Below are 288,358 nucleotides of genomic sequence, written 5' to 3'. Positions count from 1 at the left end.
ACCAAATAATCCTGCATAGGAGACCACAAATAGGTTAAACTCTATGGACAAATTGTCTATTTTTTCAACCTTAGATACTATGTTACTATGTAATTTGGACGTGATCGTAGCAGCAAATTTGTTAGCTAATGAGTAAAACCATGTGCACCGCAGGTAGGACAGATATAACATGTGCAGAGAGAGTTAGATTTGGGTGGGTTATATTGTTTCTGTGCAGGGTAAATACTGGCTGCTTTTACACTGCAATTTACATTTCACCACACCCAAATCTAACTCTCTCTGCACATCTTATATCTGCCACTCATGCACTGCACATGGAGGGTCATTTAGATGTGATCGCTAGGCAGTGATTTTTGCTGTCCTGCATTCAGGACACAGGTGGAGTATTTTCGCTGTGCAAGTGTGCGATTGTATGTGTAGCAGAGCTGTACAAACTGATTTTGTGCAGTCTCGGCACAGCCCAGGACTTAGCCGCTGCGATAACATCAGCCTGTTCGGGATCGGATTTGATGTCAGACACCTGCCCTAAAAACGCTTGATCCCGAAAACGGTCAGTTGCCACCCACAAACGCCTTCTTCCTGTCAATCTCCTTGGGAACGCCCGTGCAAATTGATCCTTCGCACAATCCCATCGCGGGCCGGCGATCCCCGTTGCAGCAGTCCGTTGCGCATGCGCATTGTGGTGCATACTCGTGCAGTTCGGATCTGATCGCCCACTGTGCGAAATCGCATAGCAGTGATCAGATCTGAATCTCCTCAATGGTTTTGCCCATTTCCTAACAAATTTGCTGCTGCGATCAGGTCTGAATTAGTCCCTCTATCCTTTTATGGATCCCCATTGAATAGCTGACACAGTTGTCTCTGGCTGGCTTGAGAGGAGTGTGGCATCTGCGAAGGTCAGTCATCCACTGGTATTACTAATTTCACCAAGTAATTGCATCTAGTGGATGTTATGTTTGGAGTTCTAGGAATCCTCATACTCGTGACTTTACCTGCCTGTCAGCCGCACATGGGGGGTCATTCCGAGTTGTTCGCTCGTTGACGATTTTCGCTATACTGCGATTAGTCGCTTACTGCGCAAGGTTCGCAGAGCAGTTATTTGACACAAAAGTTAGGTATTTTACTCATGGCATAACGAAGCTTTTTCATCGCTGTGCTGATCGTAGTGTGATTGACAGGAAGTGGGTGTTTCTGGGCGGAAACTGGCCGTTTTATGGGAGTGTGCGGAAAAACGCAGGCGTTCGAGTTGCAAAACGCAGGAGTGGCTGGAGAAACTGGGAAGTGGTTGGGTAAACGCTGGGTGTGTTTGTGACGTCAAACCAGGAACGAAAAGGACTGAGCTGGTCGCAATGGCTGAGTAAGTCTGGAGCTACTCAGAAACTGCTAAGAAATTTCTATTCGCAATTCTGCTAATCTTTCGTTCGCACTTCTGCTAAGCTAAGATACACTCCCAGAGGGCGGTGGCTTAGCGTGTGCAATGCTGCTAAAAGCAGCTAGCGAGCGAACAACTCGGAATCACCCCCATGGGTGAGTATCTAGGATCCACTTTATCTTAGTCTCTTCCTCCGTGTTACAGAATAAGTAAAAGCATAAAATTTATTACAGATTCTGATCACGCCCTTATATTGGTAACTCCCATGGATCCTAGCTCTGATGGCTCTTATAGGCATATTGTGACATATTATATGTCTTTAATAACCAAGACTATGGATGATCCTCTCTTCTATTAGCAAACTGCTTTGGCAGTCCTCCGAGATCAGATCATCTCTCATGCTGCTCACTTTAACATATATCCCAAATCAGACATGGCTAAAGCATTTCAAGATCTAACTTTGTGTACAACTAATAAATGCAGGGTCCTGCACATACAATTCCAATGTAATTCTGTAGTGCCACAGATGACGGAGTAGTGTCTACTAAGGTTACATTTTACAGGTTTGACAATAAACCAGCATGACTGCTATCTAACCTGCTGCGGACTGATGGTGCTCCCATTATTGGGGGTAATTCCAAGTTGATAGCAGCAGGAAATTTTTTAGCAGTTGGGCAAAACCATGTGCACTGCAGGGGGAGCAGATATAACATTTGCAGAGAGAGTTAGATTTGGGTGGGTTATTTTGTTTCTGTGCAGGGTACATACTGGCTGCTTTATTTTTACACTGCAATTTAGATTGCAGATTGAACTCACCACACCCAAATCTAACTCTCTCTGCACATGTTATATCTGCCTCCCCTGCAGTGCACATGGTTTTGCCCAACTGCTAACAAAGTTCCTGCTGCGATCAACTCAGAATTACCCCCATTATCTCATAGCTATGTGATACCCAGGCTCCTTTACTCCACGATGGGGAAGGTATTCTGAATATTTGACGGAAATTCTACACAAACCTTTACTCCCACAATAAAATTAATTTGCGTAATAAGCACCATTTTTGGTGTAATGTACAATTTTCTTATAGTACTCCTGCGCAAGCAGACTCTCTTACCGCACTGATTGCTAAAAAGGGAGAAATATAATGTACTTGAAACCTTGCAAGGCTCTGGAGCCAGGTAGACAGAGTGGAAAATTACAAAAATAAACCTTTATCCAAAATTGCTAATAACAACTGACGAGACCCTGCCTCAATTTAATTTGTCCATAATCAAGATGCTACCTGAAGTTGCCAGACTTCTACCTGCCAATCTCCTTATTAAATATTAATTATAAAATTCTCATTAAGATTTTGGCCAAAGGTAAGCTTATTTTATCATCAATAATACACGTTGATTAGACAGGTTTTATCTGGGCTCACCATCCTGTTACTAATGTCTGTACAATTCTGACTGTTGTGCAACATCTGGAGTCTGAGATACTTTTATCCCTAGAGGCTGAAAAAACATTTGCCATGGTGACATGGAGCCATTTTCATGTATATACATCAGAATGTCACACTGTGCAACACAATTATATTTACACATGGTTCTTATATCAAATATCATGCACCTGATGAAAAGGCCAGCAGGCCTTGAAATGTTGTGAACAAACAGCACAGCTTGGATTTTTATGTACAAAACCGAAGGAGTGCCGCCTTTTCCTTACTACTTGGGGATATCTGCATTCTACATTATCTTACAGAGAAGGCACGCCAGCATTACCTACCATCCCGGAGAGCCCTCTTACACGTGTGTGTGTGTGTGTGTGTGTGTGTGTGTGTGTGTGTGTGTGTGTGTGTGTGTGTGTGTGTGTGTGTGTGTGTGTGTGTGTGTGTGTGAGAGAGAGACTCCAATGAGCCTTTATTTACTCACATCACCAGTGCCGACATACAGGTCGACGTTTCAGTTGCTAAACACAGCCTTCTTGTTGTCTCTGTCTCTCCTACTGGTGTGATGTCTTGAAGAAGGCTGTGTTTAGCAGCAGAAATGTCTGCACTGGTGATGTGAGTAAATAAAGGCTCATTGGAGTTACTCTTTAAGAAAATATCCTGGTGAGTGCACCTTACTGGAATGGATATTATTTGTACTGCTCAAGGAAGAGTACTGGGATTGCACCCTGGGCAGCTGTGATTAATGAAGGTGTGTGTGCCAACCATATTCTGGAATATACACTGCTCAAAAAAAATAAAGGGAACACTAAAATAACACATCCTAGATCTGAATGAATGAAATATTCTTATTAAATACTTTGTTCTTTACATAGTTGAATGTGCTGACAACAAAATCACACATAAATTATCAATGGAAATCAAATTTATTAACCCATGGAGGTCTGGATTTGGAGTCACACTCAAAATTAAAGTGGAAAAACACACTACAGGCTGATCCAACTTTGATGTAATGTCCTTAAAACAAGTCAAAATGAGGCTCAGTAGTGTGTGTGGCCTCCACGTGCCTGTATGACCTCCCTACAATGCCTGGGCATGCTCCTGATGAGGTGGCGGCTGGTCTCCTGAGGGATCTCCTCCCAGACCTGGACTAAAGCATCCGCCAACTCCTGGACAGTCTGTGGTGCAACGTTGCGTTGGTGGATGGAGCGAGACATGATGTCCCAGATGTGCTCAATTGGATTCAGGTCTGGGGAACGGGCGGGCCAGTCCATAGCATCAATGCCTTCTTCTTGCAGGAACTGCTGACACACTCCAGCCACATGAGGTCTAGCATTGTCTTGCATTAGGAGGAACCCAGGGCCAACCGCACCAGCATATGGTCTCACAAGAGGTCTGAGGATCTCATCTCGGTACCTAATGGCAGTCAGGCTACCTCTGGCGAGCACAAGGAGGGCTGTGCGGCCCCCCAAAGAAATGCCACCCCACACCATTACTGACCCACTGCCAAACCGGACATGCTGGAGGATGTTGCAGGCAGCAGAACGTTCTCCTTGGCGTCTCCAGACTCTGTCACGTCTGTCACCTGTGCTCAGTGAGAACCTGCCTTCATCTGTGAAGAGCACAGGGCGCCAGTGGCGAATTTGCCAATCTTGGTGATCTCTGGCAAATGCCAAATGTCCTGCACAGTGTGGGCTGTAAGCACAACCCCCACCTGTGGACGTCGGGCCCTCATACCACCCTCATGGAGTCTGTTTCTGATCGTTTGAGTAGACACATGCACATTTGTGGCTTGCTGGAGGTCATTTTGCAGGGCTCTGGCAGTGCTCCTCCTGTTCCTCCTTGCACAAAGGCGGAGGTAGCGGTCCTGCTGCTAGGTTGTTGCCCTTCTACGGCCTCCTCCACGTCTCCTGATGTACTGGCCTGTCTCCTGGTAGCGCCTCCATGCTCTGGACACTACGCTGACAGACACAGCAAACCTTCTTGCCACAGCTTGCATTGATGTGCCATCCTGGATGAGCTGCACTACCTGAGCCACTTGTGTGGGTTGTAGACTCCGTCTCATGCTACCACTAGAGTGAAAGCACCGCCAGCTTTCAAAAGTGACCAAAACATCAGCCAGAAAGCATAGGAGCTGAGAAGTGGTCTGTGGTCACCACCTGCAGAACAACTCCTTTATTGGGGGTGTCTTGCTAATTGCCTATAATTTCCACCTGTTGTCTATTCCATTTGCACAACAGCATGTGAAATTGATTGTCAATCAGTGTTGCTTCCTAAGTGGACAGTTTGATTTTACAGAAGTGTGATTGACTTGGAGTTATATTGTGTTGTTTAAGTGTTCCCTTTATTTTTTTGATTAGTGTATGTATATATATATATATATGTATATATATATATATATATATATATATATATATATAATTATATACATACACTTACAGTACTGTGCAAAAGTTTTAGGTGTTGAGAAAATGCTACAAAGAGTGCTTTCTCAAGTAGAAGTGTTAATAGTTTATTTTTATCCATTAACAAAATGAATGAACAGAAGGGAAATCTAAAAAATCTACATCAAATCAATATTTGGTGTGACCACAATTTGCCTTCAAAACAGCATCAATTCTTCTAAGTACACTAGCACACAGTTTTTGAAGGAACTTGGCAGGCAGGTTCCAAACATCTTGGAGAACTAAACGCAGATCTTCTGTGGATGTAGGCTTGCTTAAATCCTTCTCTTCAGGTAGTCCCAGACGATCGATGATGTTAAGATGAGGGCTCTGTTGGGGCCATATCATCACTTCCAGGACTCCTTGTTCTTCTTTATGCTGAAGATAGTTCTTAATGACATTGGCTGTATGTTTGGAGTCATTGTCCTGCTGCAGAATAAATTTAGAGCCATTCAGATGTCTCCCTGATGGTATTTTGCATGATGGCTAAGTACCTGCCTGTATTTCTCAGCTTTGAGGACACCATTAATCCTGACCAAATTCTCCATTTGTTAAAATGCAGCCTCAAACCTGCAAGGAACCTCCACCATGCTTTACTGTTGCCTGCAAACACTCATTATTGTATCTCTCCAACCCTTCAGTGAACAAACTGCATTCTGTTCCAGCCAAATATTTAAAATTTGACTCATCAGTCCAGAGCACCTGCTGCCATTGTTCTTATGCATTGTGCCTATGTTTTTGTGCATAGTTAAGTTGACACAAGGCCAAGCGGCTCAACTATGCACAAAAACATAGGATCTGGGGTGCAGGAGTCTGATTGACAGGGGTGGTGCTGGACAGCATTCTCCAAAATGGGGGAGTGTTGTCCCCATTTTCGGGGAATGCCGAGGCCAGAGTCTGTATCTTTCTACGGCCACCTTGCGTAACTGTTATGCACACCAGTGCCTGCAGGAAAGTATTGGTGTCAGAACTGTTATGCACTCCAGTGTCTGCAGGAATGTACTGGTGTTTGAACTGTTATGCAAAACAAATGGACTCACAGACAAACTGGGGAATATGACATAACGTACACAGAAGGTGATAGGGTAACAAAATACACACAAAGTGAACAGAGAAGCCCAGAGGCTAAGGAACTGGGTATCTCCCTTGTATTAGAACTGCTCAGATAGAAAAAGCAAGATGTTGTGTTTTAATACGTAAAGAACCCGAAATGCTGTTGCTAAGGGCAACAGCAAAACCCTAAAGGGTTACCAACGGGTGTGGCAGTAAACTCCTTGGTCAGAGATGGAATGATAGACACAAGGAGATTCTCCACAATCCTAATTCTCACTTGCAGTGCACAGGTTTTAGCTTACTGCCACTAAACTGACCCCTGACACCTAGCACAGTGAGACAGGATTAGACAGGCAAGTCTTAGAATACAGCCGCAAACTTGCTAAGTTCACAGAGTAGTAACAGAACCCCAGCAAGCTAAACGACTGACTCCAGTCTTACTGCTAGGTCTGGATTGGCAGAGTGTAATACCAAATCCCCAGGCCTATTTGCAGTAAGCAACAAACAAATACAAAGCTACACAGTACTGGCTAACTTTCATGAACTGACTAACCAACAAAGATTCAGCAGCATCTGCTTACTCTGAAAAGAGGCCTTATAAAGCAGGTGCTGTCCACGCCCCACTCAGACCTCACAGACTGTGAGCACAAAAACCAGCACCGGATCCCCTGCCGTGCACAGAGCCTATAACCACTGCACAGCAAAAGACCCGAACCGGAGTATCAGCTGCGCTCAGGTTACTCCACTAGCACTTGTCTCCCGGTTGCCATGACGACGTGGCAGCACAGGGCAGGAGACCCTAACAGTACCCCCCCTCTGACGAGGGGTCAAAGAACCCCTACCACCGGGTTTATCGGGGAACTGCGAGAAGAAAGAGCGTATCAGTCTGGGGGCATGAAGATCACAACTGCGCACCCACGACCGCTCCTCCGGGCCATACCCCTTCCAGTGCACCAAAAATGACAGCCGACCCCGAACCACCTTGGAGTCAAGAATCCTTTCAACAACAAACTCCCTCTGGCCACGTATCAGAAGAGGGGAAGGTCTTCCACTGGAAGAAGGATTACTAATCGCCCGTTTTAAAAGGGAACAATTAAATGTTTTATTGATACCCAAAGAACGGGGCAGATCTAACTGAAATGCCACCGGATTGATAACCCTGGTGATCTTATAAGGGCCGATGAACCGGGGGCCTAACTTATGAGATGGCTGTCTCAACTTCAAATTCTTGGTAGACAACCAGACGAAGTCTCCTAATTTGAAGCTGCAGGGTCTTTTCCGCTTATCAAAAACCCTTTTGGTCACTAATGACACAGACACAAGGGCTTTCTTCACTTTCCGCCAAATACCTCTAAGGACCGAAACCACAGAGGAACCACCAGGCGTGGAGTCCAGGGGGTCAAAAGAATTGGCCTTAGGATGATGCCCATACACACAAAGGAAGGGAGAGATCCCTGTAGCAGAGTGAGCCGCGTTGTTATAGGCAAACTCCGCCATGGACAGATGAGCAACCCAGTCAGTCTGACACTTGGAGACATAACACCTGAGGAACTGCTCCAAGGACTGGTTCACCCTTTCAGTCTGCCCATTAGACTGCGGATGGTAGCCTGACGACAAGCTGACAGAAATCTGGAGATCGGAACAAAATGCCCTCCAGAATTTGGCCACAAACTGGGATCCGCGGTCAGAGACCACATCAAGTGGCAACCCGTGGAGACGCACAACATGCAGCATAAATAATTCAGACAGGCGTCTGGCTGATGGCAGCCCAACCAGTGGAACGAAGTGCGCCATCTTCGAAAACCTGTCAACGACAACCCAGATGGCTGTCATCCCCGAGGATTTGGGCAAGTCCACCACAAAATCCATTGAAATGTGGGTCCATGGCTTAGATGGAATAGAGAGTGGATGTAATGGGCCAACAGGAACCCCTCTAGGAGTCTTATTTCGGGCACAGATGTCACATGCCCGAACCCACTGATCCACATCCTTAGCCACCGAGGGCCACCACACCGCCCTAGATAGCAACTCCCGAGTTCTGGCAATACCCGGGTGACCTGCCGACTTCTTGGCATGGAATTCCAGGAACACTCGCTGTCTTAACCTAGGAGGCACAAACAAAAGACCTACCGGAAGGTCTGGAGGAGCCTGCTCCTGTGCTCTAAGGACTAATGATAAGAGGTCCTGGGTAATGCCCACTTTAATACATGATGGGGAAACAATGGGCAACGGCTCCTCGGTGGTCTCCTGGATTGGAGCAAAACTCCGCGAGAGCGCATCAGCCTTGATGTTTTTTGACCCAGGGCGATATGTTATCAAAAAATTAAAGCGAGCAAAAAACAAAGCCCATCGTGCCTGCCTGGCATTGAGACGCTTCGCTGACTCTAAATATGCCAGATTCTTATGGTCAGTGAGAATTGAGACCACAAACTTAGCCCCCTCAAGCCAGTGTCTCCACTCCTCGAGTGCATCCTTAATAGCCAACAATTCCCGGTTACCCACGTCATAATTCATCTCGGCAGGCGAAAATTTACGGGAAAAGTAAGCACAGGGATGAAGGCGATTATCAGACACTCCCATCTGAGAAAGCACTGCCCCAATACCCATCTCAGAGGCATCCACCTCCACCACAAAAGGACGCTCTGGATCTGGGTGTCGCAGCACCTTGGCCGAAACAAATGCCCTTTTGAGACGGGCAAAAGCCGCTTTAGCCTCACAAGACCAGTGAGCAACATCCGCCCCTTTCTTAGTGAGTGCCACCAAGGGCGCCACTATAGACGAAAATCCAGCGATAAATCGTCTATAAAAATTCGCAAAGCCCAGGAAACGCTGAAGCGCCTTCAAACTAGTGGGCTGCACCCAATCCTGGACTGCCTGTACCTTGGAACCCTCCATTTGGAAACCTTCTGGGGAGATAATATATCCTAGAAATGCGATTTGCTGAACTTCAAATTCGCACTTCTCCAGCTTCGCCCCAAGCCGGTGGTCTCTGAGTTTCTGGAGGACTAAGCGTACATGCTTCCGATGTTCCTCCAGGGAATGGGAGAAGATTAGGATGTCATCTAAGTATACAACTAAGAATCTATCCAAATATTCCCTGAGCACATCATTCATGAAATCCTGGAAGACTGCCGGGGCATTACAGAGCCCAAAAGGCATCACCAAATATTCATAATGCCCTGAGTGGGTATTAAAGGCAGTCTTCCATTCATCCCCCTCTCTTATTCGGATTAGATTGTACGCACCGCGTAGGTCAATCTTAGAAAAAATGGTGGCAGTACGAAGCTGGTCAAACAAGACCGAAATGAGAGGCAGTGGGTATGAGTTTTTAATCGTGATACGGTTCAATTCCCTGAAGTCGATGCAGGGTCGCAACGAACCGTCCTTTTTATCCACGAAGAAGAACCCCGACCCAACTGGAGACTGTGAAGGTCTGATAAATCCCTTAGCCAAGTTCTCCTGAATGTACTCTGCCATAGCCTGAGTCTCAGGACGTGACAGGGAGTACAACCTGCTCTTGGGAAGCTTAGCATTTGGCAACAAATCAATGGCACAGTCATAGGGGCGATGGGGAGGTAGTACCTCTGCAACTTTTTTGGAGAACACGTCCGCAAAATCTGCATAACACCCTGGCAATCCTGGCAAACTTAGCTGCGAGAGCCTGACTGGAAGGCTCAAGCAACTCCTGAAACAATCAGTACCCCAACTAAGAATCTCCCCAGAGACCCAGTCAAATTGAGGATTGTGGGCCCTTAACCAGGGTAACCCCAACACCAATGGGGCAAAAGTACAGACAGTCACATAAAAGGACAATTTTTCAGAGTGTGTGGCTCCAATAAACAAAGAAATCTGGCTAGTGCAAGAGGTAATTTTACCTTGGGATAATGGTTCCCCGTTTAACCCACAAATCTCAATTTCCGATGCCAAGGGTACTAAGGGAACAGAGTGTTTCAGGGCGAATTGGCGGTCCATAAAAACCCCGTCGGCCCCACTGTCCACAAAGGCCTCAGTCTTGACAGTTTGACCGAGGATCTTCAAGGTCACCGGAATGATAAAAGTCTTCTTGGGAAATTCTGACTTCTGGCCTGACAGGATATTTCCCATCACCCTCAGGCCCTGAAGTTTTCCGGCTTTTCTGGGCATGATACTACCACATGACCTTTATTCCCACAGTACAAACACAACCCCTGCTGTCTCCTCCGCGTCTTCTCACGCGAGGAGAGGCGGGTAGCCCCAATCTGCATAGGCTCCTCAGAAAATTCCTCAGAGTCTGAGGTTCCCTTGGGAAGGAAGGAAATCTCAGTCTCCCTTTCAAGCCTACGCTCTCTCAGCCGTCTATCCACCCGGATGGATAACTGCATGAGCTGATCCAAGCTATCAGGCAAGGGATATTGTACCAGTTGGTCCTTTATCTGGTTAGAAAGACCTCTTCGGTACTGGTGTCTCAGGGCTGGGTCATTCCACTGGGTATCATGGGCCAACCTCCGAAACTCCGTACAGTAAACCTCAACTGGCCTTCGCCCTTGCTTAAGGATCTAAATCTGAGCCTCGGCTGAGGCCGTCTTGTCAGGGTCATCATACAACATGCCCAGTGCCGTAAAAAAAGCATCAACACTTTTAAGCGACGGACAGTCAGGCTGCAACCCATATGCCCAGACCTGTGGGTCTCCTTGTAGCAAGGAAATCACTATGCCCACCCGCTGAATCTCCGACCCAGAAGACTGAGGCCTAAGCCGGAAGTATAGCTTGCAGCTCTCCTTGAAACAAAAGAACTGCGAGCGATCTCCAGAAAAACGATCCGGGAGATTTACTTTCGGCTCCTTAACCCCTGCAGGTGCTGCTGCTGCGGGAGCTCCGCCAGCAGCCTGGGAGGTGTGCATTTTAATGGACAAATCATTAAATTGTCGAGTCAGGACCTGCACCTGATCGACCACCTGTTGCAACGTATTTTGAGGGGTATGCTCCATATTCCCACAAAATTTCAACAGGAGTATTGGGCTGCTGAATATGTTATGCACACCAGTGCCTGCAGGAAAGTATTGGTGTCAGAACTGTTATGCACTCCAGTGTCTGCAGGAATGTACTGGTGTTTGAACTGTTATGCAAAACAAATGGACTCACAGACAAACTGGGGAATATGACATAACGTACACAGAAGGTGATAGGGTAACAAAATACACACAAAGTGAACAGAGAAGCCCAGAGGCTAAGGAACTGGGTATCTCCCTTGTATTAGAACTGCTCAGATAGAAAAAAGCAAGATGTTGTGTTTTAATACGTAAAGAACCCGAAATGCTGTTGCTAAGGGCAACAGCAAAACCCTAAAGGGTTACCAACGGGTGTGGCAGTAAACTCCTTGGTCAGAGATGGAATGATAGACACAAGGAGATTCTCCACAATCCTAATTCTCACTTGCAGTGCACAGGTTTTAGCTTACTGCCACTAAACTGACCCCTGACACCTAGCACAGTGAGACAGGATTAGACAGGCAAGTCTTAGAATACAGCCGCAAACTTGCTAAGTTCACAGAGTAGTAACAGAACCCCAGCAAGCTAAACGACTGACTCCAGTCTTACTGCTAGGTCTGGATTGGCAGAGTGTAATACCAAATCCCCAGGCCTATTTGCAGTAAGCAACAAACAAATACAAAGCTACACAGTACTGGCTAACTTTCATGAACTGACTAACCAACAAAGATTCAGCAGCATCTGCTTACTCTGAAAAGAGGCCTTATAAAGCAGGTGCTGTCCACGCCCCACTCAGACCTCACAGACTGTGAGCACAAAAACCAGCACCGGATCCCCTGCCGTGCACAGAGCCTATAACCACTGCACAGCAAAAGACCCGAACCGGAGTATCAGCTGCGCTCAGGTTACTCCACTAGCACTTGTCTCCCGGTTGCCATGACGACGTGGCAGCACAGGGCAGGAGACCCTAACAGTAACTCTCATGCAGCAGCAAATCACAAGCATGTAGAAGGCATCTATTTACACAAGCGCTGACACACTACACAATATTAAAATACACCGCAACAGTTACTATTATAAAGTTACTTATTATATTTTGCTGCCATCCAAACATCTGGCTGTATTAAGTGCACTAATTCTGCTGTATAAATTTATTACATATATTTTTGGCCAAAATCTATAGTGTTGTGATTATAGGGAACTCATTTGTCTATTTACTGTTAGGGATTGATCAGGATTACTATAGTAATATAGTGTTTAGAGGTAGTCTAGGAACAGTCCATATGTATTTTACATATTTTAATAAAAAGTAAGTGTATTTTAATATTGTGTAGTGTGTCAGCGCTTTCTTAGTTGTTTTTCTTTGTATTTCTATACCTGTGGAGGGCGTGGTGGTCCCTCTAATTTAAGAGAGCTGCAGACATACTGTTTTTAAATTACTGAGCATTTAAAATTGGCGCCAGGAGGTACTAAGTGCCAACTTCTTTTTCTTTTGTATTTACACAAGCCACCTGCTGCTGCTGCTGCATTAGAATATTACCACACAGCAGCTGCCTCCATCTTTGAATCAGACCCTAAGAACCTCATTATTATTGTATAAGTCACTTTATAAAATCTATAGGTCAACAGCTATTTTATTATTGTTTTAGTGCCGAACATGGGCACCTGCGTCTTGGTTTGTGTGTTGTAATTTCAGCTACAGCTTTGTGAGCTCTGACATCAGGGCTATACAGTATTCAAAAATACAAATCATATAATTGTCATCTCCAAAATGATGTCCAAATGTTGTGTTACTCTGTAAATAGTTTGGCAGTAATGAAAACTGCATGGGCACAGATTTCCTTTCATTCAAATGCCCGCATTCAATTCTAACAGAGTTAAGAGTTCATCTTTGGAAATAACATAGAAATGTATGGGATCATTTATTCTGGTGCGTGGACATGCGTAAAACACAGTGGCGCACACAGGGGGGGTTTCCGAGCACCCAGACACACACACCCCTCCACCAAAAAAAATAAATATATATATATATATTTTTTTTTTTATTTTTTTTGCTGCATGAGTATTATTAAGCGTCCTCTGCAGCCTGCTGTCTTCCTGGTGGCACTTGTGTTTAATAAAAGTTTATTTTAATTATAGTACATATATATCCATGTGCATACATATATACACATGTATATATATATATATATATAGCAGAACTGGCAGGCTCGGCACTCACTGTTGGGGCTGATTACTTGCTGTGGTGCCTTCCGCGAATGTTGCCATCCCAATGTAGTTTCAAAGAAAAGCAGCGGCACTCAGCAGACTGATTTGCAGAAAAAAAGCCGTTTATTCCGGTCCTACGCCGTTTCGGGGGTGTACCCCGTCTTCAGGGACAATACAGAACAAATACCGTGCTAACATGCTCAACCTTATATACCCTTTAAACAAGTGCTCATGAATAATTAGTGTACAATGTCACTCACCTGTCCAGCGCCGACGATTCCCGCCGCGTCTAGCCGCTGTGTGTACAGGACTCACAATAATGACGTCGGCGGTCAGCGCCAGACAGGGAGCTCCAATCAGAAACTAAGTGTGAGTGTTAGTGTTGCTAAGCAACCACTGTCCAGTGTTGATGTTCACCGCCGCGTCTGGCCGCTGTATTGACAGGACCCAGATAAGTGACGTCAGCGGACCACGTTAGACAGGGAGCTCCAATCAAAACATAAGTGTCAGTGTTGCTAAGCAACCGCTGTGAATGAAAAACACAATAACGTTATAAATAATCACATGTGGGTTAAAAATGGTGCTTGTCAGGGATTACCCAAAGCATATCACTAACTCACACCTACTATAGACTACCTATTTAAAAAACTACATTAAAAACAAAAGGAAAAACATTCCTGCCGGAGGTAAGATTTAGTTATATATATATCATCTATTTGAGCAGAAGCTAAACATGTAGCTATACTAACCGGACCTCTACGACTGAATATGTGGCTAAATGTAGCTCTCTACTTCTCTAGTACAAGGCATAATATTAATATCAATATCAACATAGAAAATATAACGTCCTAAATCACTTACTTAATAGATACACCAGACCAACTACAATCTACTTATATGTCATAAAAAGCATTGCAAACCTAGTGTCTCATTTAGACCACCGGGGGATATAGTATTTAAGGAATGAATCCATCTACTTTCCTTTTGCATCAATATTTTGTTGCGATCCCCTCCTCGGTGTAATGGGGGTACATGGTCTATGATTATTGCACGTATGCTTGCTATGTTATGTTTGGCTGTCAAGCAATGTCGGGCCACCGGTTGTTCACTCGTCCCTTTTTCAATAGCCTGTTTTATGGCACTTCTATGCAACGCCATCCTTTCACGGAATTGGCGTTGCGTCTTACCAATGTAAGCCAAACCGCATGGGCATTTCAACATATATATGACATGAGTTGTTGTGCATGTCACCCTGTGTAGAATTTTAAACGATCTACCTGTATGAGGATGTGAAAAATGTGAGCCAGTGATCAACGTATTACATGTTGAACACCCTAGGCAGCGGAAACATCCACTCTTAGGGCGTAAAAAGTGTGTTTGCAACTGCTTGGTAAGCGGGAATACATCAAGTTTTACTACTCTGTCACCTATACTAGAGCCCCTTTTGTAACTGGGTAATACCCTAGAGTCCAGCAGTGCCGGTAGGGCTTTATCCGTATTTATAATAGGCCACAGTTTTTTAACCCGTTGTGTAATACCTGGGGTCGCTGCTGTAAATTTATTGACCCATGGTATTTTCTGCACTTGTTTGATTTCTCCAGGGTCACGTTTGTGTAACAATGAGTTTCTGGAGAGATTCAGAACTTTGTTCCTACTACTTAATAAATCCTCTTTTGGGTATCCCCTTTGTTCAAATTTTTGGACCCCCCCGAAACGGCGTAGGACCGGAATAAACGGCTTTTTTTCTGCAAATCAGTCTGCTGAGTGCCGCTGCTTTTCTTTGAAACTATATATATATATACATACATATAAACACACACACACATATATGATATATATATACATGTGTATATATACATATGTATGTATGCATGTTTAATATGCTATGTATATATATGTATGTATGTATATATATATATATATATATATATATATATAGGTGTATATATATATATATGTGTAGATATATATATATATATATATATATATATATATATACACACAGACACACTAGTTTTACGGACCCAGCATATACTGGGTCACCTCAGTCCCCACCCCCGTGATTGGCTCCACCCAGTTCTGGAAACGCCCCCATGCAAATCCTGCATTTGCCACTGAAACTCACTGGTTTCTAACGAATATTCAGTATCTGAAACCAGTAGAAACATTATTGCTGATATCCAGATGTATATTAACTAAATAAATCTTTCAGAAGTCAATCGGACAAATTGCTTATTTCTGTGATTTTGTGATGACTGGCAGATTCTTTTCATTGATTTGTAGAACTGGTGAGTTATAGGCCTGTTCCCCAAATGACTCAACGATTAGGAAATCATTGAAAAAAAAAGTGATATTTATTAAACTTTCTACAAAGTGACTCTTAATATATAACCACATTACACTGCAGTAGATGATGGCTGGTGGTGATGTCACAGCCAGTAAGTCTGCACATTATGACATCACACACACTATATACTGAGCTGCTGCCTTGGAATCCTCACTTCTCAGTATGAGTTGCATATTGAAGGTAGGTTTTGTTTGAGGCTCTAATACTAACCTTTATTATTGTCTGTTATCTATCTCCAAACTTCATCCTCACTTAGGCCTATATTTTCACTACTTTTCCTTTATGAAAACAATATTTGTGCAAGCTCAGCCCTTACTTTCCATCATTCTTTAATAATATTAGCAAAACTATTACTTTTTCCAGATGGCTTAACTAGGAAAATCCTTAAATGATGGCTTGCTGTAGGAAGTAGTATGGGAAATGTTCTATTTTCTTGCATTTCTCTGTTAAAAGATGCTTATTGCTCTATATTTTATAAAATTTCACTGAATATTTTAACTATGAGATCAAGAGACTGGAAATCATGTCTGATATTGTGATTTGTGGCTGGAAATATAGTTTCTCTTACGTCCTAGAGGATACTGGGGTCCACATTAGTACCATGGGGTATAGATGGGTCCACTAGGAGCCTTGGGCACTTTGAGAAATCAATAGTGTGCGCTGGCTCCTCCCTCCAGTGCCGTAACTAGCTATGTGCGCTGTGTGCCTTGCACACAGCGCAGGATGACCTGGGGCGCAATCTGCTGGCAGCACAATATACACAGGTAATGAGTACCTGTCAGCTCCGCCTCCCCCCGCCCCAAAGCCGAAGCTATCAATACTAACTGCTGCTGCTGCGGGGTTCCTCTCCTCCAGGGGCAGTAATAAAACAGAAGGGGGCGGGCCAGGCCCTCCACTCACATTTCCTCCCCTTCCTCTTACCGCCTTTACGTCACGATGTAGTGACTGGCCTTGGCGCAAGGATCCGTTGCTGCTGCTGGCGCCAATGACAGGGGGATCCGCGGCGCTGCTGCCAGCGCCAATGACAGGGGGATCCGCTGCTGCCGAATGAAGGTACACAGTGCCGTCTGTATGGGGGTGGGGGGGGGGGGGATAGAGCAAGGAGGAACACAGTGCCGCCTGTACAGAGGAGAAGAAGTACACAGTGATGCCTGTACTGGTGGGTGGAATGTCTGTCTCAATCCTTGGTCCACCCTCTCTCTCAGTCTCCCACCCTTCTCTCTGTCTGCTTCCCCCCTTCTCATTCTTTCTGTCTGTCTCATCCTACTCTCTCCCCTTTTCTCCTCTCTCTTTTCTTCTTTCCCCTCCCTATCTGTCTCCTCTTCTCTCTCTCTTACCCTTATCTCTGTACACCAAAGTACACTTCACTACACTACACTCTAAGGGTAGGGGGTGTAAGGGGGACTCTGCCTTCCGTAATGTGTAAAAAAGGGGGACGCTGTCTGCCGTAATGTGTAAAAAAAGGGGGACGCTGTCTGCCGTAATGTGTAAAAAAGGGGACGCTGTCTGCCGTAATGTGTAAAAAAGGGGACGCTGGCTGCCGTAATGTGTAAAAAAGGGGAAGCTGTCCGCCGTAATGTGTAAAAAAGGGGAAGCTGTCCGCCATAATGTGTAAAAAAGGGGACGCTGTCTGCCGTAATGTGTAAAAAAGGGGAAGCTGTGCGCCGTAATGTGTAAAAAGGGGACGCTGTCTGCCGTAATGTGTAAAGAGGGGGCTCAGTCTGCCGCAATGTGTAAAAAGGGGGACGCTGTCTGCCGTAATGTGTAAAAAGGGGACGCTGTCTGCCATAATGTGTAAAAAGGGGCTCTACCTGGTGTAGTGTCGCTACTGTGCGGCGTAAGTTGAATAATGGAGACTACTGTGCACCATTATATGAATTGGTATTATTTTGTGGCCACGCCCCTATATTTATTGCACGCGCCTGCGGCGCTCACTGCCGCCGGTTTATGTTAAGGGGGGGGGGGGATGCCGTTTCTTGCAGACAGCGTTAAAATGTCTAGTTACGGCACTGCCTCCCTCTATGCCCCTCCTACCAGATTCAGTTTAGAAAATGTGCCCGGAGGAGCCGGTCACGCTTAGGAAAGCTCCTGAAGAGTTTTCTGCATTTATTTTCTGTTTGTTTTCAGACAGGGCTGCTTGGCACCAGCCTGTCTGCTTCATGGGACTTAGGGGGGGAATGGCCCAACCTCCTATAGGGCAGGACACTGAGCTCCTGAGGGTCCTATTCGCAAGCCCTACCACGACGAGCATACAGTCCCGCAGCACGCCGCCACCCCTAACAGCCAGAAGTTAGAAGAGTGGTGAGTAGGTGGCCGGCCTCCCGGTTAGCGGGTCGCCGGTTGTAATGGCGGCTTCAGGATATGGAGTACAGCACTGAAATGCAGGCTCAGTACAACATACTGTATGTGTCTGTGTTTCCGCTGTGAGGTGCGAACTGAGCTTTTTAACATTACCCTACACTGGCAAACAACTTACAGGGGTTCTAACCCACTGTTAAGCTTCTTGGACACCTCAGCCAGAATAATAAAACTGGGAAGACCGCGCGCCATTACAGGGGCGGGGCTTCACTATGAGCGGATCCAGCAGCTCACCCGCACCATTTTCCCTCTGCAGCTCACACTGACTGGACTTGCAGGGAAGCGCAGCGCCTCCACAAAGACTCCAAATTTCCTCAGTGGTACCAGGGGGTCACAGTAAGGGGGGGAAAGCGGTGTTGGAATACAAAGCCCTATTAAGGAACTTAGCTTGCGACCCAGCTGAGCTTGGCTTTAGCATAAAGGGCGCGGTGTGGCTGGCTCCATCTTCACTTTGTCTCCCTGCGGGCTCTGTGTGGGTTAACTGTGCTTTCACCTTTACTGTGTGTGAGTGTGTGTGTGTCCCTTCACATTACTATGTCAAGGGAGTGTGTTTCCTGCACAGCAGAGTGTTTGTCTTCCCCGGGGGATTCACTACAGTGTACCCAGGATAGTACACATTCTCAGGCTAGTGGGTCTGAACCCGCATGGTTGGATTCCCTTAAACGGATGATCTCACATATTTCTAATAAATTATTGACTAAATGAGAAAGAGACGCAATACTTAAGACTGTGGAGGACCTGATGACTAGAGATTCACTTCCCATACCAGCATCTCAGACCCCTGCCATTTGTCCACAAAAGCATACTCTGGCCCAATCCTGCAGGCTGACACTGATGATGATGTATCAGACGTGGGGTGGACTCCTGTGGGGGGGATGCAGCCTGTCACAAGGAATACAGGCCCTGATAGAAGCTATTAGAGAAGTCCTGCACATTCCTCACAAGGTGGCAGAGGTGGATGAGGAATCTTATTTTAATGTAAAAAAGAAATCCTCTGCTGCTTTCCCTGCTTCAAAGGAGTTAAATTCTCTGTTTGAAGAAACTTGGGTTAATCCGGACAAGAAGTTTCAGATCCCTAAAAGGTTACTCACATCCTTCCCGTTTCCTCTGGATGATAGGAAAAAGTAGGAAAATCCACCAATTGTTGACGCATCGGTATCTAGGTTGTCATGTAAAATAGTCTTACCTGTCCCTGGGGCAGTCTCCTTAAAGGACACCAACTTAATTTCACCACACAGTGATGAATAAAAAGAAAGAAAATACCATTTACAAGTATCATGAGTAGCAGATGGTGTTCCAGTGGTTCCTTCTGATAGAACCTGTAACAAACTGTGACCCCTTCATACATAACACAGAGCTAATTTAGCTCATAAAGGGGTACACAAAAAAGAATACCATAGTGCAAATTATCATTTTTCAAACACATGGATTTAATAATACATCACACTTACAAACAAAGTAGATAAAAGCGCATAGAAAAAATCCCCTTCAGGCATACCCTGGTGGATCTGGGTTTTGCTTGATAATCAGGTTCCGGAACCGGACTCCAGTTAGTACAGGACCTTTGAAGTAGCAGCGGCCTCTCAGCGGGATGGTACAAACGGGAGAGCAGTACACTTGACGCATTTCAGACGTGTCCTTCGTCTGAAACACGTTAAGCGGTGTCAGCACACAGGGGCTTGTGGCTACGCCAGTGGACTGCGGATGCGGATTCCAGGAAAGGCGTGGAAAGCCTTCCATTCACAGGTGAAGCCCTTTTTGGAGATGAACTGGATACGTGAATATCAAAGGCTACGGCGGGTAAGTCTACATACCTTCCTTCTGCAGCAACCCCAGCTAGGAAAACCTACTCTGCTCCAACTTTGCAGTCCTTTCGGACAGCGAAATTTAAAAGTAAATCCAAAGGTTCTTCTACAGCCTTCAAAGGCAATAGAGGTAAACCCAGAAAACCTGCAACTGCAGTTTCACAGGAACAGACCTCCGGTTCTGCTTCCTCAAATCCTTCAGCATGACGGTGGACCACACTGCCTGGAAGACAGGTAGGTGGGAGCCCGATTAAGATATTTCAGTCACATATGGGCAACATCATGCCTGGATCCATGGGTCAAAGATCTTATCGCCCAGGGTTACAGACTGGAGTTTCAGGAACTCCCACCTCACAGATTCTTCAAATCAGGCTTACCAGCTTCTCAAAAAGCAATCATGACTTTACATGCAGCAATTCAAAAACTGGTAAAGACTCAGGTCATTGTTCCAGTCCCACTTCAACTGCAAAACAAGGGTTATTATTCCAACCTGTTTGTGGTACCGAAACTGGACGGTTCGGTAAGGCCCATTTTAAATCTCAAGTCACTGAACCCGTACTTACAGGTGTTCAAATTCAAGATGGAGTCTCTGAGAGAGGTGATCTCAGGTCTGAAGGAGGGGGAATTCCTGGTGTGTCTGGATATCAAGGATGCATACCTTCATATTCCGATTTGGCCGCCTCAGCAGGCTTATCTAAGGTTTGCATTATAGGACTGTCACTACCAGTTCCTGGCCCTGCCATTTGGCCTCTCCACGGCACCGAGGGTGTTCACCAAGGTAATGGCAGAGATGATGTTTCTCCTCCGCAAGCAAGGAGTGAACATAATACTGTACCTGGACAATCTGCTAATAAAAGCACCATCCAGGGAGAAGTTGTTAGACAACATTGCCCTCTCAACACGACTACTCCAGGATCACGGGTGGATTCTGAGCCTGCCAAAATCTCACCTGGAACCAACACAGAGGCTTCCGTTCGTGGGGATGATACTGGATACATAGGCACAGAAGGTATTCCTTCCATTGGAAAAGGCATTGGTAATTCAGTCGATGGTGTGGGAAGTTCTAAGACCGACCCGAATATCAGTGCATCTATGCATATGCCTCCTTGGGAAGATGGTAGCCTCTTATGAGGCACTGCAGTATGGAAGGTTTCACGCAAGGACCTTCCAGCTGGATCTGTTGGACAAATGGTCCGGATTGCATCTTCACATGCACCAGAGGATACGTCTGTTGCCAAAAGCCAGGATTTCTCTTCTGTGGTGGCTTCAGACTTCTCACCTGACCGAGGGTCGAAGGTTCGGGATTCAAAATTGGATTCTGCTAACCACAGATGCAAGCCTAAAAGGTTGGGGAGCAGTCACCCAAGGGGAACAGTTCCAAGGAAAATGGTCAAGTCGGGAAACCATTCTTCTGATCAACATTCTGGAACTAAGGGCCATATACAACGCCCTTCTACAGGCATCACATCTTCTTCAGGATCATGCCATTCAGGTTCAGTCGGACAATGTGATGGCGGTAACGTACATAGGCCCTCATTCCGAGTCGTTCGCTCGGTATATTTCATCGCATCGCAGTGAAATTCCGCTTAGTACGCATGCGCAATATTCGCACTGCGACTGCGCCAAGTAATTTAACAATGAAGATAGTATTTTTACTCACGGCTTTTTCTTCGCTCCGGCGATCGTAATGTGATTGACAGGAAATGGGTGTTACTGGGCGGAAACACGGCGTTTCAGGGGCGTGTGGTTAAAAACGCTACCGTTTCCGGAAAAAACGCAGGAGTGGCCGGAGAAACGGAGGAGTGTCTGGGCGAACGCTGGGTGTGTTTATGACGTCAAACCAGGAACGACAAGCACTGAACTGATCGCAGATGCCGAGTAAGTCTGAAGCTACTCTGAAACTGCTAAGTAGTTTGTAATCGCAATATTGCGAATACATCGGTCGCAATTTTAAGAAGCTAAGATTCACTCCCAGTAGGCGGCGGCTTAGCGTGTGTAACTCTGCTAAAATCGCCTTGCGAGCGATCAACTCGGAATGAGGGCCATAAACCGACAGGGCGGAACGAAGAGCAGAGCAGCAATGTCAGAGGTAACAAGGATTTTCCTCTGGGCAGAACAGCATGCCGTGGCATTGTCGGCAGTCTTCATTCCGGGAGTGGACAACTGGGAAGCAGACTTCCTCAGCAGACACGACCTCCACCCAGGGGAGTGGGGCCTTCACCCGGAGATTTTCGTGTACTTGATACGTCGGTGGGGAATTCCACAAATCGACATGTTGGCCTCTCGTCTCAAAAAGAAACTCAAGCGGTATTGTTCCAGGTCGAGAGACCCACAAGCAGTGGCGGTGGATGCTCTGGTGACTCCATAGGACTACCATGTGGTGTACGTGTTTCCACCACTTCCATTGATCCCAAGAATTCTCAAAAGAATAAAAAGGGAAAAGGTTCAAGCTATTCTCATTGCTCTGGACTGGCCAAGAAGGGCTTGGTACGCGGATCTACTGGAGATGCTCCTACAGGACCCGTGGCCTCTACCTCTTCGCAAGGATCTTCTACAACATGGGCCGTTAGTCTATCACGACTTACTGCGGCTACGTTTGGCGGCATGGAGGTTGAGCATCAAATTCTAGCCCGGAAAGGGATCCTGGACAGGCTTATTCCAACCTTGATCCAAGCCAGAAAGGGGGTAACGTGTAAACATTACCACCGTATTTGGAAAAAATACGTTCTTGGTGTGAGAACAGGAAATTTCCTGTGGTGGAATGTCAACTAGGATGTTTTCTCCTTTTTCTGCAGTCAGGAGTGGATGTGGGCCTACGTTTTGGCTCCTTAAAAGTCCACATTTCGGCCTTATCCATTTTCTTCCAGAAACAATTGGCTTCTCTCCCGGAGGTTCAGACATTTTTGAAGGGTGCTCTGCTCATCCAACCGCACTTTGTGTTTCCTACGGCACCTTGGGATCTCAACGTGGTGTTGCAGTTCCTGCAATTGGAATGGTTTGAGCATCTACAGGACCTTGACGTCAAGTTTCTTACATGGAAGGCCGTCACACTGTTGGCCTTGGCTTCAGCAAGGCGTGTGTCGGGCATTGTCTCACAAAAGCCCCTATTTGATTTTTCATGAAGATAGCGCTGAACTCAGAACTCGTCAGCAATTTCTTCCAAAGGTGGTGTCTGCGTTTCACATCAACCAACCTATTGTGGTTCCGGTGGTTACCAACACCTCTGCTACTTCAAAGTCCTTGGATGTTGTGAGGGCTTTGGAGATCTATGTGTAGCGGACAGCTCGTCACAGAAAATCGGACTCGCTGTTTGTTCTCTATGATCCCAATAAAATTGGGTGTCCTGCTTCGAAGCAGTCTATTGCTCGCTGGAGCAGGCTTACTATCCAGCATGCTTATTCTACAGCAGGTTTGCCGGTTCCAAGAACTGTACAGGCCCACTCTACTAGGTCGGTGGGTTCTTCCTGGGTGGCTGGCTGGGGTGTCTCAGCTTTACAGCTCTTCCGAGCAGCTACTTGGTCAGGTTCGAACACGTTTGCTAAGTTCTACAAGTTCGATACTTTGGCCTCTGAGGACCCTTCAGTTTGGTAAATCTGTTCTGCAGGAACCTCAGCAATCTCCCACCTGGTTTGGGAGCTTTGGTACATCCCCACGGTACTAATGTGGACCCCAGTATCCTGTAGGACGTAAGAGAAAATAGGATTTTAATTACCTACCGGTAAATCCTTTTCTCGTAGTCCGTAGAGCAGTGGTTTCCAAACTTTTTTGAATCACGGCGCCCTAGAATATCAGAATTTTTTTCACGGCACCCCTAGGCCAAAAAATTCTTATTGAGAAATTTAGAAAGTAATATTACATTAAGTAGATCGCGTTTATATGTCATCCTTAGGGTCAATTGTGTGGTGAGGGACAAGATTTTCTTTTGTTTGGCCACATATTGTATGACTGGCAGCCACCAGCACTGGTTTTGCCTATTATATTGACCATGAATAATTTGAATTGGTCCTGGACCACCAACCCAGGGCACCCCTGCAAGTGTCCCGAGGCACCCCAGGGAGCCACGGCACACAGTTTGGGAACCTCTGCCGTAGAGGATACTGGGCGTCCACCCAGTGCTTCGTGTTTTCCTGCAATGTTACTTGGTTCAGTATTGTTGGTTCAGCTGTTGCTGTTCCTGTTCAAGTTTGGTTAGCATGGCTTTCCTCTTGTTTGTGTGTGCTGGTTAGAATCTCACCACTTCTTTTAAATCCTTCTCTCAAAGTATGTCCGTATCCTCGGGCACAGTTACTAGACTGAGTCTGGTAGGAGGGACATAGAGGGAAGAGCCAGCACACACTATTGATTTCTTAAAGTGCCCAAGGCTCCTAGTGGACCCATCTATACCCCATGGTACTAATGTGGACCCCAGTATCCCCTACAGACTACGAGAAAAGGATTTACCGGTAGGTAATTAAAATCCTGTTTTTATACAAGTTATATTTTATGGTATATTAAACTTCTATTTGTAAATATCCTATTTATATTTAGCAAGTTGTTATAATACACCTGGCATGTTTTAGAAATCCAGATTTAATTTATTTACTGGATCTAGGGAACATCTGTATATCTGGACTACTATGTTCTGGTAGGTAATTTGTCATGTTGTATCTGTCTTAGACCTTGTAAAACCTAGAAAGAAAATCCTCTCAGGCAACAATCTTGTTTTAATGTAAAAGATGAGACTTCACTGACAGTAACTTTATATTTAAAGTAATACACTTTATTTTAACCTGTCCTCTTACCCCATCCACCCCATAACTTAGCATAAAAAATGTGTGCCTTGTGCTTTGCTGTATTTCTATATTTATAAGTGCAGGACAGTCATTGCTTTTGGGCTGTCTCCACTCTGCACATGCATGATCAGTATTGGCAATGACAGCCTGACGCCGATCGGTGAATCGGTGGGGAAGCATAAAAGAGAGAGCCACCGGGGAAGTAGAGATGACGGAGACAGCCGGGGCAGCAGAGGAAAGCAAGAAGAGAACACCTCTTACCTGCTTTTCTCCATTTGTGCTGGCAAGGAAGCACATAACACCATCTAGTGATGAGAGAGGCTTTGTTCTCCTGTCTATATAAATACCATTCATGACAGCCCCCATTATATCGAAAGTGGGCAGCAGCAATGTGTAAGGAGGAATGAAAGGGCGGAAACATCAGTGATTGCTGTCATCTCCCCCCTAATAAGCAATGGGAGAGGGGGCACAATTCTCAAGAAGGGGGTACTACTTATAAGTAGATAAGGGGCAACATCTTGGTTTTCATGGCTTTAAATGCAATGTGGCACAGAATCACTGAAACTAAAGATTCTTACTGACCTCACTGTTTATAGGACTTTACACTCCAGATACATACAGTAACTGATCCTACTGTAGCTTACATACATTGTCCCTTTAAATCCTAGTTCCTTTAGTTCTAGTGTGGAGATGTGCCCTGTATCACAGCTCACAGGGCACATCAGAGCAGCGGCGGAGTGCAGGGGATCTGCGTCCCCTGCAAGGTGCGGCGGTGGCTGGCGCTGGGGCAGTGTGTCTGTCCCCAGTGCCGGTCAAAGTACGGCGATAGACAGCGCTGCAGCAGCGGCGCTTCAAACTTGGCACCACTTTGGCAGCCAATAGGAAGTGCCGCCAGCGGCATTTCAAACTTGGCGCCCTCCGTGAGCCAATCGCGGCTCGTGGAGCACCGGCCAATCATGGGCGGCCACGGTGAGCCAATCTGCGCTCGCCGCGTCATAGGTCCCGCCCCCGACGAGTGACTCCAGACGCCGCCGGGACGAGGAGAAGACGGGAGGCCGCGCCGAAGAGCGGTGAACAGTTCCTGAGGCCGCGGAAGAGGCCAGAAGATGCTGCGGTCGAGGAAGAAGATGTCCAGGGGCAGCTGGACGCTGAGAAGCGGCGGCGCTGGCCAGGACGGGCCAGCGGCCGAAGACTGAGGCGCGGACTGGAGAGGCCACCAGGGGGTAGGAAGAAAAGAGCTGACAAAGCTCCCCCCCTGGTGCCTCTCCCACCGGGTCAGGTAGGCCCTTTTAAGGTGCCTCCTGTTACCCTCCTCTCCTCCCTAGACCATCAGCGATCGGGCATTAGGCCCGTGGGGGACAGTCAGGCCACAGGCCTGTGGCGCACGGTAGGTGGGCATTAGGCCCGTGGGCAAGTTCAGGCAATAGGCCTGTGGGGATAGTAAGAGGGCAATAGGCCCAGTTAATAAGTGTTTAATAAGTGAATAAGGGTGGTACTGGGCACCAGGCCCAGGCCACCCCAACGTGCCCAAAGTAGGCAGGCTTGTAAGCCTGAGCCCCACTGTATAAAAGTGATCTGGGCACTAGGCCCAGGTCACTCCAACCGACCCCTCGATAGGCGGGCGCTAGGCCCGGGGGCAAAGTCAGGCCTTCGGCCTGTGTGCATTTAGGGGGGGCAGTAGGCCCAAGTGAGTGTGTGGGGAGGAGGGCAGGCTGTGATACGCCCACTCCCCAGTAATTCTAAAGTATGTTTTCCCCTGTGTAGAGGAGCGGTCCAGTTCCACACTCAGCCACAATAGTATTCAGGGACAAGGAAGGGCTGGCCAGCGGTAGGTAGGGATTTAAAGGGACAGCACTGTCCAATGTTGTACGGTGATATTGTGATGTGTGTTGTTACCGTGCAGGGCAAAGTGTTTCTTTTAAAGTTTGTGCATAGAGTTTGTGTTGCACCACCCACACCCGAGCTAGTTTGAGGGCTCTGTTCATGTAGCTAGTGTAGCGGACGCACTAGGGCCCCCTTCCCTTTGTAACTAGTTCTTGGCCCTGCACGGCTGTTTTCTTTTTGCCTTCTTCTTACAGGGACCTGTAAGCGTAGAAGATCGGATTACAAGATTTGTGATGGTGAGAAACATCTCTGTCCGTGTGTCCCTTTCTGTGTGTGTCTGTCCCTCTGTCTTTCTGTCCCCTGAGAGCCGGTTCGGTGGACCTTGCACTGTATTAAGTCTCAAGCAGAGTAGCACCTCATTTCCTAATTATGATGTGCAAATTAGGGCCCTCTTCCCTTTGTAACTGATTCTATGTATTTATACATATTTCTGAAGGTAGGAGACACCTTCAGCCTAATTTAGCACCCTGGCCTGCAAATGTGGAGTGAGCACACTGAGATAAGACTCCTACATTTTGTTTACTATGGCAGTCAATATTGGGGGGATTCTCTGGGGCACGGGGTTCCCTGGACCTGCCGTGGATGGGCACCCCCTGGGGAAGAGCAATCTAACATTTATTTCAATACACTATGGCACTTATAGTTTGTTTTAGATATATGTAACTTTCACACAAATTTCTTTCACTCTTCACATTACTCACACATGCAGCAGTAGCTGCTCTTACCCACTTAACTCTTTGTTTGTATCACTCTTGCGGTGCCCTGGGGTTGTCTGGCTGGGTGGCTTTGGGGTGTCCTGCCCCCCGGACCTGAACCCCTGTATTTAGTGTTAGGGACTTACCCAATGAGAGGCTACCTTGGTGCGGTGGGTAAGCTCATAGCCCTGGCCAGGAATATGCTAAATGCCTTTGGTTATCACAGATTGAGCTAGTGTGAGATAGTGCACCTGCTACTTTTTCCCTCTGTACACTGTATTAAGGCCCTCATTCCGAGTTGTTCGCTCGCAAGGCGATTTTAGCAGTATTGCACACGCTAAGCCGCCGCCTACTGGGAGTGAATCTTAGCTTGTTAAAATTGCGAACGATGTATTCGCAATATTGCGATTACATACTTCTTAGCAGTTTCAGAGTAGCTTCAGACTTACTCGGCATCTGCGATCAGTTCAGTGCTTGTCGTTCCTGGTTTGACGTCACAAACATACCCAGCGTTCGCCCAGACACTCCTCCGTTTCTCCAGCCACTCCCGCGTTTTTTCCGGAAACGGTAGCGTTTTTTCCCACACGCCCTTTAAACGGCCTGTTTCCGCCCAGTAACACCCATTTCCTGTCAATCACATTACGATCGCCTGAGCGAAGAAAAAGCCGTGAGTAAAAATCCTAACTTCATAGCAAATTTACTTGGCGCAGTCGCAGTGCGGACATTGCGCATGCGCACTAAGCGGAAAATCGCTGCGATGCGATGAAATTTACCGAGCGAACAACTCGGAATGACCCCCTAAGTCTCAAGCAGAGTAGCACCTTATTACCTAATTATGGTGTGCAAATTAGGGCCCCCTTCCCTTTGTAACTAGTTCTTGGCCCTGCACGGCTGTTTTCTTTTTGCCTCCTTACAGAGACCTGTAAGCGTAGAAGATCGGAGTACAAGATTTGTGACGGTGAGAAACATCTCTGTCCGTGTGTCCCTTTCTGTGTGTGTCTGTCCCTCTGTCTGTCCCCTGAGCACCGGCTCGGTAGACCTTGCACGGCCGTGCGAGGTCCAGAGTACACCTCAGCATGAGAGCGCTGTTTGGTGAAAATTGGGTGGCTGAGGCTTTGTGCCAATGATGATTTTCACCTAACCGGTGAAGGTCGCCGCAACCCTGGAAGTATCCTCTTTTCCTTTGGAAAAGAGTTGATACTCCTTAATTGGTTCACGTTTCTTCCTAGTTCACCCGTAATCTACATCTGGAAGGGGATCGCTGTGTCCGGGTCCAGGTGCAGTTTCCAGGTCCGTTGAAGATTCCGTGACCTGAAGGTGAGAGAGTGCGGCGCCTAGTAAGTAGTGAGTCTACACCTGCACAGCAGCAGGCACTACACCGCACCGCCACCCTCACACTAGTATGTTACTTGTCCCTGAGCCACCTACTTCTCTGCCACCCTAATTCACCCTCTATTACCCCTATATCCCTTATATACCCACATCATCTCATTATTTGCACCTAGTAGCATCTAAGGTCCAGGCACCTTGTTTCTCACTAGTTGGCCACTCCTCATGATGTGTTGGGTATGAAACAACGGCAGTCGGGATCCTGACACTTCCTAGTAAGTATTTCTAACCTACCTCTAACCCTAACCTCCCACACCCCCGTATCTAAACCTTAACCCCGGTACTTACCTCTGGGATGTGTTGGGATACTGGCCGTTGGGATCCCAACTGTCGGTATTTTAACTGCATCCCCTCCTACCATACAGTAGATCTAGTATTTCATTTGCTTGGGCTATTGGGATTATAGATTCTATACTGCTGTGCACAATCTTGGTAAGTTTATTACCTAAATATAAATGTACTTTAACTAATCCTGTCTATTGCAGACTTACCTTTACTATAATTTTTATGCATCTATTGTTAATTTTTTTGTATATAAATGTAATGTTAATGGCTTGTATAATACAGGTCCGCCATGTAAATAAACTTGCTCATTGTTTTCTTAAAATCCACTTCTTAATGTAAAAATTCCTTTGCGAAATGTATTTTTTATTCTAAACACAATATTAGTGAATTAAGACGCAAGATTCAGGAAACAGTATGTAATGTACGTAAAAAGGCAGCAGACAGAGGTCCTATACGAATAACTCGCGCCATGTATCCGTCAGTATATTCTGTAGGAAAAATGTGTTTTCAAGCTGTATGACAAATGGCTAGTTTGTAATTAACTGGCCAGTGTTTACTCTGAAACACCAGGCCTGGATCTGTTTGTAAAGAGGTCTGTATACTACATAGCAGGGGGTCATGCATACAGGCCAAAAACATTAAAAGGGGCCTACACACTGGGCAATATATTTGAAAGAGATGAACAAAAAATTGTTCATATCTTTGTGTGGATGCTTCAACGATGAACGATGCGCGTGCCTGCAATTGTTCATCGTTGAACAATCGTATACACATGCCAGTCTATTTGGACGATATAGATGTATGTACTCTCATATCGTTCAAACCGACCATCAATATCGTCCAGTGTGTAGTAAAAATCGACCAGTGATAATATCGTTGGTCGATAATATCGATTGTTGAAAACATTGCCAAGTGTGTAGGCCCCTTAAGTCTAAGGTGTCCAATATCTTTCTTCTGCGCTACTCCATGGCAACCATTACTCTGGGATTACATCCCTTTTCCCTAGGTCTAGACAGGAATTTCATAGCAGGTCCCACCCACTCTGGGTATATAAGTCCATACCCCTATAGCCTCCTCAGTCTTTATTCGGTCTCCTAAGGCAGGACAGAGTAGCAGTTTGTTCTTTTTTAAACATGAGGCTTACCTATGTATTCCCATCCTAATGCGCCTCTGTGTAGCCGCAGTTCTGCAAGGGGTAGCGCAGAGGGAGAAGTGCTGCGTAACCACCACTGGAGGTTTAAAGTTGCTGCCTGAGGCTACATTATTCAGCCCGCTTGCCGCTGTCAGCGACGCTCATTACCACCGCTCTTTACCGCTGGAACGGGCATTACAGAGCTGGAAGGAGGAAGTAAGATGGTTGGTGGCGGGCGGAAGTGACGCGACCAATCCCAGGATGCTTTGCGGGACGGTCTGCACATGTGCCGCCCGGCCAAGAGGTCAAAGGGGATAAAAATGGCGCTGTACACTGCTGGGCATGGATGTTTCACTCCTGTTGGATTCTGCTTACCTTTCTGTATCCAGCCTGCATTATGGGTAAAGAGCCTTCTTCCCTTAAGCCTGTTTGTGCCCAGGAGAGGTAAGTCCTCATTTAGGGCATGTGTTTTGCTGCATATAGTTAGGGTAGTTAGTGATAGGTGTTTATCTGCTTACAGTGCATCTGAATCAGGAGCAAAAAAGAAGACATGTAAAAAGAAACATCTATCAAACTGTGTTACTTGTGATAAAGTGTTTTCTGGAGAAAAAAATGATAAGCTCTGCTCCGAAAATTATATATCCTCTGGACAGTCTAAACAGATACAAGATCTTATGGACTTGATGAAGAGATCTTTTGTGACTAAAGAGGAATTAAGGGATTTACAAGGATCTAAAAGGTCCAGATCCCAAACAAGTCTTGATGCTGAATATGATGCAGTTTCTCAAGATTTGTTGTTGGAGGATTATACTGAGTATTTCCAGTGCAGAGTCGGTAGAAATCCAGGAAACTGATAGAACGTTTAATCTGGATATTGTGGATAATTTGTTAAAAAATACATATATAAATCCATAAATCTTAAAGAAACTCCTCAAACTGACACTAATCAGGATTCATTGTTTGAGGATAGAATAAAGAAGAATAGATTCTTCCCGGTGCACAAGGTGTTAAAGGATATTATGTCTTTACAATGGCAGAATGTGGATAAGCGAATAAGTACTTTTAAAAGGATGGACTGCATGTTTCCTGTAGAGGATGAAGACATTTTTAAATGGTGTTCTATACCAAAGATAGATGCAGCAGATTCAGAAGTTGTCTCTAAAACCACTATTTTACTGGAAGACAGGGCAATACTGAAGGAAAGCATGGATAAAAAACTGAATTATACACTTTTTTTAAAGAGCTTTCCATCAGCAGTGTCACTTAAAGCTGGGGTGGCTATGGCTTCAGCGGCCAGAACACTAAGATTATGGGGATCAAGTCTAGGTAATGACATAGTAGAACAAATTTTCAGACAGTATCTACAGAAAAATTTGGCTGTTATGATGAAAGCTATAAAATACATCTGTGAGGCCTCTCTTGATGTGGTAGAACATGCAGCAAAATCCATGTCGGCAGGAATTTCTGCAAGAAGGGCGTTATGGTTACGTGCCTGGACGGCAGATGTCCATTCAAAGACTAGATTGGTATCCGTTCCGTATGAAGGTTCTCTATTGTTTGGCAACAAATTAGAATCTATAATCAATAGAATGTCGGGAGGTAAATCTGCAAAGTTGCCACAAGACAAGAAATCAAGACACAGAGCATTTTCCTCCAAGTAACAATTTAGAGAAGCTAGATCATACAGGCATGGCAGGCAATATGGAAGATACTCTTCTGGGACAACAAGGCAATCCTTTCGTCAGCCTTCAGGAGACTGCGCCAGTAGGAGGAAGATTAATGAAGTTCACGGATCAGTGGCAGGCGTCAATTCAGGACAATTGGGTGCTGAAGATAATATCTCAAGGTTATCGGATAGAATTCATGAAGAAACCAGCAAGACATACTGTAGATTTCTAAAATCAAATGTCTCACATAAAGAGGAAGAAATCAGGGCCTTAGAAGATATTGATCAAGAACTTATTAACTCAAAGGCAGTAAAGCAAGTTCCGACATCAGAAAGAAGAGAAGGATTTTATTCCAGAATGTTCTTGGTTCAAAAACCATCAAAAGGATTCAGAGCGATCCTAGATCTGAGATAATAAAACTAATTGGTCATAATAAAAAAGTTTCATATGGAGACATTAAAAACTATATTACTGGGAATAAAAGAACAGGACTTCATGGCCTCAATAGACCTGAAAGATGCTTATTTCCATGTACCAGTACACAAAAAAGACAGAAAGTATCTAAGGTTTCACGTGTTAGGGGCCCATCTACAGTTCACCTGTCTTCCTTTTGGCCTGTCCATGTCTCTGAGGGTCTTCACAAAGGTTCTTCTGCCATTAGTGGCATATATAAGAATGAAAGGTATAACCATCTGGCCTTATCTAGATTATCTGCGGAAACTCAGAAGCAACACTGAAGGAAGCAGTAGAAGGGACCCTTCAGATCCACTAATCACACACATGGTTGGTATATTGGAAGAAAAGTCAAACAGAACCAAGACAGGATATCCAGTTCTTAGGGGTTCAGATAAATACAAAGAAGTTCGAGATTGCATTATTAGAGGAAAGATGCAAAAAGATCAGGGATCTGGCATCATTGATACAAGCAGAAGACAAGATATCACTCCACCTTGGACTCCACCTTCTGGGGATGTTATCCTGTACGATAGATATTGTACCCTGGGCAAGGTGGAAAATGAGAACATTTCAGTGGAATATACTCAAGTTTGTAAAATGGGGTACAGCATTGGATTACAGCATAAGGTTGAATCAAGTGACAAAAGAATCTCTGAACTGGTGGATAGACCCAAAGTTACAACAAAGAACTACATCACTGGTCCAGCATCAATTATCGATGCAAGTGCTACAGGCTGGGGGGCCATTTGTCAGGAAAGACCTGTCAGCGTATGTGGTCCAGTTGAGAGAGAGTGATGTCCTCAAATATGAGGGAAATGAGGGCAGTATGGAATTCGATTATCTACTTCCAAGTCCAATTAAAAGATCTACACGTGAAAGTGCTTACAGACAATGTGACAGTGGTAGCATACCTAAGCCGTCAGGGAGGCACCAAAAGTCGGGCCCTCTGGGAAGAAGTGGCAAGAATCTTAAGCTGGGCGGAACAAAACCCAAGTTCCATATCAGCACTCCATGTTCCAGGGGAAAACAACACAGTAGCAGACTATCTCAATAGACACAAAGTGTTACCCGGAGAATGGGAACTGGACGATTAGGTCTTTTAGCAAATACAGGTTGAGTATCCCATATCCAAATATTCCGAAATACGGAATATTCCGAAATACAGACTTTTTTGAGTGAGACTGAGATAGTGAAACCTTTGTTTTTTGATGGCTCAATGTACATAAACTTTGTTTAATACTCAAAGTTATTAAAAATATTGTATTAAATGACCTTCAGGCTGTGTGTATAAAGTGCATATGAAACATAAATGAATTGTGTGAATGTACACACGCTTTGTTTAATGCACAAAGTTATAAAAAATATTGTCTAAAATTACCTTCCGGCTGTGTGTATAAGGTGTATATGTAACATAAATGCATTCTGTGCTTAGATTTAGGTCCCATCACCATAATATCTCATTATGGTATGCAATTATTCCAAAATACGGAAAAATCCGATATCCAAAATTCCTCTGGTCCCAAGCATTTTGGATAAGGGAGACTCAACCTGTAGTAGCAAAATCAGCCTCAGATAGATCTAATGGCCACGCATCGAAATACAAAGACAAAATGTTTATTTTCAAGATACCAGATTCCAAGTTCAAGCAGGATAGATGCATTCTCCCAGGTGTGGAACTTCGGTCTGGGTTGTGTTTCCACCAATACCGATGATTGCTCGTGTTCTGAAGAAAATCAGAGGGGAAAAAGCAATGGTAATAATAGTCCTACCCTTTTGGCCAAAGAGGGCATGGTTTCCCAACTGTACTGAGGATGGCAATTCAGGATCCTTGGACGTTACCAATAATACTGGGGTTACTGCACCAGGGCCCGATATATTACCAGACGTTTCAAAGTCTTCATTTAACAGTGTGGAAATTGAGCGGTCGATTCTAAAGGGTAAAGTGATCCACTTGCTCATGAAGGCAAGAAAGGTGGTTTCCTCAAATACATATTATAGGGTATGGAATAAGTTTATCACATAGTCTGGAGATGATTTTGATATCTCGAAGATTGAAATTCCTCAAATACAGGTTGAGTATTCCTTATCCAAAATGCTTGGGACCAGTAGTATTTTGGATATCGGATTTTTTCGTATTTTGGAATAATTGCATACCATAATGATATATCATGTCGATGGGACCTAAGTCTAAGCACAGAATGTATTTATGTTACATATACACCTTATACACACAGCCTGAAGGTAATTTTAGCCAATATTTTTAATAATTTTGTGAATTAAACAAAGTGTGTGTACATTCACACAATTCATTTATGTTTCATATACACCTTATACACACAACTTGACAGTAATTTAATACAATATTTTTAATAGCTTCGTGTATTAAACAAAGTTTGTGTACATTGAGCCATCAGTAAACAAAGGTTTAATTATCTCATTCTCACTCAACAAATTCCGTATTTTGGAATATTTGGATATGGGATACTCAACCTGTACTACAGTTTTCAAGTGATGGGTTTTAAAAAGCCTAGCAGTTTCTACATTCAAGGTACACATATCAGCTCTTAGTGTTCTTATGGATAAGAAGTTGTCGGAGGACGACCTCATTAAAATGTTTTGTCAGGCTATTAAGAGAGAATGACCCAAAATTAGAGCAACACTAGCACCATGGGATTTGATCTGATTCTCAATGCATTAATGGTGCCTCCATTTGAAACTCTACAGGATATTCCATTAAAATGTCTAACCTGGAAAGTGATTTTCCTAACGGCTATAAATTCTGCAGAAAGAGTCGGTGATCTACAAGCTTTGTGGGCAGAAGAGCCCTATTTAAATATCATGCCGGATAAAGCAGTTCTAAGAAAGAATCCGGGGTTTCTAACAAAAGTAGTTTCATCATTTCACATGAACCAAGAAATTATTTTACCATCTTTCCACACCCCAAAAATGATGATGAGGAAAGTTACACATGCTGGATGTATTGCGGGCAGTTTCCATATACTTCGATAGAGTTAAGGATATCCGCAAGGCGAAAAAACTATTTATTCTGCTTTCCGGAATAAGGAAGGGCGAAGTGCCGTCCAAAGTAACTATCTCAAGAATGGATTAGAGAAATGATTTAATTCATCTATGAAGAGAGCGGTCGGGCGGTTGCTGAAAAACTTAAGGAATACTCAACTAGGACTTGTCACAACTGAGGGCCTGAGCTGACGGAAGGCAGCCTCAGTTGTAGGGGCTGAGATGTACCGGAACCTGGGAGGTTGTATCAGACCCCTGGACATGTAAGTAACATGAAGAGAAACCGCCCGAAGGCGTGACCACGACAACTTGAGTAAAAGTCAATGATATTTATTTATGACAAACTCCATGCATCACAGTAGCAGTAAAAAGTAACATAAAAATCAGCAGAGAAATAATAATAATACAGTTCCTGGGTACTACAGGGTGGCAGGAGCCACAGAGCTCTGGTGGTATGAGACAGTTCTTATTATCTGCAAGTTGGAAAGTCCTTACCAGGCTCAACTGTAGCAATGAGGAAAGCCCAGGGTCGTACCAGCTGGTGTTCCAGGGAAAGCTGGACTGCTGTAGATAAAATGCTGCTGTGGGTACTGGTTAGAACCAGACAGGTGTTGGCACGGAGTGGATACTGGCTGGAACCAGTTAAATAATAAATAAAGCTTGAGAGCGATGCAATATAGATGAAATGTAGAATTTGAGAGCGGAGAAATAATAATACCGGTGGAGAGTGGTAAACTGCAGAAAGGACACCGGCCCTTTAAGAGAAGCTGTACACTGCTGGAAGCTGAGCTGGAAGCAGGTGATGTTGTAGCTGGAAACAGGTGAGTCCAGAATGGATCGGAGAGTCAGGCTACACCGCAGATGGAATGCTGGTGCTGGTCTCTATAGCAGAAGTCTGGAGACAGGAGCTGGAACCTGGAAGACAATCACAGTAAAGAGACAAACTGGAACTAGGTTTGACAACCAAAGCACTGACGCCTTCCTTGCTCAGGCACAACCTATTTATACCTGCAGCAAGGAAGGCATTGGCTAGGCAATTATGCAAATTAATAATACTGACAACGGATTGGTAGGAAAGATCAGCTGACAGAATCCAAGATGGCTGCGCCCATGCAGACACTTGGAGGGAAGTTTGGATTGTAATCCATGTGGTCTGGAAAACAGTAATGGCGGCGCCGGCCACCGGAGACAGGAGACGCCAGGCTGACAGATGCACATCCGACCACGCGGACACAGCGGAGGCCGCGGCTGACGTAATCGCCACTCTGAATGCAGAAGCTCAGGGACGGCGGCGGAGGCCGCGGGAGACGCCATGCCAGATGTATAAGGCGTTACTGTGACTGCGTCCAGAGAGACAGGAGAGGATGCGGGAATGTGCACATCAGGATAACAGATGGGATCCGGTCCTGGAGCGCTGAGCCAGCCTTAGGAGGCATCTGATAGGTAAGAAATGGCGTCCAGATACCCGGATCGTGACAGGACTGTTACATCTTGGGCAAGGAAGGCTCAAGTGTCAGTAAAGGATATATGTGCAGCAGCTACATGGTCATCCATTCATGCATTTTTTCAGACATTATGCTTTGGATGTTTCCGATGCCCACTTTGACAAAGCTGTACTTGAACAAGCAGTGTTATAAACTATTTCTATAAACATAAATCAGTTCTTGTCTGTTGTTTATTTCCCAGCCAATGTGGATGCTTTGGTATATCCCAGAGTAATGGCTGCCATGGAGTAGCACAGAAGAAAGTTGCAAATTATACTTACCGATAATTTTGTTTCTTCAAGATACCCCTTGGCAGCCTACAGTTTTCCTCCCTCAGTATGTGTTTTTCATAGGATTTGGATTAGGAGACACTCAAAGACTGAGGAGGCTATGGGTGTATGGATTTATAGTGGGCGGCACCTGCTATGAAAAAACTTCCTGTCTAGACCTAGGGGAATGGGATGTAATCCCAGAGTAATGGCTGCCATGGAGTATCTTGAAGAACCAAAATTATCGGTAAGTATAATTTGCAACTTTCCTGACAAAATCCATAAAGCTGCCCAACATATTGACAAATCTCTCAGGTCCTTAGGCTTCAAACAGAATGAAGTTGATAATTGGGGGAAGCCCTGCTTTACAAGCCCACAAAAAAATTTATTCTGGAATTGGAAGGTTAAATCCCAGAGGTAAGGGGTGTGACAAGGAGCAATTTATTGGAAGGAATAAAGGGGGTAATTCCAAGTTGATCGCAGCAGGAACTTTGTTAGCAGTTGGGCAAAACCATGTGCACTGCAGGGGGGGCAGATATAACATGTGCAGAGAGAGTTAGATTTGGGTGGGTTATTTTGTTTCTGTGCAGGGTAAATACTGGCTGCTTAATTTTTACACTGCAATTTAGATTGCAGATTTAACTCACCACACCCAAATCTAACTCTCTCTGCACATGTTATATCTGCCTCCCCTGCAGTGTACATGGTTTTGCCCAACTGCTAAAAAAATTCCTGCTGCGATCAACTTGGAATTACCTAAATTTGTTACATAGTATTTGAGGTTGAAAAGAGGCAAAATGCCCATCGTGTTCAACCTGTATTCTGTATCAAGTTGAGTTGATTTTACTGTACCTGCTGAAGAATGTTTTTATGACTAGTTAATAACTATAAGTCATGTTACACCCGGATTAATAACATCAATATTTTAATTGTTGTAACCGTGGATATAATTTTCAGTCGGAAATTCATCCAATCCTTTTTTAAATGCATTTACAGAGTCCGCCATTACCACTTTCTCTGACGTCCTAGTGGATGCTGGGGACTCCGTAAGGACCATGGGGAATAGACGGCTCCGCAGGAGACTGGGCACATCTAAAGAAAGCTTTAGGACTATCTGGTGTGCACTGGCTCCTCCCCCTATGACCCTCCTCCAAGCCTCAGTTAGATTTCTGTGTCCGGCTGAGCTGGATGCACACTAGGGGCTCTCCTGAGCTCCTAGGAAGAAAGTACATGTTAGGTTTTTTATTTTCAGTGAGACCTGCTGGCAACAGGCTCACTGCACCGAGGGACTAAGGGGAGAAGAAGCGAACCTACCTAAGTGGTGGTAGCTTGGGCTTCTTAGGCTACTGGACACCATTAGCTCCAGAGGGATCGAACACAGGACCCGACCTCGTCGTCCGTTCCCGGAGCCGCGCCGCCGTCCCCCTTACAGAGCCAGAAGCAAGAAGGTGGTCCGGAAAATCGGCGGCTGAAGACTTCTGTCTTCTCCAAGGTAGCGCACAGCACTGCAGCTGTGCGCCATTGCTCCTCATGCACACCACACACTGCGGTCACTGATGGGTGCAGGGCGCTGGGGGGGGGGGGCGCCCTGAGCAGCAATATTAACACCTTGGCTGGCGAACTGACGCCATATATAGCCCCAGGGGCTATATAGGTGTTTATTAACCCCTGCCAGAACTTTTACAATAGCGGGAGAAAGCCCGCCGAAAAAGGGGCGGAGCCATCTCCCTCAGCACACTGGCGCCATTTTCCCTCACAGCTCTGCTGGAGGGATCGCTCCCTGGCTCTCCCCTGCAGTCCTGCACTACAGAAAAGGGTAAAAAAGAGAGGGGGGGGGCACAAATTAGGCGCAGTATATATATATATATATATATATATATATATTATGCAGCTATAAGGGAAAACACTCTCTATAGGTGATATCCCTGTGATATATAGCGCTCTGGTGTGTGCTGGCATACTCTCCCTCTGTCTCTCCAAAGGGCTTTGTGGGGTCCTGTCCTCTGTCAGAGCATTCCCTGTGTGTGTGCTGTGTGTCGGTACTGCTGTGTCGACATGTATGATGAGGATAATGATGTGGAGGCGGAGCAAATGCCTGTGAATGGGATGTCACCCCCTGCGGGGTCGACACCGGTGTGGATGGACTTATGGAAGGAATTACGTGACAGTGTCAACTCCTTACATAAAAGGTTTGACGACATAGGACAGCCGGCTGCTCAGCTTGTGCCTGTCCAAGCGTCTCACATGTTATCAGGGGCTCTAAAACGCCCGCTACCTCAGATGGCAGACACAGATGTTGACACGGATACCGACTCCAGTGTCGACGACGATGAGACTAGTGTACCTTCCAATAGGGCCACCCGTTACATGATTGAGGCAATTAAAAATGTATTACACATTTCTGATAATACCCCAGATACCACAAAAAAGGGTATTATGTTTGGTGACAGAAAACTACCAGTAGTTTTCCTGCATCTGAGGAATTGATATGAGGTGTGTGAGGAAGCGTGGACTTCCCCCGATAAGAAATTGATAATTTCTAAGCAGCGTACCCTTTTCCGCCAGAGGATAGGTCACGTTGGGAAATAACCCCTAGGGTAGATAAAGCGGTTACACGCTTATTAAAAAAGGTGGCACTACCGTCACGGATACGGCCGCCCTGAAGGACCTGCTGATAGAAAGCAGAAAACTACCCTTAAAGCTATATACACACACACGAGCATTATATTGAGACCTGCTATTGCCTCGGCATGGATGTGCAGTGCGGCAGCTGCGTGGTCAGATTCCCTGTCGGATAATATTTATACTATAGATAGGGACAATATTTTGCTGAAAATAGAGCATATAAAAGACGCTGTCTTATACATGCGTGATGCACAGAGGGATATTTGCCGACTGGCATCACTAATAAGCGCTATGTAAAACCATTGCCGCCAGACGGGGGTTATGGACTCGGCAATGGTCGGGCGATGCCGATTCAAAACGGCACATGGAAGTTTGCCCTAGAAGGTGGTGGAACTGTTTGGGGATGGTCTTTCAGACCTCGTTTCCACAGCTACGGCTGGGAAATCAAAACTTTTGCCACAAGCTACCCCACAGCAAAAGTAAGCACTGTATTATCAGGTACAGTCCCTTCGGCCCCAGAAAAGTAGAGGGCTAGAGGCTCATCTTTTCTGCCAAGAGGAAAAGGTAGAGGGAAAAAGCTGCAGCACACAGCTAGATCCCGGGAGCAGAAGTCCTCCCCTGCGTCCGGTAAGTCCACAGCATGACGCTGGGGCTGCTCAGGCGGACCCGGGTACGGTGGGGGCCCGTCTCAGAAATTTCAGCGCACAGTGGGCTCTCTCACAGGTGGATCCCTGGGTTCTTCAAACAGTATCTCAGAGGTACAGGCTGGAATTCGAGACGTCTCCCCCCCCGCCGTTTCCTAAAATCTGCCTTACCGGCAACTCCCTCTGCCAGGGAGGCAGTGTTGGTGGCTATCCAAAAAACTGTATTCACAGCAAGTGATTATCAAGGTACCCCTCCTTCAACAGGAAAAGGGTTACTTTTCCACAATGTTTGTGGTACTGAAACCGGACGGTTCGGTGAGACCCATCTTAAATTTAAAATCCTTGAACACATAACAAAAGATTCAAGTTCAAGATGGAATCGCTCAGGGCGATTATTGCGATCCTGGACGAGGGGGATTACAGGGTCTCTCTGGACATCAAGGATACTTACCTGCATGTCCCCATTTACCCTCCTCACCAGGAGTACCTCAAGATTGTGGTACCGGACTGTCACTATCAGTTCCAGACGTTGCCGTTTGGATTATCCACGGCACCGAGGGTCTTTACCATGGGTAATGACCGAAATGATGATACTCCTTCGCAAGAAGGGAGTTTTAATTATCCCGTACTTCGACGATCTCCTGATAAAGGCGAGGTCCAAGGAACAGTTGGTAAGGGGGTAGCACTTTCTCGGGAAGTGCTGCAACAGCAGGACTGGATTCTCAATTCCAAAGTCACAGCTGGTCCCGACGACACGTCTTCTGTTCCTGGGAATGATTCTGGAAACAGACCAGAAAAAAGTGTTTCTTCCAATGGAAAAAGCAGAGGAGTTGTCATCTCTAGTCAGAAACCTCCTAAGACCGGGACAGGTGTCGGTACATCAATGCACACGAGTCCTGGGAAAAATGGTAGCTTCGTACGAAGCAATTCCATTCGGAAAGTTCCACGCAAGGATTTTCCAGTGGGACCTGTTGGACAAATGGTCCGGGTCCCATCTCCAGATACAGTAGCGGATAACCTGGTCGGCAAGAACCAGGGTGTCGCTGCGGTGGTGGCTGCAGAGGGTTCATCTACTAGAGGGCCGCAGATTCGGAATACAGGACTGGGTCCTGGGGACCACGGATGCCAGCCTTCGGGGCTGGGGTGCAGTCACACAGGGAATAAAATCCCAAGGACTATGGTCCAAAACAGGAGTTTTCACTTAACATAAATTTTCTGGAGATAAGAGCCATTTACAAGGCCCTAAGCAAAACAAGGCCCCTGCTTCACCAGCCGTACTGATCCAATTAGACAACATCACGGCGCTCGCCCATGTAAACAGGCAGGGCGGCACAAGAAGCAGGAGGGCGATGGCAGAAGCCACAAGGATTCCCCGTTGGGCGGAAAATCATGTGGTAGCACTGGCAGCAGTGTTCATTCCGGGAGTGGACAACTGGGAAGCAGACTTCCGCAGCAGACTCCACCCGGGAGAATAGGAACTTCATCCAGAAGTCTTCCAAATGCTGGTAAACCGTTGGGAAAGACCACAGGTGGACATGATGGCGTCCCGCCTCAATAAAAAAGATATTGCGCCAGGTCAAGGGAACCTCAGGCGATCGCTGTGGACGCTCTAGTGACACCGCGGGTGTACCAGTCGGTTTATGTGTTCCCTCCTCTCCCTCTCATACCCGAGGTACTGAGGATAATAAGGAAAAGAGGAGTAAGAACTATACTCATGGTTCCGGATTGGCCAAGAAGGGCTTGGTACCTGGAACTTCAGGAGTTGATCTCAGAGGACCCATGGCCTCTGCCACTCAGACAGGATCTGCTGCAGCAGGGGCCCTGTCTGTTCAAAGACTTACCGCGGCTGCATTGACGGCATGGCGGTTGAACACCGGATCCTGAGTGAAAAAGGCATTCCGGAGGAAGTCATTCTTATCCTGATCAATGCCAGGAAGGATGTCAGCCTGAAGTGCAGACGTTGTAAGGGAGTGCTGCATATTCAGCCCCTTTTTTGTGCCCCAGTGGCACCTTGGGATCTCAATGTGGTTTTGAAGTTCCTGGAATCACATTAGTTTGAGCCACTTAAAACCGTGGATTTGAAATATCTCACATGAAAAGTGGTCATGTGTTGGCTCTGGCTTCGGCCAGGCATGTGTCAGAATTGGCGGCTTTGTCATAAAAAAGCCCTTACCTGACTTTCCATATGGATAGGGCAGAGTTGAGGATTCGTCCTCACTTTCTCCCGAAGGTGGTATCAGGTTTTCACTTGTACCAACCTATTGGGGTGCCTGCGGCTACTAGGGACCTGGAGAATTCCAAGTTACTGGACGTAGTCAGGGCCCTGAAAAATTATATTTCCAGGACGGCTGGAGTCAGGAAAACTGACTCGCTGTTTATCCTAGATGCACCCAACATGCTGGGTGCTCCTGCTTCTAAGCAGACTATAGCGCGCTGGATTTGTAGCACTATTCAGCTTGCGCATTCTGCGGTGGGACTACCGCAGCCTAAATCTGTAAAAGCCCATTCCACATGGAAGGGGGCACATCTTGGGCGGCTGCCCGAGGGGTCTCGGCTTTACAACTTGGCCGAGCTGCTACTTGGTCAGGGGAAAACACGTTGCAAAATTCTACAAAATTTGATACCCTGGCTGAGAAGGACCTTGAGTTCTCTCATTCGGTGCTGCAGAGTCATCCGCACTCTCCCGCCCGTTTGGGAGCTTTGGTATAATCCCCATGGTCCTTACGGAGTCCCCAGCATCCACTAGGACGTCAAGAGAAAATAAAATTTTACTCACCGGTAAATCTATTTCTCGTAGTCCGTAGTGGATGCTGGGCGCCCATCCCTAGTGCGGATTGTCTGCAATACTTGTAAATAGTTATTGTTACACAAATCGGGTTGTTATTGCGAACCATCTATTCAGAGGTTCCATTGTTATCATACTGTTAACCGGGGTTCCTATCACGTGTTATATGGTGTGATTGGTGTGGCTGGTATGAGTCTTACCCGGGATTCAAAATCCTTCCTTATTGTGTCAGCTCTTCCGGGCACAGTGTCCTAACTGAGGCTTGGAGGAGGGTCATAGGGGGAGGAGCCAGTGCACACCAGATAGTCCTAAAGCTTTCTTTAGATGTGCCCAGTCTCCTGCGGAGCCATCTATTCCCCATGGTCCTTACGGAGTCCCCAGCATCCACTACGGACTATGAGAAATAGATTTACCGGTGAGTAAAATCTTATTTTCTCTGGCAAGGAATTCCAAATCCTGATTGCCCTAACAGTAAAGAACCCTTTCCCCCATTGTGTACGGATTTTTTTCCCCTCCAGCCTCAACGAGTGCCCACGTGTCTTAAACAGAGTTCTTTTAATAAATCTACCACTACCTGGAAAGGAATCCTAAGACAAAGACGCACATATATTCTGTAACCTTTGCCAATGTTATATTTGCCTCCCCTGCAGTGCACATCGGGCCTAATTCGGAGTTGATCGCAGCAGCAATTTTGTTAGCAGTTGGGCAAAACCATGTGCACTGCCGGGGGGGGACGGGACGGAGATGTAACATGTGCAGAGAGAGTTAGATTTGGGTGAGGTGTGTTCAAACTGAAATCTAAATTGCAGTGTAAAAATAAAGCAGCCAGTATTTACCCTGCACAGAAACAAAATAACCCACCCAAATCTAACGCTCTCTGCATATGTTACATCTGCCTCCCCTGCAGTGCACATGGTTTTGCCCAACTGCTAAAAATGCTCCTGCTGCGATCAACTTGGAATTACCCCCATGGTTTTGCCCATCTGCTAACAAATTTACTGCTACAATTAGGTCTGAATTAGGCCCTGTGTCTCATAAGTAAGCAATCCAAAACCTTGTTTATGTGTTATATCCTTTTTGTTATTTTCTTGGAAATTGTCAATAATCTGTGTGTATTTTTGATAATTCCAAATAATCTTTATATCTCTTTTTGTAACTGTAAACACTGAAGTTATTCTTAAAACCCAGTTTCTCTTACGTCCTAGAGGATGCTGGGGACTCCGTAAGTGGGGACCATGGGGTATAGACGGGCTCCGCAGGTGACATGGGCACTACAAAGAACTTTAGATGGGTGTGCACTGGCTCCTCCCTCTATGCCCCTCCTCCAGACCTCAGTTAGATCCTGTGCCCAGAGGAGACTGGCTGCATTACAGGGGAGCTCTCCTGAGTTTCTCTGAAAAAGAATTTTGTTAGGTTTTTTATTTTCAGGGAGCACTGCTGGCAACAGGCTCCCTGCATCGTGGGACTGAGGGGAGAGAAGCAGTCCTACTTAAATGATAGGCTCTGCTTCTTAAAATGATAGGCTACTTAAATGATAGGCTCTGCAGACATACTTAAATGATAGGCTCTGCTTCTTCTCTCACCCTCGCCGTTCATCCCGGAGCCGCGCCGCCGTCCTCCTCACAGAGCCGGAAGATAGAAGCCGGGTGAGTAGAAGAAGAAAGAAGACTTCACAGGCGGCAGAAGACTTCAGATCTTCTCTGAGGTAACACTGCGCGCCATTGCTCCCACACACAACACACACAGCGGGCACTGATGGGTGCAGGGGGGGCGCCCTGGGCAGCAATATAAAACCTCTAGGGACTGGCTACCATGTATATAGGCTGCGGAGGCAGTATATATTATAATCCCCCGCCAGTATTGTAATTTTGAGCGGGACCGAAGCCCGCCGCTGAGGGGGTGGAGCTTGATCCTCCAGCACTAACCAGCGCCATTTTCTCCACAGCACACTGCAGAGAAGCTGGCTCCCCAGACTCTCCCATGCTGAACACGGTGACAGAAGGCAAAAAAGAGGGGGGGGGGGGCACTTTTAATTGGCGCAGTGAGTGTATGGATATATTTTTATATAAAAAGCGCTGTTTATCTGGGAAGTTTGTTTCCAGTGTCAGTTGGCGCTGGGTGTATGCTGGCATACTCTCTCTCTGTCTCTCCAAGGGGCCTTATTGGGGAACTGTCTCCATATATATATGTATATCCCAGAGTGTGTGGGGGTGTCGGTACGCGTGTGTCGGCATGTCTGAAGCGGAAGGCTCATCTAGAGAGGAGGTGGAGCAGATGATTGTGGTGTCTTCGTCGGCAACGCCGACACCTGATTGGTTGGACATGTGGAATGTTTTAAATGCAAATGTGACTTTATTACATAAGAGATTGGACAAAACAGAGTCCAGGGATAATACAGGGAGTCAATCAATGGCTTTGATGGTGTCACAGGGCCCTTCAGGGTCTCAAAAACGTCCCCTATCCCAAATAGCAGACACTGATACCGACACGGATTCTGACTCCAGTGTCGAATACGAGGATGCGAGGTTACACCCAAGGGTGGCCAAAAGTATTAATTATATGATTATTGCAATAAAAGATGTTTTTCATATCACGGATGACCCATCTGTCCCTGACAAGAGGGTACACATGTTTAAAGAAAAGAAACCTGAGGTAACCTTTCCCCCATCTCATGAGCTGAACGAGTTATTTGAAAAGGCTTGGGAAACTCCAGACAAGAAACTGCAGATTCCCAAAAGAATTCTTATGGCGTATCCTTTCCCTGCGCAGGACAGGTTACGGTGGGAATCCTCGCCCAGAGTGGACAAGGCGTTAACGCGCTTGTCAAAAAAGGTGGCGCTACCGTCTCCAGACACAGCAGCCCTCAAGGATCCTGTTGATCGCAGACCGGAAACTACCTTAAAATCAACTTATACACATACGGGTGCTTTGCTCAGACCGGCAATAGCATCGGCTTGGGTTTGTAGTGCGGTAGCAGTTTGGGCAGATACCTTGTCAGCTGACATTGATACCCTAGATAGGGATACCATTTTATTGACCTTAGGTCATATTAAAGACGCAGTCTTATATATGAGAGACGCTCAGAGAGACGTTGGTCTGCTAGGTTCAAGAGCCAACGCCATGGCGATTTCGGCTAGGCGAGCTCTGTGGACCCGCCAATGGACGGGTGATGCCGACTCAAAGAAACATATGGAAGTTTTACCTTACAAAGGTGAGGATTTATTTGGGGAAGGTCTCGCAGATCTAGTTTCCACAGCTACCGCGGGTAAATCTACCTTTTTACCTTATGTTTCTCCACAGCAAAAGAAAACGCCGCAATATCAGATGCAGTCCTTTCGGTCGCATAAGTCCAGAAGAGGTCGGGCTCTTCCTTCCTCGCCAGAGGTAAGGGTAGAGGGAAAAAACTGCCTGCTACGGCTAGTTCCCAGGAGCAGAAGTCCTCCCCGGCTTCTACTAAATCCACCGCATGACGCTGGGGCTCCACTGAGGGAGTCCGCGCCGGTGGGGGCATGTCTTCGACTCTTCAGCCACGTCTAGGTTCCGTCAGACGTGGATCCTTGGGCAATGGAAATTGTATCCCAGGGTTACAAGCTGGAATTCGAAGATGTGCCTCCTCGCCGGTTTTTCAAATCGGCCTTACCAGCTTCGTCCCCAGAAAGGGGGATAGTTTTAGCTGCAATTTAAAAACTGTGTCAACAACAAGTGGTTGTCGAGGTTCCCCTAGGTCAACAGGGGAAGGGGTACTATTCAACCCTATTTGTTTCATCCCGAAACTGGATGGCTCGGTCAGACCCATTCTAAATTTAAAATCCCTAAACCTGTACTTGAAAAGGTTCAAATTCAAGATGAAATCGCTCAGGGCGGTTATCTCCAGCTTGGAAGGGGGGGATTTTATGGTGTCACTAGACAAAGGATGCATACCTTCATGTCCCCATATAGCCCCCTCATCAGGCGTACCTGAGATTCGCTGTACAGGACTGTCATTACCAGTTTCAGACGTTGCCGTTTGGGCTTTCCACGGCCCCGAGGATTTTCACCAAGGTAATGGCGGAAATTATGGTGCTCCAGTCACAATTATCCCGTACTTGGACGATCTCCTGATAAAAGCGAGATCGAGAGATCAATTGCTGAAAAGCGTGTCGCTCTCCCTGAGAGTGCTGCAGCAACATGGCTGGATTCTAAATCTACCAAAGTCACAGTTGGTTCCAACGACTCGGCTATCTTTCTTAGGCATGATTCTGGACACGGAACAAAAGAGGGTTTTTCTCCCAATGGAAAAAGCCCAGGAACTCCAGAACATGGTCAGAGACCTGTTGAAACCGAAAAGAGTGTCAGTCCATCAATGCACTCGAGTACTGGGGAAAATGGTGGCGACCTACGAGGCCATCCCCTTCGGCAGGTTTCATGTGAGGACGTCTCAGTGGGACCTTCTGGACAAGTGGTCCGAGTCCCATCTTCAAATTCATCAGAAAATAAGCCTGTCCCCCAGGGCCAGGGTGTCTCTCTTGTGGTGGCTGCAGAGTGCTCACCTTCTAGAGGGTCGCAGGTTCGGCATTCAAGACTGGGTTCTGGTGACCACGGACGCGAGCCTCCGAGGATGGGGAGCAGTCACACAAGGAAGAAACTTTCAGGGGATATGGTCAAGCCAGGAGGCTTGTCTACACATCAACGTACTGGAATTGAGGGCCATATACAACGGTGTACGTCAAGCGGAGAATCTTCTTCGCGACCTACCGGTTCTGATTCAATCAGACAACGTCACAGCCGTGGCTCATGTAAACTGCCAAGGCGGGACAAGGAGCAGAGTGGCAATGGCGGAAGCCATCAGGATTCTTCGCTGGGCGGAAAATCACATAAGCGCTTTGGCAGCAGTCTTCATTCCGGGAGTGGACAACTGGGAAGCAGACTTCCTCAGCAGACACGATCTCTATCCAGGAGAGTGGGGACTTCATCAAGAAGTTTTTGCAGAGATAACAAGTCGTTGGGGACTTCCTCAAATAGACATGATGGCGTCACGCCTCAACAAGAAGCTTCGGAGGTATTGTGCCAGGTCAAGGGACCCTCAGGCAGGAGCAGTGGACACCTTGGTGACACCGTGGGTGTTTCAGTCGGTCTATGTGTTCCCTCCTCTTCCACTCACCTCAAAAATATTGAAAATCATAAGACGAAAAAGAGTGCAGACAATACTCATTGTTCCAGATTGGCCTCGAAGGGCCTGGTATTCAGATCTTCAGGAAATGCTCAAAGAAGATCCGTGGTCTCTTCCTCTTAGAGAGGACCTGTTGCTACAGGGGCCATGCGTGTTCCAAGACTTACCACGGTTACGTTTGACGGCATGGCGGTTGAACACCGAATCCTAGCTGGGAAAGGCATTCCGGAAGAAGTCATCCCTACTCTGATGAAGGCTAGGAAGGAAGTCACGGCGAAACATTATCACCGTATCTGGAGAATGTATGTATCTTGGTGTGAATCTAAGAATAGTCCTACGGAAGATTTCCATCTGGGACGTTTTCTCCACTTTCTGCAGACAGGAGTGGATATGGGCCTTAAATTAGGCTCCATTAAGGTACAGATTTCGGCCTCGTCAATTTTCTTTCAGAAGGAATTGGCTTCTCTCCCAGAAGTCCAGACTTTTGTAAAGGGAGTGCTGCACATACAGCCTCCTTTTGTGCCTCCAGTGGCACCATGGGACCTTAACGTGGTGTTACAGTTCCTGAAATCTCACTGGTTTGAGCCCCTTCAAACAGTGGAATTAAAATTTCTCACTTGGAAGGTGGTCATGTTGTTGGCCTTGACATCTGCAAGGCGGGTGTCTGAATTGGCGGCTTTGTCTCACAAAAGCCCCTATCTGATTTTCCATGTTTCCAAGTCCCTGGATGTAGTCAGGGCCTTAAAAATTTATGTAGCCAGGACGGCTCGGGTTAGGAAAACAGAGGCACTGTTTGTCCTGTATGCAGCCAAGAAGGTTGGTGCTCCTGCTTCTAAGCAAACTATTGCTCGCTGGATATATAACACGATTCAGCAGGCTCATTCTACGGCTGGATTGCCGTTACCAAATTCGGTAAAGGCCCATTCCACTAGTAAGGTGGGCTCTTCTTGGGCGGCTGCCCGAGGCGTCTCGGCACTACAGCTTTGCCGAGCGGCAACTTGGTCGGGTTCAAACACTTTTGCAAAATTCTACAAGTTTGATACCCTGGCTGATGAGGACCTCATGTTTGCTCAATCGGTGCTGCAGAGTCATCCGCACTCTCCTGCCCGGTCTGGAGCTTTGGTATAATCCCCATGGTCCTTACGGAGTCCCCAGCATCCTCTAGGACGTAAGAGAAAATAAGATTTTAAACCTACCAGTTAATCTTTTTCTCCTAGTCCGTAGAGGATGCTGGGCGCCCGTCCCAGTGCAGACATATTTATGCAAGACTTGTATATAGTTGTTGCTTACATAAGGGTTATGTTACAGTTAAGATCAGTTTTTAGCTGATGCTGTTTTGTTCATACTGTGAACTGGTTGCGTATATTCCAGGTTATACGGTGTGGATGGTGTGGGCTGGTATGAATCTTGCCCTTAGATTAACAAAATCCTTTCCTCGTACTGTCCGTCTCCTCTGGGCACAGTTTCTCTAACTGAGGTCTGGAGGAGGGGCATAGAGGGAGGAGCCAGTGCACACCTGTCTCCTGCGGAGCCCGTCTATACCCCATGGTCCTTTCGGAGTCCCCAGCATCCTCTACGGACTAGGAGAAAAAGATTTACCGGTAGGTTTAAAATCTTATTTTCTCATTCGGATATTCTGTGTTCTTAACCTACCTACAACCTTGTGAGGCACAAGCTACTGATTATTAAAATAAGAATTTACTCACCGGTAATTCTATTTCTCGTAGTCCGTAGTGGATGCTGGGAACTCCGTAAGGACCATGGGGAATAGCGGGCTCCGAAGGAGGCTGGGCACTCTAGAAAGATTTATGACTACCTGGTGTGCACTGGCTCCTCCCACTATGACCCTCCTCCAAGCCTCAGTTAGGACACTGTGCCCGGACGAGCTGACATAATAAGGAAGGATTTAGAATCCCGGGTAAGACTCTTACCAGCCACACCAATCACACCGTACAACTCGTGATACTATATCCAGTTTGACAGTATGAAAACAACTGAGCCTCTCAACAGATGGCTCAACAATAACCCTTTAGTTAACAATAACTATTTACAAGTATTGCAGACAATCCGCACTTGAGATGGGCGCCCAGCATCCACTACGGACTACGAGAAATAGAATTACCGGTGAGTAAATTCTTATTTTCTCTGACGTCCTAGTGGATGCTGGGAACTCCGTAAGGACCATGGGGATTATACCAAAGCTCCCAAACGGGCGGGAGAGTGCGGATGACTCTGCAGCACCGAATGAGAGAACTCCAGGTCCTCCTCAGCCAGGGTATCAAATTTGTAGAATTTTGCAAACGTGTTTGCCCCTGACCAAGTAGCTGCTCGGCAAAGTTGTAAAGCCGAGACCCCTCGGGCAGCCGCCCAAGTTGAGCCCACCTTCCTTGTGGAATGGGCATTCACAGATTTTGGCTGTGGCAGGCCTGCCACAGAATGTGCAAGCTGAATTGTACTACAAATCCAGCGAGCAATAGACTGCTTAGAAGCAGGAGCACCCAGCTTGTTGGGTGCATACAGGATAAACAGCGAGTCAGATTTTCTGACTCCAGCCGTCCTGGAAACATATATTTTCAGGGCCCTGACAACGTCTAGCAACTTGGAGTCCTCCAAATCCTTAGTAGCCACAGGCACCACAATAGGCTGGTTCAGGTGAAACGCTGACACCACCTTAGGGAGAAATTGGGGACGACTCCTCAATTCTGCCCTATCCATATGGAAAATCAGATAAGGGCTTTTACATGATAAAGCCGCCAATTCTGACACTCGCCTGGCTGAAGCCAAGGCCAATAACATGACCACTTTCCACGTGAGATATTTCAGATCCACGGTTTTTAGTGGCTCAAACCAATGTGATTTTAAGAAACTCAACATCACGTTGAGATCCCAAGGTGCCACAGGAGGCACAAATGGGGGCTGAATATGCAGCACTCCTTTCACAAATGTCTGAACTTCAGGTACTGAAGCTAGTTCTTTTTGAAAGAAAATCGACAGAGCCGAGATCTGTACTTTAATGGAGCCTAGTTTTAGGCCCATATTCATTCCTGCTTGCAGGAAATGCAGAAATCGACCTAGTTGAAATTCCTCTGTTGGGGCCTTTTTGGCCTCGCACCATGCAACATATTTCCGCCATATGCGGTGATAATGCTTTGCCGTAACATCTTTCCTGGCCTTAATAAGCGTAGGAATGACTTCTTCCGGAATACCCTTTTCCTTTAGGATCCGGTGTTCAACCGCCATGCCGTCAAACGCAGCCGCGGTAAGTCTTGGAACAGACAGGGCCCCTGCTGTAGCAGGTCCTGTCTGAGCGGTAGAGGCCACGGGTCCTCTGAGAGCATCTCTTGAAGTTCCGGGTACCACGCTCGTCTTGGCCAATCCGGAACCACGAGAATGGTGTTTACTCCTCGCTTTCTTATTATTCTCAATACCTTTGGTATGAGAGGCAGAGGAGGGAACACATAAACCGACTGGTACACCCACGGTGTCACTAGAGCGTCCACAGCTACCGCCTGAGGGTCCCTTGACCTGGCGCAATATCTTTTTAACTTTTTGTTGAGGCGGGACGCCATCATGTCCACCTGTGGTTTTTCCCAACGGTTTACCAGCATCTGGAAGACTTCTGGATGAAGTCCCCACTCTCCCGGGTGGAGGTCGTGTCTGCTGAGGAAGTCTGCTTCCCAGTTGTCCACTCCCGGAATGAACACTGCTGACAGTGCTAGTACATGATTCTCCGCCCATCGGAGAATTCTTGTGGCTTCTGCCATCGCCATCCTGCTTCTTGTGCCGCCCTGTCGATTTACATGGGCGACTGCCGTGATGTTGTCTGACTGGATCAGCACCGGCTGGTGTAGGAGCAGGGATTTTGCTTGACTTAGGGCATTGTAGATGGCCCTTAGTTCCAGAATATTTATGTGAAGGGAAGTCTCCTGACTCGACCATAGTCCTTGGAAGTTTCTTCCCTGTGTGACTGCCCCCCCAGCCTCGAAGGCTGGCATCCGTGGTCACCAGGACCCAGTCCTGTATGCTGAACCTGCGGCCCTCTAGAAGATGGGCACTCTGCAGCCACCACAGTAGAGACACCCTGGTTCTTGGAGACAGGGTTATCAAGCGATGCATCTGAAGATGCGATCCGGACCACTGGTCCAACAGGTCCCACTGAAAGATTCTGGCATGGAACCTGCCGAAGGGAATTGCTTCGTAAGAAGCCACCATCTTTCCCAGGACCCGCGTGCAGCGATGCACTGATACCTGTTTTGGTTTCAGGAGGTCTCTGACTAGAGATGACAACTCCCTGGCTTTCTCCTCCGGGAGAAACACTTTTTTCTGGACTGTATCCAGAATCATACCCAGGAACAGTAGCCGTGTCGTCGGAACCAGCTGTGACTTCGGGATATTCAGAATCCAGCCGTGCTGGTGCAGCACCTCCTGAGATAGTGCTACTCCCACCAACAACTGTTCCTTGGACCTCGCTTTTATTAGGAGATCGTCCAAGTACGGGATAATTAAAACTCCCTTTTTTCGAAGGAGTATCATCATTTCCGCCATCACCTTGGTAAACACCCTCGGTGCCGTGGACAGTCCAAACGGCAGCGTCTGGAATTGGTAATGGCAATCCCGTACCACAAATCTGAGGTACTCCTGGTGAGGATGGTAAATGGGGACATGCAAGTAAGCATCCTTGATGTCCAGGGATACCATGTAATCCCCCTCTTCCAGGCTCGCAATAACCGCCCTGAGCGATTCCATCTTGAACTTGAATTTTTTTATGTATGTGTTCAAGGATTTCAAATTTAAAATGGGTCTCACCGAACCGTCCGGTTTCGGTACCACAAATAGTGTGGAATAGTAACCCCGGCCTTGTTGAAGTAGGGGTACCTTGATTATCACCTGCTGGGAATACAGCTTGTGAATTGCCGCTAGCACCGCCTCCCTGTCTGAGGGAGCAATCGGCAAGGCAGATTTTAGGAACCGGTGGGGTGGAGACGCCTCGAATTCCAGTTTGTACCCCTGAGATACTATTTGAAGGATCCAGGGATCCACCTGTGAGCGAGCCCACTGATCGCTGAAATTCTTGAGGCGGCCCCCCACCGTACCAGGCTCCGCCTGTGGAGCCCCACCGTCATGCGGCGGACTTGGCAGAAGAAGCGGGGGAGGACTTTTGCTCCTGGGAACCTGCTGTTTGTTGCAGCCTTTTTCCCCTACCTCTGCATAGAAAAGACCCGCCTTTTCCACACCTGTTTTTCTGGGTCCGAAAGGACTGAACCTGATAAAACGGCGCCTTCTTAGGCTGTGAGGGGACATGGGGTAAAAATGCTGACTTCCCAGACGTTGCTGTGGAAACTAGGTCCGAGAGACCATCCCCAAATAATTCCTCACCTTTATATGGCAACACTTCCATGTGCCTTTTAGAATCTGCATCTCCTGTCCACTGGCGAGTCCATAAGCCTCTCCTAGCAGAAATGGACAATGCACTAACTTTAGATGCCAGTCGGCAGATTTCCCTCTGTGCATCTCTCATATATAAGACTGAGTCTTTTATATGGTCTATGGTTAACAGGATCGTGTCTCTGTCTAATGTGTCAATATTTTCTGACAGTTTATCTGACCACGCAGCGGCAGCACTGCACATCCAAGCTGACGCAATAGCTGGCCTAAGTATAATGCCTGAGTGTGTATATACAGACTTCAGGATCGCCTCCTGCTTTCTATCAGCAGGTTCCTTGAGGGCGGCCGTATCCGGAGACGGTAGTGCCACCTTTTTTGACAAACGTGTGAGCGCTTTATCCACCCTAGGAGGTGTTTCCCAACGTGACCTATCCTCTGGTGGGAAAGGGAACGCCATTAGTACCTTCTTAGGAATTACCAATTTTTTATCAGGGAAAGCCCACGCTTCTTCACACACTTCATTTAATTCATCTGATGGGGGAAAAACTACGGGTAGTTTTTTCTCCCCAAACATAATACCCTTTTTAGTGGTACCTGTATTTATATCAGAAATGTGTAACACCTCTTTCATTGCCTCAATCATGCAGTGAATGGCCTTAGTGGGCATCAGATTAGACTCATCGTCGTCGACACTGGTGTCAGTATCAGTGTCGACATCTGGGTCTGCGGTCTGAGGTAGCGGGCGTTTTAGAGCCCCTGATGACCTGTGCGACGCCTGGACAGGCACGAGCTGAGAAGTCGGCTGTCCCACATTTGGCATGTCGTCAAATTTCTTATGTAAGGAGTCTATACGTGCACTCATTTCTTTCCATAAGCTCAACCATTCAGGTGTCTGCCCCGCAGGGGGTGACATCCCTTCTAAAGGCATCTGCTCCGTCTCCACATCATTATCCTCATCAAACATGTCGACACAGCCGTACCGACATACCGCACACACACAAGGAATGCTCCAACAAAGGACAGGACCCACAAAAGCCCTTTGGGGGGACAGAGTGAGAGTATGCCAGCACACACCAGAGCGCTATATAATGCAGGGACTAACTGAGTTATGTCCCCTATAGCTGCTTTTTCTATATAATTTATACAGCGCCTAAATTTAGTGCCCCCCCTCTCTTTTTTTTACCCTTTTCTGTAGTGTAGACTGCAGGGGAGAGCCAGGGAGCTTCCTTCCAGTGGATCTGTGAAGGAGAAATGGCGCCAGTGTGCTGCAGGAGATAGCTCCGCCCCTTTTCCGCGGCCTATTCTCCCGCTTTTTTCTGGATTCTGGCAGGGGTATTTTCCACATATATAGCCTCTAGGGCTATATATTGTGGTATTTTTGCCAGCCAAGGTGTTATAATTGCTTCTCAGGGCGCCCCCCCCCCCCCCCAGCGCCCTGCACCCTCAGTGACCGGAGTGTGAAGTATGTGTGAGGAGCAATGGCGCACAGCTGCAGCGCTGTGCGCTACCTTGGAGAAGACTGATGTCTTCTGCCGCCGATTTTCCGGACCTCTTCTTGCTTCTGGCTCTGTAAGGGGGACGGCGGCGCGGCTCCGGGACCGAACACCAAGGACTGGGCCTGCGGTCGATCCCTCTGGAGCTAATGGTGTCCAGTAGCCTAAGAAGCCCAATCCGGCTGCAAGCAGGCGAGTTCGCTTCTTCTCCCCTTAGTCCCTCGCTGCAGTGAGCCTGTTGCCAGCAGGTCTCACTGAAAATAAAAAACCTAAGTCTATCTTTCTTTCTAAGAGCTCAGGAGAGCCCCTAGTGTGCATCCAACCTCGGCCGGGCACAAAATCGAACTCAGGCTTGGAGGAGGGTCATAGTGGGAGGAGCCAGCGCACACCAGGTAGTCATAAATCTTTCTAGAGTGCCCAGCCTCCTTCAGAGCCCGCTATTCCCCATGGTCCTTACGGAGTTCCCAGCATCCACTAGGACGTCAGAGAAAGTGTATTTACTGTGAGCATAACCGAAGAGGCCACTGTGGGAGGAGCCCTGAAGCCTTTGGTGGTAGTAGACTGATATATTTTATTGTTAGGATAATTGGCATAACACCAAGTTACGACCATCCGATGCGGAAGGAGTTCTGAGAGTGCGGGTGCGACTGTGACACTACCCCATCAGACAGACATCAGATAATTGGTCTGTCTGTCTGACAGTGAGTTTTATCTCAATCTATGGCCAGCATTGTATCCCTTTTCCACTGAAATCCCAGGTCCAACCAGGGTTTTGGAACATGGTTCCAGCCCTAGTCAGGCGTCGTTCACACCACAGTGGCGATCAGAGTTATTCCCGGGTCGGCATCATTTACACTGCACATGGGTGCAACCTTTCTGTTCTGCCAGTGCTTGGAGATGACGTCCTCTCCAAGTGCCGGTGATCCGGCTCTCCCTATGCTTTTAATGGAACCCAGGTCGGATGACCCCGGTCACCCATTTACACTGCCTTGTTACCCAAGTCCTTCCAGGGTCCAACCCTGTCACTGGACCTAGGTTATATTTTTGGGACCCTTATCCTCTGGGCCGTGACCCGACTTTGCCTCCATAACTAGGGTTATTGCCAGGTTGGGTGAAAGGGGTGTCACCCACAAAAGCCTATTTTCTTTGAATGAAAATACTAGTTGTATAAAAAAAAAACCTTTCCCATTGGTCCAGAACCATAAACCCAGCCTTATGTACCAACACTGTGCTTTCTTATTATCTGGACAAAGCACCAAAAACAAACTGTTTAAGGTGCTACGAGATATACTGAGCAGATTACCTTAGATGCAGGCAATTGTGCCTTATACAAAATGATTAAAATATACTGTATCAAACTATTATATACACCAGGGGTGGTGAACCTCAGGCCCGAGGGCCGTATAAGGCCCGCAGAGGCACTTGATCCAGCCTGGCCAGGCTCACCTAGCCGGGCGCCCGCTGAGATTTTGTTACTAGTGGCCGCCTGGCTTCTTACCCTCAGTAGCAGCCGGAGGCAGGAGCTCACTCCTGAGCTCCGGCTTCCGGCTCTGGCAGTGTGCATGTGCTGTTGAGCGGTGTTATGGGAGAGATGTCATGACTTCTCTCCCATAGTTCTGAGGAGCGAGCAGCCAGGCAGAGGGCAACGGTCCGGAAGCAGGAGCGGGGCTGGTGAGTATTGTGTTTTTTTTTTCTTTTAATGTGTGTGTGTAAGCGTCGATACTAGGGGGCATATCTAATGGGGCATAACAAGTGACGGGGCATATCTAATGGGGGCATAACTACTGACTGGAGGCATATCTACTGGGGGCAAGCTCATTTTTAAGTTGATGATTTTTGTATGGCCCCCGAAGAATTTTATAAATATCCAAATGGCCTTTGGTAGAAAAAAGGTTCCCCACCCCTGATATACACAATTATAATAAATGGTTTTCAGTGGTTAAGACATATTTGGGGAAATGTTATAGGATCCAATTTTGCAAAAGCTCCACTTTCCTGTGATTATTTGCTACAGGATTTAAATAAAATGGTTTTTTTTTTAGCCAAAACCAGGGACATTTTCTTGTTGAAAAATCTAATCCTTTAACATTTCGCCCATCAGGTTTCCTTTCTAATAATGTGTAAGCAGCCTTGTTATCACCCTAAACAGACCATTTCATGTTAACTATATGCTGAAAAATTCAGTATAGAAATAAACAGATTTATATTATAAATCAAAGCATATTGATGATTTGTACATTGATTTAATCAGCAGCTAGTTAGTTCCCCCAGGATTACTTTGGGGTGTATACAGAAGCCATGTCATCTTCGTTGGTAAAGCTCGTACCAATATTTATTATAAACTAACTTAAAATGGCATAAGGCCTCTTATCTGGCATTTCTTAAATGTGTAATCGATATTTTGATTCATTTTTTTATGACACAATTTAAGGGAAATCGAGTAGGAACTATACCTCCACAGAAAATAGGATTTTAATACCTACTGGTAAATCCTTTTCTCTTAGTCCGTAGAGGATGCTGGGGTCACATCAAGAACCATGGGGTATAGACGGGATCCACAGCAGACAGACACTTTAAGACTTTCAAAGGGGTGTGAACTGGCTCCTCCCTCTATGCCCCTCCTCCAGACTCCAGTTATAGGAACTGTGCCCAGGGAGACGGACATTTCGAGGAAAAGGATTTATTGTTAAACTAAGGTGAGATACATACCAGCTCACACTTCAAGCACGCCGTACAACATGGCATTTAACACAACGTTAGTCAACGGCATGAACATTATCAGCAACAGGCTGACTATAAACGTAACACAACATGTGTGTAACCACAACTAATAACTGCAGATACAGTACGCACTGGTATAAATACTGAAATATATATAAAAGAGTGCGCTATCAACGGCAGCCTGTATTGGGAAGGTCAATTCCCTGGGTAATTACAGAAAATAAAAAAGAGGTGTGTATACTGGCGCCGGCTGTAAATCAAATAATGATAGACATAATACAAATAAAAATATATAACCACTATTTTATTTGAACAATCTTAACAGATGTGAATTATTAAAATATTGTAGCAATTGCTAAGAATAGTAGATAAAAGATTGAGATTATAAGGTACCACTGGTTATGTGCTTTAGGGTGAGATGTCCCAAATTTCTGACTAGGACTCTATTCCACTTAAGCTCACAAGTTCAATTGGTGAAATATATTATTACCAGACTTGCTTCCGGAGAAAGGTCCCCCTAGGAATCTCATACATGAAGATCCAAATTGGCAAACAGGGATATATCCGGGTCTGTAAGTGACTTGTGCTGGGATTTTATCCGGTGGATGCAAAAGAGTTCCTGAGGAAGCTGGCAGTTACAAGACCAGCGAAACGTGTTGAGCTATCCATTTAAGGACCACAAGGTGTTTCTCCTACAACAATTCTGACGGTATGGACTCTTTTGCATCCACCGGATAAAATCCCAGCACAAGTCACTTACAGACCCGGATATATCCCTGTTTGCCAATTTGGATCTTCATGTATGAGATTCCTAGGGGGACCTTTCTCCGGAAGCAAGTCTGGTAATAATATATTTCACCAATTGAACTTGTGAGCTTAAGTGGAATAGAGTCCTAGTCAGAAATTTGGGACATCTCACCCTAAAGGACATAACCAGTGGTACCTTATAATCTCAATCTTTTATCTACTATTCTTAGCAATTGCTATAATATTTTAATAATTCACATCTGTTAAGATTGTTCAAATAAAATAGTGGTTATATATTTTAATTTGTATTATGTCTATCATTATTTGATTTACAGCCGGCGCCAGTATACACACCTCTTTTTATTTACAGTACGCACTGGGACGGGCGCCCAGCATCCTCTACGGACTAAGATAAAAGGATTTACTGGCAGGTATTAAAATCCTATTTTCTCATATGTCCTAGAGGATGCTGGGGTCACATCAAGAACCATGGGGTTATACCAAAGCTCTAGAACGGGCAGGAGAGTGCGGATAACTCTGCAGCACAGATTGACCAAACATCAGGTCCTCACTAGCCAGGGTATCAAACTTGTAGAACTTCGCAAAGGTGTTTGAACCCGACCAAGTAACCGATCGGCAAAGTTGTAATGCCGAGACCCCCCCGGGCAGCCGCCCAGGATGAGCCCACCTTTCTGGTAGAATGGGCCTTCACCGATTTCGGTAACGGCAATCCAGCCGTAGAATGAGCCTGCTGAATCGTATGACAGATCCAGCGCGCAATAGTCTCCTTGGAAGCAGGAGCCCCAATTTTATTGTGAGCATACAGGACAAACAGAGCCTCTGTTTTCCTAAACTGAGCCGTTCTGGCGACATAAATTTCAAAGCTCTTACTACATCGAGAAACTTCGATTCCAGCAAGGCGTCAGTAGCCACTGGCACCACAATAGGTTGGTTCAAGTGGAACGACGAAACCACTTTTGGCAGAAACTGCTGACGAGTCCTCAACTCTGCTCTATCTTCATGGAAGATCAAATAAGGGCTCTTGTGAGACAAGGCCGCCAATTCAGACACCCGCCTTGCGGATGCCAAGGCCAACAGCATGACCACTTTCCAAGTAAGGAATTTCAACTCTACCTTCTGTAAAGGTTCAAATCAATGAGATTGAAGGAATTGCAACACCACGTTAAGATTCCATGGTGCCACAGGGGGCACAAAGGGAGGTTGGATGTGCAACACGCCTTTCACGAAGGTCTGAACTTCTGGAAGGGAGGCCAATTGTTTTTGGAAAAAAAAACGATAAAGCTGAAATTTGAACTTTAATTGAGCCCAACTTTAGGCCCGCATCCACACCGGCTTGTAGAAAATGGAGAAAACATCCTAACTGAAATTCTTCCATAGGAGCCTTCTTGGATCCACACCAAGACATGTATTTTCTCCAAATACGGTGGTAATGTGTAGACGTTACTCCTTTCCTGGCCTGAATAAGAGTGGGGATGACTTCCTTGGGAATACCCTTTCGGGCTAGGATCCGGCGTTCCACCTCTAAGCCGTCAAACGAAGTCGCGTTAAGTCTTGGAACACGCACGGCCCCTGCTGTAACAGATCCTCCCTCAGAGGAAGAGGCCAGGGATCTCCTACGAGTAATTCCTGAAGATCTGGATACCAAGCCCTTCTTGGCCAGTCTGGAACAATGAGGATTGCTCGAACCTTTGTTCTTCTTATGATCTTAATCACTTTTGGAATGAGTGGAAGCGGAGGAAACACGTACACCGACTGAAACACCCACTGTGTCACTAGGGCATCCACTGCTATTGCTTGAGGGTCTCTTGACCTGGAACAATATCTCTGAAGTTTCTTGTTGAGGCGAGATGCCATCATGTCTATTTGAGGAATTCCCCAAAGACTTGTCACTTCTGCAAAGACCTCTTGATGAAGACCCCTCTCTTCTGGATGGAGATCGTGTCTGCTGAGGAAGTCTGCTTCCCAGTTGTCCACTCCTGGAATGAAAATTGCTGACAGAGCGCTTGTATGCCTTTCCGCCCAACGGAGCACCTTTTTGGCCTCTGCCATTGCCGCTCTGCTCTTTGTTCCGCCCTGGCGGTTTATGTACGCTACTGCAGTTATGTTGTCCGACTGAATCAAGACGGGCCGATTGCGAAGATGTTCCCCTTGCAGAAGGCCATTGTGAATGGCCCTTAACTCCAGAATGTTTATGTGTAGACACATTTCCTGGCTTGACCATCTTCCCTGGAAGCTTTCCCCCTGCGTGACTGCTCCCCAGCCTCGGAGTCTCGCATCCGTGGTCACTAAGATCCAGTCCTGGATCCCGAACTTGCGTCCCTCTAAAAGGTGAGAGTTATGCAGCCACCACAGGAGTGAGATTCTGGTCTTGGAAGGCAGGGTTATCCTTCGGTGCATGTGCAGATGGGATCCGGACCACTTGTCCAACAGGTCCCACTGAAACACTCTGGCATGGAATCTGCCAAACTGAATGGCCTCGTAGGCCGCCGCCATCTTTCCCAGCAACCGAGTGCATTGATGGATCGATACTCTTGCTGGTTTCAGCATTTGTTTGACCAGGTTCTGAATTTCCAGAGCCTTTTCCACTGGAAGAAAGACTCTGTAATTCTGTGTCCAGAATCATTCCCAAAAACGCCAGCCGTCTCGTCGGAACCAACTGTGATTTTGGCAAGTTTAGGAGCCAACCATGTTGCTGCAGAATTGTCAGGGAGAGCGTAATATTCTGCATCAATTGGTCCCAGGATCTCGCCTTTATCAGGAGATCGTCCAAGTACGGGATAATCGTGACTCCTTGTTTGCGTAGGAGAACCATAATTTCGGCCATTACTTTGGTGAAAACCCTCAGAGCCGTGGACAGATCAAACGGCAACGTCTGAAATTGGTAATGACAATCCTGAACTGCAAACCTCAGGTAAGCCTGATGTGGGGGATAAATGGGAACATGCAAGTAGGCATCCTTTATGTCTACAGACACCATAAAATCCCCCTCCTCCAGACTGGAGATCACTGCCCGGAGAGATTCCATCTTGAATTTGAATTTTTTTTCAGGTAGAAATTGAGGGATTTGAGGTTCAGGATTGGTCTGACTGAGCAGTCTGGCTTCGGGACCACGAACAGGCTCGAATAAAAGCCTTCTCCCTGTTGTGACGGGGGAACCCTGACAATGACTTGATTGTGACACAATTTTTGTATTGCGGTGCATACCACCTCCCTGTTTGGAAGAGAAGCTGGTAAGGCCGATTTGAAAAATCGGTGAGGGGGGATGTCTTGAAACTCCAGTTTGTACCCTTGGGACACTACTTCTAAAACCCATGGGTCCAGGGCCGAACGAGCCCAGAACTGACTGAAGAGCACGAGACGTGCCCCCACCGGTGCGGACTCCCGCAGAGGAGCCCCAGCGTCATGCGGTGGACTTGGCAGAAGCCGGGGAGGACTTCTGCTCCTGGGAACCGGCCACGGCCGGTTATCGTTTACCTTTTCCCTTTCCTCTCGTAGCAAGGAAGGAAGACCCTCGGCCCCTTCTGTATTTATTGGGCCAAAAGGACTGCATCTGATAGTGGTGTGCTTTCTTTTGTGGTGCAGGCACATAAAATAAAAAATAAGAATTTACTCGCCGGTAATTCTATTTCTTGTAGTCTGTAGTGGATGCTGGGGCCTCCGTAAGGACCATGGGGAATAGCGGCTCCGCAGGAGACTGGGCACAACTAAGAAAGATTTAGGACTACCTGGTGTGCACTGGCTCCTCCCTCTATGCCCCTCCTCCAGATCTCAGTTAGGAAACTGTGCCTGGAAGAGCCGACACAATAAGGAAAGGATTTGGAATCCCGGGTAAGACTCATACCAGCCACACCAATCACACCGTACAACTCGTGATACTATATCCAGTGAACAGTATGAATAACAACTGAGCCTCTCAAACAGATGGCTCCAAACAGTAACCCTTTAGTTAGGCAATAACTATATACAAGTATTGCAGACAATCCGCACTTGGGATGGGCGCCCAGCATCCACTACGGACTACGAGAAATAGAATTACCGGCGAGTAAATTCTTATTTTCTCTGACGTCCTAGTGGATGCTGGGGACTCCGTAAGGACCATGGGGATTATACCAAAGCTCCCAAACGGGCGGGAGAGTGCGGATGACTCTGCAGCACCGAATGAGCAAACTCAAGGTCCTCCTCAGCCATTGTATCAAACTTGTAGAATTTAGCAAATGTGTTTGAACCCGACCAAGTAGCAGCTCGGCAAAGATGTAAAGCCGAGACCCCTCAGGCAGCCGCCCAAGAAGAGCCCACTTTCCTCGTGGAATGGGCTTTTACAGATTTAGGATGCGGCAGTCCAGCCGCAGAATGTGCAAGTTGAATCGTACTACAGATCCAGCGAGCAATAGCCTGCTTTGAAGCAGGAGCACCCAGCTTGTTGGGCGCATACAGGATAAATAGCGAGTCAGTTTTCCTGACTCCAGCCGTCCTGGAAACATAGATTTTCAGGGCCCTGACTACGTCCAGCAACTTGGAATCCTCCAAGTCCTTAGTAGCCGCAGGCACCACATTAGGTTGGTTCAAATGAAAAGCTGATACCACCTTAGGAAGAAATTGGGGACGAGTCCTCAATTCCGCCCTATCCATATGGAAAATCAGATAAGGGCTTTTACATGACAAAGCCGCCAATTCTGACACACGCCTGGCCGAAGCCAAGGCCAACAGCATGACCACTTTCCACGTGAGATATTTTAGTTCCACGGTTTTAAGTGGCTCAAACCAATGTGACTTAAGGAAATCCAACACCACGTTGAGATCCCAAGGTGCCACTGGGGGCACAAAAGGGGGCTGAATATGCAGCACTCCTTTAACAAACGTCTGAACTTCAGGCAGTGAAGCCAGTTCTTTTTGGAAGAAAATCGACAGAGCCGAAATCTGGACCTTAATGGAACCTAATTTGAGGCCCATAGTCACCCCTAACTGTAGGAAGTGCAGAAATCAACCCAGCTGAAATTCCTCCGTTGGGGCCCTTCTGGCCTCACACCATGCAACATATTTTCGCCATATGCGGTGATAATGGTTTGCGGTCACCTCCTTCCTAGCTTTAATCAGCGTAGGGATGACTTCCTCCGGAATGCCCTTTTCCTTCAGGATCCGGCGTTCAACCGCCATGCCGTCAAACGCAGTCGCGGTAAGTCTTGGAACAGACAGGGTCCCTGCTGCAGCAGGTCCTGTCTGAGCGGCAGAGGCCATGGTTCCTCTGATATCATTTCTTGAAGTTCTGGGTACCAAGCTCTTCTTGGCCAATCCGGAACAATGATTATAGTTCTTACTCTTCTCCTTCTTATTATCCTCAGTACCTTGGGTATGAGAGGAAGAGGAGGGAACACATAAACCGACTGGTACACCCACGGTGTCACTAAAGCGTCCACAGCTATCGCCTGAGGGTCCCTTGACCTGACGCAATATCTTTTTAGCTTTTTGTTGAGGCGGGACGCCATCATGTCCACCTGTGGCCTTTCCCACCGGTGTACAACCATTTGGAAGACTTCTGGATGAAGTCCCCACTCTCCCGGGTGGAGGTCGTGTCTGCTGAGAAAGTCTGCTTCCCAGTTGTCCACTCCGGGAATGAACACTGCTGACAGTGCTAACACAATTTTCCGCCCATCGGAGAATCCTTGTGGCTTCTGCCATCGCCATCCTGCTTCTTGTGCCGCCCTGTCGGTTTACATGGGCGACCGCCGTGATGTTGTCTGACTGGATCAGCACCGGCCGGTGTTGAAGCAGGGGTCTTGCCTGACTTAGGGCATTGTAAATGGCCCTTCGTTCCAGAATATTTATGTGTAGGGAAGTCTCCTGACTCGACCATTGTCCCTGGAAGTTTCTTCCCAGTGTGACTGCCCCCCAACCTCGAAGGCTGGCATCCGTGGTCACCAGGATCCAGTCCTGTATGCCGAATCTGCAGCCCTCTAGAAGATGAGCACTCTGCAGCCACCACAGCAGCGACACCCTGGCCCTTGGAGACAGGGTTATCAGCCGATGCATCTGAAGATGCGATCCGGACCACTTGTCCAACAGATCCCACTGAAAGATCCTTGCATGGAACCTTCCGAATGGAATTACTTCGTAAGAAGCCACCATCTTTCCCAGGACTCGCGTGCAGTGGTGCACCGACACCTGTTTTGGTTTTAGGAGGTCTCTGACTAGAGATGACAACTCCTTGGCCGCCTCCTCCGGGAGAAACACTTTTCTGTTCTGTGTCCAGAACCATCCCCAGGAACAGTAGACGCGTTGTAGGAACCAGCTGCGACTTTGGAATATTCAGGATCCAGCCGTGCTGTTGTAGCACTTCCCAAACTAGTGCTACTCCGATCAACAACTGTTCCCTGGACCTCGCCTTTATAAGGAGATCGTCCAAGTACGGGATAATTAAAACTCCCTTTTTTCAAAGGAGTATCATCATTTCGGCCATTACCTTGGTAAATACCCTCGGTGCCGTGGACAGACCAAACGGCAACGTCTGGAATTGGTAATGACAGTCCTGTACCACAAATCTGAGGTACTCCTGGTGAGGAGGGTAAATGGGGACATGCAGGTAAGCATCCTTGATGTCCAGTGATACCATGTAATCCCCCTCGTCCAGGCTTGCAATCACCGCCCTGAGCGATTCCATCTTGAACTTGAACCTTCTTATATAAAAGTGTTCAAGGATTTTAAATTTAAAATGGGTCTCACCGAACCGTCCGGTTTCGGTACCACAAACATTGTGGAATAGTAACCCCGTCCTTGTTGAAGGAGGGGTACCTTGATTATCACCTGCTGAGAATACAGCTTGTGAATCGCCTCCAGCACTGCCTCCCTGTCCGGGGGAGCTGTCGGAAGGCAGATTTGAGGAAACGGCGAGGGGGAGACGTCTCGAATTCCAGCTTGTACCCCTGAAATACTACTTGTAGAATCCAGGGATCCACCCGTGAGCGAGTCCACTGGTCGCTGAAGTTCTTGAGACGGGCCCCCACCGTGCAAAAGAAAAATTACCAAGGTAATAGACCCGGCGCCTCAAAATGTGTTGTTTGACCCAAAGCAGCTGTTTACAGGGGTAGTCAATCCCTGAAAAATGCTAATAGGAAAGGGATATACAGCGCTAAACACTGGATATATACAATGACATTTTTTATTTAAACAAGATGAACTTTTGGTTGCAACCACATGTGTAAAATATAATAAAATTAGTATAATTGATAAAATAGGGCAAACACAACACAGCACTTGGTTGGATATATTACCACTGATAGAGGCCAATCACAGTCTCCTGTATAGATCCTTTGGAAAGAAATGTGCCACAGTCCAAGGGGTGTATATAACACTTGTAGAGATGTATAGTCCATACGAAGTAAATAGAGGACCTTGAAGCTTGATTGTGGACAATTATAGTCCTAGTGAAAGCATGGTCTCATACTCGTCTGTTGGACATCACAAGCTCCCCTTCGGCATAAGGACTTCTAGGCGTATTCCAGAATCAGGATGTTTGGCTGTAGTGGAGGCCTCTGTAAACCGACGCGTTTCGCTGTAGCAAACAGCTTTATCAAGGTGTCACTAGTCTCATCGTCGTATCCGTGTCGACATCTGGAGTCAGTATCCGTGTCGACATCTGTGTCTGCCATCTGAGGTAGTGGGCGTTTTAGAGCCCCTGATGGCTTTTGAGACGCCTGGGCAGGCACGGGCTGAGAAGCCGGCTGTCCCACATCTGCTATGTCGTCAAACCTTTTATGTAAGGAGTTGACACTGTCGCGTAATTCCTTCCACATGTCCATCCATTCAGGTGTCGACCCCGCAGGGGGTGACATCACATTTATCGGCACCTGCTCCGCCTCCACATAAGCCTCCTCAAAAAACATGTCGACACAGCCGTACCGACACACCGCACACACACAGGGAATGCTCTGACTGAGGACAGGACCCCACAAAGTCCTTTGGGGAGACAGAGAGATTATGCCAGCATACACCAGAGCGCTATATAATGCAGGGATACACACTACACACAGTGATTTTTCCCCTATAGCTGCTATAATACACAGTTTGCGCCTAAATTTAGTGCCCCCCCCCCCTCTCTTTTTTACCCTATTGAGCCTGGAAACTGCAGGGGAGAGCCTTGGGAGCGTCCTTCCAGCGGAGCAGTGAGAAGAAATGGCGCCAGTGTGCTGAGGGAGATAGCCCCGCCCCCTTCTCGGCGGACTTCTCCCGCTTTTTTCAGGATATTTTTGGCAGGGGATTTTACACATATATAGTCTTACTGACTATATTATGTGTTTTTTTGCCAAGCTAAGGTACTCTTATTGCAGCCCAGGGCGCCCCCCCCCCCCCCCCTGCACCTATCAGTGACCGTAGTGTGTGGTGTGCATGGGGAGCAATGGCGCACAGCTGCAGTGCTGTGCGCTACCTTAATGAAGACCGGAGTCTTCAGCCGCCGATTTCCTGGATGTTCTTCTTGCTTCTGGCTCTGCAAGGGGGACGGCGGCGCGGCTCCGGGACCGGACGACCGAGGCTGGGCCTGTGTTCGATCCCTCTGGAGCTAATGGTGTCCAGTAGCCTAAGAAGCCCAAGCTAGCTGCAAGCAAGTAGGTTCGCTTCTTCTCCCCTCAGTCCCTCGTAGCAGTGAGTCTGTTGCCAGCAGATCTCACTGAAAATAAAAAAACCTAAATATACTTTCTTTTCTAAGAGCTCAGGAGAGCCCCTAATGTGCAACCAGCTCGGCCGGGCACAAAATTCTAACTGAGGTCTGGAGGAGGGGCATAGAGGGAGGAGCCAGTGCACACCAGGTAGTCCTAAATCTTTCTTAGTTGTGCCCAGTCTCCTGCAGAGCCGCTATTCCGCATGGTCCTTACGGAGTCCCCAGCATCCACTAGGACGTCAGAGAAATGATGACTTACCCGCGGTAGCCGTAGATACCAAATCAGCGAGGCCGTCACCAAACACCACACCACCCTTATACAGTAGAGACTCCATTGCTTTCTTAGAGTCAGCGTCAGCATTCCATTGCTGAATCCACAATGCTCTCCTAGCTGAGACTGCCATGGCATTGGCCCATGATCCCAAAAGGCCAATATCTCTTGCAGCTTCCTTTAGGTAGACTGCAGCGTCCCTGATATGACCTAGTGTCAAAAGAATGCTATCCCTATCTAGGGTATCCATTTCAGATGACAAGTTATCTGCCCATTTTTCGATAGCACTACTCACCCACGCAGACGCAATGGCTGGTCTGAGTAGCGTACCTGTGGTGACATAAATGGATTTCAATGTATTTTCCTGCCTACGATCCGCAGGATCCTTTAGGGCTGCCGTGTCAGGGGACGGAAGAGCTACCTTTTGGACAGCCGTGACAGAGCTTTGTCCGCAATGGGGGGTGACTCCCATTTTTCCCTATCCCCAGAGGGAAACGGATACGCCACTACAATCCTTATGGGAATCTGAAACTTTTTGTCAGGACTTTCCCAAACCTTTACACAAAGCGTGTTCAGTTCATGAGAGGGAGGAAACGTTACCACAGGTCTCTTTCCTTTATACATACAGACCCTAGTATCAGGAACAGCAGGGTCCTCGGTGATATGTAATACATCTTTTATAGCCACAATCATGTACCGAATGCTCTTTGCCAGTTTTGGATCTAATCTGGCATCACTATAGTCGACACTTGAGTCAGTGTCCGTGTCGGTATCCGTGTCTGTCAGCTGGGCAAATTAACGTTTTGGTGACCCCGAGGGGGTCTGGACTTGAAACAACACATCCTCTACGGATTTCTTCCAAGCCTGGTCCGAGACTCAGATTTATCCAAACTTTTATTTATCAGAGCCACATTTGCATTCAAAACATTCACCCAATCAGGTGTCGGCGGTGCCGACAGGGTCACTCCCACAGCCGTTTGTGTCACACGTGCACCCACCACACGCAGATACACTGGGCCTATAGGGGACAGACTCCACAGTAAAGCCTGTCAGAGAGACACAGAGGGAGATATTGGCAGCCCACACCCCAGCGCCCAAACCCGGTCTGAACACTACAGAAAATGTCCCAGACCTGCAGCGCTTTTAAAAAATTACATGCAATGCACCAAAATCACTGTGCCCCTCCCCCCCCCCAATTTTGCACCGTTACTTGTACAGCAGTGTGAGGAAGGACCAGCGTCTCTGCAGCCTGTGTAGAGAAAATGGCGCTGGGCTGTGAGGGCTAAGCCCCGCCCCCGTAATGGCGCGCTTCAGACCCGCTCTTTTTAAAAACTTTTATACTGGCGGCAGTCCGGACAGTGACCTGGCACTATGTCCGCTCTTGCCAGTCAGTTATTTTGAGGTTAAAATGCTGCCCAGGGCGATGCCCCCCCGCCCTGCACCCTGTAGTGCCTCTGAGTGTGGGAGCATGGCGCGCAGCGCGGCACCTCAAAGCTGTCACTGAATTCTTCAGACTTCTGGCTCTGCAAGGGGGTGACGGCGGGCTCTGGGAACGAGCATCTAGGCGTACCTAGTGATCAGACCCTCAGGAGTTAATGGTGTCCTGTAGCCAAAGCAGAGCCTTTAAACTCAGAAGTAGGTCTGACTTTTCTCCCCTAAGTCCCATGAAGCAGGGAGACTGTTGCCAGCAGTGCTCCCTGAAAATAAAAAACCTAACAAAGTCTTTTCAGAGAAACTCAGTAGAGCTCCTCAGCGTGCATCCAGTCTGCCTGGGCACAGATTCTAAACTGGAGTCTGGAGGAGGGGCATAGAGGGAGGAGCCAGTTCACACCCCTTTGAAAGTCTTAAAGTGCCCATGTCTCCTGTGGATCCCATCTATACCCTATGGTTCTTGATGTGACCCCAGCATCCTCTAGGACGTATGAGAAAACCTCTATGAAAGGGGAAATTACCTGGACAATAGATAGTAGCTTCTGGTGAACTAACAAGTATACTTGTCAGAATGCAGTCACTTGGCAGCGCTCTCATGGGGTAATTCAGAGTTGATCGCAGCAGCTAATCTGTTACCAGTTGGGAAAAACCATGTGCACTGAGGGAGTGGGGGCGCAGATATAACATTTGCAGAGAAAGTTAGATTTGGGTGGGTTATATTGTTTCTGTGCAGGGTAAATACTGGCTGCTTTATGTTTACACTGCAATTTAGATTTCAGTTTGGATATACCCCACCCAAATCTAACTCTCTCTGCACATGTTATACCTGCTCCCCCTGCAGTGCACATGGTTTTTCCCAATTGCTAACAAATTTGCTTCTGCGATCAACTCTGAATTAGGCCCTCAGTGCTCTTGCCAACCAACACCTTGTAGAAACTGTAGCTCAATATATGAATCACAACCAATGCAGACCATGACATGATGGTCTGCTCACACTACTGTATAACGAGGGGAGCCCATTGTTTGAAGGTCCCCTGTCACTGAGGTATACAGCCCCAAACTGATCAGCATGGACAGAATTTTCTAGGTAATTTTTATCCACAAAAAGTGGTGGCACAATATAAATTGAAGGCACTAAAATGTTGTACTGTATGAACTGTGGGCATTATAGAGTGGCATAAAATGAACACGGGGCACTACAATGTGGCATAATATGACTTGAGGACACTGCACTCTGACATATGTACTGGGGACACTGTATGGCATAATGCGAATTGGGGCACTATGTGGCATATTATGATCTAGTGCACTGCTATGGGGCATACAATGAACTAGGGAACTACTATGGGGTATAACAATAACTAGGATATTACTTTGTGAAATAACATTAACTAGGGCATTACTATGGGGGCATAAAATGAACAACTGCTGCAGAAAGCGGTATCTCTCCAGAAGCATTTGGGTGTTGGCCAATTCAAAATGTTGCTGTGGGGCCCACAAAGATCTGGCTATGTCTGTGGACCAAAACAATTAGGTACAGTGGAAAGGGTGATTGTGGAAATAAAATTACAGGGGAGGGTTGTCGGAGAAAATGAGAGAGTATTTATCTATATGTTATGGCTAATGTCAAAATGGTGTAAACTTTTCATTATATAAAAAACAATGACTGTGCAGCCTGTGAGAAAAATGAAGATTCTTCACAAGACCTCTTTAAAATAAGATTTTAAACCTACTGGTAAATCTTTTTCTCCTAGTCCGTAGAGGATGCTGGGGACTCCGTAAGGACCATGGGGTATAGACAGGCTCCACAGGAGACATGGGCACCTAAAAGAACTTTCTAGTATGGTGTGCACTGGCTCCTCCCTCTATGCCCCTCCTCCAGACCTCAGTTAGAGAACTGTGCCCAGAGGAGATGGACAACATGAGGAAAGGATTTTGTTAATCTAAGGGCAAGATTCATACCAGCCCACACCAATCATACCATATAATCTGGAATACACATAACCAGTTAACAGTATGAACAAACAGTACCGGTCCAAGACCGAGTCTAACTGTAACATAACCCTTATGTAAGCAATAACTATATACAAGCCTTGCAGATTTTCCGCACTGGGACGGGCGCCCAGCATCCTCTACGGACTAGGAGAAAAAGATTTACCGGTAGGTTTAAAATCTTATTTTCTCTTACGTCCTAGAGGATGCTGGGGACTCCGTAAGGACCATGGGGTTTATACCAAAGCTCTCAATCGGGCGGGAGAGTGCGGATGACTCTGCAGCACCGACTGAGCAAATGCTAGGTCCTCATCAGCCAGGGTATCAAACTTGTAGAATTTAGCAAAAGTGTTTGACCCCGACCAAGTTGCTGCTCGGCAAAGCTGTTATGCCGAGACGCCCCGGGCAGCCGCCCAAGAAGAGCCCACCTTCCTAGTGGAATGGGCCTTTACTGAATGCGGTAACGGCAATCCAGCCGTAACATAAGCCTGCTGAATCGTGTTACAGATCCAGCGAGCAATAGTCTGCTTCGAAGCAGGCGCGCCAATCTTGTTGGCAGCATACAGGATAAACAATGCATCTGTTTTCCTAATTCTAGCCGTCCTGGTTACATAAATTTGTAAGGCCCTGACTACATCCAGAGACATGGAATCCTCCAAGTCACTCGTAGCCACAGGCACCACAATAGGTTGGTTCATATGAAATGAAGACACCACCTTGGGTAAAAATTGAGGACGAGTCCTCAATTCCGCTCTATCTACGTGAAAAATCAAGTAAGGGCTCTTGTAAGACAAGGCCGCCAATTCTGACACACGCCTCGCAGATGCCAAGGCTAACAACATGACCACCTTCCAGGTGAGAAATTTCAACTCCACCGTTTTAAGGGGTACAAACCAGTGTGACTTAAGTTACTGCAACACCATGTTCAGGTCCCATGGTGCCACCGGGGCACAAAAGGAGGCTGGATGTGTAGTACTCCTTTTACAAACGTCTGAACTTCTGGGAGAGAAGCCAATTCCTTCTGAAAGAATATTGACAAGGCCAAAATCTGTACTTTAACAGAGCCTAACTTTAGGCCCATATCCACTCCTGTCTGTAGGAAGTGGAGAAAACGACCCAGATGGAAATCTTCCGTAGGAGCATTCTTGGTTTCACACCAAGAGACATATTTCCGCCAGATACGGTGATAATGTTTTACCGTCACCTCCTACCTAGCCTTTATTAGAGTAGGTATGACCTCCTCCGGAATACCCTTCTCCGCTAGGATCCGGCGTTCAACCGCCATGCCGTCAAACGTAACCGCGGTAAGTCTTGGAACATGCAGGGCCCCTGCTGTAACAGGTCTTCCATTAGAGGAAGAGGCCAGGGATCTTCCGTGAGCATTTCCTGAAGATCTGAGTACCAGGCCCTTCGAGGCCAGTCTGGAACAATGAGTATTGTTTGTACTCTTTTTGATTTATGATCCTCAACACTTTTGTGATGAGAGGAAGAGGAGGAAACACGTAGACCGACTGGAATACCCATGGTGTTACCAGAGCGTCTACTGCTATTGCCTGAGGGTCCCGGGACCTGGCACAATACCTCCGAAGCTTCTTGTTGAGGCGTGACACCATCATGTCTATTTGAGGAACTCCCCAGAGATCCGTTATCTCTGCAAATACTTCTTCATGAAGTCCCCACTCTCCTGGATGGAGATAGTGTCTGCTGAGGAAGTCTGCTTCCCAGTTGTCCACTCCCGGAATGAAAACAGCTGACAGAGCGCTTACGTGATTTTCCGCCCAGCGAAGAATCCTGGTGGCTTCTGCCATCGCGACTCTGCTTCTTGTCCCGCCTTGGCGGTTCACATGAGCTACTGCTGTGACATTGTCTGATTGAATCAGAACCGGTAGGTTGCGAAGAAGAAACTCCGCTTGTCGAAGGCCGTTGTATATGGTCCTTAGCTCCAACACGTTGATGTGTAGACAGGACTCCTGGTCTGACCATAGTCCCTGAAAATTTCTTCCTTGGGTGACTGCTCCCCATCCTCGGAGGCTCGCGTCCGTGGTTACCAGGATCCAGTCCTTAATGCCGAACCTGCGACCCTCTAGAAGGTGAGCACTTTGCAGCCACCATAGAAGAGACACCCTGGCACTGGGGGACAGTGTTATTTTTTGATGTAATTGTAGATGGGACCCGGACCATTTGTCCAGAAGATCCCATTGAAACGTCCTTGCATGGAACCTGCCGAAGGGAATGGCCTCGTAAGTTGCCACCATTTTCCCCAGAACCCGAGTGCATTGATGAGCGGACACTCTTTTCGGCTTCAGTAGTTCTCGGGTCCATGTTCTGGAGGTCCTGGACTTTTTCCAACGGGAGGGAAACTTTATTTTGTTCCGTGTCCAGTATCATGCCAGGGAAGGCTAGTCGAGTTGTCGGAACCAACTGTGACTTTGGTAGATTGAGAATACACCCATGTTGCTGAAGCACTCTGTGAGAGAGTGCCACATTCTCCAGTAATTGCTCTCTTGATCTCGCTTTTATCAGGAGATCGTCCAAGTATGGGATAATTGTGACTCCTCGCTTGCGCAGGATCACCATTATTTCCGCCATTATCTTGGTGAAAATCCTCGTGGCCGTGGACAGCCCAAACGGCAACGCCTGAAACTGGTAATGACAATCCTGTACCGCGAACCTCAGGTACTCCTGATGAGAGGGATATATGGGGACATGAAGGTAAGCATCCTTTATGTGCAGTGACACCATAAAATCCCCCCCCCCTTCCAGGCAGGCTGTCACCGCTCGGAGCGATTCCATCTTGAATTTGAATCTTTTCAGGTACAGGTTCAGGGATTTTAGGTTTAAAATGGGCCTGACCGAACCATCCGGCTTCGGGACCACAAATAGGGTTGAATAATACCCTTTTCCCTGTTGGCTCAGGGGAACCCTGATAATCACTCGCTGTTGACACAGCGATTTAATTGCAGCTAGCACTACTTCCCGCGCTGGAGTAGAAGCTGGTAAGGCCGACTTGAAAAATCGGCGTGGGGGCACCTCTTCGAATTCCAGCTTGTAGCCCTGGGAGACTATTTCTATCACCCAAGGGTCCACATCTGACTGAACCCAGACTTGGCTGAATAGTCGATGGCGTGCCCCCACCTGAGCGGACTCCCGCAGGGGAGCCCCAGCGTCATGCGGTGGACTTAGCGGAAGCCGGGGAGGACTTCTGCTCTTGGGAACCAGCCTCAGCAGGTGTCCTCTTGCCTCTACCCTTACCTCTGGCGAGGAAAGAGGAGCCCCGACCTCTTCTGGATCTATGCGACCGAAAGGACTGCATCTGATATTGTGGGGGTTTCTTTTGCTGTTGGAGAACAAAAGGTAAAAAGGTCGACTTACCCGCGGTAGCTGTAGAGATCAGGTCCGCGAGGCCGTCCCCAAACAATACATCACCTTTGTAAGGTAAAACCTCCATATGCCTTTTTGAGTCTGCATCCCCCGTCCATTGGCGGATCCACAAGGCTCTTCTTGCCGAAATAGCCATAGCATTGGCTCTTGAACCCGGTAAACCAATGTCTCTATGAGCGTCCCTTATATATAAGACTGCGTCCTTAATATGAGCTAATGTTAACAAAATTGTATCCCTATCTAGGGTATCAAGGTCAGCTGACAGTGTATCTATCCAAGCTGCTACTGCACTACATACCCATGCCAACGCAATTGCCGGTCTAAGCAAAGTACCAGTATGAGTGTAGATAGACTTTAGTGTAGTCTCTTGCCTGCGGTCCGCAGGGTCCTTGAGGGCCGCTGTGTCAGGGGACGGTAGCGCCACCTTCTTGGAAAGGCGTGTTAAGGCTTTGTCCACTGTGGGAGAGGATTCCCAACGTACCCTGTCCTGTGTAGGGAAAGGGTACGCCATAAGAACCCTTTTGGGAATCTGCAGTTTCTTATCTGGAGTTTCCCAAGCTTTTTCACATAACTCATTCATTTCATGGGAAGGAGGAAAGTTTATAACCTGTTTCTTTCCCTTAAACATGTGTATCCTCGTGTCGGGCACCGAGGGCTCATCAGTGATATGTAACACATCTTTTATTGCAATAATCATGCACTGAATACTTTGTCACCCTGGGGTGCAACCTTACTTCATCATAGTCAACACTGGAATCAGAGTCTGTGTCGGTATCTGTGTCCCTTATTTGTAAGAAGGGACGTTTCTGAGACCCCGACTCATCTGTTCTACCTCCTCTTTGGATAAGCCTTCCGTTTCAGACATGCCGACACACGTACCGACACCCCACACACACTGGGATATAACTATAACTTATAACTATAAGGGGACAATACCCCAAAGAAGGCCCTTTGGAGAGACAGAGAGAGTATGCCAGCACACACCAGCGCCAACTGACCCAGGGAAAAAAAAACCAGATAGCGCTTTTACATATAAATGTATACAGAATTCCCCACTCACTGCGCTTTAAATATGTGCCCCCCTCTCTTATTTTCAGCCCTCTGATGCTCAGCAGGGGAGAGTCTGGGGAGACAGCGTTCTCTGCAGCCTCTGTGGGAGCAATGGCGCGCAGCTACCTGCTGCGCGCTTACCTCATGAAGATCTGAAGTCTTCTGCCGCATGACGTCTTCTTATGATCTTAACCAAAAGATATAAATCTGCACAGGATATGACAATTATGATTCAGTGATTAACAAATATAGTCAAAACCAACATACAAGCCTACTATGAAAATTAATTCAGCAAATGGTTGGTGGTGCTCCCAGAAAAATAGTTATGACAACTATAAAACAGGTATGGTCCTTTGAAGAGAAAAGGACAAAAAAGCAACTATAGGCCTTTTCCAGGGCACACTTGATAATTTGTAATGATGAATTTATTAAAACATAACTTTTATTATTATATACTTAAAAAAAGAGAGAAAAGCGAGAGCAAGCGTCCATATTCAAGGAACATCAATGTTCACAAGTACTGATGTACTATAATGTAGGTGAAATGAGCGAAAATAAGTGATCCCTCATTCAATGTAATAATATATTACACTTATGTCCTCTATAATAGGAATTTTAATGGAATGAGGTCACTCCCTCGGGTCTAGTATAATCAATAGATGCCAGGAACCTGCAATCAAGTTCCTGTTGTGGGTCCCAGAATTGTATTAAATATTGGAGAATAAAATACCTACGGTACCTAGTATTCCCTGGTAGTTTCCTATCCAGGTACTGACAGGCCCTGCAGTGCTTGGCTTCCAAGATCAGACGAGTTTGGGCATACTCAGTGCGGTCTGACCGTAAGTAAATTTATCTCCTAGGCGCACCATTTTCCGATTGTATTGGGACCCAGGATGTGGATCACAGAAAAAAATAAAAATATAATCCATATAAAAGGTTTTGAATAATCAAAAGTCAGACTGTCAGAATGATAGCCGTAAAATATCATTTACCATTGCATTTACTGAAGGTTGCGTATTTCCCCTCATAGATGATGAATGTATCGAATCTACACATGCAGTAATATTGAATTAATGCTGAAAGTATATTCATAACATAATTATGGCAAACAGCAGGTACGACTGAAAATGTTTTTTCAAAAAACACTGTTATAAAGCAATATCCTGGGCATGAAAAAAGGGCCAGTGATAATCACGATTATTTGAAAGCAAAGCAATATTTTACAATCCTATGTAGTTCAAATACTAAAAGTCCCTTATTATGAACAAAAATACCACAGGCAAAGTATGCCACTGGAGATAATTTAAATCAAAAAGTAAAGCAATATATTAATATCAAATGATGTAATTCAATATATTACCCAGTATTATAAATTCTGAGATTAATTAATACATAAATGCATCTGTCCCTTGCATTCAGATTCCTCTTTGTCCTCTTATGGCACACAAACCCAACTTCTGGAATTCATACAACAGCTTAACAACAATACCCTTAACCTCTCATTTACCTGTGATTATCATAGGGACAGTATTTATTTTCTGGACCTCCGAATTTACAGGGATATTAACAACATGATCTCCACAGAAATCTACAGGAAAAGTACAGCTACCAATACTCTGCTGCATCAAACCAGTTCCCATTTTCCTCCTACAATAACGAATATCCCGAAGGGTGAATTCTTACGCCTCAGAAGAAATTGTTCCAGTGATGAAGTCTTCGAGATGAGAAGCAAAGAATTGACACTCAGATTAAAGGACAGAGGATACAGCATGAGATCCATTAAAAAAGCAAGAAAAAAACTTAATAAAAACAACAAGAGAAACTTTAATATTTAATACAACAACAACACAAAAACAGAAGGAAGAATCACAGACCATAAGATTTGTGGGAGATTTCTGTAAGGAATGGAAGGAGATTAAGTCGATTTTGCAGATACATTGGCACATCATACTTTCAGATGAGGATCTGGCCAAAAAACTGAATACCAAAATTGATGATAGTTGGCGGCGATCACCTAATTTAAAGGACCTATTAGTCAGCAGTCACTTTTCCCAACAATCATCACAAGAACCACTAATAAAAGGAAGTTACCCTTGTGGTACCCTCCTGGAGAGGGTCATGTTGGGAATTATGATCACCCACTCATGTTATTTGCTGCTCTGAAGTCATTATAAAGTTGAACTGTCTTGGTCACTGATGCTCTGGACTAATGTGCTCCAACAAATGCACCACGTTCAACGTCATGGAGGTGTCTTCATGCAGCCATTCTATCCATCATTATAGACAACCAGGCCAGCATTTTTACATATTAACCTGCCCCTGCTGGATTGGTATTTGCTTAAATAATGGATAAGCCACTTCTCTGTGGAAGCCATTCCCTCATTTACTCAGATAATTCTACTTTTCTCATTCTACGGCAGAGGTTCTCAAGCGTGGTTCTCAAGGCACCCCAATGGTCCAGGTTTTAAATGTATCCAAGCTTGTCCACAGGTGACTTAATTAGCACCTCAATTTGATTTAATCATCTGTGCTGAGCCATGAATATACCTAAAACCTGGACCGTTGGGGTGGCTTGAGGACCACGTTTGAGAAGATCAGGTCTATACACTAATGTCCATTGCATGGAAATGGATGCTACTGTAGATGACCGAAATAGTCTAAACATTTGTGCAGAAGTAGAAATACACAAGAAACAGGTTTAAAGGAATTTATTTCAATAGGACACAAATGTGCAATACTAAATACATTACTAAAGAGTAAAAAAGGTGTAAAAGTAATCAGCTATCCAACAGTACAATAAAAGCAAAACAGTACATATATAGAAGACAAAACACTTTCTGCATTAGACAAAAAAAACAACAATTAGTAAAATGATAAACTACAAAGAGATGGGAGATAAACATTGTATCTGCAATTAATACTGTATGGCACATCCATGTATTAAAACAAAAAATGCCAAAAAAACACACAATAAAACAAATACATAACACACTCGGGTTAAAAAAATAATAAATTTTTATCACTATCAGGTTTTAGCCTGTATGTAAATATCCTTGGGTAATAAAGGTCTATAAATGTCCTATACTACAAGATAGCTGTAGACCTCAAAATCTATATTAAAATTAAATTAAGGACCTGGAAACTTATGGTCATACACTACACATTATGTGCCCTTATCCGGAACCAGTGGCAGAGACAGAGTACTAGGCTATGAGATGAGCAATAATGCACAATGGGTATCACATCTGTACATATAACTAAACCACAGCAATACTAATAGACGCAAAGAACAAGAATCCAATCCCTTTATGACGCAGCAATTGTCTGTCCAGTAGCAAAATGCTTCCTTAGACTCAGACCGCACACACTTTTGCCGGGTACATACCTTCCGATGGTGCGACCAACGATGTGATGTAACAATACATTGCACCGCCGTACACTATGCATTGTATGATGGCATGATGTATCGTAATATGCTACATGTAACTACAATGCGACTGCCATGGAATCGTCCCATTGGACATGCAGCACATCCAGTGGGACAATTAATGCAAGACTGTCAGGAACGATCGAGGGTGCACACTATACAATGTGTACAATATATAGTTCCAATCTGCTTTAGGGCAACGTATCGCACAATAGATGTTAGTGTGTACGCAGCACCACACCCTAATCTATACTTAACATCCCAATCTCAGATCACTTACTCACAGCCAGCTAGAACGTTATGCCTTGTATGCTTTGCAACTCCCCCTCCCCAAAAAATGCAGACTACACTGCACAACTACTACTGATGGGGCTGGGTAATCCAGGCACCTAACTCACTCAGGAGAAATCTTCCTTCAGTGAGCCCCTAATTCCACCTACAGCCTGCTGGCTTGTATATACATACATTCTAAGAACTTCATTAAATCTTTTGGAGGTTGGCACAGGGCCGTTACTAGGGGTGTGTGACTGTTGCGGCTGCACAGAGCGTAGGACTGGAACGGCACCCTGCAACCAGTATCACTGCGGCACCGTCGCCCCAAGTCTTCTTTCGTTGCTACAGGCAAACACTCTGCCACGTTTACAGCTGCCTGGAGCGTCTTCAAGACTCTCCGGGCCCCGCTGCAGTTCCCTATACACAAAGGGTGCGGCCTGGCACAGGGTGTTCAGAGCCCTTGTTACAACGTGGGTTGGCAAGACATTGGCGGGATTTGTAAGTACTCTTCTCTCATGGACAAACCTTACGTCTGACATAGGCTAACAGAAGAAGCTTTAAAGGGGGAGAAGGTGCTGAGAGCAACAGAGGGAGCCATAAGATTGTGGTCAGTAAGGATCTGCCACCAAGCCCCATCACAAGTGTGTATTTTAAAAGAAAAAAAAAAAAAAAAAAAAGAAGGACAAAAAATGTTTCTAATAGAACTGAAAATAAATATAATTGCACCAAACACTATCAAATGGCGATAACTGCTTTTCAATATGCTAAGAATATTAATTTAACCAAGACAGTGGCGTAAGTTTGTCACAGTTGCCCGGAGGCAAGATAAAAATTGGTGCCCCCCTATTTCCTATATTAAGGTGTGTGTGTGTGTGTGTGTGTGTGTGTGTGTGTGTGTGTGTGTGTGTGTGTGTGTGTGTGTGTGTGTGTGTGTGTGTGTGGTGTTCTGAAAAAAAATGTATATACTATATTTATACATTTACTTGTCTTTTATTTTAAATCACACATTTTCTTAGCAGTCATACCCAGGATTAGAACCCATGACCTGTTACACTAACAGCAGACACTTTACTGATGGAGTTATTTGCTCCTGTACAGGAAGCATGAGAATTCTAACTATATGAAGTTACGTGTAATTGTCAGAGAAGTAACTTCATATAGTTAAAATTCTCATATTTCCTATACAGGAGCAAACAGCTTCATTAGTAAAGTGTCTGCTTCCACTGTAATAGGGTATGGGTCCTAATCCTGGGTGTGACACTTCTAAAATGTGTATATTCAGTATAATAAAGAGGGTGTGATTTGTAAGGTGCAGGGTCCAGTGAGGAAGTCAACCACTGAAAAGACAGCGGCAGCTATCAATTAACTTACTTCAATGGTGTCACAGAATGGGAGGAGAGGTGCCCCCCTTCAGAGCAGGAGCCCTGCGGCAGATGACTCCGTTGCCTCCCAGAGTTCTGCCTCTGAACCAAGAACCTAGTAGTAGCTGCTGTAAGTAGAGAATACCCATGGTGACAGCACTGCTGTGTGACAATAGTTACAGACATACTGCAGTCACAATTAACCATGTCCCTTTCCTTCTCAGTTCATGCCCATACACCAGATTGCATGGACCAAATAATCATGGCTTATATGTAGTTTTTTGTATTAGCAATAAAAAAATGTTTAACTAAAATTTTCAAGATTTTCCAAGAAAAAAAAAATACATATATACACATACATGTACACACACACATACACCCATACATACTCACACGGTTTGAACTAAAAACCCCAAAATGTAAAAGAATCAAATATATCTTCTCTTTCTGAATCACAATTACAAATCAGATACAGAGATTACAGAAATACGTTTGTATTTTCCCACAACAAACCAGCAGGAGCACTGAAACCACTTACAGCACACTGCACTGCCATCTGCTGGTGTGTTCAGGAACACTGCAGTAAGTAATTTAGTGCAGGCAATGACAGTACAATAAAATGTAAAGTGCCACGTTCATCCACACACTATCAGCAAACAGCCTGCAGCAACCAGTGCCTCGTAATGTCAATGCTTCCTAGTGAACAGGCAGCATTCTCTTGAGTATCCATTCAACCCACACAATTGCCCCTTGAACAGTGGAAGGGTGATGGGTACACTTTAGTACTAAGGAGAGATTTAGTAACAAAAGAAAAATAAAAACACCAAAAAACACCACATGAACACTTTTTAACTGAACAGGCAACTGGTTTCAAATATACTTTATACTAGGAGTGTAATAAAACTATAAGCCCATCTCCGAACCCCACAGTTTTGAGGTGTTCAACAACATTTCAAAGATATGGTGGGTCACCCATCAAATGTATACAAATTGTTTCATTTGCTTTAATTAAGTAGCAAGTAAAAACTTTGGTAAACTACAGCATACAAATCATAGAAATGTCAAAGTTCACCCATCAAGCTTAGAAAAATTTAGCAAAATTTACATCTGACCACGTGTTGCTGCTTCCAGACATGCAACGGCAAGGCCTAGTCCGTAGACAAGGTGATGCATATACTAGGGGACCTCTGGTGGACGTTTGGTTGGGGTTTAGTAGGCAACACAAGCTCCGTTCTCTCAGAAATGTAGACCAATTTCTCCTCCTGTAGGCTGCACGCACTAAATCTATTCGTTCCCACACTTGGTCCGGTACCACAGGTGTTTACACCAGGGACACAGTGTGAAGCAGTTGCACCACTCATCTGTTCAAAGGACTTGCTGAATACGGCTGTTGCAGTCCGTGCAAGACTATGGCTGCCGGGCTTGGGAAGAGACTGACTGGTTGTCAGCGTAAGCCTCTTCAGAGACACCAACTCCAGGTTCTCACTCATGGCCCTCTGGTTCTGCTTCCTGCTGAGATGCTCACGGCAAGAATCTCCCCCAGAATCCTTTTCTTTACCCCCAGCCCTGACTCCTGCAGATCTCCTCTGAGTCTTTCCTAAGGGTTGTCTGCTGAAACTACCGCTGCTGCTGTTAGATAGGGCAGACTGGCTAGAGTTAGAGGCTGCCCTTGAACAAAAACCTTCATCCACCTCAGCGATTTCAGTCAGTTCATCCTGAAAGGTCAAATCTGCAGAGTCTGAAAGATGAGAGGATAAAAACAAATGTTAATGTCACATAAGGCAAAAATGGATTCCGCTAGTAAAGAGAAGTCCAAAGCACCAATCATTTTGTGTCATTCAGTGCTTATCCACCTCTAAAACAAGCAGAGATTAGGATCACTATTGTGCATATAGGGGGGGGGGGGGGGGGGGGGGAGGACTGGAATAGTCAAAAGAGCATGCAAAAGCTGATTGTGAAGAAAGTTTGTTAGTCATGCCACTAAGTAGATTACACTATCATCCAACCATGAGCCTGTTCAAGCGTATAAGAAACAAGCCAAGCCCCATACTGATTTATTGCTTTGATTGAGAATTTAAAGGGCTAACAAGTGGAAAGGTCACATGATGCACACTGTGACTTGTATGTCCTCACTGACTCATAACTCAGCTCGTGTAAGATAGAAATGTAAATAAATGCATTGTTTCAGCATTCATGCACATTTTGTAAAAAAAGAAAAAGAAAAAAAAAAAAGCAGCAGCTTTGGACACCTAGAATTGAAAGCATGCCTGGGTTCCATCCAATGTCTTTTGTAAGTGTGTGTGTGCAATTTATCTTCACACACACACACACACACACACACACACACACACACGTTAAGATTGATCTATATGATGCTTTACAATTTTAGGTTAGTCTTCCAATACTCCACAGGGGGTAGTGGCATCATGAGACCAGACATGGCTGAGATCAGTGTACTAGAACAGGTAGACATGCATGCTTGACTGTTCTCATCTATACATAAGTAATGTAGTGTGCGCACCCATGCATTGTGACCATTTCACTTGAAGGTACCTTGGCGCCCATCTACCAAGTGATTTAACATTGCACTTTGCCAGGTTATGTTACTCCATCCTCCATCAATCTCCTTACAGATTTTTGCCTTCTGATCTCAGGCATTTGCTTGCCATCAGTTCTAGATTCTGAACCAATTTCCTGCATAGCCTGTATATGCTGAACATCATTCTCTGTTAGGGATTTCACTCTCTCCCCATTTCCGGCTCTGTCTCCGGACACACTTGTGACACTTATCTCAGGTATGACAAGGTTGCCCAACTCTGAAGGATCATTATTTGGGTCATTTTGCTCTAAATGGAAAAAAAAAAAAAATACAAGAAAAAAAAGAAAAAGAAAAGAAAGATGGCGTCTGAAATGATGATGGCAGAACCAGATAAACAAAAACAAAAAAAAATGTAAATGAAGTTTGCCACACGTTACATGAGTAATGAACACATTTCGATCAGCTAGTCTTTAGATGAAAAGTTTTGTTTTTGTCTTTTTAAATAAAACAAATACATGATTATTAGTCTGAATGTTTGACAAAAATAATAATGAAACAAACTACACACACACTCTATAAGTCAGTAGGTTTTTTTGTAAATTGACAATTCACTGCTAAGCATGAGTAAAGAGGACTTCACTGGATAACTGTATGGACTGCACGTCAGAAAAGGTCACATTAAGAAATATAAATATAATATGGAAGTAATATAAAATCGAACAGAGCAAGGTGGTAACATGGTTGACCTATGGGGAAAAAAAGTGCATTTTAATTTTAAGACTCTTGCAGAGGCTCTAGAGATTGTAAGGCTGTCAATGGACCCCTTTTGTCCTTCTGTTAATACCCCAGTCATGTTTTATTACCCTTTTTGTTTCCAATTGTAAAGCCTTATGTAATAAGCCGGTGCTATATAATTAAGTTTTAATAAATACTTGTCTATTGAGAACAGGGCTAAAGACAGAAGGGTGACGCAATTACTAAGCCAACTGCCCTGAGCTGCACCTAGTCACACATGGACATGGTTTAAAACCACTTAACCAAATAAAGCAAAAGTCTCCCTCTAGAAAAGGGCTATTAATGACAGGGCTATAAATGTAAATTTGCTGTCAGCAAGCTATTTTAATTTTTATATATATATATATATATATATATATATATTTTACGCATACACCATACTGTGTACGTGTATTAGTATTCAAGTTACGAGGGAACAGACAAATAAGGTTTTTTTTTGTTGAAATACTTGTAGGTTTTACTGACCATTTATACGGAAACAAAGTAAATACAAAGTCTACACAATGATTTTTTAGGTTGGTTTAGATAATGAAAGAAGACGGCTGAAAGTGTGAAGAGGCTGAAATGGTGAGAGAACACTGTAATTGGTTAATGTAGTAGAATAATGTCAGGCAGCTGCACTGAACCATGTATTAATGACGGTTATGAAACCTGACGCTTGCAAGCGCTGCTATACAGCCGTATAACCAAATTACAGAGCGAGGTAAGAGGGGATGATGCTGACAGAAAGTACTCCTGCTGACGAGCATTTCTGCCGTGTTTTTGTGCTGAGCTGTAAGCAAGATGCGTTTCAGTTGCATCTACCCTTATGAATGATGAGGCACAAATGGCAAGGTATACCAAGGATGTTTCAATGCAACAGCGGGCAATGCCAACTTGGGTGTGAGCGTTCCTTTTCCATCCATGGAGTAGATGCAAGTGCAAACTGAAGAGTCTAGTAATAAACTATGCGTACAGATTGGGGGCATAAGAGCAAATATACACATTTATGGAATATGACCAATTCCCATCCATCTGTTCTTAAGACCGTACAACAGATCTTCAGACCCAAATCAACACTGCCTCATTAGGGAGCCTTTAGAGGGGCATACCTCCTGGAATGTGGAAGACAGGACAAACCTTAGGAGATTAGGTTTATTAATCAAAACTGGGAAATAACAGAGGTAAGAGGGCCCTGCTCACAGATACTACGGTGTTAAAAAATGGCACAGCTTGCTGGGACGTGTAGCTCCACAATAGTATTTAATCTACTTCTCTACTTATAAATGTATATATTTGGTCCTGTACTACTACTCAGCATGGGACTGGTAGGCTCTAAAAGGGAGAGGGAAGCGTGCTCGCTCTCGGTTGTTGCAAGCCCCTCCTACATGTTAGGTATATGATCCCGGCAGTCAGAATACCGACGCCGGGATCCCCGCTGCCAGGGGGGCATGTGCAACGAAGCCCCTGCTGTGCTCGCCACAGGTTGCATACCCACTCTACGGGTGTCGTGGACACCCACGAGTGGGAATAGCCCTAGCGCAGCTGGCAGCATTCTGGCGGCCAGTATTCCGACCGCCGGGAATATAACTACACCTGCCTCCTATGTAGAGGTGCCTTGTACTGAACAGGCTGGGACAGCTCCCCACTATGGAAAAGGACCCCTTGCTGCAATATTCCATGTTATAGTGCGACCGTTCCAGCATGGTGCTGATTAACGCTGAAGAGAGAGGCTACACTGGCTGACCCTTCACAGTTTCAGTTTTTATGAGGGAAAAATGACCTTCTATTCATCTAAGCAGCCCTTTCATCTGGCTTTCTGCATGCAGCACAACGTGAGGAAAGAAATTCATAAAAGCAAATCCCCAGTTTCAAGCCTTTGGCTATGGAAGAAAATAAAACAGGACCACTACTAAATTATACAATTGGCAAAACGAATTAACAATTTTATTATGGTGACCTGAAACCGCAACAACGTTGCCCTTCACTATCTCCATCCCTTAGCATTTTTGGACATAGAATGTTGATCTACTTTGCAATCACCGGCTAATCCTCTCAACATAATGTTAATCTCCTCCCTAAAACACTTACACTTTCTATTAAACCCACTTCAGCACCAAACGAGTACTATCTATGGAGCTTTGTAGTCTGTGCTTATCTAAGGATCTGCGTGACAGCCTTTAAAACCCAGTCCCAAATGTTTCTATCTATAATAAATCAAACTCTTGGGTCCTAAGTGCTCTGATTGTACATATGTTCATGAACACTTGTATAGATTTGATTACACACAGTACAGCTAAAACGCCATCTAGTCGAAGTGTAAAAATGGGGTCCCACTGAAGGCTGTGATACAGTCTGCTGCCGCCCAATGGTAAGGAACTAACTAATCAGAAGGCAACGCCTTTCAATACTAAAACAAAAACAGCCACCCTTTAACTTACCCCTGCTAACTTTCGTTGCGTCTTACCTCATATATAAGTGGCAAGTGCAAACAGGAACATCCCCGGTTATCACATTCTATAGTGGTGCCTAGTGTCACTGACTGGCTGTGAACAGAGTTTTAGCGATGTAGGCACCATACTGCTTGCATCCGGCCTGATTCATGCTTGTAAGTAAAACAAAAAAGCAAGCAACTCAGCAAAACCATGCTGCACTGCATGTGGGGCAGATGTAACATGTGCAGAGAGACTACGATTTGGGTGGGGTGTTGAAACTGAAATCTAAATTGCAGTGTAAATAGAGGTAACATTTGTGGGCTACAAGCAGCCAGTATTTACCCCACACAGAAAGATATATCCCACCCAAATCTAAATCTCTCTGCACGTTACACCTTCTCCACCCGCAGTGGTGCATGGTGTTGCACTGTTGCTTGCTTTACTTACAAACATGGGGGCAATTCAGATCTGATCGAAGATCTATGATCAGTTTCTCATACATGCTGGGGGACGCCCAGCACAGGTCTAGTCCGCCCACATGTCTGGCTCTGCCCCCCACCCCCTCCCCCCACGGGTGCAAAAACATCACACAGCGGCGATGCTTTTTGCACCCGGCGAGTAGCTCCCTGCCAGCGCAGCTCCTGCGCGCAGGCATGCGACCCGCCCCCGCAACAGTCTGGACACGCCTGCGTTGCCCAGACCGCGCCCCACCAACGGCATTCGAACACCGATGGCATGCCACCTCCCACCCTGCGACCGCCTCTGCCTGTCAATCAGGCAGAGGCGATCGCAGCCCCGAGATGCTTTTAGCATCTCACTGGGCTCCCGGGGTGCACGTGCGGATTCCGCCAAGGACTTCAGACTGCGATCGCTGCAGCGATCCAGTCTGAATTAGGCCCATAGTAACCTCTGATCCCCTCCTTTATTTCCTTCTTGCACAAGATGTAAGATGCAGTGGCAGGACAATGAATGACATTAGAGAGAATAGGGAGGGTGGGTTGGGTTGGTTGGCTCACAAATTATATGTAGAAATGGATATTTCCCAAACACAGCCATTTTATACAATATTCAGGAGAATACAGGATATCAATTCAGTAGGAACCAGTGACATTGCGGATACACAGCATATTTATTGTCTCAGCTATGACACCGTATTTCATGGACTTGCTGTCCTGAATTCAGATAGTCGCTGGGCAAGTGTGCGATCGCATGTGTACGCCAAGCTGCAAAAATCTAGTGTGTGCAGTCTCTGCACAGCCCAGGACTTACTCCTTCAGTGTGATGAGAACAGGCTGATCGGGGCCGGAGCTGACGTCACACACCCTCCCTAAAAACGCTTGGGAACACCTGCGTTTTTCTGGACACTCCCAGTAAACGGTCAGTTACCACCCACAAACGGCCTCTTCATCTCAATCACCTTGCGAACACCCGTGCGATAGGAATTTTTGCAGCATCCTATGGCTGACCGGTGATGCCCCTTGTTGTTGTCCAACGCACGTGCGCATTGCGGTGCATGCACAGTTTTTTGTTGATCTCCTGCTGTGCGAAGACACACAGCAGCAATCAGGTCTGAATCCCCCCCATTGTACTATGTCATTTATTTACACTAAACTCCAAGCAATCGTATATACCTAATTTATGCCTGAATGGGATCACATTATTCCTCACTTAACGTATCGGTTATGCTATCAAAAGAAGATGAAAATGCATCTGAATTTGAAGAAAATAATACTCATTATGCAGATATATCGTCTCTGAGGAAGGGTAAAATGCTGCTCTTAGGAATCTCAAAATAATCGCACGCACTTTGTGAGCCGTAATGGTTTCGGCATTTGTGCTGCTAAGCGTGACCTTTCTCCATAATTATTATACGTGTGCTGATCCAAAATGTGCAGAAAATCTGGAAGGCTGTCATTAGAGTGTGGTTTTTGTTACCAGCTAAGGATTGTGTTTTGTGCACTATGCAGACACACCAGGAATACATGCCATCGTGTCAGCAGCAAGGCAAGCCTTTATGATGGACGTTCCTGGGCAGAAGCAAAAAATACACAGCTCTTGGTGCGCTGGTATTGCGTGACCGGCGGTCGGCAGACTGGCGGTCACCGTAACGATGCTGGGATCCCGGCATTGAAATGAACGGCAGGGGGTGCGAGCGCAACGATGCCCCTTGCGGGCTCGGTGACGATCTGCACTCCCCACAAGTTCTCTTCCCACTCTATTCCCACTCGTGGGTGTCCATGACACCCATAGTCTCCGTTAGTCGGCAGGCATGCAGACTGTTGGGATTGTGAGGGGGCGGGATGTAGGTGTCGGTATTGTGACTGCCGGTCACATAACTACATTCCCTCTTGGTTACTGCTGTATTTAAAAAAAATATAATAATCTATTACTTACCTCTATTCTAACCTATTACTACAATGTTCATGTATCCATGATTGCATGCGAGCATGAATGCACTTTATTGTTTAGATCTATAATATAAAAAACAAACCCCAAAGCCATTTGTGAGTCAAACTGTATAAAACAGTATCATAACCATCGTGCGTTTCCAGTTCATCTCTAAGAAGCCATACAAACCCCAGAGGTCATCTCACCTGGGACACTAAAGGTTCCAAACATAAACAGAGAGGAGGATTAAATCTCACCGTTCCGCTTCCACCGGTGGCCTCGTATAGACATACTGGTTACAGCATTTCTAGATATCCTTGATGAGGTTGGGGCAATTTCAACTTCTATACATTTAGTTCCTTTTTTAATTCCCTTAACGACTCCTTGGGGCAATGATGCTTTTATTGCATTTGCAACCTGGGAGGAAAAAAAAAAAAGAAGAGAAAGAAAACCCCAAACATTCAGGAGGTGAGGGATTTTGTTTACAGCGACACAATTAGCAAATGTTATATCACCTCCGTCTACTTTTCTCTTGTAATCACTATTTTGACTAGTTTTTACTTTACTTCTATGCACACACTTATTTATAATCTTAAGCGTCTTTGTTCCCTTAGTAGCACCCGAACAGACACTTCTTCCTCCACCTGTGCCCTGCTGCATGACCCACCACCTGCCGCTCACACCACTGAAAAAGACATGCTTCACCTGCCTATGTATCTCCATGTCTGTGTTCTCCTAGTGCCCGCTGGTGTAGCACTCCACAATAATGTTACACACAGACAACGTTCTAGTGGGTACTGCATGAAGTACTGAGTAATTATACATAGAAACCCTAAAATCATCACAATCATACAGGTTAGCCGTATATAGATAGCAGTATATCAATTCTATTATATAAATTGGGTGACCAACAGCTTTATTTTGTGCCTTATATCAGAGCGCCTGATTTGATAATTTTAGGAGTCATAATTATCAAGCACTATAGCTACTGTTTGTAACATTATTCCACTGAAAACCATTAAGAATATAGAATATGTGGCGACTGCATGAATCTCTAGACTTACCAGTAGTGGCTCTGGGAATAGCTCCAGCTGTGCCCTGTACAGAACATCATCCAACGCTCTACGGGCTGCATCCCATTCGCCATTGTAACTACAATAGAGGAAGTTTGGTAGTACAGAGTTGTTCAACGTATTAGTTGGCACTGTACAGGCAGAATAATAAGATTTTAAACCTACCGGTAAATCTATTTCTCCTAGTCCGTAGAGGATGCTGGGGACTCCGTAAGGACCATGGGGTATAGACGGGCTCTGCAGGAGATAGGGCACCTAAAAGAACTTTGACTATGGGTGTGCACTGGTTCCTCCCTCTATGCCCCTCCTCCAGACTTTAGTTAGAGAACTGTGCCCAGAGGAGATGGACAATACAAGGCAGGATTTAGCAATCCAAGGGCAAGATTCATACCAGCCCACACCAATCATACCATGTAACCTGGAACATACATAACCAGTTAACAGTATGAACAGACAACAGTAACGTTCCAAGACCGATGTCAACTGTAACATAACCCTTATGTAAGCAACAACTATATACAAGTCTTGCAGAGTTTCCGCACTGGGACGGGCGCCCAGCATCCTCTACGGACTAGGAGAAATAGATTTACCGGTAGGTTTAAAATCTTATTTTCTCTTACGTCCTAGAGGATGCTGGGGACTCCGTAAGGACCATGGGGTTTATACCAAAGCATCCAATCGGGCGGGAGAGTGCGTATGACTCTGCAGCACCGACTGAGCAAAAGCTAGGTCCTCATCAGCCAGGGTATCAAACTTGTAGAATTTAGCAAAAGTGTTTGACCCCGACCAAGTCGCCGCTCGGAAAAGTTGTAAAGCCTAGACGCCTCGGGCAGCCGCCCAAGAAGAGCCCACCTTCCTAGTGGAATGGGCCTTAACCGAATTTGATACCGGCAATCCAGCCGTAGAGTGAGCCTGCTGAATCGTATTACAGATCCAGCGAGCAATAGTCTGCTTCGAAGCAGGAGCGCCAATCTTATTGGCCGCATACAGGACAAACAGAGCCTCTGTTTTCCTAATTCTAGCCGTCCTGGCTACATAAATTTTTAAGGCCCTGACTACGTTCAGGGATCTGGAATCCTCCAGGTCACTTGTAGCCACAGGCACCACAATAGGTTGATTCATATGGAACTAAGAAACCACTTTAGGCAAAAATTGCGGACGTGTCCTCAATTCAGCTCGATCCACATGAAAAATCAAGTAGGGGCTCTTGTGTGACAAAGCCGCCAATTCTGATACTCGCCTTGCTGATGCTAAGGCCAACAACATGACCACCTTCCAGGTAAGAAATTTCAACTCAACCTTGTTAAGCGGTTCAAACCAGTGTGATTTTAGAAACTGCAACACCATGTTCAGGTCCCATGGTGCCACTGGAGGTAGAAAAAGGGGGCTGGATGTGCAGCACTCCCTTTACAAACGTCTGGACTTCTGGAAGAGAAGCCAATTCCTTCTGAAAGAAAATCGAGAGGGCCGAAATCTGTACCTTAACAGAGCCTAATTTCAGGCCCATATCCACTCCTGTCTGTAGAAAGTGGAGAAGACGACCCAGATGAAAATCTTCCGTAGGTGCATTCTTGGTCTCACACCAAGACACATACTTTCGCCAGATACGGTGATAATGTTTTATTGTCACCTCCTTCCTAGCCTTTATTAAAGCAGGGATGACCTCTTCCGGAATCCCCTTTTTTGCTAGGATTCGGCGTTCAACCGCCATGCCGTCAAACGTAACCGCGGTAAGTCTTGAAATACACAGGGCCCCTGCTGCAACAGGTCTTCCCTCAGAGAAAGAGGCCAGGGATCTCCTGTGAGCATCTCTTGTAGATCAGAGTACCAGGCCCTTCGAGGCCAGTCTGTGACCACGAGTATCGTCTGTACTCTTCTTCGTCTTATGATCCTCAACACTTTTGTGATGAGAGGAAGAGGAGGAAACACGTAGACCGATTTGAACACCCACAGTGTTACCAGAGCGTCTACTGCTACTGTCTGAGGGTCCCGAGACCTGGCGCAATACCTCCGAAGTTTTTTGTTGAGGCGTGACGCCATCATGTCTATTTGAGGAGTTCCCCAAAGACGTGTTACGTCTGCAAAGACTTATTGATGAAGTCCCCACTCTCCTGGATGGAGATCGTGTCTGCTGAGGAAGTCTGCTTCCCAGTTGTCCACTCCCGGAATGAAGACAGCCGACAGAGCGCTTACATGATTTTCCGCCCCGCAAAGGATCCTTGTGGCTTCCGCCATCGCGACTCTGCTTCTTGTCCCGCCTTGGCGGTTCACATGAGCAACTGCTGTGACATTGTCTGATTGAATCAGAACCGGTAGGTTTCGAAGAAAACCCTCCGCTTGTCGAAGGCCGTTGTAAATGGCCCTGAGTTCCAACACATTGATGTGTAGACAAGACTCCTGGTCTGACCAAAGACCCTGAATTTTTTTTTCCTGTGTGACCGCTCCCCAACCTCGGAGGCTCGCGTCCGTGGTAACCAGGATCCAATCCTGAATTCCGAACCTGCGACCCTCCAGGAGGTGAGCAATTTGCAACCACCACAGGAGGGACACTCTGGTCCCTGGGGACAGAGTTATTTTCCGATGTAAGTGCAGATGGGACCCGGACCACTTGTCCAGAAGGTCCCATTGAAAAGTCCTTGCATGGAACCTTCCGAAGGGAATGGCCTCGTAGGCCGCCACCATTTTCCCCAGAACTCGAGTGCATAGGTGAACTGACACCCTTTTCGGTTTTAGCAGGTCTCTGACCATGTTCTGGATGTCTTGGGCTTTCTCTATTGGGAGGAAGACCTTAATTTGTTCCGTATCCAGTATCATACCTAGGAACGGTAGTCGAGTTGTCGGAATCAACTGTGACTTCGGTAGATTTAGAATCCAACCGTTTTGCTGGAGCACTCTCAGAGAGAGCGCCACACTGCTCAGCAATTTCTCCCTTGACTTCGCTTTTATCAGGAGATCGTCCAAGTATGGGATAATTGTGACTCCATGCTTGCGCAGGACCACCATCATTTCCGCCATTATCTTGGTGAAAATCCTCGGGGCCGTGGAGAGTCCAAACGGCAACGTCTGAAATTGGTAATGACAATCCTGTACAGCGAATCTCAGGTATTCCTGATGGGGGGCATATATGGGGACATGAAGGTACGCATCCTTTATGTCCAGAGACACCATAAACTCCCCCTCCTCCATGTTGGCTATTATCGCCCTGAGAGATTCCATTTTAAATTTGAATCTTTTTATCTACAGGTTTAGGGATTTCAGATTTAAAATAGGTCTGACCGAACCGTCCGGTTTCGAGACCACAAATAGGGTTGAGTAGTAACCTCTTCCCTGCTGGGAACCTTGATTATCACTTGCTGTATACACAGCGTTTGAATTGCAGCTAACACTATATCCCTTTCCGATGTGGAAGCTGGCAGGGCCGATTTGAAAAATCGGCGGGGGGGGGGGGGGGGGGGGGCACCTCCGCGAATTCCAATTTGTAACTCTGGGAAACTATTTCCAACACCCAGGGATTCAGGTCCGAACTGACCCAGGCCTGACTGAAAAGTCGAAGACGTGCCCCCACCGGTGCGAACTCCCTCAGGGGAGCCCCAGCGTCATGCTGTGGGTTTTGGAGCAGCCGGGGAGGACTTTTGTTCCCGGGCACCTGCCGAAGCAGGTGCTCTCTTGCCTCTGCCCTTACCTCTGGCGAGGAAAGAGGATCCCCGACCTCTTTTGGACTTGTGCGACCGAAAGGACTGCATCTGATAGGGTGTTACTTTCTTTTGCTGTTGGGGAATATATGGTAAAAAAATAAGAATTTACTCACCGGTAATTCTATTTCTCGTAGTCCGTAGTGGATGCTGGGAACTCCGTAAGGACCATGGGGAATAGCGGCTCCGCAGAAGACTGGGCACAACTAAGAAAGATTTAGGACTACCTGGTGTGCACTGGCTCCTCCCTCTATGCCCCTCCTCCAGACCTCAGTTAGGAAACTGTGCCCGGAAGAGCTGACATTACAAGGAAAGGATTTTGGAATCCAGGGTAAGACTCATACCAGCCACACCAATCACACTGTACAACTCGTGATAACCATACCCAGTTAACAGTATGAACAACAACTGAGCCTCAGTAACAGATGGCTCATAACAATAACCCTTTAGTTACGCAATAACTATATACATGTATTGCAGAGAGTCCGCACTTGGGACGGGCGCCCAGCATCCACTACGGACTACGAGAAATAGAATTACTGGTGAGTAAATTCTTATTTTCTCTGACGTCCTAGTGGATGCTGGGAACTCCGTAAGGACCATGGGGATTATACCAAAGCTCCCAAACGGGTGGGAGAGTGCGGATGACTCTGCAGCACCGAATGAGCAAACTCAAGGTCCACCTCAGCCAGGGTATCAAACTTGTAGTATTTAGCAAATGTGTTTGAACCCGACCAAGTAGCAGCTCGGCAAAGTTGTAAAGCCGAGACCCCTCGGGCAGCCGCCCAAGAAGAGCCCACTTTCCTCATGGAATGGGCTTTTACAGATTTAGGATGCGGCAGTCCAGCCGCAGAATGTGCAAGTTGAATCGTACTACAGATCCAGCGAGCAATAGACTGCTTTGAAGCAGGAGCACCCAGCTTGTTGGGCGCATACAGGATAAATAGCGAGTCAGTTTTCCTGACTCCAGCCGTCCTGGAAACATAGATTTTCAGGGCCCTGACTACGTCCAGCAACTTGGAATCCTCCAAGTCCTTAGTAGCCGCAGGCACCACAATAGGATGGTTCAAATGAAAAGCTGATACCACCTTAGGAAGAAATTGGGGACGAGTCCTCAATTCCGCCCTATCCATATGGAAAATCAGATAAGGGCTTTTACATGACAAAGCCGCCAATTCTGACACACACCTGGCCGAAGCCAAGGCCAACAGCATGACCACTTTCCACGTGAGATATTTTAGTTCCACGGTTTTAAGTGGCTCAAACCAATGTGACTTAAGGAAATCCAACACCACGTTGAGAACCCAAGGTGCCACTGGAGGCACAAAAGGGGCTGAATATGCAGCACTCCTTTAACAAACGTCTGAACTTCAGGCAGTGAAGCCAGTTCTTTTTGGAAGAAAATCGACAGAGCCGAAATCTGGACCTTAATGGAACCTAATTTGAGGCCCATAGTCACCCCTGACTGTAGGAAGTGCAGAAAGCGACCCAGCTGAAATTCCTCCGTTGGGGCCCTTCTGGCCACACACCACGCAACATATTTTCGCCATATGCGGTGATAATGGTTTGCGTCACCTCCTTCCTAGCTTTAATCAGCGTAGGGATGACTTCCTCCGGAATGCCCTTTTCCTTCAGGATCCGGCGTTCAACCGCCATGCCGTCAAACGCAGTCGCGGTAAGTCTTGGAACAGACAGGGACCCTGCTGCAGCAGGTCCTGTCTGAGCGGCAGAGGCCATGGTTCCTCTGATATCATTTCTTGAAGTTCTGGGTACCAAGCTCTTCTTGGCCAATCCGGAACAATGATTATAGTTCTTACTCCTCTCCTTCTTATTATCCTCAGTACCTTGGGTATGAGAGGAAGAGGAGGGAACACATAAACCGACTGGTACACCCATGGTGTCACTAAAGCGTCACAGCTATCGCCTGAGGGTCCCTTGACCTGGCGCAATATCTTTTTAGCTTTTTGTTGAGGCGGGACGCCATCATGTCCACCTGTGGCCTTTCCCACCGGTGTACAATCATTTGGAAGACTTCTGGATGAAGTCCCCACTCTCCCGGGTTGAGGTCGTGTCTGCTGAGAAAGTTTGCTTCCCAGTTGTCCACTCCGGGAATGAACACTGCTGACAGTGTTAACACATGATTTTCCGCCCATCGGAGAATCCTTGTGGCTTTTGCCATTGCCATCCTGCTTCTTGTGCCGCCCTGTCGGTTTATATGGGCGACCGCCGTGATGTTGTCTGACTGGATCAGCACCGGCTGGTGTTGAAGCAGGGGTCTTGCCTGACTTAGGGCATTGTAAATGGCCCTTAGTTCCAGAATATTTATGTGTAGGGAAGTCTCCTGACTCGAACATTGTCCCTGGAAGTTTCTTCCCTGTGTGACTGCTCCCCAACCTCGAAGGCTGGCATCCGTGGTCACCAGGATCCAGTCCTGTATGCCGAATCTGCGGCCCTCTAGAAGATGAGCCCTCTGCAGCCACCACAGCAACGACACCCTGGCCCTTGGAGACAGGGTTATCAGCCGATGCATCTGAAGATGCGATCCGGACCACTTGTCCAACAGATCCCACTGAAAGATCCTTGCATGGAACCTTCCGAATGGAATTGCTTCGTAAGAAGCCACCATCTTTCCCAGGACTCACGTGCACCGACACCTGTTTTGGTTTTAGGAGGTCTCTGACTAGAGATGACAACTCCTTGGCCTTCTCCTCCGGGAGAAACATTTTTTCTGTTCTGTGTCCAGAACCATCCCCAGGAACAGTAGACGCGTTGAAGGAACCAGCTGCGACTTTGGAATATTCAGGATCCAGCCGTGCTGTTGTAGCACTTCCCGAGCTAGTGCTACTCCGATCAACAACTGTTCCCTGGACCTCGCCATTATAAGGAGATCGTCCAAGTACGGGATAATTAAAACTCCCTTTTTCCAAAGGAGTATCATCATTTCGGCCATTACCTTGGTAAATACCCTCGGTGCCGTGGACAGACCAAACGGCAACGTCTGCAATTGGTAATGACAGTCCTGTACCACAAATCTGAGGTACTCCTGGTGAGGAGGGTAAATGGGGACATGCAGGTAAGCATCCTTGATGTCCAGTGATACCATGTAATCCCTCTCGTCCAGGCTTGCAATCACCGCCCTGAGCGATTCCATCTTGAACTTGAACCTTCTTATATAAGTGTTCAAGGATTTTAAATTTAAAATGGGTCTCACCGAACCGTCCGGTTTCGGTACCACAAACATTGTGGAATAGTAACACCGTCCTTGTTGAAGGAGGGGTACCTTGATTATCACCTGCTGAGAATACAGCTTGTGAATCGCCTCCAGCACCGCCTCCCTGTCCGGGGGAGCTGTCGGCAAGGCAGATTTGAGGAAACGGCGAGGGGGAGACGTCTCGAATTCCAGCTTGTACACCTGAGATACTACTTGTAGAATCCAGGGATCCACCTGTGAGCGAGCCCACTGGTCGCTGAAGTTCTTGAGACGGGCCCCCACCGTACCTGGCTCCGCCTGTGGAGCCCCAGCGTCATGTGGACTTAGAGGAAGCGGGGGAGGACTTTTGTTCCTGGGAACTGGCTGTATGTTGCAGCTTTTTCCCTCTACCTCTGCCTCTGGGCAGAAAGGACGCGCCTCTAACCCGCTTGCCTTTCTGGGGCCGAAAGGACTGTACCTGATAATACGGTGCTTTCTTTGGCTGTGAGGGAACATGGGGTAAAAATGCTGACTTCCCAGCTGTCGCTGTGGAAACGAGGTCCGAGAGACCATCCCCAAACAACTCCTCACCCTTGTAAGGCAAAACTTCCATGTGCCTTTTAGAATCTGTATCTCCTGTCCACTGCAGAGTAGAGATGAGCGGGTTCGGTTCCTCGGAATCCGAACCCGCCCGAACTTCATGTTTTTTTACACGGGTCCGAGCGATTCGGATCTTCCCGCCTTGCTCGGTTAACCCGAGCGCGCCCGAACGTCATCATCCCGCTGTCGGATTCTCGCGAGGCTCGGATTCTATCGCGAGACTTGGATTCTATATAAGGAGCCGCGCGTCGCCGCCATTTTCACACGTGCATTGAGATTCATAGGGAGAGGACGTGGCTGGCGTCCTCTCCGTTTATAGAGAAGAGAGTGAGACAGTAGAGAGAGACAGTAGTAATTCTGGGGAGCATTAGGAGGAGTACTAGACTAATTACTTGCTGAAGTGATAGATAGTGTGAGTGTGACTGTATTATCTGACTTGTGGGGGAGACACTGACAGTGGGGAGCAGTTAGAGTCTGAGAGCAGGACTCAGGAGTACATATAACGTACAGTGCACACTTTTGCTGCCAGAGTGCCACACTGCCATTGTGACCACACTGACCACCAGTATAATATATATTGTGATTGTCTGCTTAGGAGTACTACTTGCAAGTTGCTGATAGTGTGACCAGTGACCTGACCACCAGTTTAATAATCACCACCAGTTTAATATATATATATATATATATAATTGTATATAATATATATATAATATTGTATACCACCTACCCGTGGTTTTTTTTTTTCTTTCTTCTTTATACATACTACTATAGTAGCTTACTGTAGCAGTCTGCGGTGCTGCTGAGCTGACAGTGTCCAGCAGGTCCGTCATCAGTCATTACATAATAAATATATCTACCTGTCCGGCTGCAGTACTAGTGTGATATAATATATATTGATTTCATCTCATTATCATCCAGTCTATATTAGCAGCAGACACAGTACGGTAGTCCACGGCTGTAGCTACCTCTGTGTCGGCACTCGGCAGTCGCTCGTCCATCCATAATTGTATACCACCTACCCGTGTTTTTTTCTTTTTCTTTCTTCTTTATACATACTACTATAGTAGCTTACTGTAGCAGTCTGCGGTGCTGCTGAGCTGACAGTGTCCAGCAGGTCCGTCGTCAGTCATTACATAATAAAATATATCTACCTGTCCGGCTGCAGTACTAGTGTGATATAATATATATTGATTTCATCTCATTATCATCCAGTCTATATTAGCAGCAGACACAGTACGGTAGTCCACGGCTGTAGCTACCTCTGTGTCGGCAGTCGCTCGTCCATCCATAAGTATACTAGTATCCATCCATCTCCATTGTTTACCTGAGGTGCCTTTTAGTTGTGCCTATTAAAATATGGAGAACAAAAATGTTGAGGTTCCAAAATTAGGGAAAGATCAAGATCCACTTCCACCTCGTGCTGAAGCTGCTGCCACTAGTCATGGCCGAGACGATGAAATGCCAGCAACGTAGTCTGCCAAGGCCGATGCCCAATGTCATAGTACAGAGCATGTAAAATCCAAAACACCAAATATCAGTAAAAAAAGGACTCCAAAATCTAAAATAAAATTGTCGGAGGAGAAGCGTAAACTTGCCAATATGCCATTTACCACACGGAGTGGCAAGGAACGGCTGAGGCCCTGGCCTATGTTCATGGCTAGTGGTTCAGCTTCACATGAGGATGGAAGCACTCAGCCTCTCGCTAGAAAAATGAAAAGACTCAAGCTGGCAAAAGCACCGCAAAGAACTGTGCGTTCTTCGAAATCCCAAATCCACAAGGAGAGTCCAATTGTGTCGGTTGCGATGCCTGACCTTCCCAACACTGGACGTGAAGAGCATGCGCCTTTCACCATTTGCACGCCCCCTGCAAGTGCTGGAAGGAGCACCCGCAGTCCAGTTCCTGATAGTCAGATTGAAGATGTCAGTGTTGAAGTACACCAGGATGAGGAGGATATGGGTGTTGCTGGCGCTGGGGAGGAAATTGACAAGGAGGATTCTGATGGTGAGGTGGTTTGTTTAAGTCAGGCACCCGGGGAGACACCTGTTGTCCGTGGGAGGAATAGGGCCGTTGACATGCCTGGTGAAAATACCAAAAAAATCAGCTCTTCGGTGTGGAAGTATTTCACCAGAAATGCGGACAACATTTGTCAAGCCGTGTGATGCCTTTGTCAAGCTGTAATAAGTAGGGGTAAGGACGTTAACCACCTCGGAACATCCTCCCTTATACGTCACCTGCAGCGCATTCATAATAAGTCAGTGACAAGTTCAAAAACTTTGGGCGACAGCGGAAGCAGTCCACTGACCAGTAAATCCCTTCCTCTTGTAACCAAGCTCACGCAAACCACCCCACCAACTCCCTCAGTGTCAATTTCCTCCTTCCCCAGGAATGCCAATAGTCCTGCAGGCCATGTCACTGGCAATTCTGACGAGTCCTCTCCTGCCTGGGATTCCTCCGATGCATCCTTGCGTGTAACGCCTACTGCTGCTGGTGCTGCTGTTGTTGCTGCTGGGAGTCGATGGTCATCCCAGAGGGGAAGTCGTAAGCCCACTTTTACTACTTCCACCAAGCAATTGACTGTCCAACAGTCCTTTGCGAGGAAGATGAAATATCACAGCAGTCATCCTGTTGCAAAGCGGATAACTGAGGCCTTGACAACTATGTTGGTGTTAGACGTGCGTCCGGTATCCGCCGTTAGTTCACAGGGAACTAGACAATTTCTTGAGGTAGTGTGCCCCCGTTACCAAATACCATCTAGGTTCCACTTCTCTAGGCAGGCGATACCGAGAATGTACACGGACGTCAGAAAAAGACTCACCAGTGTCCTAAAAAATGCAGTTGTACCCAATGTCCACTTAACCACGGACATGTGGACAAGTGGAGCAGGGCAGGGTCAGGACTATATGACTGTGACAGCCCACTGGGTAGATGTATGGACTCCCGCCGCAAGAACAGCAGCGGCGGCACCAGTAGCAGCATCTCGCAAACGCCAACTCTTTCCTAGGCAGGCTACGCTTTGTATCACCGGTTTCCAGAATACGCACACAGCTGAAAACCTCTTACGGCAACTGAGGAAGATCATCGCGGAATGGCTTACCCCAATTGGACTCTCCTGTGGATTTGTGGCATCGGACAACGCCAGCAATATTGTGTGTGCATTAAATATGGGCAAATTCCAGCACGTCCCATGTTTTGCACATACCTTGAATTTGGTGGTGCAGAATTTAAAAAAAAACGACAGGGGCGTGCAAGAGATGCTGTCGGTGGCCAGAAGAATTGCGGGACACTTTCGGCGTACAGGCACCACGTACAGAAGACTGGAGCACCACCAAAAACGCCTGAACCTGCCCTGCCATCATCTGAAGCAAGAAGTGGTAACGAGGTGGAATTCAACCCTATATATGCTTCAGAGGTTGGAGGAGCAGCAAAAGGCCATTCAAGCCTATACAATTGAGCACGATATAGGAGGTGGAATGTACCTGTCTCAAGCGCAGTGGAGAATGATTTCAACGTTGTGCAAGGTTCTGCAACCTTTTGAACTTGCCACACGTGAAGTCAGTTCAGACACTGCCAGCCTGAGTCAGGTCATTCCCCTCATCAGGCTTTTGCAGAAGAAGCTGGAGGCATTGAAGGAGGAGCTAAAAGGGAGCGATTCCGCTAGGCATGTGGGACTTGTGGATGGAGCCCTTAATTCGCTTAACAAGGATTCACGGGTGGTCAATCTGTTGAAATCAGAGCACTACATTTTGGCCACCGTGCTCGATCCTAGATTTAAAACCTACCTTGGATCTCTCTTTCCGGCAGACACAAGTCTGCTGGGGTTCAAAGACCTGCTGGTGACAAAATTGTCAAGTCAAGCGGAACGCGACCTGTCAACATCTCCTTCACATTCTCCCGCAACTGGGGGTGCGAGGAAAAGGCTCAGAATTCCGAGCCCACCCGCTGGCGGTGATGCAGGGCAGTCTGGAGCGACTGCTGATGCTGACATCTGGTCCGGACTGAAGGACCTGACAACGATTACGGACATGTCGTCTACTGTCACTGCATATGATTCTCTCCCCATTGAAAGAATGGTGGAGGATTATATGAGTGACCGCATCCAAGTAGGCACGTCAGACAGTCCGTACTTATACTGGCAGGAAAAAGAGGCAATTTGGAGGCCCTTGCACAAACTGGCTTTATTCTACCTAAGTTGCCCTCCCACAAGTGTGTACTCCGAAAGAGTGTTTAGTGCCGCCGCTCACCTTGTCCGCAATCGGCGTACGAGGTTACTTCCAGAAAATGTGGAGAAGATGATGTTCATTAAAATGAATTATAATCAATTACTCCGTGGAGACATTGACCAGCAGCAATTGCCTCCACAAAGTACACAGGGAGCTGAGATGGTGGATTCCAGTGGGGACGAATTGATAATCTGTGAGGAGGGGGATGTACACGGTGATATATCAGAGGATGATGATGTGGACATCTTGCCTCTGTAGAGCCAGTTTGTGCAAGGAGAGATTAATTGCTTCTTTTTTGGTGGGGGTCCAAACCAACCCGTCATTTCAGTCACAGTCGTGTGGCAGACCCTGTCACTGAAATGATGGGTTGGTTAAAGTGTGCATGTCCTGTTTATACAACATAAGGGTGGGTGGGAGGGCCTAAGGACAATTCCATCTTGCACCTCTTTTTTCTTTAATTTTTCTTTGCGTCATGTGCTGTTTGGGGAGTGTTTTTTGGAAGGGCCATCCTGCGTGACACTGCAGTGCCACTCCTAGATGGGCCCGGTGTTTGTGTCGGCCACTAGGGTCGCTTATCTTACTCACACAGCTACCTCATTGCGCCTCTTTTTTTCTTTGCGTCATGTGCTGTTTGGGGAGTGTTTTTTGGAAGGGCCATCCTGCGTGACACTGCAGTGCCACTCCTAGATGGGCCAGGTGTTTGTGTCGGCCACTAGGGTCGCTTATCTTACTCACACAGCTACCTCATTGCGCCTCTTTTTTTCTTTGCGTCATGCGCTGTTTGGGGAGTGTTTTTTGGAAGGGCCATCCTGCGTGACACTGCAGTGCCACTCCTAGATGGGCCAGGTGTTTGTGTCGGCCACTAGGGTCGCTTAGCTTAGTCATCCAGCGACCTCGGTGCAAATTTTAGGACTAAAAATAATATTGTAAGGTGTGAGGTATTCAGAATAGACTGAAAATGAGTGGAAATTATGGTTTTTGAGGTTAATAATACTTTGGGATCAAAATGACCCCCAAATTCTATGATTTAAGCTGTTTTTTAGTGTTTTTTGAAAAAAACACCCGAATCCAAAACACACCCGAATCCGACAAAAAAAATTCGGTGAGGTTTTGCCAAAACGCGGTCGAACCCAAAACACGGCCGCGGAACCGAACCCAAAACCCGAAAAATTTCAAGTGCACATCTCTACTGCAGAGTCCACAATCCTCTCCTGGCAGAAATGGACATTGCATTTATTCTAGATGCCAGCCGGCAAATATCCCTCTGTGCATCTCTCATGTATAAGACAGCGTCTTTAATATGCTCTACGGTTAGCAATATAGTGTCCCTGTCTAGGGTATCAATGTTTTCCGACAGGGAATCTGACCACGCAGCTGCAGCACTGCACATCCATGCTGAAGCAATAGCCGGTCTCAGTATAATTCCTGAGTGTGTATATACAGACTTCAGGATAGCCTCCTGCTTTCTATCTGCAGGCTCCTTAAGGGCGGCCGTGTCCGGAGACGGTAGTGCCACCTTTTTTGACAGACGTGTGAGCGCTTTATCCACCCTAGGGGATGGATCCCAACGTGACCTGTCCTCTGGCGGGAAAGGGTACGCCATTAGTAACTTTTTAGAAATTACCAGTTTTTTTATCGGGGGAAGCCCACGCTTCTTCACACACTTCATTTAATTCATCAGATGGGGAAAAAACCACTGGTAGCTTTTTCTCCCCAAACATAATACCCTTTTTTGTGGTACCTGGGGTAATATCAGAAATGTGTAACACATTTTTCATTGCCGTAATCATATAACGAGTGGCTCTATTGGAATGTACACTAGTCTCATCGTCGTCGACACTGGAATCAGTATCCGTGTCGACATCTGTGTCTGCCATCTGAGGTAGTGGGCGTTTTAGAGCCCCTGATGGCTTTTGAGACGCCTGGGCAGGCACGGGCTGAGTAGCCGGCTGTCCCACATCTGCTATGTCGTCAAACCTTTTATGTAAGGAGTTGACACTGTCGCGTAATTCCTTCCACATGTCCATCCATTCAGGTGTCGACCCCGCAGGGGGTGACATCACATTTATCGGCACCTGCTTCGCCTCCACATAAGCCTCCTCATCAAACATGTCGACACAGCCGTACCGACACACCGCACACACACAGTGAATGCTCTGTCTGAGGACAGGACCCCACAAAGTCCTTTGGGGAGACAGAGAGAGAGTATGCCAGCACACACCAGAGCGCTATATAATGCAGGGATACGCACAGTGATTTTTCCCCTATAGCTGCTATAATACACAGTTTGCGCCTAAATTTAGTGCCCCCCCTCTCTTTTTTACCCTATTGAGCCTGGAAACTGCAGGGGAGAGCCTTGGGAGAGTCCTTCCAGCGGAGCTGTGAGAGGAAATGGCGCCAGTGTGCTGAGGGAGATAGCCCCGCCCCCTTTTCGGCGGACTTCTCCCGCTTTTTTCAGGATATTTTTGGCAGGGGATTTTACACATATATAGTCTTACTGACCATATTATGTGTTTTTTTTGCCAAGCTAAGGTACTCTTATTGCAGCCCAGGGCACCCCCCCCCCCCCCCCCAGCGCCCATCAGTGACCGGAGTGTGTGGTGTGCATGGGGAGCAATGGCGCACAGCTGCAGTGCTGTGCGCTACCTTAATGAAGACCGGAGTCTTCAGCCGCCGATTTCCTGGACGTTCTTCTTGCTTCTGGCTCTGCAAGGGGGACGGCGGCGCGGCTCCGGGAGCGGACGACCGAGGCTGGGCCTGTGTTCGATCCCTCTGGAACCAATGGTGTCCAGTAGCCTAAGAAGCCCAAGCTAGCTGCAAGCAGGTAGGTTCGCTTCTTCTCCCCTCAGTCCCTCGTAGCAGTGAGTCTGTTGCCAGCAGATCTCACTGAAAATAAAAAACCTAAATTATACTTTCTTTTCTAAGAGCTCAGGAGAGCCCCTAGTGTGCAACCAGCTCGGCCGGGCACAAAATTCTAACTGAGGTCTGGAGGAGGGGCATAGAGGGAGGAGCCAGTGCACACCAGGTAGTCCTAAATCTTTCTTAGTTGTGCCCAGTCTCCTGCGGAGCCGCTATTCCCCATGGTCCTTACGGAGTTCCCAGCATCTACTAGGACGTCAGAGAAATTTGATTTACCTGCTGTAGCTGTGGAAACCAGGTTCGTCAGCCCATCCCCAAACAATACATCACCCTTATAGGGTAGTACTTCCATATGTTTTTTGGAATCCTCATCACCCGTCCATTGGCGAGTCCATAAGGATCTTCTCGCTGAGACAGACATGGCATTGGCCCTAGAAGCTAGCAATCCAATGTCCCTTTGAGCATCCCTCATAAATAAGACTGCGTCTTTAATATGGGCTAGAGTTAGGAATATAGTATCCTTATCCATATTATCAAATTGATCTGTCAGCTCATCTGTCCAAGCTGCAATTGCGCTACACACCCATGCCGACGCAATTGTCGGTCTTAGCACAGCACCCGTATGAGAATAAATACACTTTAAGGTAGTTTCTTGCCTGCGATCTGCAGGGTCCTTAAGGGCCGCTGTGTCAGGAGACGGTAGCGCCACTTTCTTGGACAAGCGCGTCAGGGCCTTGTCCACAGTGGGGGGTGATTCCCAAATCTCCCTGTCCTGCTTAGGGAATGGGTATGCCATATAAATTCTTTTGGGGATCTGCGGTCTCTTATCCAGAGTCTCCCAAGCTTTTCCAAAGAATTCATTTAATTCATGAGATGTGGGAAAATTAATAATCTGTTTCTTTTCCTTAAACATGTGTACCCTTGTGTCGGGGACCGAGGGTTCATCCACAATATGCAACACATCCCTTATTGCCACAATCTTACACTGAATGGTTTTAGTCACCCTAGGGTGCAATTTTACTTCGTCATAGTCGACACTGGAATCAGAATCCGTGTCGGTAGTAGTGTCTTGTGTTAAGGGACGCTTTTGAGACCCCGACGGGCCCTGTGCGTCGGTCCAATCTGAGGATTGACCCCCTGATGTCCCCCCTAATTCAGCCTTATCAAGCCTTTTATGTAAAGATGCCACACTTGCATTCAACATATGCCACATGTCCATCCAATCTGGAGTCGGCACAACAGACGGGGACACACCACTCATTTGCTCCACCTCCTCCTTGGAGAAGCCTTCCGCCTCAGACATGACACACACGTACCGACACCCCACACACACAGGGATTAACCTATAAGGGGACAAAACCCCAACCAGGCCCTAAGGAGAGACAGAGAGAGAGTATGCCAGCACACACCAGCGCTTAAAAACACTGGAAAAATATGTCCAGATAGCGCTTTTCTGTATATAATATGCCAATTCCCACTCACTGCGTCGCTAATGTGCCCCCCTCCTCTTTTTTCCAGCCTGTGAAGTTCAGCAGGGGAGAGACCAGGGAGCCAGCGTTTTCCTCATGCAGCTTCTGTGGAGAAAATGGCGCTGGTTAGTGCTGAGGATCAAGCCCCGCCCACCTGACGGCGGGCTTCGGTCCCAGTGATTTTTCAATAAAAATGGCGGGGGATCATAGATTTACTGCCTCCGCAGCCTAATCAAACTGTATTTGCCCAAATGTGAGGTTTATTGCTGCCCAGGGCGCCCCCCCCCTGCGCCCTGCACCCTTCAGTGCTGCTCTGTGTGTGTGTGACTGGGAGCAATGGTGCGCAGCTTACCGCTGCGCGCCTTACCTCATGAAGATCTGATGTCTTCTGACGCCTAAGATGTCTTCTGCCTTCTCTATCCGGCTTCTATCTTCGGCATCTGTGAGGAGGACGGCGGCGCGGCTCCGGGACGAACCCCAGGTGAGACCTGTGTTCCGACTCCCTCTGGAGCTAATGGTGTCCAGTAGCCTTAGAAGCAGTGCCCAACTTGACAAGCCAGCTCTGCTTCTCTCTCCTCGGTCCCACGATGCAGGGAGCCTGTTGCCAACAGGACTCCCTGAAAATAAAAAACCTAACAAAATTCTTCTTCAACAGAAAACTCTGGAGAGCTCTCTGCAGTGCACCCATTCTCCTCTGGGCACAAGATCTAACTGAGGTCTGGAGGAGGGGCATAGAGGGAGGAGCCAGTGCACACCCATAGTCAAAGTTCTTTTCAGGTGCCCTATCTCCTGCGGAGCCCGTCTATACCCCATGGTCCTTACGGAGTCCCCAGCATCCTCTAGGACGTAAGAGAAAACATGTTATTGTATGTATTTGTTATGAGAGTCTTTAGATATTGCATTTTTCGTATATAAGCTTTAAGGTGCATAGACACTGGGCGTTGTTGCCCAGTGTGTATGCTGAGCAATGATGTGAAAATCGCTGGCTGGAAAAATCGCACAGTACATACACATTGAGCGATTTTCACCCGAACCCAGCGATTTTCATGGTGGTGAACCACTTTCCACAGTAGGAGACTGTGGAAAGTGGTTCACTCGGCCGGTAAAACAGGCTGACGGACGGCAGCGGTGGCCAGCGATGTTGCTAGGGTTACCACCTCATCCCTTTCATTCTGTACACATTAATTACACAGGTTCTGTGGCTGGCTGACTTCAAGACTCCATGTCACCTGGTTTTAATCAGCCACAGAACCTGTGTAATTAATGTGTACAGAATGAAAGGGATGAGGTGGTAACCCTAGGTGATGCGGGAGCGCACATCAGCACTCATCGCCTGACCAAAAATTAGCTACTTTGAGCTCAAAATCGCCCAGTGTGTATGCACCTTAACATCCTTTACCAGAAGCAAAGACTTTTCCCAACAGCAAGTCAAGGTAAGTAGTCTGTCAGAGTTTCCTTGGAAATGATGGTGGTCTCCAACCATCTCTGTATGAAGGTATTAGGTCAGGTTAACTATAGAGTAAAGTGCCATATATATATAACTGGAAAGTCTGGATATGTAAGAGGAGATGGACTTCACGTGTAGAAATTTGTGTCTTTGGTGTGTGCACATGTGAAGCTGTACTATTTCTGTTGTTGTGCAATTCATCTTGTGGCGTTTCTAGATTACGATCATATGCCATGTTACTGCATCAAGCAGATCATTTATGAAGGAAATTTTAAAATCAATGTACAAATTTGATTTAACATTGACAGCAGAAACATGCAAGGATGATTGCAGAGAAAATGGACAATTTCATAAAAACTTGGGCATCAAGTAGTTAACTCAGGTTTCACTTAATACCACATCCGAGTGCCATAATTAACAGTGAACACAATTTATTCATGCCACATTATTACCCATTGTTCGCCCCCCCGCCTTACATATGGCCTTGACTAGATTAGCAAAGCTGCACGGAAGAGTGATTTGTGTCCCCCACCCACTCATACCATATATGGCTGTGGTTACCTGGGCATGCTGGTTACTATGGCTACAATACTTTATCTCTCCAAAGCTCCTATTTCTGATGCCAATACATCGGTAAGAGAATGTGTCATGTATTTGCAATCATTATGGAACAGATGTTTAGTGACAGACATTTATAAACAGGAATTTATACAAACAGTTGAAATGCATTTGTACAGAAAATATAACAAATTAGGTTTAAATTATACAATATTATTTGCACACATGGCTATGTAAATGTGTCCTAAGATGGCCTCTTTTGCAGTTTCAGCTTGTGGCAATAGATTTACAGTTAAAGTTGGACAGCACTGAGGTCTTGGGTTCAAATCCCACCACAGTGTATATTCTTCCCTGTGCTTGTGTGGCTCTCCTCTGGGTACTCCAATTTCCTCCCACCAGGGGTTAAAGCGGGCTGGAACAGAGCGGAACGCAGTTCTGTCAGTTGTAACTGGAGGCGGAACCACTCTGCCCGGCTACAGCAAGGAGGACACTCAGCACTGCAGGCTTATCTCTGACTGCCCCGCCTCCAACTGACCACCTTGCCTGGCCACAATGAGTTGATCGCAGCAGCAAATTTGTTAGCAGTTGGGCAAAACACAGTAAGCAGTAGCAGCGGCACTCAGATAATAAAGACAGGTTGCAGTCTATGATTTGAGTGCCGCCGTATCTGCTTACTATATTATATAGATAGAAAAAGGTGAATAAGGGTATTGGAAACCACTGGTGTTATACTTTATATTTCAATAAGTATAAAAGACGTTTTTCTAAAGGTGAACATACAGAATTTATTAATACATAATCGGCAAGATGTACTAATGGGAAAATGCTGTAAAAAATAAAATAAAAATTTTTTCAGGGCTTTACAGCTTTTACCGTATGCACTAACCCCCTCAGTCACTAAGTTTCTGATGCAAAGGGTAACGTTACTCTATAGAAGCCTATGGGCCGTCGCGTCTCTAGCTGGCTTTTTCTTTTTTTAAAAACATAAAAAGTGTTAAAAAAACAGCATAGAAACAGAAGCAAATACCATATAATCCCCAAAAACACTAATTAAAAAGCAGTACTTGATCATAGCAATACATAGGAGGTAGTTCTTATCTTTGCGAGGAGGTCAATTAGGGACAGGCCAACAAGTTTCATCAAGGTTTTTATTATATATACATACGAAGACGAGAAACTTAGAGAGAGAATTTGTTGACATACAAGGATAACACGGCAAAGAAAGAGTCGCTATCCTTCATAACCACCTACAGTTGTCACGAACAGACTATCAGGACTTCATTAAGAAATCACTGGGACATACTCTTGATGGACCCCATCTTAAAAAACCTTCTTCCACCCCAACCAGAACTTGTTTTCCGGAAATCACGCAACTTGAAAGACATCCTCGCACCTAGCATGTTACGAGAAATCCCACCAGAGGGAAACCCTAACTCTCTCCCTAAATGCATTGGATCCTATAAGTGTGGACACTGCAACATCTGCAAATTACTCAATCCTAATAGAAAAACTTTCTGCAATACGGACAGCACTCAAGAATTTAAAATTAAAGAATTCATGAACTGCAATATCACATCAGTAATCTACTTACTAGAATGCACATGCCACAAGAAATATGTGGGTAAAACAAAAAGAACCTTGAAAACTAGGATACAAGAACATGTACGGAGTATCAAAAACAAAGTAGAGACCCATCTGCTGTACAGACACTTCAAATTGAAACACAATTCCAATCCAGAAGAGATGACCTTTAAAGCCATCGAACACGTGACCAGTGGCGAGAGGGGTGGAGATTTGGCTAAGAAGCTCTCCCAAAGAGAGATGATGTTCTGGATATTCCATCTGAAAACTACACACCCCATGGGCTTCAACGAGGGATATGAGATCGCCCCATTTTTATGAGAGAAGTACCCCCCTCTAAAATCCTCCGACCACAGATAAGCTACTTCTTCTTTTTCCAAGCACAATTCACTCCTCTATGTAAATATCACTATATATAAAACTCTGTATATAATATATGTATGATCCTAATAAAAACTTTTAATAGTTTGTGCCGGACTAATTTTATCATATGGTACAGTCATACCGCACTGGCCTCACGCCCAATCCCGCCCGATCTTGGAAGCTAAGCAGTGTTGGGCCCAACCAGTACCAAGTGGGTAACCACTTGCGAAGATTGGGTACTGTAAGAGAACGAGCCTTGTCAGGCTTTTAATAATAATACCACATGTATATGTGTATAAATCACCACAGCACTGAGGTCTATCATTTTAATTCCGAGTATCAGTCATACACGGATACACTTTCTCTATAATTAATCACTAATAACTTATATATGACTGATTATCACTACTATGACTTCACTAGCTATCCCTTTCTTTACACTATTCCACATAATTTAATAAATAAGCACTCATAATTTTTAACTTATATTTTAATTTTTAAAATGTACATCTTTATTCACCATCACCTCTTTTTAAATTATTCTTACTCTCCATGCTTTTAGGTTGGATACCTTAGAATATACTATGCCCCACTTAAGACCAAAATGGGTCCAACTTATCCTGATATATGCCATAATATGAGATCAAACTATATAAAAATATTATTGTATGGATTATTTCCAGGAATAACCCATATCACTATATAGATAGAAATACCCCGTTTTTGTAACAAATTCCACCTAGATTATTACCAGTTCTCCCAGAAGTAAACTATTAGACAACAGTATAACAATTATTAAAATTCAATCAAAGAGACACTAATATATGCATTTCTTTATTTTTATATGTGCGAGCTGTTTCCGCAATTGAACTCAGCACTATCATATGTCCTGATACCAAAGACTCCAATAAGATGGCCGCCGCAATGACTGACAGTCTGCCTCAACCCATACTTTATCCAGACGAAAATCTCGGACGAGATACAATGGAACTTAGCACTGCAATATGTCGTAGATACTTAAAGACTTCTATAAAATGGCCGCTACGATGAATGACAACCCACCACAGCCTATACATGCCACAGACGTCAACAACACCCGAGACAGGAAGTGACGCGACGACTAAAGCATCAACACACGGATCCGCTGACCGGAAGCGTGGCGCAATCGCACATGCGCAATAAGAAGATTCGGCTAAAGGAAGTGGGGCGGAAGTGACGTCGGACCCGTCCCCGGACTTTCTTTAACTATAACTTATATTCTACAGCTCGTTTTTACAATTCATTTAGTGCACTGAGGTTACTACTCTGCTCTCTATCATATGCTTATGCTAAAAAATTTACACCGAACAGTATTATTAGTTCCCCACAGGAAGTGATGTCACAATCATCCATTTCTAATTACATGTGCTATAAAAAGGAGTGTCTGTTCAGTGGTCCCATACCCCTTGATGAAGTCTGAGCGACGAAACGCGTTGGGTGTACCTCAATTGACTCTCCACTTAAAAGATAAGCAGCACTCTTTTATCCGATATTTAATTAATTATTTATTGTCTTTTATTACATGCAATTTATGTAGTTTTTTAGCTGTCCTTTTATTTTATATTTTGTATTAGATTCCCGGCTTTTAAACCCACCTTGATACTAATTATTTTTATATTGTATAAATAAATGTTCTATTATTTTATACGTATCCACTAAGTCTCCTCATATTTATATCTTATTGTATTAGACACTGTTGGTCGCTGAAACCCTTATCCCCCCTTTCACATATATATATATATATATATATATATATATATATATATATATATATATACACACACACACACATACACACAATTTATATATATATATATATATATATATATATATATATATATATATATATATATATATACACATACACACACACACATATACTATATATATATATATACACATACACACACATACGCATGCTGGACATACACACACACACAAGGTCTGACAATTAAGTTTGCCACCACGTGCTTGCCATGGGAGCACTGTAAAGAAACCTCAGTATGGTTTTAGGACGTTAACATATGTGGTGTTGATCTACGGTAGACTCTTCCTGAGTGGGGTCTATTATTTTAAGGGTTTTCGTGTGCCATTGCGTGAATGTCAGAGCTTAAATTAGAGCAACAAATAAACATTACATTTCTTGTTAAACTTGGCAAGAGTGGAAGCAAAATCAGAGAGGTGGTAGTGCAAATTGTTCGGGGATAATGCTATGACGAAAACAACAGTTTACAAGTGGGTGAAACGTTTTTCTGAGACAAGAGAAAGTGTCACTGATGAGAGATCAGGCTGGCCAGCAACGAGCAGAGCTGAAGAAAACACTGCAAAGGTTCATCAATTTGTGCGTAAAAATCGTTGGCTGACTGTCAGGAGCACACCAGTCAACCAAGTTTACCATTTGGAAGTACTGAAGAGACTGCGTGATAAAGTTACACAAAAACAACCCAAACGTTTTGCCAACCACTCATGGATCTTGCAACACGACAATCCACCTGCTCACACGGCACAGTCTGCGAGGTAGTTTTTAGCTATGTTGGATATAACCTCGCTATTCACCAGATCTAGCCCCCATTTACTTTTTTGGTTCCTGAAGATAAAGGAAATATTGAAATTAAGGCATTCTGATAACATCAGGAGTAATAAGACAGCAACTCTGAAGGCCATTTTCCAAAACCAGTTCCAAAATTGCTTTGAAGAGTGGACTAGGCGCTGGCATCTGTGCATAGATTCCCAAGGGAAGCACTTTGAAGGCGACTACAGAGATATTCAGCAGTGAAGTATGTAGCACTTTTAACGCATGCGTTTGCAAACTTAATTGTGGGCATTATGTGTAAGGGGCATAACTACTGTAGGCATTATGTATATTCGCGGTACTACTGTGGATATTATGTGTATAAGGGGAACTACTGTGGGCACTGTATAATGGGTACTACTGTGTAGCATAAAGTGAATAAGAGACACTACTATATGGTGTGAGATGAATCAGGGGCACTACTGCGTTTAATGTGGATAAGATCATTCTACTGTGTGGCATAATTTGAATTTGAGTACTACTGTGTGGTCATGCCCCTTCCTTGCAAGACCACACCTCTTTTTCGGCATGCAATGTTCCTTTAAAAAGTATGGGAGGTAGGTCACAAATTTAAAGTTTGCAGGGGGCGCCAAAGACCCTAGCACCTAATTTCTGCAAAGGTCTCCCAATAAGTCTGTATAAATGATTTTTTTTATACAGCAGTCCTCTGTTCTGTATATCGATCACCAAGGCATGTGATGATAGTACACATATATTAACACCACAATGCAAATAAAGTCACATTGCACACATGGTCTGTCCAATGAACACTCCGATCATCACTGTATACCTGTGCAATTGCAAATGTGGACTGTAACAGATTTGATATACTTTGTATGCTGGGTTTACAGAGTGGTGTCTGCAGACCAGGTACACATTGGGCACATACATGGCGCCTATGTGTAACAAGCTCAAACATGCTTAATAATGGCATCTGCTCAACATAAAAGATATCCCCAAGCTGTTACTATACCATCATTTTAGAACAGTAGCCACTGAAAAACTGGTAATTCTACAAGAACTTCTGTATCTCAGGAAGCGATATACACCCTATGCCTGATCAAGCATTAGGCCGATTACGCTAAAGGCTAGAATGCTGTGACATGGGGGACGTCACTGAGGATGCAGGGCACAATCCAGTGAGATATGATTGCACTGGATCCAGTCTACTGGTACGCCATTAAAGCATTAAAAACTACAACTCCTGGGAGCAAAGAGCAGTCAGTGGTTGTGTGGAGAAGTGTGGAGTGAAAAAGTGGAGAGAGCGTGCGCTTGCGTGAGTTCCTCATATTCTTGTAGGCATTTTGGGTTGAGACCCTTATGGACCATCATCTCCAAGTTTTTGTATGCTCCCTCAGTAGGGGGAGAACTGCAGATTCAGATCCTTGAGGGGAACCTTTGGCCAACCTTAGGAAGAACACAAGCACTGCTGTGTGCTAAGGGTCCTTTTGACCCTAAAGATTGGGGATGACTAGGGGTCTCCCTTAGCTTTGGCAAATTGGGACCTGAAGATTCCTTTTTCTTGCCTAAAGAGCCTTTCACCTTTAGGAGAGGGTCCAAGTACCAAGCCCCTAAGCACAATTTTAGCCCTTCAGTGGTAAACTGGAGCATGCACCTTGGGCCTGAATTAAAAAAAAAAGTTCCACAACAATATCTGTTTTACATGACAGTCTCTAAAAAGCACTCTGCATTTTAAATCAGTTACCGGAATGCACTCTGTGTTGTACATCAGTCTCGAAAATGCTCTCTGTAGTGTTCCCTACATAATATGTATCAGGAATGCTTCCTTTATTGTATGTAGGTGTCAAAAATGCTACCGAACATAACCATTGAGGGCTGCTGCAGGGCTACCCTTAATGAGTCCCTGTGGCCTGGTAGGCAAGGTTGCCTAGGTGTTGAATATTTTGTTTTAATAAACACATAATTAAATATAGTACAAATCCTTTAAATTTATGAACCGATAAAATTTCCAGATGGCATTTTGGTGCCAAGCAGCGAACCATAGATGAGAAAGAGGAAGCAGCATTTACTCATCATATATATATATATATATGGAAATACACAGATAACATCACATGGGTGGAACCTTACAATGAGTAGTAAATGCCCGTTAGAAGCTGCACCATGAACTCAGAGGGGACCTGTATCCTGTTCCTGACACCAGTGTATTTTCTTGCATGCTGGCGAGGATATCCACAGACACAAAGCCTGAAAGACAAATCAGCAACCAACAAATTTATATAAGAAATTAACACAGAAACAAAATTTCTGCAAAGTAAAGCCAAATACATTAATGGCTCATGACCCCGAGGTCATGACGTCAATTCCCGACTATAAGGCACTACCTGTGTAGTGTTTGTACACTCAGAGAAACAACCGTTACTTATAGATTTCTGCCTTTTGTAGCTTGTTATCGGTAAAAAAAAAGCTTAAAAAAACAAAAACACAGAATAAAACAAATACAGTTGTTGCAATATGTATAACTACAGTATATTATTCCAACACTGTTTCCATAACAGCAAGTGTGTATAAAATGTACATTTTCAGGTCTTCTCGATTACTGGAGACATAATTTATTTATTTATTTAATTATTATTTACCACCAGTTATTTATATAGCGCGCACACATATTCCGCAGCGCTTTACAGATATTATTTGGCCATTCACATGGTTCTCTACCACATACACGCACACACACTAGGAATGTTGTTGGTAACCAATTAACCTACCAGTATATTTTTTTGATTGTGAGGAAACTGGAGCACCCAGAGGAAACCTACGCAAGTACGGGGAGAATATACAAACTCCACACAGTTAGGGCCATGGTGGGAATGGAACCCATGACCTCAGTGCTGTGAGGCAGTAACGCTAACCATTACACCATCCGTACTGCCCAAATAACAAAGACCTTATAGAGTGGATTCAGAGTCGCACACTCCTGTGACTGCTTTAGCTTTTATTGCCATAGTTGTATCTGCAGCTGGTGTATAAGCGTGCATCTGTATGTGAAAGGACTGAGAAAACCGCTCTGAGCGTCTTTAGATACTGCATACCACTTGGAGCGTTTTTAGTTGCAACCATTGGTGGTACAATGGGAACCAGCACCAGCCCCATGCTAGGTGCAGACTCTCCGTCAGAGGGTGGCTTCCAATGTGATTAAACGTCTGACTTTGCAACCAGTTTAGCGACATGGACACAAAACGCCTGAAAGACAGAGCATCGCCCTATCTAAATAGTCACATCCCAGGAATGCCCAGCGCATTTTTAAGACCCTTCGGACACGGTGTGTCTCCACTGCTGCAGCGCCTCTTTGTATGCACGCCATGGGACACACATTGCTGCAGCACCTCTTTGTATGCACGCCATGGGACACACATTGCTGCAGCACCTCTTTGCATGCACACCATGGGACACATGCACTGTGCCACTTTTTAGCAACTTAGGGCATGATTTAGCGTTGTACGCTAAGCCGCCGCAGCTGCGAATGTGTACACAGTGACTGTGTGAAATTATGCAAATGCCGCAGCTGCCTAGATTTATATTGAGACGCCCACCATTGGCTTTGCGTTTCCCAGCGGCTGCATACAAAGACGCAGTGTCTGCCGCAGATCAGTCAATTATCTGTGTATCCCTATGGGCACAGGAAGTGAGAAGCTGGAGATATTGTAAGTGTGTACGGGTTTGCAGTCGCAGGCTGAGACACGCCACTATAAAGGGTCCTGGCTCGCCTGCATGCTTACCGCCAACTCCCTGTTACCGCCTCTAAAAGCTCCCTATCACTCTGCAAATAAGTCCTCTCTGCGACCCTCTCAGTACATATTCAGCGCAACTCAGGCGCATGGCACTCAACTATAGAAAAATCAGGTTTCCGCACAAGTCTGAATCAGGCCCTTCGCTGCATGCGCAGCTGAACTTCGACTATTTGTGCAAATATCGGAATTGCCTGAGACTCCGAATCAGCCTATATGGGGTAAAAGCAATAGCCTGCGACTTGCAGGCATCCGCAAGTTTCCATCAAGTCTGCCCAATGTTTTAAATGGCAATTAAACAACATCAGCAAGACTCAGCGGAAACTGGCCGATGCCTGCAAGTCACAGGCTATTACATTTGCACCTGTGCTATGGATCCTAACAGGAAGAAGGTTTCCTGGAAAACATTGCTTTGACATCACCAAGAGAAAGTCCAGCCATACGGGGGTGGCGTAGTGTGTCAAGACAGAGTGATACCATACAATAGTGCTCTATTGCTTACTGGCATGTCATCTAGCATTACATCACCATTACAAGTGATCTCTTGCTGGAAAGATGGCAGGACGGACATGGACCAGGTTCTCTATATACAGTTTGTATATTCCTCCATTCCCAATATATAGATGTGGAGGAGGTAAACAAGCAAAACCCACATTAAAACTATTTAGGTTCCGAGGTTGCAATAGCTGCCTTAAAGGAACATTTGAAATAATTATGAAAAAGCTATCCCCCCCCTGTATAAAACATCCAACACTCAGTGAGGTCCTATGTCACAGGCCTTGTGAATTACAGGTCTTACAAGGAGCAACACCTGACACTAGGCAACGTTGTTTGAATTTTATTGCCAATGTTGCTGCGCATTGCTTTATTATGCTGGTGAACTGGCAACTCCGAAACTGCGCAATTCAGATCGTATCCGACAGTACACAATGCTCCTCTTGTTTATCCATGATACAGACAGATTACATACTATAGACAATGAAAATAAAATGTAAATGATTGCATATAAAAAAATAAAATAAAATAAAGAGTTCTACTGTGTATGGGTTCATAACATTGCTGCAAAACTGCCACTGTGACACAACCCTCATAGGGACACTATTTTTTTAAATATTGGTTTGTTTAAAAAACGCCCACTATTGTCCCTCGCTGCACAGTCCAGCTTTAACAAAGAACAATGCATCGGATTTGCTTAATAATGGTTCCAGGTCGGCAGTCAGGAGAATTATTGGACACTTATAGCAAACTATATTACAGTACAGGTGGAGTATCCTATATCCAAATCAGTGTCAGACTGGGGCATGAAGGGCCCACCGGGGAAATGCAGTGGTAGGGGCCCATGTTTACAGGCTTGGCAAACCATTAGTGTATGGTCTGGGCCCCTTGATAAATATATACAGAAAACATGCTAGTGAATACATGGAAGTGTACCAGATTAATAACAGCAATGTACTGTAGTGAATACACCATAGTCCTGCAGTATAAGGTAACTTATGTATAGTGTATAACTCAAGTGCTCAGTCTGGAACCTGATCCCTAGAAGAGGGGGTGGGCCCCCAGGCAGTGGGGCCCACCGGTGGTTTCCCCTGTACCCCAGTCCGACCCTGATCCAAATATTCCAAAATACCGAATATTCCGAAATACGGAATTTTTTTGAGCGAGAGTGAGATAGTGAAACCTTTGTTTTCTGATGCCTCAATGTACACAAACTTTGTTTAATACACAAAGTTATTAAAAATATTGTATTAAATGACCTTCAGGCTGTGTGTATAAGGTGTATATGAAACATAAATTAATTGTGTAAATGTACACACACATTGTTTAATACATAAAGTTATTAAAAATATTGGCTAAAATTACCTTCAGGCTGTGTGTATAAGGTGTATATAAAACATAAATGCATTCTGTGCTTAGACTTAGGTCCCATCACCATGATATCTCATTATGGTAGGCATTTATTCCAAAATACGTAAAAATAAGATTTTACTTACCGATAATTCTATTTCTCATAGTCCGTAGTGGATGCTGGGGACTCCGTAAGGACCATGGGGATTAGCGGCTCCGCAGGAGACTGGGCACATCTAAAGAAAGCTTTAGGACTAGCTGGTGTGCACTGGCTCCTCCCCCTATGACCCTCCTCCAAGCCTCAGTTAGGATACTGTGCCCGGACGAGCGTACACAATAAGGAAGGATTTTGAATCCCGGGTAAGACTCATACCAGCCACACCTATCACACCGTATAACTTGTGATCTGAACCCAGTTAACAGCATGATAACAGAGGAGCCTCTAGAAAAGATGGCTCACTACAGCAATAACCCGATCTTTTTGGTAACAATAACTATGTACCAGTATTGCAGACAATCCGCACTTGGGACGGGCGCCCAGCATCCACTACGGACTATGAGAAATAGAATTATCGGTAAGTAAATTCTTATTTTCTCTAACGTCCTAAGTGGATGCTGGGGACTCCGTAAGGACCATGGGGATTATACCAAAGCTCCCAAACGGGTGGGAGAGTGCGGATGACTCTGCAGCACCAATTGAGAGAAACTCCAGGTCCTCCTCAGCCAGGGTATCAATTTTGTAGAATTTTACAACGTATTTGCTCCTGACCAAGTAGCTGCTCGGCAAAGTTGTAAAGCCGAGACCCCTCGGGCAACCGCCCAAGATGAGCCCACCTTCCTTGTGGAGTGGGCATTTACAGATTTTTTGGCTGTGGCAGGCCTGCCACAGAATGTGCAAGCTGAATTGTACTACAAATCCAACGAGCAATAGTCTGCTTAGAAGCAGGAGCACCCAGCTTGTTGGGTGCATACAGGATAAACAGCGAGTCAGTTTTCCTGACTCCAGCCGTCCTGGATATTTTCAGGGCCCTGACAACATCTAGCAACTTGGAGTCCTCCAAGTCCCTAGTAGCCGCAGGCACCACAATAGGTTGGTTCAGGTGAAACGCTGAAAACACCTTAGGGAGAAACTGAGGACGAGTCCTCAATTCCCCCTGTCCGAATGGAAAATCAGATAAGGGCTTTTACAGGATAAAGCCGCCAATTCTGACACGCGCCTGGCCCCGGCCAGGGCCAACAGCATGACCACTTTCCATGTGAGATATTTTAACTCCACAGATTTAAGTGGTTCAACCTAATGTGGCTTTTGAAAACCAAAACCTACATTGAGATCCCAAAGTGCCACTGGAGGCACAAAAGGAGGCTGTATATGCAGTACCCCTTTTACAAACGTCTGAACTTCAGGGACTGAAGCTAGTTCTTTTTGGAAGAAAATTGACAGGGCCGAAATTTGAACCTTAATGGACCCCAATTTCAGGCCCATAGACACTCCTGTTTGCAGGAAATGTAGGAATCGACCCAGTTGAATTTCCTCCGTCGGGCCTTACTGGCCTCGCACCACGCAACATATTTTCGCCAAATACGGTGATAATGTTTTGCGGTTACATCCTTCCTGGCTTTGATCAGGATAGGGATGACTTCATCCTGAATGCCTTTTTTCCTTCAGGATCCGGCGTTCAACCGCCATGCCGTCAAACGCAGCCGCGGTAAGTCTTGGAACAGACAGGGTCCATGCTGGAGCAGGTCCCTTCTTAGAGGTAGAGGCCACGGATCCTCCGTGAGCATCTCTTGAAGTTCCGGTTACCAATTCCTTCTTGGCCAATCCGGAGCCACGAATATAGTGCTTACTCCTCTCCATCTTATCAATCTCAGTACCTTGGGTATGAGAGGCAGAGGAGGGAACACATACACTGACTGGTACACCCACGGTGTTACCAGAGCGTCTACAGCTATTGCCTGAGGGTCCCTTGACCTGGCGCAATACCTGTCGAGTTTTTCCCAACGGTTTTTAATCATGTGGAAGACTTCTGGGTGAAGTCCCCACCTCTCCCGGGTGGAGGTCGTGTTGAGGAAGTCTGCTTCCCAGTTGTCCACTCCCGGAATGAATACTGCTGACAGTGCTATCACATGGTTTTCCGCCCAGCGAAAAATCCTTGCAGCTTCTGCCATTGCTCCTGCTTCTTGTGCCACCCTTGTTTGTTTACGTGGGTGACTGCCGTGATGTTGTCCGACTGGATCAACACCGGCTGACCTTGAAGCAGAGGTCTTGCTAAGCTTAGAGCATTGTAAATGGCCCTTAGCTTTAGGATATTTATGTGAAGTGACGTCTCCAGGCTAGACTATAAGCCCTGGATATTCCTTCCCTGTGTGACTGCTCCCCAGCCTCGCAGGCTGGCATCCGTGGTCACCAGGACCCAGTCCTGAATGCCGAATCTGCGGCCCTCTAGAAGATGAGCACTCTGCAACCACCACAGGAGGGACACCCTTGTCCTTGGTGACAGGGTTATCCACTGATGCATCTGAAGATGCGACCCGGACCATTTTTCCAGCAGGTCCCACTGGAAAGTTCTTGCGTGGAATCTGCCGAATGGGATTGCTTCGTAGGAAGCCACCATTATACCCAGAACCCTTGTGCATTGATGCACTGAGACTTGGCTCGGTTTTAGGAGGTTCCTGACTATCTCGGATAACTCCCTGGCTTTCTCCTCCGGGAGAAACACCTTTTTCTGGACTGTGTCCAGGATCATCCCTAGGAACAGAAGACAAGTCGTCGGAACCAGCTGCGATTTTGGAATATTGAGAATCCAATCGAGCTGCCGCAACACTACCTGAGATAGTGCTACACCGACCTCCAACTGTTCCCTGGATCTTACCCTTATCAGGGAATCGTCCAAGTAAGGGATAACTAATATTCCCTTCCTTCGAAAGAATATCATCATTTCGGCCATTACCTTGGTAAAGACCCGGGGTGCCGTGGACCATCCATACGGCAGCGTCTGAACTGATAGTGACAGTTCTGTACCATAAACCTGAGGTACCCTTGATGAGAAGGGTACATTTTTTTTTACATGAAGGTAAGCATCCTTGATGTCCCGAGACATCATGTAGTCCCCTTCTTCCAGGTTCGCAATCACTGCTCTAAGTGACTCAATCTTGAATTTGAACCTCTGTATGTAAGTGTTCAAAGATTTTAGATTTATAATCGGTCTCACCAAGCCGTCCGGCTTTGGTACCACAACAGTGTGGAATAATACCCCGTTCCCTGTTGCAGGAGGGGTACCTTGATTATCACCTGCTGGGAATACAGCTTGTGAATGGCTTCCAAAACTATCTCCCTGTCAGAAGGAGACATCGGTAAAGCCGACTTTAGGAAACGGCGAGGGGGAGACGTCTCGAATTCTAATTTGTACCCCTGAGTATCACCTGAAGGATCCAGGGGTCTACTTGCGAGTGAGCCCACTGCGCGCTGAAATTCATTGAGACGGGCCCCCCACCGTGCCTGATTCTGCTTGTAAAGCCCCAGCGTCATACTGAGGGCTTGGCAGAGGCGGGAGAGGGTTTCTGTTCCTGGGAACTGGCTGATTTCTGCAGCCTTTTTCCTCTCCCTCTGTCACGGGGCAGAAAAGAGGAACCTTTTGCCCGCTTGTCCACGAAAAGACTGCGCCTGATAATACGGCGTCTTCTCATGATGAGAGGCGACCTGGGGTACAAACGTGGATTTCCCAGCTGTTGCCGTGGCCACCAGGTCTGAAAGACCGACCCCAAATAACTCCTCCCCTTAATAAGGCAATACTTCCAAATGCCGTTTGGAATACGCATCACCTGACCACTGACGTGTCCATAACCCTCTACTGGTAGAAATGGACAACGCACTTAGACTTGATGCCAGTCGGCAAATATTCCGCTGTGCATCACGCATATATAGAAATGCATCTTTAAAATGCTCTATAGGCAATAATATACTGTCCCTATCTAAGGTAACAATATTTTCAGTCAGGGAATCCGACCACGCCAACCCAGCACTGCACATCCAGGCTGAGGCGATTGCTGGTCGCAGTATAACACCAGTATGTGTGTAATACATTTTAGGATATCCTCCTGCTTTCTATCAGCAGGATCCTTAAGGGCGGCCATCTCAGGAGAGGGTAGAGCCCTTGTTCTTACCAGCATGTGAGCGCTTTATCCACCCTAGGGGGTGTTTCCAAACGCACCCTAACCTCTGGCGGGAAAGGATATAATGCCAATAACATTTTTATCAGTTGTTATCGGGGGAAACCCACGCATCATCACACACCTCATTTAATTTCTCAGATTCAGGAAAACTACAGGTAGTTTTTCCTCACCGAACATAATACCCCTTTTTGGTGGTACTCGTATTATCAGAAATGTGTAAAACATTTTTCATTGCCTCAATCACGTAACGTGTGGCCCTACTGGAAGTCACATTTGACTCTTCACCGTCGACACTGGAGTCAGTATCCGTGTCGGTGTCTATATCTGCCATCTGAGGTAACGGGCGCTTTAGAGCCCCTGACGGCCTATGAGATGTCTGGACAGGCACAAGCTGAGTAGCCGGCTGTCTCATGTCAACCACTGTCTTTTATACAGAGCTGACACTGTCACGTAATACTTCCAACAGTTCATCCACTCAGGTGTCGACCCCCTAGGGGGTGACATAACTATTACAGGCAATCTGCTCCGTCTCCACATCATTTTTCTCCTCATACATGTCGACACCAACGTACCGACATACAGCACACACACAGGGAATGCTCTGATAGAGGACAGGACCCCACTAGCCCTTTGGGGAGACAGAGGGAGAGTTTGCCAGCACACACCAGAGCGCTATATATATATATATATATATATATATATATATACAGGGATAACCTTATATAAGTGTTTTTCCCCTTATAGCTGCTGTATTGTTTATACTGCGCCTAATTAGTGCCCCCCTCTCTTTATTTAACCCTTTCTGTAGTGCTGGGGAGAGACAGGGAGCTTCCCTCCAACGAAGCTGTGAGGGAAAATGGCGCCAGTGTGCTGAGGAGATAAGGCCGCCGATAAGGGGGCGGAGCCTATCTCCCATTTTTTGTGTATTTTTGGCATGGGTTAAATGCATCCATATAGCCCAGGAGCTATATGTGATGCATCTTTTGCCATTTAAGGTATTTTTATTGCGTCTCAGGGCGCCCCCACCCAGCGCCCTGCACCCTCAGTGACCGGAGTGTGAAGTGTGCTGAGAGCAATGGCGCACAGCTGCGGTGCTGTGCGCTACCTTTTTGAAGACAGGACGTCTTCTGCCGCCGATTTTCCGGATCTCTTCAGGCTTCTGGCTCTGTAAGGGGGCCGGCGGCGCGGCTCTGGGACCCATCCAGGCTGGGCCTGTGATCGTCCCTCTGGAGCTAATGTCCAGTAGCCTAAGAAGCCCAATCCACTCTGCACGCAGGTGAGTTCGCTTCTTCTCCCCTTAGTCCCTCGATGCAGTGAGCCTGTTGCCAGCAGGACTCACTGAAAATAAAAAACCTAAAACTAACTTTTCACTAAGCAGCTCAGGAGAGCCACCTAGTGTGCACCCTTCTCGTTCGGGCACAGAAATCTAACTGAGGCTTGGAGGAGGGTCATAGGGGGAGGAGCCAGTGCACACCAGCTAGTCCTAAAGCTTTCTTTAGATGTGCCCAGTCTCCTGCGGAGCCGCTAATCCCCATGGTCCTTACGGAGTCCCCAGCATCCACTTAGGACGTTAGAGAAAATCCGATATCCAAAATACTTCTGGTCCCAAGCATTTTGGATAAGGGATACTCAACCTGTATAGAAAATGCACAGTACAGAAACGAATAAAAATGATGTATGCTAAAATGTACTGTAAGTAACCCATAGCAACCAGAGGTTTGCTTCAGGTTTCAAAACAGCCCTACATAAAGTACAGTTAGAATCTGATGGTCTCCAATGGGAATCCGCTCTTCCTCCACATAACACCATTTTATTACATAAACACTGGAGTTTGTGCAGTCACAGAGAAAATTAAACCATTCCGGGTGCTTGGCCTTCAAGCACTGCTGTTTCCATTAATTACTATATTAATACATGGCGTGCAGAGATGATTGAAGTGCATTGGGATGAAGAGTCTCTTTTACAGCCAGGACTATTGACCATTTCTGCACTTAATTAGTTAGATGATCAATACACTCCAGTCCACAATCGTTCGGGCACAAAGTAGATATCCATTTATGTGTATTTAGAACGTAAACCAATGCTGGAGCAGCGCACACATTAACATGCTGTGAGCCCCAGAAAATAATGCTTCACTTACTGACATCTTCATAGCTGAAAACATTTTGTGTTACTCGGACACAGTTTATAGACACTAGTAATGTTCTTTCTCTGACGTCCTAGTGGATGCTGGGGACTCCGTAAGGACCATGGGGAATAGACGGCTCCGCAGGAGACTGGGCACATCTAAAGAAAGATTTAGGTCTATCTGGTGTGCACTGGCTCCTCCCCCTATGACCCTCCTCCAAGCCTCAGTTAGATTTCCGTGCCCGGCCGAGCTGGATGCACACTAGGGGCTCTCCTGAGCTCCTAGAAAGAAAGTATAGTTTAGGTTTTTTATTTTACAGTGAGACCTGCTGGCAACAGGCTCACTGCAGCGAGGGACTAAGGGGAGAAGAAGCGAACCTACCTAAGTGGTGGTAGCTTGGGCTTCTTAGGCTACTGGACACCATTAGCTCCAGAGGGATCGCACACAGGACCCGACCTCGTCGTCCGTTCCCGGAGCCGCGCCGCCGTCCCCCTTACAGAGCCAGAAGCAAGAAGGTCCGGAAAATCGGCGGCTGAAGACTTCTGTCTTCTCCAAGGTAGCGCACAGCACTGCAGCTGTGCGCCATTGCTCCTCATGCACACCACACACTTCGGTCACTGATGGGTGCAGGGCGCTGGGGGGGGGCGCCCTGAGCAGCAATATTAACACCTTGGCTGGCAAAACTGACACCATATATAGCCCCAGAGGCTATATAGGTGTAAATTACCCCTGTCAGAATAACACAAAATGCGGGAGAAAGCCCGCCGAAAAAGGGGCGGAGCCATCTCCCTCAGCACACTGGCGCCATTTTCCCTCACAGCTCCGCTGGAAGGATCGCTCCCTGGCTCTCCCCTGCAGTCCTGCACTACAGAAAGGGTAAAAAAGAGAGGGGGGGGGGGGGGCACAAATTTAGGCGCAGTACAATATATATATGCAGCTATAAGGGAAAACACTCTTTATAGGTGATATCCCTGTGGTATATAGCGCTCTGGTGTGTGCTGGCATACTCTCCCTCTGTCTCCCCAAAGGGCTTTGTGGGGTCCTGTCCTCTGTCAGAGCATTCCCTGTGTGTGTGCTGTGTGTCGGTACCGCTGTGTCGACATGTATGATGAGGAAAATGATGTGGAGGCAGAGCAAATGCCTGTAAATGTGTTGTCACCCCCTGAGGGGTCGACACCTGTGTGGATGGACTTATGGAAGGAATTACGTGACAGTGTCAGCTCCTTACATAAAAGGTTTGACGACATAGGACAGCCGGCTACTCAGCTTGGGACTGTTCCAGCGTCTCAAATGTCATCAGGGGCTTTAAAACGCCCGCTACCTCAGATGGCAGACACAGATGTCGACACGGATACCGACTCCAGTGTCGACGACGATGAGACTAGTGTACCCTCCAATAGGTCCACCCGTTACATGATTGAGGCAATGAAAAATGTATTACACATTTCTGATAGTACCCCAGGTACCACAAAAAAGGGTATTATGTTCGGTGAGAAAAAACTACCAGTAGTTTTTCCTGCATCTGAGGAATTAAATGAGGTGTGTGAGGAAGCCTGGACTTCCCCCGATAAGAAATTAATAATTTCTAAACGGTTATTGGCAGCGTACCCTTTCCCGCCAGAGGATAGGTCACGTTGGGAAACGTCCCCTAGGGTAGATAAAGCGCTTACACGTTTATCAAAACAGGTGGCACTACCGTCTCCGGATACGGCCGCCCTAAAGGATCCTGCTGATAGAAAGCAGGAGGCTACCCTAAAAGCTATATAAACACACACGGGCATTATATTGCGACCAGCGATTGCATCAGCATGGATGTGCAGTGCTGCTGCTGCGTGGTCAGATTCCCTGTCGGATAATATTGATACCCTGGTTAGGGACACTATTTTGCTGACAGTAGAGCATATAAAGGACGCTGTCTTATACATGCGTGATGCACAGAGGGATATTTGCCGGCTGGCATCAAAAATAAGCGCAATGTCCATTGCCGCCAGAAGGGGGTTATGGACTCGGCAGTGGTCAGGTGATGCCGATTCAAAAAGGCACATGGAAGTTTTGCCTTATAAGGGGGTGGAACTGTTGGGGATGGTCTTTCAGACCTCGTTTCCACAGCTACGGCTGGGAAATCGACATTTTGCCACAGGCTACCCCACAGCAAAAGAAGGCACCGTATTATCAAGTACAGTCCTTTCGGCCCCATAAACACAAGAGGGCTCGAGGCGCATCCTTTCTGCCGAGAGGCAAAGGTAGAGGGAAAAAGCTGCAGCATACAGCCAGTTCCCAAGAGCAAAAGTCCTCCCCCGCGTCCGGTAAGTCCACAGCATGACGCTGGGGCTTCACAGGCGGATCCGGGTACGGTGGGGGCCCGTCTCAGAAATTTCAGCACACAGTGGGCTCTCTCACAGGTGTATCCCTGGACTCTTCAAGTAGTATCTCAGGGGTACAGGCTGGAATTCGAGACGTCCCCCCCCCCCCCCCCCCCCCCCCCCCCCCCCCCCCCCACCGTTTTCTAAAATCTGCCTTACCAGCAACTCCCTCTGCCAGGGAGGCAGTGTTGGTGGCTATCCAAAAACTGTATTCACAGCAAGTGATTGTCAAGGTACCCCTCCTTCAGCAAGGGAAGGGTTACTATTACACAATGTTTGTGGTACCGAAACCAGACGGTTCGGTGAGACCCATCTTAAATTTAAAATCCTTGAACACTTATATCAAAAGGTTCAAGTTCAAGATGGAATCGCTCTGGGCGGTTATTGCGAGCCTGGACGAGGGGGATTACATGGTCTCCCTGGACATCAAGGATGCGTACCTGCATGTCCCCATTTACCCTCCTCACCAGGAGTACCTCAGATTTGTGGTACAGGACTGTCACTATCAGTTCCAGACGCTGCCGTTTGGGTTATCCACGGCACCGAGGGTCTTTACCAAGGTAATGGCCGAAATGATGATACTCCTTCGCAAGAAGGGAGTTTTAATTATCCCATACTTGGACGATCTCCTGATAAAGGCGAGGTCCAAGGAACAGTTGGTAGTGGGGGTAGCACTTTCTCGGGAAGTGCTACAACAGCACGGCTGGATTCTCAATATTCCAAAGTCACAGCTGGTCCCGACGACACGTCTTCTGTTCCTGGGAATGATTCTGGACACAGACCAGAAAAAAAAGTGTTTCTTCCAGTGGAAAAAGCCGAGGAGTTGTCATCTCTAGTCAGAGACCTCCTAAAACCGGGACAGGTGTCGGTACATCAATGCACACGAGTCCTGGGAAAAATGGTAGCTTCGTACGAAGCGATTCCATTCGGAAGGTTCCACGCAAGGACTTTCCAGTGGGACCTGTTGGACAAATGGTCCGGGTCCCATCTCCAGATGCAACAGCGGATAACCCTGTCGGCAAGGACCAGGGTGTCACTGCTGTGGTGGCTGCAGAGGGCTCATCTACTAGAGGGCCGCAGATTCGGAATACAGGACTGGGTCCTGGTGACCACGGATGCCAGCCTTCGGGGCTGGGGCGCAGTCACACAGGGAAGAAATTTCCAAGGACTGTGGTCAAATCAGGAGATTTCGCTTCACATAAATATTCTAGAGCTAAGGGCCATTTACAATGCCCTAAGCCAAGCAAAGCCCCTGCTTCAGAACCAGCCGGTACTGATCCAATCAGACAACATCACGGCGGTCGCCCATGTAAACAGACAGGGCGGCACAAGAAGCAGGAGGGCAATGGCAGAAGCCACAAGGATTCTCCGATGGGCGGAAAATCATGTGTTAGCACTGACAGCAGTGTTCATTCCGGGAGTGGACAACTGGGAAGCAGACTTCCTCAGCAGGCACGACCTCCACCCGGGAGAATGGGGACTTCATCCAGAAGTCTTCCAAATGCTGGTAAACCGGTGGGAAAGACCACAGGTGGACATGATGGCGTCCCGCCTCAACAAAAAGCTAAAAAGATATTGCGCCAGGTCAAGGGACCCTCAGGCGATCGCTGTAGACGCTCTAGTAACACCGTGGGTGTACCAGTCGGTTTATGTGTTTCCTCCTCTGCCTCTCATTCCCAAGGTACTGAGAATAATACGAAGGCGAGGAGTGAAAACTATAAATCGTGGTTCCGGATTGGCCAAGAAGAGCTTGGTACCCGGAACTTCAAGAGATGCTTTCAGAGGACCCTTGGCCTCTGCCGCTCAGACAGGACCTGCTGCAGCAGGGGCCCTGTCTGTTCCAAGACTTACCGCGGCTACGTTTGACGGCATGGCGGTTGAACACCGGATCCTGAAGGAAAAGGGCATTCCGGAGGAAGTCATCCCTACCCTGATCAAAGCCAGGAAAGATGTCACCGCAAAACATTATCACCGCATTTGGCGGAAATATGTTGCTTGGTGTGAGGCCAGGAAGGCCCCAACGGAGGAATTTCAACTGGGTCGATTCCTGCATTTCCTGCAAGCAGGGGTGACGTTGGGCCTCAAATTGGGGTCCATTAAGGTCCAGATTTCGGCCCTGTCGATTTTCTTCCAGAAAGAACTGGCTTCACTGCCTGAAGTTCAGACTTTTGTCAAAGGAGTTCTGCGTATTCAGCCTCCTTTTGTGCCCCCAGTGGCACCTTGGGATCTCAATGTGGTTTTGGAGTTCCTGAAATCACATTGGTTTGAACCACTTAAGACTGTGGATTTGAAATATCTCACGTGGAAAGTGGTCATGCTGTTGGCTCTGGCTTCGGCCAGGCGTGTGTCAGAATTGGCGGCTTTGTCCTATAAAAGCCCTTATCTGATTTTCCATATGGATAGGGCAGAGTTGAGGACTCGTCCTCAGTTTCTCCCGAAGGTGGTATCAGCGTTTCACTTGAACCAGCCTATTATGGTGCCTGCGGCTACTAGGAACTTGGAGGATCCCAAGTTACTGGACGTAGTCAGGGCCCTGAAAATTGATGTTTCCAGGACGGCTGGAGTCAGGAAAACTGACTCGCTGTTTATCCTGTATGCACCCAACAAACTGGGTGCTCCTGCTTCTAAGCAGACTATCGCGCGCTGGATTTGTAGCACTATTCAGCTGGCGCATTCTGCGGTGGGACTACCGCAGCCTAAATCTGTAAAAGCCCATTCCACAAGGAAGGTGGGCTCATCTTGGGCGGCTGCCCGAGGGGTCTCGGCTTTACAACTTTGCCGAGCTGCTACTTGGTCAGGAGCAAACACGTTTGCAAAATTCTACAAATTTGATACCCTGGCTGAGGAGGACCTGGAGTTCTCTCATTCGGTGTTGCAGAGTCGTCCGCACTCTCCCGCCCGTTTGGGAGCTTTGGTATAATCCCCATGGTCCTTACGGAGTCCCCAGCATCCACTAGGACGTCAGAGAAAATAAGAATTTACTCACCGGTAATTCTATTTCTCGTAGTCCGTAGTGGATGCTGGGCGCCCAACCCAAGTGCGGATTGTCTGCAATACTTGTAAATAGTTATTGTTACACAAATCGGGTTATTGCGAGCCATCTGTTCAGAGGCTCCGTTGTTATCATACTGTTAACCGGGGTTCCTATCACGAGTTATACGGTGTGATTGGTGTGGCTGGTATGAGTCTTACCCGGGATTCAAAATCCTTCCTTATTGTGTCAGCTCTTCCGGGCACAGTGTCCTAACTGAGGCTTGGAGGAGGGTCATAGGGGGAGGAGCCAGTGCACACCAGATAGACCTAAATCTTTCTTTAGATGTGCCCAGTCTCCTGCGGAGCCGTCTATTCCCCATGGTCCTTACGGAGTCCCCAGCATCCACTACGGGCTACGAGAAATAGAATTACCGGTGAGTAAATTCTTATTTTTTTTATCAGTTATTAAAACAGTGAAAATATATTAAATGTAAATGGGCTGTTATTGAAGAGAAAATCTAGAAGTGGCAGTATGGAAGTTTAGATGGAAGAATTCAGAATACAGTATAATTGAAGCAGTGGAAGTAAGCCATAAGCAAATGAAAGAAGGGGGGGATTGGGGGGGGCTTCCAGTATAAAAGGTGCTAAGGAGCTGCTGCACACACCCAGTTACAGCAGATTCTTCTGTCTGTGGATCTGAATGCCCAATCATCTCACCAGAGAGAGAGCCTGGTAAGCAGCTGACCATTGGGCCTACATATGTCTGTAGATCTGTATTACATAAACTGCACTTTGTTTGGGGCAGGATGTAGCTTGTTACATGCTAATTATTCATCCTTTATGGGCTGGTGACAATACCTCTAGAATAAAACATTTGGAAACCCCCTCCAGAAATCCTGCGTTTGCCCCTGCATACTGCCATATAAAAAGGCCCTATACAACCATAGAATGTACTCTTTCCATATTATGTGCGTCTTGAAAATATGTTTAGGTTGCGCTGTTGGAAGGATTCCCTTTCAGTCTTCATTCGGAGATTTACCAGTGGGGAAAATGTTCCCACCTTAGCACATTAAGCAGTCTGCTCCAAACTGCATTCATTGCTCATCAAAACGCATGTGTTATTCTTCACTAGTTAGCAACATAATAAAAGGGGCAGACCAGATGGGCCAAGTGGCTCTTATCTGCCGTCAAATTCTATCCTTTAGGTAATCTCAACCCTCTCATATTCATACGCCTATCACAAGCATGTTTAAATTGCTCTACAGTCTTAGCCTCTACCACCTCTGGTGGGAGTCTATTCCACTTATCCACTACCCTTTCTGTGAAGTAATTTTTCCTTAATTTTCCCCTGAACCTGCCTCCCTCCAGTCTCAGTGTATGTCCTCGAGTTCTAATACTTCTCTTCCTTTGAAGAATGTTTCCCTCCTGTACTCTGTAAAAACCCTTGGTATATTTGAAAGTTTCTATCATGTCCCCCCTTTCCCTTCACTCCTCCATACTATACATGTTAAGATCTTTCAGCCTTTCCAGGTAAGTTTTGTGATGTAGGGCATGCACCATTTTAGTTGCGCTTCTTTGTAATCTCTCTAATGCATTTTTATATCCTTCTGGAGATATGGTCCCCAGAACTGGACACCGTATTCCAGATGAGGCCGTACCAATGACCTATACAGTGGCACTATTACTGCTATGCAACCAAGCATCTGACTTGCTTTCAGTTATAGAAGTTGTGCTCAGATACAAAGATTTGGAAAACCTAATAATAAAAGGCATTTACCACTGAAGGGGTTCTGCATTCTGAGCAGCTGAATTTTGGTCATTAGCAGTGATGTATTTGATAACCATATCAGCTCATCATTCATGATTTTTGGTGCAATGCACTTCAATTCACTCAATACTTGATTCGCAATCTCAATGCTAATATGCCTCAAAGTGAACATTATCGTCTCTGGGTGCACTGAAAGTTAAGTTCGAGAGAAATTAAGTGGTTATAGGGTGCACAATAAGATCCAGAAGTCAGCCCAGAAAGAATATACGGAAGTTTTCACCTACTTCCCAAAATTTTACAGCAATACAATATAACTCTGAGCATATAGGGAGAAGTAATCCATCTGCTTTGCCTTTGGAATGTACCTGAGGAAGTACTAGCGATAAAGAAACCATGATGTGCCTGAACTTTATGGGGACTTTGTGAGTGTGATGTGTTTAATATAACATATTGAACATCTATAAAAAAGGATTTCTACACTATTGCATCTTTCTCTTCTGTATGTGTGAATTTGAGGTTTTTGCGTAAGGCAAAACAAACATTTTTTTTTACAGGTTTCTTTAAATGAGACTGAAGAAGTAACAGTTATACCTAATGTGACATGTTAAATCTGGAGGGCGCCTAATTAAAGTATATTGCACTGAAAGTTAAGAGCTGTGGTTACTGGAAAAGTTATATGCCAGACAATTTGGTCACTCCCCATAAATGATCTTTATAGGACTCAGTCAGCTCAATGTTTGTACAAATGAATCGTACAGTCCGATTGACAAAATGTGTGACAACACTGAACAGATCTCATTGTATGGGTAGATTAAAGACAGAAAATATGTGAAGCGTCATTTACGGCTTTTAGCTTTATAGTTCTTACGGAAGAGTCCTAGAACGTCAGAAAATCTGTAATGTTAAAATAATAATAAAAAAAAAAAAAAAAACACAAGAACAACCAAGAACGTTTGGAAATGTATAAAACACTGTACAGAGGCCCTACCATCCATTGGACATGCAGATATTACAGGCAGCTTTGAAAAAAGCGCACCGGTAAATGTACCCCAAAAATCCTTGTACTCACAAATGTCTTCTGCATCCGATACCAAAATACAGACAACTTGTTTGCAGTGGTTAGGGTGGCATTAAAAAACAGCTAGGAGTAAGCATTCTTTTAATGAACTTCTGATATTGTAACTTGAATATTGAAATCCTCTTTCTAGCTAGATTTACCTAGACCAGGCATGTCCAAACTGCGGCCCTCCAGCTGTTGAGAAACTACACATCCCAGCATTCCCCGACACAGCTTTAGCATTCTCTGACAGCAAAACTGTTTCAGGGCATGCTGGGATATGTAGTTTCACAACAGCTGGAGGGCCACAGTTTGGACATGCCTGACCTAGACCTATAGGAGGTTAATTCTTTAAGCCTGTCTTTACCATTGCAGTAATAATAATAATTAAACGTTATTATTCTTTATTGAATATACTTCTAATCAATACTGAATATATAAGTATATTCATCTTGCATCGGCTATTGCCCTATTGAGCTTAACCTCGCACATCGCTATAATTTATTTATTAACAGTTTCTTATATAGCGCAGCATATTCTGTTGCGCTTTAAAACTGAAAACAGTGATAAAAAACGGTGTAATAACAGACAGACAGAATTATAGAGGTATGAAGGCACTGCTCGCAAGCTTACAATCTATACTGAAATAGGCATCGATACAGTGTGCTGCATTACAACATAACACTATTACTACACATACATAAACTGTGAGCAGTAACATTAGAATAGAACGTAATTTTATTAACTATACTCCTGTTTTAAAAAGACCAAAGTGCTGATTGGGATCAAAAGAAACTGTATTTTCAAAATAGTGAGGTTTCAAATAACAATCCTAATGGGATTACATTTTGACTGTAGCTCAATTTATTAATGTCATTTTGAGCATTTAGTTTAAAATCTGTTACAATAATCACCATTGTGATTTAAAAGATCAAAATGCAAAAAGCCAAACAAATAAAAAATAAAAAAAGGCCAAAAAGTAGCAAAGACATGAAACATAGAACACAATGTTCTTTTGTACTACAACCTTATGGTACTGTAGCTGTTGAATGCATTCTCAATTGCCCAACGATTATATAACTAAAAGACTCCATTCCATTACATAAGGAATAAGAACATGCTGCCAAAAATCCTGTGTATGGAGAAATTCCTCTCATCTCTAGGCTTTGGGAAATTTCCCAGCTGAATAATGTGTAATCATGCACGCTAAGATGAGAACACACGGAATGACTGCTCAGGAATACACGCCCTGCTCCATCTGTTCAGATATGTTAATGGAGAGTAGACAGGGGTAGTTCTGACCCAAGACCGGCTATCCATGTACGAGAATTGCAGTTTAAAGAAGTGGTTTAATAGATATGTGCCAGCTGTATCACATGGCTTACAAACAGAAAGGTCTTCTGCATTACAGCCAGTACTGTAGATTGCCTTTTACGATCAAGCCGTACTTTCCTAACCACTCTAGTAAAATTATCTGGGAAGCAAATTCAGATCTACAAGTCCAAAATAATATTTCTAGAATTTTGTTGTGGTTTATTTTTGTACATTTAATGAAAGATATTGTAATCATTACTTACCAAGAATCAGTTACTTTAGATTTTGCTTTTAATTAATTTGTAACCTTCAAGTGACATGTTCTACAAAAAAATGAGGTGGAAAGGCTTCCATACATGAGAGTCCATGTTAGGCTTGTAGTGTCCTCATTAGAAATGGTGAATTGCTGAAGATGCCCTCTTATTAGTGCACAACAAGCTGGTAGTGGTCACCAAGATGGAAATGGTGTAGAGCAGAAGTGGTGTATGTGGCAGGGGGGTCCTGACGCGTTTCGCTGCTCCCCAAAAAGTTTTGCAGCTTTATCTTGGTAACCATTTCGACGTGTCTGAATCAATCCCGGACCTACTACCAGCTTGCTGTGCATTAATAAGAGGACATCTTCAGCAATTCACCATTTCTAATGAGGACACTACAAGCCTAATATGGACTCTCATGTATGGAAGCCTTTCCACCTCTAAATTGGTGACCGGTAAATATTTACAAACCGAACTGTGCTGATACAATATATCCTCCATGGACTAGTGGACTTATCTGGGTATAATATATAGGAACAGACACGTATTGGTCCAATCATCTACAGATAATTTTATTGAATGTGGTGTATATATTTATAATATGTATTTTGAGGAGAGAAATTGCCATTTTTAATGCTTTTATTGGTTCTATTATAATAAATTGTTACACTTTTTAAACATTGTTTATATCCAATCACTTCATTAGTAGCGCTGCCATCTGTGTACATTTTCTTGTGGGTCCAGGGGAGCCCATAATGCACACACTCTGTACCCATTACCCTTACTTAACTCTCCGCAGACGCCCATGTTATGATTGGTAATATGGTGCAGGTGACATTTTCTCAAAAATTGGTGAGTGTGCAGCAGGCTCTAGAACTGTGCCAGTCTTTCCCCCTAGCATCTATGAGATGATATCATTTTTGAGGGTTCATTGATCTTCTGTTCAAAATAAAAGTCTTTTTATTGATGCAAATTGTTCCAAATAATATTTTCACCTATGTACACTTTATGATGTTCTGCTTCATATAAATGTAGCAAGCAATACAGCCACAATACAATATATGTGTAACAGGACACTCACACTGTCCAAAATGTGGGAATCATAGATATCTTTGGCTGCTACATTCAATTTTTTTTCAAAAACTTCTTTAATCTTTCTTAATTTTTAGAATTTATGTAATCTGTTTGAATCTCACCACTATTGAGAATAACAAATATATTTTCAGATTGTGCTACATGTACTGTTTATTCTTTGTGTTTTATGTAACAAATGGAGATTACACTTTGACATCATTTTTAATGTAGATCAATAAAATGTAAGTAATTAATCAATAAAAAAAAAGTGCCCCAGAAAGAGAGAGAGTCTTCTTCTCTATCCTATTTTTCATGAAATACGCGACTCTTGGGAGCACCACTAACAGACAATTGAACAAGATTTACTTACAGACGTATACAGTTATGTTGGTTACAAATATTAGGCTGACAATTTGACCATAAAAATTGGGATACATTTCTGTGCGTAATCCACACCTTTTATGACAGAAACTGTGCCAGTCTCCTCAGCGCATGTGCCTGCGAGAGAGATTGCCAGCATTAAGACTGCACACCGACACTCTACTTTAATCGCCCCTGAACATGGGCTATCCTGAGTCTGGAAGTGTACTCCGACTGCTAAAAGAGTGCTGGGCAATGGAGAAGGGGACAGTACTGAATGGGACACACGTGGACTGCAAATAGATAGCCAAGCAGAGTGACTGAGAAAGTGAGGAGGTTGAGCTACAGTAAGAACGTGGAGTTCCGCACCTTCTAAAGTATCTACTGCTTCAAGAATGATTATAGACATTACATGGGGAAAGGTCGGACGTAAATTAATTGAGTGAGCTACCTCAGATTGATTAGGGAGAGTGTAGAGTAGAAGTTTGTGCCTTTTTGTGTCCGAGAAACGAGAGAAATTACTTCTTCCTCCTATAAATTCTGTAAAGGGTTCTGTAATGCCTTCTGGTCCATAGAAGAGGACAGAACGGAGGAGATCCCCAAGATATTTCCTCTGGGTATAAAATGATCTCATACTTTCGGTTTACGATGTTGCAAACACATTAATCTTGAGTAATGAGCATCCATGTCCATATCTGTATTCTTTGATAAGCAGCGACCCGCAGGACACTACAAAAAGACTAGTCTAGCAAAGAGTAATTGTGAGGCCTTTGGCACGGGCTTGCTTTCCTTACTCATGAAGGAACAAAAAGGCTGCACATATGTGACAACACCAACAATGTAACTTCTCTGGCCAATAGCTTTGAACTTTTCCAATGTGCTGGCGGGAGGAAGAAAATTCTGCTATCCTGCTGCAAAGGACTGGATATAGGGCCTAATTCAAGGCTGACTGCAAAATCTTCCTCTAATGGGCAAAACCATGTGCACTGCAGGTGGGGCAGATAGAACATGTGCAGAGAGAGAGAGAGAGATTTGGGTGGGGTGTATTCAAACCGAAATCTAAATTGCAGTGTAAAAATAAAGCAGCCAGTAGTTACCCTGCACAGAAACAACATAACCCACCCAAATCTAACTCTCTCTGCACATGTTATATCTGCTCCACCTGCAGTGCACATGGTTTTGCCCATTAGAGGAAGATTTTGCCTTTGCAATCAACCTTGAATTAGGCCCTTATCACAGGACTTTCTTAATCACAGAGTTTAGTTTTGCCCCCAAACAGAAAAACGCTCAAATGGAAGTGTGCAGGTACTGCTGCAATAATTTTAGATGGGATGGCAAATGCATGCAATTAACTATTTTTTTCATTAGTGCTTTTAAATAAAAAGTTAACTATTAATTTTCTTGGGTGAAATCTTAGAAAGGGTCTCTGCCCATACTCTAAGCTCCTTAGAGACTGAAGCCTAGCCAGACTTAAGTAAAGTTTTAGAGTATATTTTTCTTAAAGCAGCTTTCCACTTTACCATCTGCACAGTCAATAGACCTCCTCCACCTTCTAATGTAATTATTGTCTAGGTAGGTAGGCTGGCTTCAGCTGTATCAATGTTAGGCGCTGCATACTACTTAGAAGCAGTAAATGTCTTAAGATTAAACGAATAATAATGATGGAAACAAATGGACAGATGAGATTTCATAACCCAGTGTCCTAGAAACAGGCTGTATTTTCTTTCACAATCCACAAAGATGGACTCTTGGAAAGAATGCGGGAAGGGGTGTCATCAATGCTAATGATTTGGTAATAGGTTCATACTTCATAAGGAGAACCCAAGAACCCGCTGGCAACAGGGGGACCAGGCCGTACATCATCTATGTCCACACTTGTGTGATCTGGATCGCCCCCCACCTCTTTATACTAAATAAATCCTTCTTAGCGACAAACTTATCCTGCATTGACGTCACCACTCAGGAAATTAATGGTTTAATTTGTTTAAGAGACTGAGCTAGGGCGTCTTTGGACTGAAGGATACAATCCACACATAAAGCCCCTTCATAATCATCAGCTAAACATTTATTGCATGCTGTACAAATAGGATAATGAGCTTGCTGGTCTCTTCCCCTCAGCAGGCTCTAAAAGAGAACTAAAGCTAGGTAAACATGAGTGATATATTGACATTTAAGCAAATGGCAGCTATATTGCAAACCATTTGGAGGATGTATACACCCAATGTCTGAACTACGTCTTTCACAGACATATCACAGCCAAAACACAGCACAGCCAATGGCTGATATATCTAAAGATATATTGGTGCACATGTCTCTGTGTACGGGCGACCTGTTGACCGCCCATACACTTGCTGCAGGGGCTCACGTCACAGCTGGACGGGCAAATTCAAATGTTCGCCCAGCTGGAAGTCCTGACCGACCAATCGGTAAGTGTGTATACTTACCCAACCCATTGCTTCAGTGTGTACCCAGCCTTAGAAGATTATGCTACTAAACTTTCCAAGATAGCACCCTAAGAAGGGTCTTACATAGGTAGGGTTCTCTTTGGCTTTTGGGGTTGGCCAATGCTAAATGATTTAGAAATATTCGTGGACAAGTACTTTCCATCAGAGCACTTCCTTAGCATTAAACAGCTTCCTCACCATTCATACAGGTGTTAGTGACCTCTCAGCATACTCGGCAACCGATAAGGAGTAAGGTGTATGAAACGCTGGAGAGCTAAAGTAGTTTAAGACAATACGGATGGTGTAACAGTGAGCAATCGTGAGATAAATTCCCACTACGGCCGTAACTGTGTGGTGTTTGTACATTCTCCCCGCGCTTGCGTGGGTTTTCGCCATGCCCTCTAGTTTGTTCCCACATTCCAAAATTATACTGGTAGGTTAATTAGCTCCCCCCCAAAAAATAACCCAAGTGTGTGCGCGTGTACATGTGTTTAAGGCAGACTAGATGGTCCTACATGGTTCTTATCCGCTGTCAAATTCTTTAAGTACCAACTAATCAGCTCCTACCTGTCATTGTTCATACACAGTCTGAAATATGGCATTTATGAGCAGATTGGTTGGTACTCTCTCTCTTTGCTTCATCTCTCTCCAAGGCTTGATACATATACCCCAAGGAGTGCCGAAACTCATGCCCCATATTTGCTACTTGGAAGAAGCAACTAGATACCCAAGGAGCCACCCACATACAGATCTCATAATAAAAGCACTACAATGACACTACACACACTCAACGAAGAGAAAAGAACAAGACCCCAAAGAGAAGGCATGGTCACACTGAATACATTATATGGTCGTTTGATTTTCCGGTCATCTCAGCTGATTAAGGAGATAACCCATATGCTATGAAGACCACAGAGCTGAAATGCAAAAATAGCTTTGAATATGGAATGTACAGAAATTACCTTGTTCAAACTTATTTATTACAGTCTTACAGCCAACCGTATTTATTTCACCTTTTATTCCTAGTGAGGACCTTGTGTAACGAACACTAAACACTTATAGAATAATACTATTAGGACTGCATGACTAAGACTAGGTAACCATTGCATAAAAGGTGAGATCCCAACGACCATTATTAGCAAAAACAGAGAATCATTTCCCAGAATCAGACAGAGACAACATTTGCCTTTATTTTTCACATTTTAGCCAGAATACATTGTAGACCAAATACACAGCCACTATCCGATATGAAGCATCACTGACACTGCTAAAATATACTGGAAAATAAAATTGTGCTTTTTCCACAGGGCACATAATAAACCGCTTACACAGAGACCCAGTACACAGCCCATCCTACTGCAGATGGTTCATCTCTAAGCGATCCACCGCTCATCATCACAGCTGGTAGTCTGTGTGCTATGCAGACCGGGGTCATTAACTGAAGCCTGGCCACGATGAACACATTTCAGACAATTGGCTCTTCAAATTTTTTTTTCCTGTTAAACTTATGGATTCATTATTGTAATACATGTTAGTGTCATGTCACATTATTATTATTAATAATATTTCATTATTAATAAAGTCCAATCAATATTTAATTTGTATAGACCGTTGCTTTGCCAACATATTTTTCTTTTTGCTGCCACATGCTAAAAACAGACATTCATCCCTCATCGGCTTATAAGCTCCACTAAGATCAACTGTTTTGCACACTGCAGCAACAGTGTTTCAAGAGAATGACAACCCTAAATCAGCAGTAGTAGTGCCGGCAAGCTGTATTGTAGTGTGCAGAGGATATGGAGGATAGGAGAGCTCCGATTACAATCATTTCACACTCATTAAAGTTTGAGCTAAAACCTCCAAGTCCCTAACAGGCAGGAACAACTTTAATATAGGTTTATTTTCAACCATACAAAAACATCAATTTGCACTCAAGTGGGTATATATGTAGAAGGCGGTAAGAGGAATATGTGTTTTATATATTGTGTTGAACATTTAAGAGCATCTTAAAAAGATCCAACGAAAGTATGCGAGTACATAAAAACACAATCTTCATGCTGCAACTGGATCTTTGCAAAATGGATTAAGGTTTTCATCCTGGGCTGAGAAGAGGCTACCATTAAGGATTCTACTGCTTTCTTGTGACTCATTATTAGAGATGAGCGGGTTCGGTTTTACTCAGATCTCAAAACGGCATCTAATAGGCTCGTGGATGTCACGTGTTTTGGATAGCCAATAAGAAAAATCCGGATAAAACCAAACTGGTGTTAAATCTGAACCCGCTCATCTCTACTTATTATGCATTTGCCATTGAGTATAGAGGAGGAGCACGTACAAGACCAAAATACTGTCATAAGAACCAAATTCTTACCTGGAAGACATCTGACATAGGGATCGCAGGGAGAGGGCTGGCATGCAGTTTAAGGCAGAATTATAGCACAGTACGAGAAATGCTAACACTTCAAACCTAGGAAAAAAAGGAATATAACATTGTTAGTATTGAAATGCAATAAAATAAGATTTTACTCACCGGTAAATCTATTTCTCGTAGTCCGTAGTGGATGCTGGGACTCCGTAAGGACCATGGGGATTAGCGGCTCCGCAGGAGACTGGGCACAACTAAAGAAAGCTTTAGGACTACCTGATGTGCACTGGCTCCTCCCACTAAGACCCTCCTCCAGACCTCAGTTAGGATACTGTGCCCAGAAGAGCTGACACAATAAGGAAGGATTTTGAATCCCGGGTAAGACTCATACCAGCCACACCAATCACACCGTATAACTCGTGATACAATACCCAGTTAACAGTATGAAATATAACTGAGCCTCTCAACAGATGGCTCAACAATAACCCTTTAGTTAGGCAATAACTATATACAAGTATTGCAGACAATCCGCACTTGGGATGGGCGCCCAGCATCCACTACGGACTACGAGAAATAGATTTACCGGTGAGTAAAATCTTATTTTCTCTGACGTCCTAAGTGGATGCTGGGACTCCGTAAGGACCATGGGGATTATACCAAAGCTCCCAAACGGGCGGGAGAGTGCGGATGACTCTGCAGCACCGAATGAGCAAACTCTAGGTCCTCCTCAGCCAGGGTATCAAACTTGTAGACTCTTGCAAAAGTGTTTGAACCCGACCAAGTAACAGCTCGGCAAAATTGTAAAGCCGAGACCCCTCGGGCAGCCGCCCAAGAAGAGCCCCTTTCCTCGTGGAATGGGCTTTTACAGATTTAGGGTGCGGCAGTCCAGCCGCAGAATGTGCAAGTTGAATCGTGCTACAGATCCAGCGAGCAACCGTCTGCTTAGAAGCAGGAGCACCCAGCTTGTTGGGTGCATACAGGAGAAATAGCGAGTCAGTTTTCCTGACTCCAGCTGTCCTGGAAACATATACTTTTCAGGGCCCTGACTACATCCAGTAACTTGGAATCCTCCAAGTCCCAAGTAGCCGCAGGCACCACAATAGGTTGGTTCACACGAAAAACTGATACCACCTTAGGAAGGAATTGGGAACGAGTCCTCAATTCCGCCTTATCCATATAAAAAACAGATAAAGGCTTTTGTATGACAAAGCCGCCAATTCTGATACACGCCTGGCCGACGCCAAGGCCCACAGAATGACCACTTTCCACGTGAGGTATTATAGCTCCACGGATTTAAGTGGCTCAACCCAATGCGACTTCAGGAAATCCAACACCACGTTGAGATCCCATGGTGCCACTGGAGGCACAAACGGGGGCTGACTATGCAGCACTCCCTTAACAAAAGTCTGAACTTCAGGCAGTGAAGCCAGTTCAATTTTGGAAGAAAATCGATAGAGCCGAAATCTGGACCTTAATGGAACCCAATTTTAGGCATAGTCACCTCTGACTGTAGGAAGTGCAGAAATCGACCTAGCTGAAATTTCTCCTTTGGGGCCTTCCTGGCCTCACAGTACGCAACATATTTTCGCCATATGCGGTGATAATGGTTTGCGTTCACTTCTTTCCTAGCTTTAAATAGCGTAGGGATAACTTCCTCCGGAATTCTCTTTTCCTTCAGGTTCCGGCGTTCAACCGCCATGCCATCAACGCAGCCGCGGTACGTCTTGAAACAGACAGGCCCCCTGCTGCAGCAGGTCCTGTCTGAGCGGCAGAGGCCATAGGTCCTGTATACGTATTAGGAGGTCTCTGTCTAGAGACAACAACTCCTTGGACTTCTCCTCCGGGAGAAAACCTTTTTATCCTGTTCTGTGTCCAGAACCATACCCAGGAACAGTAGACGCGTCGTAGGAACCAGCTGCGACTTTGGAATATTCAGAAACCAGCCGTGCTGTTGTAGCACTTCCCGAGATAGTGCTACTCCAACGAACAACTGCTCCCTGGACCTCGCCTTTATAAGGAGATCGTCCAAGTACGGGATAATTATTTCGGCCATTACCTCGGTGCCGGGGACAGACCAACGGCAACGTCTGGAATTGGTAATGACAATCCTGTACCACAATATTGAGGTACTCCTGGTGAAGAGGGTAAAAAGGGACATGCAGGTAATCATCCTAGATGTCCAGTGATACCATGAAATTCTCCAGGCTTGCAATAATCGCCCTGAGCGATTCCATTTTGAACTTGAACCTTCGTATATAAGTGTTCAAGGCTTTCCATTTTAGAATGGGTCTCACTGAACCGTCTGGTTTCGGTACCACAACATTTTGGAATAGTAACCCCGGCCTTGTTGAAGGAGGGGTACCTTGATTTCACCTGCTGGAAGAAGTACAGCTTGTAAATTGCCGCCAGTACTACCTTTCTCCGAGGGCAGCAGGCAAGGCTGATGTGAGGTAACGGCGAGGGGGAGTCGCCTCGAACTCCAGCCTGTATCCCTGTGATACTATTTGCAGAACCTAGAGATCCACCTGTGGGCAAGCCCACTGGTCCCTGAAGTTCCCGAGACGCGCCCCTACCGCACCTGTCTCCACCTGTGGAGCCCCAGCGTCATGCGGTGGACTCAGAGGAAGCGGGGGAAGATTTTTGATCCTGGGAACTGGCTGCTGGCTTTTTTCCTTCTTCCCTTGTCTCTGTGCAGAAAGGAAGCGCCCTTGACCCGCTTGCTTTTCTGAAGCCGAAAGGACTGTACCTGAAAATACGGTGCTCTCTTAGGCTGTGAGGAAACCTGAGGTAAAAAAATTTTATTCCCAGCTGTTGCTGTGGATACGAGGTCCCAGAGACCATCCCCAAACAATTCCTCTCCCTTATAAGGCAGAAACTCCATGTGCCTTTTACAGGCAGCATCACCTGTCCACTGCCGGGTTTCCAATACCCTCCTGGCAGAATGGACATTGCATTAATTCTGGATGCCAGCCGGCAAATATCCCTCTGTGCATCCTTTATATACAAGACAACGTCTTAAATATGCTCAATGTTAGCAAAATATTATCCCTGTCTTAGCGTATTAATATTATCTGACAGGGTATCAGACCACGCTGCAGCAGCACTATTTATGCTGAGGCAATTGCAGGTTTCAGTATATAACCTGAGTGTGTAAATACAGGATCGCCTCCTGCTTTTTATCAGCAGGTTCCTTCAAGGTGGACGTATCCTAAGACGGCAGTGCCACCTTTTGACAAACGTGTGAGCGCCTTATCCACCCTAAGGGATATCTCCCAACGTGACCTAACCTCTGGCGGGAAAGGGTACGCCATCAGTAACTTTTTAGAAATTACCAGTTTCTTATCGGGGGAAACCACGCTTCTTTACACACTTCATTCATTCATCTGATGGGGGAACAAAACACTGGCTGCTTTTTCTCCCCAAAAATAAAACCCCTTTTATGTGGTACTTGGGTTCATGTCAGAAAATGCGTAACACATTTTTCATTGCCGCGATCATGTAACGGATGTTCCTAGTGGATTGTGTATATGTCTCAACCTCGTCGACACTGGAGTCAGACTCCGTGTCGACATCTGTGTCTGCCATCTGAGGTAACAGGCGTTTTTCGAGCCCCTGATGGCCTTTGAGACGCCTGGGCAGGCGCGGGCTGAGAAGCCGGCTGTCCCACAGCTGTTACGTCATCCAGCCTTTTATGTAAGGAGTTGACACTGTCGGTTAATACCTTCCACCTATCCATCCACTCTGGTGTCGGCCCCACAGGGGGCGACATCCCATTTATCGGCCTCTGCTCCGCCTCCACGTAACCTTCCTCATCCAACATGTCGACACAGCCGTACCGACACACCGTACACACACAGGGAATGCTCTGACTGAGGACAGGACCCCACAAAGTCCTTTGGGGAGACCGAGAGTATGCCAGCACACACCAGAGCGCTATATAATGCAGGGATTAACACTATAACTGAGTGATTTTTCCCCAAATAGCCGCTTGTATACATATATTGCGCCTAAATTTAGTGCCTCCCCCTCTCTTTTTAACCCTTTGAGCCTGAAAACTACAGGGGAGAGCCTGGGGAGCTGTCTTCCAGCTGCACTGTGAAGAGAAAATGGCGCCAGTGTGCTGAGGGAGAAGCCCCGCCCCTTTTTCGGCGGACTTTCTCCCGCTTTTTCTGGAATACTGGCAGGGATAATTTTACATCTATATAGCCTCTAGGACTATATATGATGTAGATTTGCCAGCCAAGGTGTCATATATTGCCCTCAGGGCGCCCCCCCCCAGCGCCCTGCACCCATCAGTGACCGGAGTGTGAGGTGTACATGAGGAGCAATGGCGCACAGCTGCAGTGCTGTGCGCTACCTTGGTGAAGACCGAAGTCTTCTGCCGCCGATTTTCCGGACTCTTCATGCTTCTGGCTCTGTAAGGGGGACGGCGGCGCGGCTCCGGGAACGAACACCAAGGTCGGGTCCTGCGGTCGATCTCTCTGGAGCTAATGGTGTCCAGTAGCCTAAGAAGCCCAAACTACCACCTGTTAGGTAGGTTCGCTTCTTCTCCCCTTAGTCCCTCGCTGCAGTGAGTCTGTTGCCAGCAGATCTCACTGTAAAATAAAAAACCTAAATATACTTTCTTTCTAGGAGCTCAGGAGAGCCCCTAGTGTGCATCCAGCTCAGCCGGGCACAAGAATCTAACTGAGGTCTGGAGGAGGGTCTTAGTGGGAGGAGCCAGTGCACACCAGGTAGTCCTAAAGCTTTCTTTAGTTGTGCCCAGTCTCCTGCGGAGCCGCTAATCCCCATGGTCCTTACGGAGTCCCAGCATCCACTTAGGACGTCAGAGAAATTATTAATACGCAGATTATAGAAGAGACTGGCCAGCATGACTGAATAGACACCCTGCATTAAACTTATTACAATGAGGGACAAGCATGCATACATAATATTATACAATAAAATTTAGCCCAACTGTCAAGTGCCCACAGGAAGGCAAAATGCTCAGAGAATTGGCACAACAGTATCAATTTACACACTTAGGGGTATATTTAATTGCTGTCGAGTCCTTTCCGACGGAAAGGACCCGACAGCTCTCTATTCAATGCCGTGCCAAAACAGACAAGTTTGGCCTGTTCCCAAAAGTGTCAATCCGAATTTTTTTAAAGTAGGATTGACATTGTCGGAAACTGGGTTAAAACCTGTCGGGTTTGGCCCCGCTTCCGACAATACACGTGGCTTGGCTTGAATAGGTCGGAACCCCTTCCGAGCTATTTCAGTCGGAAACTGCCATCTTTCCGACTCTAATTCAACATACCCCATAGGCGGTAATTCTGACTGGATCGCTGCATTTGAAAATCTGATTTTTTTTTATGGTGTGTGCGCACACGCAGGCAGCCGGACTGCGCATGCGCACCCCGGGAGCCCAGTGAGATGCTAAAAGCATCTCTGGGCTGCGATCGCCTCTGCCTGATTGACAGGCAGAGGCGGGATGGGAGGGGGCGTGTCAACGGCGTTAGAACGCAGTTGGCAGGGCGTGGTCCGGACAACGGAAGCGCGTCCGGACTGTTGGGGGAGCTGGCCGTTGTCGCTGACACAGGGCGTGGTCCGGACAACGGAAGCGCGTCCGGACCGTTATGGGGCTGGCCGTTGTTAGCACATCTACAATCAGATCTGATTGACCCCCTTAAAAACCAATCAGATTTTGATTTTAGAGAATAAATTATTGGTCAGCCTCTGAGGGTCATGCTGTGGAATAGTCTGTTTCTCCAAGTAACCCAAATTGACTGCAACATTTTTTAAACTTTTCAATTTTCTTCAGACTCCGACTACAAGCGATGGGGGACCAGATTTCTCCACCTCTTCAAAATTACTGTGTAGTGGAGGCCAACTAAATTCAGCTAAAGTGACAGCCTGTATTAGTTACCAAGTTTATTGCCAGGAGGCAGTCATAACAGCCAGTGTCCATAGGGTTAGGGTTAGCTTCCATTCTCACCCTTGTTGGGATTTTAACAGTCGGGATGCCAGGAACGGTATTTTGATCGCCGCCATCCTAGCTGCCGGTCTCTCGAACCCAACCATGTACAACACGAACCAGCCGCCACTTTCATTTTCATTAATACACTGCTCATATATATCCAATTATATACACTATTCATATATCTCATTTTAACATAATTAATGCAATACACACACACACACACACACACACACACAAATATATATTTATTTATTATATATTTTTGATAGCAGCCTGCACTGTAAGAATAGTTAACACATGCCCAGCAGTGACTGGGACAGCACAGATCACCGCCAGGTAGGGGATGAGACAGGGGCGAACTGAGATGACCCAGCATTTGTCTAGTCCAGTGATCTCCAACCCGTAGCTCGCGAGCTACCGGTAGCTCGCCGTAGTATTTTCGGTAGCTCACAGAGTGCACGGGCTTAGGCTGTCACTCCTCCTCCCTTCATTTTAATATGGTGCCAGCTGCCAGCCAATCAGAGCTCGTGGACCGGCAGTGGCGGCACCTGATTGGCTGCCGGACTGCGAGTTTGGCTCACTTACCGGCACCATATTTTAAATGCCCGCCGCCGCCAGAGACTCTTTCACCCTCACCGCAGCCGCTCTCCGGACTTCACAGGAAAGGCGCGCACTGCGCTCTCCTCCCCTTCCGTCCCTTATACAGGCGGAGCAGCAGAAAAAGCCAGCAAGGGTTAGCACTGTGTGGGGCACTGTATCGGACACTGCGGGGGAACATTTTATCTGGCACTGCGGGGGGCATTTTAAATGGCACTGCGGGGGGCATTTTAAATGGCACTGCGGGGGGCATTTTAAATGGCACTGCTGGGAAGCATTATTTGTGTATCTGGCACTGCTGGGGGCATTATTTGTGTATCTGGCACTGCTGGGAAGCATTATTTGTATATCTGGCACTGCTGGGAGGCATTATTTGTATATGTAGTTGTGAGGCCACACCCACTTTCGCAGTAACGCACGTGCGTTGGGGGTAGCTCCTTCAGAGGCTTTATTTTCCGAAAGTAGCTCACACCCCAATTAAGGTTGGAGACCACTGGTCTAGTCCATATTACATGTAGGTATGTATGTATGTATGTATGTATGTATGTATGTATGTATGTATGTATGTATGTATGTATCTATAATACATATACACACACAGTTTAGGATGATGGAGTAGTAGATCTGTATTTTTCGTTATTAAGATTTTATATAGAAATGCTGGGGGTTTCATAGTAAAATGCTAGACAGAAGATAAATTGCTTTTGTTGTCTGAAGGGTTTTGCTGCCATAATGACTGCAGATAGATGCAGATTAAAATAGCCTTTGATAGCTGCTCTTCTCCAATGTGCTGACACGGACATGAAATTGCGCTCAGCTGAGATGAAAAGCACCATCCCAAGCCCAATTTAAATAGACTGTTTGCTTATCCATACAGACAAAGCATATGACACAGAAGATAATCCGTGAATGCATCAGAAATATTACATGCTTAAAAAAAAAAGAAAAGAAAAGAGGCCAGCAGGCTGAGCCATTCGCATGGGGCTTGGGGGAAAGAAATCGGCAGGGATGGATGATTATCCAGAGCCAGCTAGCAAACGTTTTTACAGAATGACTGCCGAAGCCTAAGTGTCGGGAACCACTTCTACTTGTGGATCCCATTGACTGTAGATTAACTGGTATCGGAATCCTACATTTTCCCAATTCCTGTAAATAGGTCACTACATAAAAATAGAACCGTACAATAAAATACATTTGCAATGTAAATGATTGCCACTTTAACAATCCAGCTAGACTCGTATGAAATTTTACCCCTGGTGTTTATTCTAAAGTAAGTGAAAGCCATTTGATTCTGAAGAATAATAACCACTGCGCTCCTTTAAGGAGGTTTCAGGACAGATACAATGGATATAACTGCACATTTACCTGTTTTGGGCGGTTAACATCTCTCTCTGTGGATGAGGACCGCTGTACACGACCCTGGAGAGGCCATGCTGCGACAGAGCTCCATCAGTAAGCGCCATTGACCCTATACTAGAAGGCTAAAGACACAATATCCGTGTTACAGGATTCCCCACAACAGAGGCAGGCGAGTACCTTCACAAATATAAAGCTTTGAATGTCTTTTATGCACACAGAGTATTTAATCATCATTTAGCAAACCTCGTCATTATCTCTATGCTCCTGCTAAACGTTAGATCATTAATTAGGAGCTTTTTACAGTTACTCATGGTTCCCGATCATTAAACCTCACCACTCTCTAAATATTACAAAGAGAAAAGTTGCTCGGAACTGGAAGACGAGGTCAATTAACATGTTGAACATTTAACAAACTGAAAACACGCCTCTATTTACCGTTAAACAATATTTTTACCTTCCGTGTGCTGACCGCCAATTATTCTCCAGTTTAAACAGACAAAGTGTGCTTTTAATACTGTAAACCTCATGCAGTTTAATTCAGCTGAAAAAGCTCAATTTGAAAGGCCCATTACATAGTAAGTTTGCATTTAGCAAGCCTATTGGGATAGCCCACGTAATTAATTTTAGCTAACAAGTACTAGATCATCATTACTCTCCTGTCCAAACCTTTAAACACCAAACTGGGCTTATATAGAATTTGTTCAACCTATATGATATAAAAATGTTCATCATTCCAGCTACTCTGAAATAAATAAAATAAAAAACCCCACACAAAACCTAACACAACCAAACCTAGAGATTACTAAATGGATGATTAGCATCCTTGCCGAAGGACACAGGACGTATACTTTTAGTCCTTCAGCACAAAATAAAGCAAACAGAAATTCTACAATGTAGGAAGGCACAAAAAGGGAAAATTGCAGAATAAAGGAACACTGCTGTCTTTCAATCGTAAATGTAGATGACATACTTGCAATTCATATTTAAAAGGTAAATGCCTTGCGTTTCCTCTTTTTCTTACCACTACAGGCCATTGCAATTCTGTACAGGGACCTACTGCTTTCATCCGGCCAAAACAAAACAAAAACTCTGAATGAACGCGCTGAAAATAATCAGCAGAGCGCACATTGAAAAGATATTAGCAGAATGCCGCAAAGAGTGCCACGTGGTACATGCAGATTACACTGCATGCTTAAGAGGTAATACAGTGCATCTGGAAAGTATTCACAGCGCTTCACTCTTTCCACATTTTGTTATGTTACAGCCTTATTCAAAATGGAATAAAATCATTTTTGCCCTCAAAATTCTACACAAAATACCCCATAATGTCAAAATGAAAAAAATTTGCTAATTTATTAAAAAGCTAAAGAAATCACATGTACATAAGTGTTCACAGCTTTTGCCATGAAGCTCAAAATTGAGCTCAGGTGCATCCTGTTTCCACTGATCATCCTTAAGATGTTCCTACAGCTTGATTGGAGCCCACTTGTCTTAAATTCAGTTGATTAGACATGATTTGGAAAGGCGCACACCTGTCTATATAAGGTCCCACACTTGATAGTGTATGTCTGAGCACAAACCAAGCATGAAGTCAAAAGGAATTGTCCGTAGACCTCAAAGACAGGATTGTCTCGAGGCACAAATCTGGGGAAGGGTACAGAAAAATATCTGCTGCTTTGAAGGTCCCAATGAGCACAGTAGCCTCCATCATCCATAAATGGAAGAGGTTTGGCACCACGAGCACTCTTCCTAGAGCTGGCCGGCCGTCTAAACGGAGCGATCGGGGAAGAAGGGCCCTAGTCAGGGAGGTGACCAAGAACCCAATGGTCACTCTGTCAGAGCTACAGCATTCCTCTGTGGAGAGGAGAACCTTCCAGAAGGACATCTCTGCAGCAATCCACCGATCAGGCCTGTATGGTAGAGTGGCCAGACGGAAGCCACTCCTTAGTAGAAAGCACATGGCAGCCCGCCTGGAGTTTGCCAAAATGCACCTGAAGGACTCTCAGACCATGAGAAACCAAATTCTTTGGTCTGGTGAAACAAAGATTTAACTCTCTGGAGTGAATGCCAGGCGTCATGTTTGGAGGAAACCAGGCACCGCTCATCACCAGGTCAATACCAGCAGTGAAGCATGGTGGTGGCAGCATCCTGCTGTGGGGATGTTTTTAAGCGGCAAAAACTGAGAGACTAGTCAAGATAGAGGAAAAGATAAATGCAGCAATGTACAGAAACATCCTGGATGAAACCCTGCTCCAGAGCGCGTTTGACCTCAGACTGGGGCGACTGTTCATCTTTCAGCAGGACAACGACCCTAAGCACACAGCCAAGATATCAAAGGAGTGGCTTCAGGATAACTCTTAATGTCCTGGAGTGGCCCAGACTTGAATCTGATTGAACATTTCTAGAGAGATCTGAATATGGATGTGCACCGACGCTTCCCATCCAACCTGATGGAGCTTGAGAGGTGCTGCAAAGAGTAATGGGTGAAACTGCCCAAAGACAGGTGTGCCAAGCTTGTGGCATCATATTCAAAAAGACTTGAGGCTGTAATTGCTGCCAAAGGTGCATCACCAAAGTATTGTGCAAAGGCTGTGAATACTTACAGTATGTACATGTGATTTTATTTTTTTATTTTTTATAAATCTCCCAAAAACTTTTTTCACTTTGTTACTATGGGGTAGTGTGTAGAATTTTGAAAGAAAAAATGAATTTATTCCATTTTGGAATACGGCTGTAACATAACAAAATGTGGAAAAAGTGAAGCGCTGTGAATACTTTCCATATGCATTGTATAAACACACAAATGTGATTTGCTTAGATAAGCAAGTATAACAATGGGAAATAATAGACCCTGAAAGTTATGTACATGGACAATCCTGCTAGCCCCACCCCCAGAGGTTACCATGATTAAGCTCTTCCACCGAGCCCCATATACATGGGATGGCATTATCATACACGCATTATGTTCAGTCGGCAGAATCACTGAACAGAAAATTACTTCATTGTCTATATACAAATTACACCTGGAGATCAGCAAGCACATAAACAGTAAATACAACAGCAGCCATTTCCTACCTCATGGTATACAGATGGCTTCGATAAGGATGGGATTGTAAATGACAAAACTCTGTTGTGCCCTTCTTCATCCATAATTTCCTGAGGGGAAGAACATTTTTAGAACTACCTTATTACAACAGTACCCAACAAGTACAGCATAATTTGATATATCAACTCTGTTGGGTCTCTTGGCTTTAAATGGATACCAAAATTAAAATCATATTTTCTATACTGTATAAATTTAGAAGTGGTCTTATTTATGGTAACAATTGTGTTTTATTGCTTTGGTGTAACAATTAGGTCTTTCTTGCATATCCGTCAGTCACTTATATGGCTTGCCTTAAGCAACCTATTAACCTAAGTTACAGGTGGTCACACAAACTAAAGCTAGCCATATACACATCTGGCCAACGAATAACCGTTCTGAAAGATTATTGTTCAACACTGAGTTATCGTTTCATTTGATCAAAACCTTCAGCGCCCTAACTGTCAATCTGCAGAATACATGCAGTGAACATCATCACAGTGCAGTGTATAGAAGCACGGCTATTATAACTGTGTATTTACTTATTTCCTCATCCGTTTGGTCAGCTCCTATACTTAATGGTCTAGTATATGTCCATTGCTGGACAAGGCTGGCCATCATGCTAACTTCCGCCCCCCCCCCCCCCCCCTCTGCGACCACGCTGAAATTGCGGTGGCTGCGACGGCAGGAGGGCCCCCGTCATCTTTGGGATAGGAGTGGCTGCATGTTGCATGCAGCCGCCCGGATCACGCTCACACCACGCCCCCGCAATGCTCCATCTCCGCCTAGGAAACGGAGAATTGCCGCCCCCATACAGCCCCGCAAACGCCTCTGTCTGATTGATAGGCAGAGGCGTTCGCACTTACTGCGCCAAATTGTTATCCAACCTGAATAAGGTCTTATGTTTCTAAAACAAGGATAAGCAATCTGATACATCTCACGGCCCTCTAAACGTGATGCGCTTAATTTACCGGCTGTCAAGAGACCGGTAGTCAGGATACAGACGCCTGCCGGAATCCTGGTGCAACAGGGCTATTCCCACTCGTGGGTGTCCACGAAACCCATAGAGTGGGAATAGATCCTGTGGCGAGCACAAGAGCCACAGAGCCCTCGGTGTGGCGAACACAGCAAGCCTGCAAGGGGACTTTTAGCGCTCTCCCTGCTGCCGGCATTCTGGCGGGCGGGATGCCGCAGTCGGGACTTTGACAGCCGGCATCCTGCCCGCTGGTAATCCATAGCGAAGGCCTTTAAACTTTCAAAAGGACCACATGCTATTCTTAATCTAAATAGTAGGTTACATTAGTACATTTCATCAATGGAAAAGACACTTATGTGTAATAAAGCATCAGAAGGCTTTTTAAATTAGCGTTACACGCTATAAACAGCAGAAAGGAGATGGGGCCACAAGTGAAGACACAGAGGACCACCTCCTGACAACATTTAATAGAAGAGGAATAGTTTCTCCTGGACTTTTTGCCACCCTTGTGCTCTTCTATTGTGATGCAGTGTTAGAACATGGCATGACCTATTTCTCATGCGTTAAAGAATGCGAACAGTACAGACAGGCTATGGAAACAAGTCTCCCTTGCATTCTGTATAGTCGGAAACAAGGCTCTTACACAGCAAAGATAAATTTGTAAATCATGTCCTTTGCCTAATAGTTTGATGAGAAGTTCCAGCCAGAAGCAGGATCCCTGCACTCATACAAAGCCAGGATCGTCTCCTCTGGCACTTCCGCTCTAAACAAAAAGGCTAGCTACGGACTGGGGGTGCAACGGCATCTTCAACCAGACATAACGGAGCATGCAATAATATGGGAGTGTATTAATTAGAACAAGTAGAAAGAAAAAGTGCAGCTTCGTTTATCACTGTACTATATGCAAACACAGTTCTAGTAATAAGGACAGGAAGAGCAGGTCTCCGAATCATCCTCTGAAGGATTCACCGGTCGCACTAGGGGCACAGTCCACTGTAGCATAGTGTGTAATAATCACTATTTTGTTATCTTCACGCTTTAGCCCCTTCTCCAAGTATAAGGGATGGATGGTGTTGCAGATAAGGACCAACTCTACACAGTTATGTCCATAAATAAAACGTTATACAATACCAACACACCTGAGGCATGATTCAGAGTCTCTTTCACATGGCGATTCATTTTGTATTACATTTTTCTTCAAAATGTTAACATGTCGAGATGACAAATTATATTTGCATCTTAAAAATCTAACTCCGCCGTCTGTTTTTAATTTGTATCCTCTGACAGATTTAAAAATACTTAAGCTTGCCACTATAGGGCAGTACAATATAGATTAAGATGGTCGGCATGGAAATTCTAGTTTTCAGAAGAATTCAGCCAACCTCAACTAAAGGATTAGTTAGCACTCTTTCATCCCCCATCCACTACAAAAACTTTAGCAGACTCGCACCTTGAGACCATTAAACCTTATGTTTACTACAAATCTCATTAAGGCTTCAGGCCTAACAACGAATGTATTAAATGACTGTGTATATAGCACCATCATATTATATAGCAGTACTATAGAGAATATTTAATCATGCCTTCACTTTGTGGAAGGGGTCATTGGAACATACTGTCTAAATCAAAGACCCTACATGATTTGAGTCACCTGGGTTTTAACTAGTTGTTTACTGATGACAAATAGGTTTCTAAACTGTGGTCCAGGAGCAGAGCATGCTGCAAGGCCTGAAATCAGTGTTTCTGAAATCCAGCCCCCAGGGAACCTACAATGCATGTTTTACATATCTCACTACAGAATCACAAGTGAAATAAATTAGTATCACCTGGGATCTTTTAAACTGTGTCGGTCAGTAATGTATTTGCCTGTGCTTCAGTAAGGTATGTGAATTATGCACTGTTAGGATGCCCTTGGAATTAGAGTTGGGAAACCATGGTCTAAATTCCCTCTCGCAATCAAACAATGTGGGGTCCATTTTGTTTTGTTTTTTTTGGCAGTCAATAAACCCACAAGTAGGTTTTTGGACTGTGAAATGAAATAATGTGATGGACAGTAAAGCTAGCCACATCAGTACTTACCATTTATAAGTTGACCAGTTATCTCACACTTGACTCATGGGGTCAAAGAACAACCTGTTTTTACATTCCACCAGGGTTTTAAAAACTTTTAAACACAGGACAGGACCACACATCCTGCAAACAGGGCAGAAGAAATCCTGGCAGAGCCCCAGGTACTTTTCAGGGGGCATGGCCAAATCACAGGAGGCGTGTTCATGTACCCTTATTAAAAAAAATAGGATTTTAAGCGCCTCTCTGGCCACACTGCAACCCAGCACGGCTGAGAAGAAAAGCTGCAGCTGCTGCCAGGTATGGAGGGGTGTGGGACCGGGGCTCCTCCATTAGAACTGGGCTCAGGTAATTAGTACCCTCTCCTCTTGGCACCACTGCCTGCAATGTCTGATTAATTCAAATAAACCAGATTGACCAATCAAATCTGCATGCTGCCAGAATTAGTGCAGAGATGATATTTAAATGCTGTTTTGTTGCCTCAACACTTTGCAGCATGTACTAAAGACAAGCTGAGAATGCCACAGACTGCAGTTCAGCCCCCTGTGCCCGCTATATAATACAATCCTTTCATCAATATATGACTGTATTTGTGGTAGATATGGGGAAGATATTTTCCTTAACAGTAACAAATGTAGGGAGCGACAGGGAACATTTTTAGAATGTGAAGTTCTTAAAAAAATAAAAAAAAAAGTTGCAATGTCATTGACACAAGGGTCATCATAAAATCTTTGGACTGTTCCATCAATATCTTCATGAAGATAAAAATATTCCATTCATCCAACACTGGAAAAAACAGCGCTCACAGACAAAAGACAATGTGCTGCTCTGCAGGGAATCCCAATCATTAATCGCAACATATACTTATAGCTGATGACTCCTATACCTCTCCCACCAGAAACTCCTCCAAGCACAATCCAACAATGGGATTCATAATTATGGTTCATTACAGCTTACCACATACTAACTAGAATGTCTCATTTTGCAGGTACAATTTATCTCCAATTTCCATTAATGGCAATGCAGCTAAGCCAATAGTAAATACAGAGACTAAATCAGAAGCATACTGCAATGTACTGTATTATTCAACAGCACTCAAATGCATGCTTTCATTTTCAAAAATAAACCTGGAAAATGTAAATCTGATAAGTTGCTATACTTATACAGGGGAGGGGTCCTGGGGTGCACACCGGTAATGAGAGGTGCGACCCTGCGGAGACCTTTCATGTAAAACTGCATACAAAAGAAAAAGGTTGCAGGTGCACAAATCAAACATTACCAATTTATTAATAATAATCATTGCAATAAAATTTTGCATTTTAAGCGAGGTTCTTCGCATAGTTACGGCCATAAGTAACGGCTTGCCCACCGCGTCCAGGTGACCTCATTAGTCGGGCAAGTCCCTAATAGTTGCTATACTTTGCAGCACATTAGTATACTTAGAATGAGGATATTTCATTGTTTTTTTGTGCGCACCACCCCTGAGGGTGTGAAAAGCTATGGGAATCTTTATCGTCATGTAAAGATGGACACTGCCATCCACCCCCTCCCCTCTTCCCATGACTAATACCCCTTTCACGCTGCCGCTTCAACCTGGGTTATTGCCGAGTTAACCAAGGTCACAACACGGTGTGAAAGGGTTCCTCAAACAAAAACCCAACCCAGGGCAGTGTGAACAGATAACCCAGGTCATTAGACTTGCATAAGTAGAGCAGGATTCCCTGAGCTTGGAGATTGTGCCATTTCCAATAACACACAGGTTCTCAAACTCAGTCCTCAGGACCCCAAACGGTTCATGTCTTCCAGGTCTCCTCACAAAGTCACAAGTGAAATAGCTCTACCTGTGGATTTTTTTAAAATGCATCACAGTATGGAATACACCTGTGTACCTGCTAGATGACCTGGAAAACATGAATTGCGTGGGGTCCTGAGGGCAGAGTTTGAGAACCACTGCAATACTCCGAATTGGAGCCGCTGTATGATCGGGGTCTGTCCCGGAATGGAACAAAGGGGCAGATGTATTAAGCCTGGAGAAGTGATAAAGCAGTTCTAAGTGGAAGGTGATAATCCACCAGCCAATCAGCTCCTGTCAATTTACATATTGGAGCCGATTGGCTGGCGCGTTATCACCTTGCACTTATCATTGCTTTTTCACTACTCCAGGCTTAATACATCTGCCCCAATGTTCCAAATCCCAGGTCAGACCCATGATTTTGGTGTGAAAAGGGATAAAAGGCATTTGGATGTTCTCAATTAGCTTCATTGGGACAATAATGACGTCATTATTGAATTTAAAAAATGGCCCAAATTACCCCCCAAAAAATTACCCCCAAATCAACTTTCATTTTGTATGCATCCCAAATTTTAAGTATTTATTTAAATGAAAAATAATTGCTTTTTAATCTTTTTTTTTTTTTTTTTTTAATGTAAATGCTCCTTAAAATTACCCCAAAACACATTTTCTACTTTTTTATTTTTTTCACGTAATTACAATGAATTCTTACATATAAAAAAGGAATTCATGGTGAATTTAAAGAACATTCAGGTTCTATAGCTGCAAAACAAACACAAATAAGTCACCCTTTCATCATGATAATCTACGGTATGCACTAAGTTTTCGAGGGGACATATAGCACTTGGTTATTTTCTTTAAATGTGGAAAAGTTCATAAACACCAAATAACTGTTTGGACTCGTCAGTCTAGAGGTGATTGGTGCAGAAGTCTTGTGTTTGTTCAGAGGAAACTCTGCAATCCTAAGCAGTACTGCAAAGGGTCTTTTTTTGTTTGATAAAGGGATTTCACCTGGCTACCTTTCCAAGACTCATACAGTACGTGCGCACAGATTTTCTGATGGGCAAGTCATGAACATTAACATTTAAATGTTGCCAGAGGCCAGTAGAAAATAGGATTTTAAATTACCTTCCGGTAAATTAAAATTCTCGTAGTCAGTAGAAGATACTGGGAATCCATTTAGTACCATGGGGTATAGACAGGTCCACTAGGAGCCATGGGCACTTTAAAAATTTGATAGTGTGTGCTGGCTCCTCCCTCTATGCCCCTCCTACCAGACCCAGTCTAGGAAACTGTGCCCGAGGAGACGGACATACTTTGAGAGAAGGATATAAAAGGATGGTGGTGAGATTCCGAACCAGCACACATAAAACAAGAGGAAAGCCATGCTAACCAAACTTGAAACCAGGAACAGCAACAGCTGAACCAAACAACAATACTTAACCAAGTAACAGTGGGGGAAGTACGAAGCACTGGGCGGGCGCCCAGTATACTCTGCGGACTACGAGAAAAGGATTTACCGGTAGGTAATTAAAACCCTATTTTCTCTTCCATCCTACAGGATACTGGGAATCAATTTAGTACCATGAGGAAGTACCAAAGCTCCCAAACCGGGAGGGAGAGTGCAGAGGTTCCTGCAGAACCGACTGACCAAACTGTAGGTCCTCAGAGGCCAAAGTATCGAACTTGTAAAACTTAGCAAGCATGTTCGAACCTGACCAAGTAGCTGCTCGGCAGAGCTGTAAAGCCGAGACACCCCGGGCAACCGACCAAGACGAATCCACCAACTTAGTAGAGTGGGCATGTACAGATTTTGGAACCGGCAATCCTGCCGTGGAATAAGCATGCTCTATAGGGAGCCTGATCCAGCGCGCAATGGACTGCTTTGAAGCAGGACACCCAATCTTATTGGGATCATAAAGAACAAACAGAGTCTGATTTTCTGTGTCAAGCCGTTCGTTTTACATATACCAAAGCCCTTAAAACATCCAAAGACTTTGAAGTAGCAGAGGTGTCAGTGACAACTGGAACCACAATAGGTTGGTTGATGTGAAACGCAGACACCACTTTAGGAAGAAATTGCTGACGAGTTACGAGTTCAGCTCTGTCCTCATGGAAAATTAAGCAGGGGCTCTTGTGAGACAACGCCCCCAGCTCCGACACACGTCTTGCTGAAGCCAAGGCCAACAGTGTCACGGTCTTCCACGTAAGATATGTTACATCTACCTACTCTAACGGTTCAAACCAGCCCGACTGGAGAAACTGCAGCACCAAATTAAGATCCCAAGGTGCCGTGGGAGGCACAAAGGGAGGTTGGATGTGCTAAACACCTTTCAAGAACGTCTGGACCTCAGGGAGAGAAACTAATAGTTTCTGAAAGAAAATGGACAAGGCCGAAATCTGGACTTTTATGGAGCCCAGACGTAGGCCCACATCCACACCTGACTGCAGAAAAAGCAGGAAACGTCCCAGTTAAAATTCCACTGCAGAATATTGTCTGCTCTCACACCAAGAGAAGCATTTCTTCCAAATATGGTGGTAATGTTTAGACGTTACCCCCTTCCTGGCTTGGATCATAGTCGGGATAACCTTGTCAGGGATCCCTCTCCTGGTTAGAATCAGCCGTTCAACTTCCATGCTGTTAAACGTAGCCGCGGTAAGTCTTGATAGACGAACGGGCCCTGTTGCAGAAGATCCTCTCGAAGAGGCAACGGATCTTCGAGGAGCATCTCCTGAAGGTCCGCGTACCAGGCCCTGCTTGGCCAGTCCGGAGCACTGAGAATTGCTTGAACCATTTCCCTTTTTATTCTTTTTAGAATTCTTGGGTTCAGAGGGAATGGAGGAAACGCGTACACCATCTGATAGACCCATGGAGTCGTCAGAGCGTCTGCTGCCACTGCCTGACGGTCTCTCGACCTGGAACAAAACCGCTTGAGCTTCTTGTTGGGACGAGAGGCCATCATGTCGATTTGTGGATATCCCCACCGACGTGTCAAGCACCTGAACACCTCCGGATGAAGGCCCCACTCCCCCGGGTGCAGGGCATGTCTGCTGAGGAAATCGGCTTCCCAGTTGTCTACTCCCAGAATGAAGACCACTGACAATGCCACAGCGTGTTTTTCTGCCCAGAGGAGAATTCTTGACACCTCTGACATTGCTGCTCTGCTTTTCGTTCCACCCTGTCGGTTTATGTCACTGCCGTCACATTGTCCGACTGGACCTGAATGGCCTGATCTTGAAGAAGATATGAGGCCTGCAGAAGGAAAGGCGTTGTATATAGCCCTGAGTTCCACAAAGTTGATTGGAAGGATGACTTCCTGACTTGACCATCTTCCCTGAAACTGCACCCCCTGGGTGACTGCACCCCAACCTCGGAGGCTTATATCTGGTCAGCAGAATCCAATTCTGAATCCCGAACCGTCGACCCTCGATTAGGTGAGAAGTCTGAAGCCACCATAGAAGAGAAATCGTGTCTTTTGGCGACAGACGGATCCTCTGGTACGTGTGAAGATGCAATCCGGACCATTTGTCCAACAGGTTGAGCTGAAAGGGTCTTGCGTGAAACCTTCTGTACTGAAGTGCCTTGTAAGAGGCTACCATTTTCCCCAGAAGGCGAATGCACAGATATCCGGGTTGGCATCAGGACATCTCGAACCATCGACTGGATTACCAATGCTTTTTCCAACGGAAGGAACACTTTCTGCGACTCAGGTATCATTCCCGGGAATGGAAGCCACAATGTTGGCTCTAAGTGAGAATTTGGAAGGTTCAGAATCCAGTATCATTTCCAGGAATGGAAACCTCCATGTTGGCTCTAGGTGAGATTTTGGAAGGTTTACCAGTGATCCCGGAGTAGTCTGGTTGAGAGACCAATGCTGTCCAACAACCTTTCCCTGGACGGCACCTTTATCATAAGATCGTCCAGGTACGGAATTATGTTCACTCCCAGTCTGCGGAGGAGAAACACCATCTCTGCCATCACCATGGTGAATACCCTTGGTGCCTTGGAGAGACCAAATGGCAGGGCGTGGAACTGGTAGCGACAGTCCTGCAGTGCAAACCGTAGATAAGCCCGATGAGGCGGCCAGATCAGAATGTGAAGGTACGCACCCTTGATATCCAGAGACACTAGGAATTCCCCCTCCTCCAGACCTGAGATCACCGCCCTCAGAGACTCCATCTTGAATTTGAACACTTGTAAGTACAGGTTCAATGACTTGAGGTTCAAAATTATGACCCAGGGATCCTGGCACGAATGTGTCCAGATGTGACTGAAGAATTTTAGTCGGGCTCCCACCCGCCAGTCTTCCAGGAATCTTGGTCCACCTTTGTACGGCGCTGCGAAACACTTGTGGCGCCCTATAAATAAAATGTAATAATAATAATAATAATGCTTAAGGCTTGGAGGAAGCAGAGCTTGAACTCTGTTCCTGAGTACCGGCAGTTGTTGGTTTGCGTGGTTTACCTCTAGTGCTTCTGGTGGCTGGAGAAGAACCTCTGGTTCTGTCCTTAAACTTGGCCGTCCGAAAGGACTGTAAATCTGAAGCTGAGTAAGCCTTCCTAGTTGGGGGAGCTGCGTAAGGAAGATATGTAGACTTACCCGCAGTAGCTGTGGAGATCCATTTATCTAGTTCACCTCCAAATAAGGCCTCTCCTGTGGATGGTAGTCCTGCCACGCCTTTCCTAGAGCCTGCATCAGCAGTCCACTGGCGTAGCCATAAGCCCCTGCGTGCTGACACTGCCATTGTAGTGGTGCATGCATTAAGCAAGCCTATTTCTTTTATGGCTTCCACCATAAAATTTGCAGAGTCTTGTATATGTTGCAGGAGTAAAATAATCTCCCCCCGAGGTAAGGAATCTAACCCCTCAATTAGGTTACCTGACCATTTAGCAATGGCTTTAGTAATCCACCCACATGCTATAGTGGTTCTCTGGGCCACTCCTGCAGTGTATACAAGGATTTGAGTGTGGTCTCAATTCTACGATCAGCTGAGTCTTTCAGGGAGGCTGCACCAGGGACAGGCAATACTATTTTTCGTGACAGCCTGGATACTGATGCATCTACCATCGGTGGATTTTCCCATTTTTTCCCTATCCTCCGGAGGAAAAGGAAAGGATGAGAGTAACCTCTTAGGGATTTGAAATTTCCTATCAGGATTAACCCACGGCTCTTCAAATAGGGTATTAAGTTCCTTTGACACAGGAAAAGTGACTGAAGATTTCTTTTTTACATTAAAATAAGATTCCTCACACTCCTCTGTTACCTTATCAGGGATCTGTAGGACGTCTCTGATAGCCCCTATGAGAGCCTCTATTCTCTGTGACAGAGTAGCCTCCCCCACCTGCGAGTCTACCTCCCCCTCATCCATGTCTGACCCTTCATCATCCGAGTCAGACTGCAGGATATGGGCCAGAGTACGTTTTTGCGGTCAAATGGCAGGGGTCTGAAATGCTGGTTTGGGGACCGAGTTTCTGTACATAAACTCATCCATAGACTGTTAAATATTGAGTCTCTTTCACACTGCGGGACAATTTAGTACAAATATTGGAAATCATTCCTTTAATGGAATCCAGCAATGCTGGCTCAGCCCCACTAGCCTGGGAAGGTGCACTACACTGAGTACACAGTAATGAGCCCCCTGGGGAAGAGGAACGCTCTGCTTTACATGAAACACACTCTTTGCCTGACATTGTAAAATGTGACAGCACACACACACACACACACACACACACAAAAAGGTTAAAAGCACAATGAACCCACAACGAGCCCTTCCAGGGAGACACATCGTATGGAGCCGGCACACAGCGCCCTTACCGCTAATGCCAAGCTTAGCCGGGTTGCAGACTAAGTACCCAGACTGGGTATTCAGTACACTAATAATCGCTCCCCCCCCCCTGCTATGATCCCCTGGTACCGCTGAGGTAATCTGGAGTCACTCCAGAGGAGCTGCGCGTCCCTGTCACTCAGCGTCTGTGTCCTCTGGAGAGGGAAAATGGTGCTGGTGAGCTGCTGGATACGCTCATAGTGAAGCCCCCCCCCTAAATGGCGTGTGGTCTTTCAGCTTTTTTTTTTTTTTAATACTGGCTGAGGTAATCTAGTGCTTAAAATGGAGTCAAATCCCTTTTAAGTCTGTGTTTGCCAGTGTAGGTACTGTGTACTAAGACTCCGTTCGCCCCCTCAGAAGCTGTGCATCTGCACTGTGTACTGAGTCTGGAGACCCAGCCACCCCATGTAGAAGCCATACGTCTTCGTACCCTCATGCCGCCATAATGGCCGGCGACCCGCTAACCGGGACACCGGCTTAGTCCTCACCACTCTTCTGGCTCTGTTAGGGGTGGCGGCGTGCTGCGGGAATGTACGCTCACCGTGGTGGAGCTTGCGAATAGTTCCCTCAGGAGCTAGTGTCCTGGCAGCGGGAAATGGGACTATTAACCCTTCAAGAGGGTTGGCCGTTTACCTACACCACCCCCCCCCAAGTCCCACGAAGCAGGCAGGCTGGTGCCACCCAGTCCTGCCTGAAATCAACAAACAGATAAAGGAAAAGCAGAGAACTCTCCAGGAGCTTCCAGTGACGTGACCGGCTCCTCCGGGCACATTTTCTAAACTGGGTCTGGTAGAAAGGGCATAGAGGGAGGAGCCAGCACGCACTATCAAATTCTTAAAGTGCCCATGGCTCCTAGTGGACCCATCTATACCCCATGGTACTAAATGGATTCCCAGAATCCTCTAGGATGAAAGAGAAACTGGATTTAGCTGTTGGGTTCTTTGCAATTTCTAACAGCACCAAATGGTCTGATCTTTGAGGGGCACCCACACCTGGGAGGTAAAGCCCATGTTCTCTATTTGTAAATAATCTTGCACACTAAAGAAAAACATACTTCAAATTTTAGAACCCTTCCCAGGATGAGAAGCATCAGTCTTTGAAGTGACTGTAGAAGCCTCCTCTCCATGGTAAGTGGTTACCAATCTGAATGCCACAGACCAAACTAGCAAAGTTTCCACTTTTACATAGTGGCAATACCCCTTCCTAATGAAATATTAATGGGCATTCTATTAGCTGTCCCTGGACCAATATGTCTTGCTTATGGATATGGAGGCAGCTAGGCTGCACTTTCCCACATAACTTCTTTATGTAGACTTATTTTTTATGGAATAAGCACTGAAAGTAAAATCTGTTGTGTTATTTGTCACAAAAATCAATACATTTTAGGACTTCGCAAGTTAAGGAGGATCATTTTGTCTGGGTATGTAAAAACACAAATGTTTGCCTTGTGTCAGATGTTACCAATTGCCTCATTACCAAATATGTACATGTATAAACCAATGCCATCTAAACGTAATACTTGTAAAGTACAATATATAAATGTACATACAGTTGCAAGAAAAAGTATGTGAACCCTTTGGAATTTCCTGGATTTGTGCATAAATTGGTCATAAAATGTTTTCTGATCTTCATCTAAGTCACAACAATAGACAAACACAGTCTGCTGAAACTAATACCACACAAACAATTATATGTTCTCATGTTTTTACTGAACACACCATGTAAACATTCACAGTGCAGGGTGGACAAAGTATGTGAACCCTTGGATTTAATAACTGGTTGACCCTTCTTTGGCAGCAATAACCTCAACCACATGTTTCATATCAGACCTGCACAACGGTCAGGGGGAATTTTGGACCATTCCTCTTTACAAAACTGTTTCAGTTCAGCAATATTCTTGGGTTGTCTGGTGTGAATCGCTCTCTAGGTCATGCCACAGCATCTCAATTAGGTTGAGGTCAGGACTCTGACTGGGCCACTCCAGAAGGTGTATTTTCTTCTGTTGAAGCCATTCTGTTGTTGATCTACTTCTGTGCTTTGGGTTGTTGTCCTGTTGCATCACCCATCTTCTGTTGAGCTTCAATTGGTGGACAGATGGCCCTTAAGTTCTCCAGCAAAAGGTCTTAAACTTGGGAATTAATTTTTCCGGCGATGATAGGAATCTGTCCAGGCCTTGAGGCAGCAAAGTAGCCACAAACCATGATGCCCCCTCCACCATACTTCACAGTTGGGATGAGGTTTTGATGTTGGTGTGCTGTGCCTTTTTTTCTCCACACATCGTGTTGTGCGTTTCTTCCAAACAACTCAACTTTGGTGTCATCTGTCCACAGACTATTTTGCCAGTAGTGCTGTGGAACATTCAGGTGCTCTTTTGCAAACGTCAAACGTGCAGCAATTTTTTTTTTTGGACAGCAGTGGCTTCCTCCGTGGTATCCTCCCATGAACTCCATTCTTGTTCAGTGTTTTACGTATGGTAGATTCGTCAGAGATGTTAGCATATGCCAGAAATTTCTGTAAGGCTTTAGCTGACACTCTAGGATTCTTCTTCACCTCCCTGAGCATTCTGCGCTGTGCTCTTGCAGTCATCTTTACAGGACGCCCACTCCTAGGGAGAGTAGCAACAGTGCTGAAATTTCTCCATTTATAGACAATTTGTCTTACCGTAGACTGATGAACATCAAGGCTTATAGAGATACTTTTGTAACCCTTTCCAGCTTTATGCAATTCAACAATTCTTAATCGTAGGTCTTCTGAGAGCTCTTTTCTGCAAGACATGGTTCACAACAGGCAATGCTTCTTGAGAATTGCAAACTCAAAACTGGTGTGTGGTTTTTATAGGGCAGGGCAGCTTTAACCAACACCTCCAAACTCGTCTCATTGATTGGACGCCAGGTTGGCTGACTCCTGACTCAAATTAGCTCTTGAAGAATTCATTAGCCTAGGGGTTCACATACTTTGTCAACCCTGTACTGTGAATGTTTACATGGTATGTTCAATAAATACATGAGAACATATTGTTTGTGTGGTATTAGTTTCAGCAGGCTGCTTTTGTCTATTGTTGTGACTTAGATGAAGATCAGAACACATTTTATGACCAATTTATGCACAGATCCAGGAAATTCCAAAGGGTTCACATACTTTTTCTTGCAACTATACACACACATACATACAAATTTGTTGGCACTGTAATGCCATGTACACACTACATGACATTGTTAATGATGTGGCCGATTTCGATGGATCGGAGCAACACATTGTGAAAATTGTCCAGTGTGTACACACTAACTAGATAAGTAGCCATGCACGCTCCCACGGGTCATTAAAGACATCCCCAGATGGCTGTACATGCAGGGTAATCTGAGGGTGTCACCAGCAATGCCCTGCTGCCGAACGCATCATGGCCCCACTCCTCTTCCAGTCTCTCCTTCGCAGCAGACATCGGCAAGTGTATAGCTTGCCAGGTACACACATCAGTGTGTACTGAGCATTACAGCTCATTAAAACAATGCCTTATTCCACCTGAAAAGTGATAAAATTAAAAGCAACTGTGTCATGTATACCTGCATGCCTTTGCTATTTCATAGAATAAAGCAAAGAAATTGTGAAACATAAGTAATTGCTTATTCTCCAAAGATATTCTAAAATGGCCTGGACAGAATTGTTAGTACCTCCTATAAGAGATCATAAACAATTGGATGATGGAAATATTTCAAAGCATCGCACGTATCCAATCTTCTAATCAGTCTTAAGCATATTTAAATGAAGAAAAGTAGTCACTATGCCGTGTGGTATCATCATGTGCACCACACTGAAAATGACCCAGAGAAAGCAAAGAAGAGCGTTGTCTGAAGAGAACAGAACATAAAAAAATTCTAGATAAGCACGTACAAGGTGAAGATTTTAAGCACATAGCCAAGCAGCTTGATATTTCTTGTGACTAGAGATGAGCGGGTTCGGTTTTACTCGGATTTATCCGAATCTCCTTATTGGTTATCGGACGTCGTGTTTTGGTTAGCCAATAAGAAATATCCAGAAAATAAGAAATGGCGATAATTCTGGCATAAAGAACCGAGTAAATCCGAACCTGCTCATCTCTACTTGTTACTAGTGTCGCACATACTATTAAAAAGTTTAAAGTTTATGGGACTGTAGCTAATCTCTCTGGACGTGACTACAAGAGGATATTTGACCCCAGATTAAAAAACAAAATAGTGAGAGTGGTTATTAAAAAAAAAAAAAAAAAAAAGAGAGCTAAAAGAAAACTTCTAAAAAAGACATACAAGGTGAACTCCAGGTATATCACTATTTAATCGTACCATCTGCTGCTTTTTTTTTTAGCAACAGTGGGCTTCATGCAAAAAGATTCAGGGGGACTCCACGCCCAAAAAAATAAATCCAAATTAGAGTTTTGTAACATGCACATTGACACTGTCCATCTAGTAGAATGTCCTTTGAAAAGAGGCCTCAAACCTGGAGCTTTCTGGCAAGTCACATTAGCTAAAGTTTCACAGATGAAATAATGTAGCTGTAAAAGAAATGAACACCATACCTACTGCGAAACATGGAGGAGGCTTGGTTATGTTTTGGGGCTGCTTTGCTGCATCTTACACTTGGTGCCTTGAATCTGTGCAGGGCACAGTGAAATATTAAGAGCTGAAACATGCAGTCTGGAGAAGGCACCCCATCAAAGCTGAGGCAGCTGGAGCAGTTGCTAAGGAAGAGTGGCCCAAACTACCTGACCGCTACAGAAGTTTCATTGAGAGTTACAGCACTCAATTGCAGTGACTGTCTCTAAAGATTGTACAAAAATAATATTAGGTTAACGGGCCCATCATTTTTGTCCCTGCCATTTTCATTTGTTTAATTACTTAAAATATTCTGTTGAATCAAAAAATCTAATGCAATGTCTGATTTCTATTACATATGGAATAAACAATGCTGGATGCCAATTCCTTATGTCATTTGTCAAGTTATTTCAGTGAAAAACATGGGTTATTTTTTTCATGGAAGTGTACTAACAAATATGTTCACGTGTGTATATTAGACACATCCATTTATACATATACACGTATAGCACTTATTATCGTAATTTAAAGCATAATTACTAATACAGTTTAAAACATCTGTATTTTCCTTTAGCAGATGACCTCATAGTAACTGAAGGGGGTGGTCATATTATATACACATACTCAGTGGCCAGTGTTAGATACTTCTTTCTAATAATGGGCAGAACATCCTTTTACTTCCAGAAGAGCCTGGCATAAATTCAACAAGGCCGAATGCTAGAAAAATTCCTTAGTTGACAAGGACCTATAGATACACGCAAAGGTGGATTGAGGTCAGGTGACAGTGGAGGCTGGTGAAGTATACTGAACTCATCATGGCTGTGGAAAAGTCTGTGGCACACTTCTGTGCTTTGTGACATGGCACGTTATCCTACTGGAAGTAGCCATTAGAAGATGGGTAGACTGTGGTCATAAAAGGACACTTATGGGCAGCAACAACTCTCCGGGAGCATGTGGCATTTAAAGAATGTTCAGATGGTATTAGTTAAACTAATGTGCCAAGAAAATATTCCCCACACAAGTGCACACCCAGCCTGAACCACTGACACATGATTAATCCATGGACTCATATTCTGAGCATACCATCTACATCAGACCTGGATATTCATGAGACCATATAACGTTTTTCCTAATGTTCAACTGACCAGCTTCCTGTTAGCTGACTGGAGGGGAACCCGTGCGCTCTAAGCTTCCTGTTCTTAGCAGACTGGAGTGGAACCCGGTGTGGTCTGGCCAACTATCCATTCTTAGCTGACTGGAGTGGAGCCCGGTGTGATCTGGCCAGTTTCATGTTCTTAGCTGACTGGAGTGGAACCCACTGTGGTCTGCCTAGCTTCCTGTAGTCAGCTGACTGAAGTGGAACCCGGAGTGATCACATGCTGCTGTAGCACATCCGCTTCAAAGTTCCACATGCTGTGTGTTCAGATATACTGGTATGCAGAAGAGTAACATATTTGAGAGGTCTGCTTCCTGTCAGCGTGAACCACACTGCCCATTCTCCTCTGATCGCTCTGAACAACAAGGCCTTTTTTTGTCCACAGAACTGCTCACTAGATGGGTATGGTTTTGTGCAGCACTTTCTATAATTGTGGGTGAATATCTGTGATTAGATTCTGACACACTCAAGCCACCCACAATCATCCCACGGTCAAAGTCACTTAGATCACCTTTATTCCTCATTCTGTGTTTGGTCTGAACAACAACTGAACTTCTTGACCATGTCAGCATGTTTTTATATATTGAGTTGCTGTTTAAATTAATGTTAAATAAAATTACTTGCTATTCTACAGACCATGGCCCTCCTGTTTTAACCGCAGAGAGATTGCACCTGCTTGCAGTTCACCAGATGTTTAACTCATGTCTGTTCTGCAACCTTGTCTGCACAGGTCATGGAGGATAGATTATTCCCTCTCTTACTGTAAGCAAATCAGTAGTAGTGGATACTATACAGACAGCTGTGTGACATTGCATTTTTATGTGATGTGTTCCAAGACAAATCCCTGTAAGAAAACTTGAGTTAACTCCAGCAACGTGAAATAAATACACAGTATCTCATTTCCAGATTGTGCACAGATGACACCAGGACTATATAAGGCAGGGAAAGCTATTGCACTAATTAGAAACAATGGGATAGTAGATGTAATGTAAATTACAGGTCTCTTTGACACAGGAAGAATCTCCTAATGACATCCACTTTCATTAGATGCGATACACAAAGTGAGACAATTCAGAGAGCATTCTCTGGACTCCGAGAGATTGCAATCACTTGTGACAGCTGCCCAGTGACTTCTGAAGAGCACTACATGGTACAGTGCATGTGTAATTGCGCCTGCTGTTATCAGCCAGCCGAAACACATGCTCACACCTACACTTGGCGCGGTTATGTACAGTCAGGAAGCACACGATCGTGTGAGATGTAAGAATCACCACTAAGTACTGCCTGCAATCACATTTTGCCCAACATCACCATTATATGCTTAATTCAGAAAACAATAAAATAAACATGAGACAACCAGTTTAATCAATTCTTTTACAATTTTTCCTTGTGGAACGGCCTTTAAAAGTAAATAGTCATCCTAATGATCATAAGGACTTTATTCTTCAGGGGAAGGTTACATACATAAATATCAAGGGCCTATCTGACTGATAGTCCACTAGATGAGTCAACAATCTCCGTTTCACCAATCACATTTACGATCTGTGTCTAGGCACATTTCAAACGTAACATGAGCTCAAGTCATCTTCTTTAAAAAGCTTTGCTATGCCATTACACCCTAATAAAAGTGCAAAATACTGTACATGTTCCATGTAACAGATATGATATATATTCCTTTAAGGTGAACTTTTGAAAGAACATAACATTTTCTGTGTTATGTCCACTTATGGCAAATCAGAAAATGCAGAGACCATTACCGTTCTACAAGCTAGCCACATTCCCAGCCACAAAAATCCACAAGTCCAGGGTGACATCCGTCCTCGAGGGAGCAGAGTTGAGATGCCGTTGCTGGCGTTTGAGGCTAATTGAAATGACCCCTATATATCGTTTTGCTCATCCTGCTCTACAACGTCTGAAAAGGTATCCGATTGATAGATCTGCATCAAAAAGGTCTACAGTCATTAGGTAGACCCAAATGGTCAACATGCATTAAGTCGACATGGCAATCGTCGACCCAACTCTATTTCCTTTTTTTCAACTCTTTAACATCCACGTGGATTATGAGCGGGAATAGCAAACTGTGCCGAGTGCAGCACGGCACCTTGCCTGAAGGGAACGCGGTATACTAATTTGGGTCACGTGGTTAAAAGGGAGGGGGGGGGGGAACGGTGTTGACCTTTTGACCATGTAAACCTTTCATACGGTCTACCATTTCACAGACGACCATTTGGGTTTGACCTACTGACTGTAGACCTTTTCCATGTAGATCTAATGAACAATACCCGGTATTACATTGTATTTAATGGTTTTATTTATCGTTTGTAACTCGCACCTACACACCGAGAGGGCAGAAGTTTTATGGGCTGAACCAATATGAAATTACAGGTTGAGTATCCCATATCCATATATTCCGAAATACGGAATATTCCGAAATACGGACTTTTTTGAGTGAGATAGTGAAACCTTTGTTTTTTGATGTCTCAATGTACACAAACTTTGTTTAATACACAAAGTTATTAAAAATATTGTATTAAATGACCTTCAGGCTGTGTGTATAAGGTGTATATGAAACATAAATGAATTGTGTGAATGTACACACACTTTGTTTAATGCACAAAGTTATAAAAAATATTGGCTAAAATGACCTTCAGGCTGTGTGTATAAGGTGTATATGTAACATAAATGCATTCTGTGCTTAGATTTAGGTCCCATCACCATGATATCTCACTATGGTATGCAATTATTCCAAAATACGGAAAAATCCCATATCCAAAGTACCTCTGGTCCCAAGCATTTTGGATAAGGGAGACTCAACCTGTACTGCCAGTTTGCGAAATCACTGAAGCATAAGCCATTTTCTGCCTCAGTGATGTCACTAGTTTATAACGAATCCTCAAACTAGTGAGGCGCAGAGCTGGACTAGCATCCGACACTTCTGGCAAATGCCAGAAAGGCAGAAAGGGTTTGGGGTTTGGAATCTGCACCGGACTGGATTGTGAATTTTAGAAAATAGAACAAAAAATGAAAAAGATAATCATAGGAACCAATGTATAGCTGCTGACTCTGCCTCAAGGGCAGAATATAGGCATGCGGCATATCATTTTAATCAGCAGAAGCTGCCCGTCTGTTCCATTGCATTACTTTGCAACTAAAATGCATTTTCACTGAAAAAATGTGAGAAAAAGAAGCTCTGCGCTACAGAGTCACATGGCACTCACACGTTGTGCGTAATGCGCATGGAGCAAAGATTTAAGAGGACAAATCTGTATAGCTCTATATATACAGAAAAAATGTGCTCAGCCCAGGGGTGAGAAAAACTCAACAGTGAGGGGGTAAAAGCTAACAACCACAACAACAACAACAACAACCACAACAACAATACTATTAGACATACAGACAAACCAATCTCTTGTGAGTGCTGTGCTGACTTTAAGTGTAGTTTAATTAGAGAAAGGAAAGTCACACACAGCTTATCTGGGTGAATATTGTCTGAACAGACAACATAGGATAAATGACTGTAGGCACCTACTCTAAAGGAAGTCCCGTACTACACCCAGCATGCTTTGCATCTCTAAAACGTTCTGTGAGAGACATCTCATCTCCAGTGAAACAGAGGAACATCACCCGCAGGCAGCAGAAATGGAATAAATGTCCTCCTAGGCAGGACATGAGAATTGTCACATTTGCTTAAGTAAAAGACATATCAAGTAAACGGGTTTACCGGAGGTCCTTCTGTTCTAATTTTTCATGATGTTTAACTCTTTCAATGACAGAGAAGCTGGATACGTAATGTAAATATACATGCAAATTCGCAGTTCTTCACAGAGAACCCATATGCAGGTTTTACTGACAAAGCCAAGGAAAGCACGCCCTATAAGAACTACAATTTTTAAGTAGATAAAACAACAATGAACTATAAGAGAGTAGACAGTGGATTCTATCAGATGTACTGAATACATTTAGAGAATACATTCTGTAGGAACTAGTAATACCATTGTCACTAAAGCCTCACATGCCGCAGTTATGTCTACGATTACCAGTGAGAACAGACTGTGGCCCAGATTTATCAAGCCTTGGAGAGTGATAAATTGCACGGTGATAAAGTACCAACCAATCAGCTCCTAACTGTCATTTTTCAAACACAGCCTGTGACATGGCAGTTACGAGATGGTTGGCTGGTACTTTATCTCCGTGCAATTTATCACTCTCCGAGTCTTGATAAATCTGGGCCTGCATTCTGAAAGGAACAAAAAATGGCTGCCTTCACGGCATGAATGAGGGACAAATATAACGGAACAATTAATAACCCCTTTTCCACCTATGTACCGTGTCCGATCCGGGATGTTTAACACGGCTACAACCCGTGTTGGCTCCCCCGTTTCCACTGCACTTCGACACGGGTTATTCCCGTGTCTGATCTGTTTCCACCTAACCCGGGTAAGCTCTGTAAAAGCCTATTGCTGTCATTACAAATGAACTTTTTACTGTCTCATCAAGATGATGTCATCAAAAGGACCAAAAGGGAGGGGTGGGGCCTGCTCACAGCATTGCAGCAATGGACGCCGGTGCAGTAGCTGTGTCTAGCATGGAGTCGCAGACTGTTTGCAATAAAAGCTGCTGCAATAAAAATATCTGTATGTACCCAGCGTGACTTCAGAGTGTTTTGTTTGCAAGCTGCCTGCAATAGATGTACATCCGCGTTTGTTTGCAGCTGCGGTGCCTGCATGTGCCCAGCGTGTCTCCCAGGGATGACATCATCTTCCAGTGCCACAGAAGCACCAATCAGCGTCTCAGAGCGTTACTCGGGTCTGAAAACACGTGTAATGACCGTTTCCACTGCACCGTTATCCGTGTCATTACCGTGTTCTACCCAGGTAAAATAGCCGGGTTGGATTCCCGGGTCACTCAACCCGTGTTGACCCGTTTCCACCTACTAAAAACCTGTGTCGATGCGCGCCCCCGTGCAAAAACAGCTAGTGGAAAAGGGGTATAATTCATTGAGGAAAAACATGACAGAAATAGTAAGGACTTTTTCTCCCCCCACAAAAATAAAATGGCAGATGGCATCCCAGTGACCGGTATGCTTTAAAATTTTTGAGAAAGATTAAAGCTGGGTACACAAACACACTAACCAAATTGTAGATACTCAGCAGAAGCGCTTCGATGCATCCATTGCTTTGTAGGTCCCTGCTGGTGGACAGAGACAGGTAACACCATATTAGCTCTGGTAGGAACTGAAGTGTGAATGTCTTCAAGTTCTTCTCTTTGCTGCGGTAAAACTCAAAGAGCTGGTGGCAGACTGGCTCAAGCAACTGTGAACGAAAACAGATAAAGTATGCATCATGAACATCTCCAAAAGAGAATTATATTTATATTATATTATATAAGAACATATATTTACAGCCATCAATCTTTACACGTCTAGACAAACACACACTGACAAAGGAAGGATGACAGAACAGACTGTAAACAGTAATCGTGTAAAGGTAGCGCCAAGTGTATTGAAACAAAATAAATAATGCACAAACTAGCCATGTATATGGTAATACAGAAAACTAAAGCTGGGTACACACCTGGCCATCCGCCGACCTATCTGACCATTTAATTGTGCTTGCCCAGTTGAGAGGTCAATCACCGGCGGTCCCTGCAGCAAATGTACGGGCAGTCAGCTGACCATCTGTACACACAGCCAGATGCACAGATATATTGGCAATCGGCTGTGCTGCAGGGCTAACGTGACATCTGTGGATCACTTCGTTTACAGACATATCAGGGGTACACATCTGTCGACAGGCTTGCGATATATTGGGCGTTCGATAGAATGAGCGATAGATCTGCCAGTGTGTACCCAGCTTTAAACTTATCACATTGGCTGGCAGGTAATGCTGGTACTTGTGGTCATACAATAGAGGGCAATGTTTTCTCAACCCTGCATAATAATAATAATCCCAAATACACCCACATCACAGTATTTTCAAGACAATTCCATAGGTGCTGTGTACAGTATACTGCTCATAAGCCATCATGCCATACATACATAATCCACAGGGAGAATCTTAAAAACAAAAAAAACAAGAAAACACACACACACACACACACACACACACACACACACACACACACACACACACACACACACACACAGTGATACGGTTGCTGTTCTGGTTGGAAAGGTGCTAAAATGAATGAGCTCGTTCTGTAAAAGCAGGCTTTCCAACATAAAACGTGTTGTTGATGCAAGTGTAAGCTGGCTGGGTGGGTTGCTAAGCTGCAGCGCTGATGTAAAGTACCACCTACACCTTCAAAAGAAAATAAACATCGTATGAATCATCATAGCTTGCTGCCATTCCCTCTCTCAATCATACCATTAAGCACCACTCGTGTTTGAATAGCGCACGCTTTCAAAATACAAGTAACATGAAGGTCGGATCTTTGACGTCACCAACGAGGTTAATCCATGCTGCGAAATAAGGATGGATGCTAAGATAAGCAATATCTGAATTGGTTTAACATTTAAGGCAAATTAATTCAACACTCTCCAAGGTGGATGTTTACTGGGTCTACTTACAGGGAGCTTCCGGCTTTAATTGTAAGTGTATTGAGCTATTAGGTTGAACACTTGGTAGCCTTACATCAAATACACAGGTGGTGACAAAAGGTACTGCACCAGAGGCAGCAGCAGAGTAGCAAGGGACCAGAGGCTCATCCCTAACATGCTGCTCATGCTCAAGTCAGGTACAGATTGGAGTAATGGAATGGTAAAATATTGATGGCGGTAGACAAGAGCCACCAGGGGGTATATTTACTAAAATTCGAGATTGGGAAGGACTTTATGAATCTTCTAAAATCGATTGAAATAGATTTCTTTTATAAATTTTGCCTTATTTTCTAAAAATCGATTTTGCATTCGATTTTCAAATCGAATTCAATGTTGATTCATGTTTGGAAGGGATTTAGAATTGAATGTATGAAATCCCTTCCTAAATCGAACCTCAAATCCCCATTGAAATACCCAGCAAAACTGAATGTAAAATTGAATAGAACACCCTCATTGCTTCCTATTGGTCCAAATGTATCACATGCACACAAATTAAAAGGGGGAGCAGTCTACTTACATTGTTTTAAACATGAAAACATAATTGTTGTGTTTTTTTTGCGTGATTATGTAATTGACGGTAGCAGAGCACAATGTCGAACTTTTTTGCAAAATGATGTCAAATAAGCATTTTGAATATTTTTTTTTAAAAGTGCATTCTGTCATGGATTGGGATACTTTATTAACACATACTGGTATCTTACACAACAACCATCCTTCTGGCATTTGTCCAACAAGATTTTTGACAGACAGGGATGAATTGATTGCTGAGGATGTAGGAATCATGGGCTGAATCAGGATAGGCAGTTACTGGACTCATGTTTGTGGTGAATTTCAATGTATTGTTCAGCAAAATTGTCCAATCTATTGCATAATAAAAAATATAGTTTTTATGTCTATAAGTATAAATATGTGCTCTATTAAACTCATGAAGCTGCTGATGGTGCTCAGATTGATCCTTCAGGGTTTTCGCAGTCAGGTGGTGTTTTGTATTGTGTACTACATACCATAGCCTTGGGCATCCATTTTTGCTACTTCCACACTGCCCTGTGTGTTTTTGGGTACTTAAAAAGTAATCACTATCAATTTCCTATCTTTACAATGGGTTTAGAAGCCAAAATTGAATGTAACATTCTAAACATTTGGAGATTTGAGGTTTGATTTTGAGGTCCATTTCAAATCGAACTTTAGTAAATTTGGGGATTTTATGTTGTTCTAGGGGAGAACATTGATGTTTTTCAGAAATTCGATTTCTATTGTGATATGACCTTAATCTGCCTTTAGAATAGATATGACATTCGATTTGGCCTTAAGTAAATCTGTTCAACCCAAATGAAATGAAACAGAATGCCAAATCCCTTGAATCACCAAAATAGAACTTTAGTAAATTCTGCCCCAGGTAAGCAGGTTGCGCATATGAAACCGCTATGGATGGAGTAGGTGTGAAACACATGGTGCATGTGTAGTGGGTGGGAGAGCAGAGCATCATTTTCAACCCAGGCCCAGGATTCCGTGTAAGAATATAATACAAAGATACTACTGACCACACAGACAGACATTAGGGCTGATTCAGAGATGGACGAAGACGCATGTCCGTACGTACGCAGCGTCTGCATCAATCTGGTGTGCGCATGCGCACTGGCCTATGGGCATGTGCACGACCCTTCTCTTTGCGGTCGCATCCAGACAGGATGGAGCCGCAAGATGACTGACAGTGGCAGCTGTTCGTGAGGCGTCGACACGGCATTGGGGGGTGAGGCGCGTGACAGTTTTCGGGGGCAGCTGCATGACGTCACACGCAGCCGCTTTGATAAAAAATAATGGCGGTGAACCGCCTGACAGCGCAACCTTAGTTTGATGCGTACGCAATCTAACTGCAGACGCATCGGGAGGTGGCCCGTCACACATGCTGGGCGGCCTTGCCCTGTGTTGGGCGACACCCGGGCATGTGAGCAGATGGACGCAGATCTGGCTGCGTATGCAGCGATCTGCATCCATCTCTGAATAAGGTCCATTGCCGTTTCAATACGAGTTGGAGAAAATAAGAATTTACTCACCGGTAATTCTTTTTCTCGTAGTCCGTAGTGGATGCTGGGAACTCCGTAAGGACCATGGGGAATAGACGGGCTCCGCAGGAGACTGGGCACTCTAAGAAAGAATTAGTACTACTGGTGTGCACTGGCTCCTCCCTCTATGCCCCTCCTCCAGACCTCAGTTAGGGAAACTGTGCCCGGAAGAGCTGACACTACAAGGAAAGGATTTGGAATCCCGGGTAAGACTCATACCAGCCACACCAATCACACCGTACAACTCGTGATAACTATACACAGTTAACAGTATGAATAACAACTGAGCCTCACTGAACAGATGGCTCATAACAATAACCCTTTAGTTAAGCAATAACTATATACAAGTATTGCAGACAATCCGCACTTGGGACGGGCGCCCAGCATCCACTACGGACTACGAGAAATAGAATTACCCGTGAGTAAATTCTTATTTTCTCTGACGTCCTAGTGGATGCTGGGAACTCCGTAAGGACCATGGGGATTATACCAAAGCTCCCAAACGGGCGGGAGAGTGCGGATGACTCTGCAGCACCGAATGAGAAAACTCAAGGTCCTCCTCGGCCAGGGTATCAAACTTGTAGAATTTTGCAAACGTGTTTGATACTGACCAGGTATCAGCTCGGCAAAGTTGTAAAGCAGAGACCCCTCGGGCAGCCGCCCAAGAAGAGCCCACCTTCCTCGTGGAATGGGCTTTTACTGATTTAGGATGCGGCAGTCCAGCCGCAGAATGTGCAAGTTGAATCGTGGAGCAGATACAGCGAGCAATAGTCTGCTTAGAAGCAGGAGCACCCAGCTTATTGGGTGCATACAGGATAAACAGCGAATCAGTCTTTCTGACTCTAGCCGTCCTGGAAACATAGATTTTCAGGGCCCGGACTACGTCCAGCAACTTGGAAGCCTCCAAGTCCCGAGTAGCCGCAGGCACCACAATAGGTTGGTTCAAATGAAACGCTGATACCACCTTAGGGAGAAATTGGGGACGAGTCCTCAATTCTGCCCTGTCCATATGGAAGATCAGATAAGGGCTTTTACATGACAAAGCCGCCAATTCTGACACACGCCTAGCCGAAGCTAAGGCCAATAGCATGACCACTTTCCACGTGAGATATTTTAATTCCACGGTCTAAAGTGGCTCAAACCAATGTGATTTTAGGAAATCCAACACAACGTTGAGATCCCAAGGTGCCACTGGGGGCACAAAAGGGGGCTGAATATGCAGCACTCCCTTAACAAACGTCTGAACTTCAGGCAGTGAAGCCAGTTCTTTTTGAAAGAAAATAGACAGGGCCGAAATCTGGACTTTAATGGATCCCAATTTTAGGCCCATAGTCACTCCTGACTGTAGGAAGTGCAGAAATCGACCCAGCTGAAATTCTTCTGTGGGGGCCTTCATAGCCTCACACCAAGCAACATATTTTCGCCATATGCGGTGATAATGTTTTGCCGTCACATCCTTCCTAGCTTTTATCAGCGTAGGAATGACTTCAACCGGAATGCTCTTTTCCATCAGGATCCGGCCGTCAAACGCAGCCGCGGTAAGTCTTGGAACAGACAGGGCCCCTGCTGTAGCAGGTCCTGCCTGAGAGGCAGAGGCCAAGGGTCCTCTGAGATCATTTCTTGTAGTTCCGGGTACCAAGTCCTTCTTGGCCAATCCGGAACGATGAGTATAGTTCTTACTCCTCTCTTTCTTATTATCCTCAGCACCTTTGGTATGAGAGGAAGAGGAGGGAACACATAAACCGACTGGTACACCCACGGTGTCACTAGAGCGTCCACAGCTATCGCCTGAGGGTCCCTTGACCTGGCGCAATATCTTTTTAGCTTTTTGTTGAGGCAGGACGCCATCATGTCCACCTGTGGCCTTTCCCAACGATTTACAATCAGCTGGAAGACTTCTGGATGAAGTCCCCACTCTCCCGGGTGGAGGTCGTGCCTGCTGAGGAAGTCTGCTTCCCAGTTGTCCACTCCCGGAATGAACACTGCTGCCAGTGCCATCACGTGATTTTCCGCCCATCGGAGAATCCTTGTGGCTTCTGCCATCGCCATCCTGCTTCTTGTGCCGCCCTGTCGGTTTACATGGGCGACCGCCGTGATGTTGTCTGACTGAATCAGCACCGGCTGGTTTTGAAGCAGGGGTCTTGCCTGACTTAGGGCATTGTAAATGGCCCTTAGTTCCAGAATATTTATGTGTAGGGAAGCCTCCTGACTACCATTGTCCTTGGCAGTTTCTTCCCTGAGTGACTGCCCCCCAACCTCGGAGGCTTGCATCCGTGGTCACCAGGACCCAGTCCTGTATGCCGAATCTGCGGCCCTCGCAAAGATGAGCACTCTGCAGCCACCACAGCAGAGACACCCTGGCCCTCGGGGACAGGGTGATCAGCCGATGCATCTGAAGATGCGATCCGGACCACTTGTCTAACAGATCCCACTGAAAGATCCTTGCATGGAACCTGCCGAATGGAATTGCCTCGTAAGAAGCTACCATCTTTCCCAGGACTCGCGTGCAGTGATGCACCGACACCTGTTTTGGTTTCAGGAGGTCTCTGACCAGAGATGACAACTCCTTGGCCTTCTCCTCCGGGAGAAACACCTTCTTCTGTTCTGTGTCCAGAATCATACCCAGGAACAGCAGACGCGTCGTAGGAACCAGCTGCGACTTTGGAATATTCAGAATCCAGCCGTGCTGTTGTAGCACTTCCTGAGAGTGCTACTCCGACCAACAACTGCTCCCTGGACCTCGCCTTTATAAGGAGATCGTCCAAGTACGGGATAATTATAACTCCCTTCTTTCGAAGGAGTATCATCATTTCGGCCATTACTTTGGTAAATACCCTCGGTGCCGTGGACAGACCAAACGGCAACGTCTGGAATTGGTAATGGCAGTCCTGTACCACAAAACGGAGGTACACCTGGTGAGGTGGGTAAATGGGGACATGTAGGTTAGCATCCTTGAAGTCCAGTGATACCATGTAATCCCCCTCTTCCAGGCCTGCAATAACCGCCCTGAGCGATTCCATTTTGAACTTGAACTTCCTTATATAAGTGTTCAAGGATTTCAAATTTAGAATGGGTCTTACCGAACAGTCTGGTTTCGGTACCACAAACATTGTGGAATAGTAACCCCGTCCCTGTTGAAGGAGGGGAACTTTTATTATCACCTGCTGGAGGCACAGCTTGTGAATTGCCGCCAGCACTATCTCCCTGTCCTGGGGAGTAGCTGGCAAGGCTGATTTGAGGTAACGGCGAGAGGGAGACGTCTCGAATTCCAGCTTGTATCCCTGAGATACCACTTGTAGAACCCAGGGATCCACCTGTGAGCGAACCCACCGGTCGCTGAAGTTCCGGAGACGGGCCCCCACCGCACCTGGCTCCACCAGTGGAGCCCCAGCGTCATGCGGTGGATTTAGTGGAAGCAGGGGAGGATTTTTGTTCTTGGGAACTGGCTGTATGGTGCAGCTTTTTCCCTCTACCCCTGCCTCTGGTCAGAAAGGACGCGCCTTTAACCCGCTTGCCTTTCTGGGGCCGAAAGGACTGTACCTGATAATACGGTGCTTTCTTAGGTTGTGAGGGAACCTGAGGTAAAAATGTCGACTTCCCAGCTGTTGCTGTGGAAACGAGGTCCGAGAGACCATCCCCAAACAATTCCTCACCCTTGTAAGGCAAAACCTCCATGTGCCTTTTAGAATCCGCATCACCTGTCCACTGCCGAGTCCATAATACTCTCCTGGCAGAAATGGACATTGCATTAATTCTAGATGCCAGCCGGCAAATATCCCTCTGTGCATCTCGCATATATAAGACTACGTCTTTAATATGCTCTATGGTTAGCAATATAGTGTCCCTGTCCAGGGAATCAATGTTATCAGACAGGGAATCAGACCACGCTGCTGCAGCACTGCACATCCATGCTGAAGCAATAACAGGTCTCAGTATAGTACCTGAGTGTGTATATACAGACTTCAGGATAGCCTCCTGCTTTCTATCCGCAGGCTCCTTTAAGGCGGCCGTATCCTGAGACGGTAGTGCCACCTTTTTTGACAAGCGTGTGAGCGCTTTATCCACCCTCAGGGATGTCTCCCAACGTAACCTGTCCTCTGGCGGGAAAGTGTATGCCATCAGTAACTTTTTAGAAATCACTAGTTTCTTATCGGGGGAAGCCCACGCTTCTTCACACACTTCATTCAACTCATCTGATGGGGGAAAAACCACTGGTTGCTTTTTCTCCCCAAACATAATACCCTTTTTAGTGGTACCTGGGTTAATGTCAGAAATGTGCAACACATTTTTCATTGCCGTAATCATGCAACGGATGGCCCTAGTGGAATGTACATTAGTCTCGTCCTCGTCGACACTGGAGTCAGACTCCGTGTCGACATCTGTGTCTGCCATCTGAGGTAGCGGGCGTTTTTGAGCCCCTGATGGCCTTTGAGACGCCTGGGCAGGCACTGGCTGAGAAGCCGGCTGTCCCACAGCTGTTACGTCATCGAACCTTTTATGTAAGGAGTTGACACTGTCGTGTAAAACCTTCCACATATCCATCCACTCTGGCGTCGACCCCGCAGGGGGTGACATCACATTTATTGGCACCTGCTCCGCCTCCACATAAGCCTCCTCATCAAACATGTCGACACAGCCGTACCGACACACCGCACACACACAGGGAATGGTCTGACTGAGGACAGGACCCCACAAAGTCCTTTGGGGAGACAGAGAGAGAGTATGCCAGCACACACCATAGCGCTATATAATCAGGGATTTACACTAACACAAAGTGATTTTCCCTATAGCAGCTATACAAATACAGTTTGCGCCTAAATTTAGTGCCCCCCTCTCTTTTTTACCCTTTAAGCCTGGAAACTGCAGGGGAGAGCCTGGGGAGCTGTCTTCCAGCGGAGCTGTGAAGAGGAAATGGCGCCAGTGTGCTGAGGGAGATAGCCCCACCCCCTTCTCGGCGGGCTTCTCCCGCTCTTATATTAATATTATGGCAGGGGATTTTTGCACATATATAGTTTATTAGACTATATTATGTGCTGTTTGCCAATGTAAGGTACTCTAATTGCAGCCCAGGGCGCCCCCCCCCCCAGCGCCCTGCACCCATCAGTGACCGGAGTATGTGGTGTGCATAGGGAGCAATGGCGCACAGCTGCAGTGCTGTGCGCTACCTTAATGAAGACCGGAGTCTTCAGCCGCCGATTTCCAGGACGTTCTTCTTGCTTCTGGCTCTGCAAGGGGGACGGCGGCGCGGCTCCGGGACCGGACGACCGAGGCTGGGCCTGTGTTCGATCCCTCTGGAGCTAATGGTGTCCAGTAGCCTAGAAGCCCAAGCTAGCTGCAAGCAGGTAGGTTCGCTTCTCTCCCCTAAGTCCCTCGTAGCAGCGAGTCTGTTGCCAGCAGATCTCACTGAAAATAAAAAACCTAATAAATACTTTCTTTACTAGAAGCTCAGGAGAGCCCCTAGTGTGCAACCAGCTCGAGCCGGGCACAGATTCTAACTGAGGTCTGGAGGAGGGGCATAGAAGGAGGAGCCAGTGCACACCAGTAGTCCTAATTCTTTCTTAGAGTGCCCAGTCTCCTGCGGAGCCCGTCTATTCCCCATGGTCCTTACGGAGTTCCCAGCATCCACTAGGATGTCAGAGAAAACTCATATTAGATTACACATGGAAAACCAGACATGATCAGCACACGCTTCATGACACCACTGTAATGTGCACATAATAATATCAGCCACAGGTTACACATAATAGCATCGTTATCACTCATTTTTAATAGGCGCAACCCAATTTCCGCAGTGCTGTTAAAGCAATATACAAACAACGGTGAAAATAAAACGAACGTACAGCAAATGTAATACGACATAACATTGGTAAAACACAACAAGAAGCTGACAAACTAGGTAGGACGCAGATGGTATGATGATTGGGAGACTCACAATATCCACACAGGCATGGGACAGTGCGACACAGGGAGCGGAAGGCAGTTCAGCAATGAGACTGTACCCAATGAAGGGCAGGCACACAGTCACTGAAGGGGACTAGATGATGAGAAGCACTGACAGAATAATGCAGGGATGAACATGAGAAAGGAGGGCCCTGCCTGTGAGAGCTTACATCAGGGATGGGGAACCTTCGACCCTCCAGCTGTTGTTGAACTACACATCCCAGCATGCCCTGCAACAGTTTTAGCATGGCCAAATAGCAAAACTGTAGCAAGCTGTAGTTCAACAACAGCTGGAGGGCCGGAGGTTCCCCATCCCTGGCTTACATGCTAAGAGGCTTGGTTAATGAGTGGAGAGTGAACAGGTAAGGAGGGGTTGTCAAGGGAAGAGAGAAGATATTTAGAAGGAGTAATGGTGGGCTTTGGTTAAATGATGAGTTTGGAGTGAATGTTTGGAGATGGGAAAACAGGCAGAAAATCTCACATGGCCTGTTAGGGACTTCCTGAGGAGGTGGGCATGAGTGGGGAGGCAGCAGTCACAGGAAGAGCAAAGCAGACAGGAGAGTGGACAGAGATGAAGTCAGATGTAGGGGGGCTTTGTATATGAGGGTAAGTAGTTTGAACTGGAATCTGAGGGGGATGAGGAGCCAGTGAAACAGGTTGGAGAGGGAGAGGCCGACACAGCGTTTAGAGAAGAAAAGGAGATGTTCAGCAGAGTTCATAATGGTTTGAAATGTGGAAAGGCAAGTGAGGGGGAGACCAGAGAGAAGGAGGTTACAATAGTGGAGTCAGGAGATTAGTTTGTAGGCATCAGGAGTGAGAAAGGGCCAGATCTTAGAGATATTGGGGGTCATTCCAAGTTGATCGCTTGCTAGCTACTTTTAGCAGCTGTGCAAACGCATAGTCGCCGCCCACTGGGAGTGTATTTTCGCTTTGCAAGTGTGCGAACGCGTGTGCGGCCGAGCGCAACAAAAACATTTTGTGCAGTTTCAGAGTAGTTCTGGACTTACTCAGCCCTTGTGATCACTTCAGTCTTTTTGGTGCCGAAATGGACGTCAGACACCCGCCCTGGAAATGCCTGCGTTTTCCCAAACACTCCCAGAAAATGGTCAGTTGACACCCATAATCGCCCTCTTTCTGTCAATCACCTTCCGTTCGGCTGTGCAAATGGAATTTTCGCCCAGCACCGATCCTCTTTGTACCCATACGATGTGCCTGCATACACATGCACAGTTTTGCAGTTTTTTTACCTAATCGCTGCGAAAATGGTCAGCGAGCTATCAACTCGGAATGACCCCCATTGTGGAGGTGGACGTGGCAAGATTGAGACAGATTTTGAGTGTGCTAGATGTAGTACAGAGAGTAATCAAAGATAGGCTGGGTAGAAGATCCCAGCAGTTGGAATGCCGGCGGTCAGAATACCGATCGCAGCATCCTGATAGTCTGTATCCCGACAGCGGAAGGTAAGCATACTTACCTTCCCCCAATGGCCCCCTAACACTCCCTACCTGCAGCCTACCAATCCCTGGTGGAGCCTGAACCTAACCCCCTCTTCCTGGAGCCTAAACACAACCCACACCGCACCACCCACCCCCACGACTAACCCTAACACCCCCACGCAACCTAAACCTAACCCCGGGTTGCAGCCTAACCCTAACTACAACCACCAACCCCCTCCCCCTCTCCCTGCGGCTTACCTCTCCTGGCTGCCAGGGCGCGATCGATTGGGATCGAAACGGCCAGGATTCCGGCGCCGGCCTTGTGACCCTATTCGGGATGCTTATGTCGGCATTCCGTGTAGTTTCGGGATCCTGGCATCGGTATTTCGACTGCCCGGATCCCATCTAAGATGACACTCCAGCAACAGACTTTGAAGACGCCCCAGAGTTAGATGTTATTGACAGAAAGGTAGAGAGGGGAGAGCATGGCGCCCTAGTAGGAGGAAAGACAATTTCAGTTTTGGACATGTGTAGTTTGACAAGATGCTGAGGCATCCAGAATGAGCTAACCAAGAGAGGAATAGGGGAAAGACATCAGGAAGGATAGGTAAATATGATTATCGTCAGCATAAAGGTGGTATTGGAGACCAAAGGAACGGATGAGTTTAACAAAAGAAGATGTAAAGTAGAAGAAGGAGGAAGGGACCAAGGACAGAACCTTGAGGCACTGTCAAAATAGAGATAATCAAAAATGTATAGTATCTAATGCCACGATTGTAGATACAATTTTGAACAGTGATGGGGAACCTTTGGCACTCCAGCTGATCTATAACATTGGGATTCTTCTTTCTTTTCCTCAATGCTGAGGGCATAGATTAATACAAAGGAGTATGTGGATTGGAAGAGCATGGATAAGAATGCATATCTGAGGAGCAGTTTCCAGGGCAGGACATAGAAAAAATAAAGTGTTTTCCCAAGTTACTTTATAAAAAAAATAAAGAATGCACTAAATTTCCTCATCAGCTATTGGCGATCTCATACCAATAACCAGCACATGACTCACTATATCCGGTAGAGAAGATTAGTTGAACTTGTTTAAAACAACATCCTAAAACCATTTAACTCATTAAATGAACAATAAACACAAACAGAACATTGTTACCAAACAGAAACATCTGTCCGCAAAGCGTAAAATATAGGCACCACTCAAAAAACCTACTACAGAAAATAAGAATTTACTCACCGGTAATTCTATTTCTCGTAGTCCGTAGTGGATGCTGGGGACTCCGTCAGGACCATGGGGAATAGCGGCTCCGCAGGAGACAGGGCACAAAATTTAAAAGTTTGACCACTAGGTGGTGTGTACTGGCTCCTCCCCCTATGACCCTCCTCCAAGCCTCAGTTAGGATACTGTGCCCGGACGAGCGTACACAATAAGGAAAGATTTTGAATCCCGGGTAAGACTCATACCAGCCACACCAATCACACCGTACAACTTGTGATCTGAACCCAGTTAACAGTATGATAACGTAGGAGCCTCTGAAAAGATGGCTCACAACAATAAACAGCCCGATTTTTTTGTAACAATAACTATGTACAAGTATTGCAGACAATCCGCACTTGGGATGGGCGCCCAGCATCCACTACGGACTACGAGAAATAGAATTACCGGTGAGTAAATTCTTATTTTCTCTGACGTCCTAGTGGATGCTGGGGACTCCGTCAGGACCATGGGGATTATACCAAAGCTCCCAAACGGGCGGGAGAGTGCGGATGACTCTGCAGCACCGAATGAGAGAACTCCAGGTCCTCCTTAGCCAGGGTATCAAATTTGTAGAATTTTACAAACGTGTTCTCCCCTGACCACGTAGCTGCTCGGCAGAGTTGTAATGCCGAGACCCCTCGGGCAGCCGCCCAAGATGAGCCCACCTTCCTTGTGGAGTGGGCATTGACAGATTTAGGCTGTGGCAGGCCTGCCACAGAATGTGCCAGTTGAATTGTGCTACAAATCCAACGAGCAATCGTCTGCTTAGAAGCAGGAGCACCCAGCTTGTTGGGTGCATACAGTATAAACAGCGAGTCAGATTTTCTGACTCCAGCCGTCCTTGAAATATATATTTTCAATGCTCTGACAACGTCCAGCAACTTGGAATCCTCCAAATCGCTAGTAGCCGCAGGCACCACAATAGGCTGGTTCAGGTGAAACGCTGATACCACCTTAGGCAGAAAATGAGGACGCGTCCTCAATTCTGCCCTGTCCGAATGGAAAATCAGATATGGGCTTTTATACGATAAAGCCGCCAATTCCGACACTCTCCTGGCTGAAGCCAGGGCCAGTAGCATGGTTACTTTCCATGTAAGATATTTCAAATCTACCGATTTGAGTGGCTCAAACCAATGGGATTTGAGAAAATCCAAAACTACATTGAGATCCCACGGTGCCACTGGGGGCACAACCGGGGGCTGTATATGTAGTACTCCTTTTACAAAAGTCTGGACTTCAGGAACTGAAGCCAATTCTTTCTGGAAGAAAATCGACAGGGACGAAATTTGAACCTTAATGGACCCTAATTTGAGGCCCATAGATAATCCTGTTTGCAGGAAATGTAGGAATCGACCCAGTTGAAATTCCTCTGTCGGGGCCTTCCTGGCCTCACACCATGCAACATATTTTCTCCAAATGCGGTGATAATGTTGTGCAGTCACCTCCTTCCTGGCTTTGACCAGGGTAGGGATGACCTCTTCCGGAATGCCTTTTTCCCTTAGGATCCGGCGTTCAACCGCCATGCCGTCAAACGCAGCCACGGTAAGTCTTGGAATAGACACGGTCCCTGCTGAAGCAGATCCCTTCTTAGAGGTAGAGGCCACGGATCTTCCGTGAGCATCTCCTGAAGTTCCGGGTACCAAGTCCTTCTTGGCCAGTCCGGAGCCACTAGTATCGTTCTTACTCCCCTTTGCCGTATAATTCTCAGTACCTTGGGTATGAGGGGCAGAGGAGGGAACACATACACTGACTGGTACACCCACGGTGTTACCAGATCGTCCACAGCTATTGCCTGAGGGTCTCTTGACCTGGCGTAATACCTGTCCAGTTTTTTGTTGAGGCGGGACGCCATCATGTCCACCATTGGTCTTTCCCAATGGACTACAATCACGTGGAAGACTTCTGGATGAAGTCCCCACTCTCCCGGGTGAAGATCGTGTCTGCTGAGGAAGTCTGCTTCCCAGTTGTCCACTCCCGGGATGAACACTGCCGACAGTGCTATCACATGATTGACCACACGCCCTGGAAGTTTCTTCCTTGTGTGACCGCTCCCCAGCCTCTCAGGCTGGCATCCGTGGTCACTAGGACCCAGTTCTGTATGCCGAATCTGCGGCCCTCTAACAAATGAGCACTCTGCAACCACCATAGCAGAGAGACCCTTGTCGACAATTTTATCCGCTGATGCATCTGCAGATGCGATCCGGACCATTTGGTCTAGCAGATCCCACTGAAAAATTCGTGCATGGAATCTGCCGAATGGAATCGCTTCGTAAGAAGCCACCATTTTTCCCAGGACTCTTGTGCATTGATGCACAGACACTGTCCCTGGTTTTAGGAGGTTCCTGACGAGTTCGGATAACTCCCTGGCTTTCTCCTCCGGAAGAAATACCTTTTTCTGAACCGTGTCCAGAATCATCCCTAGGAACAGCAGACGTGTCGTCGGGATCAGTTGGGATTTTGGAAAATTCAGAATCCACCCGTGCTGTTGGAGCACTACTTGAGTTAGTGCTACTCCGACCTCCAGCTGTTCTCTGGATCTTGCCCTTATCAGGAGATCGTCCAAGTAAGGGATAATTAATACGCCTTCTCTTCGTAGAAGGATCATCATTTCGGCCATTACCTTGGTAAAGACCCTGGGTGCCGTGGACAATCCAAACGGCAGCGTCTGAAACTGATAATGACAGTTTTGTACCACGAACCTGAGGTACCCTTGGTGTGAAGGGCAAATTGGGACATGAAGGTAAGCATCCTTGATGTCCAAGGACACCATAAAATCCCCTTCTTCCAGATTCGCTATCACTGCTCTGAGTGACTCCATCTTGAACTTGAATTTTTGTATGTACAGGTTCAAAGATTTCAGATTTAGAATAGGTCTTACCGAGCCGTCCGGCTTCGGTACCACAAATAGCGTGGAGTAATACCCCTTTCCCTGTTGTAGAAGGGGTACCTTGATTATCACCTGCTGAGAATACAGCTTGTGAATGGCTTCCAATACCGTCGCCCTGTCTGAGGGAGACGTTGGCAAAGCAGATTTTAGGAACCGGCGAGGGGGAGACTTCTCGAATTCCAACCTGTAACCCCGAGATACTACCTGCAGGATCCAGGGGTCCACCTGCGAGTGAGCCCACTGTGCGCTGAAATTCTTGAGGCGACCCCCCACCGCCCCTGAGTCCGCTTGTAAGGTCCCAGCGTCATGCTGAGGCCTTTGCAGAAGCCGGGGAGGACTTCTGCTCCTGGGAAGGGGCTGCTTGCTGCAGTCTCTTACCCTTTCCTTTGCCTCGGGGCAAATATGAATGTCCTTTTGCTCGCTTGTTCTTATAGGAACGAAAGGACTGCGGCTGAAAAGACTGCGTCTTTTTCTGCTGGGAGGGGACTTGAGGTAAAAAGGTGGACTTCCCGGCTGTTGCCGTGGCTACCAAATCCGATAGACCGACCCCAAATAATTCCTCCCCTTTATACGGCAATACTTCCATATGCCGTTTGGAATCCGCATCGCCTGACCACTGTCGTGTCCATAGACTTCTTCTGGCAGATATGGACATAGCACTTACTCTTGATGCCAGAGTGCAGATATCCCTCTGTGCATCTCGCATATAAAGGAATGCATCCTTTAATTGCTCTATATTTAATAAAATACTGTCCCTATCCAGGGTATCAATATTTTCAGTCAGGGAATCCGACCAAGCCACCCCCGCACTGCACATCCAGGCTGAGGCGATTGCTGGTCGCAGTATAACACCAGTATGTGTGTATATACTTTTTAGAGTATTTTTCAGCCTCCTATCAGCTGGATCCTTGAGGGCGGCCGTATCAGGAGACTGTAACGCCACTTGTTTGGATAAACGTGTGAGCGCCTTGTCCACCCTAGGGGGTGTTTCCCAGCGCGCCCTAACCTCTGGCGGGAAAGGGTATAACGCCAATAACTTCTTTGAAATTAGCAGTTTTTTATCAGGGGTAACCCACGCTTCATCACACACGTCATTCAATTCCTCTGATTCAGGAAAAAATAAGAATTTACTTACCGATAATTCTATTTCTCGGAGTCCGTAGTGGATGCTGGGGTTCCTGAAAGGACCATGGGGAATAGCGGCTCCGCAGGAGACAGGGCACAAAAAGTAAAGCTTTAGGATCAGGTGGTGTGCACTGGCTCCTCCCCCTATGACCCTCCTCCAAGCCAGTTAGGTACTGTGCCCGGACGAGCGTACACAATAAGGGAGGAATTATGAATCCCGGGTAAGACTCATACCAGCCACACCAATCACACCGTACAACTTGTGATCTAAACCCAGTTAACAGTATGATAACAGCGGAGCCTCTGAAAAGATGGCTCACAACAATAATAACCCGATTTTTGTAACTATGTACAAGTATTGCAGATAATCCGCACTTGGGATGGGCGCCCAGCATCCACTACGGACTCCGAGAAATAGAATTATCGGTAAGTAAATTCTTATTTTCTCTATCGTCCTAGTGGATGCTGGGGTTCCTGAAAGGACCATGGGGATTATACCAAAGCTCCCAAACGGGCGGGAGAGTGCGGATGACTCTGCAGCACCGAATGAGAGAACTCCAGGTCCTCTTTTGCCAGGATATCAAATTTGTAGAATTTTACAAACGTGTTCTCCCCTGACCACGTAGCTGCTCGGTAGAGTTGTAATGCCGAGACCTCTCGGGCAGCCGCCCAAGATGAGCCCACCTTCCTTGTGGAATGGGCCTTAACCGATTTAGACTGTGGCAGGCCTGCCTCAGAATGTGCAAGTTGAATTGTGTTACAAATCCAACGAGCAATCGCCTGCTTAGAAGCAGGCGCACCCAACTTGTTGGGTGCATACAGTATAAACAGCGAGTCAGATTTTCTGACTCCAGCTGTCCTGGAACATATTTTCAGGGCCCTGACAACTCCTAGCAACTTGGAGTCCTCCAAGTCCCTAGTAGGTGCAAGGCACCACAATAAGCTGGTTCAGGTGAAACACTGACACCACCTTAGGGAGAGAACTGGGGACGAGTCCGCAGCTCTGCCCTGTCCGAATGGACAAACAGATATGGGCTTTTTTGAGAAAAAACCTCCAATTTGACACTCGCCTGGTCCAGGCCAGGGCCAAGAGCATGGTCACTTTTTATGTGAGATGCTTCAAATCCACATATTTGACTGGTTTTAAACCAATGTGATTTGAGGAATCCCAGAACTACGTTGAGATCCCACAGTGCCACTGGAGGCACAAAAAAGGGGTTTGTATATGCAATACTCCCTTGACAAACTTCTGGACTTCAGGAACTGAAGCCAATTCTTTCTGGAAGAAAATTTACAGGGCCGAATTTGAACCTTAATGGACCCCAATTTGAGGCCCATAGACACTCCTGTTTGCAGGAAATGCAGGAAACGACCGAGTTGAAATTTCTTTGTGGGGCCTTCCTGGCCTCACACCACGCAACATATTTTCGCCACACGTGGTGATAATGTTGTGCGGTCACCTCCTTTCTGGCTTTGACCAGGGTAGGAATGACCTCTTCCGGAATGCCTTTTTTCCCTTAGGATCCTCCATCGCCATGCCGACAAACGCAGCTGCGGTAAGTCTTGGAACAGACATGGTACTTGCTGAAGCAAGTCCCTTCTTAGCGGCAGAGGCCATAAGACCTCTGTAAGCATCTCTTGAAGTTCCGGGTACCAAGTCCTTCTTGGCCAATCCGGAGCCATGAGTATAGTTCTTACTCCTCTACGTCTTATAATTCTCAGCACCTTAGGTATGAGAAGCAGAGGAGGGAACACATACACCGACTGGTACACCCACGGTGTTACCAGAACGTCCACATCTATTGCCTGAGGGTCTCTTGACCTGGCGCAATACCTGTCCCGTTTTTTGTTCAGACGGGACGCCATCATGTCCACCTTTGGTATTTCCCAACGGTTTACAATCATGTGGAAAAAACTTCTCAATGAAGTTTCCACTCTCCCGGGTGGAGGTCGTGCTGAGGAAGTCTGCTTCCCAGTTTCCATTCCCGGGATGAAAAACTGCTGACAGTGTTATCACATGATTTTCCGCCCAGCGAAAAGTCCTTGCAGTTTCTGCCATTGCCCTCCTGCTTCTTGTGTCGCCCTGTCTGTTTACGTGGGCGACTGCCGTGATGTTTTTCCCACTGGATCAATACCGGCTGACCTTGAAGCAGAGGTCTTGCTAAGCTTAGAGCATTATAAATTTACCCTTAGCTCCAGTATATTTATGTGGAGAAAAGTCTCCATACTTGATCACACTCCCTGGAAATTTTTTCCTTGTGTGACTGCTCCCCAGCCTCTCAGGCTGGGCTCCGTGGTTACCAGCATCCAATCCTGAATGCCGAATCTGCTGCCCTCTAGAAGATGAGCACTCTATAACCACCACAGGAGAGACACCCTTGTCCTTGGATATTGGGTTATCCGCTGATGCATCTGAAGATGCGATCCGGACCATTTGTCCAGCAGATCCCACTGAAAAGTTCTTACGTGAAATCTGCCGAATGGAATTGCTTCGTAGGAAGCCACCATTTTTACCAGGACCCTTGTGCAATGATGCACTGTTTTTAGGAGGTTCCTGACTTGCTCGGATAACTCCCTGGCTTTCTCTTCCGGGAGAAACACCTTTTTCTGGACTGTGTCCAAAATCATCCCTAGGCACAGCAGACGTGTCGTCGGGATCAGCTGCGATTTTGGAATATTTAGAATCCACCCGTGCTGATTGTAGCAGTATCCGAGATAGTGCTACTCCGACCTCCAACTGTTCCCTGGACTATGCCCCTATCAGGAGATCGTCCAAGTAAGGGATAATTAAGACGCCTTTTCTTCGAAGAAGAATCATCAATTCGGCCATTACCTTGGTAAAGACCCCAGTGTGCCGTGGACAATCCAAACGGCAGCGTCTGAAACTGATAGTGACAGTTCTGCACCACGAACCTGAGGTACCCTTAGTGAGAAGGGCAAATTTGGGACATAGAGGTAAGCATCCCTGATGTCCCGGGACACTATATAGTCCCCTTATTCCTGGTTCGTTATCACTGCTCTGAGTGACTTCATCTTAATTTGAACCTTTGTAAGTGTTCAAAAACAAATTTTTAGAATAAGTCTCACCTAGCCTTCTGGCTTCAGTACCACAATATAGTGTGGAATAATACCCCTTTTCTGTAGTAGGAGGGGTAATTTAATTATCACCTGCTGGGAATACAGCTTGTGAATTTTTTCCCATACTACCTCCTTGTCGGAGGGAGACTTGGTAAAGCAGACTTCAGGAGCCTGCGAAGGGGAAACGTCTCGACATTCCCATCTGTACCCCCGGGATACTACTTGTAGGATCCAGGGGTCCTGTACGGTCTCAGCGCCATGCTGAGAACTTGTCAGACGCGGTGGAACGCTTCTGTTCCTGGGAATGGGCTGCCTGCTGCAGTCTTCTTCCCTTTCCTCTATCCCTGGGCAGATATGATCTTATAGGGACGAGAGGACTGAGGCTGAAAAGACGGTGTCTTTTTCTGCAGAGATGTGACTTAGGGTAAAAAACGGTGGATTTTCCAGCAGTTGCCGTGACCACCAGGTCCGATGGACCGACCCCAAACAAGTCCTCTTCCTGTATACGGCCATACTGTGCCGTTTGGAATCTGCATCACCTGACCACTGTCGTGTCCATAACATCTTCTGGCAGTTATGGACATCGCGTTTATTCATGATGCCAGAGTGCAAATATCCCTCTGTGCATCTCGCATATATAGAAATGCTCTATAGTCAATAAAATACTGTCCCTGTCAAGGGTATCAATATTTTTAGTCAGGGAATCCGACCAAGCCACCCTAGCTCTGCACATCCAGGCTGAGGCGATCGCTGGCCGCAGTATAACACCAGTATGTGTGTATATACTTTTTATTATATTTTCCAGCCTTGTCAGCTGGTCCTTGAGGACGGCCCTATCTATAGACGGTACCGCCACTTGTTTTGATAAGCGTGTGAGCGCCTTATCCACCTTAAAGGGTGTTTCCCAACGCGCCCTAACTTCTGGCGGGAAAGGGTATACCGCCCATAATTTTCTATCGGGGGGAACCCACGCATCATCACACACTTTATTTAATTTATCTGATTCAGGAAAAACTATGGTAGTTTTTTCACATCCCACATAATACCCTCTTTTGTGGTACTTGTAGTATCAGAAATACGTAACACCTCCTTCATTGCCTTTAACGTGTGGCCCTAATAAGGAATACGTTTGTTTATTCACCGTCGACACTGGATTCAGTGTCCCTGTCTGTGTCTGTGTCGACCGACTAAAGTAAACGGGCGTTTTAAAACCCTTGACGGTGTTTTTGAGACGTCTGGACCGTACTAATTGTTTGTCGGCCGTCTCATGTCGTCAACCGACCTTGCAGCGTGTTGACATTATCACGTAATTTCCTAAATAAGCCATCCATTCCGGTGTCGACTCCCTAGAGAGTGACATCACCATTACAGGCAATTGCTCCGCCTCCTCACCAACATCGTCCTCCTACCTGTCGACACACACGTACCGACACACAGCACACACACAGGGAATGCTCTGATAGAGGACAGGACCCACTAGCCCTTTGGAGAGACAGAGGGAGAGTTTGCCAGCACACACCAAAAACGCTATAATTATATAGGGACAACCTTATATAAGTGTTTTCCCTTATAGCATCTTAATATATATATAAGCATATCGCCAAATTAGTGCCCCCCCTCTCTGTTTTAACCCTGTTTCTGTAGTGCAGTGCAGGGGAGAGCCTGGGAGCCTTCCCTCCAGCCTTTCTGTGAGGGAAAATGGCGCTGTGTGCTGAGGAGATAGGCCCCGCCCCTTTTTCGGCGGCCTCGTCTCCCGCTCTTAACGGATTCTGGCAGGGGTTAAATATCTCCATATAGCCTCCGGAGGCTATATGTGAGGTATTTTTAGCCAAAATAGGTATTCATTTGCCTCCCAGGGCGCCCCCCTCCCAGCGCCCTGCACCCTCAGTGACTGCCGTGTGAAGTGTGCTGAGAGGAAAATGGCGCACAGCTGCAGTGCTGTGCGCTACCTTTAGAAGACTGAGGAGTCTTCTGCCGCCGATTCTGGACCTCTTCTTACTTCAGCATCTGCAAGGGGGCCGGCGGCAAGGCTCCGGTGACCATCCAGGCTGTACCTGTGATCGTCCCTCTGGAGCTGATGTCCAGTAGCCAAGAAGCCAATCCATCCTGCACGCAGGTGAGTTCACTTCTTCTCCCCTAAGTCCCTCGTTGCAGTGATCCTGTTGCCAGCAGGACTCACTGTAAAATAAAAAACCTAAGCTAAACTTTCCTAAGCAGCTCTTTAGGAGAGCCACCTAGATTGCACCCTTCTCGGCCGGGCACAAAAATCTAACTGGCTTGGAGGAGGGTCATAGGGGGAGGAGCCAGTGCACACCACCTGATCCTAAAGCTTTACTTTTTGTGCCCTGTCTCCTGCGGAGCCGCTATTCCCCATGGTCCTTTCAGGAACCCCAGCATCCACTAGGACGATAGAGAAACTACAGGTAGTTTTTTCAGACCCCACATAATACCCCTTTTTGTGGTACTTGCAGTATCAGAGATATGCAAAGCCTCCTTCATTGCCGTGATCATATAACGTGTGGCCCTACTGGAAAATACGTTCGTTTCTTCACCGTCGACACTAGATTCGGTGTCCGTGTCTGGGTCTGTGTCGACCGACTGAGGCAAAGGGCGTTTTACAGCCCCTGACGGTGTTTGAGACGCCTGTACAGGTACTAACTGGTTTGCCGGTCGTCTCATGTCGTCAACCGACTTTTGCAGCGTGCTGACATTATCACGTAATTCCATAAACAAAGCCATCCATTCCGGTGTCGACTCCCTAGGGGGTGACATCACCATTACCGGCAATTGCTCCGCCTCCACACCAACATCGTCCTCATACATGTCGACACACACGTACCGACACACAGGGAATGCTCTGATAGAAGACAGGACCCCACTAGCCCTTTGGGGAGACAGAGGGAGAGTTTGCCAGCACACACCAAAGCGCTATAATTATATAGGAACAACCTTATATAAGTGTTGTTTCCTTATAGCTGCTTAAATATATATAATATCGCCAAAAAATGCCCCCCCTCTCTGTTTTTTACCCTGTTTCTGTAGTGCAGTGCAGGGGAGAGCCTGGGAGCCTTCCTAGCAGCGGAGCTGTGTAGGAAAATGGCGCTGTGTGCTGAGGAGATAGGCCCCGCCCCCTATTCCGGCGGGCTCTTCTCCCGGTTTTTCTGAGACCTGGCAGGGGTGAAATACATCCATATAGCCTCATGGACTATATGTGATGTATTCTTTTTAGCCAGAAAGGTATTAACATTGCTGCCCAGGGCGCCCCCCCCAGCGCCCTGCACCCTCAGTGACCGCCGGTGTGAAGTGTGCCTGAGCGCAATGGCGCACAGCTGCAGTGCTGTGCGCTACCTCATGAAGACTGAAAAGCCTTCAGCCGCCGGTTTCTGGACCTCTTCTTACTTCGGCATCTGCAAGGGGGTCGGCGGCGCGGCTCCGGTGACCCATCCAGGCTGTACCTGTGATCGTCCCTCTGGAGCTAGTGTCCAGTAGCCTAAGAAGCAAATCCATCCTGCACGCAGGTGAGTTTACTTCTTCTCCCCTAGGTCCCTCGTTGCAGTGAGCCTGTTGCCAGCAGGACTCACTGAAAATAATAAAACTATCAAAACTTTTACTCTAAGCAGCTCTTTATGAGAGCCACCTAGATTGCACCCTGCTCGGACGGGCACAAAAACCTAACTGAGGCTTGGAGGAGGGTCATAGGGGGAGGAGCCAGTACACACCACCTAGTGGTCAAACTTTTAAATTTTGTGCCCTGTCTCCTGCGGAGCCGCTATTCCCCATGGTCCTGACGGAGTCCCCAGCATCCACTAGGACGTCAGAGAAATCTAGATTGAGGTTTAACTATAGTCTCATGCTTATAAAGGCACATGGTTTTTATGGGCCAGATGTACTAAGCATCAAAAAGTGATAAAGTGGAGAGTGATAAACTAGCAACCAACCAGCTTCTAACTTACATTTTTCAAAACATGACCTGTGACGTGACAATTAAGGCCCATATAGACGGGCCAATGCAGGAGAGATGTGTGCTGAGCGAACCGCTCAGCACACATCTCTCACGCCGCTCAGCACAGCGCGATGTGTGCTGAGTGTGCAGGGGGGAGACGGGGGGGGGGGGGGCGCTCACTTCACCCAGCGGGTGAAGTGAGCGACCCGCTAGATTGGCCTGCAGGCCATTCTAGCAGCAGCAATAGCGATGCGCGGGGCTGCACATCGCTATAGGAGGTACACACGGAGCGATAATGCTGAAATTCTATGCAATCTAGTCAGATTGCTTAGAATATCGCTCCGTGAGTACCCCCCTTTAGGATCTGATTGGTTGCCACTTTATCACTTTTTCAGGCTAAGCACATCTGGTCCTATATCTAGTCAAAGATTACATTATATCAAAATGATTGGCTGTACACTACGAGTTCCAATGTGCTACTTACCTCACTCTGCGGATTTTGGATCACTTCATACAGTGCAGATACCAAAGAAATCTTCTCCTTCAAACTTGTTGCATAACATGTAACAGACGCCTCAGGCAGGGTCTGAAAACAAAACATGGTCTGTAACTCCTCCTCCTCCCTCCTCCCTCCTCCCTCCTCCCTCCTCCCTCCTCCCTCCTCCCCGTGCATAGGAGTAACTAGTTTATGGACAGGGTTTTTTAACATCAGAAATAACCAAATTATGAAAATTTGAGTCTCAAGATAAGCCAATTTCAATGGGTATTTCACACGTACCAGTAGCCAGCTCTGGAATTCACCAAAGGCTGCATGATCATTTGGCTACTGCATACAAACTTCTGTGTACATTTCTAATATAGGTGAGAATTAATTTGTGCAAAAACAAATAAAACCCTAAACGTAAGTGCATGTGCTATACCTGCCTTCACGCAGTATTGCCTGGGAGAACAGTGTGGTAGGGATTCACATGGAGGCTGGGGAACCACCGAAAGGGATCCCATTATCAGCTGCCCATATGTGTGATGTTTCAGCATAGTAAGGCACCAATAACATTTCTAACAATTTATTGAAAAAAATATCCCTTAAAATGTCAAAATTTAGCCCCTATAATGAAGCCAAGTAAAAGTTAATGTTTTATTAGGTCTGAATGGTTCCAGCATCATTCTATAGACTTGAAGAGTAGCTTAATACATATAGGACGGACCGACTTTCAAAACACCATCTTACCTCAACCATCCTCAGTTCTTACAATGTCTGAAGCAGGTTAAATATAGTTTTAAAATATCATTGTTAATGCTACCAAATCGGTTTTATATAGGACGACTTGAAATTTAGGTTTAGTGGTCTAATTAATCTGTGTGTGTGTGTGTGTGCATCTGCACTTTAGTGTGTGTGTGTGTGTGTGTATGCGTGCGTCTGTGCGCGCGTCTGCGCATTAGTGTGTGTGTGCGTGCGTCTGCGCTTTAGTGTGTGCGCGCACGTGTGCGTCTGCGCTTTAGTGTGTGTGTTTCTGCGCTTTAGTGTGTGTGTGCGCTCGCGTGTATGTGTCTGCGCTTTAGAGAGTGTGTGTGTGTGTGCGCGCTCGCGTGTATGTGTCTGCGCGTTAGTGTGCGCGCGTGTGTATGTGTGTGCACGCGCATGTGTGTATGTGTGTGCACGCGCATGTGTGTATGTGCGCGTGTATGTGCGCTTTAGTGTGCGCGATTGCGCTTTAGTGTGTGCGTGCGCATGTCTGCGCTTTAGTGTGCGTGTCTGCGCTTTAATGTGTGCGCGTGTCTGCGCTTTAATGTGTGCGCGCGTCTGCGCTTTAGTGTGTGCGCACGCCTGCGCTTAGGTCTTCGCTTTAGTGTGTGTGCGTGTGTCTGCGCTTTAGTGTGTGCGCGCTTTAGTGTGTGTGTGTGCCTGCGTGCGTGTATGTGTCTGCGCTTTAGTGGGTGCGCATGCATGTCTGCGCTTTAGTGGGTGCGCATGCATGTCTGCGCTTTAGTGGGTGCGCATGCATGTCTGCGCTTTAGTGGGTGCGCATGCATGTCTGCGCTTTAGTGGGTGCGCATGCATGTCTGCGCTTTAGTGCGTGTGCGCGTGTGTGTAGGCGTTTCTGTGCATTAGTGTGTGTGTATATGCATGTCTGTGCTTTAGTGTGTGTGTATGCATGTGTCTGCGCTTTAGTGTGTTTCTGTGCTTTAGTGTGTGTGTGTGTGTGTGTGTGTGTCTGTGCTTGTGTGTGTGTCTGTGCATACATGTCTGCGCTTTAGTGTGTGTGCATGCATGCGTGTGTGTCTGCATGCATGCGTGCGTGTCTGCGCTTTAGCGAGAGTGTTTTGTATCCTCAGACACAAGAAAACACTTCTTTTTTTTTAAATACAAAACAATACTGACAATTGTATTTGCGATTGCACTGGATGACAAGTCACCTAATATGATACTACAGATAAGGCTGCCTCCAAGCATTTGTTGTTCTACTGGAAAAGTGATAGAATGAAAATCATGAATCACTGAATGTGATAAGTCCTACATAGGAAATTATGCCCTCAACCCCGTAAACAAAAAAACACCCCACCTCTCCCCAAAAAAACACCCCACATCCATAGAGGGAGATTCAATTCATTATGAGCTGGCCACACATCGTATTACTGCAGCTGAAGTGTTGACACCAATTCAATTAGCATCTCGCCTGGAATGGGGTTTAACATCCCTCACTTTTGCAGCTCAGGAGGGTGAGAGCAATAAAGCCGGCTGCTGTACTACCTTATAAAATTGGTGTTGCACTTTAGACACAGTAATACGATGTGCGGGCTACTCACACTTTACTGAATCTCCCCCACACTGTGCTTAAGTCACCCAATCTCCCCCAACATGCAGTGACAGAAATTTTTATCCAAACTCTGATGTGGGCCACATGTACATTGTAATGCTCAGTGATTACCTTAAACTCTGATAACCATTCCTCTACAGCACCTCGCTCTGTCGTCAACATCTTCCCACATCTAGTAGCCTATGCTGGACATCTGCAAGGAGACAGAGGGGAAACGGTAAACATGTTTGAATGAATATTGTTATCCACCAAACAAATCTGGTCATTACTGGATGGCATAATTTTCCAATGTCAATGTGTTGTCTCTTGCCATGGTGCAAGCTGTATTTCTATTTCTGCTGCGGGGTACACTGGGCTCCAAAGGGAATGACATTGGGGTCTAGAGTAGGATCTTGATCTGAGGCACCAACAGGCTAAAAGCTTTGACTGTTCCCAGAATGCATAGCACCGCCTCCTCTATAACCCGCCTCCGTGCACAGGAGCTCAGTTTTGTAGTTGGTGCCATGCAGTGCAGGTATACAACAGGGCCCGAGAAGAGCTTTTAAAGTGAAAAATGAAGACTTCAAGGGCTGCAGCAGAGGCACTGTAAGTGTTAGATGTCAGTCAGACATCTCCTGCTGCAGCTCCATCACCTCCCCCAGCGGCACTGTACACTCCCGCACCCTGGTTGCCGAGTACCTACAGCGGAGGCTCCGGTTTCTCTCAAGTTAGTCACCCCCCCCCCCTCCCCGCAGCTCTCCAGGATCGTGTGGCCGCACTCAGGGAGGAGGTAAGTGGGTCCCCCAGACGGGACTAGCTGGAAATCGCGATCCCACGTGGCCGGTGGGCCGCGCGCGCTGGTGTGGACACTGTGGCAGTACAGGGACCCCACTAGACCACCAGGACAAGAGCACAGGTCGGTTTTGATAAAAAAAAAAAAAAGTTTATTATATAGCCCACACTACCCGGTGGTGAAGTCCAGCAAGGGGAATAAGGCTTTGACCTGTAGCCCCTCCCCCAGCCCCAGGGCACCATTTAGAGTAAATGTTCCCGCCCTGGAGCTGCATCTCTCTCTCTCCCTCACTCCCTGTCAGCGTTGGGCGCCATTAGGTGAAGCCGAGCTGATCCTGGAACTGTATGGGCAAATCCTCCTCTATAAAGCCACCTGCATGTCGGCGCTATGCATTTTACAGGACACTTAAGTATTCTACATGTCTGCTGAGTGTGTTAGTTAATACCTCTATCACACAGCCCAAAATTTCCCAGGTTATTGCACATGAACGCGCACCAACTCGGGAAATTTCTCGGTGTGAAAGGGTACAGGGTCAAAATCCCGGGATTCCTGCCCCGGCATTTCAACCCTGCAATCGACCAGGGTTGGTCCCGGGATCCTCCCGGGAACCTGGTCTATGTGAACGGGAGCCGGGTCAATGCGCCCCGGCTCCTGTTCACTTTCTATGTAGCAGGCGGCGCTTGGAGATCATGTGATCGCTTTCGCCGCCCCCGCCGCGTCACCGCTGACGTCAGCAACCCGTCAATATGCCGGGCTACTGACTGCGGTATGCAAGGGGTCTTACCCGGGAATGTCCCTGCATGTTCCAGGGACCGTATTCCCAGGTCAGACCACTGCATATCTGGTGTGAAAGGGGTATAAGAAAGAGTGCATTTAGTCAGGGTTATGTAGTACAAGTACCCTGTGATATACATCCAGTCTTTACTGTGCATTGTTATATCGATTGAGTGTATAGCTATATTTAGTAGTACTCTGTATCGCTAGTCCAGTGCTGTTCTATTGCATGTCATAATTTCTGCATTGTACAATGTGACTATGTGTGTGCATGTAGCTGCTGTGTGACCTCCATTTTGTGTATCTCACTCAGATTGCTATCCCTATATTCTATAACCTGAGGGGGCTAGATGCGTCAGGTTTATAATTTAATATAGGTGTTTCACAAGACATACTCAGTGTGTATTTTTTTCTGTGATTTTTAGTCACCATATACCTCTTGAATTCCCTGTTTGTGCTGTTACACTACACAGGGGGTTCTTGTCAGGTATTGTGCTGTCGATATTGTACTGGGAAGCCCTGCATTGAGCTTTCGGATATGTCAGCTACAAAGGGCAATGGTGCTGGGGCTGATCCCACATTGTGTGGTGGTGACGCTGTAGACACATTTGAGGAAAATATAGCAGCTGAGGGTTCAGGTTCTGGGTGTTCCTTACCCCCCAGTGAGATCATAGCAAAGGGGGTTCAAAATGACCCACCTTGGGCTACCTTCTCCACGCTATTGAATACGCTGGTAACTAGACTAATGCCCCCTATGGGACCTCCTGTACCGGTACAACCACTTATGGATCCCGCGGTTAACCCACCATGGGCAGATCAACGGTCTGCTCAGTTACAGCAATTGAATCAATCACGGACTACTCAGAAGTCTAACCCTCGCCCGCCTAAGACCAAGGGGTCCTCTAAGCGGGCCATTACTTCCTCACAATCCACCAACGTCCCAGACACCTCATCTGATGAGGATGGCGTTTATACTGAACCCACAGATTCTGATGGGGAATCTGTCTCACAGGTGGATGTTCCTGACTTGTTGGAGGCTATCAGGCTCATTCTTCAAATTATTGATGACCCGAAGCCTGATGCTGCCCTTAAGAAACCGGACAGATTTAAACATCAGAAAGTGGTTAAACAAGTTTTACCTCATTCTGACCATTTAGTTGACATATATCAGGAGTCCTGGGAAGATCCAGGAAAGAAATTCATGCCTCATTAGAAGATGCTGGCTCGCTATCCCCTCGCTGTGGAGCTAAGTAAAAATTGGGAAACACTCCCGCCAGTGGATTCGCAGGTTGCGTGGCTGGTGGTATCCTCAGCTCTGCCAGTAACTACCATCACGTCTCTGAAAGAACAGACGGATAAGCATGTGGAGGGTTGTTTAAAGGCGATTTACACCCTAGCAGGTGCAGTGCATCGGCCCACCATTTCAGCGACATGGGCTGCAGAGGCTATTGAAGCGTGGGCTCAGGAGTTGGAAGCGGAGATGTCTTCCAACGCTTCTGATCATGATAGACAATGCTCATCGTATATTGTCACAGCTTCTCATTACATTAAAGAGGCGGCTTCTGATGGCGGTATTCTGGCGGCCAAGGCTTCTACTACGTCCATACTGGCTCGCTGGATTCTATGGTTGCGGTCCTGGTCCGTGGATCTGGAGGTACTCCCTTTTAAGGGAGACATTCTTTTCAGAGAAGACCTCAACAAGATAGTGGCTGACTTAGCTTCTGCTAAAACAGCTTGTCTACCTAGTACTGTTCCTTCTGTACCGAAGGCGAAGAGTACTTCCTTTCGCTCCTTTCATCCTTCAGGGAAAGCAAAGGGTCAGGCGTACCCGAAACAGATTCAAACTTCCAAACCCAATAAGCCCAAACCCAAACGGGCCTGGGCTGCCAGTCAGCCTGCTTCCGAGACGGACAAGCCTGCCGCATGATGGGGCGGGCCTCCCTCTGGGGGATCCCAGGGTGGGGGACTGACTTCTAGGGTATTCCCAGGAATGATTGAAGACCACTTCCGATGCCTGGGTACGGGAAGTAGTCACTCGAGGTTACGCCGTATCCTTAAAAAATCGTCCCTCCTCATCGATTTTGCCCTACAAACGACCCTTCGGATCAGGTGAAGGCAAAAACTCTTCATTCGGTGGTACAGTCCCTCCTGGACACAGGAGTGGTAGTACAGGTGCCTCTGGCTCAGAGAGTCAAGGGGTACTATTCACCGCTGTTCCTAGTCCCGAAACCGAATGGGTCCTCCCGGCCCATTCTCAACCTCAAGTCCTTGAACAAATTTGTGAGGGTCTCCAAGTTTTGTATGGAAACTCTTCGCTCTATTGTTTTGGCATTGGAACATGGGGATTATATGGTCTCCCTGGACATACAGGATGCTTATCTGCATATTCCCATTGCAATGTCGCATCAGCAATACCTGAGGTTTGCAGTTGGCAACCTCCATTACCAATTTTGGGCGTTACCTTTTGGTTTGACCACGGCTTTGCGAGTCTTCACCAAGGTCATGTCGGTAATGACGGCTGTACTCCGCCGTCAAGGGGTCAGGATCCTACCGTACCGGGACGGCAAATTCCCCAGAAGTTCTCCTACGCCACCTGGATCTGACCATCCAGTTTCTGCAAGCCCACGGGTGGCTCATCAACTGGAAGAAATCTTCCCTGATCCCTGCTCAGAGCATGGTGCACCTGGAGGCGTTGTTGGACACTCACAACCAGCGGTTGTTCTTGTCTCAGGAGAAAGTCCTGAAGCTTCAGGAAAGGATTCAATGCCTCCTATCTTGTACACAAGTGTCGTTACTTTCGGCGATGCAAGTGCTAGGTCTCATGGTGTCGGCTTTCGACATGGTGGATCAGGTCTCAAATGATCTCATTGTCTCCGGAGGTCCATCCGTCACTGAGCTGGTGGCTTCTTGACCAACGATTGAGAAGGGGTCTATTCTGGATCTCCAACTGGGTCCTTCTGACGACGGATGCCAGAGAGGTTGGGGTGCGGTGTTGGAGCAACACTCCCTTCAGGGTCGGTGGACCAAGGAGGAGTCTCTCCTCCCGATAAACATTCTAGAATTGCGGGCGGTGTTCAACACATTGAACTTGGCCCAGCATTTAATACAGAACAGACCTGTTCAAGTACAGTCGGAAAACGCCACCATGGTGGCATACATCAATCATCAAGGCGGCACTCAAAGCCGCATGGCAATGAGAGAAGTATCATGGATTCTTCAGTGGACGCAACGCCATCTGCCAGCCATATCGGCAGTATTCATTCCGGGTGTCCTAAACTGGAAAGCGGACTCTCTCAGTCGTCAGGACGTACACACCAGAGAGTGGAGCCTCCATCCAGAAGTGTTTCAACTCCTCGTGGACAGGTGGGGCCTTCCAGATGTGGACCTGATGGCATCTTGACACAATCACAAGGTTCCGGTCTTCGGAGCAAGGACAAGGGATCCTCAAGCTGTATTCCTGGACGCACTGGCAATTTCATGGAACTTGCAGCTGCCATACGTGTTCCCTCCGGTGTCACTCCTGCCCAGAGTAATAAGGAAGTTCAAGCAAGAAGGAGGAATCCTACTTCTGATCGCTCCCGCATGGCCCAGACGGCATTGGTTCTCAGACCTTCAGGGTCTCTTGATAGAGCGTCCCCTTCTACTTCCACAGCGCCCAGATCTCCTCGTTCAGGGCCCCTGTGCATATCAGAATTTAGCCCGGTTGGCTTTGACAGCGTGGCTCTTGAAGCTTCCGTCTTGAGGGCTAAAGGATTTTCAGAGGCGGTCATTCAAACCATGTTGAAGGCCCGGAAAACCGGCTTCTGCCCAGATTTATCATAAGGGCTGGAATTCTTACTTTGCGCATCTAACAATCATGACGCTTACAAGTTTAGTACGGCCAAACTTTTGGCCTTTCTACAACAGGGCCTGGACTTGGGCCTTCGTCTGGCCTCCATCAAGGTTCATACTTCTGCCTTGTCGGTTTGGTTACAGAGAAAAATTGCGACTTTACCTGATGTACATACATTCACTCAGGCTGTGTTGCGGATTCAACCTCCCTACGTCCCATCTGTGGCCCCTTGGGACTGGTCGTGGTTTTGGAGGCATTGCAAGGGTCTCCGTTTGAGCCTCTTGAATCTACAGACCTTAAGTGGCTTCTCTTAAGGTATTGTTTCTGCTGGCTATTGCCTCTGCTAGACGGGTGTCGGATTTGGGTGCCTTGTCTTGTAGGTCACCATATCTGATTTTTCACCGTGATCAGGCGGTTCTTAGAAAACGTCCCGGGTATTTACCTAAGGTGGTGTCGTCTTTCCACCTTAATCAGGAGATTGTGGTTCCGGCCTTTGCCTCTCCTGAATTGTCTTCCAAAGAGCGGTCTTTGGTACGGGCTCTCCATATCTATGTGAAGAGAATTGCATCCATCAGGAAGTCGGATTCTCTTTGTTCTGTTTGGTTTTCACAAATGTGGCTGGCCTGCTCACAAGCAGACCCTGGCCAGATGGATTAGAATGGTGATTGCACATACTTATGTACAGGCTGGCCTTCCAGCTCCTGCTACCATCAGAGCCCATTCTACTTGGTTGGTTGGACGGACCCTCTTGGTGCGACCCTTGAACAATTGTGTAAGGCGGCTACGTGGTCCTCAGTGAACACATTAATAAGGTTCTATGCCTTTGATACTTCCGCCTCCCAGGTTGCTTGTTTTGGATGCCGGGTTCTTGTGCCCGCTACAGTGTGTCCCCTCCCATGAGAAACTGCTTTAGGACATCCCCAATGTCATTCCCTGTGGAGCCCAGTGTACCCCACAGCAGAAAATGAGATTTATGGTAAGAACTTACCATTGTTAAATCTCTTTCTGCGAGGTACACTGGGCTCCACAGGGTGCCAACCCTGACGCACTTAGCTTCTTTGAGTTTGTATGGCATTAGCCGCTGACACCTTCTCCTGTCGTGAGAATGTGGTTACTAACGGTTGTAGTCTTTTACCTGCTACTGCATTGAACTGGTTAACAAAACGGAGCTCCTGTGCACGGAGGCGGGGTTATAGAGGCGGCAGCGGCGCTATGCATTCTGGGAAAAGTCAAAGCTTTTAGCCTGTTGGTGTCTCGGATCAAGATCCTACTCTACACCCCAATGTCATTCCCTGTGGAGACCAGTGTACCTCGCAGAAAGAGATTTAACAACGGTAAGTTCTTACCATAAATCTCGTTTTCACTGCACTGTATCAACTGGCTGCCAATTTAGTATTGGCAATTAACGCTTCATGTACAAAGATTTGTTTTCTATCTCACGCTAAGTTAGCTGTAGCGCATTACAAATCAGGTAACAAGCACAGGTGTGTAGTTATCAAGGAAGGAAATATCTTTTCAGCACAGGAAAAAACACGTAACATTAGAACGCATGCAGGTAATTATATGCCATTCCTCTCCGCTGTAATTTACCTCCGACAATTTCTAAGTAAACAAGCCCACGTTAAGTAATCTGTGAGGGAAAGCTGTGATTCTACAGTATTTTGACACCTGTTAAGAAATACTCAGTGAAAGGGAAGAAACAGACATCTTGCTATACAGCTGGGGAAATAGGACATCAAATTAGAATTAAAGATCTCACAATACCTAATGAATGGTAAAATCAGAGTTGTATAAAAAACTTATTTCACACTTACTATGAAGCCTGGAATGTCATGAACTGTGACAAACTTTGCTAAAGCTTTCGACACACTGCCAAACATGAGACTTATCTATAAGTTACATGAACTAGGGGTAGGGAGCTCAATATGAACTTGGGTTCGCAACTGGTTACATAATAGGGAGCAGTGCGTTGTGGTAAATGGAACTTTTTCAAATTGGAATGAAGTTCTAAGTGGTGTGCCACAAGGGTCTGTACTCGGACCACAATTGTTCAACATTGTCATTAGCACTCTAGCGGAAGGTCTAGAGAGCGGCTGGTCTTCAGTATGCCGGCGGTCGGGCTCCTGGCGACCAGCATACCGGCGCCGGGAGCCCGACAGCCGGCATACAGACACTTATTCTCCCTCGTGGGGGTCCACGACCCCCCTGGAGGGAGAATAAAATAGTGTGGTGCGCGTAGCGCGCCACCGTGCCCGTAGCGTGGCGAGCGCAGCGAGCCCGCAAGGGGCTCATTTGCGCTCGCCACACTGTCGGTAAGCCGGCGGCCGGCCTCCCGGCGCCGGTATGCTGGTTGCCGGCAGATCGTAGTGAACCCCTAGAGAGCATGGCGTCAATTTTTGCAGAGGATACCGAACTATGTAAGGTTATAAATTCGGAGGGAGATGCAGAGTCTCTCCAGAACGATTTATTTAAACTGGAATCATGGGCAGCAAAATGGAGAATGAGGTTCAATACAGACAAGTGTAAGGTAATGCACCTCTGTAGGAAGAACAAAAATATCACCTACACACCTAATGGGATGATTTTAGGGGACTCCATACTGGAAAAAGATTTAGGTGTGCATATAGATAACAAACTTACCAGCAGCACCCAATGTAGGATAGTAGCAAAAAAAATATATATATATACATATCTATCTATCTATCTATCTATATATATATATATATATATATATATATATATATATATATATATATATATATATATATATATATATATACACATACATACATACATACATACATACATACATATATATATATATATGTATGTATGTATGTATCTATATCTCTTTACAGTTGCCAGCAGAGCACCATGTTAATGGATTACACATTTGCCAGGCAAAATAGAAAATCTGAATTGAACTTTTGGGGGGTGATTCAATTGTTTATCACTCCCGTGGCTCCAGTCTAAAAAATGACCGGTAGCCATTCAATTGTTTGCGCAGCCAGCTCTGCGCTAGGTATGCAAATGCACAGGGTTAGCCGCATTAAGCAGCATCTCCCATGCTAAGTGCCAGGCACACTGCAGTGATTTAACGCAAAGCTTTGTCTCCTAATCCTTTGTGTTATTCAAGATATCTGTAACAGTGCAGTATTAGGGAGTGATAAAGAGGACTGGCATAAGCTTTTAAAATGGCTTAATTTGCGTATTAATGAAATACCAAAGCCGTTTAATGGATCATCTATCCAATTCTCCATAGGATGGACACCATATATGGATCTTATGGCTGCCAACAGACGTATAGAGCCTAACTAAAGTCCACCACCCTGAAAGTTCCACCATCTAAAGTTGCATCACCCATGCCAGGAAACCTGTGACTGGAGACATAAATGTGGAGATGTTTGCTCCACCTCAGTCCATTTGGTATGTGTGTAATGTATTTAAACACATTAAAAAAACAAAAAAAAAAAACACACACACACCACAACAACAACCTATTTACACACATATATGCACATATATTTAATTAATACCACTGATGTAGAGTGACCATATTATCCCTTTAGCCTGGGACACTCATGAATTACACAGGTCCTGTGCTGCTTAAAACCAGGTGAAATGCAGGCTTGTAGTCAGCCAGCCACAGAACCTGTATAATTCATGAGTGTCCCAGGTTAAAGGGATAATATGGTCAGCCTAGCTGATGACACCTGTACATGAAATGAGCGCATATGCAGCGTATGACCATGTACATTTTTTTCCTCCTGTAAGCCAGGTTCTCTCTATGTAATACAAAAGAGTGGGACATCAGTAAAATAACTTGGGAGTGAGATCAAAAGGCTGATTTTCCAGGATTTGAGTTAAATATGTGTTTTCCGTTGACAAGCCCCATAATATAATACTGGGTCAAGCTGTCCAAACCCTCCTCTGTACTCCAAAGTGGGAGGGTTGGAATTGTAAATTTGTATGAGGCGGTAATTACGAGAAAGCTGTGCAAACCTGCTCCAAATAAACTTAGAGCATCTGCAGAAGAAGGACTACCATTTAGTGGATTGTTCATCTTTACTACTTGCACCCATTTTCATTGTGTCCTATTGAATTGCTGACAGATGTGCCTGAACAGCCAGCCCATAAATATTGATTTGTTTCTGAGGGATATCTGTCTGAATAATAGGATCCGTCTGAAAAATAGGATGGCATTACAACAGAAAGACAGATGCCTGCTAATAACCTAGGAGTGTGCAAGTATCAAGAAATGTGAAGCCTCAGTTTGTTAAATGAACCTTATAGTTTAAGTAACTGCTGTATTAAAAACAATTTAGTGTTTGGGTGAGAAAAGGTAGAGCAGTCTAAATTTCCATTTTATGTTCCCTTCTCCGTTCCAGCAACAGTCATATTATGCGATTGGGAGACTTCGAATGCTAGAATATGAGAGGCAATTCAAATATCCACACGTGACAAGAGAAGGCCATTCACTTTCAGTCATGTAGGGGGTACCATTTATAATGCATCTATCCAATAGTCATTTCGACTAGTTCCTTCTCTGTGATAGCTATCCAATACCTCACTTAATACCACTTTCACACTGACCGAAAAACCCAGGATTTTGCTGGGCGACCCAGGTCCTGGCTCAGTGTGAAAGGGTCTACCTGGGTCCAAATTGCCGGAGCGTCGACCCTGGTCGCTACCGGGGCTATTCCCAGGTCACACATGGGTAGCATCCAGTGTGAAAAGGCATGACATGACTCGTGATGACCTGGGTCATGCCTAAAAGGAGCAGATTGGTGGACTCAGAAGCACTTGGAGAGGACATACTCTGGGAATAACCCGGGTCCATCTGCAGGTGTGAAAGGAGTAAGTAATCTAAAACCCCGGCTCTAACCTTGTGTTCAGTGTCCCAGGTTGGAGGTGGGTTTTAAGTGTATTACTAAAAGCATCAGAAAGCATATGTCAAGATACTAGGATTATTTACCCTAGTAAAACTGGACAAATTAGTGTTATGCCATGGTAGCGTCTAGTTTCCCTTTGTGGAGAGGACCTTTCCCATAAGCCCCTGGGTCCATGTCGCAAACTATTTGGAATAGTAACCTGTGGCGAGCGAAGAGAGACACCGAGCCCAAAGCGTGGCGAGCAAAGCGAGCCCGCGAGGGTCCAATGGTGCATTGAAAAAAATAAAAAATAAACCTCAAAACGAATGAAGAAAACATTCAGGTGCTGTAAGGGCTGAAGTTCTCTCCTGCCCTCTCGTTATGTCACTTCCAGGTCCTGATCACGAAGGGAGCATAGACACAACCGATATGCCATGGGGAAGATTTATCAAACCTACTAAAAAGCACAAAAAGGTGTTGCCCACAGCAACCAATCAGATTCTACATATCATTTTTTTAGACTGTAACAGATAAATGACAAGGGGAATTAAGTTCTAAAATGACGGGAGCTATACAATTGTTTGTGCTGCTGGGTGAGAGTGCTGGGGGCTCCTTAGCAGCAGCACGCCCTGCATTTTGGGCACGACAAGTATTGAGCACCTGCCACAACCAATTGCATAGCCCCCCCAAGAGCAAAGGCTAGGATAACCAAAATCCCCCCTCCACTTGTTCTCTACAGAAGGGTTGATCATTCTCACCGTCCTTAATGCGCAGGATTTCCTGAACGCATCTGTAAAATAGATATGTGCACTGAATAAACATGTTTTAGGAATATGGCCATGAGAGCAGTTTACTAGTGAAATCTCTGAGAAATAACAGAGACGCTTTACACATTGCCAGCAAGCAGGACACAATGCAATGTAACAACATAAGCCATCTATTTTTAACATTAAGCAGAGTTTATTTTAAAGTTGCAGACGCAGAGATAACGGCGCCCAAAGCAGAGGCACAGCAGAGTGCAACAAAGATAAACTCAGTAAAAATTGGCAGACAACATCTACAAGCCAAAACGTTAAAGTCACCTGAAGGTGATGAATCAGCTTACGTGCAGCTGTCTGATTTGCAAACTTATTTCTGTGTCAAAACTAAGATGTTACCAGGGCAACACATAACCCATAAATAAAAGAACTCTGAACTTCTGTCCTGTGTTTTCTATCCTTCACCAAGTAACTCACATGTTGCGTAATAAGTGACAACTCCTCGCACTGTTTCTGAGCACATGCCCCACAGGACTTGTTGCTTAGCAGAAGATGTATACCATACCAGACTGAAGACATGAGTACGATCTGGAAACCATTATACAAAACCACACAACCTCCTTGTTTAATTAACCCTTGAGGGGATTACGAGAAACCAAGAAAACGCTTATGAACATTCTCCCCCCCCCCCCCCACTTTTTTATTTTTGTATTTATTCATTCATTGGGTGGAATTCAATTGTTTGAAAAGCCAGTTGGGTGTCTGTTTTTTCTAACAATTGAATACCCCCCTTAGAATGCAATAGTTCAATGTATACATAGCTCTATACATAACCAGAAAGTAAGATGCAGTCAGCAATGGTAGTAAGCTCTGAAGAGCTCTAAGCAACTTAGCCTCCACTTGACAGGTAGGCATACCTGTATTTCCACAATGCTTTCTCTTTTTGTAAAAGCACCAAGTAACAATTATTCATATTGTAATAGTATACTCTATTTTTGGTAAGTATATGTTAAGAGATAAGAATTGAAGACAAAAAAAAAAAAAAAAAAAAAAAAGGGCAAATCACCTAGGCCCAATATGCAGAAAAATATATATATTGTAAGCATATTAATAATTGCCGACAGCAGATTATAAAGCACACCCTTGCTTCCCCCCTGTTTGCCTATTACCTGTGCTACATATAAGATCTAAGCGCTTTAGGTCATTTGGGTGTGGAGCTTCAGCAGGGAGATGGGTGGAAGATTAGTGATGCTACAGGAGCTCCCTGAAGCAGTCCTGCTACTTTATTTGCAGTCTGACACAGAAATGCAGGACAATCACACTGCTACACAAACATTGGGGTCTATTCATGAAGCAGTGAAAAGTGTGGAGAAGTTGCCCATGGCGACCAATCAGCATTGAAGTAACATTTAGAATTTGCATACTATAAAATGATACAGAGCAACAGATTGGTTACCACGGGTAACCTCCCCACAGGCACACTTCTCCACTCTTTTCACTGCTTCATGAATAGACCCTATTATCAGTAAGATCCCAGTTCCCACAGCTCCCACTCTTTTACAGAAACCAGAAAATTGCAAAAGAAACTAGTAACTGTGTGTCAAAGCATATCACCAATCATCTCATTAAACCCATAGCATTTAGTAATGCCAACATGAGAGGAAAAAAGCCCACTCTTGAGACACCCCATATGGGAACAGCTGGTCACCGTGCTCCCTCCATTCCCGTATGAGCTCTAGTAGTTATGTACACTAGATCATGTGAAATAATGGAATGCATGGTAAAAGCCATGGATCATTTAGAGAAACAATGAAAGGAAAACACAAGTGATCGAACAGGCAGCTGCCAATTCCCTTTTATTAGCCTACTTACACCAGGTCTAGGCGAAAAACAGGTCACTGGGGTCCAAATCTCATGACCCCTCGCAGACATCTATGTCTTTGTGAGACCCTATCTGGGAGCAAGTGAGAATGAATAAGTGCTTCTCTCATGAGAGGAACTTTAGCTCAGCAGCAGACTAGAGCTAGGAGGAGTGTTCCGTTTGTGGTCCTACATGCTTCTGTGCTGACCTAGGGATCCTCCTCAAATGCAGAATAGGTAGGCAAGTGATTCTCTCTCCCCCCCCCCCCCCCCATCTTACAAATTGTGTTATACATATACATACCCACATAATCAGGGCTGCCACTAGAAATTGTGGGGCCCGGGAATCACAAAACATATATTTAGGGCTGGGCAAGTTAACCCATTAATATCACATTATTCAACGGCGACAATTTTTTTAATTGCGTGTTAATGCTTGCCAGCCATCGGGGAAGACGCGCAGCTCCTCCACCTCCCTGCAGCGACGCTGAAGTCTCGCCCACTCCCCTTCTGTCAATCGGCAATAACTATCACGTTCCCGCCAACACAACACAAGCATGCTGATCGGTAGCCTCGCCCTCTACAAGCTCCGCCAATCACCATAATTTGCTCCATTACAAGCCCCGCCCGCTCCTCCGTAGTGCGATTTTCTCCGGCTGGGAGTTGTAAGCCAGTAAGCCACATCTTTATCTCTAGGACATAGACAGCTAGGCAGCCCACATGCAGTTCAGGCATATGGAGGAGAAGGTAGCCGCACGTATATACTGAGGGAGCAGCCTTACCCGGGGCTCAGGCTCACTGACTGCAGCATTCACACATGCGTAAGGTGCTGTACACTGACTGTACCTCTGTATGCCTGCTGCTGTTGTCGGTCTTCGTAAGTGACGCATTAAATGCTGGTAGTGTACGCTGCTCACTGTTATACATGGGTCAGTGCTGTACAGACATCTGGCATTAGCCTCGCCTGCCATTAATTCATTCGCATTCATCAATAAAGTACATCTGTAAATTATTGCTGTAGATCCTTTTAAATTGGATATACATTTAAAAATAAAAAACACCTCTAATATATAAAAATTAAGATTTGTCCTTCTGTCTTTCTATACAAATCCACAGTTTACGACAAGTTCGTGAAATTTTACATACGAGCGTATTAAAACGCGACGGAGGCAACTAAAACTATTTGAAATCCCTAGCACGCCTAGGGGGGCAGACAGCAGCACGGAGTATATCAGGAGACAGCATAACTCCGGAATTGCTGGAGCAATGTACTCAAAAATTGGTACATATATGCCTTACAATCTGGCAACAAACACTGTGGGGGTAAGACACCCCAAGCACCCCTAAGGGTGAGGCAGCAGCAGAGTATTTCAGCAGACAGCATAACTCTGGAATGCCTGAAGCAATTTACAACAAACTTGGTACACATATTACTTACACTCTGGGAACAAACACTGTGGGGGTAACACACCACTAGCAAACCTATGGGTGGGCCAACAGCACAGACTATATATCAGGACATGCATGATATGTCCGTGATGACAGGGCTGCATGTAGCACGAACCCACACACTGAGAGTTATATAGTGGAATAGCATGGTCCCCCAGCAGCAGAGAGTATATCAGGAAATAATAATAATAATAATAATAATAATAATAATAATAATAATAATAATGTGCTGAGCTATATAAGAAACTGAAAAAAAAAAATCAATTTCACAGGGGCACTGACATGATGTGAGGAGGGGAATGGAGGCAGCAGGAAGCCACAGACTAAGAGTTGTATAGTGGGAAGAGCAGGGTCCCTTGGGGGACCAAAAAGGGGTGCCGCCACTACACAAAGTGCATCAGTGAACCAAGATATGCCTATATACTAGCTCTCCAACCAACGTAAATTAACGAACAACTATCATTCTAATTTACCATCCTCATCCCATAGCGAAGCAAGGGTATTCAGCTGTCTACAATGTTATTTACAGTGTGTTCAATATTTAAATTTATTTTTGTAAACAGACATTCTTAAAATCACACACATATATATACACACATATATATATATATATATATATATATATATATATATATATATATATATATATACACACACATATATATATATATATATATATATATATATACACACACACATACATACATACATATATACACACACACACACATACATGAACACACATACATATATATACATACACACATATATACACACACACACACTTACTATATGCACAGGGTCTGTTGATCCAGTTTTGCACTACAGAGTACTTACATGCCATGTGTGTGTCTCTCTCTTTTTTCCCTCTCTGCAAAAGTGCGCAACACACTACTTTTGAATTCATTAATGAATTTTGCGCATAACAATGCAATTAATTGCAGAAAATCTTGCAATTAAAAAATGTAATCCACACACACATACATACATACATACATACTTAATCTGCGCTATACAGAAAGCAGTATAGGACCTGTTAGTCGGGACCTTAAGATATCATACAACAAACTAATATCCCAGTGCGCCAATACATATGATTATAAATTCAGTGTCAAACGGAGTCAAGAATCCACCTTAGTGGGCCAATTATGATTTTGATGTACCAGAGACCTTTATTTTGGCAGAACAGATACAAAACACCCTAGAATAAAACCCTCTCACCAGGAAAGATCACCATAAATAAAAATAACCATTAGTGGTCAAGCAATAATGTTTTATTGAAGACTATCATAGAATCTGAAAGAGCCGGATTCCAATTACGAATCCATTATACAACGACATGTTAAATTGATACAAGAAAGGTGGCGCCCGCTGTTCGAGCCTGCCCCCTTCAACCTTTTGAAAATGTTCCTCCCAAAAGGTCTCTTCTAGCATTAAAAAGAACTGTCTTCTCTGAGGCGGCAGCCATTTAGGGAGTGACATTTTCAATACTTATAGAGGGCCTCGTAGGTCAGTGTGAGAGGGCCCCAGCTCTAACTCCAATACTCCCTACATCTCCAACCTCATCTCTGTACACACTTCCTCCCGCCCTCTCCAGTTGGCCAATGACAGTCGCCTCTCCTACACCTTGGTTATTGCAGCTCACTCTTAAATCATAGATTTTTCCTGTGCTGCCCCCAACACTGGAACAAGCTCCCTCATTCCATCAAACTTTTCCCCACCATGCATAGCATCAAACAGGCGCTGAAAACCCACCTGTTCATCATTGCACACCCTTCCATCACAAGACCATGCCACCACGTAACCTACCCCGCCCCTCCTGCTTCGGCCATCTCTAACTCTTACTTCCTGTTCTCAAGTCTCCAAATTCTCGCTCACTCCTCATGATAACAGTTTGTCTCCCCCTTAGATTGTAAGCTCCTAGGAGCAGGGTTCTCCTCCTTCCTGTTCTTACAGCATTCTTCTCTTGCACATCCCCTACAGCCTGTACCACCTCAGTGGCCCCCACCGAGGGTTCAGTAGGATATCCCGGCAGAAGGGATGCTGGCTGTCAGGATCCTGACAACGGCATCCCACCAGCCGTAATACTGGCAGCAAGCGCAGCGAGTCCCCTCACGGGCTCACTGCACTCACCACACTTCGGGCCCAGCGGTGAGCTTTGCTCGCCATGGGTTCTATTCTCCCTCGGTTAGTGTATTCCGACCGCCAGCATTTTACCGGCTGTTGGGATTCTGAATTCCGGGATCCCGACAGCTGGTATATTAACTACATACCCCGCACAGAGCACCACTCATTTGTAGCCTATACATCTCTATCGGCTTCTCTAAACCGGCTAGTTCTACCTTCGCTATTAGACACATGGTTTCAAGAATGAGATACATGGTTTCACTGAGAATTGTGATGTTAATAGTTACTTGTTTACGGTTATGTTCTGGTAACTGTACCATACTGTTTATCCTGTGCGGTCATATTGTTTGCCGTATGTACGGCGCTGCAGACCTATTGAGGTACCCTAAAAATAAAGAACAACAACATTTATTTTTTTTAACTCCTGTAACATTTCCAAACTGACATAAACCTGTTTGACTATAGATTGGTTTCAAAGAAACAGAAAAAAAAAAAAAAACAGTTTCAAAACTCCATAAAAATATTCTAGCTGAACTAAACCACAACCGGTTCAATCATCTTTACACCAAACATTTAGAAAATGTATCGTGTCCTGGGTTACACTATTTTCTAAAATAAATAAATGGATATTTTATTGGCTGCTGTGGGTTTAAGAACATTCACAGGTAGGTTTCATCTTTTCAGAATGCTGGGTTATACAGGTCTATAGTAGATGTCAAGGTTTCCATGTACAGTAGTTGTTTGTTCCAACTAAAACTGGACAAAGCTACACAGAAAACAAAAAAGTTGTTTTTCTTGAGAGATCCACACTTCTAGCAAAAGGAAGCCACAACATATGCCTGTATTCCAGCTGCATCCTGTTTACCATCATCAGAGGTGGATTCGGAGACGCTAGAGACTTGCAATGAAAATCCCCAGTCTCAAGCACCTGGCGCTACGGTGACTGAGGGACTGTATTACAGATGTCAGCACTGGATCATGGTAACAGCATTACACCCCTCCCCAATTCCAAGATAGGTTAGTTTCTTCAAGTCACTTAGATCTCACAGATTATCAATTTTGGGGAATAAAGTAGTCATTTCAATCTTGCTTTTAGTTGTGATTTAGCTGTGATTAGGTGCAGACTAAGGGGTGCATTTACGAAGATGGGAGTTCTATTTAAGATGGAGTGTTGCCCATAGCAACCAATCAAATTCCAAGTATTGTCTTCTAGACGTTGCTAGATAAATGAGAAGTAGAATCTGATTGGTTGCTATGGGCAACATCCCATCTTAAATAGAACTTCCATCTTAGTAAATTTACCCCTAAGACTCCAGAGTAGACTCCATAGCCTTAGGAATCTCATTCTTATGCAGAAAATACTATACATACTGTAGGACAGAGGTAGGCACTCCAGCTGCTGCAGAATGCGGAACTACACATCCCAGAAAAGGAATCACTTGTTTTATCACGCTCGATCTCCTGTCTAAAGTGACGGGAGATTGCAGGGCAATATTCAATTGATTTTTTTTTTTATCGCACCCAAAGCAGTCAGGTTTAGCTGCGTAAAATCGGCTAAATCAGACTAAACTAATGGGCGCGTTGCGAAAAGTCTCGTTTGGGCACCCAAACGGGTCACTTTTCACGCATTTCACCTTGCCAGCCCCTGCACTTAGTATTTTTGATGCAAACAATTGGCATAAAGTAGCAGATTAAGCAGAATGATGCGTGGCAAGAGTTATTCATATAGGACCTCTACTGCTGCCATTTTACCTACATTACATAATTTTTCCAGAATCTTACGTCTTAATATACTAATAGTGTACAAATGGCCTTATTCAGGTTTGTTAGCAAACCAAAAAAAGGAAGCAAATGGGCAAACCCATGTTATACAGCAGGTGGGGCAGATATAACATGCAGAGAGAGTTATAGGCCCTACACACTCGGCGATGTGCCGCCGAGCTGCCCGCCGATACGGGCGACGGGCGACCCGGCGGCGGGGGGCAGTGACGGTGGGAATGAAGTTTCTTCACTCCCCCCGTCACCCGGCTCCGTAGACTTGCAGGCAAATATTGGCCTGCATGCACAGCCGACATGGCCCCAGCGATGAACGAGCGCGGGGCCGCGCATCGTTCATCGCTGGAGCCTCCACACTGCACGATATGAACGTTATCTCGTTCATTAATGAACGAGATCATTCATATCGTGCAGTGATATCGGCATGTGTGTAGGGCCCATTAGATTTGGGTGGGGTGTGTTCAAACTGAAATCTAAATTGCAGTGTAGAAATTAAGCAGCCAGTATTTACCCTGCACAGAAACAATATAACCCACCCAAATCTAAAACTCTCCGCAAATGTTACATCTGCCCCTCCTGCAGTGCAACATGGGTTTGCCCAATTGCTTACCTTTTTGGTTTGCTAACAAACCTGAATAAACCCCTAAGTACTTAAGCTGGACACACACCAGCCAATTTGCTAGTTGGAACAAAAATCTGGTAATGTATGGGTACATATGACAATCGACCATTGGGTTCTAAATGCCGGAAAATGGATAAAAACGGTCGTTCAGAAACATTGCTCAAATCAAGTGGATATAACTAATTTGTCTGAACAACCGGTTTTGTCCGTTTTCCGGCGTTTGGGAGCAAATGGTCAATGCTACCATACATTACCAGATTTTTGTTCCAATTAGTTGAACAGAAAATCTTTAAAAAAGGTGTATGGCCAGCTGTAGGATTTTTTTGTGTTAGAAAGGAATTGGTATAAAGCAACACATTAATGGTGTGTACACACGGTGAGAGTTTCTCTTTCGATTTTGACTATATAGTCAAAATCGCAAGAAAAGTTAGTGCAAATCGCAAGGTGTTATGCCACTTGCGATCCCGATGCGCGGTCCCGCCAGGTCAGTATCGCAAGAAAAGATACTGTACAGGCAAGTCAATCCATGCTAGATCGGTGTACTATCTAGTTCATCTCACATGTCAATTAAATCTCACATAAGCCAAAATCGAAAGCACACATAGTCCATATCTCAAGAAAAGTTAGTCAAAATCGGTGGTGCTGGGCTCCGGGGAGTTCAGGGGAAATCGCAAAGTGAAAATCGGGCATAGCAAAGATCTCACCGTGTGTACACACCCTAAGATGCATATTTAAATAAAAATGTGCAAGGCACGGCTAAGTTGTGGAGTCCATGGCACACCACACAGGTAGATTTGGCACAATTTGAAGACAGGTGTATGTGGACACATCTGTACGTCAAGAGCATAGGTCTGCAAACTCAGTCCTCATTACCTCACACAGTGCATGTTTTGCAGGTCTCCTCACAGAATCACAAGTGAAATAATTAACTCCACCTGCAGACCTTTTAAAATGTGTCTGTGAGTAATTAATACACCTGTGCACCTGCTGGGTTACCTGCAAAACATGCACTGTGTGGAGTCCTGAGGGCCGAGTTTGCAGACCTATGGTCTAGAGCAGAGGTTCTCAAACTCGGTCCTCGAGAGCCCACACAGTGCATGTTTTGCAGGTAATCCAGCAGGTGCACAGGTGTATTAATTACTCACTGACACATTTTAAAAGGTACACAGGTGGAGCTAATTATTTCACTTGTGATTCTGTGAAGAGACCTGCAAAACATGCACTGTGTAGGCCCCCGAGGACAGAGTTTGAGAACCTCTGGTCTAGAGTAGTGATGAGCGGGTTCGGTTTCTCGGAAACCGAACCCCCCCGAAATTCACGCTTTTTACACGGGTCCGAGGCAGACTCGGATCTTCCCGCCTTGCTCGGCTAACCCGAGCGCGCCCGAACGTCATCATCCCGCTGTCGGATTCTCGCGAGGCTCGTATTCTATATAAAGGAGCCGCGCGTCGCCGCCATTTTCACACGTGCATTGAGATTGATCGGGAGAGGACGTGGCTGGCGTCCTCTCCGTTTAGATAGAGAGTGAGACACTTGATTTACTGGAGCATTAGGAGTACTCAGAGAGTGCAGAGTTTTGCTGATAGTTATACTAGTGACCACCAGTTTTATTTATTATTTAATATAATCCGTTCTCTGCCTGAAAAAAAACGATACACAGTCACATACCATATCTGTGCTCAGCCTCAGTGTGCTGCATGATAATATCATCTATGTATATCTGACTGTGCTGAGTAGTGCTCACTGCTCACACAGCTTAAATTGTGGGGGAGACTGGAGAGCAGTTATAGCAGGAGTACATATTTAACAGTGCACACTTTTGCTGCCAGAGTGCCAGTGTGACTGACCAGCAGTGACCACCAGTATATTGTCTGCCTGAAAAAGTTAAACACTCGTGTGGTGTTTTTTTTTTTTATTCTATAAACGCATTCTGCTGACAGTGTCCAGCAGGTCCGTCATTCATTATATTTCTATCTTCTTCATACTAGTAGTTTAGGAGTCTGCAGTGCTGACAGTGTCCAGCAGGTCCGTCATTATACAATATATACCTGTCCTGCAGTAGTGATCTATATATATTTTTTATATCATTATCATCCAGTCTATACTAGCAGACGCAGTACGGTAGTCCACGGCTGTAGCTACCTCTGTGTCGGCAGTCGCTCGTCCATAATTGTATACCTACCTGTGGTGGGGTTTTTTTTTTTCTATCTTCTTCATACTAGTAGTTTAGGAGTCTGCAGTGCTGACAGTGTCCAGCAGGTCCGTCATTATACAATATATACCTGTCCTGCAGTAGTGATATATATATATTTTTTATATCATTATCATCCAGTCTATACTAGCAGACGCAGTACGGTAGTCCACGGCTGTAGCTACCTCTGTGTCGGCAGTCGCTCGTCATCCATAAGTATACTAGTATCCATCCATCTCCATTGTTTACCTGAGGTGCCTTTTAGTTGTGCCTATTAAAATATGGAGAACAAAAATGTTGAGGTTCCAAAAATAGGGAAAGATCAAGATCCACTTCCACCTCGTGCTCAAGCTGCTGCCACTAGTCATGGCCGAGACGATGAAATGCCATCAACGTCGTCTGCCAAGGCCGATGCCCAATGTCATAGTACAGAGCATGTAAAAATCCAAAACACCAAATATCAGTAAAAAAAGGACTCAAAAATCGAAAATAAAATCGTCGGAGGAGAGGCGTAAACTTGCCAATATGCCATTTACCACACGGAGTGGCAAGGAACGGCTGAGGCCCTGGCCTATGTTCATGGCTAGTGGTTCAGCTTCACATGAGGATGGAAGCACTCAGCCTCTCGCTAGAAAAATGAAAAGACTTAAGCTGGCAAAAGCACAGCAAAGAACTGTGCGTTCTTCGAAATCACAAATCCACAAGGAGAGTCCAATTGTGTCGGTTGCGATGCCTGACCTTCCCAACACTGGACGTGAAGAGCATGCGCCTTCCACCATTTGCACGCCCCCTGCAAGTGCTGGAAGGAGCACCCGCAGTCCAGTTCCCGATAGTCAGATTGAAGATGTCAGTGTTGAAGTACACCAGGATGAGGAGGATATGGGTGTTGCTGGCGCTGGGGAGGAAATTGACCAGGAGGATTCTGATGGTGAGGTGGTTTGTTTAAGTCAGGCACCCGGGGAGACACCTGTTGTCCGTGGGAGGAATATGGCCATTGACATGCCTGGTGAAAATACCAAAAAAATCAGCTCTTCAGTGTGGAAGTATTTCAACAGAAATGCGGACAACATTTGTCAAGCCGTGTGTTGCCTTTGTCAAGCTGTAATAAGTAGGGGTAAGGACGTTAACCACCTCGGAACATCCTCCCTTATACGTCACCTGCAGCGCATTCATCATAAGTCAGTGACAAGTTCAAAAACTTTGGGCGACAGCGAAAGCAGTCCACTGACCAGTAAATCCCTTCCTCTTGTAACCAAGCTCACGCAAACCACCCCACCAACTCCCTCAGTGTCAATTTCCTCCTTCCCCAGGAATGCCAATAGTCCTGCAGGCCATGTCACTGGCAATTCTGACGAGTCCTCTCCTGCCTGGGATTCCTCCGATGCATCCTTGCGTGTAACGCCTACTGCTGCTGGCGCTGCTGCTGTTGTTGCTGCTGGGAGTCGATGGTCATCCCAGAGGGGAAGTCGTAAGACCACTTTTACTACTTCCACCAAGCAATTGACTGTCCAACAGTCCTTTGCGAGGAAGATGAAATATCACAGCAGTCATCCTGCTGCAAAGCGGATAACTGAGGCCTTGGCATCCTGGGCGGTGAGAAACGTGGTTCCGGTATCCATCATTACTGCAGAGCCAACTAGAGACTTGTTTGAGGTACTGTGTCCCCGGTACCAAATACCATCTACGTTCCATTTCTCTAGGAAGGCGATACCGAAAATGTACACAGACCTCAGAAAAAGACTCACCAGTGTCCTAAAAAATGCAGTTGTACCAAATGTCCACTTAACCACGGACATGTGGACAAGTGGAGCAGGGCAGACTCAGGACTATATGACTGTGACAGCCCACTGGGTAGATGTATTGACTCCCGCCGCAAGAACAGCAGCGGCGGCACCAGTAGCAGCATCTCGCAAACGCCAACTCTTTCCTAGGCAGGCTACGCTTTGTATCACCGCTTTCCAGAATACGCACACAGCTGAAAACCTCTTACGGCAACTGAGGAAGATCATCGCAGAATGGCTTACCCCAATTGGGCTCTCCTGTGGATTTGTGGCATCGGACAACGCCAGCAATATTGTGTGTGCATTAAATCTGGGCAAATTCCAGCACGTCCCATGTTTTGCACATACCTTGAATTTGGTGGTGCAGAATTATTTAAAAAACGAGAGGGGCGTGCAAGAGATGCTGTCGGTGGCCAGAAGAATTGCGGCACACTTTCGGCGTACAGGCACCACGTACAGAAGACTGGAGCACCACCAAAAACTCCTGAACCTGCCCTGCCATCATCTGAAGCAAGAAGTGGTAACGAGGTGGAATTCAACCCTCTATATGCTTCAGAGGTTGGAGGAGCAGCAAAAGGCCATTCAAGCCTATACAACTGAGCACGATATAGGAGGTGGAATGCACCTGTCTCAAGCGCAGTGGAGAATGATTTCAATGTTGTGCAAGGTTCTGCAACCTTTTGAACTTGCCACACGTGAAGTCAGTTCAGACACTGCCAGCCTGAGTCAGGTCATTCCCCTCATCAGGCTTTTGCAGAAGAAGCTGGAGACATTGAAGGAGGAGCTAACAGAGCGATTCCGCTAGGCATGTGGGACTTGTGGATGGAGCCTTTAATTCGCTTAACAAGGATTCACGGGTGGTCAATCTGTTGAAATCAGAGCACTACATTTTGGCCACCGTGCTCGATCCTAGATTTAAAACCTACCTTGGATCTCTCTTTCCGGCAGACACAAGTCTGCTGGGGTTCAAAGAACTGCTGGTGAGAAAATTGTCAAGTCAAGCGGAACGCGACCTGTCAACATCTCCTCCTTCACATTCTCCCGCAACTGGGGGTGCGAGGAAAAGGCTCAGAATTCCGAGCCCACCCGCTGGCGGTGATGCAGGGCAGTCTGGAGCGACTGCTGATGCTGACATCTGGTCCGGACTGAAGGACCTGACAACGATTACGGACATGTCGTCTACTGTCACTGCATATGATTCTCTCCCCATTGAAAGAATGGTGGAGGATTATATGAGTGACCGCATCCAAGTAGGCACGTCAGACAGTCCGTACTTATACTGGCAGGAAAAAGAGGCAATTTGGAGGCCCTTGCACAAACTGGCTTTATTCTACCTAAGTTGCCCTCCCACAAGTGTGTACTCCGAAAGAGTGTTTAGTGCCGCCGCTCACCTTGTCAGCAATCGGCGTACGAGGTTACATCCAGAAAATGTGGAGAAGATGATGTTCATTAAAATGAATTATAATCAATTCCTCCGTGGAGACATTCACCAGCAGCAATTGCCTCCACAAAGTACACAGGGAGCCGAGATGGTGGATTCCAGTGGGGACGAATTGATAATCTGTGAGGAGGGGGATGTATACGGTGATATATCGGAGGATGATGATGATGAGGTGGACATCTTGCCTCTGTAGAGCCAGTTTGTGCAAGGAGAGATTAATTGCTTCTTTTTTGGTGGGGGTTCAAACCAACCCGTCATTTCAGTCAAAGTCGTGTGGCAGACCCTGTCACTGAAATGATGGGTTGGTTAAAGTGTGCATGTCCTGTTTATACAACATAAGGGTGGGTGGGAGGGCCCAAGGACAATTCCATCTTGCACCTCTTTTTTCTTTCATTTTTCTTTGCGTCATGTGCTGTTTGGGGAGTAGGTTTTGGAAGGGCCATCCTGCGTGACACTGCAGTGCCACTCCTAGATGGGCCAGGTGTTTGTGTCGGCCACTTGGGTCGCTGAGCTTAGTCATCCAGCGACCTTGGTGCAAATTTTAGGACTAAAAATAATATTGTGAGGTGTGAGGTGTTCAGAATAGACTGAAAATGAGTGGAAATTATGGTTATTGAGGTTAATAATACTTTGGGATCAAAATGACCCCCAAATTCTATGATTTAAGCGGTTTTTTAGGGTTTTTTGAAAAAAACACCCGAATCCAAAACACACCCGAATCCGACAAAAAAAATTCGGTGAGGTTTTGCCAAAACGCGTTCGAACCCAAAACACGGCCGCGGAACCGAACCCAAAACCCGAAAAATTTCCGGTGCTCATCACTAGTCTAGAGCACAGGTTCTCAAACTCGGTCCCTCAGGACCCCACACAGTGCATGTTTTGTAGGTAACCCAGCAGGTGCACAGGTGTATTCATTACTCACTGACACATTGTAAAATATCCACAGGTGGAGCTAATTATTTCACTTGTGATTCTGTGAGGAGACCTGCAAAACATGCACTGTGTGAGGTCCTGAGGACAGAGTTTGAGAACCTGTGCTCTAGACCAGTGGTTCTCAAACTCGGTCCTCAGGACCCCACACAGTGCATGTTTTGCAGGTCTCGTCACAGAATCACAAGTGACAATTAGCTCCACCTGTGGTCCTTTTAAAATGTGTCAGTGATTAATTAATACACCTGTGCACCTGCTGGGTTACCTGAGAAATATGCACTGTGTGGGGTCCTGAGGACCAAGTTTGAGAACCACTGGTCTAGAGAATAGGGGAAGAAGGGTTGCGGTTGGTAAGCATAGTCTGAGCACAGTTAGTGTCTGTTCATGTAAATGAGACATTTAGATGTGGACAGATCTGCAGAACCTCCCGCAGCACTATTAGTCAAGCCTATATAGGGTTTTCAGGCAGGTACGTGTGAGGCAGCAGATACCACCATGGCTAGAGCAATTTACGAAGTCATTTTGTATATGCTGCCACACCTACTCTGATACTCATTGGTTTGAGATGTATATTTGCACTTGCCACATTTAAAGTTAGTTCATATCGCAAGGTGTTAGCCAGCTTGCGATACCGTTTCAATCCAGATGCGCACTCACACGGGTCGGTATCGCAAGGTTAGATAGACTGTGCAGGCAAGTCAATTTTGGCTACCTAGCAAAAAAAAAAAAAGTATAGTCAAAAATCGTCCATAGCCAAAATCGCAAGCACACAGTCAATATTACATAGTCAAAAATCGCACACAAGTCAGTATCTCACAGTGTGTATGCACCTTAAGCCTTGTAGAGAGATAAAGTACTAACCAACCCTATAGATTGTAAGGTTGTGAGAAGGGCCCTCCTACCTCTATGTCTGTCTGTTTTTGCCCAGTTTGTGCTATTACTGTTCTAATTGTAAAACGCAACAGAATATGTTGTGCTATATAAGAAACGGTTAATAAATAAGCAACCAGCTCCTGCCATTTTTTAGAACAGCCTGTAACATGGCAATTAGGAGCATATTAGCTGGTACCTTATTTCTCGCCAATGCATAGTACATCTTCCCCCTAGATGTTAATTTTGTCAGATATTTGGCCTTGAGCTAACCAAATGATACTTTGCCATCCAAGATACTGGCCATCCTTGGTACAGTGTGTAAGATATGCCAGTGTTCTGTACAGCTTGTTTCAGGTCTCTCCGTTAATTACCAAAGGTACCAATAAATCTAATGGTGTTTGTTATTGGTGATTACAGTTTTTGGTTTAGAGGAAGATAAGCGATTGCCTATCCCTTTTCATAGTAGCTTGTTTTGCTTTAGGAATTACTTTATCGATGTAACCTCTTGACTTTAATCTTCCCTTCAGTTCTCGTGATCTTTTGATGAAAGTTCCATGTTCATAACAATTACGTTTGAGCCTTTTATTCACCTTTTGGTACTGCTGTTTTGGTGGCTGGTAGATGGGCACTATCAAAATGGAGGATGCTGTTCCTGGCACTTTGTTTCCTAATTATGGGGCAGATTTAACGGGGGTTACAAATGATAAACGGTGCTCCAGCCAAATCAGCTCTCAACTGTCATGTGTTTGAAATATGACAGGAGCAGATTGGCTGGAGCACCACTTATCATTCGTAACGAGTGATTACATTAATATCACTCTTTAAATCTGCCCCTATGCCTGTATAGGTCTGCTATCTACAGTATACTGTATATTTGCTGATGGCAAGATCTAGGCAATTAATGTGACAGGGATTACTTCCAATAGACCGTTTATTTTAATATCCAGTGATCCTGTCTGTACAGGGCTGCTGCGTACACAATAAATACTCTGGAATGAGACGAGACCCTGTCACTAAATGAGGAACAGATTTACTTTAAATAGTTATTTTCCAGTCATGTCAGCAAAGCTAATTGTTTCCAAAACCCATTCTGAATTAATGGCAGAGTTCACTGGTTACAAGTTGCCCTTTATAACCACTGGACAGCATACAAAAAGCCCCACACACATAAAATCTGACGTACAATGCAATAATGTGTGACAAGACCAGATGTGCTATTTGTACAGTATATCTGTCTAAATGTATGATGGGTTCCCGCCCCGTATATTCCCATGAGTAGTCCCCTTATCCAGTGGCAAATGCAGGATTTCTAGAGGGGGGTTTCCAAACGCAATCCACAGTCTCCCACTCTTCGGAACACTGGAGCAAGTGCGGGAGTCTTGGAGAGCGGTTGAGAACCTAATAAACAACCATGGATATTAATGTAAACATTGGTCTTTTTATACAGTGGATACTGTATTGAATACAGTATTAATATTTAACACAATATAGATGTTCTATAGTATAGGCCAGTGATGGCTAACCTTGACCCTCCAGCTGTTGTTGAACTACACATCCCAGCATGCCCTGCATCAGTTTTAGCATGGCCAAATAGCAAAACTGTAGCAGGGCATGCTGGGATGTGTAGTTCAACAACAGCTGGAGTGTCAAGGTTAGACATCACTGGTATAGGCTGTATCAAACCTATTTAAATAATAAATCCACAAACATAACAGAACCAGTACTGCACTTGCTAAGCACACATTCTCCCACCTCATGGTATGGCTGCTGTCTCTTCTTCCCGGTAGCTACTCACTGGTCTAGTGCACCGATTGAGGACTCCGATCCCCACACACAGCAAACTTTGTAGAAGATACTGCTACCACTGGGCATGTGCAGCAGCTCTGCCCTGTCCCTTGAACAGCTTGATGTAATAGCAGATTTAGTAATCGCATTATATACCATTGCTATTGTTGTCATTATTTGACCCACTGGCCAAGAGTTTCTGGGCAACTGGCACCCCTCCCCTCCCCTCCCTTCCCCCCCGCCTATGTTATCATACAGTCAAGTTCCACAAACAGCACAGGTAGCCAAACACAGTGCTATGGTTGGTGAAATCCTCACACAAAAAGGTATTGATGCAGAGATGGAACCACGCTGGACAAAATACAGCGGAAGTAAAGGATCACGAAATAAATATATATATTTAACGAATTATATAAATTTACATACACTGTGCCGGTCTGTACCTGCTCACAATTACATGATAACTCCCTCACTATACCTCCGTTAGACCGCCCCCATCCCTCCCGCTTCACCTGCTGCATAGATTGTAAGCTTGCGAGCAGGGCCTTCCTACCTCTATATCGGTTTGTTTTTACCCAGTTTTGTTCTATTACTGTTGTTCTAATTGTAAAGCGCAACGGAATATGCTGCGCTATATAAGAAACTGTTAATAAATAAATAAATGTGGTGGTATCAGGTTTACACAAATGTGCACTGAAGATTTTCCATCCATACGCAGAGATCCAACTCTACATCAGCCCCTCAGTGGGAGTAAGAGCTGGATCAATATTATATCATGTCCCTTAATCTGCAGCTGTTAAAGCAGTATAGATAGTCGTTAGTATACGTTTCAGTAGGAATGAAGGCCTAAAAACATTGGCCATCATTCCGAGTCGATCGCTAGCTGCTTTCGGTCGCAGCGCGGCGATTAGGCGAAAAAGCGGCATTTCTGCGTATGAGTACGGGCCGCAGTACGCACGCGCAAAGTACTTTCACACAAAACTATGCAGTTTTACACAAGGTCAAGCGGCGCTTTTCTGTCGCTCTGTTGATCGGTGAGTGATTGACAGGAAGTGGGTGTTTCTGGGTGGTAACTAGCCGTTTTCCGGGAGTGTGCTAAAAAAAGCAGGCGTATCAGGTAAAAACGCAGGCGTGCCTGGGGAAACGGGGGAGTGGCTGGCCAAATGCAGGGCGTGTTTGTGACGTCAAAGCAGGAACTAAACTGACTGAGGTGATCGCAAGGTAGGAGTAGGTTTGGAGCTGCTCAGAAACTGCATGAAAATATTTTCGAGCAGTTCTGCTAATCTTTCGTTCGCACTTCTGCTAAGCTCAGATACACTCCCAGATGGCGGCGGCCTAGCGTGTGCACTGCTGCTAAAAGCAGCTAGCGAGCAAACAACTCGGAATGAGGGTCATTGGCATTAATAAGAGTCAATATAAACAAAGGCATGTAAAGTATCTTCAAAGAGTAATACCCCTTTTTCCACTACTGTAGCACGGGTCGCAGCCCGTGCTACAGCCCCCTAAAGACAGCGCTCACCAACCCGGCAATTGCTGGGGTGGTGATGCAGCTAGTGACGCGGCAGGGGTGGCGCTGGGAGATCACATGATCTCCCAGCGCCACCCTCCCATACACTGTGAACGGGAGCCGTGTCGCCTCGACACGGCTCCCGTTCACACTAGACAGCTAGCTGGGTTGAACACGTGTTCAACCCGGCTAGCTACCAGGGTAGGATTCCCGGATCACTTGATCCTGGAATTTGCCGGGGGACCCTTTTCCACTAGGGAAAAACACAGGTAAATGCGCCCCCCCGCACATTTACCCGTGTTTCTAAGAGCTAGTGGAAAAGGGGTATAAATGTTACTGTAAGTTTAGTTCTGGTTTAAAACATTGGTCTGAAAACCAGCCCTACACCCTTACTGCAAATTCTATAAAACTATATATTATATATATATATATATATATATATATATATATATATATATATATATATATATATATATATATATATATATATATATATATATATATATACACACACATACACATATATACATACACACACATATATATATATATATATATATATATATATACACACACACACACACATATATACATACATACATATACACATATATATATATATATATATAATAAGAATTTACTTACCGATAATTCTATTTCTCGTAGTCCGTAGTGGATGCTGGGGACTCCGTAAGGACCATGGGGAATAGCGGCTCCGCAGGAGACTGGGCACATCTAAAGAAAGCTTTAGGACTATCTGGTGTGCACTGGCTCCTCCCCCTATGACCTTCCTCCAAGCCTCAGTTAGGATACTGTGCCCGGACGAGCGTACACAATAAGGAAGGATTTTGAATCCCGGGTAAGACTCATACCAGCCACACCAATCACACCGTACAACTTGTGATATGAAACCAAATTAACAGCATGATAACAGAGGAGCCTCTAGAAAAGATGGCTCACTACAGCAATAACCCGATTTTTTGGTAACAATAACTATGTACCAGTATTGCAGACAATCCGCACTTGGGATGGGCGCCCAGCATCCACTACGGACTACGAGAAATAGAATTATCGGTAAGTAAATTCTTATTTTCTCTAACGTCCTAAGTGGATGCTGGGGACTCCGTAAGGACCATGGGGATTATACCAAAGCTCCCAAACGGGCGGGAGAGTGCGGATGACTCTGCAGCACCAAATGAGAGAACTCCAGGTCCTCCTCAGCCAGGATATCAATTTTGTAGAATTTTACAAACGTATTTGCTCCTGACCAAGTAGCTGCTCGGCAAAGTTGTAAAGCCGAGACCCCTCGGGCAGCCGCCCAAGATGAGCCCACCTTCCTTGTGGAGTGGGCATTTACAGATTTTTGGCTGTGGCAGGCCTGCCACAGAATGTGCAAGCTGAATTGTACTACAAATCCAACGAGCAATAGTCTGCTTAGAAGCAGGAGCACCCAGCTTGTTGGGTGCATACAGGATAAACAGCGAGTCAGATTTCCTGACTCCAGCCGTCCTGGAAACATATATTTTCAGGGCCCTGACAACGTCTAGCAACTTGGAGTCCTCCAAGTCCCTAGTAGCCGCAGGCACCACAAATAGGTTGGTTCAGGTGAAACGCTGAAACCACCTTTAGGGAGAAACTGAGGACGAGTCCTCAATTCCGCCCTGTCCGAATGGAAAATCAGATAAGGGCTTTTTCAGGATAAAGCCGCCAATTCTGACACGCGCCTGGCCCAGGCCAGGGCAAACAGCATGACCACTTTCCATGTGAGATATTTTAACTCCACAGATTTAAGTGGTTCAAACCAATGTGACTTTTGGAACCCAAAACTACATTGAGATCCCAAAGTGCCACTGGAGGCACAAAAGGAGGCTGTATATGCAGTACCCCTTTTACAAACGTCTGAACTTCAGGGACTGAAGCTAGTTCTTTTTGGAAGAAAATTGACAGGGCCGAAATTTGAACCTTAATGGACCCCAATTTCAGGCCCATAGACACTCCTGTTTGCAGGAAATGTAGGAATCGACCCAGTTGAATTTCCTCCGTCGGGCCTTACTGGCCTCGCACCACGCAACATATTTTCGCCAATTGCGGTGATAATGTTTTTGCGGTTACATCCTTCCTGGCTTTGATCAGGATAGGGATGACTTCATCCGGAATGCCTTTTTTACTTCAGGATCCGGCGTTCAACCGCCATGCCGTCAAACGCAGCCGCGGTAAGTCTTGGAACAGACAGGGTCCTTGCTGGAGCAGGTCCCTTCTTAGAGGTAGAGGCCACGGATCCTCCGTGAGCATCTCTTGAAGTTCCGGTTACCAAGTCCTTCTTGGCCAATCCGGAGCCACGAATATAGTGCTTACTCCTCTCCATCTTATCAATCTCAGTACCTTGGGTATGAGAGGCAGAGGAGGGAACACATACCCTGACTGGTACACCCACGGTGTTACCAGAGCGTCTACAGCTATTGCCTGAGGGTCCCTGGACCTGGCGCAATACCTGTCGAGTTTTTCCCAACGGTTTATAATCATGTGGAAGACTTCTGGGTGAAGTCCCATCTCTCCCGGGTGGAGGTCGTGCTGAGGAAGTCTGCTTCCCAGTTGTCCACTCCCGGAATGAATACTGCTGACAGTGCTATCACATGATTTTCCGCCCAGCGAAGAATCCTTGCAGCTTCTGCCATTGCCCTCCTGCTTCTTGTGCCACCCTGTCTGTATACGTGGGTGACTGCCGTGATGTTGTCCGACTGGATCAACACCGGCTGACCTTGAAGCAGAGGTCTTGCTAAGCTTAGAGCATTGTAAATGTCCCTTAGCTTCAGGATATTTATGTGAAGTGATGTCTCCAGGCTTGACCATAAGCCCTGGATATTCCTTCCCTGTGTGACTGCTCCCCAGCCTCGCAGGCTGGCATCCGTGGTCACCAGGACCCAGTCCTGAATGCCGAATCTGCGGCCCTCTAGAAGATGAGCACTCTGCAACCACCACAGGAGGGACACCCTTGTCCTTGGTGACAGGGTTATCCGCTGATGCATCTGAAGATGCGACCCGGACCATTTGTCCAGCAGGTCCCACTGGAAAGTTCTTGCGTGGAATCTGCCGAATGGGATTTCTTCGTAGGAAGCCACCATTTTACCCAGAACCACTGTGCATTGATGCACTGAGACTTGGCTCGGTTTTAGGAGGTTCCTGACTAGCTCGGATAACTCCCTGGCTTTCTCCTCCGGGAGAAACACCTTTTTCTGGACTGTGTCCAGGATCATCCCTAGGAACAGAAGACAAGTCGTCGGAACCAGCTGCGATTTTGGAATATTGAGAATCCAATCGTGCTGCCGCAACACTACCTGAGATAGTGCTACACCGACCTCCAACTGTTCCCTGGATCTTACCCTTATCAGGGAATTGTCCAAGTAAGGGATAACTAAAATTCCCTTCCTTCGAAGGAATATCATCATTTCGGCCATTACCTTGGTAAAGACCCGGGGTGCCGTGGACCATCCATACGGCAGCGTCTGAACTGATAGTGACAGTTCTGTACCATAAACCTGAGGTACCCTTGGTGAGAAGGGTAAATTTTGACATGAAGGTAAGCATCCTTGATGTCCCGAGACATCATGTAGTCCCCTTCTTCCAGGTTTGCAATCACTGCTCTGAGTGACTCAATCTTGAATTTGAACCTCTGTATGTAAGTGTTCAAAGATTTTAGATTTAGAATCTGTCTCACCGAGCCGTCCGGCTTCGGTACCACAACAGTGTGGAATAATACCCCGTTCCCTGTTGCAGGAGGGGTATCTTGATTATCACCTGCTGGGAATACAGCTTGTGAATGGCTTCCAAAACTGTCTCCCTGTCAGAAGGAGACATCGGTAAAGCCGACTTTAGGAAACGGCGAGGGGGAGACGTCTCGAATTCCAATTTGTACCCCTGAGATATCACCTGAAGGATCCAGGGGTCTACTTGCGAGTGAGCCCACTGCACGCTGAAATTCATTGAGACGGGCCCCCCACCGTGCCTGATTCTGCTTGTAAAGCCCCAGCGTCATACTGAGGGCTTGGCAGAGGCGGGAGAGGGTTTCTGTTCCTGGGAACTGGCTGATTTCTGCAGCCTTTTTCCTCTCCCTCTGTCACGGGGCAGAAATGAGGAACCTTTTGCCCGCTTGTCCACGAAAAGACTGCGCCTGATAATACGGCGTCTTCTCATGTTGAGAGGCGACCTGGGGTACAAACGTGGATTTCCCAGCTGTTGCCGTGGCCACCAGGTCTGAAAGACCGACCCCAAATAACTCCTCCCCTTAATAAGGCAATACTTCCAAATGCCGTTTGGAATACGCATCACCTGACCACTGACGTGTCCATAACCCTCTACTGGTAGAAATGGACAACGCACTTAGACTTGATGCCAGTCGGCAAATATTCCGCTGTGCATCACGCATATATAGAAATGCATCTTTTAAATGCTCTATAGGCAAAAACATACTGTCCCTATCTAGGGTATCAATATTTTCAGTCAGGGAATCCGACCACGCCAACCCAGCACTGCACATCCAGGCTGAGGCGATTGCTGGTCGCAGTATAACACCAGTATGTGTGTAAATACCTTTTAGGATACCCTCCTGCTTTCTATCAGCAGGATCCTTAAGGGCGGCCATCTCAGGAGAGGATAGAACCCTTACAAGCGTGTGAGCGCTTTATCCACCCGAGGGGGTGTTTCCCAACGCACCCTAACCTCTGGCGGGAAAGGATATAATGCCAATAACATTTTAGAAATTATCAGTTATCATCGGGGGAAACCCACGCATCATCACACACCTCATTTAATTTCTCAGATTCAGGAAAACTACAGGTAGTTTTTCCTCACCGAACATAATACCCCTTTTTGGTGGTACTCGTATTATCAGAAATGTGTAAAACATTTTTCATTGCCTCAATCATGTAACGTGTGGCCCTACTGGAAGTCACATTTGTCTCTTCACCGTCGACACTGGAGTCAGTATCCGTGTCGGCGTCTATATCTGCCATCTGAGGTAACGGGCGCTTTAGAGCCCCTGACGGCCTATGAGACGTCTGGACAGGCACAAGCTGAGTAGCCGGCTGTCTCATGTCAACCACTGTCTTTTATACAGAGCTGACACTGTCACGTAATTTCTTCCAACAGTTCATCCACTCAGGTGTCGACCCCCTAGGGGGTGACATCACTATTACAGGCAATCTGCTCCGTCTCCACATCATTTTTCTGCTCATACATGTCGACACAAAAGTACCGACATACAGCACACACACAGGGAATGCTCTGATAGAGGACAGGACCCCACTAGCCCTTTGGGGAGACAGAGGGAGAGTTTGCCAGCACACACCAGAGCGCTATATATATATATATATATATATATATATACACACACAGGGATAACCTTATATAAGTGTTTTTCCCCTTATAGCTGCTGTATAGTTAATACTGCGCCTAATTAGTGCCCCCCTCTCTTTTTTAACCCTTTCTGTAGTGTAGTGACTGCAGGGGAGAGCCAGGGAGCTTCCCTCCAAAGGAGCTGTGAGGGAAAATGGCGCCAGTGTGCTGAGGAGATAAGGCCGCCGATAAGGGGGCGGAGCCTATCTCCCGTTTTTCTATGTATTCTGGCAGGGGTTAAATGCATCCATATAGCCCAGGAGCTATATGTGATGCATTTTTTTGCCATCCAAGGTGTTTTTATTGCGTCTCAGGGCGCCCCCCCCAGCGCCCTGCACCCTCAGTGACCGAAGTGTGAAGTGTGCTGAGAGCAATGGCGCACAGCTGCAGTGCTGTGCGCTACCTTGTTGAAGACAGGACGTCTTCTGCCGCCGATTTTCCGGACCTCTTCTGCCTTCTGGCTCTGTAAGGGGGCCGGCGGCGCGGCTCTGGGACCCATCCAAGCTGGGCCTGTGATCGTCCCTCTGGAGCTAATGTCCAGTAGCCTAAGAAGCCCAATCCACTCTGCACGCAGGTGAGTTCGCTTCTTCTCCCCTTAGTCCCTCGATGCAGTGAGCCTGTTGCCAGCAGGTCTCACTGAAAATAAAAAACCTAAACTAAAACTTTCACTAAGAAGCTCAGGAGAGCCCCTAGTGTGCACCCTTCTCGTTCGGGCACAAAGATCTAACTGAGGCTTGGAGGAGGGTCATAGGGGGAGGAGCCAGTGCACACCAGATAGTCCTAAAGCTTTCTTTAGATGTGCCCAGTCTCCTGCGGAGCCGCTATTCCCCATGGTCCTTACGGAGTCCCCAGCATCCACTTAGGACGTTAGAGAGATATATATATATATATATATATATATATATATACACATACATACATACACACACACACACACACCAGATGAGCGAAATCTGACAATTTTTTTTACAGTACACAAAAGTAAGACATTACATAGGAATCAGGACACGATTTTATTTGTACTCTTCAGTCCACATTTATCAACAGGTCCCCTGTATTCCTAAAGAAACAAACATCCAATTTAAAGTGGTTGCTGGATTTATAAGACCCACCCACTGGGTAGCCCTTGCCGGAGGAGGAGATGTAACATGAGAATCTAAAGAACAAAATATAAAAAATAAAAAAACACAACACAACATACTTCAGTAATGTGCCATATCCTCATAACTACACACCCTACTGAGCCATTTCAGGGTCCAGCGTAACTATTATTTATAAAAGAAAAGAAAGGTGCATCAAAATTAAAATAAATTCACTCCTTATGTACCCCAAATGCAGCCTGTTCTAATTTTTAAACGTGTCCAATACACATAGGAGAAAATGTTAGAACCTTTTTGATTGAAGTTTTTTTGACCAAAGAAAATAAACTAAAAAGCACAAGAAAGATGTGGGGGGAAAAAAAAAAAAGGAAGAAGAAATACACAGCAAAATAAAAATGTATGAGTGGATCACAAATGCTGCACCAGTGAGAATGAACCTGTAGACAGATTCCCAGGACTTCCATTAAAAGGATTACACATCAAAAGTGTAGTGTGAAAACAACCCCCTCCCACCCAACCACAATTGCAGCATCATTCTCTATTCCTGATAAGCCTCTGACACTTTCATATTTGTGACGGTCACCAGTCCCTATTTAATACGGGGCCACCTGCAGTTTGTATCTTGCACTTATAGTCATTCTTACATTTACAAAAGAATTGTTGTTCACCATCAGTACCCGGAAAGAAGAGAGATAATACGTAGCATTCTTGTATATCTATTCACATCCTGACAACAGCTACAACTAGGCTCCATGGAGAAATTCTTTTGGCACATTTACCCCAAGTATTTCCCATCTTAGTTACTGCAGTAAGTGTTAAAGACAGACACAGTATAAACCACTACTACTATCTAACGTAGGAGCACAGACCGGTAACACAAGACACAAAAAAGGTTTTTCTTCCAGTATCGGCAACAGATCTTAATAAACTGTTTTCTCTCAGAGGAAGAGAACTATTCTGTTAGACATACTACACAGTGGATGTTAAATGACTGTTGATGCGACTTCACCCCAAAGCTAAACTGAACTGTTGATGTCACAGCTCTGCAGCTACATACAGCTCAGTGCTAAATATTTTCTTGCTGACAAATAACCCACAGGAAATAGAAGTGAATCTTTTGTATGGGTCTGTCGGTCACGATGGAAACAGACAAAATTTCAATGTGGAATTACACAACTCCTCTTATTCTTGCAACATAAAGTCTTGCTTAAATAAAAGTTACAAACATCTAGTGTAAGCAAGGAGCATTTAGAGCTTGTACAAATAACAGAGTAAAAATAAGAATTTACTCACCGGTAATTCTATTTCTCGTAGTCCGTAGTGGATGCTGGGAACTCCGTAAGGACCATGGGAAATAGCGGGCTCCGAAGGAGGCTGGGCACTCTAGAAAGATTTATGACTACCTGGTGTGCACTGGCTCCTCCCACTATGACCCTCCTCCAAGCCTCAGTTAGGACACTGTGCCCGGACGAGCTGACATAATAAGGAAGGATTTTGAATCCCGGGTAAGACTCATACCAGCCACACCAATCACACCGTACAACTCGTGATACTATATCCAGTTTGACAGTATGAAAACAACTGAGCCTCTCAGATGGCTCAACAATAACCCTTTAGTTAACAATAACTATTTACAAGTATTGCAGACAATCCGCACTTGGGATGGGCGCCCAGCATCCACTACGGACTACGAGAAATAGAATTACCGGTGAGTAAATTCTTATTTTCTCTGACGTCCTAGTGGATGCTGGGAACTCCGTAAGGACCATGGGGATTATACCAAAGCTCCCAAATGGGCGGGAGAGTGCGGATGACTCTGCAGCACCGAATGAGAGAACTCCAGGTCCTCCTCAGCCAGGGTATCAAATTTGGAGAATTTTGCAAACGTGTTTGCCCCTGACCAAGTAGCTGCTCGGCAAAGTTGTAAAGCCGAGACCCCTCGGGCAGCCGCCCAAGATGAGCCCACTTTCCTTGTGGAATGGGCATTTACAGATTTTGGCTGTGGCAGGCCTGCCACAGAATGTGCAAGCTCAATTGTACTACAAATCCAGCGAGCAATAGTCTGCTTAGAAGCAGGAGCACCCAGCTTGTTGGGTGCATACAGGATAAACAGCGAGTCAGATTTTCTGACTCCAGCCGTCCTGGAAACATATATTTTCAGGGCCCTGACAACGTCTAGCAACTTGGAGTCCTCCAAATCCTTAGTAGCCGCAGGCACCACAATAGGCTGGTTCAGGTGAAACGCTGACACCACCTTAGGTAGAAACTGGGGACGAGTCCTCAATTCTGCCCTATCCATATGGAAAATCAGATAAGGGCTTTTACATGATAAAGCCGCCAATTCTGACACTCGCCTGGCTGAAGCCAAGGCCAATAACATGACCACTTTCCACGTGAGATATTTTAGATCCACGGTTTTTAGTGGCTCAAACCAATGTGATTTTAAGAAACTCAACACCACGTTGAGATCCCAAGGTGCCACAGGGGGCACAAACGGGGGCTGAATATGCAGCACTCCTTTCACAAATGTCTGAACTTCAGGTACTGAAGCTAGTTCTTTTTGAAAGAAAAAAAATCGACAGAGCCGAGATCTGTACTTTAATGGAGCCTAGCTTTAGGCCCATATTCACTCCTGCTTGCAGGAAATGCAGAAATCGACCCAGCTGAAATTCCTCTGTTGGGGCCTTTTTTGCCTCGCACCATGCAACATATTTCCGCCATATGCGGTGATAATGCTTTGCCGTAACATCTTTCCTGGCCTTAATAAGCGTAGGAATGACTTCTTCCGGAATACCCTTTTCCTTCAGGATCCGGTGTTCAACCGCCATGCCGTCAAACGCAGCCGCGGTAAGTCTTGAAACAGACAGGGCCCCTGCTGTAGCAGGTCCTGTCTGAGCGGTAGAGGCCACGGGTCCTCTGAGAGCATCTCTTGAAGTTCCGGGTACCATGCTCGTCTTGGCCAATCCGGAACCACGAGAATTGTGTTTACTCCTCGCTTTCTTATTATTCTCAATACCTTTGGTATGAGAGGCAGAGGAGGGAACACATAAACCGCCTGGTACACCCACGGTGTCACTAGAGCGTCCACAGCTATCGCCTGAGGGTCCCTTGACCTGGCGCAATATCTTTTTAACTTTTTGTTGAGGCGGGACGCCATCATGTCCACCTGTGGTATTTCCCAACGGTTTACCAGCATCTGGAAGACTTCTGGATGAAGTCCCCACTCTCCCGGGTGGAGGTCGTGTCTGCTGAGGAAGTCTGCTTCCCAGTTGTCCACTCCCGGAATGAACACTGCTGACAGTGCTAGTACATGATTCTCCGCCCATCGGAGAATTCTTGTGGCTTCTGCCATCGCCATCCTGCTTCTTGTGCCGCCCTGTCGATTTACATGGGCGACTGCCGTGATGTTGTCTGACTGGATCAGCACCGGCTGGTGTAGGAGCAGGGATTTTGCTTGACTTAGGGCATTGTAGATGGCCCTTAGTTCCAGAATATTTATGTGAAGGGAAGTCTCCTGACTCGACCATAGTCCTTGGAAGTTTGTTCCCTGTGTGACTGCCCCCCAGCCTCGAAGGCTGGCATCCGTGGTCACCAGGACCCAGTCCTGTATGCCGAACCTGCGGCCCTCTAGAAGATGGGCACTCTGCAGCCACCACAGTAGAGACACCCTGGTTCTTGGAGACAGGGTTATTAAGCGATGCATCTGAAGATGCGATCCGGACCACTGGTCCAACAGGTCCCACTGAAAGATTCTGGCATGGAACCTGCCGAAGGGAATTGCTTCGTAAGAAGCCACCATCTTTCCCAGGACCCGCGTGCAGCGATGCACTGATACCTGTTTTGGTTTCAGGAGGTCTCTGACTAGAGATGACAACTCCCTGGCTCTCTCCTCCGGGAGAAACACTTTTTTCTGGACTGTATCCAGAATCATACCCAGGAACAGTAGCCGTGTCGTCGGAACCAGCTGTGACTTTGGGATATTCAGAATCCAGCCGTGCTGGTGCAGCACCTCCTGAGATAGTGCTACTCCCACCAACAACTGTTCCTTGGACCTCGCTTTTATTAGGAGATCGTCCAAGTACGGGATAATTAAAACTCCCTTTTTTCGAAGGAGTATCATCATTTCCGCCATAACCTTGGTAAATACCCTCGGTGCCGTGGACAGTCCAAACGGCAGCGTCTGGAATTGGTAATGGCAATCCTGTACCACAAATCTGAGGTACTCCTGGTGAGGACGGTAAATGGGGACATGCAAGTAAGCATCCTTGATGTCCAGGGATACCATGTAATCCCCCTCGTCCAGGCTTGCAATAACCGCCCTGAGCGATTCCATCTTGAACTTGAATTTTTTTATGTATGTGTTCAAGGATTTCAAATTTAAAATGGGTCTCACCGAACCGTCCGGTTTCGGTACCACAAATAGTGTGGAATAGTAACCCCGGCCTTGTTGAAGTAGGGGTACCTTGATTATCACCTGCTGGGAATACAGCTTGTGAATTGCCGCTAGCACTGCCTCCCTGTCTGAGGGAGCAATCGGCAAGGCAGATTTTAGGAACCGGTGGGGTGAAGACGCCTCGAATTCCAGTTTGTACCCCTGAGATACTATTTGAAGGATCCAGGGATCCACTTGTGAGCGAGCCCACTGATCGCTGAAATTCTTGAGGCGGCCCCCCACCGTACCTGGCTCCGCCTGTGGAGCCCCACCGTCATGCGGCGGACTTGGAAGAAGAAGCGGGGGGAGGACTTTTGCTCCTGGGAACCTGCTGTTTGTTGCAGCCTTTTTCCCCTACCTCTGCCTCTGGATAGAAAAGACCCGCCTTTTCCACGCCTGTTTTTCTGGGTCCGAAAGGACTGAACCTGATAAAACGGCGCCTTCTTAGGCTGTGAGGGGACATGGGGTAAAAATGCTGACTTCCCAGACGTTGCTGTGGAAACTAGGTCCGAGAGACCATCCCCAAATAATTCCTCACCCTTATATGGCAACACTTCCATGTGCCTTTTAGAATCTGCATCTCCTGTCCACTGGCGAGTCCATAAGCCTCTCCTAGCAGAAATGGACAATGCACTTACTTTAGATGCCAGTCGGTAGATTTCCCTCTGTGCATCTCTCATATATAAGACTGAGTCTTTGATATGGTCTATGGTTAACAGGATCGTGTCTCTGTCTAATGTGTCAATATTTTCTGACAGTTTATCTGACCACGCAGCGGCAGCACTGCACATCCAAGCTGACGCAATAGCTGGACTAAGTATAATGCCTGAGTGTGTATATACAGACTTCAGGATCGCCTCCTGCTTTCTATCAGCAGGTTCCTTGAGGGCGGCCGTATCCGGAGATGGTAGTGCCACCTTTTTAGACAAACGTGTGAGCGCTTTATCCACCTTAGGAGGTGTTTCCCAACGTGACCTATCCTCTGGCGGGAAAGGGAACGCCATTAGTACCTTCTTAGGAATTACCAATTTTTTATCAGGGAAAGCCCACGCTTCTTCACACACTTCATTTAATTCATCTGATGGGGGAAAAACTATGGGTAGTTTTTTCTCCCCAAACATAATACCCTTTTTAGTGGTACCTGTATTTATATCAGAAATGTGTAACACCTCTTTCATTGCCTCAATCATGCAGTGAATGGCCTTAGTGGGCATCAGGTTAGACTCATCGTCGTCGACACTGGTGTCAGTATCAGTGTCGACATCTGGGTCTGCGGTCTGAGGTAGCGGGCGTTTTGTAGCCCCTGATGACCTGTGCGACGCCTGGACAGGCACGAGCTGAGAAGTCGGCTGTCCCACATTTGGCATGTCGTCAAATTTCTTATGTAAGGAGTCTATACGTGCACTCATTTCTTTCCATAAGCTCAACCACTCAGGTGTCTGCCCCGCAGGGGGTGACATCCCTTCTAAAGGCATCTGCTCCGTCTCCACATTATCCTCATCAAACATGTCGACACAGCCGTACCGACACACCGCACACACACACAGGGAATGCTCCAACAGAGGACAGGACCCACAAAAGCCCTTTGGGGGGACAGAGTGAGAGTATGCCAGCACACACCAGAGCGCTATATAATGCAGGGACTAACTGAGTTATGTCCCCTATAGCTGCTTTTTCTAAATAATTGTATACTGCGCCTAAATTTAGTGCCCCCCCTCTCTTTTTTACCCTTTTCTGTAGTGTAGACTGCAGGGGAGAGCCAGGGAGCTTCCTTCCAGCGGATCTGTGAAGGAGAAATGGCGCCAGTGTGCTGAGGGAGATAGCTCCGCCCCTTTTCCGCGGACTATTCTCCCGCTTTTTCCTATATTCTGGCAGGGGTATTTTCCACATATATAGCCTCTGGGGCTATATATTGTGGTATTTTTGCCAGCCAAGGTGTTATTATTGCTTCTCAGGGCACCCCCCCCCAGCGCCCTGCACCCTCAGTGACCGGAGTGTGAAGTGTGCGTGAGGAGCAATGGCGCACAGCTGCAGTGCTGTGCGCTACCTTGGTGAAGACTGATGTCTTCTGCCGCCGATTTTCCGGACCTCTTCTTGCTTCTGGCTCTGTAAGGGGGACGGCGGCGCGGCTCCGGGACCGAACACCAAGGACTGGGCCTGCGGTCGATCCCTCTGGAGCTAATGGTGTCCAGTAGCCTAAGAAGCCCAAGCTGGCTGCAAGCAGGCAGGTTCGCTTCTTCTCCCCTTAGTTCCTCGCTGCAGTGAGCCTGTTGCCAGCAGGTCTCACTGAAAATAAAAAACCTAATTTCTATCTTTCTTTCTAAAGGCTCAGGAGAGCCCCTAGTGTGCATCCAACCTCGGCCGGGCACAAAATCTAACTGAGGCTTGGAGGAGGGTCATAGTGGGAGGAGCCAGTGCACACCAGGTAGTCATAAATCTTTCTAGAGTGCCCAGCCTCCTTCGGAGCCCGCTATTCCCCATGGTCCTTACGGAGTTCCCAGCATCCACTAGGACGTCAGAGAAATAGGACTACAGTGTAAGTACACACAGACACACAAAATAAAATGTTAAATATTCTGTGGCTATCAGTGGTGACTGCTGTGGAAAGCTTAGTTGGCATACATAGCTATAAAAACACGTAGCGTTGTTTCTAATTACTGTATTACTAATTTGTAGAATGAGTCACTGAAGCATACAGTGCATTTATCTAGTCATCCATATATCTATATAAATTGCTACACTAATATGCTGCTTTATTGATCAACAGGTTTACTCTGATGTCTAATGTACAGTCACTGCTTACAGTTATGTACCTGTACCCAGCGGAGTATATTGGGGAGAGGTTAACAAGCCAGCTACCCCCTTCCAATAAGGATTTAAACCGAAATAATATAATTATTAAAACACAGATTGCCAGGCTGTTGCCTGTTAGACATACAACACAACCGTTTTACATTTAATGCGGGCAAATCCAGCATGTTAGAAGTCCCCGATTCGCCAATTCAGAATTTTTTGGTAGAAATAGGCAAATCGAGATTGTTGGATTTTGCCAATCACCCAACCCAGGCTTCTGCAGAATGGGGCATTGCCCTGACAGTTGCCTTATGTATGGACCCTTTAAGGCAAGCATACACATCCCAAGATTATACAGCCCATCAAAATGACATAACAGTAAATGTCAACGTCAGTGGCTGTGCACGACCGTACGGAGCAACACTTAACTTTAACTTCCACTCTGTGGAATGCCCTCCCATGCACAATAAGACTCTCCTCTAGTCTCCAAACCTTTAAATGTTCCCTGAAAAAACTAAACTCTTCAGACAAGCCTACCAAATTCCAGACCCACCCACATAACCTTCATTGCTTCCCTATCCAGTTACATCCCCTCTGTACAGTCCAGATAACATCACATTTTGTCTTCCAACATTGCTGGGTAATCATATCATACAACCAATTAAGAACCTAGCAATCTGGTGGACCATTAGCATCTATCCTTGTGTATCAATGCCTATTTCCCTATAGAATGTAAGCTTGCGAGCAGTGCCTTCCTACCTTTATGTATGTCTGACTTTGCCCAGTTTTGTTCTATTGTTGTTCTAATTGTAAAGCGCAACGGAATATGCTGCGCTATATAAGAAACTGCTAATAAAGAAAATGAATATAAAAAATAATGGGTTACCAGCGCTGTTGCTATAATTATCGTTATCCAAATAATTACAATAATTAACATGGATGAATAGGTTATAAAATAACAGTTTATTAAAAAAAATGAATTAAACAATGTTTTATAAAAACGCTGACTCACTAAGGGGTATATTCAATTAAAGTGGAAACTGCCGTCTGTCGGGGAATTGAACTTGTCGGAAAGCATGTGGATCGGGACTAGAAACAGGGTCGAGTAGTATCCTCTGCCTCTCTGGGACAGGGCTACCGGCACTACCACTCCTGTATCCAGGAGGGAATGCACAACCAGGTGTACAGCTTGCGCCTTCAACTGGTCCGAAGGGATTACAGTCATTAGGAACTGGCGAAGGGGGACGTCTCTTGAAAGAGACAGCGTACTCATGCGTCTGAAGTGGTCTTTAACCAGACCTGGGTGAATTGCTGAAGTCGGCCTCCCACCCTGGGATCCCCGCCCCGTCATGCAGCAGGCTTGTCTTGTTTGGAAGCAGGCTGATGGGCAGCCCAGGATTGTTTTGCTTTGTGCTTACTGGTTTTGGGAGCATGAGCTCATCTCTGGTATGCCTGACCTTTTGCTTTACCTTGAGGCCGAAAGGAACAAAAAGTGGCACTCTTTGCCTTCTGTACAGAAGGAGTAGTATTTGGGAGAAACGCAGTCTTAGCAGCCGCTAAGTCAGTTACAGTCTTATTCAGATCCTCCCCAAATAGGATGTCTCCCTTAAAAGGGAGCAATTCCAAGGTCTTTTTGGAGTCCAGGTCCACCTTCCATGACCTGGACTACAGAATTTGGCGAGCCAGGATGGACGTAGTCAACGCCTTGGCCACCATTAACCCTACCTCAGAGTACGCCTCCTGAATGTAGTGGGAGGCGGTGGCAATATGAGACAGATATTGAGGTATATTCAATAAGAGTCTGGTCCATTCAGACATGCAGTTGTCAGAATGGACCCGATAACCGCTATTCATTGGATGGCCAAATCCGTCAGATTTGGCCTTACCTGGGGTCCTGTCCTGCCGCTGACAGCAGCGGCAGGGGGAGCTGGATGGCTGCAGGGAGAGCTGGGCGGCTGCGTGCGGCAGTGGGAGCTTCCAGCGGCGGCCGGTGATGTCTGTGGCAGCGGGGGGAGGCGCTGCAGGGAGAGAGGTGCCTGGCCGGGGACAGTCATCAAGGTACCTCTCATCCCCGATCCCCATAGCCCGCTGCACCGTCTCCTCACCTCAATCCGACTTGTTTTCAAGTCAGATTGCGTTTGTCGGAAACGGGGCTAAAACCTGTTGGGTTTGGCCCCACCTCCGACAAAGCACGCTGATCGGCGGCTGAAGCCACCGATCAGCGTGCATTACGACAAGTCAGAATAAAAATGGCCCTAATGAATAGGTCGGAACCCCTTCCGACCTAAAACTGTCGGAATATACCCCGGTCTGACACTGCCAGACATATCCTGAGGCAGCTCTTCCTCTAAAGCCTGAACCCATGCTTCAATTCCTTTTGCAGCCTAGGAGGCTGCTATAGTGGGCCTATGTACAGCACCTGTAAGGGAGTAAATAGACTTCAGGCATCCTTCCACTCGCTTATCTGTCGGTTCCTTCAGTGAGGTGACCGTTGTGACAGGCAGAGTAGATACCACAAGACGGGTGACATGGGAATCCACCGGCAGTGGATTTTCCCACTTGTTACACAACTCAGCGGAGAGAGGATAACGAGCTAGCATCTTTTTAGGCAGGGAGAATTTCTTTCCTGGAGAAGACCAGGGTTCCTGATGTATGTCTACCAAATGGTCAGAATGTGGTAAGACTACTTTAGTTACCGTCTGACGTTTAAATTTATCAGTTTCTTAGACGCAGTAGTGGGATCTACATCATCAATTTGTAGAATTAGCTTAATAGCCTCCACTAGGTCAGGGACATCAACTTGCGTTGTAGTTTCCTCGTCAGAAGCGACTGTATCAGTGTCTGACGGAGCAGTATACGCCCCATCCTCATCAGAAGTATCATCTGAGATATTAGTGGATTGTGAGGAGGAGGCGGCCCGCTTAGATGACTTGATCGCAGAGGGACGTGGGGTAGGTTTTTGTCTAACCAAAGATTGATTCAATTGTTGTATCTGGGTAGACAGTGTATCCGCCCAGGGCGGATTTACCATAGGGACAATATGTGGCTGTAATGGCACAGGAGGTCCCATAGGGGGCATAAGGCGTGTCACAAGCGCATTAAGCATATCTGAGAATGCCGCCCAAGGTGGTTCCTGATTGGTAAAAGGAGCAGCGGGCTGACTGGGAGATGTAGGGCACATATTACACAGACCATCCTTCAAAACTTCCCCCTCAGGCAAATCCTTGGTGCATGCGCTGCATGAAGCAGGAGCATCCACGGATTTCCCACCCTTTGTGGTAGACATAATAATGAATGTAACCTTAGAACATAACAGTACGATATAGCCAGACAAATACAATACCTGCAAATAAATCCCAAATTTATGTGTCAGAAAATGCAAAGCACAAGCAGAGAATAAATGCGGTATGAGGTGACTGAAATACACTTAACTGTGAATACTGCGCAGCATTATATAATAGACCCTGACGCACCTAGTCCCCTAGGGTACAGAATACAGTGATAGTTATAGCTTGTGAATCACAGCGCTGATAAATCATGCAGATTTACAGAGGTGACCTTGCCCTGCAGTCACGGAGACCAGTCACAGCTACTGTTATAAGATGGCGCCCAAAGTCTCAGTCAGGGAGTGAGGGAGAGAGTGTGAGGCAGCTCCAGGGTGGGAACACCAGCAGAAGGAGCCCGGAGCTGGGGGAGGGGCTACAGGTCAAGCACCTTATCCCCTATGCTGGTCCTCACCACCAGGTACTATGGAGCCTTATTAAAAATGGATAATGTATTATCCGTTCTGTGCTCCCCTGCCCTGGTGGATACAGCGGGGTCCCTGTACGGCCACAGTGTCCACGCCAGTGCCGCGGTCCGTCTCCTAAGACCGCATTCAGAATGTGATTTAATGGCGGGTCCCGCCTGGGGACCCTCTTACCTCCTCTCTTAGAAGCAGCCACGCGATCCAGGAGAGCGTCTGCGGTGGTGTGCCTAGGAACCGGAGCGCCTCCGCCGCAGGTACCCGGGAATAGAGCCAGCAGGAGTATGTGACGCCGCTGGGGAGGTGATGGAGCCGCAGCACAGTATGTCACACTGACATATGAAGTGCTGCAGCCCTTGAAGTCTTCTAAAAAGTGTTTTCAGGGCTGCCTAGTGCAGCCCCCCTGTTAAGTGACCTGCTTCATGCAGGCAACAACTCTAAAACGGAGCTCACAGTGCCTGGAGGCGGGGTTATATAGAGGAGGCCCCGCAATGCATCCTGGGACAGTATAAAGCTTTAGTCTATTTGTGCGTCCGGATCAAGATCCATCTCTACACCCCAATGTATTCCCTGTGGAACACAGTGTACCCTGCTGCAGAAACACCCAATCTCCTCAGAAATTGCTCTGTCGGGTACCATGTAGTAGTGGCCGTCAGCGTTTTATCATAAAGGATGTAATTTGAAAAATAATAATTTAAAGATTTAAATTGAGACCAGCATTAACAACACAGGCTCTAGCACAGCTCATCGAAAACTCTTGGAGTGGGGGAATTCCGCAATGCAAGTGTGCGCAATGTGTCATCACTATGTCCGGCTGCACACACTGCTGCCTAATGCAGCAGCCAAACTTTGCTATTTCCCCTATGGGAAGAGAGGGGGGGGGGGAAATTAAGATAAAAATCATATGAAAATTATGATATAGGATGCAATGATATGAATTATGCAGTTCCTACCCCCGGCCAGTCCAGAGGCACTTTGTAGCCATCATGATGATTGAATTCCCCCTCTCCCCTTCCCCATAGGGTGAGTATTAATTAGGCAAAAGGTTTTGTCACAACATCGCGCAACGTAAGGCTGCACTTATTTCCAGGGTAAAAAAGGTAAATATGGGATAGGAACAAAAATTAACAATGTTTTCCGTGCCGGACATGTCATGGATGTCGTGGCCATTACATCCCACAGTGTGATCTCAACAATGAGTGAATCAATTAGCATGTGTATACTGTATAACAAGTGGTTACAGATAGGGGCAAATTCAACTTAAAAGTGTAAATATGCACACTGACAAACTGTGCTACAGGGAAACAGGTGACCATTCAGACTTGTGCAAGTAGCAAACAAATACTAGTCAGCTTTATTAGGATGATGAGACTTCCAGCTAGAATGAGACCATCCTCCGAACTAAACGTCTTGGCACATTTTAAGCTTTCCCCTCCGCAACCTCTAGCCGGATTTACTCCCATCTGCAAATGATGCCCTTTGTGTCTATTTTGCACATTTAAGCAATAACAAAATGAAAAGGGAAAACCCTGTACATATGTAGAGATTTTCTTAGCCGCAGTTGTACAAACATATGGCGTTACAAAACGCTGCCATGCTTGCGATCAGTGGCAAAAAGCAATGCTTGATGCATCCTGCCCAGAGCGAGAGTCTGATGGATGAGTTACACCAGTCGGAGAGGGAGAGAGAGTGTCTGGTGGAGATGGTATCGGAATCCTGGCGGTCGGAAAACTGATCGCAGCATCACGACACCTGGAAGGTAAGTATGCTAACCCTCCTCTTCTATCCCCTAACTCTTCCCGGCGGTGCCTAACCCTCCCACCACTGCATCTTAACCCTTATATTATATGTAACTCATTAGGAGCAACTACATCAGTTTATGCCATATCACAAGCACACAGTGCTCACAGTATTGCAGTTACTGGGATTATAAAATGTGTTGTCTGAGAGTGGGGAATGTGTAAAGGAGATGGATACAGGCCCTGAATAGAAGCACTTTACTATTTGTGTATTTGCATCTAAGCTGGGTGTCCTCTGGTCCAATTAATCACTGGCAAAGCCTCACTCATTTCATGTCATATGCAACAGCCCATCAACCTCATCATGACAATTCTGCCAGCAGACATAGCCACAGAGTAAAACATTTGCATTGCTTATTTCTGTAAATTTACATGTTCACCTCTCATACAAGTCATGCAAAAACAGTGTTTGGCAACATATATTGCAGAAAAGTAAACTGGTGGTTTATAGTCTCTAAATTCTTCCATTATTAGGCTCTTTCACGTTTGTACTCCTTTAAGCTTACAATTATATCAAATACAAAAATAAAGCAATTCAGGCTTCAGAGGCTGCTCGATAAGTATCCCTCTGGCTAATAAGATACAATAATAACTTTTATTTATATATTTCTCCACATGGGGAGATTCAATTATTTTGAGAGAATTAAGCTCCCGAGCCAAGTGCCCGAGAGCTATTCAATTACTTCCCGCAATGGCCACTATTTTCCGGGAGTCCATTGTTTTAGTACAGTATAAGTTATAGGTGCCTGACGGGCGATATTCGATTGTTGGCTAAACCTGTACAAAGGATTGGGAGCACTGCTGAAACAACAGTTTGGGTACCCAACAGCCTAGCTTTGGGTGGATTTCTGCTCGCCACCTCAGGAGGGTGAGAGCAGAAATAACACGCTCGAGTCAAGTGCCCATCAACACCTGAATTCCTTTCATGGTGTCCAGTATGATATACTGTATGTATGTTATTTAGTTTAACAGAAACACAAAGAATAACTAAGAGCTTTGAGCAGGAACATTAATCACAAACCTTAATTTCTTGATTGTGTTCAGTAGATGGCTATGCAGTAAAAACATTGCAAAAGAGGTTGGTTTTGTTTGAGAAGCAATGGACTTCAAGATTCTACTGCCAAAGGCGTTTCAGATTTTCTGGCTATAGAAGTACTACTGGAGTAATTGGAGGTATATTTTCATTGTTTGGCATCACTGTAGACAATGAGGTTGATGGTGAGTAGGGCAGAACGGGTGTCTAATTTTGGCCAAACACGTCCATACGCTACTTTAGCCACAGTTACACAACCTCTCCGACACTCGTTATGCAAAGGGAGTCTGTCACCATAGCAATGGATGTGGGTATATAAAAAAAACGCTTTCAAATATAACATATGTAAGGTCACATTACCTTAAATAGCCGAAATTACATCAAAGAAGAGGAGCACTTTTATGTACCCCAATGCAGGCCTGAACAGTCTGACATTTACTTGAATGAGTAAAAGCGACTAGCATACAAATATCACTGTGCTGCTCATACATAATACCTGATTAATCTGCTCAAGAGATAGGAACATCATTGTGTGACATTTCACAGTATATCGAGACTGTTCAATAAATATACCACCTGTATGGCATGAGTAGTCTAAAGGACAAAAATCCCTAAACCCTGCACCAAGATCAATGCTTACTGCTTTAAGTTAGAAGCTACGTTCACAGTTAAGACTCTGTATGAAATGCACAGCAATTAAAAGAGTGGTTCTTTATAACCATCCCTTAAAGCAGAGGTTCTCAAACTCGGTCCTCATTAACCCACACAGTGCATGTTTTGCAGGTCTCCTCACAGAATCACAAGTGAAATAATTAGCTCCACCTGTGGACCTTTTAAAATGTGTCTGAGTAATTAATACACCTGTGCACCTGCTGGGTTACCTGTAAAACATGCACTGTGTGACGTAACGAGGACCGAGTTTGCAGACCTATGCCTTAGAGGCAAATAGGCTGCAACGTTAAACAAGGCATGTACCCCAGACAGGGACACATACTGATCCTGCTGCTTGGCCCAAATAACAAAAACTACTTACCAATATGGCAGTAACTGTGTAAGAGGGAATTAGAGGTGATGGAGTTTGGCGGCCAGGTTATTTCCAGCACACATGTGAACTTGTAAGTGAGATTGGCAGATGGCCACATGTACAGGAGTCAGCACTATAGGACAGCCACCTCTGGACATGGAAAGGTCTGAATAGTGACCCAGTTGCTACACACAAACTGATGGTAAAGAACCCTAAGTAGGTCTACTGTTTAGCCAATGAACTGCTCAATAATTCTCTTATACCATTTGATTCTGTAAATATTTATTACTGCATACTTAAAAAGACAAAAATAGGATTTTAATTACCTACCGGTAAATCCTTTTCTCGTAGTCCGTAGAGGATGCTGGGGTCCACATTAGTACCATGGGGTATAGACGGGTCCACCAGGAGCCACTGGCACTTTAAGAGTTTGAGAGTGCGGGCTGGCTCCTCCCTCTATGCCCCTCCTACCAGACTCAGTCTAGAAACTGTGCCCGAGGAGACAACCTCGAGAGAAGGATTTTACACAGATAGTGGCGAGATTCACACCAGCTCTCTCTCTCACACACCCACACACACGGCAAACAATGCTAACTAGCTTGAAACATCAGCAACGGCTGAACAATAATTATTTAACTAAGTAACAAAACAGTACCAAAACCAAGAACTAAGCAGTACTGAACAAAATAACTACTGCAAGAACACGAAGCGCTGGATGGGCGCCCATCATCCTCTACGGACTACGAGAAAAGGATTTACCGGAAGGTAATTAAAATCCTAATTTTCTCTTACATCCTAGAGGATGCTGGGGTCCACATTAGTACCATGGAGATGTACCAAAGCTCCCAGAATGGGAGGGAGAGCGCGGGGGCTCCTGCAGAACTGAATGACCAAACTTCACAACCTCAGCGGCCAAAGTATCGAACTTGAAGAACTTTGCAAACATGTTCGACACCGACCAAGTAGCCGCTCGCCCAAGCTGTAAAGCCAAAACACCCCGGGCGGCCGCCCGGGAAGAACCCACCTTACGAGTAGAGTGGGCCTTAACAGACGTAGGACACGGCAATCCTGCCGTAGAATACGCATGCTGGATAGTGAACCTGTTCCAGCGAGAGATAGCCTGCTTAGAAGCAGGACTCCCAAGTTTCTTGGGATCATACAGGACAAACAGTGAGTCCGATTTTCTGTGACGAGTAGTCCTCTTCACATAGATTTTCAGAGCCCTTACAACATCCAAGGAATTTGATGAAATTGAGGAGTCAGTAGCAACTGGCACTACAATAGGTTGTGATAAAGCTAAATATTTATCGTGTATATAACCCTTTATGAGGTCTAAGAACACTGTACGCTATCTACGTAAGAAGTACCGTAAGGGTACGCAAGTTGCGTATCGATCGCTTAGCCGTGATCGAGACGCTCAGGCGTCACGTTCACTCACGGCCAAGTGATCGCAGGCAGGCAGACTATTGGCTGTTGACTTATCGTAATGATTCGCTATAGCGTAGCAACGCTCGGGACCACGAGGAGATCACCAGCGATGCAGACGCTCACAACGTTAAACCTTTATATCTATACCTTTAGTAATGAAATACACAGCAAACCTTAATGTAGAGACAAAGTGTAAGTGCAACCTTGTGTAACCGGATTAACTACAAAGCTGCTTGAGTGTCACCGATGCTCAGGGAGTACTTAACACTATAAAGAATACGCAGATACCTGGGCTTAGGGTCCGAAACCTATTATGTGTATTATGACTATTATACTTGCAAAAGGAATCACAGTACAAAGTATACACTACAATATAACATAAACCAACTAACCAGATAACTACGCAGGAAATACAATACAATACAGGGAAAATAAGAGAGAGATAGAGGAGGGAGAGAGAGAGATGGCTCACAGTAAGACAATATGATTACGGAGAAAACTTACGCACAAGGGGAACGATCGCATGCGCCTCGATATCCAGCTCCCGATTATCAGCAATGAGAACCGTTGAAGAGAGTGAAGTTGGATATGGTCGGCCTGCTATTTATGCCCCACACACAATACAATTTAATGGTCCCTACAATCTCATTGTTCATTGGACACAGGAATTCGGCTTCGCATTATAACAAAAGGTCATAGGTTGATTCATACAGGTGGGCTGTGACTATTTCCAACTGCTCAGGTGGGAGGGAAACTGGGTTTCCCGCCGCATGGGTAATAAAGTGCAAATAAAGTAAATGTTCATAAACTTCTTATGTCCATAACTATTCGCACGAGCGATTGATCTGCTTCAAACCAACACCGGAATATTTCTAATTAAATATTCTTCCGATGGATACTAAACACCACTGTATTACTCCTATCTGACCCTTCGTATCAAACAAAGAGGGATTCCTCTGTTCATAAACATTCTATATTAACCAAACTTTTAGAATCTATCAAAGGGACCATGATCTACAAAATACATTATTAGTGAAAATATGTAATGATTGAGTCGCACGCTACGACTACACAAACTTTACCGTAAATACGCATACCGTGCACCAGCGGGTGCACGCAACAGCGGGTATGCGCCTTCACGGGAGAGCGCACGCATGCGCAGCGTGGACCAGTGTGAGGTGCAAATATGGCAGTGTGTATAGAGATATTTGTCTGACTTTGACAGTCCACCCTTTGGCAGTCAATAATAACTGCCACCTTCTAAAACATTTCAAAAAGGAGAAAAATATATGTCAGGGGTTAATTCATTTCCATGGTTGGGTGAGGGAGGAGAGAGGAGTAGGTGTGAAGAAGGTATGACCTAGTGTGATAGCAGAAGCATGTGTGTATGAGTCCATGTTTGGGGGGTCATGTATCATCGTGCCGTACGTGTTGTAAATCAAGCTTCGAGGTATTGCGAAGTATACATTTGAATTCCTTCTTATCCCGTGGTACAGGTCTGTGGATGGGCTGTCAAACTTTACCGAGCTCTTTTCGGATTTTGAACAAAATGGGGAGCACATTTTAGTTGATGATACATGAATGGGGGAATATGTGATTGCTGATATCTGTGCCTGTATTCCCTATACTATGTGTGTCATTACCTGAGGGTTGTAGAAATGAAGAAAAGACATAATTACGGTAAATGCGGTGGTATTCTATGTCAGGTTAATGTACATCTGTCGGTTGAAGTTTTGTTCGGTATCAGTTGAAAGTCGTCTTCTTTGCGCTGTTTTGCTCATTAAGCGTGAGCAATAAGCTTTGTCAATGCCATTAGATTTACAAAAAATGTTGGGCTAGCGTAATTTTAAGAATTCTAGGGAAACTGGGGATCCATGGCAAAGTTCATCAAATGTCCATATCTCAAGTGGTCAAAACTCCTTCTTTGGTCCATCCGTTGTCTGTATAGCGTCTCATCAACTTCCTCGTCCAAGGGGGTCTTGTTATCTTGGAGAAAAACAGGTGAAAGAAACGGACCGTAGAAATCGCATTTTCATCACATCATTGTTTCTATCGTTGGGTCGTAAATCAAATCCAGGTTAATTACAGTTTCCTCACTCCTCAAACTCATCACTCTGGTACTTTGTTTGCACCTCATTAAAGCCTGCCCGCATCTAAATATCAATCCAATCGATATAACGACACCTAAGATACATAGTAGAAACTTCCCAACATCCATTATGACTCCTTGAGCCCAGTCTCCTAAACCAGAGAACCAATTTCGCGGGTTCAACCATGACACCCATCCAGTCAGCTCATTACCTACAGCAGCAAGAGTGAGATTGTGTTTTCGGCGAAATTCCCACTTTAATTGGAGAATATCGTCCATCTTTTGGTCTATGACCTCTACCGGATCCTCGGTGCTATTTGTGATATACGTGCAACACTTCACGCCGTACTGTGTTGCCAATGTAACACAATATCCGCCTGTCACTGCTGTGAGGTAATTAAGAACCATTCTATGCTGTACCAGTTCTGTTTTATAAGCTTGAAGTTCTCTTCCAGTGTATCTAAACGTGTCATCATACATTTCAGTGATATTATCTAACAAATTGGCGAGTGCGGAAATGTATCTATAATTCATCACTCCTCGAGCGGTGCGAGTGAAATCTAACGCCACCAGAACCTGAATCCCGGTGGATTCATGGATCAGATCAGAGGCCGGATGCTCTAACCTTTCTGACAGTTGTCTTTTAACGAGGTGCTCGTAATGAGTGTGAGTATAAGGAGCTTGGGCACCACGGTGTATGTCTTTCATTTTATCATGGGTTACAGTCATTACTTCAGGCAATACTCTTCCAATATAACACAATCCTTCAGAGTTTGGGGCAAGCCACTTGTACGCCTTTCTCCCGCATATGAAATATGCATCATCGGGGAGAACATATGGGACGGAGAAAGACATTACCATATTACACACCTTCCAGGTGAAATCTCCTAGCCCTAATTCTTCCATCTGCTTAATGCACGTATCAGGTTGTACGATATGTGCACAGTATCCTGGTGATACTTCTCCAACTCTAGTAATCCTATTTCCTAAGGTGTATCTATACCGGAAAGATTTTCCTCTACTGGCTATGTGGCGTACAAGCTTTGTATCTGTAGGCATTCTATCTGCTCTATGTGAAAAGGTCATGGTGTGGTTACTCCATGATACTTCCCAATTTCCCGGCTTTCTGGGATTGGAGATGTTAAAACATAATAGGGACCTATCCACGTGGTATTGGTGGAGCTTCAAACTAGGAGGGCTGGAGATATTAAACCTCCGGTCCACCGGTCTCCCACCATTTAACTCAAGTACCTCCCCTATCGTTAAAGGAAATGGTACTAGCCCTGATTTGCTATGACCCTGAGGTACTTGAGAGCATACCCAACAATCTGTTTTGTTTAATACATTACCCACTAAGGAGTGATAATCACTCAATGGATGCCGGTCCATATGGATATTAAAACTGGATTGGCATTTCTTAATGCACCCATCTTCAATGACATTGTTACAGAGCCTACAGATACAGTTTTCTTCAGCTAACAATCCGTCACAATTTCTTCTATGGTCAATGCTATCGGATCGTTTTCTGATACTCGCCTTTGCTTGTTGGTTAGGTTGATCTTGGAAAACTACGCCTCCATCTTTATCATCAGAACCCATTCCAGAACCTCTATCGACCTCCATGGTACTCTCGCCGGAACAGACTGCTCTGGTCAACATCATGGTCAACAGGAAAATCCGGATCACAGTCTCTTGGGGCAAGTCCATCTTTGAGGAGGAGACGAAGAAGAATGAGAAGGAGGAAAAATACATTTGAGGGAGAGGGGATGGGAAGTGGAAAAAAAAACAATAAAAGGGAGTGGGGAGTCGACAACAGCTCTCGGTCTTCAAGGCTCAGGTGCCGCCTCAGTCCTCCTGGAACAGACACTCCAGTGATACAACCTCTACCGTCTGTTCCTTATCACGGGACTTCTCTGGATCAGCAACCTTCTTGCAGTGGGATGAATGGACCCAAGTCTCTCTCTCAGCAACCTTCAATGCTGTAGTGCTAGTCAATAAGACCTGGTATGGTCCTTCCCATCTGTCAATAAGGCAACCTGAGCGTAGAAAATTTCGTATCATTACATAATCCCCAGGTTCAATGTCATGACAACTACTATCAGGTAGATCAGGAATCACCAACTTTAGATTATCATTTTGATTCCTTAACTGTTTACTCATGTTAATCAAGTACTTTACAGTTACTTCATTGTTACATTTCAAATCATCCTGAGGGTTAATCATGACATGCGGTTGTCGACCAAATAAGATTTCAAAGGGGGACAGATTAAAAGGGGACCTGGGAGTGGTTCTGATACTGTACAATACAATGGGTAAAGCTTCTGGCCATGTCAATCCTGTCTCTGCCATCACTTTACTCAATTTATTTTTAATAGTGCTGTTCACTCTTTCGACCTTCGCACTCGCCTGTGGACGGTACGGAGTGTGCAGCTTGCTATCAATTCCCATCAACTTACACATTCCTTGAAAGACATCACCTGTAAAATGGGTACCCCTATCACTTTCGATTATTCTAGGGATACCATATCTACATACAAATTCCTGCACAATTTTCTTAGCTGTAAACATAGCGGTATTTGTAGCTGCAGGAAATGCTTCGACCCAATTCGAGAAAACATCTATACAAACAAGTACATATTTCAAATTCCGACAAGGGCGTAATTGAATGAAGTCAATTTGTATTACCTGGAAAGGGCCGCCGGCAGGTGGGATATGGGATGGTTCTGTAGGTATTGTCTTTCCAATATTCTCTTTCTCAGACAGGTAAGGCATGACATTGCTCTTTTACTCGCATGAGAGGAGAATCCTGGGGCGCACCAATAGGCTCTTACCAATTTGCACATTCCCTCCTTGCCTAGATGAGTCAGCCCGTGAGCTGCTTCAGCCAGACATGGAAGATATGCTCTGGGGGCCACTGGTTTACCATGTCCATCCGTCCAGAGTCCTGAGGACTCTTGGCCACATCCCTTTGCCTTCCAGACTGCCCTTTCCTGTGTGGAACACAAATTTTGCATTTTACACAACTTCTGTGTGTTGATGGTATTGAATACCATCAGTTGTGTGGTGTCTGTCTGTATGGGGGTAGCAGCTGCTAACTTAGCAGCTTCGTCTGCTCGGCTGTTACCAAGTGATACCGGGTCTTGGCTATATGTGTGTGCTTTACATTTGATAACAGCCACTCTGTCGGGTTCCTGTATCGCTGTTAGAAGCCTTTTTATGTGAGCTGCATGCGCTACCGGTGTACCAGCTGCCGTCATGAAATTTCTGAGGCGCCATAGGGCTCCGAAATCATGGACTACCCCGAATGCGTATCTAGAATCGGTGTAGATATTGGCTGACTTACCCTTAGCCAATTCACATGCTCTGGTTAGGGCGACCAGTTCAGCAACCTGGGCTGAGTGAGGTGGGCCTAGCGGTTCCGCTTCTATGGTGTCTTGGTCATCTACGACTGCGTATCCAGTACACAAGTCTCCCGAGTCTGACTGTCTGTGACAACTACCGTCCGTGTAGAACGTGAGTTCTGCATCTTCCAGTGGGTTGTCACTGATGTCAGGCCTTGCGGTAAAATTTTGGGTCAAATATTCCATACAATCATGTGTATCTTCCTTTGTATTAAATCCTCCTTCCCCAGCACTCTCACCTTCCACCCTTTGTGCCTGACCAGGCACACCTGGGAGATATGTTGCAGGATTTAATGCACTGCATCTCCTTATGGTGATGTTTACGGGGGCCATTAGTGCTAATTCCCATCTTGTAAACCTCGCTGATGAGACGTGTCTGGTTTGGGCAGAATTCAATAAGGCTGATACCGCATGTGGCGTATGGATTGTGAGGTTGTGGCCTAGCACGACATCTTCGCTTTTTGTCACTAGCAATGCTATCGCAGCAACGCTTCGCAAGCATGTGGGGAGGGATCGCGCTACCGTATCTAGCTGAGCGCTGTAGTATGCAACTGGCCTGCTGGCATCACCGTGTTTTTGGGTTAGTACGCCTGCCGCGCAACCAGCACTTTCTGTTCCGTATAGTTCAAAGGGTTTCCCATAGTCTGGCATACCTAGTGCTGGTGCCTGCGTTAGGCACTGTTTGAGTCTCTCAAATGCTGTTTCGGACTCGTCTGTATGCGAAATCCTATCAGGTTTGTTTGAGGAGACCATTTCCTGCAAAGGTAACGCTAAAATGGAAAACCCTGGGATCCAATTACGGCAATACCCACACATTCCTAAAAACGTTCTGATCTGTTGCTGGGTTTGTGGCAGGGTCATGTCTCTAATTGCTTGGATTCTATCAGCGGTCAGGTGTCTCAGTCCTTGTGTTAGACAGTGTCCCAAATATTTTACCTTAGTTTGGCATAATTGCAACTTGTCTTTGGACACCTTGTGTCCGGTGTCTGAAAGATGAAACAGGAGCTGTTTCGTATCCTTCAGAGATGCTTCCAGTGAATCTGAACACAGTAATAAATCGTCCACATACTGTATCAATACTGATCCACTGTCTGGTTGGAAAGACTGTAAACAATCATGCAAAGCCTGAGAAAATATACTTGGACTATCTATGAAACCTTGGGGCAATCGAGTCCACGTGTATTGGACTCCTCTGTGTGTGAATGCAAACAAATATTGGCTGTCAGGGTGCAGAGGTACCGAAAAGAAAGCGGAGCAGAGGTCAATAACAGTGAAAAATTTGGCAGTGGGAGGGATTTGCATTAGGATGACAGCTGGATTTGGCACTACGGGGAACGGACTCTCAACTATTTTGTTAATCCCCCTTAGATCCTGCACTAGCCTGTAACCCCTCCCCCCACTCTTCTTAACAGGGAAGATGGGACTATTGGCAGTGCTGGACGTTCTTACCAGAATGCCCTGTTGTAGCAAGCGCTCTATTACTGGGTAAACTCCTAACTCCACCTCTGGCTTCAGAGGATACTGTGGGATTTTTGGAGCTATCCTACCATCTTTTACTTGTACAACTACTGGAGCTACGTTTGCCATTAATCCAGTGTCCTGTCCGTCTTTTGTCCAAAGTGACTCTGGTATCTGAGATGTCATCTCTTCTACTTGGGATGGATTCCTATTTGTCATAATGGTATGTGACATTAATTTTGATGGGGAGTCTAACATGTCTCGCACTTCCTGAGCGTGTTTCTCAGGTATGTCCAAGAATACACCTTCAGGAGTACAATAAATGACGCACCCCATTTTACACAGTAAGTCTCTTCCCAGGAGATTGGTTGGTGCCGATGCAGCCAGCAAAAAGGAATGCTTGGTATGCAAAGGCCCTATTGTAATCTCGGCTGGTTTGCTAACAGGGTAGTGCTGGACTACTCCTGTTACTCCCATGGCTGGAATTGTCCTACCAGTGGTTCTCATGCCCACTGTCGAATTTATCACTGACTTGGCCGCCCCTGTGTCTACAAGAAAGTTTAAAGTTTTACCAGCTACATTGATTGCGACCTCGGGTTCACTTTCAAGGTTGGCAATCAATTTCACTGGCTGCAGATTACAGGTATGGCCACACCCCTATTGGGTATGGTGACCGGCCTGTATCCCGCTGGCAGCAACTATTTGTGAGGGAGATAGTTGGGAACTACCAGAGGCATGCCAGTCTCTGTTTGGGGGATATCTTTTTGTTTCCCCTGTATGTGGCTCATAACTCCGTTTCTGCAGACCTTGCTCCCAATGTCGTGTGTCGTGTCGTTGTCTAGGGGGTTGGTATGATCTTTGCGAATTTTTCGCTCTACAGTCTCGTGCATAGTGTCCCTGTCTTTGACAAGAATAACATGTTATCATAGTTGACTTACCCACAGGGTTGGATGGTACATACGCAGGCTGCTTTGTGGTCAGAGCCTGTATACTTACTGACATTAGCTTATCACTCTGCGACTCCCTGTGTCTGGTGATGTTTCGGTCGTGATCAATAGCAGCCTCTCTCAAAGTGGACACTGACAGACCTCGCCAACATGGTTGCGTGGTCTGTACCCTTGCCTTTAATGTTTCCTTCAAACCATCCATTAGTACAGATACTGCTACTTCTCGATGGTTTGGATTTGTCCTAATGTCCTCTATACCAGTGTACTTTGCCATTTCTAATAGTGCCCGGTGAAAATATTCTGCAGCTGTTTCTGACTCTTTTTGTTTAATGGAAAATATTTTGTTCCATTTAACAACTGCTGGGAAATGCTCCTTTAACTGTAAGTTTATCCTTCTTACGTTATCTTTGTTGTACACATCTGTAAGAGGTACATCCAGATCTAGTCCACAATCAGCTAAAAATTGAGCTGAGTCGACATTGGAGGGTAAACAAGCTTTTAGCAATATCTGCCAATCTTTATTATTGGGCTCTAAAGTGTTTCCTAAGTCTGTGATGTATTTTTGGCTGGCAACTAAATCTTTTCTAGGGTCAGGGAATTCAGACACTATGGTCCTTAATTCCATTCGGGAAAATGGGCTGTACATGGCAATGTTCCTTATGGGAGTGGCTCCTGATACATCTGTTTTCCCATTGGGAACTGCTATTACCCTAACAGGAGTAATTCTAACAACCTCATTCTGTGTAGATTCTACAGCTTGTGGTGAAATAGTCTCAGCATAATGCATGGTGCCGTACTTACCAGTTGATACGACCTCACCTATCCCTCCGCTAGGGGCCTTTACTAATCTCGTGGGTGTTGCTGTGCCTACTGTGGTCTCTGCTATGGTGGCTGCTAGAGAGAGCGCTGAAATCGTTGTCGCTTCGTCCTCTTGATCACACTCCTGAGGAAAGTTCAAAACAGGGTACAACTTGCACGGGTTAATACTTGCATGGGTTAATGGGTTAACATTATCATTAACATTTACACAGTTACTAAGTGATTTTGTGTTACACTTTAGTGCGTCTTTCTCCGTAATCAACTTCTCTCCTGATATATATGGTGGCGGCGGGGCCGTGGCAATCAGTTTTCTGTTAGAGCCAGATCCCGCCGCCTGAGCCAAACCTCTCTGTATCTCACCTTCCTGTTGCCACAACTGTAAATAATCATAATGCTGAACTCGTCTCTTTGTTGATTTTATGAGACATATCCTCCTCCTTAAATTTTGTAACACCTCTGGGCTGAAGCTACCTATTCTTGGGAATTTCTCCCGGTCTTGTACCGTCATTCTCTCCCATTCATCACATAAAACCTCTGTGTGACTTCCATATTTCTCACACATGATATACCTGGCCGACCCAATTGGTCGGACCACTGAATCAACCCGAACCGAGGTTGATCGCCCCCTACCTGAACAACTGGCCCCCATAACTCTGCAGGCGTTGCTTGCTCTACCTCTGATCTCTATATCAAGGTCTTCAGCGAACCCTTACAGAAAACCAGATTGTTCACAATAGGCTGACGGTGGCGGTTTACCGAGTACCCCACTCACTCGCCCACGCCGACCAATGCGACCTGATCACACCGATATGGTGCTGGCGCACTCGACCCAGGGCACCTATAAAAACCGTTGTTTACTGGAACATGCGAGGGTTATCCGCAGAACACTTACTCTTTCCAGTAAAGGTGAGGTTTGTCAGATAGTTCCTGAGTGACCAGCGAACTTCCCTTCTTGAAAAATAAAAAATTACACAAATCACGTCAGAATGTACAAATAGCGTTTGTGACCCCTTTACTCTAATGGTACTAGGTCAGATTACTAACTACTGTACACAATTACGTGCGGTCCAGTCGTTCAGTACACAAACAACTAAGCTTGTGTACGGAAAGACCAATGGAATCGAAACTTACGACAGCGAATTCCTTCAGCCAGAGCTTGTACGGCCTATATGGGTCTTGCACCAACCCTTCTTTTGGTGTTGTGCCTCTGAACTGTATAGCGGACTTCCCTGTTTACTGTACCTGGACCTGCTGGCCTACTATGACCTCCTGGTCTTGTTCTGTACGACCTCCTGGTCTGACCTCCTGGTCTTGTTCTATACTGGTCCGCTATACTCTAATGCTCAAATATTATGTTTAACCAAGGATGCCTCCCTAGCCACCGTGCACGTCACTTACACGCGTGTACCTCACGAGTACTCGACTTTTCTTGTGGTTCAACCTTTAAGTTATATAAACTTATGTAATACAAAAACACTCACTCATCACATGTACACTTTTGCTTCTATTTCTATTTCTGCGCAGAAATTTTTCTTTAGCCCAGCTGTGTTACCAATTAGGAGCAGGATCTGTTAATTTAAATTTTGGATTTCCAAAAATAGACTTGCGTTATTTATCGCCTGTGGCGCTATTTACCGCTTTGCGTTACTTATCGCGTTGCGTTAAAAATCAACTTATCGTGACTTGAGCTACGTGGGCGTAACCGGACGCTCCGTTGCGTAATGTACGCTGCGTGCGTCTGCCTTTGGATTGCGTACACAAGTCTTTTGTTAGGGACACGTGTACGCAAAGCAAAGATCCACCGTAACACAATTTATATTTTTATCAATGTAGATGATCCCTGGTCATCTACCACACAACACACTGACTTCGCCTTATCTCCCAGGCAAAACTGTGTGTTTGTCTATCTTTTAACTATATTACCTTTACTCTTAAACTATGAAATAACGGCAAATCTTTTTTTAGCACTTCTATCGACTATAAAACTGGCAGACAGGAGAGTGATATACGAAAATGAAAAAAGAAAAAGAAATGCAGATATATATGTGTGCGTGCGTGTGTACGCAAGACAGAAAAATACAGTTTTAAAAGACACTAGCGTTTTGTTCTTACCTCCGGTTCCCGGATTCCTTCAGCACTCTTATCTAAGCGAAGCAGACGCTTATCCCGTCAGCACTACGAGACAACCTCCCGCCCTTTGCTGAGGGATAATGTCTGCTGATCTACCTAGTGCAGATATGTGAAGGACAGGACGAGCCGCCAATTGATAAAGCTAAATATTTATCGTGTATATAACCCTTTATGAGGTCTAAGAACACTGTACGCTATCTACGTAAGAAGTACCGTAAGGGTACGCAAGTTGCGTATCGATCGCTTAGCCGTGATCGAGATGCTCAGGCGTCACGTTCACTCACGGCCAAGTGATCGCAGGCAGGCAGACTATTGGCTGTTGACTTATCGTAATGATTCGCTATAGCGTAGCAACGCTCGGGACCACGAGGAGATCACCAGCGATGCAGACGCTCACAACGTTAAACCTTTATATCTATACCTTTAGTAATGAAATACACAGCAAACCTTAATGTAGAGACAAAGTGTAAGTGCAACCTTGTGTAACCTGATTAACTACAAAGCTGCTTGAGTGTCACTGATGCTCAGGGAGTACTTAACACTATAAAGAATACGCAGATACCTGGGCTTAGGGTCCGAAACCTATTATGTGTATTATGACTATTATACTTGCAAAAGGAATCACAGTACAAAGCATACACTACAATATAACATAAACCAACTAACCAGATAACTACGCAGGAAATACAATACAATACAATACAATAAAGGGAAAATAAGAGAGAGATAGAGGAGGGAGAGAGAGAGATGGCTCACAGTAAGACAATATGATTACGGAGAAAACTTACGCACAAGGGGAACGATCGCATGCGCCTCGATATCCAGCTCCCGATTATCAGCAATGAGAACCGTTGAAGAGAGTGAAGTTGGATATGGTCGGCCTGCTATTTATGCCCCACACACAATACAATTCAATGGTCCCTACAATCTCATTGTTCATTGGACACAGGAATTCGGCTTCGCATTATAACAAAAGGTCATAGGTTGATTCATACAGGTGGGCTGTGACTATTTCCAACTGCTCAGGTGGGAGGGAAACTGGGTTTCCCGCCGCATGGGTAATAAAGTGCAAATAAAGTAAATGTTCATAAACTTCTTATGTCCATAACTATTCGCACGAGCGATTGATCTGCTTCAAACCAACACCGGAATATTTCTAATTAAATATTCTTCCGATGGATACTAAACACCACTGTATTACTCCTATCTGACCCTTCGTATCAAACAAAGAGGGATTCCTCTGTTCATAAACATTCTATATTAACCAAACTTTCAGAATCTATCAAAGGGACCATGATCTACAAAATACATTATTAGTGAAAATATGTAATGATTGAGTCGCACGCTACGACTACACAAACTTTACCGTAAATACGCATACCGTGCACCAGCGGGTGCACGCAACAGCGGGTATGCGCCTTCACGGGAGAGCGCACGCATGCGCAGCGTGGACCAGTGTGAGGTGCAAATATGGCAGTGTGTATAGAGATATTTTTCTGACTTTGACAGTTGGTTGATATGAAATGCCGAAACAACCTTCAGAAGGAACTGCTGTCGAGTCCGGAGCACAGCTCTATCTTCATGGTAGATCAAGTAGGGGCTCTTACAAGACAAAGACCCCAGCTCCGACACATGTCTAGCAGAAGCTAAGGCCAACAAAGTGACAGCCTTCCATGTGAGAAACTTGACCTCAACCTCCTATAGAGGCTCGTACCAATCCGATTGGAGAAACTGCAGCACCACGTTAAGATCTCATGGTGCCGTAGGCAGCACAAAGGGAGGCTGGATGTGCAGAACCCCTTTTAAAAAGGTCCGAACCTCCGGGAGGGAAGCCAACTGTTTCTGGAAAAAAAAATGGATAGGGCCGAAATCTGGACCTTTACGGATCCCAACCTCAGGCTCATATCCACACCTGCTTGCAGGAAGAGGAGAAACCATCCCAGTTGAAACTCCACCGTAGGAAACTTCTTGGAATCACACAAAGATAAAGGTTTTTTTCCCCAAATACATTGGTAATGCTTAGACGTTACTCCTTTCCTAGCCTGTATCAGGGTAGGAATAACTTTGTTCGGAATGCCCCTCCGAGCTAATATCTGGCGTTCAATCTCCATGCCGTCAAACGTAGCCGCGTTAAGTCTTGATAAGCGAACGGCCCCTGCTTTAGCAGGTCCTCCCGACGAGGAAGAGGCCTCGGCTCTTCTAGCAGTAGATCCAGAAGATCCGCGTACCAAGCCCTTCTTGGCCAGTCCGGAGCAATGACGATTGCCTGAACTCTTGTTCTCCTTATGAGTTTTAGAACTCTTGGAATGAGTGGAAGTGGAGGAAACATGTACACTGACTGGAACACCCACGGAGTCACTAGGGGATCCACCGCCACGGCTTGCAAGTCCCTCGACCTGGAACAATACCGCCGAAGCTTCTTGTTGAGACGGGAGGCCATCATGTCTATTTGAGCTACAATCAAAAGATCTGTTACCTCCGTGAGCACCTCCGCATGGAGTCCCCACTCTCCTGGATGGAGATCGTGTCTGCTGAGGAAGTCTGCTTCCCAGTTGTCTACTCCCGGAATGAAGATCGCCGACAGCGCCAACGCGTGTTTTTCTGCCCAGAGGATGATTCTCGTTACCTCTGACATTGCAGCTCTGCTCTTCGTTCCGCCCTGTCGGTTTATATAAGCCACTGTCGTTACAATGTCCGACTGCACTTGAATGGCTTGACCTCGCAGAAGGTCCAGAATGTTTATTGGTAGGCTGGATTCCAGGCTTGACCACTTTCCTTGGAAGGTATTCCCCCCCGAGTGACTGCGCAACAACACCCCGTAGACTTGCATCCATGGTTAGAAGGATCCAGTCCTGAATCCCGAACCTGCCGCCCTCCAGAAGGTGAGGTAGTTGTGACCACCAGAGGAGTGAAATCCTGGCTTTTGGCGACAGACGTATTATCTTGGAAGGGCAGAGCATGAAACCTTCCGTACTGTAGATCCTCGTAAGAGGCCACCATCTTCCCCAGAAGGTGAATGCACTGATGAATCGAAACCCGGGCTGGCTTCAGGACATCCCGGACCATTGTTTGTATCACCAACGCTTTTTCCCCCCGGAAGAAACACCCTCTCAGAGAAGACAACCTGGTCGGCTCCAAATGTGATTTTGGAAAAATCAGGATCCAACAGTGTTCCCTGAGCAGATGAGTCGTGAGAACAATGGACTGCAACAACCTCTTCCTGGACGCTGCCTTTATAAGCAGATCGTCCAGATACGGGATTATGTTCACCCCCTGTATGCGGAGGAGAACCATCATCTCTGCCATCACCTTGGTGCTGTGGAGAGGCCGAATGGTAGTGCCTCAAATCGGAATGTGGAGGTACGCATCCTTGATATCACAAACTCTCCCTCCCCCAGACATGAAATCACTGCTCTGAGAGACTCCATTTTGAATATCCAAATTGGTATGACCGAACCATCCGGTTTCGGTACCGCAAAAAGGTTTGAATAATAACCCTTGTTTTGAATATGAGGTGGAACTGGGACAATGATTTTCCCAATTTTAGGATGGCTTCCTGTAGGATAGACCTAGTTGTCAGCAAAGCTGGCAAGCCTGATTTGAAGAATCGGTGAGGTGGGGTTTCTTGAAATGCCGGTCTGTACCCCCTGGGACACAATATCCTTTATCCAGGCCGGATGACACCCAGACGTGCCTGAAACGTCCGAGTCTCGCACCCACCAGCCTGTCCTCCAGGCTTTGAGGTCCACTGTCATGCTGAGTATTTTGAGGAATCAGAAGCAGGTCTCTGGTCCTTGGATTTTTTGGATTTTGCCCGACCACCTCTAAAGAAAGTGGTAGAAGGCTTGGGCTTTTTTTGTCTTAACGGTCCGAAAGGACTGCTGCAGAGCTAAAGAAACTGTTTCTTCTAGTAGCAGAGGGAAGGAAAGCTGACTTACCCGCAGTTGCCGTGGAAATCCACGCATCCAACGCTTCCCTAAATAGAGCCTGACCTGTGTAGGGTAGGTTCTCCACACTTCTCCTGGATTCCGCGTCTGCAGACCATTGGTGTAGCCAGAGTCCCCCTGCGAGCTGATACCAACATGGAGGATATCCGTGCAGTCAGCGTACCCAGGTCTTTCATGGATTCCACCATGAACCCCGCAGAATCCTGTATGTGACGTAAAAACAATTCAATGTCACTTTTATCCATTGCATCCAAATCCTCTAGTAATGTGCCTGACCACTTTACTATGGCTTTAGAAATCCATGCACAGGCAATAGTGGGCCTTTAAGGCCACTCCTGAAGCAGTGTATATGGATTTGAGCGTAGTGTCAATCTTACGATCAACCAGTTCTATCAACGCGGTAGAACCAGGGACAGGTAAAACCACCTTTTTAGACAGTCTGGAGACAGATGCTTGGTGGGTTTTCCCATTTTTTCCTATCTTCCTCAGGGAACGGAAAAGCAACCAGAACTCTTTTTGGGATCTGGAATTTTTTCTCTGGGTATTTTTCAAATATAGCGTTTAATTCTTTAGACGCAGGGAAGTTAGCGGGGCTTTCTTATCAGTGAAGTAAGCCTTCTCAACCTGCTCAGGTGTAGTGTCATTAATGTTTAATACATCTCTAATGGCCTCAATCATGAGCTGCACCCCCTTTGCAAGGGATGCCGCCCCTCTCAGCACATCCCCATTACCGTCTGAAGTATCAGAATCGGTATCCGTGTCATCTTGCATAATTTGGGCAAGTGCACGTTTCTGTGGGAACATGCTAGGAGATTTTGCAGGAATAGGGACAGAGCCTGACCAAACTGCCATAGACTTCTTTAACACCTGAGTTTCAGTCTCAGTATTAGCTTCAACAATAGGGATCTGAGAAAAAGTATAAGAATCCTGTGTACATGGAATGAATCCCTCCTGAGAGAAAACATCTTCTGCAGCATATGACACAGAGTCCTAGACCTGGCTATGTGAGATAGACCCACTGGGTTGGATCTCATCCCCCTCATGGTCCTGCTTTGTGATCATGTCATTTTTAATAACCTTTTATTAGCGGGTCTAAGAGGGCAATTTAATTCAATACGATGGCTGCCATTCCATAACGGCACACTGTGCCGGATCCTGTGTCACACGCTAAGCCGCTATACATGCAGTTGGTCAACGTTCTAAGTACTGGGCTTGCGTCCGCATCACACGTGCAGGAGTCCTAATTCTAACCCCACGGGGAGACAGAACGAATTTAGACAGAAGGGGTGTGGTTTTTAGTGGGAATTCATGGGAGATAATAGGGAGGTGGCTAGGAAGACATGGGTGTGTCGTTTACAGCAGCTGTGTCTAAAGACATAGTATACTGCTTATACAGTATAGGGCTGGTGCAAGTTTCAAAGGTGCACAGAGATGGAGTTCCACAGGCGCAAGGCGCTGCAAGTGGGCGTATCAGTGTAAGAGAAATTGGTCACGACACTAACAAAGATGCAGCCACTTCTGTGTATGGGATCAGTATGATATACCGGCTACTGGGATCCTGGTGGTCAGCAGACCGACGCCAGAGTACCAACGGTGAGCGCAGCGTGTCTCCTCGCAGGCTCGCGGCACCTTGGGCCAGGTGGCGAGTAAACTATTCCCCCTCAGGTGGTGGTCTACGCCACCACCCGAGTGGGGATTACCACCTGAGTGGGGATTCCAGGTGGCAGGCGGTATTACGGCCGCCAGCATTTCACCAGGTGTCGGGTTCCCGCAGCGGTATCCTGACCGCCAGGATCCCGACAGCCGGCCAATTGTCTGCCTCCCATGTGTACGTTTTAGAATCAGGCCCACTGTACACATCCACGTTGCTGGTCTTGCCTCGCACCCAGTGGAGGTGCACAGGCAAGTTTTCAGTGTCAAAGGTACGGTAACTGGCCGAAAGCGTGCCCCCAATCATCACACAGATCCCCGGTAGCACCTCGACAGGAATTGCATTTTCACATAACAGTTGCTAAATAAAAACAGGGATTTCACACACTAAGGGCCAAATATAGGGGGTGATTCAGACCCGATCGCTGGGCTGCTAACTTTACTCTCCTGCGTTCAGATAGTCGCCGCCCAAGGGGGAGTGTAATTTCGCTGGGCAAGTGTGCGATTCCATGTGTATGCTGAGCTGCAAAAATGAAGTGTGTGCAGTATCTATGCAGCCCAGGACTTACTCCTACAGCGAGATGAGAACAGGCTGTTCGGGGCTGGAGCCGACGTCAGTCACCCTCCCTGAAAACGCTTGGGAACGCCTGCGTTATTCCGGACACTCCCAGTAAACGGTCAGTTACCACCCATAAACGGCCTCTTCCTGTCAATCACCTTTGGAACGCCCGTGCAAATGAATTTTTCGCACCATCCTGTCACTGACCAGCGATGCCCGTTGTTGGCTGACTTATGTGTGCATTGCGGTGTATACGCATGTGCAGTCTATTGCTGTTCGCCCGCTGTGTGCACAGTAGCGATCAGGTCAAAATCACACCTCTAATCGTGTACAATTTGCTGGTCCCGCTGCGATTTCAATGAGATAGCCATAGAACTATGAGGTGTGACCATTAAATAACAAGTGTAAGATTGATGCTATAATATTACCGTAAGGAAACTCGGACTGCCTGTACACACAGCCAGTTGTACAGATATACAGGGTCTGTCCGGAAAGTAATGAGACTGATTTTTTCTCGCAGAACAGGCGCATGGTGGCGCTGTAGGGTGGGATGGGTGGAGGGGTGTCCCAGCTACACATTCCCAGCAGCGGCAGTAGCCTGTGAGCATTTACAGTGTAAGGATCAAGCTGGACCATAGTCGAGATTAGAGATGTTGCTCGATGGTACACTCCGATATGCGATCAAGTTTTGTGTTAAACTCAGGAAATCGGGTACCGAGATGCTTGCTATGCTTCAAAAGGCCTTCGGGGAGGAATCATTGTCCTGTATCTAGATCGGCTATGCTGCACAGTTGACGCAATATGTCTGTGAACAGACATTTCGGGTGTTCACACCCGCTAGCGGTCCCTCGAACACCCGATACATATCGTTCAGTGTGCGCCCAGCAGAAGGTTTTTTTATATGACAATAGGGGCACTATGCCATTAAAGAAGAGGCAGTCATTTTGTGGGATCAACCAATATATTCATGAAAGTGCAGCCTATCCATTCACCAGGAGCACCACTGAGGAGTCAGGTACACATTGAGGGTAATTCAGAGTTGATCGTAGATGTGCTAAATTTACTCTGACATGCGGGGAGACGCCCAGCACAGGGCTAGTCCGCCCCTCATGTCAGGCCTGACCCCCCCCTGCACAAGTACAAAAGCATCCCAGTTGTACTTGACAAGTAGCTCCCTACCTGTGGAGCCACTTGTCGCATCCCGGGTCACAGCGGCTGCTTGTGATGTCACGCAGCCGCTGCAGCACCCCCCCCAAAGGTCCGGGCACGCCTGCGTTGCCCGTACCATGCCCCCAAAATGGCAACGAAACGCTGCCAGCCCACCCATCGAATGCCTCTGCTTGTCAATCGGGCAGAGGCGATCGCTGGGCTGAGATGCCAACAGCATCTCTAGCATGCACATGCGCTCTGCAGTGCATGCGCAGTTCAGACCTGATCGTTGGCCCCATTGATCAGTGCAATTAGCAGTAGAAGACAATCGGCATAATAACTGGTATAGCAGCTCCTGTACTAAAATGCATATATACTTGAGATTTTCTCTCCGGCACATCTGCTTACTCAGTGAATTATACAGTGAAGTGAAAGTAAAACCTAGACCAGGCATATTATCCATTTACAGTACATGAAAGTAGTAACAGCATGGCCACAGTAGGTGTATATTACACCAAAAGGAATAGGGAGCAGGAATTTACAGAACAATGGCAACAGTACACAATGAATGTTAAATATTGAGAGTACACATGAGAAGCCTGCCAAAATATAATCTAAACCACAAACAAACATTTAGAAAACTACACCATCAATACACAATCAACTTTCAACTAATTCCACATTGAGGAAACACAGAACCACTAGATGAAAATTAGAAAGTGTCATCATACTAGTGTGATCTACACGAATGTGTCCTCAAGCCTAGAACCTCCTTGGAGAATAAGTAGCAATGTCAAATATTTAGTAAAATGTAATGTACACTCCACGCTGGATTTGGGGTTGCACAGTGTCATTGCTGGTTTTACCGTGTGAATTGTTTTTACAGTCAATATTCACTTTTAGCTTACAGATGAAGAACAAGAGATGAAGACAAAATTACATGAAGTCCATTTACTAAAATGCTACACAATAATTCATGACCAAGGACAAGTGTGAGATTGATAGTAACAATGTTTTTGTATTTAATAGAGCTTTTACACAATTCTCTGTTAGGTGAGAAACAACTCATTTTAATTGTGCCGTCTGTGTGGGTGTAACCCCGTGCCGCACTCTGCCAAACCAGTTTCCATCCTATTGCTCATTCCAGAATTACCTTCCAGCAAGATCTGTAAAACCTCTTGTAGGAAAGTAATTAGTGTTAATTTCACAAAACTAAAACACAGCTTCCATCCCAAGAGCCTCTTTTAAGTCATTAAAACTTCCTCATGCAATCAAATCACTAATGGGGCTCAAACCTCTACCAACACGACGATTCCTGGCCTCCCGGTGACCTGTGCCTGCGCTAAGAAAATTAATTTCCATCAAAAAGCCAAACACCCGTCCAGAGCCAGCCCCCCACCTCCTTTTTTTCCCACCAATTCTTGGCTCTCATTCAGAAAGCAAAATTGCACTTTGTAATCGCCGCTTAGTACAGCTTGATCGGATATGTGACTATTGATTGCAGACCATTTTTAAAGTAACCCTTTCCTTACCAAAAACTGCAAGAGATTCTGATTGTGGCGACTGGTCATGAAAAAGAGGAAAACTCAGCTGGCAGGCAGAACAGATCACTTGCCTAGTCCAGACAGCAAATTGCAGCCATAGAATGAGAAACTTAACTCACAAATAAAAAGCATTTCATTTTCTTTTTGTATCTGAGGAGTTCCAGCCAGTGCACATACAGCTGAGGAAATATTGTTGCATCTTTTCTGTTGGCATGATAAAAATAAGCAGGTCACATTTAAATCCCATGATCCTGTAAAGCAGCCACAAAGCAAGGATAATGGTTCAACCAAATCTCATCGTGCAATAGGATGTGCAATGACCACAGATTTCCAAGGGCAGTGGGTGATATTTATAATAAACAAAATAGCTGATGAAACTCCAGCAAACCTTTATGATTGATTTCATAGGAAAGTATCAGTACAATGAATACATTGTATAGTGTAACCTCCTCCACAACACACCAACCTGTAGAAGCAGCAGGACCATGATCTAATGATGATGATGATGATGATGATGCAAGGAGGCACAGGCTGAGAATTCCAGCACATGAAATGCAACAACAGCTTCTGCTACAGAGCATTGCTAACGACACACACACACACACACACACACACACACACACACACACACACACACACACACACAACTTCCTCCACATACAGAGCTAGAGTCCTGATATAAACTTTCTGCTTGTGGTGGCACACACAGCCCTGATACCAGAGAGCAATAGCCAAGCTACAGGGATGTGGGGGTATGCCCAGCCCTGATACCAGAGAGCAATAGCCATGCTGCTGGGATGTGGGGGCATGCCCTGCCCTGATACCAGAGAGCAATAGCCATGCTGCTGGGATGTGGCACAAATGATTGGCACATACTGGGTGTCATCCACTGTACAGTGGGAGAGCTGGTGCACAGCAGGAACAAAGCAATGCCATCACACATATAGAATGATAGACAGCAGGTACTCACACGGGAGAAAGAGTTGCGGGTGCCGCCTAACTGGACGGGCCGGTCCGGATCTCTGCACAAGAAACTTTGCAGCATCTGCGGGGAAACGATCCCTCCCCGCCCGGGGCACTGGCCAAAAACAGGAAAAAAAAGTCCCAGAAAGGAAGAAACAATGGCAAAAGCCCGGAGGAGGAGCCCCCAGCGCCGGACTGTCACTCAGTCAGGGATGCAGCAGCAGCAGCAGCAGCCAGCGTACCATTGCTGCTGGCAGAACACCAGCCTCCGCTCCCGAGTCCCGCACCCTGTTCACTACTCCCAATCTTCACTCCTCTCTCTCTCTCTAGTCCTCTCCTATTATCCGGGGAGCTGTCACTCAGCCGGGCGGTGTCACGTGACCGCGAGTACTAACCCGCCCACACCACGTGCTCCGAGGATGAACGTGCTCAGCCCTGCGGTGACGTCATGTGGCCACGCCCCCAGCCAACCCTGCTGCTCTGCGCTGCCGACTACAAGCGGTAGTCACACAAACTGTGACTGACTCTGACAGTGTGAGTGTTTGACATGTAGGCAGGCTTGGACTGTCACACAGGGGTACAGGGGAAACCACCGGTGGGCCCCACTGCCTGGGGGCCCACCTCCTGCTCTAAGGATCAGGTTCCACACTGCACTTGGATTATACATATGTTACCTTATACTGGACTGTGGTGTATTTTCTACAGTGCATTGCTGTTATTAATCTGGTACATTATCATGCATGCAGCAGCTGAATTTACTGTATATATTTATGAAGAAGCCCAGGCATTGCACTCTCTAATGGTTAGTAAAACCAATGAAGTAGCAGGTCACACCCCCTCTGCAGGCTGGCCACACCCCTAAACATGGGCCCCTACCACTACGTTCCCCCGGTGGGCCTTACATGCCCCAGTCCGACACTGCATGTAGGACAGGCTGCTGCGTCTATGCTATAGAGAGTGCGCTGTCACCAGGGCCGGCCTGAGCTTAATTTTTTTGTCAAGCGAATATAAATTTTGGCGCCCCTTAAAAGGATAAATGTTTAAAAGGGCAAAAATGGGTGTGTATAACAAGAAAGGGTAGCACAATAGTACAAGGGTACAAGGACATAGTGGGTGACCAGGGAGGCAGGGGTGACAGGGAGACAGTGGGTGACCAGGGAGATAGTGGGTGACTGAGGCAGGTTTGACAGGGAGATAGTGGGTACAGAGGAGGCAGGGGTGACAGATAGTGGGTGACCGGGGAGGCAGGGGTGACTGAGATAGTGGGTGACTGAGGCAGGGGTGACAGGGAGATAATGGGTGAACGGGGAGGCAGGGGTGACAGGAAGACAGAGGGGGACTGAGGCAGGGGTGACAGGGAGACAGTGGGTGACTGGGAGATTATGGGTGACCGGGGAGGCAGGGGTGACAGGGAGATAGTGGGTGACCAGGGAGACAGGAAGACAGTGGGTGACCAGGGAGACAGTGGGTGACTGAGGCAGGGTAGACAGGGAGATAGTGGGTGACCAGGGAGGCAGGGGTGACTAGGAGATAGTGGGTACAGAGGAGGCAGGGTTGACAAAGAGATGGTAGGGGTGATAGGGAGACAGTGGGTGACTGAGGCAGGGGAGACAGTTGGTGACTGAGGTAGGGGTGACTGGGAGATAGTGGATGACCAGGGAGTCAGGGGTGACAAGAAGACAGTGGGTGACCAGGGAGACAGTGGGTGACTGAGGCAGGGTTGACAGGGAGATAGTGGGTGACCGGGGAGGCAGGGGTGACAGGGAGATAGTGGGGTGACAGGAAGACAGTGGGTGACCAGGGAGACAGTAGGTGACTGAGGCAGGGTTGACAGGCAGATAGTGGGTGACCGGGGAGGCAGGAGTGACTAGGAGATAGTGGGTACAGAGGAGGCAGGAGTGACAAAGAGATGGTGACCGAGGAGGCAGGGGTGACCAGGGAGACAGTTGGTGACTGAGGCAGGGGTGATAGGTAGACAGTGGGTGACTGAGGCAGGGGAGACAGTTGGTGACTGAGGCAGGGGGTGACTGGGAGATAGTGGATGACCAGGGAGTCAGGGTTGACAAGAAGACAGTGGGTGACTGAGGCAGGGTTGACAGGGAGATAGTGGGTGACCGGGGAGGCAGGGGTGACAGGGAGATAGTGGGGTGACAGGAAGACGGTGACCAGGTAGACAGTAGGTGACTGAGGCAGGGTTGACAGGGAGATAGTGGGTGACTGGGAGATAGTGGGTACAGAGGAGGCAGGGTTGACAAAGAGATGGTGACCGGGGAGGCAGGGGTGACCAGGGAGACAGTTTGTGACTGAGGCAGGGGTGATAGGGAGATAGTCGGTGACTGAGGCAGGGGAGACAGTTGGTGACTGAGGCAGGGGTGATTGGGAGATAGTGGATGACCAGGGAGTCAGGGGTGACAAGAAGACAGTGGGTGACCAGGGAGGCAGTGGGTGACTGAGGCAGGGTTGACAGGGAGATAGTGGGTGACCGGGGAGGCAGGGGTGACAGGGAGATAGTGGGGTGACAGGAAGACAGTGGGTGATCATGGAGACAGTAGGTGACTGAGGCAGGGTTGACAGGGAGATAGTGGGTGACTGGTGTCAAAGTAAAAAAATATTGCAAAGCACACATCACGTACAAAATACACACACATGCCCACTGCGCGTGCACTTGTTCCGCCGTGCGTGCACATATCCGCAATTTGCATATGGTCGCTCCCGCGGTCCTGCGCATGGTATGGGTATTTACGGCGGAGTTTGTGAACGCATGGAGGGCTATCAAAACATTACATATTTAATCCAAATAGTGCACATTGTACACATAGTCCCACTGCACCACATCAGAAAGTATCAACAGTTTAAATGATCCCAGAACAAGGGGATTCACCTTTACAGGATAGGAGGGGACAGACTAAGGTTATAAGGTGGTGTTTGGTATCAAGCTGTAGGGTATTTTAAGGGTAATATTCCGGTGTTGGTTTGCGGGAGATCGCATGTACCTGCGGATAGTTAGGTGCAGAAGCAGAATATAGATATAAACTGTATTTACTGTATATTATGTATGCGGCGGGAATCCAGAGGAGACCACCCACAAGAACAGTTGAGAAAGACATCGCCCACCTTTTCAAATCAACCTATGACCTCTCCTGTACTGTAAAGGTGCATCCCTGTGTCCAATGGACAAAGGGATTACAGTATCCATTGTATTGCATGTGGAAGTATTTTATAAAAAGCCTGTTGCAGCCTGGCTGGGCACAAGACTCTCAACGCTATCAACCTGATAGTGGAGGACCGGACCGGGAAGCGCACGCGAATATTCTCACGTATGTACATTGACTGTAGCCATTTACTCTGTTGTATTGTAGTGCATAATTTGTATTGTTAACCCCCAGGGGCAAACGCAGGATTTAGCGAGGGGGGTTTCTGTTGGTGGGTGTGTATGTATACGTGCATGTATGTGTAATATATATATATCTATATTTCTCTATCGTCCTAAGTGGATGCTGGGGTTCCTGAAAGGACCATGGGGAATAGCGGCTCCGCAGGAGACAGGGCACAAAAGTAAAGCTTTTACAGGTCAGGTGGTGTGTACTGGCTCCTCCCCCTATGACCCTCCTCCAGACTCCAGTTAGATTTTTGTGCCCGGCCGAGAAGGGTGCAATTCTAGGTGGCTCTCATAAAGAGCTGCTTAGAGAGTTTAGCTTAGGTTTTTTTATTTTACAGTGATTCCTGCTGGCAACAGGATCACTGCAACGAGGGACAGAGGGGAGAAGAAGTGAACTCACCTGCGTGCAGGATGGATTGGCTTCTTGGCTACTGGACATGAAGCTCCAGAGGGACGATCACAGGTACAGCCTGGATGGTCACCGGAGCCACGCCGCCGGCCCCCTCACAGATGCTGAAGCAAGAAGAGGTCCAGAGTCGGCGGCTGAAGACTCCTGCAGTCTTCTTAAGGTAGCGCACAGCACTGCAGCTGTGCGCCATTTTCCTCTCAGCACACTTCACACGGCAGTCACTGAGGGTGCAGGGCGCTGGGAGGGGGGCGCCCTGGGAGGCAAATGAAAACCTTTAAAAAGGCTAAAAATACCTCACATATAGCCCCAGAGGCTATATGGAGATATTTACCCCTGCCTAAATGTACTAAATAGCGGGAGACGAGCCCGCCGGAAAAGGGGCGGGGCCTATCTCCTCAGCACACGGCGCCATTTTCTGTCACAGATCCGCTGGTCAGGAAGGCTCCCAGGTCTCTCCCCTGCACTGCACTACAGAAACAGGGTATAACAGAGAGGGGGGGCAAAATAAATGGCAATATATCAATATAAAAGCAGCTATAAGGGAGCACTTAATCATAAGGCTATCCCTGTCATATATAGCGCTTTTTGGTGTGTGCTGGCAGACTCTCCCTCTGTCTCCCCAAAGGGCTAGTGGGTCCTGTCTTCGTATAGAGCATTCCCTGTGTGTCTGCTGTGTGTCGGTACGTGTGTGTCGACATGTATGAGGACGTTATTGGTGTGGAGGCGGAGCAATTGCCAAATATGAGGATGTCACCTCCTAGGGGGTCGACACCAGAATGGATGCCTTTATTTGTGGAATTACGGGATAGCGTCAACTCGCTTAAGCAGTCGTTTGCCGACATGAGGCGGCCGGACACTCAATTAGTGCCTGTCCAGGCGCCTCAAACACCGTCAGGGGCTGTAAAACGCCCCTTGCCTCAGTCGGTCGACACAGACCCAGACACAGGCACTGATTCCGGTGGTGAAGGTGACGAATCAACCGTATTTTCCAGTAGGGCCACACGTTATATGATTTTGGCAATAAAGGAGATGTTACATTTAGCTGATACTACAGGTACCACTAAACAGGGTATTATGTGGGGTGTGAAAAAACTACCAGTAGTTTTTACCGAATCAGAAGAATTAAATGACGTGTGTGATGAAGCGTGGGGTGCCCCGATAAAAAACTGCTAATTTCAAAGAAGTTATTGGCTTTATACCCTTTCCCGCCAGAGGTTAGGGAGCGCTGGGAAACACCTCCTAGGGTGGACAAAGCGCTAACACGCTTATCAAAACAAGTGGCGTTACCCTCTCCTGAGACGGCCGCACTTAAAGATCCATCAGATAGGAGGATGGAAAATATCCAAAAAGGTATATACACACATGCAGGTGTTATACTACGACCAGCTATTGCGACTGCCTGGATGTGCAGTGCTGGGGTAGTTTGGTCAGAGTCCCTGATCGAAAATATTGATACCCTGGACGGGGACAATATTTTACTGTCGTTAGAACAAATAAAGGATGCATTTCTTTATATGCGTGATGCACAGAGAGATATCTGCACACTGGCATCACGGGTAAGTGCTATGTCCATTTCGGCCAGAAGAGCTTTATGGACACGACAGTGGACAGGCGATGCGTAGAGGAGTTATTTGGGGTCGGTCTATCGGATTTGGTGGCCACGGCTACGGCCGGGAAATCCACCTTTCTACCTCGAGTCACTCCCCAACAGAAAAAGGCACCGACTTTTCAACCGCAGCCTTTTCGTTCCTTTAAAAATAAGAGAGCAAAGGGCTATTCATATCTGCCACGAGGCAGAGGACGAGGGAAGAGACAGCAACAGGCAGCTCCTTCCCAGGAACAGAAGCCCTCCCCGGCTTCTACAAAAGCCTCAGCATGACGCTGGGGCTTCGCAAGCGGACTTGGGGGCGGTAGGCGGTCGTCTCAAAAATTACAGCGCGCAGTGGGCTCACTCGCAGGTAAATCCCTGGATCCTGCAGATAATATCTCAGGGGTACAGGTTGAAATTAGAGACAGAGCCACCTCGCCGTTTCCTGAAGTCGGCTTTACCAATGTCCCCCTCAGAAAGGGAGACGGTTTTGGAAGCCATTCACAAGCTGTATTCTCAGCAGGTGATAGTCAAGGTACCTCTTCTACAACAAGGGAAGGGGTATTATTCCACTCTTTTTGTGGTACCGAAGCCGGATGGCTCGGTACGGCCTATTCTAAATCTGAAGTCCTTGAACCTGTACATAAAGAAGTTCAAGTTCAAGATGGAGTCACTCAGAGCAGTGATAGCGAACCTGGAAGAAGGGGACTTTATGGTATCCTTGGACATCAAGGATGCGTATCTCCACGTTCCAATTACCCCTCACACCAGGGGTACCTCAGGTTCGTTGTACAAAACTGTCACTATCAGTTTCAGACGCTGCCGTTTGGTTTGTCCACGGCACCTCGGGTCTTTACAAAGGTAATGGCCGAGATAATATTTCTTCTTCGAAGAAAAGGCGTATTAATTATCCCATACTTGGACGATCTCCTAATAAGGACAAGGTCCAGAGAACAGCTAGAGATGGGTTTAGCACTATCTCAAGAGGTGCTAAAGCAGCACGGATGGATTCTGAATATTCCAAAATCCCAATTAATGCCGACAACTCGTCTGATGTTCCTGGGGATGATTCTGGACACAGTTCAGAAAAAGGTTTTTCTTCCCGAAGAAAAAGCCAAGGAGTTATCTGACCTGGTCAGGAACCTCCTAAAACCAGGAAAGGTGTCTGTACATCAATGCACAAGAGTCCTGGGAAAAAATGGTAGCTTCTTACGAAGCAATCCCTTTCGGCAGATTCCATGCAAAGGGATCTGTTGGACAAATGGTCAGGGTCGCATCTTCAGATGCACCTGCGGATAACCCTGTCGCCGAGGACAAGGGTATCCCTTCTGTGGTGGTTGCAGGAGGCTCATCTATTGGAGGGCCGCAGATTCGGCATGCAGGATTGGATCCTGGTGACCACGGATGCCAGCCTGAGAGGCTGGGGAGCAGTCACACAGGGAAGAAATTTCCAGGGAGTGTGGTCGAGCCTGAAAAAGTCTCTTCACATAAGCATTCTGGAACTAAGAGCAATCTACAATGCTCTAAGCCAGGCGGAACCTCTGCTTCAAGGAAGACCGGTGTTGATCCAGTCGGACAACATCACGGCAGTCGCCCATGTAAACAGACAGGGCGGCACAAGAAACAGAATGGCAGAGGCTGCCAGGATCCTTCGCTGGGCGGAGAATCACGTGATAGCACTGTCAGCAGTATTCATCCCGGGCGTGGACAACTGGGAAGCAGACTTCCTCAGCAGACACGACCTTCACCCGGGAGAGTGGGTACTTCATCCAGAAGTTTTCCACATGCTATTAAACCGTTGGGTAAAACCAATGGTGGACATGATGGCGTCTTGCCTCAACAAGACACTGGACAGTTATTGCGCCAGGTCAAGAGATCCGCAGGCAATAGCTGTGGACGCGTTGGTAACACTTTGGGTGTACCAGTCCGTATATGTGTTTCCTCCTCTGCCTCTCATACCAAAGGTATTGAGGATTATACGGCAAAGAGGAGTAAGACTAGTGGCTCCGGATTGGCCAAGAAGGACTTGGTACCCGGAACTTCAAGAGATGGTCACGGACGATCCGTGGCCTCTACTTCTGAGAAGGGACCTGCTTCAGCAGGGTCCTTGTCTTTTTCAAGACTTACCGCGGCTGCGTTTGACGGCATGGCGTTTGAATGCCAGATCCTAAAAGGAAAAGGCATTCCAGAAGAAGTCATTCCTACCTTGATAAAGGCAAGGAAGGAAGTCACCGCGAAGCATTATCGCCGTATTTGGCGAAAATATGTTGCGTGGTGCGAGCAGCGGAGTGCTCCGATGGAGGAATTTCAACTGGGTCGTTTTCCTACATTTCCTGCAATCAGGATTGTCTATGGGTCTCAAATTGGGATCTATTAAGGTTCAAATTTCGGCCCTATCAATATTCTTCCAAAAAGAATTGGCCTCAGTCCCTGAGGTCCAGATTTTTATCAAAGGAGTACTGCATATACAGCCTCCTGTGGTGCCTAAGGTGGCACCGTGGGATCTAAATGTAGTTTTAGATTTCCTCAAATCCAATTGGTTTGAACCACTAAAGAATGTGGATTTGAAATATCTCACATGGAAAGTGACTATGTTACTGGCCCTGGCTTCGGCCGGGAGAGTATCTGAACTGGCGGCTTTGTTTTATAAAAGCCCTTATTTAATTTTCCATTCGACATAGGGCAGAGCTGCGGACGCGTCCGCATTTTCTCCCTAAGGTGGTATCAGCGTTTCACCTGAACCAGCCTATTGTAGTGCCTGCGGCTACAGACGACTTGAAGGACTCCAAGTTGTTGGACGTTGTCAGAGCCTTAAAAATATACATTTAAAGGACGGCTGGAGTCAGAAAATCTGACTCGCTGTTTATACTGTATGCACCCAACAAGTTGGGTGCACCTGCTTCTAAGCAGTCGATTGCTCGTTGGATTTGTAACAAAATTCAACTTGTACATTCTGTGGCAGGCCTGCCACAGCCTAAATCTGTTAAGGCCCATTCCGCAAGGAAGGTGGGCTCATCTTGGGCGGCTGCCCGAGGGGTCTCGGCATTACAACTCTGCCGAGCAGCTACGTGGTCAGGGGAGAACACGTTTGTAAATTTTTACAAATTTGATACCCTGGCAAAGGAGGACCTGGAGTTCTCTCATTCGGTGCTGCAGAGTCATCCGCACTCTCCCGCCCGTTTGGGAGCTTTGGTATAATCCCCATGGTCCTTTCAGGAACCCCAGCATCCACTTAGGACGATAGAGAAAATAAGAATTTAATTACCGATAATTCTATTTCTCGGAGTCCGTAGTGGATGCTGGGCGCCCATCCCAAGTGCGGATTATCTGCAATACTTGTACATAGTTATTGTTAACTAATTCGGGTTATTGTTTAGGAAGCCATCTTTCAGAGGCTCCTCTGTTATCATACTGTTAACTGGGTTTAGATCACAAGTTGTACGGTGTGATTGGTGTGGCTGGTATGAGTCTTACCCGGGATTCAAAATCCTCCCTTATTGTGTACGCTCGTCCGGGCACAGTACCTAACTGGAGTCTGGAGGAGGGTCATAGGGGGAGGAGCCAGTACACACCACCTGACCTGTAAAAGCTTTACTTTTGTGCCCTGTCTCCTGCGGAGCCGCTATTCCCCATGGTCCTTTCAGGAACCCCAGCATCCACTACGGACTCCGAGAAATAGAATTATCGGTAATTAAATTCTTATTATATATATATATACATATACATACATACATACACATATATATGGAGGCAGAACGGCACTCATAGAGACTGGTATACCATAGAAAATCAGTACAGGACGCTGTAGCTGTTTGTCGACGTTTCAGAGTCTATAGTAACTCTGAAACGCTGTCAAACAGCTACAGCGTCCTGTGCAGATTTTCTATGGTACACCAATGTCTATGAGTGCCGTCCTGCTACACACACACAGTCCCGGACAATTTGCACTCCATCCATACATAATTAAATGCCCAGGTGCCCTCCTAAGTCAACAGAGTCAGCTAGAATACAGTTCAGATATGCTGGCACTCTCGGCACTTAATTTGCAGCATAATAAATCCAGTAGACGGCGGTGCTTACTCCAATGTTTTAGTTTATTTTCAAACTGTTTTCAAGGATACAAGAAAACCATACATGTTCTTACCTATATAGGATAACACCCAGTGATCTCTGACGTCCTCGGGAGCGGACAGCGTTTGCAGGGATAGCGGCATGGAGGATCACTGGATGTTATCCTATAAAGGTAAGAACATGTATGGTTGTTTTTTTGTAACCTTGAAAACGGTTTGAAAAGAGTAAGCACCGCCGTTGCTGCAGATTAAGTCCTGATAGTGCCACTTACATATCTGAACTGTACGTGTGTGTGTGTGTGTGTGTGTGTGTGTGTGTGTGTATGTATATATATATATATATATATATCAACGATGCTGTATGCTGTCTACGTCATTGAGAATTCCTAAGAGTGCTGCCCAGTATCGTTGCTGTCCATAGTCCCTCACAGATATATAACACACATATACACATACACACACACATAAACAAACACACATACATACATACATACATACAGTACATACACAAGCACAAACCCACATACATACTGTACATAACACATACATACTGTACAAATACACACATAAACAAAGATTTTGAACTTACATATACACAGTGGCTGGGAGCAGAGGGGCGGACGTGTGAGGACGGAGGGAGCCCCCAGCCACCGGGACATTCATGACTGAAAGCAGAGAGCTGCATACTTAGCTCTCTGTGGACTGGTTGCTGCAGCTACGCTCCCGCGATCGCGGTCGCGGCTTTTTGCTAAGACGAGACAGCAGAGACACAGCTGTCTCTGTCTCAAAAAGAAAATTCAGCTCATCGGGGGGGGGGGGGGGGGGGGGTGGGGGGGGGGGGGTTCCAGGCACTCGTAACCCCCCCGTGCGTGCGCCACTAACCCCCTTTCAGAAATATTACTCTGCGGTGTCGGTGCCCAGTGATTAAATACAAATCGGTGTTGTGTCCTCTTTTCCCTGCTAAGGTTTAAAGTGTATTACATTGCCTAACTGTATAAGGTTTAAAAGTGTTTTAATTGTGTGTGTACGCGCTGCGAGTACTTTGTATCGTCAGCGCGGCGTTTGTACGCAGGGTCCGTACATGGTACGGGACTCATTTACGCAAATAGCGTAAAAGGTACGTAGAGTGCACGTTAAGTCTAGCGGCCGCAGCGGCTCCATGGTAAAAATAAGATTTCTCTGACGTCCTAGTGGATGCTGGGACTCCGTCAGGACCATGGGGAATAGCGGCTCCGCAGGAGACAGGGCACAAAAGTAAAAGCTTTAGGATCAGGTGGTGTGCACTGGCTCCTCCCCCTATGACCCTCCTCCAAGCCTCAGTTAGGTTTTTGTGCCGTCCGAGCAGGGTGCAATCTAGGTGGCTCTCATAAAGAGCTGCTTAGAGTAAAAGTTTTGATAGGTTTCTTATTTTCAGTGAGTCCTGCTGGCAACAGGCTCACTGCAACGAGGGACCTAGGGGAGAAGGAGTGAACTCACCTGCGTGCAGGATGGATTTGCTTCTTAGGCTACTGGACACTAGCTCCAGAGGGACGATCACAGGTACAGCCTGGATGGGTCACCGGAGCCGCGCCGCCGACCCCCTTGCAGATGCCGAAGTAAGAAGAGGTCCAGAAACCGGCGGCTGAAGGCTTTTCAGTCTTCATGAGGTAGCGCACAGCACTGCAGCTGTGCGCCATTGCGCTCAGGCACACTTCACACCAGCGGTCACTGAGGGTGCAGGGCGCTGGGGGGGGCGCCCTGGGCAGCAATGAGATTACCTTTCTGGCTAAAAAGAATACATCACATATAGTCCCTGAGGCTATATGGATGTATTTCACCCCTGCCAGGTCTCAGAAAAACCGGGAGAAGAGCCCGCCGGAATAGGGGGCGGGGCCTATCTCCTCAGCACACAGCGCCATTTTCCCTCACAGAACTGCTGGTGGGAAGGCTCCCAGGCTGCACTGCACTACAGAAACAGGGTTAAAACAGAGAGGGGGGGCACTTATTTGGCGATATGATTATATATTAAGATGCTATAAGGGAAAACACTTATATAAAGGTTGTCCCTGTATAATTATAGCGTTTTGGTGTGTGCTGGCAAACTCTCCCTCTGTCTCCCCAAAGGGCTAGTGGGGTCCTGTCCTCTATCAGAGCATTCCCTGTGTGTGTGCTGTGTGTCGGTACGTGTGTGTCGACATGTATGAGGACGATGTTGGTGAGGAGGCGGAGCAATTGCCTGTAATGGTGATGTCACTCTCTAGGGAGTCGACACCGGAATGGATGGCTTATTTAAGGAATTACGGGATAATGTCAACACGCTTCAAGGTCGGTTGACGACATGAGACGGCCGGCAAACAAATTAGTACCTGTCCAGGCGTCTCAAACACCGTCAGGGGCTTTAAAACGCCCATTTACCTCAGTCGGTCGACATAGACACAGACACGGACACTGACTCCAGTGTCGACGGTGAAGAAACAAACGTATTTTCCTTTAGGGCCACACGTTACATGTTAAGGGCAATGAAGGAGGTGTTACATATTTCTGATACTACAAGTACCACAAAAAAGGGTATTATGTGGGTGTGAAAAAACTACATGTAGTTTTTCCTGAATCAGATAAATTAAATGAAGTGTGTGATGATGCGTGGGTTTCCCCCGATAGAAAATTATTGGCGGTATACCCTTTCCCGCCAGAAGTTAGGGCGCGTTGGGAAACACCTCTTAGGGTGGATAAGGCGCTCACACGCTTATCAAAACAAGTGGCGTTACCGTCTCCAGATACGGCCGCCCTCAAGGAACCAGCTGATAGGAGGCTGGAAAATATCCTAAAAAGTATATACACACATACTGGTGTTATACTGCGACCAGCTATTGCCTCAGCCTGGATGTGCAGCGCTGGGGTGGCTTGGTCGGATTCCCTGACTGAAAATATTGATACCCTTGACAGGGACAGTATTTTATTGACTATAGAGCACAGAGAGATATTTGCACTCTGGCATCAAGAGTAAGTGCGATGTCCATATCTGCCAGAAGATGTTTATGGACACGACAGTGGTCAGGTGATGCAGATTCCAAACGGCAATTGCCGTATAAAGGGGAGGAGTTATTTGGGGTCGGTCCATCGGACCTGGTGGCCACGGCAACAGCTGGAAAATCCACCTTTTTTTACCCTAAGTCACATCTAAGCAGAAAAAGACACCGTCTTTTCAGCCTCAGTCCTTTCGTCGCCATAAGGGCAAGCGGGCATAAGGCCAGTCATATCTGCCCAGGGATAGAGGAAAGGGAAGAAGACTGCAGCAGGCAGCCCATTCCCAAGAACAGAAGCCCTCCACCGCTTCTGCCAAGTCCTCAGCATGACGCTGGGGCCGTACAGGACCCCTGGATCCTACAAGTAGTATCCCATGGGTACAGATTGGAAATTCGAGACGTCTCCCCCTCGCAGGTTCCTGAAGTCTGCTTTACCAACGTCTCCCTCCGACAGGGAGGCAGTATTGGAAACAATTCACAAGCTGTATTCCCAGCAGGTGATAATCAAAGTACTCCTCCTACAACAAGGAAAGGGGTATTATTCCACACTATATTGTGGTACTGAAGCCAGACGGCTCGGTGAGACCTATTCTAAATCTGAAATATTTGAACACTTACATACAAAGGTTCAAATCAAGATGGAGTCACTCAGAGCAGTGATAGCGAACCAGGAAGAAGGGGACTATATGGTGTCCCGGGATATCAGGGATGCTTCCTCCATGTCCCAATTTGCCCTTCTCACCAAGGGTACCTCAGGTTCGTGGTACAGAACTGTCACTATCAGTTTCAGACGATGCCGGTTGGATTGTCCACGGCACCCCGGGTCTTTACCAAGGTAATGGCCGAAATGATGATTCTTCTTCAAAGAAAATGGACGATATCCTGATAAGGGCAAGGTCCAGAGAACAGTTGGAGGTCGGAGTAGCACTATCTCAAGTAGTTCTACGACAGCATGGGTGGATTCTAAATATTCCAAAACCGCAGCTGTTTCCGACGACAATTTGCTGTTCCTAGGGATGATTCTGGACACAGTCCAGAAAAGGGTGTTTCTCCCGGAGAAGAAAGCAAGGGAGTTATCCGAGCTAGTCAGGAACCTCCTAAAACCAGGAAAAGTGTCAGTGCATCATTGCACAAGGGTCCTGGGAAAAATGGTGGCTTCTTACGAAGCGATTCCATTCGGCAGATTTCACGCAAGAACTTTTCAGTGGGATCTGCTGGAAAAATGGTCCGGATCGCATCTTCAGATGCATCAGCGGATAACCCTGTCTCCAAGGACAAGGGTGTTTCTTCTGCGGTGGCTGCAGAGTGCTCATCTACTAAAGGGCCGCAGATTCGGCATTCAGGACTGGGTCCTGGTGACCACGGATGCCAGCCGGAGAGGCTGGGGAGCAGTCACACAGGGAAAAAATTTCCAGGGAGTGTGATCAAGTCTGGAGACTTCTCTCCACATAAAACAATGCTCTAAGCTTAGCAAGACCTCTGCTTCAAGGTCAGCCGGTATTGATCCAGTGGGACAACATCACGACAGTCGCCCACGTAAACAGACAGGGCGGCACAAGAAGCAGGAGGGAAATGGCAGAAACTGCAAAGATTCTTCGCTGGGCGGAAAATCATGGGATAGCACTGTCAGCAGTGTTCATTCCGGGAGTGGACAACTGGGAAGCAGACTTCCTCAGCAGGCACGACCTCCACCCGGGAGAGTGGGGACTTCATCGGGAAGTCTTCCACATGATTGTGAACCGTTGGGAAAGACCAAAGGTGGACATGATGGCGTCCCGCCTGAACAAAAAACTGGACAGGTATTGCGCCAGGTCAAGAGACCCTCAGGCAATAGCTGTGGACGTTCTGGTAACACAGTGGGTGTACCAGTCGGTGTATGTGTTCCCTCCTCTGCTTCTCATACCCAAGGTACTGAGAATTATAAGACGTAGAGGAGTAAGAACTATACTCGTGGCTCCGGATTGCCCAAGAAGGACTTGGTACCCGGAACTTCAAGAAATGCTCACAGAGGACTCATGGCCTCTGCCGCTAAGAAGGGACTTGCTTCAGCAAGTACCATGTCTGTTCCAAGACTTACCGCGGCTGCGTTTGACGGCATGGCGGTGGAACGCCGGATCCTAAGGGAAAAAGGCATTCCGGAAGAGGTCATACCTACCCTAGTCAAAGCCAGGAAGGAGGTGACCGCACAACATTATCACCACATGTGGCGAAAATATGTTGCGTGGTGTGAGGCCAGGATGGCCCCACGAAGAAATTTCAACTCGGTCGATTCCTGCATTTCCTGCAAACAGGAGTGTCTATGGGCCTCAAATTGGGGTCCATTAAGGTTCAAATTTCGGCCCTGTCAATTTTCTTCCAGAAAGAATTGGCTTCACTTCCTGAAGTCCAGAAGTTTGTCAAGGGAGTACTGCATATACAACCCCCTTTTGTGCCTCCAGTGGCACTGTGTGATCTCAACGTAATCTGGGATTCCTCAAATCACATTTTAAACCGCTCAAATCTGTGGATTTGAAATATCTTACATGAAAAGTGACCATGCGGTTGGCCCTGGCCTCGGCCAGGCGAGTGTCAGAATTGGTGGCTTTGTCTCACAAAAGCCCATATCTGATTGTCCATTCGGACAGGGCAGAGCTGCGGACTCGTCCCCAGTTTCTCCCTAAGGTGGTGTCAGCGTTTCACCTGAACCAGTTTATTGTGGTACCTGCGGCTATTAGGGACTTGGAGGACTCCAAGTTGCTAGATGTTGTCAGGGCCCTGAAAATATAGGTTTCCAGGACGGCTGGAGTCAGGAAAACTGACTTGCTGTTATCCTGTATGCACCCAACAAACTGGGTGCTCTTGCTTCTAAGCAGACGATTGCTAGTTGGATGTGTAGTACAATTCAGCTTGCACATTCTGTGGCAGGCCTGCCACAGCCAAAATATGTAAATGCCCATTTCACAAGGAAGGTGGGCTCATCTTGGGCGGCTGCCCGAGGGGTCTCGGCTTTACAACTTTGCCGAGCTGCTACTTGGTCAGGAGCAAACACGTTTGCAAAATTCTACAAATTTGATACCCTGGCTGAGGAGGACCTGGAGTTCTCTCATTCGGTGCTGCAGAGTCATCCGCACTCTCCCGCCCGTTTGGGAGCTTTGGTATAATCCCCATGGTCCTGACGGAGTCCCAGCATCCACTAGGACGTCAGAGAAAATAAGAATTTACTTACCGATAATTCTATTTCTCGTAGTCCGTAGTGGATGCTGGGCGCCCATCCCAAGTGCGGATTGTCTGCAATACTTGTACATAGTTATTGTTACAAAAATCGGGTTATTATTGTTGTGAGCCATCTTTTCAGAGGCTCCGCTGTTATCATGCTGTTAACTGGGTTCAGATCACAGGTTGTAATGTGTGATTGGTGTGGCTGGTATGAGTCTTACCCGGGATTCAAAATCCTTCCTTATTGTGTACGCTCGTCCGGGCACAGTATCCTAACTGAGGCTTGGAGGAGGGTCATAGGGGGAGGAGCCAGTGCACACCACCTGATCCTAAAGCTTTTACTTTTGTGCCCTGTCTCCTGCGGAGCCGCTATTCCCCATGGTCCTGACGGAGTCCCAGCATCCACTACGGACTACGAGAAATAGAATTATCGGTAAGTAAATTCTTATTTTTACTCACCGGTAAATCTATTTCTCGTAGTCCGTAGTGGATGCTGGGTACCCCGTAAGGACTATGGGGAATAGACGGGCTCCGCAGGAGACTGGGCACTCTAAGAAAGATTTAGTACTACTGGAGTGCACTGGCTCCTCCCTCTATGCCCCTCCTCCAGACCTCAGTTAAGGAAACTGTGCCCGGAAGAGCTGACATTACAAGGAAAGGATTTTGGAATCCAGGGTAAGACTCATACCAGCCACACCAATCACACCGTATAACTTGTGATAACATACCCAGTCAACAGTATGAACAACAACAGAGCATCAGACAAACTTGATGCAACCATAACATAACCCTTATTTAAGCAATAACTATATATAAGTATTGCAGAAGAAGTCCGCACATGGGACGGGCGCCCAGCATCCACTACGGACTACGAGAAATAGATTTACCGGTGAGTAAAATCTTATTTTCTCTAATGTCCTAGTGGATGCTGGGGACTCCGTAAGGACCATGGGGATTATACCAAAGCTCCCAAACGGGCGGGAGAGTGCGGATGACTCTGCAGCACCGAATGAGCAAACACAAGGTCCTCCTCAGCCAGGGTATCAAACTTGTAGAACTTTGCAAAAGTGTTTGAACCCGACCGAGTAGCTGCTCGGCAAAGCTGTAATGCCGAGAACCCTCGGGCAGCCGCCCAAGAAGAGCCCACCTTCCTTGTGGAATGGGCTTTTACTGATTTTGGAGGCGGCAAGCCAGCCGCAGAATGAGCCTGCTGAATCGTGTTACAGATCCAGCGAGCAATAGTTTGCTTTGAAGCAGGAGCACCCAGCTTGTTGGATGCATACAGGATAAACAGCGAGTCAGTTTTCCTGACTCCAGCCGTTCT

The 288,358-nt window shown here is 46.2% G+C and overlaps 1 protein-coding gene and 2 pseudogenes across 6 annotated transcripts; 1 reads left to right on the top strand and 2 right to left on the bottom strand.

Annotated features, from left to right (window-relative positions):
• Positions 1 to 76,106: 76,106 nt before the first annotated feature.
• LOC134930453 (5S ribosomal RNA) lies at positions 76,107 to 76,224 on the bottom strand (annotated as a pseudogene).
• Positions 76,225 to 80,277: 4,053 nt separating this feature from the next.
• HYCC1 (hyccin PI4KA lipid kinase complex subunit 1) lies at positions 80,278 to 271,770 on the bottom strand. 6 transcript variants are annotated; one of them, XM_063921716.1, is made up of 12 exons: positions 271,396 to 271,770; positions 198,750 to 198,831; positions 196,307 to 196,408; positions 172,621 to 172,800; positions 151,101 to 151,181; positions 148,032 to 148,147; positions 140,114 to 140,209; positions 114,332 to 114,448; positions 89,641 to 89,728; positions 88,834 to 88,993; positions 83,072 to 83,286; positions 82,064 to 82,178 (listed from the first exon to the last, which is right to left on the bottom strand). In XM_063921716.1, the coding sequence occupies exons 2-12, from the start codon at positions 198,798 to 198,800 to the stop codon at positions 82,164 to 82,166; spliced, it is 1,221 nt and encodes a 406-aa protein (XP_063777786.1). In that variant the 5' UTR covers positions 198,801 to 198,831; positions 271,396 to 271,770; the 3' UTR covers positions 82,064 to 82,163. The 6 variants fall into 6 exon arrangements, 5 of the variants coding, with proteins under 5 accessions (XP_063777781.1, XP_063777783.1, XP_063777784.1 ...); XM_063921715.1 differs by having other exon boundaries at positions 82,092 to 82,178; positions 82,994 to 83,286; XR_010177620.1 differs by having other exon boundaries at positions 82,107 to 82,178; positions 82,962 to 83,286.
• Positions 109,758 to 109,877, top strand: LOC134930208 (5S ribosomal RNA; annotated as a pseudogene).
• Positions 271,771 to 288,358: the final 16,588 nt, after the last annotated feature.

The sequence above is a fragment of the Pseudophryne corroboree genome, chromosome 5 (genome assembly GCF_028390025.1).
Source record: "Pseudophryne corroboree isolate aPseCor3 chromosome 5, aPseCor3.hap2, whole genome shotgun sequence".
NCBI lineage: Eukaryota > Metazoa > Chordata > Amphibia > Anura > Myobatrachidae > Pseudophryne > Pseudophryne corroboree.
Note: the sequence above shows the minus strand (reverse complement) of the source record. Positions and strands in the feature narration are given on the sequence as shown.

Coding starts and splice junctions, on each gene's coding strand:
- HYCC1 (XM_063921711.1), bottom strand. CDS start 198,800: ATGTTGACGACAGAGCGAGGTGCTGTAGAGGAATGGTTATCAGAGTTT. Junction 196,409..198,749: donor AATGGTTATCAGAGTTTAAG/GTAATCACTGAG, acceptor TTTTGTTTTCAG/ACCCTGCCTGAGGCGTCTGT. Junction 172,801..196,306: donor TCCAAAATCCGCAGAGTGAG/GTAAGTAGCACA, acceptor TTTCGTTCACAG/TTGCTTGAGCCAGTCTGCCA.